The sequence below is a fragment of the Pecten maximus genome, chromosome 4 (assembly GCF_902652985.1).
Source record: "Pecten maximus chromosome 4, xPecMax1.1, whole genome shotgun sequence".
NCBI lineage: Eukaryota > Metazoa > Mollusca > Bivalvia > Pectinida > Pectinidae > Pecten > Pecten maximus.
The window spans coordinates 20,125,154-20,395,275 of NC_047018.1; the positions used below are offsets into that span (position 1 = coordinate 20,125,154).

Sequence of the window (270,122 nt, forward strand, 5' to 3'; positions counted from 1 at the left end):
AAACGCATTGAGAATTGAATAACACCCACCCATTGTGGTAGAAACATGGTTGAAATTCGTGTAAACTAATCAAGCAGTATTCGTAAGTGAAATATATAAACACCACGAGAGTGATGACAGAACGAGAGTGATGACAGATTTGTCGTATCCCGCACTTTTTATAGTTTCTGTTGAGGCTCCATGTATCTGTTAATAAAAACAGCATCAAGTTATGACAGCAAAGTGTAAACTGATGTCAAGTACAGAATGATACACTCTGCCTTACCGGTGCTATTGTTTAACCTTGATCCCCAAATTGTCCATGAGCCCGCATGAATAGCATGCTATTGGCAGATGGACGAAAGCCTCGGTCACAACCGGCAGTGTTTCCACTCCACATTGTATGTACGAAAAAAACGCAAATGAAGTGAAATTTTGAGGATGAACGATGACCATTGTGTCGTGCTCCCGAAGCAAGGAACACTTGTGGGCAGAACACTAAGGGGACGGTGCGGCCATTGTTTGACTTAAGATTAAGGGTATTGCCTAGTGTAAGGGGCGACATCTTCAGATGAAAACATATGTACAGACATCGGACATTCACCGATATACCTTGCTACACATCCGACCTACTTACATTTGTCGTACGTTTGATTTAAACATATTTGTATTGTATCATACTATGGAGATCGGATACAAATGTTCCAACTTATAGGAAGCCTATTGACAAAACATTATACGACACATTAGTATTTACACAATATAGACTTTTACATATAATTATCTTATTTTAGGAAATTGGCGTTAGGCTGGATAACGATGGGATGAAAGGAAGTGTAAATGGGGGGAGAGAATGTGAAAGTCTTCTTCATAATTTACAGTTTATGAAGATTAATTTATACAAATAACTATAAAAATATAGTTTTTATCCTGAGTGAGTGATCTTTGCCGACCCAGCAGACATTGGTTGACATTCCGTACTCCCTGTCATGTTGTCGTGTGTCGCAAGTCTCTCATGTCCTTACTACTTCTACGGAGCACGCACGTGCAAATTCTTAGATGTACGACACACGACACACGCCGTTCTTATTCCCTCTTTACCATTTATTATAACTTTTCTGTCTCTATTTCATCTTCGACCTTTTCTTTGGCCTTTTTGGTGCTGCGTATTTCTTTGTTTCTTTAATGTATTTACTTATTTGTTTATTTATTCATTCATTCATTTATGTTAACGTTACCATTGTCTTTCCGTCAACGTTTAAAAGAATACAGTATCATTTTCGTAAATGAGAATATAGATATAGTGATAATTTGTCGCCATAGAGTGTGTATATGTGTTATAAGTGCATGTATTTAAATGCGTTGATCTTGATTCGACAGGGACAAATGGTGTACGTGACATCTATCTCATCATTGTGGTTGCGCATTTTATCTTTGTCATTGTTGGATACAGGATAACATACTAGTAGATTAAAATTACATTTTAATTCCTGGTACTGGCTCATAGTAATATTTTCTTAAGTTTATCCAATTGTCAGATTGAATTGTGGTGCGTACAAAAAACACATCCCTAACTTGTGATACTTGTGGACCACAGAAACGTTTGGATATGAACTTTGAAAACAGGCGGTTTTATTGATATGCTTCATATATCATCTTAATTGAACAAAATTCTTTGTCATTTTTTACTTTTGATTTGAAAAAAAATCAAAATCCAAGACTATTGTGTAGCCGTTTTATTTTTCTTATTTGAAAACAGTTTTCAATCACGAGAAAAGTAGGTCGTCAAGTCCTTGTTCTTATAAGAATATTTACACTAAATTCCGTTCTGTCGTTTTAAAGAATGGAATATTTAACTTAACAAACTTCAAGTTGTAAATTCAGTTCTTATAAACATAATTTTGTTGTTTAAGATGATCATATCTACGCTGATACCCGGCTATGTCAGTGTAATCCATTTAAACTACTCGAAAACGTCCGATTGTCGATAGATCACCAGGTTACATAGAAATTATGTCAAATTGTGGGATAACAGCATTGTGAATTGATGCCTCGAGGAAATTAATAATAAAATTGTTAAGCAAATGTCCTCCTTTTTCTTCTGAATTTGGAATTTGTTTATACCGTAACACAATTTCTTATTACCGACCTTCTTCACGTGATGTTAAAATCAGTGTCAATAAGAAGCTTTCAGCCGTAGTATTGAAATAAAGCATTGTCGTTACTTCTATCACCTCAACACTGCCACTCGTGTGGTTTTGACAGTCGACAAAAGTCAACAGCCCTGGCTCCAGGTTTTGCCGTACCCACTAAAGGAAGCCTCTGTATATACTTCAGTATACACACGTTTCAATTTCAAACCAAATAATTCAAAATGATTCATACAAATTCAAGGATCGGTGTTCACGTCAGAGAATTAAACCGTTTGTGTTTTGACAAGTAGAGGGTACAAATGTTTGTTGCGGTTGGAACACACACACACCTTCCGGACTGCCAAGAAATTAACTCGAGGTTAAGAAACAGGACACGTTTTGTTTGGTTGATATGAAAATATTTCCTGTATTAATTTTATTGTAAATTGTAAGATTTGTTTTTTCAAATAACAATTACAAATGAATTTTTTATTATGTACATCGAGTTTTGAGGATTTTCAAGTTCGTCGAACACAAATGTCTAAAACCAGTCGCGTTCCTACCGGCATAGATATCAGATAATTTATTTCTACCAAGAAATAATAGTAAATCATCGTCATATATTTGTTATGAAAGTCTCGATCAATTTCTCCGCTGAATGATAAACCCTATCTTGTGTCTGTAAAAGAACTCTTTTTTGCGGTGTCGCACACCAATATTTCCGGATAATTTGCGATACCTGTGAAATTATTACATCGGACAAACTATGGATAATATATCCTCCATTCCACAGGAATCATATCTCAACGAATATCCACGACGTTACTGGTAACATTTCAAACCGTTTTAATGATGGCAGGAATTTCCACAATCGTCATCTTGTCGATATGTTTTTGTCCTGTGATCTCGGGAAAGAAAAGTACACCGAAAATTGTTTCTAAACGTAATTAGCATCTCTATAAATACAGTCAGCAGTGTATATATGTATGTATATATAATGACAGTATGTGTCCCACGTGATCTCCGCAGGGCGATACCTGTGTGACCAGATATTTGTAAAAACTTGTGATTACTGAGTTTTTGTCATTAAGAATTTGATGTTTCCATCACAACCAAAGAATTAAATAGAGTTAAAATAGTGTGTCAAATTAGGAAATACTTTACTGCGTGATTTATTAAACAATAAACCGTTTGATGGTCTCATTAAGTGTTTGTTTTGCATATAAATGCTCGTAATAACTATGAAAAGTTAACAAATTCGATTTGTTTGCCATAACTAATCATTATATATTTGTACAAAGTATTAAACTATTACGTGTCAGAAGATGACCTATCATTTGACAAAGCCTATTTTCAATCCGCAATGTACAATACTGTAAATACAATAAAGTTATATGAACATTACAGGCCTATTGTTATATTCTATTGTTCTATCTTCTTAACAATTGAATTCAATATGCGAAAAATGAAATCAAAATGTTGGAAAAAGAGTCGCCAGAAAGTGTTTAAGGTACGATGGGATTGATTAGGCTTCCATAGCATGCTAGTAAGCGTTCGTCTGTACAGACTTGGTTAGATAAGATCAAAAATCGGCCTCCTCTTTCTGATAGAACTAGAAATTGTTATTTTGACAAATATACAAAACGTAGATATACTATCTCCTATAATAGACTGTATTTATACATTTATGTCCGCCATCGCACGGGTCCGGTGGCTTAGATAGAATCTCGGGGTACATACATACTGCTCTCCCCCTCCCCCGGGGGGTGAGACCAACATCAAGGCACACAGCCCTTCCCCTTGTTTATAAACCTGGTCTAAATTAGATGAGTATCGCTGGATTACTGGAGATAAACTTAATTTGTTAGACCGATCTTGGAGTTTTGTGATACAAAGCGGTAACATATGTTGAATCACGGTAAATATTTATATATTCATTGCATACACTTGGTCCAGCTTGACCGTCTCCCAGACTCTCACGATCAAGTTAGAGATATTTTATACAGCCCTTAGATGTGTAGATTTTAATATCAATAAATGGAGATTATCAATGTATAACCGAAATAGATGGTGTTGATATGTAATTAGACTAGTTACCAACATTTTTTTATAGAATTGTTCAGTTGAGGTTTTATACTGGATTGTCTCCCCCTAGTTTTAAAATTAAATTTAGCAATTTCAGATTCCAGAGATGAAAGCCAGACTAATACGTGTTGAAAGCCTCAAAATATAAGAGAAACATGCGTATTTAATGTTTATCGGATAATGACCACAAACTCCATATCGATGGTCAAACGACCTGTGTGTCAACCAAACGAGTTTCCATCCATTCTAAACTGAATTCTTCCATATTAGACCATTGCTTTCATGTATTCTCAAAATTCGGTAGAAAATCTGTGTAGCAAGCATGCTTTCTTAACTTAAAAAATCAATCAAAGTCAAAATATTCATGGGCTTTACAACAAGTGAATGTTTAATATAAGACAATGTATGTACATTTAACGAGGAGTTGGTTTTTGGTTTGTTTTGGTTTGTTTTTGTTTAACGTCCTATTAACAGCCAGGGTCATTTAAGGACGTGCCAGGTTTTGGAGATGGAGGAAAGCCGGAGTACCCGGAGAAAAACCACCGGCCTACGGTCAGTACCTGGCAACTGCCCCACATAGGTTTCGAACCCAGTGGTGGAGGGCTAGTGATAAAGTGTCGGGACACCTTAACCACTCGGCCACCGCAGCCCCTTAACGAGGAGCCTCAATAGTATAAGTTGATATAGTTTGAGTCCAATTCTCCTATTTCATTTTTGGAGTAATAAAAACTTAAAACAAGGGGAAAAGCTTGAGCCAGTTATCCTTCTTTTTAAATGTCAATAAATGAATTAGAGTCATCCAATTATATTTAAGTATCTGACAGATTTTTGAGGGTTTTTTGGTCCTTTTTTAAGTTCCTTCTAGAATTGAGATAACAGACAAACACATTTACAACGTCGAGTGATTACAAACACTTTTGAAAGTCCTTTTAATCAGCACACAATAAAACATAGCAGCTATATATATATATATTTTTTTTTGGATCGTTTGTTAAACAAATAAACTTTGTTAGTAAGCATCGTTTTTATTGGTTGTATAACTACCCTTTCATATTAGCAAACGAGGGAAATATGGTTTAAAATGAAGATTTCCAGACGAGGAGTAACTTCACAAGCTGGAAACTGTGATTGTTTGGTCTGAGATAAAGCCATGGATATACTACAGATAATATTACACTGTATATTATGTACAAATACCAGTCTAAAACGTCAAGCCTTGGTATGTACTTTTAGCATTTCCTCATTTAAGTTACAAATCATAGTTTAAACGACATTAATGATGCGCTTACTTCAGTTTCTCTCGGGTACACATTTACATCTATAGTATACATATCCAAATGATTATATTAAAATGGTTTCTAGAAAATAATAGTAGACATAAAAACTACAAATATTTCGTTGAAAGATGATAACAAGACGATTCCATTTCGAAATTCATTAATAGATTATTTGAGTTTCTTTTCGGCTACTAATTATTGGCTGTATGATAAAATAATACCTTACGTGTTAATCACACGATGTTCAATGGCGTACAAAATGATGATGGAAGAAAGAGATTGGTATTTGATCAGTACAGGACTCGAATCCTTAAGGTCGCGTAAATAGTTAAGTCTAGGCAAACCGGTTTTGGTTTTGTTATTCTTTTTTTTTCTAGACATTTTTTTTTTAAATTATGAAATAAATGAATTATATCCTGTTTAAAAGATACAGACATTAGGGTGTGGGCGGAAAACTTAAATTAAATGAATCATTTCTCGGTGTGGGTTCTATTAGACAAACACTGGCGGTAAGGAAGGTCGTGTAGACCTCAGTGCTGGGTATACAATAATGTATATCTATCTGTCACAGAGAGGAGACAGGCTCGAGAGTCGGACGATCTGTTGAAAGGAAACATCTTCCGTATCGAAGTGGTGCATGTCTAAATCCCTATTTACACAAAGATTAACACAGTTCATACAAAACAAATATTTCGTAACATACTTTATTTGACTAGAGATCAGCGGATTCGAGAAAGTCCTTCTAAAAGTGCATTTGTAATCGATCTATAATATATTTTCATTAAGATTTTTTTGTCGGCGTCTGCTGGCTCTATACTGGTAATATAACGAACAACAATATATACACGGGTCATGGAATTAGCATTATTTTGTTCTTAAATGGTCGCTGATTTAAAAACAAATTTTCCATAACCTTTTTGAAGACTTTTAAGAATTTAAGACTTAAACTAATTACAAACAAAAATATTTATGTAAATTTTAATACAAAATATAATTTTCAGTAAATCATAAAATTGCACAAGAAGAAAATAAATGGACGTGATTAATTCGCACGTGTATGTATATTACATGTAAATGAGCTAGTAAGGCTTTCAGGTTTTAAAATCAATCGCAAACACACGAGTGTGTACATAACATTTATCAGTTAATATGATTCTTGAGAGCAACAAGCTAGTAGTATTTTTTCCGACACAATAGTCGCGGTCTTAATTTATTATTATCAACAAACACACTGCTTGACTTCACGAGTTGCGAACTCTTTGTATTGGCGTGCCTCTACAGGACACAATTCATTTTTTTATAGATGTAACGTTCCCCTGTAATACCGTTCACTGGTTATTGTTCGCGCATCACAGAGTTACTCCCCTTTCGTTCTGACCGTCTTCATTATTATTATATCTGATAAGCACCACAGAGTTATTTCCCTTACACCCTTGTCTATCACGATGTGGATGATGTGGATTGACGCGTGTCTTGCGACTCAAACTTCACTCTCTACGACACATTGCAATACATGTATTGTAGTATATCGTAGAAGAGTGGAAAATGTAAGTCTTATTTTAATTAGATTGCCACTTTGGCAGACTGATATAACTGGCGCTGGCCAATAACTACATCTAATTTGAGCTGGTTTATAACTACAACATATAATTGGCGCTGGTTTATAACTACAACATCTAATTGGAGCTGTTTTATAACTACAACATCATATAATTGGCGCTGGTTTATAACTACAACATCTAATTGGAGCTGGTTTATAACTACAACATCTAATTGGAGCTGGTTTATAACTACAACATCTAATTGGAGCTGGTTTATAACTACATCTAATTGGAGCTGGTTTATAACTACAACATCTAATTGGCGCTGGTTTATAACTACAACATCTAATTGGAGCTGGTTTATAACTACAACATCTAATTGGAGCTGGTTTATAACTACATCTAATTGGAGCTGGTTTATAACTACAACATCTAATTGGCGCTGGTTTATAACTACAACATCTAATTGGAGCTGGTTTATAACTACAACATCTAATTGGAGCTGGTTTATAACTACATCTAATTGGAGCTGGTTTATAACTACAACATCTAATTGGAGCTGGTTTATAACTACAACATCTACTTGGAGCTGGTTTATAACTACAACATCTAATTGGCGCTGGTTTATAACTACAACATCCAATTGGAGCTAGTTTATAACTACAACGTCTAATTGGCGCTGGTTTATAACTACAACATCTAATTGGAGCTGGTTTATAACTTCAACAACATCTAATTGGCGCTGGTTTATAACTACAACATCTAATTGGAGCTGGTTTATAACTACAACATCTAATTGGAGCTGGTTTATAACTACAACATCTAATTGGAGCTGGTTTATAACTACAACATCTAACTGGAGCTGGTTTATAACTACATCATCTAATTGGCACTGACTAATAACTGCAACATCTTGTATGCGCTGGTTTATAACTACAACATCTAATTGGCGCTGGTTTATAACTACAACATCTAATTGGAGCTGGTTTATAACTACAACATCTAATTGGAGCTGGTTTATAACTACAACATCTAATTGGAGCTGGTTTATAACTACAACATCTAACTGGAGCTGGTTTATAACTACAACATCTAATTGGAGCTGTTTTATAACTACAACATCTAATCGGCGCTGGTTTATAACTACAACATCTAATTGGAGCTGGTTTATAACTACATCTAATTGGAGCTGGTTTATAACTACAACATCTAATTGGCGCTGGTTTATAACTACAACATATAATTGGAGCTGGTTTATAACTACAACATCTAATTGGAGCTGGTTTATAACTACAACATATAATTGGAGCTGGTTTATAACTACAACATCTAATTGGAACTGTTTTATAACTACAACATCTAACTGGAGCTAGTTTATAACTACAACATCTAATTGGCGCTGGTTTATAACTACAACATCTAACTGGAGCTAGTTTATAACTACAACATCTAATTGGAGCTGGTTTATAACTACAACATCTAATTGGAGCTGGTTTATAACTACAACATCTAATTGGAGCTGGTTTATAACTACTACATCTAATTGGAGCTGGTTTATAACTACAGCATCTAACTGGAGCTGGTTTATAACTACAGCATCTAACTGGAGCTGGTTTATAACTACAGCATCTAACTGGAGCTGGTTTATAACTACAACATCTAATTGGAGCTGGTTTATAACTACAGCATCTAACTGGAGCTGGTTTATAACTACAGCATCTAACTGGAGCTGGTTTATAACTACAACATCTAATTGGAGCTGGTTTATAACTACATCTAATTGGAGCTGGTTTATAACTACAACATCTAATTGGAGCTGGTTTATAACTACAACATCTAATTGGAGCTGGTTCATAACTACAACATATAAATGGCGCTGGTTTATAACTACAACATCTAATTGGAGCTGGTTTATAACTACAACATCTAATTGGCGCTGGTTTATAACTACAACATCCAATTGGAGCTGGTTTATAACTACAACATCTAATTGGCACTGACTTATAACTACAACATCTAATTGGAGCTGGTTTATAACTACAACATCTAATTGGAGCTGGTTTATAACTACAACATCTAACTGGAGCTGGTTTATAACTACAGCATCTAACTGGAGCTGGTTTATAACTACAACATCTAATTGGAGCTGGTTTATAACTACATCTAATTGGAGCTGGTTTATAACTACAGCATCTAACTGGAGCTGGTTTATAACTACAACATCTAATTGGAGCTGGTTTATAACTACATCTAATTGGAGCTGGTTTATAACTACAACATCTAATTGGCGCTGGTTTATAACTACAACATCTAATTGGAGCTGGTTTATAACTACATCTAATTGGAGCTGGTTTATAACTACAACATCTAATTGGAGCTGGTTTATAACTACAACATCTAATTGGAGCTGGTTCATAACTACAACATATAAATGGCGCTGGTTTATAACTACAACATCTAATTGGAGCTGGTTTATAACTACAACATCTAATTGGCGCTGGTTTATAACTACAACATCCAATTGGAGCTGGTTTATAACTACAACATCTAATTGGCACTGACTTATAACTACAACATCTAATTGGAGCTGGTTTATAACTACAGCATCTAATTGGCGCTGGTTTATAACTACAACATCTAATTGGAGCTGGTTTAGAACTACATCTATTTGGGGATGGTTTATAACTACAACATCTAATTGGAGCTGGTTTATAACTATAACATCTAATTGGAGCTGGTTTATAACTACAACATCTAATTGGCACTGACTTATAACTACAACATCTAATTGGAGCTGGTTTATAACTACAGCATCTAATTGGCGCTGGTTTATAACTACAACATCTAATTGGCACTGACTAATAACTGCAACATCTTGTATGCGCTGGTTTATAACTACAGCAGCTAATTGGAGCTGGTTTATAACTACAACATCTAATTGGAGCTGGTTTATAACTACAACATCTAATTGGAGCTGGTTTATAACTACAACATCTAATTGGAGCTGGTTTATAACTACAACATCTAATTGGAGCTGGTTTATAACTACAACATCTAACTGGAGCTAGTTTATAACTACAACATATAATTGGAGCTGGTTTATAACTACAACATCTAATTGGAGCTGTTTTATAACTACAACATCTACTTGGAGCTGGTTTATAACTACAGCATCTAACTGGAGCTGGTTTATAACTACAGCATCTAACTGGAGCTGGTTTATAACTACAACATCTAATTGGAGCTGGTTTATAACTACATCTAATTGGAGCTGGTTTATAACTACAACATCTAATTGGAGCTGGTTTATAACTACAACATCTAACTGGAGCTGGTTTATAACTACAGCATCTAACTGGAGCTGGTTTATAACTACAACATCTAACTGGAGCTGGTTTATAACTACATCTAATTGGAGCTGGTTTATAACTACAGCATCTAACTGGAGCTGGTTTATAACTACAACATCTAATTGGAGCTGGTTTATAACTACATCTAATTGGAGCTGGTTTATAACTACAACATCTAATTGGCGCTGGTTTATAACTACAACATCTAATTGGAGCTGGTTTATAACTACATCTAATTGGAGCTGGTTTATAACTACAACATCTAATTGGAGCTGGTTTATAACTACAACATCTAATTGGAGCTGGTTCATAACTACAACATATAAATGGCGCTGGTTTATAACTACAACATCTAATTGGAGCTGGTTTATAACTACAACATCTAATTGGCGCTGGTTTATAACTACAACATCCAATTGGAGCTGGTTTATAACTACAACATCTAATTGGCACTGACTTATAACTACAACATCTAATTGGAGCTGGTTTATAACTACAGCATCTAATTGGCGCTGGTTTATAACTACAACATCTAATTGGCACTGACTAATAACTACAACATCTTGTTTGCGCTGGTTTATAACTACAACATCTAATTGGAGCTGGTTTATAACTACAACATCTAATTGGAGCTGGTTTAGAACTACATCTAATTGGGGATGGTTTATAACTACAACATCTAATTGGAGCTGGTTTATAACTATAACATCTAATTGGAGCTGGTTTATAACTACAACATCTAATTGGCACTGACTTATAACTACAACATCTAATTGGAGCTGGTTTATAACTACAGCATCTAATTGGCGCTGGTTTATAACTACAACATCTAATTGGCACTGACTAATAACTGCAACATCTTGTATGCGCTGGTTTATAACTACAGCAGCTAATTGGAGCTGGTTTATAACTACAACATCTAATTGGAGCTGGTTTATAACTACAACATCTAATTGGCGATGGTTTATAACTACAACATCTAATTGGAGCTGGTTTATAACTACAACATCTAATTGGCGCTGGTTTATAACTACAACATATAATTGGCGCTGGTTTATAACTACAACATCTAATTGGAGCTGGTTTATAACTACAACATCTAATTGGAGCTGGTTTATAACTACATCTAATTGGAGCTGGTTTTATAACTACAACATCTAATTGGCGCTGGTTTATAACTACAACATCTAATTGGAGCTGGTTTATAACTACAACATCTAATTGGCGATGGTTTATAACTACAACATCTAATTGGAGCTGGTTTATAACTACAACATCTAATTGGAGCTGGTTTATAACTACAACATCTAATTGGCGCTGGCTTAAACTACAACATCTAATTGGAGCTGGTTTATAACTACATCTAATTGGAGCTGTTTTATAACTACAACATCTAATCGGCGCTGGTTTATAACTACAACATCTAATTGGAGCTGGTTTATAACTACATCTAATTGGAGCTGGTTTATAACTACAACATCTAATTGGCGCTGGTTTATAACTACAACATCTAATTGGAGCTGGTTTATAACTACAACATCTAATTGGCACTGACTTATAACTACAACATCTAATTGGAGCTGGTTTATAACTTCAAGATCTAATTTACTCGGGCTTATAACTTCAACATCTAATTGGAGCTGGTTTATAACTACAACATCTAATTGGAGCTGGTTTATAACTTCAACATCTAATTTGCGCTGGTTTATAACTTCAACATCTAATTGGCGCTGGTTTATAACTACAACATCTAATTGGAGCTGGTTTATAACTTCAACATCTAATTGGCGCTGGTTTATAACTACAACATCTAATTTACGCTGGTTTATAACTACAACATTTAATTAAGCATGATAAATGATATGACCGTGTAATTTTCAAAAGAAATAACCATTATCTATGATGGAGTTCTGATCTGGTATGCTGTCCTAAAATGAAGTTAAAATGTATAGGCAGTTAATCTATACAAGACTTACGTATGGTTCAACTCAGGGCTGTGCACTACATCCTAAACACACATCGGTACAATCACCGCACATTCAGCATGTCTGAAATGTTGGATCACCTGAAATTGCACCCCTAGCAGACAGCTATAATAAAATCTGAGAGGCTCCCCTTACTAGGTATTCCAGGCATAGTCTTTTTAACTACATCATTCCAAAACCCTGGCTAGAAAAAAGTCATTTTTTCCAAAAACTACATACATGTATGAGTGGAACACATTACCACCAGACATTGTCTCCTGTCCCACCACAGACTCAACAGACATCGTCTCCTGTCCCACCACAGACTCACCAGACATTGTCTCCTGTCCCACCACAGGCTCACCAGACATTGTCTCCTGTCCCACCACAGACTCACCAGACATTGTCTCCTGTCCCACCACAGACTCACCAGACATTGTCTCCTGTCCCACCACAGACTCACCAGACATTGTCTCCTGTCCCACCACAGACTCACCAGACATTGTCTCCTGTCCCACCAGACTCAGTTAAATCAGCCATCTACCGTCATTATCACCAGATATTGTCTCCTGTCCCACCACAGACTCACCAGACATTGTCTCCTGTCCCACCACAGACTCACCAGACATCGTCTCCTGTCCCACCACAGACTCAGGTAAATCAGCCATTTACCGTCATTATCACCAGATATTGTCTCCTGTCCCACCACAGACTCACCAGACATCGTCTCCTGTCCCACCACAGACTCACCAGACATCGTCTCCTGTCCCACCGCAGACTCACCAGACATCGTCTCCTGTCCCACCGCAGACTCACCAGACATCGTCTCCTGTCCCACCGCAGACATCGTCTCCTGTCCCACCGCAGACTCACCAGACATCATCTCCTGTCCCACCGCAGACTCACCAGACATCGTCTACTGTCTCACCGCAGACTCACCAGACATCGTCTCCTGTCCCACCACAGACTCACCAGACATTGTTACCTGCCCCACCACAGACTCGGTTAAATCAGCCATCTACCGTCATTATCACCAGAAATTGTCTCCTGTCCCACACAGATTTAAATCAGCCATCTATTGTTATTACCACCAGACATCATTTCATGTCCCACCACAATCACAGTAAAATCAGCCATCTACCGTCATTATGCCATAACCAAGTAGAGCTTTTATCTTAACATAGACAACAACAAAAAAAAAAAACCTGAACTTTCTCCATTTCCACTCCCCTCTGGCACTTTCCCTTCAAATTGTTGAAGTTGGCCAGTACCATAGAGATGTAGATAGCGAGATATGTTTTCCCTGCCCCGCTTTGTCAATATCATAGCATTTTACATGATTACTCAAGGATATATTTGAAAAGACTAAATTAATGAAATTCTTTGATTTTCTTCAAAGTCCAGAAATTTCAGGTTTTTACCAAACTGTAAAGCATTCAGCTATACATCCCATGATACACCTATAACCAAAGTTTGGTTGCTCTAGCTTTTATAGTTTGTCAGAAACAGCCTTATCTGCAAGAGCTAAACACAAAACCTTAACATTGTTTTTGTTTTTTTCTGAAAGTCACGGAATTTTAGATTTTTACCCCAAAAACGTATAAATCTATGAAATACCGGGTATGCTAAGATGCAAAAGCCACCGCCATTAGAAAAGCAACATGTATGTGCCACCTTTCTGACATCCGTCATAGGACAAGGTGACACAACAAAACCTGCAGTCCTTGTTCAGAACAAATGTTAAACAATTCACCAATATATACTTTTGTAATACATTTAAAGTAAAAACTAGAAACATGGAAATTGATCATGTTTGATAGAATTTATTAGAGATAATACATGATTGAAATAGAAATTGTTTTCCCTAAATAGCACTACTGCAACAAATACTGAATCTTAATGATAAGTATATCAGCACTAAATGTTCAATGATATTTCAATGTCGCTTTCTTTACTGGTAACTTCAGCATGTCTTATATTGAATGTTCTTCACTTATGAATGGATTTCACATATCTTAAAGTACAAAAAGGTAAGTCCACCTACATTACAGTATGTGTGACAAAAACTGTGGGGTTGTTATTATAAAATGTTTACAAAAGGTGTGATGAGATTTTAATTAACAGAAATCTTTGAAATATAAATTATAAGAGGATAGATTACAGGTCAAAGTTCATCGTGAGAATGTGTATCCATTGGTGATAGTTTCCCTGAACAGCTGACTGGAGAAATGAAGTCAAATGCATATTCACAGCGACTGGGTTCATAGGCATTGACCAACTGGTTCTCTGGGCCACATTTAAAATGGATCTGAAAAATGTCAATTTAAAAACATTCAAGTGTTTGCATATCAAAATTCAAGGTCAAAAATAACATTTCAAGGCCATGTGTTGATTTTGAAAGTTTTTCTAAGCCAGAGACAAATTCCAAGGCTTTTCCAAGTTTGATACCCAAAAGTGAAGGTCTTTTTAAGTTTTAATTAATTTTAAACATACATCAGTTTTACACCAGGATTGGTATTTTTAAACAAGAGAACTTCAGGTCTTAAAGAAATGCATGCAAGACAGCACAATGAAAATGTGCAAAATACTTCCATTTGAAAATGTCTGATTTATAAGAAAGTGTTTTGTTGTAATATTTCTGATATGTATATCCACATACTTGCAAAATATACAAGGAATGAAAAGTTTTCTCATTCCACTTTTTATGTTTTCATTGTGAAAAACTAAATAAAATAATAAAAATAATAATAATATAAATAACTAAATAATCATGATTTACCTTTACAGATCGGTCCGGGCCATTCCAGCAATTCTGTCCACGTTCATAAAGCTGAGAGGAATATCGGTCATTTTCTGGGCCACTCCATTTTCCCCATGTACTGAAACAAAACAAGAATCCAGTCATATATGTTCAAAGACTTGGTTGGATCAGTGACTTGATAACAATCACATCCCAGTATATATCTCTCCTCATTGTGAGGGTATACAGTAATCATTCCAGTACATATCTCTCCTCATTGTGAGGGTATACAATGATCATTCCAGTATATATCTCTCCTCATTGTGAGGGTATACAGTAATCATTCCAGTACATATCTCTCCTCATTGTGAGGGTATACAATAATCACTCCAGTATATATCTCTCCTCATTGTGAGGGTATACAATGATCATTCCAGTATATATCTCACCTCATTGTGAGGGTATACAGTAATCATTCCAGTACATATCTCTCCTAATTGTGAGGGTATACAGTGATCCTTCCAGTACATATCTCTCCTCATTGTGAGGGTATACAGTAATCATTCCAGTACATATCTCTCTTCATTGTGAGGGTATACAGTAATCATTCCAGTATATATCTCTCCTCATTGTGAGGGTATACAATAATCATTCCAGTATATATCTCTCCTCATTGTGAGGGTATACAATAATCATTCCAGTATATATCTCTCCTCATTCTGAGGGTATACAGTAATCATTCCAGTATATCTCTCCTCATTGTGAGGGTATACAATAATCATTCCAGTATATATCTCTCCTCATTCTGAGGGTATACAGTAATCATTCCAGTACATATCTCTCCTCATTGTGAGGGTATACAGTAATCATTCCAGTATATATCTCTCTTCATTGTGAGGGTATGCAATAATCATTTTAGTATATATCTCTTCTCATTGTGAGGGTATACAATAATCATTCTAGTTTATATCTCTCCTCATTGTGAGGGTATACAATAATCATTCCAGTACATATCTCTCCTCATTGTGAGGGTATACAGTAATCATTCCAGTATATATCTCTCCTCATTGTGAGGGTATACAGTGATCATTCCAGTATATATCTCTCCTCATTGTGAGGGTATACAGTAATCATTCCAGTATATATCTCTCCTCATTGTGAGGGTATACAGTAATCATTACAGTATATCTCTCTCCTCATTGTGAGTGTATACAGTAATCATTCCAGTACATATCTCTCCTCATTGTGAGGGTATACCATAATACATGAATTGTAGTAGTCATTGTAGACAACTAATTCACACATAACAAATACTTCAGATATGTGTTAAGATTTATACAGGAGTGGTCCTTTATCTATTTGCAGTAAAAAAATGATATGTACAGTGTACTGTATATATACATGGAGCTTGTGAAAGTTAGCTTGAACAAAGACTTAGACCACAATCCAAGTGTGTGGTCGGAAAATGTATAAACAATATACAGTGAAAGACCAGCTGGGGGACTAAGCAAAAGTCGTCTTATTAGCAGGGTGGTCTTAATACTGAGGTTGACTACATTTACCTTTCACCATTAAGAAATTATAGGATTCGACTCTTTTTTCAATTTTTTTCTTTCTTAAATCAACTCTACACTGATCTAAAGAATCACAGCATCATTTTCACAATACATGTATATATCAGAATCAGCAACAAAATAACTAAATAATAATGAACTTCCAAAACATACAACTAAGGTACTTGTTTTAGATCTTGAAATACATTTTAGATTCAGATAGGAATTCCTGGTGTGATTTTTGTGCTGCTATTCTGCATGTGACACCTACCCAAGACTTGTCTCTGAGCCTCCTGCCTTTGGTCGCTGTGATGCCCGCTCATAGACACACAATTTGTAGGTATATTCTCGGTCCGTATACTCATAGCACTGATCCTTCAGGACAGAAAACTCCTCGTCGTTACCGAAGTCTAGGTTCATATAACTCTGTAGAGACCTAGAAATGGTTGAATGTGTTATAATTGAAATACATGCATATCCAAAAGATTTCATTTTTCATATTTTTATTTATTTCAACATTAAAATAAAAGAAATTTTACAGTAATTTTAGTACAAGTACTGGTAAATAAATTACTATGTTTGTTTGTCGTATATATAACAGAATGTTTTTGTCTTTTCTTTAATGTTCATATAAGAAAATTTAGATTAGGCATACTAAAGTCAGCAATTCTATAAGAAGTTCACCTCTTTTAAATAAACAAGAGGCCCAACGGTCACCTGAGATTTGAAATATTTCGGCCAACTAAATTGACCCTTTTTGGCCCCACCAATCAGTCCTAATGGGGTCAGTCTATGAAGAGTATTTGATTCTAACATATAGTTGATAAGAAGATTTTGGAAATTTCAGTCAATTTGACACTTTTTGGCCCCGCCCACCAGCCCCCGGGGGTCAACCAGGGCCAACATGTACATAACATCAAACTGTAATCCCATGCTGATAATTTGAACCAAGTTAGAATGAATTCCAATACAACTCCAACAAATAATAGCCAAAAATGTGATTTCCCTATATAAACTATAGTAAAGTTTACCCCCTCCCCAGGGGCAAACGTGAGACCCCAGGGTCATGAAATTCACAATTTTGGTAAAGCACCTAAGACCCTTCCATCTATGAAGAGTATTTGATTCTACCATATCTGAGAGTAGGGAAGAAGATTTTTGAAATTTTAGTCAATTTGACACTTTTTGGCCCCGCCCACCAGCCCCCGGGGGTCAACCAGGGCCAACATGTACATAACATCAAACTGTAATCCCATGCTGATAATTTGAACCAAGTTAGAATGAATTCCAATACAACTCCAACAAATAATAGCCAAAAATGTGATTTCCCTATATAAACTATAGTAAAGTTTACCCCCTCCCCAGGGGCAAACGTGAGACCCCAGGGTCATGAAATTCACAATTTTGGTAAAGCACCTAAGACCCTTCCATCTATGAAGAGTATTTGATTCTACCATATCTGAGAGTAGGGAAGAAGATTTTTGAAATTTTAGTCAATTTGACCCTTTTTGGCCACGCCCACCAGCCCCTGGGGGTCAACCAGGGCCAACATGTACATACAATCAAACTGTCATCCCATGCTGATAATTTGAACCAAATTAGAATGAATTCCAATAGAAATCAAACAAATAATAGTCAAAAATGTGAATTCCCTATATAAACTATAGTAAAGTTTACCCCCTCCCCAGGGGCAAACGTGAGACCCCAGGGTCATGAAATTCACAATTTTGGTAAAGCACCTTAAGACCCTTCCATCTATGAAGAGTATTTGATTCTACCATATCTGAGAGTAGAGAAGAAGATTTTTGAAATTTCAGTCAATTTGACACTTTTTGGCCCCGCCCACCAGCCCCTGGGGGTCAACCAGGGCCAACATGTACATACCATCAAACTGTCATCCCATGCTGATAATTTGAACCAAGTTAGAATGCATTCCAATACAAATCCAACAAATAATAGTCAAAATGTGATTTCCCTATATAAACTATAGTAAAGTTTACCCCCTCCCCAGGGGCAAACGTGAGACCCACGGGTCATGAAATTCACAATTTTGGTAAAGCACCTTAAGACCCTTCCATCTATGAATGAAGAGTATTTGATTCTACCACATCTGAGAGTAGAGAAGAAGATTTTTGAAATTTCAGTCAATTTGACCCTTTTTGGCCCCGCCCACCAGCCCCTGGGGGTCAACCAGGGCCAACATGTACATACCATCAAACTGTCATCCCATGCTGATAATTTGATACAAGTTAGAATGAATTCCAATACAAATCCAACAAATAATAGTCAAAAATGTGATTTCTCTATATAAACTATAGTAAAGTTTACCCCCTCCCCAGGGGCAAAAGTGAGACCCACGGGTCATGAAATTCACAATTTTGGTAAAGCACCTTAAGACCCTTCCATCTATGAAGAGTATTTGATTCTACCACATCTGAGAGTAGAGAAGAAGATTTTTGAAATTTTAGTCAATTTGACCCTTTTTGGCCCCACCCCTCAGGCCCCTGGGGGGTGGGGACCATATAATTCACAATTTTGGTTGACCTTCATAATAGCACACAGACAAATATGAAATATTCAAAATTTCAATGACACAACCTGTATTTTTTATTGTAAATAGAGAATATGAGTTCTATTATATTAATCTGTTTTAAAATGTCTCCAATCAGTATCTTAAATTATTCCATTATCTGAAGAGTTCTCATTTCAGTCATACCACAGATGACTTAATACTACTTACGATATTTCTCTGTCAATGGATTTCAGTTTTTCATCGGCAGCATTGAAAGCATTCCTAGTAATATCAGCAGCTGCAGAACAAGATTGTGTTTAACATCATATGATATGTACCATTAAATCCCATGTAAATTTGTGTCATTTTTTTTTGGTAACTCTGGCAAATACTAGCCGCACTCCGCTAATGATATTGTGGCTAGTATTTACAGATATATATCTCAGTTATAAAGTAAACAAAACTTTGTTGGGAGGAATAGAGTATTTTGAACTTTTTTTTCCTAATCCACGGTACATGTATACATTGCCAGGAAATTATCCTTTTTTTTTCAATATAACACGCACAATGAACCAATGAACATTTCATGGTCAAACAATGACTCCTCAGGTATGATATCATTGTATTTCAGTCTCTTTATTTACTCTCTCTACATGTAAACTGCTCTAATTTCTGTTACATATTCTATATCACAGCTAAAAAAAATTTAATAGCTCTTTTTTTTTCACTCTGGAAATTCAACATTCATTTTCATCTCGACATTGTTTTTACTTTCCTTCCATATTACCAGAACCTGCCTATAAAGGTTGCTTGTTTCAGTTTCCATCTGTATAAAGGTTAAAGGCTATTCTTCCTTGAGTGACAATAATGGACAGGTTTGATATTTTATAACATCAGATCATATGACTGGCTCAGAAGTTGACACTTTATTGTGTTATAACCTGTGTGTAATCCGCCAATGATTTCACTTCCTATAAGCTTTAAGTTCTAGTCTACACACCTTCTATCAGTACTTGTGTCTCTTCATCATAAGCAGGCATCTTCTCCTCGGTGTCTCCCTCTGTCTGAAACAAACACATCACTCTGAAAATCCCAGGTTCTAGTACAGTTACGGTTGGTTATTAATCATACACATTTCCGGAAGACAATCATCTTTTTAACAATGAGAATGACATCATGTTCTTATGACAGAACACCATGAAATGTCTTATTATATTCTATGACATGCTTGTCAACTTGTTATCACTGAAGATATTTACATTTCTGAACTACAAATCCCTGTGAAACGGTAAGTAGGACTTCAGCATTGAAGTTCTTAAATTATGGATTTGTTTAATTCCTATTTAAGGACTTGTAAACTGGTGTTTAAATGATCATATATGCTTAGCACACACAAATCATAGATACTGAATTACTACATAATAAAAAAGTCCCAAAGTCACCCAAATCACAGCTCAATGACGACATATTATGGCCATCACCACAAACATCAATTTTATTCTGCTAAATGTTAACCAAGTCACCAATGTCAACAATATTTCACAAATGGTAATGTAGGCCACAAAAGTCAAAGTAATTCTGCTACAGAGTACCTCAACCACAAACATCAAGTTTATTCTGCTAATGTTACCCAAGTCACCAAGGTCAAAGACAATTCCCTAAAAGTAAGCTGAGCCACAAAGGTCAAGGTCCTTCTGTGACAGAATATCTTAGCCACAAAGGTCAACACTTTTTTCTTGACAATTGTGTGATGTTGGATACTGAACCAAATGCACAATGTATCAATGACAAATTTTACAAAATATCACAAGTGATAAAAAACCCTCACAATAAACATTCATATGTATGCAACCCTGGGAGCACAGAATATGAAACCCGTACCAATAAGATATTTTTCCATAATGAAAGTATATACATGTATCAAGTTTCATGAAATTCCATTGAGAAATAAACTTTTGAGAGTGCTGACAAAATCATATTTGAGTTAAATAATCTAAGGGCAATAATAATAAGAGCTGGTTCTAAAATTCAAACTCATTGGAGAAATTACTATAGGAAATTCCTGTATCAAGTTTCAGGAAATTGGGCTGAGAAATGAGCTTGTGTGAATAAACTAAGGGCAATAACTCTGTAAATACAAAAGTGCAGGTTCTGAGATTCGAACTCATCAAAGATGTTGTCATGGTTAACATATGTACCAAATTTCATGAAATTCCCTTTAGAAATGATCTTGTGAGGGTGCAGACAAAAAAGAGTAACATACCTTTGTACAAGTATATGTACAGGCTGAATCCTACATCCCCTCCAAACTCCATTTGTCAGAGGATTATAAAGACATTCTAACTTAACTAGGTGGCTTATTTATCACTCCACTTTTAGACAAAAGTGAAACAAATTCATTGGTGATACAGTTGCTTAGTTTTCAATTTTAATCATTTTTTTTCAGATTTGACATTATGTCTGCATGTACATGTATAGTTGTATACTCAGATTTACATTATTGTTTTATTGGCGCTTTTATCTGACTAATGAGATTGAATTATTTTCTTGCTATCCTTATACACTTTATCTCTGCCATTATTTAAAATAGAAATATCCAGCTAAATATTTGATTCAAAGTACCAAGCAAGGGTAGCAGAACATCACATCCTATACAGGTCATGTGAAACATCACATAATTTCACTCACCAACTAAATTAACTCCACCAACTAATAAACACAGACACCAAATAATTCTTGAAATTGTACAGGTTTATACACTGAATATACAGTCAAACCTGTCTATAAAGACTGCAGTCAAACCTGTCTATAAAGACTGCAGTCAAACCTGTCTATAAAGACTGCAGTCAAACCTGTCTATAAAGACTGCCCAAGGGGAGGCAGAAAAACGGTCACTATAGACAGGTTGCCTTTATATACAGGTCCAAATTATCATGCAAACCAATTTGCATGTACCTGAATGTCTAACATGTTGCCTATACTCAGGAAACATGTATGTCTTCCTGTACAGGCTCAAGGATCATGGAAGTCTATAAAACCTCATGTCTCAATATTTTTTTTCTGTACAATCATTGCCTTTGCTTTCTCAATAGCTGCTTGCACTGAAGGATCCTAAATTACATTTGGTAGAGATGAATACTAGTCAGTACATGTTCATGTCCAAATGGAAGACAAGTTATAGATTATCTACAGATACATTTAAGGATAACTGTTTTTATTTGTAAGAAATTGCAATGTTTCAAATTTGAAAAGAAAACTTCAAGAGTAATGATTCATTTACATGCAAATTTTAAAGCATGGAGTACCATATACATGACTTTGGAATAGTATTAGTATTATTCAATACTGAAACTAATACCAGTCCAACAAACATCAAGTGCTACTAATCCCGACACCTGTTAATTGTGAATTACCTGTACTTCATTAGTAGGGGATGCAGGTGTGACCAAAGTGCCTTCTTCTGTGATTGATGGCAATGGTACAGCAGTGCTAGTGTCAGACTATTGATAAAGGGGAGTGTCAAGGCAATGTTAAATGTATAGACTCAAACTCGTGGGGATTTAATACCAGTCTTTCACTTACAAACCCAATCATGTAGAAGTGCATTGAAAGTGGTGCTGTTTGTTAAGGTTTATGCATCATGGATTTAATTCTGCTTTATTGTACATATAAAATTGGCAGGTGACATTTTTCTTAGAGGAATAATTTTCAAAAATAAGGCATCAATATTTTGCTGTTTAGAAACGAACTTTTTTTACAAACAATTAAACTGAGAAAAAGAAATACAAAATGTATATCATAACTTTCGATCAAATTTAACTGAAAAAATGTTCAAAACTGCTTCTAATAGGTGTAAGCCACACAATGCCAATATTACTACCTCAACAAATCCACAGTGATAGGTTAGTTCAGAAAACACAAATGGAGGGTAACCCTCAGACAAAGAACAAATAATAAAAAAGAAAACCAAAGCAGCAGAGTGAGTAAAATCAGACAACAGATCTCATACACAAACTTGATTATAAATCCATCTCATATACCTTATGGTAAATGTGTTTCTTGGCTCTGAACTTATTTTGAAGAAATTAATTATCTTTTTTTTTTAAATTTTCATTCAAGCGATGGGAGGATTTCGTGGCTACTGGTTCCAGCTAATGGAAAATAACTTTTTATTATGATGAGTTAAGAAAAGTACAAATACATTCACCACAAACAGTAACTTCACTTTCAGTACAAAGTCCATCATGCAGCCAGCCGAGACATCAGACATGTTTAATGAGCACAAACAGAAAGAATATGAGATATATACTCACATCATGATAATCATCCCTATCATCCATGTCATCGTCCTCCTCATCATCCTCTTCCTCCTCCTCCTCATCCTCCTCGTAATAATCTTCAGGCTCCAGAGGAGGGGGAGGAAGGGAGTTGGGAGATCCCTACAAGGGAGGTAACTCAACATAAGACCCACCCATCTAGTCAACTTTGGGACACAGCACTATCAAAAACTGGTAATAGACCATAATTATATCTATTCAGATTGGTCTATACTGGTCAATACTACCGGTACTTACTAAATCTTTCACTAAAACAATGATTTTAAAAATATAATTATTATATACCTTCAACTTCGCACTGATGAAAATGCAGCTAAAACTCCCCACCAAAGAAATGCAGAGAAGTGCAAAATCTAGCTAATGACAGTAAAGCAGACTAGAACTGTCGCCAGGATGCCTGACTAATACCCCCACAATCTGCATGAGTCAATAGTGAATTGGAACTGTTAATTAGAGGCTAACTAAGATAACCCAGTAATATAGTGACCAGTTGCCATAGCAACCATAATTTTGAGAAAAAGAAAGTGAGATGCACATCTACACATGGTCCTCTATATTTGTGTGAAGTTCCATTGAAATCGGCAGTTCAGTTTAGGAGTTGTCCGCACAAACTTGAAGTTATGGTTCTTATCGGAAAACCTGTTTATAGTGACCAGTTGCCATAGCAACCATAATTTTGAGAAAAAGAAAGTGAGATGCACATCTTCACATGGTCCTCTATATTTGTGTGAAGTTTCATTGAAATTGGCCCTTTGGTTTAGGAGGAGTTGTCCGGAAAACCTTAAAGTTACGGTTCTTATCGGAAAACCTGTTTATAGTGACCAGTTGCCATAGCAACCATAATTTTGAGAAAAAGAAAGTGGCATGCACATCTACATATGGTCCTCTATATTTGTGTGAAGTTTCATTGAAATCGGCCCTTCAGTTTAGGAGGAGTTGTCCGGACAAACTTAAAGTTATGGTTCTTATCGGAAAACCTGTTTATAGTGACCAGTTGCCATAGCAACCATAATTTTGAGAAAAAGAAAGTGGCATGCACATCTACACATGATCATTAATATGTGTGTGGAGTTTCATTGGAATCAGCCCATCAGTTTAGGAGGAGTTGTCTGGACAAAATAATGTCTACAGAAGGAGGGACGGACGGACAGACAACCCTGATTCCAATATACCCCCCCCTAACTTCGTTGCGGGAATATACCCCCCCTAACTTCGTTGCGGGGTTAAAAATATAAGTCACTGTAAAATTAAAACAGTTCCTTTTCAGATGTAGAAAGTCATTTAGGCTAATGACTATTGAACTTCTAGTACTAGAATAATTGATCTAAACTCAATATCTAACTTGAACAAAAGACAGACATGGAATATCCCCTCTGATGTAAATTGCATTTGGGGAAATTAGTCCTCTAATTATTATACTAGCTGAGGAGAATTCCTAGCCAACCTATGTCTTAGAGAATTGCTGATCAGTATTTACTGTGAGTTTGATACACTGTCATGTAAAATTGTTAATTGTTATAAGTATATTTGTATCAAGATGCATAAAGGAAAATTATACTTGTGTAAAACATAAATTGATAACAATGAATATGCACACAGAAATTGTAGAATTTAAAAAAAAATGCTTAAACATTTGGAGATATGGTGATCCTACCTATGAACCCAACCTATCAAAGGTCATTAGTGACCTTGACTGCAATCCTATTAGTGGATTTGTTCTCACAAATCATAGACAATAAAAAAATAATTCCTCATATACCAGACCAGGCTGTCTGTATCTATCAAAAACGTGTTGCACTGCCAATTGTTTGTGTTGAGGGGAGAAAAAAAAAGAAAAAGTCTTCAATCCAACCTAACCACTCTCCCAATCAACCAAGGAATTAATTGTTAAATTGCATTACTAGCAAACTAAAAGATTTCTAAGGATGAAACTCCTACCAACCAAAGGTTTCTTAAGACCTTGATTCGACAACACTTAAGATATTTTCGCATAATTAGTCAGAACGAATTTACCTCTACCTAAAAGACAAACAACATGTACAGCTCAGGACCAAGACTGTGTAGAATGATTGGTTCAGCTGCTGTGTAGAATGATTGGTCCAGATTAGATAACTACAGCTCCTAGTGAGACTGATCTACCAAAACTTACTGCATCAATACAAATATATATCGATTGAAGCAACACTTCAGTGGTCAACTATGTAAATATAGATCAGGTAGATAGTTTTATGCTATACACCCTCACAACAGACAAATGTATGAAAACACATTCCTATAAAACTCTCTGCATTTGATAATCACATGCAAACACTCTACAGTGTATACAGTCCATTTGTCAAGGAAACTCAAATTTTAGCTTTCTTGAATATTTTTCACAAAACAAATTTAATAAATTGATCACAAAATCAGAATTACCAGTTATCAATTACAGAAGAGCCAGGATTAACAAGATTTAACTGTACTTAATACGCAAGGAGGAAACAAACTGAATTTGTGAAGGGAAGGTGGTAGCTGCTAAAAACATCAACTTTAAAAACACCAATCACACAACTTACATTTGTTTCCTCTGCGGGGGGAGTAGCTGTCTCTCCCTGTGGCTCGGCTGGAGATGGTGCCTCTCCATCAGTTTGGGTGTCTTCAGGAACCAAGGGTTTGTAGATTTGTTTGATGTTGGGCCAGATTTTGGATACAAAATTGTCCATGTCTACCTTATCAGATTCTTCAAGATGTTCCTGTTTGTAAACAGAAAGCAAATAATGTAACTTTGGTATTCAAGGTTTACCAATGTTGTTGTCTCATTTACCATTGTACAGAGTCAAAACAATTATTGATAACCAATTGATTTACTTCATTGACCATTACAGCAAATAGTATTTACACAGTTTTCTTGTTTAGTTCTATGTTTTACAGACAAGTACGATCAGAATTATTACTGTCAAACAACCGTCACTAAGTTGTAAGATTGTCCAACAGATTCATCTTATATTATTTACCTTCACTTCCTCTTCACTGACCACACCATTGGAGTCAATGTCAAACTCAATGTGGATGACCATTTCCAGTACATCAACACTGTCGCAACAGATATAAAAATATTAATATAACATACGCCTCTTATTATCAACTATAAATAATATCGCCCCCTTCTCTTCATGATCAGTAATATAAGCATACCTGATTTCTTGTCCGATTTGTTTTCTATTTGGTTTTTTTCTCCGCTCAAGCCCCTTATTTCTCATTTGATTTTAAACTGAATGCAAGGATATATATGCTGCATTACATCAGAAAAGTGTTATTTAGATGATCCCAAGTCAACCAGACTGACACCACCACTCCAGCCTCCCACCCCGCCAATCAACATTTGGTACTTACAAGTTGTCATTGTTGGAATCCAGTTCGTTGAAAGCTGCTGCAGCAGCAGCTGCATCCTTTTCTGCTGACTTACGAGCTTTTTCTTCTGCAGATAGCAAAATGGTATGTCTTATTATTAAAGACTAGCTCTCATACTTTTAAATTCAAGGAATCTTTCAAATAAATTTACAGCACCAGCCCCCGATCCCATCTCCCAACTACACCACAAGCTTCCCAACGCCCCCACAAGAAAAGAATCATTCAAATATATTTTATTGAAGATCAACAAATCAACTGGGCACAAGTTCTTTCTCCACAATATACAATAAGTAATTTTTCTATTGTCACCAGACTTGTATACTGTCATAGGTATGAGAGTAAATCTTGGATATACAGAACAAACAGTATTCAACATTTACCATCCCAGGCTTTTTGATGTTTGTCTTTAGCTTCCTTCTCTGGAGCTTCAGCTTCATCTTTCTTGCCTGTAATAAATTTGAAATTTATGTACGAAATATTTTCCTTTTTTTTATCAATTGGAGAAAACTAAAAATTTCTAGTAAAATCCTTTATTTATCAATACTGATATACATTTTGAAGAATAGTTTAACAGACAGCAATTACCAAAGACCCTTAAACAAAGTTTACAGATCTATGGAGAATTGGTCTAAATACATGTACATAAGAGCTGCGTCAGACATCGGTCAGTAAACATGTTCAAAGCTTATACAGTTATAGTACTGGTCAACAGCAGTGGACATACTTTCCATTTCCTGGCGTTCTGTCTCAGCTGCTTCTCTGTCAGCTTGCAATTGCTCAAGTCTAGCCTGGAAACATAAAGGATAAAATGTTAGATTTTATAAGGATTATTAGAGGACAACATGATTTGCATTTGAAAATTGTATTTATTGAGAACAAGATAACATGATTTTGTGTTTGTAAATTGTATTTGTTGTGAACAAGACAACATGATTTTGTGTTTGTAAATTGTATTTGTTGAGAACAAGACAACATGATTTTGTGTTTGTAAATTGTACACACTAATATAGGGCGAACTTGATTCTAGCTTGCCGTTTGTGCCGTTTGCCAGTTTTTGAGCTTGCCGACGGCACGTACATTCAAGCAAAGCGGCTCATTTGCAATATTCCCGACATAGACCAAAACATATTTCTATTTTTTCTTATTTTATACATTTATACATGAATAAACTATTTCAGAAGCATTGTAAACATCGAACGCTGCAAAACATTCAAAATCAGCTTATTTTGCAATATATATATGACTACAATAGCCTGACCGGATTAAAATAAGTTGAAATTCTTTAACTTCTCACTTAATCTAATCTTTCGGTTAAACACTTCGCCATCTTGTTTGCCGGTGTGCCGGTGGTTTCAAACCGGCAGGAATTTGCACGTGCCGAAATTGCGCGTGCATATTCGGGATACAATCAAGTAATTTTACTGCCTTCCTACCTTGCCGCCGGCACACCGGCACGTCAGAATCAAGTTCGCCCATAGTTCACTGTATCAATACAAAATCATAAATATTATGTCAGTAAAAGTCATTGCAATGAATTCATGTAACTAACCTTTTTCTCTTCTTTCATTTTCTTGCCAGATTCTGCAAATTCTTTCTTCTTTCTCATTCCCTCCTCCTGTAGCTTCATGATACGTTCCACCTCCTCTTTGTGTTTCTTTCCCAGTTCACTGTACATTATAAAACATTTTTTTTCATCACAAAACTTTTTTGAATACGATCATTGATACAAGCAAATATCAAAATGTTAGCATATATTCCATTACACAGCAACCATTTTTCACATTTATTCAAGATATGTATTGTTTAACTGGTTTAAAAAATCACTTTACAGCAATAGGTATTCAGTTTTCTTGGTTTTTATTGATATACATTATAGAAACACCAGTAGGATTTCCTAGAACGTTTCCTTTATATCATGACAAATCAAACCATATGTTACTCCTACTGAAGAGGTACATAAGATCATCAACATACACTTCTACTTTCTTTACAGAACAAGTAAAATACACAAAATATTGAATCATCTTGACACAGGTGGACAACAAGCACTACTGTCACAGTAACCTACTTGCAACTGTTAACACAAGCAATGTTTCCCTGAATATTCATCTGTCCCGTCACAACAATCTGCAATATCAAGAAACAAAGTCTGTTAAACTTGATACGAATCTGAAGAAAACCCTGTTGTATCCAATGTTAGTTAATAAACTATTACTAGATTGGAAATTCAATTAAATAATGTGTAAAGTAACAACATCCAAGTACATGGTACTATCAACATTGTGATTGATAAACAATTCATCTTTCTGATAAACTTTCTAAATGTTAGTTAAATTCAAATACATTTCTCGCTTAATCTTACCAATATTAGAAGAGAGATGTTCAAGTGTTAATAGCTTTGTTTATAGTTTTAAATAAATATTAAATTGAATAATAATGACCGAGAAATTTATTGTAGATCTTCAAAAATTAAAATGAATAAAACTGGAACAAATTTCCTCACCACAAACGCCATCATTTACACGGGAAGCTGGAACTATCAGTGGTCTGTGTCCTGCATTGGTGCAAGTGAACTTGCCATTTGGGCATGCAGATGTTCCTATGAAGTAATACAATACATTTAACCAGTGTAAATCAGACTCTATCTCTCAACCTACCTATTTTTTTTAATTTTTGGTGGGTTTTTTTTTTGAAAAAAGTGTAACTTTACTATTATATTATATCATTAAATTCTCTGACTTTTACTTTTGTTGTAATACTTCCTACAGAAAAAGAGTAAAGAGTTGTTTCCACTTTCAAAGGAGTACTAGACACAAACTGGGGTCACTTTGCTTGTACAGACGCCATTGCATGCAGGCCCTGAGTCTCATTTGACTGGGTTTAGAAAGATGCAGAACAGATCAAGACTATATGTTTGAATCAATCCCTGGCATAACACATTCATGATGCCAATTATATATATTACACAACAAGCTAAACCACACATAAAATGCTAGAATAAATCTGAGTTCTTCATTGATGTTCCATCCCATGTCTGCAAATATGCCCACCAGTGCCTTAGGTAGTATGGGCAACTGCTAGGTGTAATTCAATAACTCCTTGGGCAAGAAGGATTGTCTGATTGTAAAAAGAGTAGGGACTGATGGGCTTATTAACAGACATGGATCTATTGCATTTTTACAGATAAATAAACCTAACTACACCTTGGTGACATGTAGTTGACCCTGTTGAGGTCTGTCTGGTGAGTTCCTTTACCTGGTTCATCTGATCCATCAGCACAATCACAGTAGTCGTCGTTCACATAGGAGTAAGGGAAAGACTGAGAACCATCAACGCACACAAACACGTTTTCACTGTTAGGCTGATAGTGGGATGCATCTATAACAATGAAAGAAAACAGAATGTGAGAATCATTTTTTTTAGTTTTTAAGATCCACGATTCCCATCATGTGTCAGTCAACAGTGAACTCCAATTAAGCAACATCGATATTCTAAGTTTGTAAGTAAAAGACATAAATGACAGAGTGTGAGATTAATCAGTTATGTAATGTAATCTTGTACTGGTGTCATTTTTTATTCTCTAAAATTTCAGAATATATCTTCCTACTGGCAGCTGTCTAGACGACGACCTGTCGAGAACATGGCTGGCAGATTGTTGTATGTCACAATAAATATATGTGAGCATTATGAGCAGATGTTGCCAGTTGAGAAAGGAACAACACACGTGATTTAGCTTTAATACTGAAACACTGTTAACAAGAATAATACATTCACAGCTATTTACAATCCAACATCATGCTTGGGCTTTATGTAACACACGTCACACGTAAAAATACTTAACGTTACGAGTTATCTCCCATAACATAACATCCAAAAGAGAGAATAATCCAATATTCGCTACAATACGTAATAAATTGTTCGTAGCCACAGGCCTATTATCATTATCTAATTTATCTTGACACTTACAGTACATGATCTACGTTTTGGGCGTTTTGCGTACTAGACTAGAAGTAGAATAGAAAAGGAGGGCGGGGGGGGGGGGGGGGGCACCGTACTAACTCCGCCCTCACACTTCTAATTACTGAGACATTATGACATATTACTTGAATCAGCGACTCCTCGTGGCCTCGGGATAGAAGCTGACGTGATAACTGCGACGGAACATATCAGCAATATTTTCATGACCATTTTTGCCTGCAACGAGTTGGCAATCGCCGGCTTCCAGGACTGTGATATGGTCGATTGTCATTGGTCAATAACATGAACAGGGGAGACAATAGTTTTTTTTTTTTTTACTTTCGCTATCAAAATAAGGTAGCAGACTACAATTTGTAATCTCCATACCATCAAAGTATTTAATGTTTAAATATATAATGATAGTCATACTATAAATAAGTTAACACAATAAGAACTTGATACAAAGCACCTTCGTGAATTTAGATATCATATTATTTACATTTTTTGTGCAACCGACACCACTCTTATCGATAATCATAGCCTAGTGTTTAGCCCTCTTGGACAGCATTTCATTCTTCTTCTTCTTCTTCTTCTTCTCATCAGAGACGTGTATATCTGTTCTCAGAGAATAGAGTTATGACACCCCCCTTGGGCGCATGTGCGGAAAAATCATATATTTACATTGGGGATCTTATTTTTAAAATAGTCAACATGTACAATTTAAAAGAAGATGATGGTCGTTTGTTAACTATTAACTTCAAGGTTATTGTTAAGTATCCTCGATCAATCCTCGTTTAATTCCAATATATTTCAATGCATTTCAAATGATTAGATACCTGAAAATTGGATGCCACATTTAGATAGTAATACGCGCGTAAGTATTACAAAAACTATAAAACTGACAGCGTGTGGCTCCCAGAGACGTGTATTGATAAAAATCGCGGGAAATCTTTATTTATCGCACCATGATCAGTATTTCCCGATACAGTGATTGAGATATAACTCAAATTCGCCACATTCAAAGGGTTAAACTGTCGTATTAAATATCCTTATTGCAAGCCAAGATGTTATTTATTCGTGGAGCAATGTTGATCCACTATTTTACCAAATGAAATAAGATATCTTATACAATATATAAGATAATTTTCTGTAAACGATATCGTAGATTTTTATATGAGATATCTTATATATAACGTAAGATTTCTAATATATTTATGATATATCTATCTAATAAAGTTTACAACATATCTTATATAATAAATTATATATCTTATATACAATAATGCAATTTGGAAAATTACTCCATACACCCTTTCTGTAGCTAGCGAAGTTGCTAGATGGCAGTCTTATACCTGTCTCCGTGTAAATCGACACTTTGCTCACTATTTATAACCCGCTTTATCTTAATAGTAGGATAAGGTTTCATTTACATAGTCAATAATCCGAAGGTTTCTGATGTTTTATCGGTCTTTAAAAACATTTATTATGGGCCGAATTATAGTCAAAATAGCCGACAGCAGATTTTGCTTTTGTTTTTATTTTTCTAAGCACATAAAAAATAAGAAATCTTCGGAAAACTTATTCAATTACTGTTCAAAGCAAAATATGAATAAAGCCGCGGGTTGCAAATTACGAGGAAAGTTATGTAGATCTATGTCTAGCGGAACTGGACTGGGTCGATCAACGGCGACCGTGCAGGTAGCTCAGTGGTAGAGTGTCCGTCTAGAGTTCGGAGGGTCCCGGGTTCGAACCCCGGTCTGGCTGTTCTGATTGCTTTCCTCCAAGAAAGACAGCATTAAAAATATACAGTATATATACATGTATATTACTTCCTTGAGCGATGGTTGATGGTTACATCATGTAATGTCGTTAATTTAAGCATTTGTAAGGAAATCGACAGAGACTGCGAAACGCCTATAATTAGTATTATGTAAATCATTGCTGCATATATATCAATGCTCATGGGGCCCAACTATTTATGGCAAATAAAACATTGTATTTCGTACTATATAATGATGATAGTGCTGCTGCCGCTGCTGCCGCTGCTGCTGTTGATGATGCGTATTTGAGCTGTGTTGATAAAAACTCTAGAGCAGATCGAGTTATATTCCTTTTTCTTTTTTCTTTCTTTCTTTTTTTTTGAAAAAAAAGGAAAAGGAAAGAAAAACACTAATAAATACACGGTGTAACATATTAATCCACAAAACTTCTTATTTATTTCTTTTTTATTATCCTGTGGTGTTTTTGTCATTTCTGAAACCCTTTAGTCTACAGTATCTTCCCGGACGTCTACAAAGAGGTATAATAGTAGTGTCGTTTACGATCTAAGAACCTCGTTAAGCACCTTGCTCTGATTGATCGTAAACGACACATACCTCCACAACAAAGTAGGCCCAATTTGGTCTAGGTAGGATTTCAAATTTCCCGCGCTCGCAAACCCATGTCGTAATATTTGCATTACACTAATATTCCATAAATCCTTTAATAGATATGTGTATTTCATATATAGGCATGTCTTTACTTACCATGTATCTTAATTGATATTTTAAAACTTAGTTAACATGATTTTAAAAATCAAAATTTGAGACATGCCGTAAAGCTGGTCGAAATTTGACGTCATCGACGAGAAATACTGGAAGTCAACGAAGGATGGTTGTGAAAACATAGAAGAGGGATTTTTCCAAAATGTCAGAATTTTTCAAGTCTGCGCTGGGTTACATCAGTGGCAGTGGAACTGGGGGAACTGACAATGATTTTGTTGGTCAACAAGTCGAACTGGGAGACCAGAAATTACGAGTGAGACGGGTGATCGCTGAAGGTATGTCCTTGGTTCCTCCTCCCCACCTGTCAGATGATAACAGACCACTTCAGTGAAACCATTTCATTGATTGATATAGTTTCGCCCGCAGCTAGCTTTTCATGCTCCACCTGTTAGGTTGACAGCACATGTTACTTCTTAAGATATAACTAACGTTGGAGATCTAGTTCTGACATATATCTTGTGTTCAATAAAAAGTAGTGACTGGTACACTGGTTATGCTTGGATGAGAAAGTTCGAGATTTATATCACACTGATCAGTGCTCAAATAACAATCATATGGGCTTTAATTACAGTCAGTTTTTAGTAATTCGTTATTCAAATTGTTTTATTTAAACCTTTTTTAATATAAATGTTGTCAATTGTTTGTTGACAGTATTATTTAATTTTCTACACAGTATCATAATCAATATAGATATGCTGTATGTATGTTAGGTCAAAGGCCAATCATTTACCTGGAGGCTGTACCTGATAGAAATCTTATTTGAATTACATGGTATACAGGCTGTAGTTAAGCTTATAGACTTCTGAGATATATACTGGTTTTATGGACAACTTAACTGATACATATGTACATGTGCATCCAACACTTTTTGTGACAATTTTTCAGGCACTTTTATGATACTTTTTTAGCAATATTAATTGTTCGAAGTCTGTGAACCAAACATCATCATTGTTACCTAGGATCCAACCTCCTGTAATATATTATAAACCTCGGCCATAGTTTTTAGCCTCCTTCCTAACACAGGATCCCAGACATACCTTGAACTTTCAACTTAGCCGATGAATTTGATCTGACATATTAATGTCTTTTAAGTTTTGTCACTGCTGATTGTATCTGATTGACTAATGTTTTCTACTGCCATCTCACCTAGACAGAAAACAAGATCTTATTGTATCTGTTTCTTAAACTACTTTCGAATCCTCACCAGGTAAACAAATCATGATCAGAATTGTGTTTTTTTGCACAATTTTCACAATAAACACTACTTACATGATAAACGTGGTCCTTTTGATATGAAGGAGTTGAATGTGCAGAGCATCACTGTTTTTTTTTTGTTTACATATGAAGGTAGAGCCAATGTCAGTTTCGAGTATGTTGGTTAATCATGATCAGTGGCATGGGCTGCTGCATGTTGGGTATGGATACCGAAAGGTATGCAGGGAGACGAAATAAGATATGTGGTTTTGATTACAGCATACCAAAGTGTCACCAGTAAGTTGGTAATTTTATTTGTTTTTTGTTTTGATTTACATGTACACTGAAAAGCTATATCAAGGGATGTAAATCTTGTCGCAGGAAGATGATATCATGATCATTGCACTTCGTCTGTGTAAGATATCTGCACATATATAATGTACAGTCAGTTATTTCTGCAGGGATGATATTTTTGCTAATTTGTGGATCATGGACGTTATCGTGACAATGTGGTCTGTGAAATAACATGACAAGCATAGATATATTTCGCGATGTTCATATTGAATTAAATCTCTTAAATTCAAGTATATTGGCAAACATAATTGTTACCAAATTAAAACATTGTTTGTAAAATTAAATTGACTTGTTCAATTTTAAGTTATAATTAAGGCACTAGAAGACAAACATATTAGAATAACATCCGATTAAGTTGTGCTGATATACATCCCATGTGCCGCCATTGTTTGAATTGCTAAATATTAATATTGCATTCAGGAAATCACTTACAGAAATACTGATGTTGTAAAGAAAATCTCCTTTAAAAACTATATAAACGTGAACCATTTATTTGCCATTCATGAAGATTGTGTATATTGCCAGAAAAGTGTATGTATATGTGAATCATTTCTTTCATTATTTGCTCTAATAAAAAGTTCATTGTTTGTTCGAACTGTGAATTACTGCTGTTAATTAGATATATCCCATTACACATACTTTTTGTTTTCAAAACTGATACGATATTGTACAAAATAGACAAATGATAACCAAAAGATTACAACAGTGAAAGGCAACAAGAATTTCAAAACACTGTAAGTCATATATATCATAGATCTAGAGTAGGTACAGTATATTGAAGCATCAATTAATGGTCTTTGGTTTCATGATTTAATGGCACAAAAAATCACGGCTGGTCGCCTCTTACCATGGTTCATCGTACAGGTAACCTGGTTGGTTATATAAAATCAAATATTATTACAAAAGCATAGTTTGTATTAAATATACATGTATTTTCATATGCTAATCATTAAGAGTCCAGAATGGGTAACCTAAATATAAAGTAATTTTATAATTATATATGTTTCCTGATGTCAGCACATTGACTGGCATGAAATAGGTACATGTATTGTGAAAAAAAAATTTGATGCTGATTCAGGAATGGATGTATAATAATCACATATGCAGGCATTGGTAGCAACCTATCGATCCCACATGAGTATGCCACCAATCCCAATGGTACACAGAGTGATTTATGTACCCCCTGCACCATTGTCTGTAATTGGTAAGATCATTCAGGATATGACATAGTTTGGCCTGTTAATATAAATCAGAAAATTAATATAGGCAAACATAACTACAGGTTATAGCAAATGACCATTTGTATTTCAACTTTATTATTATTACAATTTCTGTATACAAGTGTCTGAGTTTGTGTTTAAGCATGTCCCTTCAGCACTTTGAAGCAAAGAAATTAAAAAAAGCACTTTGAAACATAGAAATTAAAAAAGTACATGTACTAAGTTATTTTCAGGATTTGCATTCAAGTTGTACAGGACAACCTTTGAGTATATACCGTTAGACCAACATTTCGTTTAGTTGGGTGATCTGTGCCGGAATACTGTTATGATTTTGCTATGAATTACTACAGATTTATATATCATCTAGATGAGTAGAAGTTTCTTTTCTTATAGATCTGTGAGTTTTGTAATTGCATGATTAAGACTGAAAATAACAATTATTACATTTGTATTGATATATATATATACTAGACGTATTTCTTTTTACATTAGAGTGGTCAATTGCAACAATTCTGTAATAGGAAGGAGTAAAGATAATATGAAAAATACCCTGCATATACCGTTACCTACAGCACTGGGGCTCGATCAATTTACTCGCAAAATTTTGCTCTGAAGGCATGCAGCTAAAAGGAAATTCCTGCTAGTCTGAGCTAGTACCAAGTAGTAAGGTGAACCTATTACTCTCAACGTGCACATTCACACATAGACAAATATAGGATTTCTGAATCTTGCTTCAGCAACATGAACACATATATTTTGGTTTTATGAGCCCTGTCTGAAGTCTTGACTTAATGATAAGAAATTTCCTTTATCAGTTTGAAGAAATTAACATAGTCTGACATTTAGGACATCAGTTTTGTGTAAGTGTTTAAGCACAGCCCTGAAAATATATATACTCAGTCAACATTAATTTCTATGCGAAATATTGACTATACTAAGCTACTGAAGTATTGGACCTGTCCAGCAGCTCATGTAGGCAAATCACAAAAGTTATTCTCTGGGATAAATCTCATTACATCCTCACTTTGTAAAATTAGTTGGTAGATTAGGCCGAAGTTTTCATGCACTTGACAAAAAATCAATGTGAGCGATCAGGAGCACATAGAGCAGTCCGAACGTGGTAAATCAATATCCACGCTGTCACAAAACTTAGATGCACACAATGTGGTAATAAAGGTAGAGATTCAAGGTTTGTATTGGTAAGGGAGACATGTGTATTTCTAAGTGATCAATACTCCAGTATTGTGTAATCATGATTCAATAAACATGCAGAACATCTAATTGTCAGTGCTTGCCAGAACTAAGAAGTGTTGATCACTGTTGTGGCCAGCTGTGCAACAATGAAACATTTATATCAACTTACGTTATACGAAGAGTAATGTAAGAATGTTAGCCTCAAAATAAAGTATTTATAGGCCTGTATTAATTGGATGTTTCATTTAGTGGTATAAACCATATTTCATTTCATAAACTTGAAATTACAATATTGGTATACATGTATAATGTCTTTAATGAAACTAGTTGATCTCCAACCATAGATATTATACCAGTGACTTATCAGCTTCAGTCATCAATCATCTTTCAACAATTACCAGATAAAAATCTGTTTATTTTGAGGTATTTGGCACAGATCTGAAAGCAATACACGTACATGGAAAATTTCATGATTTTTTACCATGCACAGTTAAGAATTGAAAAAAATATCCAACATGCATTGCCCAGTGAATGCTTTTGATTATTGGTACCATATCACATTTAGTTCAATGCTTGAAAAAAAAACCGTTTTTAAAACATTTTTCAAATAATGTTACTTAAAGGAAGTACAATTCAAGTGAAAGTTTTCAGAAATGTAGATGAATGTGTTGATTCAAAGTTAACTGTTTATTTAATTTAACTTCTTTGTTTGCAGGTGGGTTTGCCTTCGTGTTTGTGGCACAAGATATAGCAACAGGGAAGGACTATGCTCTCAAGGTATAATCCATAGACTACATTGTCAGTTACATATTAATCTAAAACATTAAAACCTGGGACCTGTCATCATCTATCATTATCAGAAGCCAATAGTTAAAAGCTAATATATAATTTATATGTATTATCATCTGTGTATTGTGGGCTCCAGGGTATTTGATGTTATACCTGACATTGAGACTGACTAGCATGGCCTAGGCTATGTCTCCCATGGATTTGTTTGAGGAAAAAAACTATTGTAAAAATCATTGCCATGCCACAGACTAGGTTTAGAACTTTAAAACTTTAACCACTAAACCATGATCACTGCCTTGCCCATCACTTGTTTCTGTCCAATAAATGCATGCTTTGTGTACTTAATGGACAGACTTAATTTACGTAGCTTTTTGGACAGCTACCAGTGAGGCTGATGACTTCTACATTTAGGTGGCTTATTTGATCATGAGTTACCTTAAAAAACTTCAAAGGAATTCATTTGACTTTGTAAATGTTTGTGATTTTAATGGTTTTTATAATATGAAAGTTTGCCTCAAAATTAATGATCTAAATATTATTTAATAGGGAATAAATCTTCCATCAACATTTCATGTTATATACAGCACCTGTTAGTCCTGAATGATTGGTTCCTTTACAGAGACTGCTGGCCAATGATGAGGAGAAGAACAAAGCGGTGATGCAGGAGATTCGATTCCTTGTATCCTTGGTTACCTGTTCATTAGGATCTATAATTTTTTCATTGTTACAATACAACATTTTACAGATATTTGTAAGCACTCACAGAAGACTCACAGAATATATGACTCAGATCATGATCACTTTCATGCACAGTCTATAGTTTACTGGTAGATACAGTAAATCATCAAGGATACTACAGTGGTCACTCATAGATTAGGTAATGTTACATTCATAATTTATTGATATGAAAAATGCTTGCATTTTTTTTTTCTTCTGTTTATTAGGTCATCTGACCCGAAGGGTCAGAATGACCTATAGCCATCGTCCTTCGTCCGTCGTCGTCCGCCGTGCGCCGTCCGTAAACTTTTCACATTTCAATCTTCTTCTCAAGTTCCACCTGTGGGATTAAGCTGAAACTTGCCAGAAATGATCCTGAGATGATCCCGACCAAGTGTTGTTATTTTTTGGATTGGTCTGAAATCAAAGATGGCCGCCATATCCGCCATCTTGAAAACACATTTTAAACTTCTTCTCACGTTCCACCAGTGCTATTAAACTGAAACTTGCCTGAAATGTTCCTGAGAGGATCCTGACTAAGTGTTGTTATTTTTCAGGCCGATCCGAAATCCAAGATGGCCGCCGTGGCCGCCATCTTGAAAAACACATTTTAAACTTCTTCTCCAGTTCCACTGGTGCCATTGAGCTGGAAATTGGTGAGGATGTAAGGAAGGAGGGCCAACAAAGTGTTGTTATTTTTTGGCCTTGTAAAATCATTGACTTGGCAGCCATGGCGGCCATTTTGTAACATGATTGTGCAATCATGGTTTTCCTGAACAATGCCTATTTCAAACTTCTTCTCATATTCCATCAGTGGGATTCAGCTCTAACTTACCAGAAATTATCCTTAGATGGTCCAGACCAGGTGTTGTTATTTATTGGGTCGGTCAGAAATCCAAGATGGCCACCATGGCCAACAGTGCCACTATATACTTGCTACAGAGAATACATACTACAGTAATGTAAGGGTTTTAATTTAGAGTCAGATGATCGTTAAAGCCCCTGGGCCTCTTGTTTTAGCCTCTGATAAAACTTTCGTTTTTACCTGTATTGTTCAAAAATAGAAAGATTTATTTTTTTTTAAGTTATAGTTAAACTTAATATTTTTTTAGCACCAATAAATCTTTTGTTTGAATGTACTGAACTGCTGCTGCTGTTGATCCTTAACAACATCACAGAAAAAATTATCTGGACACCCAAACATCATCCAGTTCATCGCCGCAGCTTCCATTGACAAATCAAGCTCAGGTCATGGACAGGCTGAATACCTTCTCCTGACTGAACTCTGTAGTGGTAAGGTTAATCAAAGGTCAAATGATATAAGCTGTTAAACACCTAATGATAATAATTATATAATGTATATTAAGGATTTTAATTATGTATTGAACGTTGGTGATTTTGTTCCTCTTTGAGAGAACATGGTGAAGATAGATTTTTTGTCAAATTTTTGAAGGAGGACAATTGGTAGACATTCTGAATAGACGGTCGTCGTCCCTCGGATGTGATGAAGTTCTTCAGGCTTTCTACCAGACATGCCGTGCCACCCAGCACATGCACCGTCAGAACCCACCCATCATACATCGAGATCTAAAGGCAAGTACAAATGTATACTGTATTTCTTTACATTTTAGATGTACATTTAGTATGCTACAACTATAACTGACAGTCAACAAGCTAGCGAACATCAGTTTTGTTTTATGTTGTAATTACTGTATACAGCTATTGCCTCATACAATGCTACCATATAAACATTGATAGAGCACTGTAAAACTGATGTAGTATCATTTCTTCATAGAGAACTTCATGACTGATTTACATTCATGTCATGTATTTATCTAGATTGACCTATAGTTTGGGTGTGTATACCTATATAATGACGCAGTAAAAAACCTGCTTTCTACATACTATAATTGTGATCATGTGACTTATGGTTATCATGTGACTTCTGGTTATCATGTGGCTTGTGTTGAATACATTCATGGTGATCATGTGACTTATGGTGATCATGTGACTTATGGTTATCATGTGACCTATGGATATCATGTGACTTATGGATATCATGTGACTTGTGTTGAATACATTCATGGTGATCATGATCATGTGATATCCTACTTTGGCTGTCCTCCTTATTAGGGCCCCGCATCGAGAGATGCGGGTGCCCTATAGTAATCAGGTTGTCCGTCTGTCTGTCCGTCTGTCCCTCCGTCTGTCCGTCCGTCCGTCCGTCTGTCCGTTTTTTTTCTTCTGCACAAAAATGATTGAAGGAGATGAAGGATTTGTATCAAATTGGAACTGATGATTCCTCATGCATCCTAGATCAGATGTGTAGTATTTCATGCAAATCGGATTCAAAATGGCTGTTAGGCGGCCATATTGGATTTTAACATTAACATGAAAATACTGGATCTTTGTTGTTTTTAACTGTTCACTATTCGATTATGCAAAGTTGTCAAGAAATAAACCAAGAGTTAACTGACAGAATGATCAAACTCATAGTTCAAGGTCACAAGTTCAAAGGTCAACGGTCAAGGTCATCCTGGGTCGGCTTCAAAATGCCAGGTAATCGACCCTTTTGGATTTTAGCAGTCAAAACAATTTTGACATTTTCTTATCAATGAATGATCTTGTTCTCAATTGGAAACTTTGATTGCTTCAACAATTTAAATTCGTTTGAAGAATTTAAAAGGTCTAAAATTGTCATTTACTTTTTTTTTTAGAAAAGGAATGTAATCCTATCATTATTCAAAAGGCTTTATTCAGCACAAATCATCTAATAACATGAAATGTTTGTGCTTACTTAGTTTTCCGACATGATATCACCATCAACTGCTCCTATACTTATAACCTAAGTTGAATATAATATTATATAACTTATTGTAGTTTGTACTAATAACCTGGTTAATTATATAAATTCCCATTGAAGTTTGTACTTATAACCTGGTTAATCTTATAACCTGATTGATTTTAATTTGCGCCAAATTATTGACAAGAGTTGAAGGATTTCGGTGAAAATTGGTACCACTTACAAAACCGTCTGTTGCCATGGTAACAAATGGAGGTTTCTGATTGGTTGAAATTTCTATATTGTTCGATTTAGGTGAAAATTGGTACATAGTGGTTTTTAGGGAAGCCAAACACAATGGTACCACTTATGAAACCGTCTGTTGCCATGGTAACAAATGGAGGTTTCTGATTGGTTGAAATTATTGGGAATTTTCGAGTTGATTTTGGGAAAAAATCAGGCTAAAACGCATTGAGAATGGGGTCGTTTGGCGCACCCAGTTATATAGGCAGGAAAAACACTGACAATAATTATTACATTTACCCTGAAGGGTCAGACACATAGCGGGGCCCTTTCTGACGTGTCAGTGTTCTAGTTCAAATATATTGTATGTAATCAGAAAATTATTAATAAATATTCTACATTTAACAGGTTGAAAACTTGTTGTTGAGCTCACAGTGTAGTATCAAGTTGTGTGACTTTGGAAGTGCAACCACTGTAACACACGCTCCTGATATCTCTTGGTCGGCCATTAAACGAAGTCTGGTGGAGGATGAGGTAAGTACTGGTTGAATGCTGACTTTTGACTCTGTACAAGAGAGAATATATCCATATAAGGTTATATTAAATTCAACTGTTCCAGTTTGTGTAGTGTTTACTGTCTACTTGTAGAATTTGGGAATAAGCTGCCTGTAAATTAAAAAAAATATATATATATATATATATAATTGAGCTTGGTTGCTTTATTAAACACTTCCAATGGTATGTTATGAATTGTGAACAAGCTATGATGATACAGAATGTACCAATTGGCTGAAATATTTACTATATCAAATTAACTGAAATTTTGAAATTGTTTAATGTTGTCATAGTGGAATTTAACGAAAAAGAGAACAAATTATTGGAATTTTACCTTTCAGGCCTAATAATTTTACACTATTGCCAGTATATTGGCAAAGACTGTAGTTACATTGCAGTTTAATAACTTAATGTATTGTACTGGTAGTTTGAAACATCTTGGGAGAAAAGCGACGAGGGCTGAATTTCTGAAAAATCATGGAGGTCTCATCCGACATTGATTTGCTTTTAGCCTATAACATGATCAGCCTGAGATATTTAGATGTTTTATGTGATATGTAACCTTCACTGTGAATTCTGTTTGAAAATTGATAAGACAGAAACTGAGATATATTTTAGCTGCCATAAGGAGGTTAACCATATAATATTTTGGGAATTTTCAGATTACCAAAAACACTACTCCGATGTACAGAGCACCTGAGATGCTGGACTTGTACCAGAACTTCCGTATTGGAGAACCCGGAGATATCTGGGCATTAGGCTGTGTGCTGTATATGCTGTGTTACAATGTTCATCCTTTTGAGGACTCTGCTAAGCTCAGGATCATCAATGCGAACTACACAATCCCTGAATCGGATACAACATACACTGTCTTCCATGACCTTCTCAGTAAGTGTTGATAAAAAGATCTGGGAAAAACATGACTGACTAGGTGAAATCAGAAAGGCTTCACCTGTTTCTCACCATACTTTTCATTTGATATGCTAGTCTTGAAGTGTGTATCCCTCAAAATAGGAAGAATTTACTGTCTTAGTAGAAATCTCATTTGGAACTGAATATTTTGTCAAGATGAATTGTAAAAAATGTTCATATCATCTGTTCTAATTAGACTGTTACTTCTACACCCTCGAAAGTCATCAGAACAACAAAACAGAACCCCCTTAATCCCCAGCTGACACTTTTCCCCCCTCTCATGGTAGTAATTACTAATTACTAATTACCCAGTAAACAACAGTTTCTGTATTACATTTGTAATTACCATTTATTATACAGAAGGGTTTCAGATGTGAAATAAACCATGATGGATTTACAATAAATTCTCTACCAGGGTACGCTCATTAGGATGATCACTAAATGGAAGAAACTGTTTGATTTTGATCATAGGTATGATGTAACATTATTACTTCGTCATTTCTGTCCTGAGAATGAAATTGATCAGCCTGTCATAGGATCGGAGAAATAACAACTATTTTCATGTTTTGTTCAGAATCTATGCTCATGGTCAACCCAGATGACCGGCCGGATATTAATGCAGTAGTGGACCAGTTACAGCAGATTGCGGCAGCCAGAAATGTCAACCTCAAGGGCAAGCTTCAAGCTTGCCAGTGAAATGGATCTTAACGTCATGGGTTGGTGGTTCATTTAATAGCTTTTTATCAATAACGAAATTTGAAGCAAAAATGATGGATTTGTAAAGTGGATGTATCGTTCACGAAAACCTGCAAACAGACTGTAACTACCATCAGTATATCTAAACAAAATCAAATTATTTGAAAACAGAAAATATATACATACAGTAAAAACACTGAATCAAAATCTGAAACTATTTCTTGATGTCTGTGGATATTGTGATTAAAAGATTTATATTGTCTGTTTATATCTATACAATGTCTGGACGTTGTTTATAACTTCCTTCACAAACAGATTGACAGAATTTTCATATAGATACAAATGTAATTGTGGAGTGTCACATTGAGCACTAATTAGGTTGAATATGGTAGCTCAAAAATCATACAAGGTCAAAGTGGAGGTGTGTTTTATACTTGGCAGAAGATAATGAAGTACATATGCAACATGAACGCGGTGGGCCACCCCAACCCAGCAGTGTTCCAGACTCGAGTGGCTCCGGTCAGCAGTCAACTGCTAACATGCTCTTCAGCTCCATCCGAGGTGGGGCAGGAAACCTGATGAAAAACATCAAAGATGCTTCATCTAAAGTCATGGAAACTGTATCAGCGTAAGTATAGATTAACAGCAATTAATGTCTGCATTTAAACAATTTTAATTATACATTGAAAAATTTAGCTATCTATTTTAGTTTTAATTGATGTCAAAATAAAATTAAAACTTGACATATTGGTAATTTTTCTAATAATTTAACAGCCTTATAATTATGTATTCGTGAAATATTGTCAATGATTAATATCAAATGAATATGAAATTTACGTTGAATGTTTTTCAGAACAATGAACAAATCTGACTTGGACGTTAGTAGTATAACTTCTAGAATATTAGGTAAGGAACTGTTGATTATTTTTACATGTACAGTCTGTACCATTAATCTTATGGAGTAAATCAAATGATATTCTGTAAGCAACCCACTATGATTATTGATATATTAAACATAATTTTACGAAAATCAAAGGAACAGCCAAAAAAGAAAAAATTCATGGAAGTATAATATTTTATCTATATAAAGTACTCTGTCCATTAAACTGTCATTTTCAAAAGTAATGAATATGCAGAATTTACAATGTTTTAATTCAGATAAGGATGTTTTACTGATTTTTGTGTCCTTTCAGTGATGTCGTTTCCAGCAGAAGGTGTAGAATCAGCTTTTAAGAACCATATAGATGATGTGAAGAGTTACCTGGAATACAAGTACAGAAATGGCTATGCCATCTACAACTTATCTCAACGAACATATAGAGTTGCAAAGTTTGAAAATAGGGTAAGAACTGGTAGAATGTCTACAAGTGGGGAAAAAACAGAACTGTTGTTGTATAATTATAACCATTGATAAATGTGTAAAATAATTTCAGTTTGTAAAATCGATGCTGTAACAATATTGATCAATCACTCATAAAATGTAAATACAAAATTAATACTGTAAAATGTTTCTGTCTTTAAAGGTGTCAGAATGTGGCTGGGTAGCCAGGAAGGCTCCCACTCTAGCCAGTTTGTTTGCCATTTGTAAAAATATGCATCTATGGCTGCGGCAAAATCCAAAGAATGTTTGTGTTCTCCACTGCCTGGTGAGTAAATCAAGGATGGAGGGAGGGGTTGGTGTGATAATACAAGAATTGATGAGGAAATTGTTGATGGAGAGTGTGGTGGGGAGGCTGATGGTAGGTAAATTAGAGGGAGAGTTGGGTGGGGAGGTTTAGGATGGGTAAATTAGAGGGAGAGTGTGGCGGGGAGGCTGAGGATGGGCACATTAGAGGGAGAGTGGGGTTGGGAGGCTAAGGATGGGTAAATTAGAGGGAGAGTGTGACGGGGAGGCTGAGGATGGGTACATTAGAGGGAGAGTTGGGTGGGGAGGTTTAGGATTGGTAAATTAGAGGGAGAGTGTGATGGGGAGGCTGAGGATGGGTACATTAGAGGGAGAGTGGGGTGGGGAGGCTGATGGTAGGTAAATTAGAGGGAGAGTGGGGTTGGGAGGCTAAGGATGGGTAATTTAGAGGGAGAGTGTGGGGGGGGGGGGAGGTTTAGGATTGGTAAATTAGAGGGAGAGTGTGGTGGGGTGGCTGAGGATGGGTAAATTAGAAGGAGGGTGGAATGGGGAGGCTGAGGATGGTTAAATTACAGGGAGAGTGTGATGGGGAGGCTGATGGTAGGTAAATTAGAGGGAGAGTTGGGTGGGGAGGTTTAGGATTGGTAAATTAGAGGGAGAGTGTGGGGGGGGGGGGAGGCTGAGGATGGGTAAATTAGAGGGAGAGTGTGGGGGGGGGGAGGCTGAGGATGGGTAAATTAGAGGGAGAGTGTGGGGGTGGTGAGGCTGAGGATGGTTAAATTAGAAGGAGAGTTTGATGGGGAGGCTGAGGATGGGTAAATTAGAGGGAGAGTGTGGGTGGGGGAGGCTGAGGATGGGTAAATTAGATGGAGTGTGGGGTGGGGAGGTTTAGGATGGGTAAATTAGAGGGAGAGTTTGATGGGGAGGCTGAGGATGGGTAAATTAGAGGGAGAGTGTGGTGGGAAGGATGAGGATGGGTAAATTCAAGGGAGAGTGTGATGGGGAGGTTTAGGATGGGTAAATTAGAGGGAGAGTGTGATGGGGAGGTTTAGGATGGGTAAATTAGAAGGAGAGTGGTGGAGACTGAGGATGGGTAAATTAGAGGGAGAGTGTGATGGGGAGGTTTAGGATGGGTAAATTAGAGGGAGAGTGTGGTGGTGGTGGGTGGGGGGGGGGGGGGGGGGGGGGGGGTTAGGATGGGTAAATTAGAGGGAGAGTGTGATGGGGAGGTTTAGGATGGGTAAATTAGAGGGAGAGTGGTGGAGACTGAGGATGGGTAAATTAGAGGGAGAGTGGGGTTGGGAGGTTAATGGTTGATAAATCATAGAGAGATATATAATTCCATTTCAATTATCTGAATTAAATTTTCTACTTTTTCACTATTTGTCCACCTATAATATGGAGAGAATTTATTTAGGCCCTGCCTGTTATTCAATCCAATTGACTTCGTAAATAACACCTGTAAATATATGTCAGTAAAATTTGTTGAAATGAAATGAAATCATAGAGTGCGGGGTTAGGAGGCTGAGGATGGGTAAATTAGAAGGAGAGTGGGGTGGGGAGACTTAGGATGGGTAAATTAGACGGAGAGTGTGATAGGGAGGCTGAGGATGGGTAAATTAGATGGAGTGTGGGGTGGGGAGGCTGAGGATTGGTAAATTAGAGGGAGTGTGGGGTGGGGAGACTGAGGATGGGTAAATTAGAGGGAGAGTGTGGCGGGGAGGCTGAGGATGGGTAAATTAGATGGAGTGTGGGGTGGAGAGGTTAAGGATGGGTAAATTAGAGGGAGAGTGTGGTGGGGAGGCTGAGGATGGGTAAATTAGAGGGAGAGTGTGGTGGGAAGGATGAGGATGGGTAAATTAGAGGGAATGTTGGGTGGGGAGGTTTAGGATGGGTAAATTAGAGGGAAAGTGGGGTGGGGAGGTTTAGGATGGGTAAATTAGAGGGAGAGTGTGGTGGGGAGGCTGATGATGGGTAAATTAGAGGGAGTGTTTGGTGGGGAGGTTTAGGATGGGTAAATTAGAGGGAATGTTGGGTGGGGAGGTTTAGGATGGGTAAATTAGAGGGAAAGTGGGGTGGGGAGGTTTAGGATGGGTAAATTAGAGGGAGAGTGTGGTGGGGAGGCTGATGATGGGTAAATTAGAGGGAGTGTTTGGTGGGGAGGTTTAGGATGGGTAAATTAGAGGGAAAGTGGGGTGGGGAGGTTTAGGATGGGTAAATTAGAGGGAGAGTGTGGCCGGGAGGCTGAGGATGGGTAAATTAGATGGAGTGTGGGGTGGGGAGGTTTAGGATGGGTAAATTAGAGGGAGAGTTGGGTGGGGAGGTTGAGGATGGGTAAATTAGAGGGAGAGTGTGGCGGGGAGGCTGAGGATGGGTAAATTAGAGAGAGATTTGGTGGGTAGGTTTAGGATGGGTAAATTAGAGGGATTGTTGGGTGGGGAGGCTGAGGATGGGTAAATTAGAGGGAGTGTGGGGTGGGGAGGTTGAGAGTGGGGAAATTGTGTGGAAAATCAGGAAGGGATAGTGAGGTGCAATTGGACAGACAAGGGAGAAAATTTGGCTATGTTTAGAAAAATCAGCAGTGTCTGGTTAGGTGTTTGGACTGAAAATGAATTTTGATTGTTGTTTATTAACATGACCTAGACAATATATTATAATTATAATAGTTAAAAAGATATTTAAGCATCAAACTGCATTCTTTGGAAAGTTTTTATCCCTATGTAATAATTCTCACAGGATTTCTGACAAATTGAATAGTTAGATTGATTTGTCTGCATTCCTGTGAGAATTATATATAGGACAATAACTTTCCAAAGAAGACAATTTGATACTTATATTTCCATTCCACTGCTCTGGGCAAAAAAAAAATCGTTGGTGGAAATAAGGATATCACCTTCATTTTATAAAACAACAACCGTACATATATTGTTGAAAGTTACATTGTTTTTTTGTTGTTTTTTTCATTTCTCTAGCACTAATTTTCTGGGTATCAACAATACACTTTATCTTGTGATGTCGGACAAAACGATGCGATTAAGTGACGATGTCACAAACATTGTTGTTCGTATCACTACACTGATGGGAATTATGTTAGATTATAGTCTAAATACATTCCCTTTTGTTTGTTAAGGTCATATAGTGACAGTGTGGAGTAAATGGATATACTTGTGTTTAGATATTGATCTTGTAAAACTAGAAATAACATTCTCCATTCCATTTGATAGGATGGCAAAGCATCTTCAGCCACAGTAGTTGGAGCTTTCCTTGTGTTCACACGATTGTTTGAGTCCAGTCAGCAGGCCATGCACATGTTTTCCTCACGACGATCTGCTCCAGGAGCCTCACCAGCACAGCGGAGGTAAAGTTATTACTTTACCTGGTTCATTGTTTAAAGACCAATAAATTGCATGAATTTGATATCAATATTTTAATATTTTTGAAATATGAAAAATGGGAATTATTCATCAGTGATGATCTTAGAAGAATATTTTAAGAATAAATTTTCAATATAGGCCTTCATTCCAGCAAGATTCTGGTATACATTGTATATCTGTGATTTTATTATTATTTATTTTACAGGTACATCGAGTATATAGCTGAGATTGTCGGTGACCCACCCACTCTACCACACAACAAAGCTGTAATGTTCAAGACCTTGTCAATGTCACCAGTACCGCTGTTTAGTAAAATGAGGTAAAGCATGTAACACCTTGTTACAGTTCTAAAAATGGAACTCCAAACTCCAATGGGTTGAATAAGATTATTGATATAAAAACTGTTTTTTCTCAATGTTTAAATTTTTTACCAAAAGATAAAAGCAAAAATGATGTGTTTTAGCTAGGAAATGGGACATCTCTAACAATGTATTGTTATATTTTGTGATTTTATTTATTTTTGAAAATAGCGAAAAAAATGTATCCTTTTATTTGTAAAGAACTAGAAAAGAAGAGAATACTTTATAAGAACACTCAAATTTCTGTATACTGCAACAATGATTAACTGACATAGTATGATGTAGCTATAGGGTAATGTAACATCAAACACCTACAGTCTATTTACTTGTATCCATGTCTACTGTGATAAGTAAAATAACCAACAAATGTAACAGCATTCACCTGAGGTTATGTATTGGCTTATTTTGGAATTTATATGGTAAATCAATCATTTTTTATACAACTTTATCGTACTATTTTTTCTGCAGAAATGGTTGTCGACCGTTTGTGGAGATCTATGTTGGAGAAGATCGGATCTTGACAACATCTCAAGAATACGAAAAGATGCGAGGGTTTGTGATTGAGGATGGCAGGGCCACCATTCCTCTCAATATCTCAGCAGTGGGTGATGTCACCATTGTGGCCTACCATGCAAGATCAACCTTTGGAGGCAAAGTTCAGGGCAAGGTCAGTGTATGTGAGATAAACCGTCCTTAGCTGTCACTTCAGTCATAAAAAATTAACTTTAATTACAAATTAATCTAGATGAAGATCTTGAAATCTGATTTGGATGTAATGGATAAGAATAAGACAAGTATCCTTCATGTTTTGGATTATGTGTAGTAAAGTTACAGTAAATTTAAAAGGATCTTTTTTTTCCTTTCAGATCACATCGATGAAAATTTTTCAAATACAGCTTCATACAGGAATGGTAAAACCAGGAACTACAAGCCTCAAGTTCACACAGTAAGTACAACCACTGCCATATACTGGCCTCGAGTTCACACAGTAAGTACAGTCACTACCATATACTGACCTCAAGTTCACACAGTAAGTACAGTCACTGCCATATTCTGGCCTCGAGTTCACACAGTACCGGTAGGTACAGCCACTGCCATATACTGGTCACGAGTTCACACAGTAAGTACAGCCACTGTCATATACTGGCCTCGAGTTCACACAGTAAGTACAGTCACTACCATATACTGGCCTCGAGTTCACACAGTAAGTACAGCCACTGCCATATACTGGCCTCGAGTTCACACAGTAAGCACAGTCACTACCATATACTGGCCTCGAGTTCACACAGTAAGTACAGTCACTACCATATACTGGCCTCGAGTTCACAGAGTAAGTACAGTCACTGCCATATACTGGCCTCGAGTTCACACAGTAAGTACAGTCACTACCATATACTGGCCTCGAGTTCACACAGTAAGTACAGTCACTACCATATACTGGCCTCGAGTTCACACAGTAAGTACAGTCACTACCATATACTGGCCTCGAGTTCACACAGTAAGTACAGTCACTGCCATATACTGGCCTAGAGTTCACACAGTAAGTACAGCCACTGCCATATACTGGCCTCGAGTTCACACAGTAAGTACAGTCACTACCATATACTGGCCTCAAGTTCACACAGTAAGTACAGCCACTGTCATATACTGGCCTCGAGTTCACACAGTAAGTACAGTTACTACCATATACTGGCCTCGAGTTCACACAGTAAGTACAGTCACTACCATATACTGACCTCGAGTTCACACAGTAAGTACAGTCACTACCATATACTGGCCTCGAGTTCACACAGTAAGTACAGTCACTACCATATACTGGCCTCGAGTTCACACAGTAAGTACAGTCACTACCATATACTGGCCTCGAGTTCACACAGTAAGTACAGTCACTGCCATATACTGGCCTCGAGTTCACACAGTAAGTACAGTCACAACCATATACCGGCCTCGAGTTCACACAGTAAGTACAGTCACTAGCCATATACTGGACCTCGAGTTCACACAGTAAGTACAGTCACTAGCCATATACTGGCCTCGAGTTCACACAGTAAGTACAGTCACAACCATATACTGGCCTCGAGTTCACACAGTAAGTACAGTCACTACCATATACTGGCCTCGAGTTCACACAGTAAGTACAGCCACTACCATATACTGGCCTCGAGTTCACACAGTAAGTACAGTCACTACCATATACTGGCCTCGAGTTCACACAGTAAGTACAGTCACTACCATATACTGGCCTCGAGTTCACACAGTAAGTACAGCCACTGCCATATACTGGCCTCGAGTTCACACAGTAAGTACAGTCACTACCATATACTGGCCTCGAGTTCACACAGTAAGTACAGTCACTACCATATACTGGCCTCGAGTTCACACAGTAAGTACAGTCACTGCCATATACTGGCCTCGAGTTCACACAGTAAGTACAGTCACTACCATATACTGGCCTCGAGTTCACACAGTAAGTACAGTCACTGCCATATACTGGCCTCGAGTTCACACAGTAAGTACAGTCACTACCATATACTGGCCTCGAGTTCACACAGTAAGTACAGTCACTGCCATATACTGGCCTCGAGTTCACACAGTAAGTACAGTCACTGCCATATACTGGCCTCGAGTTCACACAGTAAGTACAGTCACTACCATATACTGGCCTCGAGTTCACACAGTAAGTACAGTCACTACCATATACTGGCCTCGAGTTCACACAGTAAGTACAGCCACTGCCATATACTGGCCTCGAGTTCACACAGTAAGTACAGCCACTACCATATACTGGCCTCGAGTTCACACAGTAAGTACAGTCACTACCATATACTGGCCTCGAGTTCACACAGTAAGTATAGTCACTACCATATACTGACCTCCAGTTCACACAGTAAGTACAGTCACTACCATATACTGACCTCCAGTTCACACAGTAAGGCCAGTTTGCAACCTCTGCATAGTTGCCAAGTCACTGTTTTCCAATAGCAGAAGGATGATAATTTTGTGGATTATAGGTTTGTAAAATGATAAAAGAAACACTGTGTGTGAGATGTTCGATTGATTCCTTCTTCATATTGGTGTCTACCAAGGAAATCCCGATGGAAATTTGGGGAGGATTTATGCAAAATTACATGAAGTTTTCTTCGTGTACACCAAAATGTTTTTATGTTGGAGATATTAAATTTGTATAATATGGTCCTTACAAAATAACTATAGGTGAATATTATTTTGTGACTTTCCTAAATTCCTTATTACTTAACATTCTCCAGGATCAGAGATTTACATTGTGATACTATTCTAATCATTTTGCTTTACCATTTTGTAGATTTGATCTAGATCAGCTGGACTCTGCAGATAAATACCCAGAGATGTTTTGTGTGATGATGGATGTTGCTGTGGCAACCAACGAGAGACCACGGACAGATCCTAGTTATCCATGGGAAAAGTTTGACTCCTCGAAACTTAGTCCAAAAATCTTATTTTCATCAAAGGAGGAACTGCATCAGACATGCTCAGATTTTGGTAACATTTATTTGTGAATTTTTACTGTTTAGAGGTTAATAAGATGTTGTTTTCGATTTCAAAATCATTTGTCAATATCTCTTTTGTAGAAATGGCTTCTTAAAAACCCGTGGTTAAGTTATTGTAGATGTTATAATCTCTGTGGAATGTTAGTGAAGAATTTTTCAGTCCATGTGAATCTCTTTTGACAACTCAGTAATTAAACTAAATGGTTTTAATGGTAATGGTTGTGTAAATCTCTACTAAAGTTTTGTAAAAATGCCATGTTGCCAATATTTTTATTAACAGGAAGTTACCTTTAAATATCTGCTATCACTGTTTTAAAAATCAACAGCAGTCATTCTAACAAGTGCCTCTTAATTGGTTCTGAGTGTAATTGGTCATGTATATTGTCATTGGTTGATATATAATGTACATTTCATTGTCAGGTGAGACATGATACCGATAAACGTCGAAGGAAATCCTATGATTTTCATAATTAATCTTGTTTCTGTAACAGGTGTATCAAATCGTGCTAAAATGCGCCTGACACGATCATCAAGCCAGAGTTCCTCCAGTGAGACAGACAGTCCTGTTCATGTGTCACGGACACAAGACAGACAGCCAGTACAGGAGGACAAGCTGACAGAGGCCAAGGAAAAACCAGCTCCAATGTCGGGCAAAAACTTTTTCGCTTCACTAAACTGGCAGGGTGATTCTAGTGAGCAGGCTCCTGAAAATGATGCAAAGCCCAAAAGTTTGTTTGACATGGAATCTGAACAGAACCTTCTTGATGGTGAAAGTGAGGACGACGATGACTTTGCTTCGCTGTCACATGACAGGAAGTCGCATGAGAGGAATATAGGCACACCTGATAGACAAAAACCACAACAAAATGGAAACACGGTACATGCAGATTTGTTGAATATCAACAGTTCGCCTGCACATGTAGAACGTGATATTGATTTACTTAACATAAATGATCCCAGTAATTTAGACTTACTTGCGGGTAGTGATACTGAGGGGTCATCGTTTGAACACTTTAACAAAGCAGGAACAGTAGATACTAGTGACACATTTGACCCATTCCAGAATCTAGGTTCATCACAACCTCCAGAGAACAGTAGCAAAGCCGAGGGCACAACAGACACATTTGATCCGTTCGCTGATTTATCATCAACAACTTCAAGTCAGAACCAGTCTGGTAATACCTTTGACCCATTCAAACAATTCACTTCATCTCAAAGTAAGAAAGAGGAAAGTAAACCACAGTCTTCAACGAATCAAAATGGAGGATTTGCCGAGTTTGATTTGTTGGGAAACACAGACACTGGTAGTAGTAGCAACACATTTGATCCATTTAGTCAAGTACAATCGGAATCAACCACCAAACATAAAGAAAAGGATGAATTCTTAGAGTTTATGGAAAGTAAAACAGACTCTGGGAATGACGATGAGCCAAACTTGATGGGTAACTGGTCAACCCCCATCATCAACATTCCAGGGGGCACCACCTCTAATTCTTCTGTAAATCTCACAAAGAGTAACTCGGCATCAAATTTCCAACAACAATACACCGGAACAAATATTCCACGTAACAACAGTGGTACATTCATGGGTGGACAGTCTGCAATGGGTGGAATGGGACAATCGGCAATGGGAGGAGGAAGACCGGGATCTGGTAGCACCGGTAACCTGGGTCCACAACAGAAAGCAGATCCATTTGCAGACTTTGGTAAGTACAGTTAAGTTGTGATGTCACTTATTGAGATAGGTGCAATTTCTATTAAATAATATTATATTTTGTTTCATGTCTTGTATGAACTACCAGATTAAGTTTGTATTATGTAATTATAAAAATATTACAAGTATATATATTTAGATGTAAGGTTTACATTTTTCAAAGCGTTTTTGAAATAAATTTACTATAGTTTGAAAAATATTTTACCAGGATTTTGATATTAAAGTTTCATTGACACTAATGCATAGTGAAAATGCTGTCATATATGTTTCTAATTTTATTATCAATGGAAAGTGATTTTAAATACACTCTCTTAATTCAAGAGTCATGAAATATGATGATTTTGTTTTGATTGTAGGGAGTTTTGGGAGTAAGGCTAAGGGTCCAACCCTGACAGGCGCCAAGCCTGCAGGAATCCCTCAGTCCTCCCAGTCGCAGCGACCAGCCTTCAGTAGTGGGGGAGGATGGCAGCAGCAGCAGCAGCAACCTCGTAGTTCTCCCCAGGGATCACCCAAACCACAGCGGCCCGCTGCTGCACCAACCCAACCAACCAAACCCAACTATAATGTGGGCTACACTAGTGTGCTGGGCAGCCGGGAGGAGAGGGGAACGAGGAAACCATTTTTAGGTAGCAACTTCAGAGAAGTGGTTATAAAACAATGATAGTTTTCCCAGAAATTTTTATTTATTTCTAAGTGCATGCAGCATTTTTACATTGTAGGAGGGGTTGAGATATTGGGGAGAACATTTTAGGATTTTAAAAATCTAGTTTTTCCAAACAGATAGTCTTGATGATATGTTTATTTTGCTTTTGTTGAAGCACGAAAAAAGGCAAAAAAATATAGATTTGTAGAGACTGTTAACTGACAAACCTAATATCGTTTTTTCTTCACTAGCACCGAGGAAATATATTATGACCAATTCTGATTTCTCTGATTAACATTAAAAGTAAAGGTTTTAATATCTGATCATTTTTACAGGTACCAAACCCAAGTTAGGAGCTGACACATTTGGGGACCTGCTCGGAGATCACAAGTTCACTAGCGGCAAGACGGATGAGCCAAAGTCTCTAGCAGGCATGAAGAGAAAAGAGTTGGAGGAGGAGATGGACCCAGACAAACTGCGGGTAGGACATCAGTTATCTATTCTATAATGTAGAATCAAGTTTCTTTAACTGCAGGTCTAATTAAGATATTTTACCTTATTAGTTGGTTCCCTTCAAATCTATTTTCAATATATTACAATAATTTGTATTCTTTTGTACCTTTAGAACAGTTCAAAATTACTAATAAATGTCAAAGAAACACTCCAATATTTTTGGTACTGTAACATTGTTTAAAATAAATTTTAATTGAAGGCAACTTTTTTAGTTCTTTTTCTTGTACATGCTTTAATAGACAAATGTATTTTCAGATCATGGACTGGATCCAAGGGAAGGAACGAAATATCCGTGCGCTACTGTGTTCACTTGAGAAGGTTCTTTGGGAGGAAGAAACACGTTGGAAGGGCGTCAGTATGTCTGAACTCGTCACTGCAGACCAGGTGAAGAAGGTTTACAAGAAGGCTGTGCTGTGTGTCCACCCAGACAAGGTAGGTCGAAGTCAGGTTTGTACTGACACTACACTAGTCATAGGTCAAGATTCACACTTCTTGGACTCTGCATTCTAAAAGCATTATTTCCTCCTTACAGACACATTACTCAGACTCGAGAAACTTTTAGTTTTATCATCATCATAGGATTTCAATTTTAAAACTTGGAGTAACCTGAAAAGTATGGATGTCTTTGGAGTCACTCTGTCAGACTTCCAAGGACAAAGAGTATTAATAACATGTATGTAAGAAAGTTTTTCTGATAAAGAGTTCAGGGTTATTAGTCTACCAAAAACTTTCATTTCTATTTGCATTTGAGTAGTTGTTAAAAACATTTAAACTATATTTTCTTTTCTTGTAGCTGGCAGGAACACCATATGAAGATGTAGCCAAACTGATTTTTATGGAATTAAACGATGCATGGGCACAGTTTGAGGATGAAGGCATGAAAGCACTTTACTAAATTCCACAAACTCTTTTGGTTCATGAACGGTCATTTCCAGCATGCATAGCACCGTAGTGAGACAGATTTCTCTGTTGTGTTGTGATAGGAAGTACTCATTTTTTTTATATGGTAGACATCTTTGTATGTTTTAACACCTTAAAGAAAGAGCTAGTTTACCTGTTGAGAGGTGACTTGTATGTATGCAAATTACCTTATTCTAGCAGAGAGTACCTGTGATAAAACATCATTTTCATGCAGTTGAGTTTTGGACTATCAGAGGTCATTAAAGCTAAAAATATACAATGTAGCTGCTTAAAGGTTATTTCCTTTTTCTTCAAAAAACATCTGAATTTCAAATTTTCTGTTAATAACCAAACCCCAATATATGTAATATTCACCAAGAGAATTAAAAGGAAATGGCATATGATATAGATAAATTATCTGAGGAATTTTCACGAAAGCATTTAAAAAAAAATTCTCAAGAGAAAGGTGTAGTACATCAGTGTATACTCATGTTTTGGCCTTAATTTTACATATTATCAGGGAACTTTCCTTAGAAAATTAATTGGTAATAGGAATACATGTATATCAGTAACACATTGTATATATTGGGGCTAACAGAGAAAAAAATTAAGAAAATAAAATTTTGATTATTTAATGTAAAAAAATAATTTGAGTTTAAATGTTAAATTTGTTTCAGTAATTAATGATAACTTTATTGATCCAGATGATCTGTAAATGCATTAACTTTATTGATCCAGATGATCTGTAAATGCATTAACTTTATTGATCCAGATGATCTGTAACTGCATTATTCTTTTTATTCTCGACAGAAGTTAGTGGTAGAATTGTGATATCAGACCCCTTTTTTTTAATTGTTTTTCTCCCATTGACTGAACACCAATCTTCAGTAATTGGTTGGTTAATGAGTATTGTTAGAGGTCACTTCTAAAGTTCTAACATAACTGAAACAAACTACCGCTGCCATTCATAATGATTTATAAATATATTCATTGGTTTTGATGTTTTAGATGACTAAACTGTATGTAATATCATTTATTAATTATTCCCATTGCCATAGAAATCATTCTAAATATTCATCTGCTTAATGTATTGTTATTTTACCAAAAATATTATTTCTGGATGCATGTCATTGTTTGTTGAGATTGTTGAACTTCATATTATGTTTATTATTTTATCCAAAAAGAAATGGAGATTGAAATTTGTATAGGAAAGAAGAACACTTCAATATTAACAAACGTATGTTATGATAATGATTCCTTGTATAGTTATGCTTTATATAAATCTGTTCGTCTCTGATATTTTCATTTTGATAAACATTTATGTTGTTGTTATTCACATCTCCATCATGCCATATATTTATTTCCAAAGACCTTGTATCTCTCAAATCTATTGTTATACTTAATATTGTTTTAAGTATTTGTTGATTTTTCCCCGTTTTCAAATTCATTTATTGTACCAAGATATTGCTTGAAAAGTGTTAATTTTTCTTGTAAACAAATAAACTGATGATGGACCAAACCGATTTCAACAGAAATTGTGGCTATTTTGAAATGTCTGTTGGGACTCTGTTGACATGCCAGGCTATAGCCTACATGTATTTTATGATTTGCAAAAAACATGTTAAGTACCGGTACTTACATTGAGATACGATAGCTGGCATAGAGGATAGATTTTTTTTTGGAGTTGATGAAAATATCTGGAAAATTCTAGACATAGTTGTATAGGACTTTATTCATATCTGTTAGTATTTGAGATGTCAGCTTAAAGACCATATTGTTGTCTTGTTAAACAAAATGTCAAGGTCAGTGTTGTTAATGTGTTAACTTACTTTACTCTGTTAAAGTCTCTGTCACTCACATGCCTGTTGTTATGGTTAAATCCTTTGTATTGGGATTTTTTTTTATTACAAGAACGAGTTTGAAACCTGTTTGTGATCCACATTAAAGAAGAGTGATATTTCAAGTTTGTAAATTATTGTATAAAGTATAATGAATGTACAGTCAAACCTGTCATATGTGACCTTCCAAGGGAGTCAATAAAAAAGGTCACATATGACAGGTGGTCTCTTAATCCAGGTTCAAAGAAAATTACCCGAAAAAGAAAGTTTATAATTATTCTGCCACATATGTAAAATTTATCAGCTACAAGTATTAGTACATATATGAAAAGGAATTACCTGTCATCAATTAAGATTGTGAATATAATCAAATCTATAAGAGACCTCTTGAGGAAAACGAAAGAAAAAAAAAAAAAGAAGGAAAATCACTATTCACTTAATGAAATAAAATGCTTATAATAATGGACAATATATAAAAATATCCCCATTTCTACATATGTATGTAGTACAATATTTATTTTTATAAATTATTCAGTTTCTTTCATTTTCATTAATATATATATTTAAATTCTTTTAGCATGTTACAATAATTTATTTTTTAATACAAAAAATTATCAAAGAGTTTGAATGGCTAATCTGATTATTTCCAGTGCCGGGTACATTTACATTAAAAAAAAAAAAAAACACTTTTTTTTTGCATTCCTGAATTCCTGGTCCGGACTTCCGTTCGGATTATTAGTCACGTAACTGCATTTCCTTCATAATGATGGAGACGTTTTTAACTGGAAAATATCTGTCCTAATGTCTCAAAATGAACATAAATTTCAGTTAAACAGTAAGTTGACTGTTTATTCACTCTTTTTCATACTTTCCAAGCAAATGTTTGTATTTTTATCTATCAAAATTTCGTGAAAATCGTCTGAATGGCGAGGCAGTTTTTTCGCCATATCCCATCTCCTTCTTTCATTCTTTAGAAGTAAAGTACAGTTTCGTTCGTTTTTGGGTGTTATCAGGGCAAAGAAAATAAATTCAGTACATTTTTTGAGACAGAATAAGACATTTCATGCATTTCTGAAGTATTTTTTAATCTTTAAAAGCAGACAAGTTCGTCCGGTTTCTTCTTGATTATGACTTCTGCTTCCGTTTTAAAACTCGGAAAGTCGCTGAAAAAAGTCGCTTTTCAGTGTTTGGGACACGTATATGATGGTCGTTAGTCGCGTCTGACAGGTAGTCGCTTAATTCAGGTCATTAGTATAGTAAATAACGTTGGGAGGAAAAAATACGGTCGCATATGAAAGGAAGTCGTTTAATTCAGGTGGTCGCTAAGGCAGGTTTGACTGTATATTGTATGTGCAATGTTTTCCTTTAAAACATGGTTTGGATTTATGACCTGATCTCATGTTACAGCTGGGACCTCTTAACCACCTTTAGACTGCTAGGCAAGGTTATGACACGTATATACAAGCTTGGGGTCTGAAAAAGTTATGACATATCACTGAAAGTGTCTGGTACATGAAGTTTGATTGGGGCCAGTGGCAGATCCAGTGAGAGGTGGTTTCATTGTTAAACTGAACAACTATAGAAACCATCCTCTTTTAGACTATGAGGGCTATTCTAGTAAGATCTATACAATGGGAGAACTCCCTAAAAAATAAACATTCTATGCATGGTGGGTACTGGATAGAATACAGCTTATTATAATAATGGTAGTGTTTTAATTAAATCACTTCAATGGTGGTCCCTGTTAGACGAACCTAAAGTCTTCCTGTTGGTAGATACTTTTTCTGGAATAGTCCTGAGCATTGTGTTACTTAATACTATAAGAATACACATAATATGTCACATGCTAAGGTTTTTCAGTAGAAATTGCGAAGTCAATGTTGAACTAATATCTCCGTCTTAGCAAAATCAAAAATCTTGGCAAAAGACATTGAAAAACTAATAATTCAAATGCGATACTATATACATGTAGCTAGTGGCTGTTAATATGAAGTTTGATATTACACTGCCATTCATAGTATCTTGCACCTCAAACTATTTAAATCCGACCTCGTAAGTTAAAATTGTATCTAGTTATCTTAGACCAGTGAATGTTATTTACACTAGAAAAAATAAGCACTATTATTTTGCGTAGTCTCACCGAAATGCACTGTTCAGAGCCTGAAATTTCTAGATGCATGTTGTTTTATATTTGGAAATAACTTTTTTGAAAATGAAGTATTTAAAATTGTAGCTGATTGAGCTTGAGGCTTATGCATGGACTTTCAGGTAAAAAATCTTTTTATTGTTGATGTGCCAAGTAAGATCACAAATATAACTTCTTTCTAAACAGTGATTATTATACAGTGTATATTGTAGTCTTCTACACCAGATTGTCCACAGATACTCGCCTCCTCTGTCAATACACCTAATATACAGGTATTGACAGACGAAACACAGGTATTGACCGACAAAGCGAGTACCTGTGGATTGTCAATGTGTAATACCTTCACTAGGTGAGATATCTGGATTGTTTTTCCTGTTACTGTAAAAGCAGATATTACAGTTTAAATTTCATTTTAATTTTGATAAATAGTTTATCAACATTTATTCAGCAAGTCCAGGAAGGATAAAAAATAATGAGTGGTGATGGGGTTCACAAAAATACACAGTACATCCCACACACACCTGCTCCTTACCCCGAAATTTATTTGAAATTTAATGTAACTCTGAGAAAGTAAATAATAGCAGTCTATTAACTCAGTTGAGTATGTATAACCTTATTTAAACAAAATGGATAGAACAGTAGCCTTGTGCATTTTGTACGTACTATTGTGTTACATTGGAGATTAGAATATTGGACCGTGCAATAACAACTTGTTTATTTATTGTCATTGTTAAGGTTTGTCTGTTAACTCCATTTCTGTGAGAAACAAAAGCAAATTTTTGTCTAGGATAAAACTTAGTTGTAACAGAAATGAACCTAAAAGCTGTAGTGTAGCAAGCTGTTGTATGACAGAAAACAACCTAATCACATTATAACTAGAACTATACAATAGTCATATGGAATAGTGATTACATCTAATTACTTAGAATCATACATATGGAATATATAAATAGTGATTACATCTAATTAATTAGAATTATACATATGGAATATATAAATAGTGGTTACATTTATTATTTTGTTACATAATGAAGCACATGGTCATAAGTAGAAAGTTACATATAACGTGTACTTAAGAATCCACTGTACTCACTTCAGTAGATATATATACATGTACCTGGTATGTTGAATGAACTTTCTGTTTAAAGTATCTTAAAAAGTGTACTAGCTGATAAAAGAACCTGAATGTACTCTAGCTTAGTTACTCTTATCATATCACTGACAGTATTTTAATAACTTGCACATAACATACAATGGTGAACTTCAAAGATAATGTATGAAGAGTGTAGTCATGATATCATTAAAATTCATTTAATCCTGTACTTGATGTTCCTAAAGATTCAATCATTTCATTCTGTAATCATTCCACGGCAATACGGATGCTGGTCTTCTCTATAACTGGAATTGTTAATGTTAATTTCATATGTATGCAGTGAGCGCTTAATTGTTTAAATGATATTTTCGGATATTAGATACAAATATGTATGTAATGGCAGTGCTGTTATAGGATTGAATTATACCCATTATTCAAGTCATCAAGTCTGCACTTTAGACTCCATTACATGTACAACAAATTTTGCTGGTTATTAGCTCATAAGGAGGACTTGGAAAAGAAGGGGATTCTACAGATTGGATTATTGAAAAAAATCTGGGTAAAAGGCATTGGTTTCTTACTAATGGCTAAAGCAGATTTACTTTTAATTGTAAAGATATAGATACTGATGAATGTTGATGATATGTAGATTAGATACAAATAGAACGTGTTACTACTCAGTATATAGATTTGATTCAGACTCCAATGATGTACCAGGGGAGAATCAATTGACAGTATTGCCAGTGTGAATTATGTTGTAATGTGATATTATATTCCATGTCTCCTAATAGATGAAAGAATATTTGATATATTTCATTATATCGTATAGAGATGATGGAATACTGAGTAATGGCAGAAACATTACATGTTACATGTTTGTATCCATATGTCAATCTCTTGTGTGAGGTAGAGTGAAAATAAAAACTAGCTTCCCCAGTATTACACTATGATGGTATGGTACTGTATGGTAGTTTTCACAAAAAGTATTGCTAAATGTAGGTAGAGCAGTTATTATAAAGGCTCCTTGGAGTATTATTAGAGTAGGTTTCATAGATATTACAAGTATACATACATTATATACAGGCTTTCCAAGCCATCATGCATAATCATTAAAGTGATGTTGATCAAAAAATCATTTATAGAGTATTGAATAACATTTGTTTATTAATACATGTAAGACTAGTTCTAGTGTATTTTAAGATTTCTAGTTTGATGTTCAAAATCTGCAAACCATTTAACGTGTAAGTTCTCTGAATATTGAATACTGACTGATCTACTAATCTAATGTAATTTAACCCAAAGTTTAGGTGACATACATATTAACTTGGTAGCATATTTCAGAGGAGACATTCCAATTAGAAAACTTTAAATTATTTAGTTGATGCGTGTGCTATAACTTACAGATTTAAAACAACTGTCCCAATGATTAGATTTAGGGAACAAATAATTGTATCAGTTTGAAATGCACATAATGGACACATTTTATGTTACTTGTGATTGATTGATATAATGCTCCTGGTTCTGGGTGAAACCTGATTTCTCATCAGGATGTGTATGATTTTGAACAGTGTAGACAGTAGTACATTAGACCTTTAGTGCTCCACATGGTGATAGGGCTTTTATGTTGGGTTCACACCAACTGAAAATTGTTTCCTGTATTTGTTGATGTAATTTTTATGGAGTTTAGAATGATGTAATCATATACCTGATGATGAATGTCTACATTATTGTGTGTTGAAGAATGTTGTATTGTTTGTATATAGGATAGAGAAGATGAAGTATTGTACTTATCAGACACATATGTTTGTATATTTAGCATTGTACATGTGTCATAAATAATGAACCACAGTAGCAAACATGACTCAGTTGTTGGTGTTATTTTTAAAACAGAAGATAGAGAGAATAGAAATATTAGTCCTCTACCAGTACCTCTACATGACCCTGGCTGTTAATAGGACGTTAAACAAAAAACAAACCAAACCTTTTGTCCCTGTCCGTCCATCAGTCTATCCACTCAGTTTTTCACACTTTTCTCACCCATGCTTCAAGGTATGTTCGTTAAAGTTGGTATATTTACTTCAGTATGAGCAGCTACAGATCAAGTTTCAGGGTTATTGGGTCAAGGTCAAGGTCACTTACTATTTTTAGGGCTGTTCAAATCGCCCTGCGTCCGTGGTCCGTCCGTCTGTCCGTCCGTCCCTCCGTCCGTAAACAATTCTTGTTATCGCTATTTCTCAGAAAGTACTGAAGGGATCTTTCTCAAATTTCATATGTAGGTTCCCCTTGGTGCCTAGTTATGCATATTGCGTTTTGAGACCAATCGGAAAACAACATGGCCGACAGGCAGCCATCTTGGATTTTGACAATTGAAGTTTGTTATCGCTATTTCTGAGAAAGTACTGAAGGGATCTTTCTCAAATTTCATATGAAGGTTCCCCTTGGTGCCTAGTTATGCATATTGCGTTTTGAGACCAATCGGATAACAACATGGCCGACAGGCAGCCATCTTGGATTTTGACAATTGAAGTTTGTTATCGCTATTTCTGAGAAAGTACTGAAGGGATCTTTCTCAAATTTCATATGAAGGTTCCCCTTGGTGCCTAGTTATGCATATTGCGTTTTGAGACCAATCGGATAACAACATGGCCGACAGGCAGCCATCTTGGATTTTGACAATTGAAGTTTGTTATCGCTATTTCTGAGAAAGTACTGAAGGGATCTTTCTCAAATTTCATATGAAGGTTCCCCTTGGTGCCTAGTTATGCATATTGCGTTTTGAGACCAATCGGATAACAACATGGCCGACAGGCAGCCATCTTGGATTTTGACAATTGAAGTTTGTTATCGCTATTTCTGAGAAAGTACTGAAGGGATCTTTCTCAAATTTCATATGAAGGTTCCCCTTGGTGCCTAGTTATGCATATTGCGTTTTGAGACCAATCGGATAACAACATGGCCGACAGGCAGCCATCTTGGATTTTGACAATTGAAGTTTGTTATCACTATTTCTGAGAAAGTACTGAATGGATCTTTCTGAAATTTCATGTGTAGGTTTCCCTTGGTGCCTAGTTATGCATATTGCGCTTTGAGACCAATCCGAAAACAACATGGCCGACAGGCAGCCATCTTGGATTTTGACAATTGAAGTTTGTTATCGCTATTTCTGAGAATGTACTGAATGGATCTTTCTGAAATTTCATATGTAGGTTTCCCTTGGTGCCTAGTTATGCATATTGCGTTTTGAGACCAATCCGAAAACAATATGGCCGACAGGCAGCCATCTTGGATTTTGACAATTGAAGTTTGTTATCACTATTTCCGAGAATGTACTGAAGGGATCTTTCTCAAATTGCATATGTAAGTTTCCCTTGGTGCCTAGTTATGCATATTGTGTTTTGAGACCAATCAGAAAACAACATGGCCGACAGGCAGCCATCTTGGATTTTGACAATTGAAGTTTGTTATCACTATTTCTCAGAAAGTAATAAAGGGATCTTTCTGAAATTTCATATGTAGGTTCCCCTCGGTGCCTAGTTATGCATATTGCATTTTGAGACTAATCGGAAAACAACATGGCCGACAGGCAGCCATCTTGGATTTTGACAATTGAAGTTTGTTATCGCTATTTATCAGAAATTGCTGAAAGGATCTTTCTGAAATTTCATTTGTAGGTTGCCCTCTGTGCCTAGTTATCCATATTGGATTTTGAGACCAGTCAGAAAACAACCTGGCCGACAGGCAGCCATCTTGTATTTTGACAATTGAAGTTTGTTATCGCTATTTTTCAGAAAGTGCTGAAGGGATCTTTCTCCAATTTCATATGTAGGTTCCCTTTGGTCCCTGGTATTGCATTTTGGGACCAATCCAAAAACAACATGGCCGACAGACAGCCATTATATATAGGTTCCCCTTGTTTGAAAAGTACTAGAGGGCTGTTTCTGAATTTACACAGATTAGTAAGACTTAGAGGAAGGGAAAAGTAGAGAAAAGATCAATCTGACATGGAACCTATAAAGATCATTCAATGGTGGGCGCCAAGATCCCTCTGGGATCTCTTGTTAGTGGGAGCGGTTTGGTAATTGTAATTGTAAGTAATGCCCAGCATCCTTGTTCCACTTGTTATTAACTTAATTTTATTGTGGAATTTCCAAGGACTAGAAAAACAAGTTCTGTCAACTGTTTTATTAAAATTTTCTCACTTTTGGTGCATATTGTACGTTGAACTAGGCTTTTCTTTGAAGGTTTTCCAGAGAAAATAATCTTCAAAATTGAAGAGTTATTTAATTTGATCAGTGAAGTATTTTCATCAGAATTTTTGTGGACTGCAAACCATTAACAAGAGGCACATAGGCTTTAATGGACTCGAGTTTTTATATATTTTGGCGCATTTGATTATTTGATTGTGACCTTGAATTTGAGATCAATGCCATTCACTCAAGCATGCTAAAGGCCCAATATCAGATCACTGGGCCTCTTGTTTAGTGAAAAGAAGTCAATGATTTTAGCATATTTGACCCCCGTGACCTTGAATGAAGGTCAAGGTCATCCATTTGAACTGTCCTGCAATTGATAGCCCTTTTCCCCAGCATGCTATAGGCCAAATATCAGGTCTCTGCCTCTTGGATAATGAGAAGAATAGGTATAAAGATTTTAGCATATTTGACCCCTGTAACCTTGAATGAAGATCAAGGTCATTCATTTGAACAATTGTGATTGCCCTTCACCCCAGCATGCTAGATTTTAGCATATTTGACATTTATGACCTTGAATGATGGTCAAGGTCTTCCATTTCAATAATCTTGATAAGGCCCTCACCCCAACATACCATAGGGCCAATAAATGGTCTGTGGGCCTCTTGCTTTTAAGAAGTCTTTAGCATACATGACGCCTGTTAACTTGAATGAAGGTCAAGGTCATTCATTTGAACAATCTTGATAGCCCTTCACCCCAACATGCCATAGGTTCAATATCAGGTCTCTTTGCCTCTTGGTTGGTGAGAAGTATATTTTAGCATATTGACCCCAGTGACCTTGAATGAAGGTCAAGATCACTCATTTGAACAATCTGATAGCCCTTCACCCCAGGATGCTTTAGGCCCCATATCACATATCTATGCCTCATTTGAAGATTTTAGCATATTGACTCCAGTGACCTTGAATAAAGAAATAAGAAATCCAAAACAGTGAATGTGTTGCCTATGAGTTCAAGAAGACTGGTCATCAGTGGTGATGCAGTGGATCAAGAAACTACTATCAGATTGAGCATGGATAAATAACGTAACAATTCATTAAAGCTGTAATTCCCAAAATTGGGATAAATTTATTGTAACCGTTTATTTAACTTATATTGAATATTGATTTTAAATAGTAAAGGTTGCATCACATAACATACATAAAAACAATTATGAATTCAATGAAAATCGTATTGGTACTGGCCTGGATGACCAAACAAGGTATACTATTGCTAGTAATCAATATTCATCCTTTGAAAAAATTCAATATACATGTAATAATAAATGTACAAAGAGTCCTAACTATGAAACATGGCATTAGGCACTATTTCAGTGTACATGACAAGTCTGAGGTTAATGATCATGATTCCTGTTAGAACAAATGTATCAACAATAATAAAAACAAGAGGCCCAGGGGCCTTAACGGTCATCTGACTCTAAATTAAAGACCCTTATAATATTGTAGTATGCATTCTCTGCAGGTTTAGTGGCACTGTTGGCCATGGCGGCCATCTTGGATTTCTGACCTACCCTCAAAATAATAACACTTGGCCATGACCATCTCAGGATCATTTCTGGTAAGTTAGAGCCAAATCCCACGGGTGGAGTTTGAGAAGAAGTTTGAAATACGTGGTGTTCAGGAAAAACATGATTGCGCAATCATGCTACATAATGGCTGCCGTGGCTGCCCTTTCAAAGTTTTTACGAGGCCGAAAAATAACAACACTTTGTTGGCTCCCCTTCCTTAACATCCTCACCAATTTCCAGCTCAATCGCACCAGTGGAACTGGAGAAGAAGTTTAAAATGTGTTTTTCAAGATGGCTGCCATGGCGGCCATCTTGGATTTCTGACTGACCCGATAAATAACAAAACTTGGCCAGGAACATCTCAGGATCATTTCTGGTAAGTTAAAGCTGAATCCCACTGGTGGAATTTGAGAAGAAGTTTGAAATAGGTGTTGTTCAGGAAAACCATGATTGCGCAATCATTTTACAAAATGGCCACCATGGCTGCCATGTCAAAGTTTTTACGAGGCCAAAAAATAACAACACTTTGTTGCCTCTCTTTCCTTAACATCCTCACCAATTTCCAGCTCAATGGCACCAGTGGAACTGGAGAAGAAGTTTAAAATGTGTTTTTCAAGATGGTTGCCATGACGGCCATCTTGGATTTCTGATCGACTTGAAAAATAACAACACTTGGTCAGGACTATCTCAGGATCATTTCTGGTAAGTAAGAGCTCAATCCCACTGATGGAATTTGAGAAGAAGTTTGAAATAGGTGTTGCTCAGAAGAACCATGATTGCGCAATCATGTTACAAAATGGCTGCCGTGGCTGCAATGTCGAAGTTTTTACGAAGCCGAAAAATAACAACACTTTATTGGCTCTCCTTCCTTAACATCCTCACCAATTTCCAGCTCAATCGCACCAGTGGAACTGGAGAAGAAGTTTAAAATGTGTTTTTCAAGATGGTTGCCATGGCGGCCATCTTGGATTTCTGACCGACTTGAAAAATAACAACACTTGGTCAGGACCATCCCAGGATCATTTCAGGCAAGTTTCAGCTCAATCTCACCAGTGGAACTTGAGAAGAAGTTTCAAATGTGTTTTCAAAATGGTGGCCATGGCGGCCATCTTGGATTTCAGACTGACCCGAAAAATAACAACACTTGGTCAGGACCATCCAAGCATCATTTCAGGCAAGTTTCAGCTCAATCCCACTGGTGGAACTTGAGAAGAAGTTTGAAATGTGAAAAGTTTACGCACGGCGCACGGCGGACGGCGGACGGCGCACGACGACGGACGAAACATGATGACTATAGGTCATCCTGACCCTTCGGGTCAGATGACCTAATTATATCCTTTTCCTTGAACATGTACCACGACAGTTATATCTCTATCTATTAGTAAGGCACCTTTAAAGTCTGAATTTTGCAATTCCTTGTCCATGATATATCACTGTTTTGTTGCTTTCTCTCAGTTTACTCTGTGTGCTTGGAGCTGAGATGAAAGTTCATCAAACAACTGTTTCAGATGCGCTGGGTTATTAAAGAAAAAGGAGAACATCTTTCTCTCTTTGTGAAGTAGAGGGTCATTCCTGAGGATCTGAAATTTTACAATAGTCACACGGTCAAGTTCATACAATACCTACAAGTAAAAGAAAAACTTTTGACATGATGTTTCAACAATTCAGCCTGGTCACACAAGAAATTCTCTATCAAACGCAATGATCAAATTCCAAAATACTTAACATTTAAATGAAAGCTTTCCCTTGATTTGTTTTGAAATAAATGAAAGTCAAATTTAATGGATGTATAATTTGGTAAAACACATCATTATTGATGGTCAGGCCCACCTGTTTCTTTGTCTCCAATTCCTTGACCACATCTTTAATGGATCGTTCCAGTTTCTTAATCAGGTTGTCCAGTGTGGTCATGGAGTCCAGCAGTTGTCTAGGAATCAGTGTTGGCTGACCACTTGTTGTACTCGAGCCAGCATACACAAGGTCCAGACAGGCCATGAGGTTGCTCTCGCTGTGAAACAAGATATTTATTTTTTTTTAAAGTATTCTGATCAGGTTACAGCAAACACTTAACCTTAAATAACAAGAGTATTCCAGGGCAGACCCATTAAATGGTTTATAGATATATACTCTCTAACAATGAAATAAGTTTACACTGTATGAGTGGTTAATTGGCAGGCTATAACCCTCACCTTTACTAAAATGTTTATTTTTTTTAACAAATACAAGTAATCACTAATCAGGAGTCTCCAACTCATTAAACACAACTTTTATGATAAAATATCTGGATTATAAAAGCTTCAAAGTTTTACAGAAATCAATAAAATAAGATTGGATCCGGACAACATTAAAGTACTAAAAATAAACTAAGGATACCTTAACAAAAATAGTTGAATCAAAATGCCTTTGGTAAAAATAACTTCTTATCATGATTTTAAGCCTATCAAGTTTCAAAGAAATTCGTAGAAAACTGAAAATCTCCAGAAAAGATGGACAAATGTACAAGTACGAGAAATACACAATGGCAATAACTTTTACAAAAATTGTCCAAACAAAATTCCTTTCATGAAAACGACTATATATCATGATCACACTGGCTGTAATACATACCAGAGATCAGTTATGAGGAGATCTCTGGGCTAACAGATAGAAAATGCTGTATCATAATACTCCCATCAAATTTTACAGGCATATGAAAAATGAGTTTAAATTAAATTTAGAATTTTAAATTTAAAGTTTAAAATGAAATTGCATTTCATCAATAGCTTGATAAATTTATACAGCAACATTTATTGTAGTTTAAAATTATCACCAGATAAGAAATCATTAGAAAAATTTGCACTTTGACCTTTAACCTTGAAAATACGGTCAAAGTATGACAGATATTTGCATATCAGCTTTAGGTAATGCACAGGCATCTTCATCTGGTTAGTATTAATAGAAAAAATATTAGCCCCTACTCCTACTATATCATCAAGGTCAGATGATATATCGACTGGGGAAACGAAAGTAGGCTATATATTGGTCAACAATTATAGTTAGTATTGTTTAAAGATCCGTCAACCAATCAGACTTCCCCTTGAATCAACAATTATAGTTAGTATTGTTAGTAAGAGCTGTCAACCAGTCAGACTGCCTCTTGCAAACTGCTCTAAAACATACAAACTACTTCTGTTCCAGTCGATGCATGGTCAACTATCACAATCACTTTTAATCAATTTTCTCATCTTTAAATCATAATCATAATAATAATGGCACACAACAAAAGAATGACATGCACTGATATTTAAGGATTTTTAACCAAGGTATGTTACTGAAGTTTGTGTGCATTTTATATCTTAGTTGGATTTAATTAAATTCAAATTTAATTGATTAACACCCCCATTTTTTCAGGGTAACACGTTGTTGATACAGTAAGAGTAGGGCTAACATTTTTTTTCTATAAATACTAACCAGAAGCAGATGTCTGCAGGTAATGAAAGTATACTGCATGTTTCATCAAGACATCTTCAAGGGTTAGGAAGTTATAGCCCTCACACAAATCGCACATATTTGACGTTTGATCTTAAAGTCAAGTTTGCAAGGATCTAACGACAGAGCACTGCACTTCGTCCTAATAAGTGATTAAGGTATACAGCGATTTTGATTAAGATCTCTTTAAATGGTTTAAAAGATATAGCCTGGACAGAATGATTGGAAAAATTAGCACTTCTTTGACCTTTGACCTTGAAATCAAGGTCACAATGACAGACCACTGAACTTCATCAGTGGGTGATTGAAGTATACAGCAATTTTCATAAGACATCTTTAATGAGTTTTAAGATTATTGCCAAGATAAATTAGCATTTATTTGACCTTTGACTTTGCATTGCACATAAACTTCAATTGATGCAAGAATATTGCTAGTTTGGTCAAGATATCTTCAACGGTTTAGAAGTTATGGCCCGGACAAGAAGTTATGACTAGAAGAAGAACCAGTTCTTTTAAAAGTATGTCTTCATTTGATGGGGAGTCATAACAGAAATAAGTTTGTTGTCACATTGACTGATTTAGAGAGTGAAACCCTTACAGTAAGTCCAGTCTGTTCTCATGTCTGACCGCTGTAGAGGTCAGTGTGTGTTGGGCTGTGTCACTTTCACACTTGAGTCGATGTGCACCTTCAACCAGACCATCGAAGGTGAGGAACAGCTGATCAGTGCCTTTATCACTCCTGTCAACTGAGAACGGATCAGTTTGAGTTAGTAAACTAATTAAAAACTTTACATACTAGGACAGAAAAGTCACCAATACAAGCAAATACTAGCAGCAAATGTAGGATTGTTCTATCACTTACAAGCAAAGAGGTCTAGATCATAAACAGTACACAAAACATCTTACAATGCAGAAGTTAGTTCATATGATTTCAATCTCATATATCCTTTAAAACTCATAGAGTGAGTTACTATCATATATCATGATAAATTATAAGAATTTCAAAGCTGAAAGCAATAAAAAAAAGTGTTAAACATTAAAGGTATACATATGTACACTGTATATATTGAATTGCAAACAGCTGCGATTTAAACCAAGATGAGGTCATCTTCTTATCAAAGCCAAATTTTCATTTCCAAAAGTATAGATTCCACAAATAGTTACCCAACATATGGTGAAGACGTGTTGTAAATTTGTCCCTAGAGTCAACAGTTCCTCGTTCATACTTTGCCACACTCAGGGACGGCTCATCCATCATAGACTGTGGAACAATAACAAGTTTTACCAAAGTCTAATCAATTCATTTCCATATTTGTTATTTTTTTAGTAAAAAGTATAGACCAGATAGTAGTTGACCAATCAGAATATAATATATAATCAGAGATATTTTTGTTTTGCATGCACTTGCAAACTACATTATATTTCATAGTGTATATCAATTTATACGTATTTTATACTATTGATATTTCTGACCATTCATGCTTACCATTCGACTGGACCAGGACTGTAGTTGTGTTTGTAACTGCTGCTGGATGGCGGTCAGCAGACGATGTGTGTCACGGTGACCTTGAGTCTCTACCTCGAATGCCATAGTTAAGAACTCATTCCTCGACCGCTGCTTCACCAGTTCACTAATCACCTGAGTTATGTCATAAACACAAAATGTTGACAAAACTTCCACATAATCAAATGTCTCATCTGTACTGCTTTGCCATTACGGTCAGTTTTAAGCAAACTATAAAATTCGCTCTAATATTATTAATTCGTTTCAGAGCAAGAGGCAAACGGCCACATAGCCAGTGGGAAATAGTCCCCATACACTTTACTTTTTATCAGACAGCTACAAAACAAGTTAACCCCTATTTTTCTAGCTAGCCTTAAAAAATAGCTGTGTTTCTGCTTACCCTACACACCCTATATATTTGTGTCTACCCTCAAGTTTTTTGGGCCATTTTCAAAGAAGGAATATCAAAGTCAAGATCCCTTGCTAAGTTATGTTTAGCATTAGGTGTTGAATGTCCTCATCAGGGTTATATGAGGACAGGTGTCGAGGAGATACCTAAGTAAGATATATGAGGACAGGTGTCGAGGAGATACCTGAGTAAGATATATGAGGACAGGTGTCGAGGAGATATCTGAGTAAGATATATGAGGACAGGGGTGTCGAGGAGATACCTGAGTAAGATATATGAGGACAGGTGTCGAGGAGATACCCGAGTAAGATATATGAGGACAGGTGTCGAGGAGATACTCGAGTATGATATATGAGGACAGGTGTCGAGGAGATACCCGAGTAAGATATATGAGGACAGGTGTCGAGGAGATACCCGAGTATGATATATGAGGACAGGTGTCGAGGAGATACCCGAGTAAGATATATGAGGACAGGTGTCGAGGAGATATCTGAGTATGATATATGAGGACAGGTGTTGAGGAGATACCCGAGTATGATATATGAGGACAGGTGTTGAGGAGATACCCGAGTATGATATATGAGGTCAGGTATCAAGGAGATATCTGAGTAAGATGTATGAGGACAGGTGTCGAGGAGATACCCGAGTATGATATATGAGGACAGGTGTTGAGGAGATACCCGAGTATGATTGTGGATCTCCCAAAAATATCACTCTTCTTGAGAGTTGAGAAGAAAACCTATTGAATATATATATCACAGGACTTGTCTTTTGATGCGATTTTAAACAAGTTTTTATGTGAATTGATTATCATAAAGAAGAGATAATTAACGATCAAACACTACAAATTTTTTTTTTTTTAAAGATCATGAATTCAGAAAAACATAATTTTACGTTAATTGACCTGATGCTGTCACAAGATTATTTTTGTCTTTATCTAAGAAATTGCTGACAATAGTTATCTCGTCAGCAAGGTGGCACTTATCACATATTTTATCATATGGAGTAGATGTGTTATATATACTGTGAACAGAAAGCTCTAATTTTGAAGATGCCCTTCATCCCTTTACAATACTTGCCTGGTCCTGATTAGACACAAAGTAATCCTGCCGACTCAGCTTGAGGTTGTAGTCACCAGTAAGTATCCGAGCCACCTGGGAAGATGTGCTCTCCATGATGAGGGAGGGAATGTCAGTCTCTCGCAGCTTGTAGAGGTCACGGTCAACCTGACCCACACTCTCACGTCTCTCCTGACACTGTTTACTGGAAACAGAAAAAATAAACTAGAACTATTTCCAGGATGGCTGACTAATACTAATTAAATAATTTTTGAACAGTTTTGATGAATCTGTTAGAGTAATCAGGAAAAAAATCTGTCTTCAAATATAGAAAAGGGGTATAACTGCCAAATAATGGTTGAGTCAGCAACATAGGCCTAGGTATACAACTTCAGTTTGGGTGTAAAATGTAGGAGTTGATTACATAAGAATCTATTGACAAAAATACCTACAGTAGGAAAAGATAAGAAAAAGGGACATGACAGTAAACTGCCTTGGCCACTGATCAATTATTTCCAATTTTTATAAAACTTGGAACAAGTATGTCGAAGTATGTCGAAGTATGTCCAATTGAAACTATCAAAACCTGCCAATAAATATGACTGCTAGTGTGATGAAAAAAACAATGACACACTGTCCGACCGACTGATGAACAAATAGTTTCGAACAAAATATATCATGCTGATGCAGGCTAATTATCCTGCACCTCTGGGCTTTTCCCTTACTGAATATCTTGAATGTTGTTTCCAAATTGTCCTGCTTGAATGGAATGGAGAAGATTCTCTGCACATTTCAGACACTGACTTGCTACTTTGTTTTTCATCAAGGCATCAATTCTTTTGGATTCACTCTTCGGATATCTGTAACGTATAATAGATCTTTACAAACCGAGGTGAATTTAACGTGTGTATCCCATAAACACTCATAACAGAAACTAAGGTTTTTTGAGAGAATTCACCAAATGATTATCAAATCCAACTGATATGAAATGTATAGGCAGTTCCATAGTAACTGACATGATTGACCTTAAATTTGTGCCACTATTTGCTTTGATGCAAAAAATACTATGCCTTTCTGCGCTAATTTTCTTGATATCTAGGCTTTTTAGAGAAAACATGCAATGAAAAAAGTTAAACTTTTATTGTTGGCATTTTCATTTTTCAAAAATATGGAAATTTGAATTAGAGATCTGAATGAAATCATAAAACCTTGCAATGATTGATTATGATAAATATCAGATTATGGAAAAATAAAAACATCCCCTTTCTATGAAAATAATGCAACACATTGTGTTTATTCTTTTTATAACGTAAAGATAAAGTTATCTCCCCTTTATATCTCAACATGTTGCTCTATGGTTTTCTGGTGTCACAGACCAACATGAATCGCCTCTTGCTACATGTATACAGTGGAACTTCGTTAACTCGAAGTCGACGGGACCACGAAAAAAATTCGAGTTATCCGAGTGTTCGAATTAAGTGAGTTATCGTTTTTGGTGAAAAGTTTGGTCAATATTTGTCAACATTATATAATCATTATAACTTCGCTCTGTCGCTCATCAGTTTAGTGTGAAGACTGGTCAATACATGTAAATATATATGTAATGTTTCGTTATGTCACTTGTAATTTGGTGTAGTTTTGCCGATATACAGTCACGATAAAGTTTCTTTCACTTAGTCACTTCAATAACGATCTGATGTGCAAGTCATGTTTGCAAAAGGTAAACGATAAAACGGAATTCGACAAAATAACAAGTTATTAATGTCAAAACAAATAACCGTTTTAAGTTTAACACAGATTGCATACAAAACGTAACAGAACCATTACCTTTTATTGGACATATATAAAATACTGGTGATCGGCCTACTTACTTTTTATTGATAACCACGCCATTTCCATGTGTATTAGCACCGGAAGTTGGGCTGCGCATGTGCGTATAAAATGTTACTGTAACTGAGTTGGCGTTTTATCCGATTTAATAGACAGCACTGACCGTTACAGTTGTACTCTGAACACCTCGGCAGTAATTACGCTATTGTTTCAGCAGTTTAAAGACTTAATAGGTGCCGGTAACTGTGTCATTTCTACACCTGTAAAAACATCAGCCAGGTAGATCTACCGGTGTGTCAGAGATTAGTTCCGCTTGAGCGAACGGGTAGATGAGTTGTTGACTATCGTGTGTACTGATATCGGCGACCGCCTTGGGAAATTACCTGATGTAAGTAAAGCAGTACTTTTTATCACCAAGACTTGTTGTTATAAGATTCAACCGACAATTTCTTTTATGAATTTATGAAACACTTATAATAGCATGTAGGTTAGTAGTGCCGATATGTTCAGTATTACAAACGGAATTTAGCTCTTAAAAAATGTCGGCGTTTGCCACCGATCGATGAAAATTATACTTCGAGTTATTCAAACATTTCAAGTAGGATTTTTATTGTTGGGACCAAATTTTTACTTCGTATTATCCGAGTTTTTCGAGTTATCCGAATACGAATTTTCCGAGTTTTTTTTACTAAGATAAAGAGAGAATTCGTCCGGGACCGGCGAGGTACTTCGAGTTAAGCGGGGTATTCGAGTTATCCGAGTTCGAGTTAACGAAGTTCCACTGTATTAGTATTTAGATGGAATAACTCTTACAAACTGTACTTAAACATAGGTCTGACGTTCGATTGGAAATCTTTGTCTTGGGAGATAGTATTTTATGAGTGTTTCACATCCAATTAAGAAGTTATCAATTTGTCAATATAGTACAACTGGAAGTGAATTTATGAGCTTGTAAATGTGTATTGAGCAACATCTAGAACCCTTAAACTTAAAAGCCTGGTTGGATGTTGAAATGTTTTAATGCCTTGATAACAACATTTGTTTAAAAGGTCCAGTTACTTACAGATCTTGTATCCTTGCAAGCTCCTTACATTCGCTGAGGTTGACTTCTTGTCTCTCCCCACGGATTAGTAAACTGTCTGGGTCGCTGATCTCTAGGATCTGGTAACGTGACACTTCTTCTTCCTCACCAGCCATCTCAGATATACCCTGAAAAGACATCACACTCAATCATTTTATCTATTATAACTCTGTTTTCTCAACATAAAGCATCAAACACATCCCCTTCTCCATTTTGAAGATCTGCCTTTGTAACACTGTCATTGCCCACCACTTTTTCAATTATTAGAATTCATTTTTTACAACTTTGGAAATAGTTCTTGAGATTTCAAAAGTAACACTGGGCATCTTAAAGTCCATAAATAAGTATATTTTAATTCATTCTGGTAAATTATACCCAATCAGCAATTATGCTGCCTATACACATAGTCCTGGAATAATTGCACAATACATTATATTTTTATAGTCCTGGTAAATCCTTCTATATCCTCTAGATAACAGACATATACACAATGTACTACAAAGTAAATTTTGTTTTTAGGTTGTTTTTTTTTTATTTTTGACCTCTGTGTACCTCAAAGAACTGTTTCTTCGTAAAAGTTGTCAGTTCCTGTGAGAATTTCTCCTCTGCATTTGCATACTCATCCAGGGACAGCTGAGACAGGAAGCTGGGCGAATTTTGTACGCCATCACACTTGTACAGATTGTGGAGCTCCTCAACAGACTGCACCAAATTTTCCAGATTGGCATTCATCTGGAAAAAATATGTTCCCACAATGACATTATTTCTATTACAGCTTTAATATATTTGAGTATACTGGATATTTACAATCATCAATATCTTGTTACATTACGGCAATAGCAAAATTGTATACTCTTGATAAGTTATGCTAAAAAATTGCATGTGCATTAGAATTAACTACACATTTTTTATCAGAAAATTACTTCCAACTTGTATTTATTTATGAATTACTTTACCTGTGTGCTATCTGTTCGGCACTGTTCCTTGTGGTGTTTGAACTGTGATTTGACCTTGACCTCTGTACTCCTGACCTTGGACAACCGATGACTAAGACTTGTCTGATGTAAACTGATAAAAGATTCAAACTTGTTAGAAAGAAACAGTGATCATTTCCTTATTTTAAGAAGACTATTCTGGAATTGTTATACCTTGGCTACATGAAAACATTGTAAAAGCATTGTAGATGATGGGTAAACCAGATCACCTGATTTTTCATCCGAAATGTCCCACAAATGATTTTAATAAACCTTGGAAATTCATTTAACTACATAAATCCTATCACTGGTGATATCATTTAAGTATAAGAAATCATTCTAATTACCAGTAAGTAATCAATTTTTAAGTAACATTTTTCATAATCCAGAATATGACTCACCTCATTTTATTCCTCTTCTGAATGAGAACCTGCTTTCTCTTCTTCTTTATTCCAAGATCATGTTCTGTCTGACTTATCACCTTTCTGTAGCATAGACAACAAATCTTTGAAATTAAATTCAAAATCAAGACACATGTAAAATGTAGCTAGAAATTACATCAACAAACTGAGATTATAACACATAATGATACATTGGTATTTTTTTGTTTAGTTGTTCATCAAGATGTCAACTTGTAAAGTAATTTTGTGGCCTATAATATGGGAGTAGGCTACTAGTGTGTACCTAGAGCATATAGTTTTTTTTTCGAAGAAATGATCTGATTGTACTGTCAGGTTGGTGCTAACAGATAGGAATACAATTAAATCATAATAACAGACGTCATTTATCATTGGCCATTCATGTCTGTGTAAATATTTGATACTAGACCTGAGCTGATCGTCAGTGAGATTTTCCTCCTCCCCAACAGTGACGGATCGTAAAGCTTCCTCTAACTGACTTCCCTGTAATACTCCCTCCTCGGAATCTCTAAGTTTTTCATACCTGTATACAAAAATAACAATATTTCAACAGTGACAGCATTATAATATTGCTTGAAACATGCATTTTATAATAGCCCAGTTTGATTTGCACAAACTACACTGTTTTCCTGTTTTTACCAACTCTGGCATTTGTTTTGTAGCTGGAACTGCATGAGCGTGAAGGCCTGTGGAATAGCCTTTCATATGAAATCACAATGCTTTTGAAGATTAACAATATGCTGGCTTAATATTTGTGTGAATAAATGATTCTACCAATCTATCATCAATATCATTACAGAAAAAAAACTTACTCCTGTATGTCTTTAGGGTGAAGAACATTGGTGGTGCCCACATTGTTACAAAACCAGTCAAGGAATGAGACCACACCCTCCCCTTCAAACATCCACTCAAAGCTCTGTGGATCTAGACTCTCTGCCTTGGGGTAGCCCAGATGGATAAGTGTGTCTACAAACTGGCGTCCACTCATGATTTCTGTCTCAAGAATTTCAGCACTTCGAGCATGTACAATTAAAGTTTCTGGAATGTAAAATCTGGTAGGGAGTCAAATTTGTGTGAATATCATATATACATACCCACTAGATTTATAATGTATAATGTACTGTACATTTCATTTTATCAGTGTCATCAATATATATATATAGGCTATAGTTCTCTTATTATTAATTTTTTTCGACAGATGTCAAAGAAGATTTAGAATCAGATCTACTAGTGTAGAAGCTATTTTGAGGGATTCAACTGTAAACAGTGATATGTTGTGAAGTTTTTATATATATATATAATTTATAATGCTGTAGATCCAAATATAATTACTGTAGTTTGTTACCAAAAAATACTGAAAGTTGTAATTTTATTCAATACTTGAACGACTTTTTTTATCTTCCTTCTGCTGATCAGAGACATATATACGCGCTGATTTACTTGGCTTACTGTATAGACTGGTATAAAGACACTCACAGGGAGGTCAAATACGAGAGGTCCGGCCTGAAACACAAACATAGTTTCAAAGTTTGGTTAGTTTCAAAGTTTGGTAATGTCAGATCGATGGTTACATTACCTCGCAGTCTGTCATGACTCAATGCATAATATTCCAAGATATGAGTGTTTCAAAATGTCTTTAGTTCATGTATCAAATATTACACGACAAAGGTTAAACCTAGTCATGTTGACAATACCGTATGGCCAGCATATTAGGCCGATAGATGTAAGCCTAGGCCTATGCCAAATCTTGCATTTGATGCTCCCGCGGAAGTCCTGTTTCGACGAATTTGATTGGTCATCATAAAACGAAATATCGAACCCTGTATTTTTTTCATATAAACATTTCCTATACACAAATGGAAATATTTACTTTATGTATTCCATTGCCTTCGTGTATAGATATTATTCTCTTGCATGTTCAAGAATGACAATTTCTCACAATTTTAGAAATATTAACAAAAATCCGGATAATAACGTACCAGTTCAACTCTAAAATTTTGTTACAGAAGTTACTTCCGTTCATTTGAAAAATGGGTCAAAATGAAAAAGGCGGCATAATCAAAAGAGCAAAATAAGAATAATTCTTTGAGGATTTCACCACATGTCATAACTATGGGAAAACCGGTAAACTCGACTTGTCTTTCTTGTCTGTTGGAATATAAATGCAGTAATTTGTCAAAATTTGGTTCGGAACAACAAGGAACATCTATGGGGATGATGTTGTCAACAAATGATAACATGACAAATGTTATGATCTGGCAATCGAGACTAGACGAGTTAGACGTACTTAGTTTTAAGTTAATAATGCTGATAATATTTATTTTTTAAGTTGTCTTTTATTATTTTAGTTCAAGATGTTGACATCAGGTTATTGTACGTCTACCGATTCAACAGGCAAACAATATATAGCTGGGCAGGCAGTGAAATTATGCTTTTCAGTTATATATATTGTAATGTATGTTTGTGTTCTGTTTTAAATATTATAATAGATTGTATTCAAATCTTTTTTTTCAGAAAAAGAAGAAAGAATTCTTTGTTAATCCTTTGAAGAACAAAAACATAGGATGGTATGTATACATGTGTAATAGGAAGTAGTAATGAAAAATACCCTGGCCGTGCCAGGCTTTGAACCAGTGACCTTTGAAGGCATACATCCTACCATTGGGCTAAAGAGAATTCTACACTAGCCTAGTTGAGCTAGTAAGGTGACCTATATACTCTCAACTTTTACACTACACTCCCTCTTCCACAAATTCTTTGCCCCTGAAAACATCCAGTCTAAGTTCCTTAGCTCCAAGGAAGCCTCTCAATCTCCTATAGCTTTCACTTGGAGTTATCAATGGCACCAAATCTGTAATAGGAAGGAGTAATGAAAAACTCCTGCATGCACTGTGTTTGGGGCAACTATATATAGCGACCTCTTGCTCTGAAGACAAACATTCTTAATTATTAGCGAAATTCCTGCATGCCTGATCTAGTATATTCTCCACTTTTACATATATGGAGCATAAAATAATTGAATACAACATGTACGTTGGTTTGGCAGTCTGTAACAAAAAAATAGCATTGTAAAGATGGAAAAACTCATGATTCATCTTTACATCTTTACAGTTGAAGTACCTTCAAAGTGGTACCCGTATTTCAGTACTTCAGTGTTTAGAAATTGTTGTAACTTTGCCCCGACAAAGCTGTTGAATGTTGAGAACCACTCCTCTCTAATGTCTTCGTTATTGTAACACCTGAGTGGCTCCCGGCATACCTGTTTAGCGATCTAGGATGTTTGCCTTGAGGTTGCTAGTTCAAAGCCCAGCACAGGCAGGGTATTTTTCATTATTCCTTCTTTATTACATTATTATTATTTCTTTGATTTAACTTAAATATTATATACATTTATCTACTATGTATGATACATGTCACCAATATTTTACAATATTATTATGGAGCAAGTAATAGATATAATATATTGAACTGTTATTATATAATTAATAAATGCTGATGCATGACTGATTTAACACTGATATTGCCAATAATACTTGGAAGAGGATGACAGTATCGCTAGATATAGACAATAGTATGAAATTGTAAACCAAAGTTGATGAAACAATAACCATTCTGTGCTCTAGCCCATTTCCTCTGTCCCTAACAGTTTGTTGTCTGGTGTAGAAATCTGGTGTCAGAGCCAGAGGAAACTCATAAGCAATACAACAAATCATTATAATTTGGCTTTTGCTTTAAAAACTGCCAACACAAAACCTTCTTTCAATTTTCAAATAATGTAAATATCATCATGTATACATTGTCATTTCACCATGGTAGATCATTTTATAAGGACTAATTTGAGTTCAAAATATATACCCAGCATTGATGAGATTTCTATTCACCCAAAGCTTTCTTTCAATAGTTTTGACTGAATACCTTTTTCCCTCATTCTAGGAAGAAAATTGGTGAATTGGGAATGGAATTTTCAGGAGCAACTTTTGGGAAATTGGCTGAAATAATTTTAGTTTAGGATTATTATTATTATTTTTCTCAGTGATGCTTTTAGGTGTGTTGGTGAAAGTTGGTATGTAACTTCAGTATGAGTAGCTACATTTCAACTTCAAGTTTGAGTTTCAGGTTTATTGGATCAGAGTCACGGCTACTATTTTTAGCGGGGCAAGTAGGGGACATGTATTGCTTTAGCAATACCTAGCATGCTTGTTGATTAAGCATTTGTCATATTTTTTTTATTAAGATTACAATAAGATTCAGATGCCAGATGATCGTACTGATATAGAATATGAAAACAAGTTTATATGATATATATACATGTTGTTGCAATAATTGCATTATGCAATATAGTACGAGGTCTTTGACCTTGGATCCATTTCTATTATGTAATATATAATCAAAAATATAAGCTACCAGGTATTTACATGTATGTCTTGTTTTTATGTTGTAGGAGATCAGGAAAGGACCTTCTCGCTGGAAAAGTCATCCGAGTCAATGAACAAGGATTTGAAAACTTGGAAGATTACTATTCAGAATCAGGTGAAAGCAACAGAATCTTCAAGTCCGAATATATTTGCTGTACCAATAATGGTTACTTTAAAAAAAATGATCCTTTTCAAATTAAATGGTGTCCTTCTGTACAATTTGAATAGACATTCTAAACAATAAAACGGTTCCATTTTAACTATGAATTTGATATTAAAACTGATTCTCAAAAAATTCCCAACGTTTTACCATATCCTTTTTATACACTTTAGACATAAAATATGATACAATGTGCAACAATAGGGTCCTGTTTGGTCATTTTTCCTCTTCTTAAGTGTAACATATCTGTCATAGAACCTTTATAAAAACCTTAAAAGTCTTTGTCTGTATGCTGATCCGAAAAGGGAAATAAGATCACAAGGTACATATTTATTTCATAAAGGGAAAACTCTGGTTCTACTATTCAAACTGGTGGCAACCATGTTAACGGTCGAAACCAATCCCTTCGATATTCCAAGATACCTATAAACGGTTGAAACCAATCTTTTCAATATCCTAAATGGTCAAAACCAGGCTGTTCCCAGATTTCTATAAACAGTCAAAACCAATCAGTTTAATATCACAAGCAGAAAAAAAATCACATTCATACCACTAAATTTAATTGTTGAGTTTTTGAATAGGATTGGTCTGTCTAATGTTCAGTGTACATGCCTATAATATCTGTGCATATTCTTGTGATAAAATTTCACATCTGCCAGCAGGGACTGTAATTTGCCAAATTGTCTTGTTTCTTTTGAATCATGTAACAGATTTAATTATACACCATAGTGATATAGAGCAATTTACCAGAATTTCATCAGTTTTCTAATTTTTTTACATGTAAACCTGCCCATATGTGTAACATTGTGTTCATAGAATCATACCTGTATAGAGCAATATTACTGTTGATACAAGTAATGATGTCTGAAGTCTGACTATTTGTTTTATATATTTCAGATGCAGATTTTACACAAGATTTGACAGTCAATGTTTCTAGGGTAACCAGAAACTCTAAAGAGAACAAGTACAATAAGTCCATTGCTGAGAACCCTAAAACAGAAAATGAAACTCAAAATACGAGAATTGAGTCCAACCAAACAAGGGTCAGTATTATACTATTAAAAATGCCAATCACCATTTTCACTAAGAAGAGCATAAATTTGAAGAAAAAAAATAGTACATGCCATGGGTACATTAACCCTGGTCAATTTATTACTTTGCACCAACTGGCCAACAGCTGGCAGGGCGGGCATGTTTCTCTATTGGATACAGCTTAAACTCTCTGCCTACTTAACAAATCATAAACAGTGATCTGGTGCATACTTGGTAAGCAGCTGCCATAAGTTTCATCCAATCAAGAAAAATTGCCACCTCTTTATGCCTGCCCTTGATATATTTTTCCCAATTTAAAAAAGTAGCCATTTCCATACATGCAGCAACAAATTTGATGGTAATATTTGACGTTTTAACTGTTTTCAATCAATCATGACTTAATGATCACATATATCTTCCTCACACAGTCACTTGTATCAAGTCAGTCTTCCAATATGTTTGCATGGCTCAAGAACAAAAACATTGGAAGGTACGTACAGAAAATTTAGATTCTTCATCATGTCTGTGAAGTGTAAACATTCAGATTCATAATGGTGTTTGTAAGGCATAAAATCTATTGCCTGTTTCCTGCTTCCCAGTTCAATTTTTTTTGTGCATACCCTAAATGCATTTTATGGCAGTTTTCACAGAAATGCTATTTAAGTCATCAAAATATTTGTATTTCACCTGCAACAAGGAGTTATATTTATTCTCAGGAAGATAGTTCAAGTAAAGCAATCTTTATATCTAGCAACTTACCAACTCTATATCTTCTATACCATATAACGAAAAAAACATATTTTTTGCTCACCAGATTTTCTTGTGCTGATTATGTCATCTGTCTCTCAATTCTTTCTTTTAAAACAATACTTGTTTAAAACATCTGAATAGATAATGATCAAAGACATCTGAATAGATAATGATCAAAGATGGAGAGTGTGAAGCAGATTTAATTCTATATATGCATAGAGTCTGCCAGAGGCAGGCAGGTAGGTAAATAGTAACAAATCTTCCTATAATAAGATAAAGAGATTTTAACCAGATTTTGTCTGAATAATCAGTTGAGTGAAGGGGACTCGATATCAATAAGTATTTTTTATCAATGTGAATCTATTCTTTGGAACAGAAAATAAAATCATATACAATTTCTTAGGAAAAAGGATGTCTCCGAGGCAGAGAGAGGGATATACTAACGTTTTAATATTTTATCAGCTTCAAAGTATTTTAATTTTAAGAATCTGACACTTTCATCCCTGATTAATATTGTGAACAAGAAGATTTTGTTATGGCTGCTGAGATATTAAGTTATTAAGCAATACAGGCCTTCTGGATTTCATTCTTTGGCTAGCTGGCCTTATTTAAAAACTTAATTTGTATGTTAATAAAAAGTCTCTACTAAATGTGAAAATAAATGTGTATGTACTCATTTGGGTTAAATATTACCATGGCTCTTGGTAGATTAAGGCAATATATCTCCAGGGCAAGACTTCCCAGTAAATGACATTTCTATTTCACCAACAGGAGAACAGGGAAGGACGTTTTGGCAGGGAAGGTGATCACTAAAAACCGTCAGGGTTTTGACAATATTGAGGACTACTTCTCAGAATCCTCTGGTCAGTATATGTCCAGCCTATTATACAGTGGAAGTGGTAATGATTGAAAATAGTGGGAAAAAATGAAAATCATTTACATATTGTTTCAACCAAGGTAAAATGTTATCATGAAAAACTGATGTGTTGCATTCTTATAAAACTGGAAATATGTTTGGTTCTTTTTCACAAGTCTGCACCTGATGATGGAGCAGACAAACATATACAGGAAACAGACCTGTGTGTTATTTTCCTGATAGAGCTTGGTGACTGCCATAAAGTCATCGTCAGATGTTATTAATTGTTTGACAGATTAGGATATCATTTTTTTTTTTATTTATTTATTTATTTATTCATTTTTCACTTTTTTTATTTCAGATGCAGAGAGCATGTTTATGTCCAGAAGTCGTATCAGTGTAGGTTTAGATAACACTGATGTTGTAGAGAGGTCATACCATCGCAGCTCTGTCAGTTGTGTAAGTTTTCTCCTACCTAAGGCAACGTGTAGTGTACAGCATTAGAATGGTGTATATAAACATGACTTATTTGTTTAAAAATATATGAGACAGTTCCATCAAGTTATATAAATCACTCTTATTGGACTTGATGTACAAAACTGCACATTTGGAGAAAACTTGAGTATCCAGACAGTGTCCATATGTTCAAAATTCATCTGGACCACTGCCCAGAGAAATCATTTGGTTGGGCAGGTGACCGCATACATTTTTCACAATCTGTTTTCTTAGGAATTGAAACCAGGCCCCAATTGGGAAAGTTGTACGCTAACCACCACACTTTTTAGCTCACCGGTTACGAGTAACCAAGAGCTAATGCTGTCACCCCGGGGTCCGCGTCGGCGCCCCACCCCAAAACTTTAAAGTTTTTGGTGTAAGTTTTTGGAAAGCTTGTAAGTCCAAAAGTATACACCTCATGCCCTTCTAGATTGGTTTATACATTCATTAGAGGTCTAGGAATGATGTTATGGCAAAATCATGCAGAAAAAAATTGTGATTTTTTCGCATTTTACCATTTTGTGGACTTAACTTTTTTTGCACCACCAAAACTCACTTTAAAGTTTTGGGGGTAAGTCCAAAAGTATACACCTATCACCCTTCTTGGTTTATACATTCATTAGAGATCCAGGAGTGATGCTGTGGCAAATCATGCAGAAAAAAATTGGCATTTTACTATTTAGTGGACTTACTTTTTTTTGACACAAAAACTCACTTTAAAGATTTTGGGGGTTAGTTTTGAAAAGCTTGTAAGTCCACACCCTTCTTATTTGGTTTATACATCCATTAGAGGTCTAGGAGCGATATTATGTGACATACAATTTCAAAATGACATGCTTATACATACATAAAAAATGAATGCATAGTGTGATTGCTGCCGCCGGTCAGCTTTCGCAATCATTGATTGCACTTGTTGTGCATCCAATCAAACATGTTTTGTGTGCAGAATGGTATTTGTTATGCCACAGTAATAACATCAACTCAATGTCATGCTGATACTCCTGCTTAACACTCAGCATTTTGGGAGCAGGATGACTGGTCTGTCTGTTGTCAGCATGTGACCAGATGGGGTGACCTGCTGGGTGCCTTTTTAGTTGTGTGCTTCAGATGTAGCACTATAAAACCAGCATCAGTTCCATGCTATCACCAGAAGACAAATACAAACATACAGCAGCCTCCCATAACATACACTTATGATCACAGTACAAAAAATAAGCTGATACAATGATTTTTCTCTGTGAGGAGATTTTCCTGTCCAACTCAATGCACACAGTCATTGGTCACTATCTAACAGCATGTTACAATACTTCAGTGATGATGGGTTTGTTTAAACTCTGCTGATTACATTTTAGGTACCTTCAGCAACAACTGATGATCCAGCCGCTAATGACAGGTAAACTTGATAGCAGGACTTTTACCTTTCCACCAAATTCAAAATGTTAATTGTTGAACCAGAGTCTAGCCCAATCTAGAGATGTGTCCAGCCTTTATATTTTGGAAAACATTTATTTTTCTGAAATTCATAGTTTTAATGTTCGAATTTCAACTAATTTCAGGCTAAATTGGTTTGTCAGAATTTTTAGAAGTATATACTTCTAGATGACTATGTCAGCCCCGACTGTTATAGTTTTTAGCAGATGACAGTGGTTTTGTCTAGATCTCAATTCCCTCATAAACAATCAGTTCTGATTTGAGAAGTTTATGTGATATTATCTTTACTTTTAATCGATGTTACAGTGAAGACAGCTACCTTACTGATGGGAGGACTCCAAAAGCCAATGTAACCTCTCCCATTCCTGGTAAGGACTTCTGGTAGGATTTTGTTCCATGCCATGTACCATGGAATGTTAATTTGGTTTAAGAACAGTGGATAACAGTATCAAATTTCATTGACTGAAAACAATTCTGTCAATATTAATAACATTTAATAGGTTGTTAATTAACAGATGTTGAAATGTTTTTGAACATCGCATGTTTCCCATTTTTTTTTTAAAGATTTCATATTGAAGTGTATTATCACTTACAATTAGTAGTAATGTCAGGAAAACAAAATGTCCGACAGGCAGCCATCTTCAATTTTGACAATGGAAGTTTTTTATCTCTATTAACTGAAACATTTTTCGCACATAATTTTTTTTTTTTTTTTTTTCCACACAAGGCTCAGAAGGAGAGGAGGACACTCCAACTAACAAATTGCACGATAGCCATGTCCAGGCAAAACTCTCAGGTAGAAAAGATCAACAAACATTATCTCAGCAGGAGGTCAAAGATCAAAGTTCTGAAAACCAGGACTCGTCTTCTGATGATGAAGAGGTTCAGTTTAATTTGAAAAGTACTGAAAAAACCTCAGAGATTACAGGAACATCTGACCAGACAGAGGTGACTGCTGGTGTAGAGGAGATGTCGGAAGACACAGCTCTCACTGAAAAATCAGAAGACACAGCTCTCACTGAAAAATCAGAAGACACAGCTCTCACTGAAAAATCAACAGCTTTCAATACTGACGAGCTCACAACCATCCCAACTGAAAAGTCGTCAAAAAGTTATATTAGCAATACAATAAACATCGGAGGAAATGTGACAGGCTCCCTAACGAAGTCTGACGACCCAAGTCTGGATTCAACAGGACCAATCACCAGCTTCAAAACACGTAAAAAGTGGGTAAATTAAGACTTTGTATTTTGATACCTAGAATACCAAGATAAAATTCATATGTTATTATTTATCATTATAATCAAATAACCTATTACCAAACAAACAAAAGACAAGTTTTTAAAAAGAATGTGATGGATATTCCAGATTCAGATTATATGAACAACAGATATACATATATCAGAATTCAGTTTAGATTACCACTTCTTAATTAAAGTTTAATTGCCTCAGTTACATGAACATGAAAAACTAAAATTTGGATGCTCATATTTTAAAGATGAGATATTACAATCAATATTGTTTACTCAAAATTATTCAAAACAATAACTAAAAATAAAAAAGGTACTGAGGTAGATGTTTATGCTTGCAATTATAAAGTGGTCTTGTTATGTATTATAGAGCTTATCATCTTTTTCACTGGCCAGGTCTACAGGCTCGGTATTGGGGGGCTGTCCATAGAATTTTCTATTTACATATAAGCAGGATACTCATAGATAGAAACTGAGTTTAAACTGGCAAAAGGGTTTTCTGTGTTATATCATTTAGAACAATTTTATCAAATTATACCATGAAAAAGAAAATGCATTCAATTTAGAACAATTAAAACATTAATGTCATTTAATATCAATATATACCTGGTATACATATCAATCAATGACAGATATCAATTTTTAGAAGTATTTCTTGTATAAGTATATATCATCTCTTTATAAATATGCCACTGATGTACCTCAATTCACATATCTATAATTCATTTGACAGATTGTCATTCTCTGCCCTAGAGAAGAGCATGATGATGAAGGAGATACAGAAAAACAGAAGGTAAGGATGCATCACTTAGCAGTATAAAATAGTTAACATAGTACCCATGTCTGATCCAAGTACAGAGGTAACGCCTTCTCTCCTGACACAGCAGTATAAAATAGTTAACATAGTACCAATATCTGATCCAAGTACAGAGTTAACGCCTTCTCTCCTGACACAGCGGTATAAAATAGTTAACATAGTACCCATGTCTGATCCAAGTACAGAGGTAACGCCTTCTCTCCTGACACAGCGGTATGAAATAGTTAACATAGTACCCATGTCTGATCCAAGTACAGAGGTAACGCCTTCTCTCCTGACACAGCAGTATAAAATAGTTAACATAGTACCAATATCTGATCCAAGTACAGAGTTAACGCCTTCTCTCCTGACACAGCGGTATAAAATAGTTAACGCAGTACCCATGTCTGATCCAAGTACAGAGGTAACGCCTTCTCTCCTGACACAACAGTATAAAATAGTTAACGCAGTACCCATGTCTGATCCAAGTACAGAGGTAACGCCTTCTCTCCTGACACAGCGGTATGAAATAGTTAACGCAGTACCCATGTCTGATCCAAGTACAGAGGTAACGCCTTCTCTCCTGACACAGCGGTATAAAATAGTTAACGCAGTACCCATGTCTGATCCAAGTACAGAGTTAACGCCTTCTCTCCTGACACAGCGGTATAAAATAGTTAACGCAGTACCCATGTCTGATCCAAGTACAGAGGTAACGCCTTCTCTCCTGACACAGCAGTATAAAATAGTTAACGTAATACCCATGTCTGATCCAAGTACAGAGGTAACGCCTTCTCTCCTGACACAGCAGTATAAAATAGTTACCGCAGTACCCATGTCTGATCCAAGTACAGAGGTAATGCCTTCTCTCCTGACACAGCAGTATACAGTAGTTAACGTAATACCCATGTCTGATCCAAGGACATTTTTTATTTCTCTCGTGACACATAGAGAATACATGGTTAGTATCTTACAATACAAGGTTTATTTTTGGCGAGGGTGAGGAAAGATGAGATGGCAAGCCTTTGACGAGCCAATTCGTCTTTCCGTTCCGCGCCGAAATAAACCTTATATTGTAAGATACTAACCATGTATTCTGTTTATCCTGCAATAATTTTCTACGAGTTGACAACATTCAAAACAAGCAAATTACTGTTTTATTTACCTTTATGGGTATGAGTGACTTGAACGACTACATCGCGTAGGAAAATATCCATTCATTGATACCACTTGTGTGTATTTACTACCACGAAACTATCAATGCGCCATTTAAAAATAGTTCCATGCTTTTCATGTAAATCAGAGTTCAGTTTCAGTTAAACATGTATAGAAATATCACACAAATACTAATTATTCCTAACAAAGACCCATTTAATTTACAAAATGTTTAAAACAACAATCAACAAAACGATTTAGAATTTGCAGACATCAGATGTGGAACAAATTCACGTGAATCGTATTGACGTATAAAGCAATTGTATTGATGGATAAAGGATACTTTTATCTGTCAGTAGTTATTGGTCAGTGTGTGTGACAGTTGTATTGATGGATAAAGGATACTTTTATCTGTCAGTAGTTATTGGTCAGTGTGTGTGACAGTTGTATTGATGGATAAAGGATACTTTTATCTGTCAGTAGTTATTGGTCAGTGTGTGTGACAGTTGTATTGATGGATAAAGGATACTTTTATCTGTCAGTAGTTATTGGTCAGAGTGTGTGACAGTTGTATTGATGGATAAAGGATACTTTTATCTGTCAGTAGTTATTGGTCAGAGTGTGTGACAGTTGTATTGATGGATAAAGGATACTTTTATCTGTCAGTAGTTATTGGTCAGTGTGTGTGACAGTTGCAGGATAAAGCAGAAAAGTAGGGGCATTGGCTGTGCGTAGAGACTCTTGAAGTGATGAAAGTTAGCTAGTGTGTTAAACAGTTATAAAAGTGAATTGCAAGTTGTCACAATATCTAGAATATCACATTTGGTTAAGGCCTGGATTTAAGTTTTCTATCTTCAATATTTGTATTGATCCAAGTACTGAACAATTCTATTTTCTTCTTTTTCGTCTAGGGCTTGACCAGATTAAGTGTTTTACTTTTCTCAGTGACTTTTCAGACTCCGATATTTGAGTTCTAGACTCATGCTTTTCCTGTGAAAATTTCCGCCAGATTTTGAATACCCACTTATCTCTTGATATTATTGGGACTCATTAATATGTTGGATTTGTGTTCTGTTGTTGAATAACTGCTACTTAAGTCTTTGTATATTTCCAGGAGTGCTAATAAAGTGGCACCAGTGGTCAACAGTAACCCATTCAACAAGTCTGTGGTCAAATCAACAACAAGTTCTATCATTGAGGATGTGGAGGACAGTAGTCAGCTCTCTGTTCCAGAGTCACTTGACCAACCAACTGACATATCTGTGGAAGATGAGTTCAGGATAGTGAGTGACGACTCTGTTTCAAAAACAACCAAAACAAAACAACAATCCAAGGGAGCTGTGACAGGAAGGGAGAGATCTCGGTCACAGAGGAGAAAGTCAAATAAAAGGCAAGTATCTGTATCAAAAGAAGAAGCAAAGACCACTGAAGATGAGAGTTTAGCATCAGAGAAAGTGCAAACAGCAAAATCAGTAGGAAAACACGTGTCACAAATACAGGCAGTCATATCGCCTAAAGGTGGGGAGGATAGGATTGAATCAAATTCTCAAAATACAGACAGAACATTGAAGCGAAAAAGCTTGAAACGGAAATCGGATGGTGATGTTTTCATCCCAAAGAATGAGCAAATGGCAAAATCGGTTGAAAAACAGATTTCACGAAAAAAGTCAATGGCCGCCACGAAAAGTGATGAAGAAAATATTAAGAATTCTCAGAAGTGCAGTAGAGCATCAAAACAAAAAAACTTGAAACGGAAATCAAATGCCCTGGTTCCAACTAAAACAACTGATAATGATACGAATGATGAATGCAACGAAGGACATGAAGATTTGGTTGTAAAGCAAACAGAAGCTAAAAAGCAAAAATCAACATCTACCAAGAAGAGAGTGGTTTCTCAAGGAAATGAATCAAGAAAGGTAGAATATTCATATGATTCTGACGATAGCAGTGTAATTATTAATGAATATGAAAATGAAATTGAAAAAAAAATGAAATCTAAGAGATCGAAAGCAATTAAGTCCAATAAGTCCAATGTAAAGTCGGGGAAACGTATTAAATCTGAAGGTGACCAGAATTCAGAATTAAACAGAAATAATTTGAAAAAGCGAAGAACATTTGTATTAGGTGATTACGACTCAGAAACAAGTGAAACTCCTGAAAGCAGCCACATGGACGGTATGAAGAAAAAATTGCCAAGTAAGGGTGATTCAAATGATAGAGTGTCTAATATATCCAAGGTCACAGACACAGGAAAAGTAACTACTAAAGGGCGACGGACAAATACAGTTTCTCTTGTGAAAGATCAAGGTGAAACTTCTCAAAGTATGGTTTTAAAAAATGATGGGAATATTTCTGACAATGTTTTTGGTGATGATTCGAATAAAAAGGAAGATGTCATCAAAAAGCCACTTAAAAGGATAGGAAGGAACAGTAGGAAATCTTGTCCTGAAAGTAGATCTAGCCCCTCCCACCCACCAAGTGTTTCAGGTGACAACAGGTCTGATAAAAAGGAACAGCAAAACAGTAGAAAATCTTGTCCAGGAGCTAGATCTACCTCATCTCTCCAACCAAACAAAAGGGACAACATCAGTGTTGGTAAACCCAACAGGAAGAACAGCACAAAATCTAGTACTGAAAGTAGATCTTCTTCAACTCCCATACCAAACAACAGAGACACCAGTATTGTTGGTAAAACAAAGAGGAAGAACAGCACAATATCTCATCCTGAGTCAGTACCTTCTCCAACTCCTCTTGATGATGAGGGTAGCATCATGGACCCCGACAAATTACAAGGTAGGAAAATAATTAACTAATGAAACAGTCAGGTAGGGGAACAAGTACATAGTAATCCTACCAAAACATGTTATATTCTTACTAAAAACTCCCAATTATGTCAGGCTGGGGGCGTATAACCTCCACATCAGTCTCTCAGTCACAATAGGCATATTTTGATTTTGTGTTTAGGTTTTTCAGAGAACAATTGTATTGGGATACTGATTTAGATGAGGTGAAATTTAAACTGTATAGTAATTTTATGTCCAATGTTGAATGCAGAAATAGTTAAAATAGATTTTTGGAGATTTAGCTCACCAACATCAAATGGTGGGCTATTCCAATCAGTCTTGGCAATGGTCCGTCGTCTATCTGTTAGTAAACAATACTTGTTGTCTCTAATTCTTGAGCAGTGATGGAAGGATATTTCTCAAACTTCATTATTTTGTAGGTTTTTGGGCATTAAAATCGCCAACATGAGGCTAAGCCATCATGGATTTTGACTGTTAAAATTTGTTGTCAATATGCATGTATCTCTTTCTTAGATCTTTCCTAGACTATACATTGTAATTTCCCCTTGTTATCAAATGATTAAGGGAAATAAGAGAGAGCAAAGATCGGTCTTTTATAGGACTTATAAATAAAAGATCATTCATTAGTGGATGTCAAGATCCTTCTGGGATCTCTTTGTTTGAGCTGGCTTTAGTGACTGGTTACATTTCAGTGACAGCTATTAGACTGTCTATTTTGTGATATATGGTAGTCAATGTTACAGTTATTAGACCGTCTATTTTGTTATATATGGTAGTCAATGTTACAGTTATTAGACGTCTATTTTGTGATATATGGTAGTCAATGTTACAGTTATTAGACCGTCTATTTTGTGATATATGGTAGTCAATGTTACAGTTATTAGACGGTTTGTTATATATGGTAGTCAATGTTACAGTTATTAGACCGTCTATTTTGTTATATATGGTAGTCAATGTTACAGTTATTAGACGTCTATTTTGTTATATATGGTAGTCAATGTTACAGTTATTAGACCGTCTATTTTGTGATATTTGGTAGTCAATGTTACAGTTATTAGACGTCTATTTTGTTATATATGGTAGTCAATGTTACAGTTATTAGACGTCTATTTTGTGATATATGGTAGTCAATGTTACAGTTATTAGACGTCTATTTTGTTATATATGGTAGTCAATGTTACAGTTATTAGACCGTCTATTTTGTTATATATGGTAGTCAATGTTACAGTTATTAGACCGTCTATTTTGTTATATATGGTAGTCAATGTTACAGTTATTAGACGGTTTGTTATATATGGTAGTCAATGTTACAGTTATTAGACGTCTATTTTGTGATATATGGTAGTCAATGTTACAGTTATTAGACCGTCTATTTTGTTATATATGGTAGTCAATGTTACAGTTATTAGACGGTTTGTTATATATGGTAGTCAATGTTACAGTTATTAGACGGTTTGTTATATATGGTAGTCAATGTTACAGTTATTAGACGTCTATTTTGTTATATATGGTAGTCAATGTTACAGTTATTAGACCGTCTATTTTGTGATATATGGTAGTCAATGTTACAGTTATTAGACGTCTATTTTGTGATATATGGTAGTCAATGTTACAGTTATTAGACCGTCTATTTTGTTATATATGGTAGTCAATGTTACAGTTATTAGACGGTTTGTTATATATGGTAGTCAATGTTACAGTTATTAGACGTCTATTTTGTGATATATGGTAGTCAATGTTACAGTTATTAGACCGTCTATTTTGTGATATATGGTAGTCAATGTTACAGTTATTAGACGTCTATTTTGTGATATATGGTAGTCAATGTTACAGTTATTAGACCGTCTATTTTGTTATATATGGTAGTCAATGTTACAGTTATTAGACGGTTTGTTATATATGGTAGTCAATGTTACAGTTATTAGACGTCTATTTTGTGATATATGGTAGTCAATGTTACAGTTATTAGACCGTCTATTTTGTTATATATGGTAGTCAATGTTACAGTTATTAGACGGTTTGTTATATATGGTAGTCAATGTTACAGTTATTAGACGTCTATTTTGTGATATATGGTAGTCAATGTTACAGTTATTAGACGTCTATTTTGTTATATATGGTAGTCAATGTTACAGTAATTATTAGACGTCTATTTTGTGATATATGGTAGTCAATGTTACAGTTATTAGACCGTCTATTTTGTTATATATGGTAGTCAATGTTACAGTTATTAGACGTCTATTTTGTTATATATGGTAGTCAATGTTACAGTTATTAGACGTCTATTTTGTGATATATGGTAGTCAATGTTACAGTTATTAGACCGTCTATTTTGTGATATATGGTAGTCAATGTTACAGTTATTAGACCGTCTATTTTGTGATATATGGTAGTCAATGTTACAGTTATTAGACGTCTATTTTGTTATATATGGTAGTCAATGTTACAGTTATTAGACGTCTATTTTGTTATATATGGTAGTCAATGTTACAGTTATTAGACGTCTATTTTGTTATATATGGTAGTCAATGTTACAGTTATTAGACGTCTATTTTGTGATATATGGTAGTCAATGTTACAGTTATTAGACCATCTATTTTGTGATATTTGGTAGTCAATGTTACAGTTATTAGACCGTCTATTTTGTGATATATGGTAGTCAATGTTACAGTTATTAGACCGTCTATTTTGTGATATATGGTAGTCAATGTTACAGTTATTAGACCGTCTATTTTGTGATATATGGTAGTCAATGTTACAGTTATTAGACGGTTTGTTATATATGGTAGTCAATGTTACAGTTATTAGACCGTCTATTTTGTTATATATGGTAGTCAATGTTACAGTTATTAGACGGTTTGTTATATATGGTAGTCAATGTTACAGTTATTAGACCGTCTATTTTGTTATATATGGTAGTCAATGTTACAGTTATTAGACGGTTTGTTATATATGGTAGTCAATGTTACAGTTATTAGACGTCTATTTTGTTATATATGGTAGTCAATGTTACAGTTATTAGACGGTTTGTTATATATGGTAGTCAATGTTACAGTTATTAGACCGTCTATTTTGTTATATATGGTAGTCAATGTTACAGTTATTAGACTGTCTATTTTGTTATATATGGTAGTCAATGTTACAGTTATTAGACGTCTATTTTGTTATATATGGTAGTCAATGTTACAGTTATTAGACGTCTATTTTGTTATATATGGTAGTCAATGTTACAGTTGTTAGACGTCTATTTTGTTATATATGGTAGTCAATGTTACAGTTATTAGACGGTTTGTTATATATGGTAGTCAATGTTACAGTTATTAGACCGTCTATTTTGTTATATATGGTAGTCAATGTTACAGTTATTAGACCGTCTATTTTGTTATATATGGTAGTCAATGTTACAGTTATTAGACTGTCTATTTTGTTATATATGGTAGTCAATGTTACAGTTATTAGACCGTCTATTTTGTTATATATGGTAGTCAATGTTACAGTTATTAGACGGTTTGTTATATATGGTAGTCAATGTTACAGTTATTAGACCGTCTATTTTGTTATATATGGTAGTCAATGTTACAGTTATTAGACCGTCTATTTTGTTATATATGGTAGTCAATGTTACAGTTATTAGACCGTCTATTTTGTGATATATGGTAGTCAATGTTACAGTTATTAGACGGTTTGTTATATATGGTAGTCAATGTTACAGTTATTAGACCGTCTATTTTGTGATATATGGTAGTCAATGTTACAGTTATTAGACGGTTTGTTATATATGGTAGTCAATGTTACAGTTATTAGACCGTCTATTTTGTGATATATGGTAGTCAATGTTACAGTTATTAGACGGTTTGTTATATATGGTAGTCAATGTTACAGTTATTAGACCGTCTATTTTGTGATATATGGTAGTCAATGTTACAGTTATTAGACTGTCTATTTTGTTATATATGGTAGTCAATGTTACAGTTATTAGACCATCTATTTTGTTATATATGGTAGTCAATGTTACAGTTATTAGACGGTTTGTTATATATGGTAGTCAATGTTACAGTTATTAGACCGTCTATTTTGTGATATATGGTAGTCAATGTTACAGTTATTAGACCGTCTATTTTGTGATATATGGTAGTCAATGTTACAGTTATTAGACGGTTTGTTATATATGGTAGTCAATGTTACAGTTATTAGACCGTCTATTTTGTTATATATGGTAGTCAATGTTACAGTTATTAGACGGTTTGTTATATATGGTAGTCAATGTTACAGTTATTAGACCGTCTTTTTTGTGATATATGGTAGTCAATGTTACAGTTATTAGACGTCTATTTTGTTATATATGGTAGTCAATGTTACAGTTATTAGACCGTCTATTTTGTTATATATGGTAGTCAATGTTACAGTTATTAGACGGTTTGTTATATATGGTAGTCAATGTTACAGTTATTAGACCGTCTATTTTGTTATATATGGTAGTCAATGTTACAGTTATTAGACCGTCTGTTTTGTGATATATGGTAGTCAATGTTACAGTTATTAGACTGTCTATTTTGTTATATATGGTAGTCAATGTTACAGTTATTAGACGGTTTGTGATATATGGTAGTCAATGTTACAGTTATTAGACGTCTATTTTGTGATATATGGTAGTCAATGTTACAGTTATTAGACGTCTATTTTGTTATATATGGTAGTCAATGTTACAGTTATTAGACCGTCTATTTTGTTATATATGGTAGTCAATGTTACAGTTATTAGACCGTCTATTTTGTTATATATGGTAGTCAATGTTACAGTTATTAGACGGTTTGTGATATATGGTAGTCAATGTTACAGTTATTAGACCGTCTATTTTGTGATATATGGTAGTCAATGTTACAGTTATTAGACCGTCTATTTTGTTATATATGGTAGTCAATGTTACAGTTATTAGACGTCTATTTTGTGATATATGGTAGTCAATGTTACAGTTATTAGACGGTTTGTTATATATGGTAGTCAATGTTACAGTTATTAGACCGTCTATTTTGTTATATATGGTAGTCAATGTTACAGTTATTAGACCGTCTATTTTGTTATATATATATGGTAGTCAATGTTACAGTTATTAGACGTCTATTTTGTTATATATGGTAGTCAATGTTACAGTTATTAGACGTCTATTTTGTGATATATGGTAGTCAATGTTACAGTTATTAGACGTCTATTTTGTGATATATGGTAGTCAATTTTACAGTTATTAGACCGTCTATTTTGTTATATATGGTAGTCAATGTTACAGTTATTAGACGTCTATTTTGTTATATATGGTAGTCAATGTTACAGTTATTAGACGTCTATTTTGTTATATATGGTAGTCAATGTTACAGTTATTAGACCGTCTATTTTGTTATATATGGTAGTCAATGTTACAGTTATTAGACGGTTTGTTATATATGGTAGTCAATGTTACAGTTATTAGACCGTCTATTTTGTTATATATGGTAGTCAATGTTACAGTTATTAGACGTCTATTTTGTTATATATGGTAGTCAATGTTACAGTTATTAGACGTCTATTTTGTTATATATGGTAGTCAATGTTACAGTTATTAGACGGTTTGTTATATATGGTAGTCAATGTTACAGTTATTAGACGGTTTGTTATATATGGTAGTCAATGTTACAGTTATTAGACGTCTATTTTGTTATATATGGTAGTCAATGTTACAGTTATTAGACCGTCTATTTTGTTATATATGGTAGTCAATGTTACAGTTATTAGACGGTTTGTTATATATGGTAGTCAATGTTACAGTTATTAGACCGTCTATTTTGTTATATATGGTAGTCAATGTTACAGTTATTAGACGGTTTGTTATATATGGTAGTCAATGTTACAGTTATTAGACCGTCTATTTTGTTATATATGGTAGTCAATGTTACAGTTATTAGGCCGTCTATTTTGTTATATATGGTAGTCAATGTTACAGTTATTAGACGGTTTGTTATATATGGTAGTCAATGTTACAGTTATTAGACCGTCTATTTTGTTATATATGGTAGTCAATGTTAGTTATTAGGCCGTCTATTTTGTTATATATGGTAGTCAATGTTACAGTTATTAGACGTCTATTTTGTTATATATGGTAGTCAATGTTACAGTTATTAGACCGTCTATTTTGTTATATATGGTAGTCAATGTTACAGTTATTAGACCGTCTATTTTGTTATATATGGTAGTCAATGTTACAGTTATTAGACGGTTTGTTATATATGGTAGTCAATGTTACAGTTATTAGACCGTCTATTTTGTTATATATGGTAGTCAATGTTACAGTTATTAGACGGTTTGTTATATATGGTAGTCAATGTTACAGTTATTAGACCGTCTATTTTGTTATATATGGTAGTCAATGTTACAGTTATTAGGCCGTCTATTTTGTTATATATGGTAGTCAATGTTACAGTTATTAGACGTCTATTTTGTTATATATATATGGTAGTCAATGTTACAGTTATTAGACGTCTATTTTGTTATATATGGTAGTCAATGTTACAGTTATTAGACCGTCTATTTTGTTATATATGGTAGTCAATGTTACAGAGCATGATGAGATGTTACCTGCTGAGGACCTGACAGTTAATGACTTACCTGGTGACAATTCACCTGACGACAGTATACCAGAGGAACAGGAAGAAGTTCAGGAAGCCCGTAGACCGAGAAGAGGTAATGTTTTAACAATATATTTGTGTATATGTACTGTTTTTTATATTTTTTTTTTTTTTTTTGCAATAAGCATATTTCTGGTAAGAGTCTATACATATTACAGTTCAGTAGAAATCCTATTAGGATACTAACACTGTTTCTAGTCTGTAATAAGGCTTGGGTGGTCAAGTGGCAGTGGTAACTCAATTGTCTTTCACCAAGGCGGCAAGGGTTCGATTCTCTGATGGGACGTAAAAAGGTATTGGGTCACCTGCTGGACCACATGGGTTTTCTCCTGGTACTCCAGGTTTCCTCCCACAGTAAGGCCTCTCATGTATTTCCATCCAGGTCAACAAGATTGATTGATATATCAAGTTGGTATAACTTTTTCCACAATTGTGAAATGAATAAAATTTACTCCATATTTCTATTTATTGCATTTTTGCCAGTGAAAAATAGAAATTTATCAAACTAATAAAACTTATATTTTCGCTGCAGCGATGAGCAGTGAAAATATAAGATTTTGCGGTGAAAGTATAAGTTTTTCGTTTTTGACCAAACAGAGCGAACATTTGTATTCACCTCATTGAAACTCGTATGACAGAATATTTCTATTTTTCACTCGTGCTTCGCACTCATGAAAATATTGATATTCTGTCATACTTCTGAAATGTATATTATATTAAACGAGGAACCATTTGATATCCTCTATGTATTGTATTGATATTGTAAAATGTGTCTTCTTCCTGTCATTGCTGTATAGCTAAGCATGGAAAACATATTTGTATGCCTGTTTCTTGAGTTTTATGAAAATTAGAATATGACATTTATCCTGTTATATTGAATTCATCAAACCTGTTTATCAATTTCATCTGAAACTTTCCACAGACTAATTTTCCATGGTAAACTAGCTAATATAGTCCACTGTATCAGTTCTGGGTTGGGTTTGTGTGGAGAATTCAATGTTTAATACTCCAGGAATCTCACAAAATTCTTCTGTTTTAACAACACTTCTACTTGGCTGTACTGAGATTAGTCTGTACTTGTTATTTCATGTTTCAGCGGTGGCAGCCAAAAGTAAACCAGAGAAGAAAACGAAAGGGAGACTTTTATTAAAACAGACTCTGTCAAAGGAAAAAATTAAGAAAGGAGTCGCTGGGAAAACAAATGTGTTAAAAACTGGAAAAGGGGAGCCAAAGAAAGCTACCAAAGCAAAGGGTAAAATCAAGGAAAAACAGGTGGTGGCACGTAAAACAAGAGTGTCAAAATCTAAAGTTTCTGAAGCAAAGGGCAAAAGAGGGCAGAAAGTGAGCATTGGGTTTGTGGAGGAAGATTCTTTGGTTAATACTCCAAGAGTCTTGCACAATTCTCCTACTGCTTCAACGACAACAGCAAAGACATCAGTTTATATCAACCAGAAAAACAACTCGCACTTAGATGTGTCGGAAGAACAGGTAGTTGATAACCTGGACGTTGATGTCAATGTTTCAGCTGTAAAGTCATCAAGGAAAGACAAATTACCAGCAAGGGACAGCAGTTCTTCAAATAGAAAACCCAACAAACAAAAAGGTGGAAAAGGAAGTAAAGGTGCAAGTAATAAAGAAAGTTTTAGAGATGATGAAAAGGAGGTTAGTGCTGTTGTAGATTCTGACCCAGTGCCTGTTAATGATGATATGCCTATGCTGTCACATTCTAATCTTCGCAGGAGCCAGCTAGCTCGCACTATGCAATCACCTCAAGGTAGGCCTGTCACTTCAGATGAATGGATCATTTCCTTTAAAATTTAGATATTGAATGAACTATTCATGATATATCACACTATTAGAATAAAAAACGAACTCAATAGTAACATAATCACCTTTTCTGATTTACTGATTTGTTGGGGTATGCTATTGTTATGGTATAAATTGTGTTCTGTGTTTATGTTGTAGGTTCTTGTACACCGTTTTCTGATTTACTGATTTGTTGGGGTATGCTATTGTTATGGTATTAATTGTGTTCTGTGTTTATGTTGTAGGTTCTTGTACACCGTTTTCTGCAACACCAGGATCAGAATGTAAGTACTAGTACACAATGGTCTTTACCAGTTCATCAGACAGACCGGGTAGCTGGGTAGTTTTATGGAGTTATGTCTTCAAACCTTTCAAATATGCCGAGAAGTGGGAGAATTGATTACAATAGAACTGATAAAAAGTACAGAAGAAGTATGTTCAATGAGTCAAATCATGATCATTATATCAAGATAAAATGTTTCTCGAGAATGTTGGTTGCCACGGTAACCAGGTCAGTATGCACAGGCTTTGTGTAATGGCCAATAACTCATTTGTTCTTAGATAAATTTTATTTTAACTTGGTAATGTAGTGGAAGTTATTAATGCCCATTTTTCAAGGCATGGGGTGTTCCAAGAACCATTACTATTACAGAAATAATGGATTCTGATCATGATTGGCCAGAATTGAGATGCTTGGAGTGAGGCTGAACAGGATAGGTAATAGAATGGATGTTATAGGATTAAGGCTGAACAGGATAGGTAATAGGATGGATGTTATAGCAGTGAGGCTGAACAGGATAGGTAATAGGACGGATAATATAGGAGTGAGGCTGAACAGGATAGGTAATAGGATGGATGTTATATATAGCAGTGAGGCTAAACAGGATAGGTAATAGGATGGATGCTATATATAGCAGTGAGGCTAAACAGGATAGGTAATAGGATGGATGTTATAGCAGTGAGGCTGAACAGGATAGGTAATAGGATGGATGTTATAGCAGTGAGGCTGAACAGAATAGATAATAGGACGGATACTATATATAGCAGTGAGGCTGAACAGTATTGTCTCCTTAAACTGAAAATTGGTATATAAGTGCTTTCAGGGATAACAAATACAACTGTGCTATTTTCCAAAATAATAGATGTCATTTGGTTGCCATGTTTGCAAATGAAGGTTATTAAATGGGGGTATCATAGTTTGCCTAGGGTTCGTACAGGACTTAAAAAGGCCCTGAAAACAAGGCTTAGCCTTGAAAATACTAAAATGACTTAAAAAGTCTTTAAATTTCACTATGATGCTTTGAATTTGGGAAAGTGAGCCTTGCATTTGATATAATAGGCATTACAGGCTTACAGTTCCAGTACCCACTGTCAGTTTTGGAATTGTTACAGTCACTCTAACTAGAAGAGAAGAAATGCTTCGAAGTGGTGTGTCGTTTCGTCATCAGAAGATGGCGCAGTCAGGAAAGAAATCAACATCACGAAATAGTATGTACATGTTTTATATTATGATCTTTAAACAAGTTCAGAAATATGTATTTGACTGTTCTTTCTTTTCGACATTCAAAAATGCATTTCCATTATTACATTAATACCTCTTTGAAAGTATTGCATGAATTATTGAAAATTTTATATAAACAAAAATTATTTCATTTCTTTTTTTTATCATTATAGGTAGCAGAACATCAGGTAAAGGAGATACTGAGGTGTGCAGTGAAAATGACTTTGATGCTGGGCATGATAAAGATGATAAAGTAGATTATGAAGATGATGATGGTGGTGGTGGTGATGATGTTGATGATGATGATAGTGATGATGATGGAAATGATCTTCCCCAAGATATGATGGATGATGTTTCATTGGATGTACAAGAGTCTTCTGTTGGTCAACAAAACACTTCTACCAAGGGACAGCTATCAGGAACAAAGTCGAGACTGTCGTTAGCATCAGCTGTCGTATCAAAATCTTGTCCTTCACCAGCAAATTTGACTCCATGCCTAGTGACCCCTGGTCGGAAGAGTTTGAGTAAAGGTCGTCGAGTCACCATCAGCCACCAAGTCACAGAGGCTGTGTACGATGTACCATCTGATTTGTCATGTAAGTGGTATTATGTCTGAAGGGCTCGTCCAGTAAATTATCAACCTAACGGGACTCCAGTCAGACTGGAACCACCAAAAGAAATGATTTAATTAAAACTATATAGTATAATGAGCCACGTTTTCTCTCGCCCCCCATCGTACATAGAATAAGTTTGTTTTTGGAGTCCTCTCGTGGGATGTATATTTTACTAGAACAGCCTTGATGTGGTCGATTCACTATTGCAGTGAAATCCATTACAGTGGTATCATTACATGTAACAACTGGCTGTATATATTATACGTGTATGATATAAAATTATATATGTGTATGATATAAAATTATGATACAGTATACTAAAAAAAAACAGAATATGATAGTTGGTAATGTAGTAATTATGACAGTACAGACAAGTAAATTGTCAAATTTTTGAGCAAATTTCGAACGATCACATATACAGATATAGAACATGGAACAGTCATGTAAGTAGATAAACAGCGATTGATATTGTTGTGTTTGTGTTAGTGGTCCCTTTGATTGATTATTCATTTGCCGAAGGCCTATTGTTATCAATACAGAGACACCTTGTGTTCAGATGGATATGAATAGATAGCCTACAGTGATTTTCTTACCCTTGTTTTACAAGGCCTGTACCTTTTTCATTAGGAAAATACAGTGATATTTTTTGCTAATTGGGGAAATATTATCAACAGACCTTTTTATGTAAATTCAGTTCCGATAAATAGAAACTTGTAGCATAAGTACATCTGCTTGAAATGCATATCGATCAACATTTTTAGCTCACCTGCCCGAAGGGCAAGTGAGCTTATGCCGTGGCGCGGCGTCCGTCGTCCGGCCGGCCGGCCGTCCGGCCGTCCGTCCGGCGTCAACTTTCCATTCAAGCAACTTCTTCTCAATAACCAAAAGGCCTAGAGACCTAATATTGGGCCTGTAGCATGCTGGGGTGAAGGGCTACCAAGTTTGTTCAAATGAATGACCTTGACCTTCATTCAAGGTCACAGGAGTCAAAAAGGCTAAAATCTTCAAACGACTTCTTCTCAACAACCAACAGTCCCAGGGAGTTGATATTGGGTCTGTAGCATGCTGGGGTAAAGGGCTACCAAGTTTGTTCAAATGAATGACCTTGACTTTCATTCAAGGTCACAGGAGTCAAAAAGGCTAAAAAAAAATTAAACGACTTCTTCTAAATAGCCAAAAGACCCAGGGACTTGATATTGGGTCTGTAGCATGCTGGGGTGAAGGGCTACCAAGTTTGTTCAAATGAATGACCTTGACTTTCATTCAAGGTCACAGGGGTCAAAAAGGCTAAAATCTTTAAACGACTTCTTCTCAATAACCAAGAGTCCCAGGGAGTTGATATTGGGTCTGTAGCATGCTGGGGTAAAGGGCTACCAAGTTTGTTCAAATGAATGACCTTGACTTTCATTCAAGGTCACAGGAGTCAAAAAGGCTAAAAAAAAATTAAACGACTTCTTCTAAATAGCCAAAAGACCCAGGGACTTGATATTGGGTCTGTAGCATGCTGGGGTGAAGGGCTACCAAGTTTGTTCAAATGAATGACCTTGACTTTCATTCAAGGTCACAGGGGTCAAAAAGGCTAAAATCTTTAAACGACTTCTTCTCAATAACCAAGAGTCCCAGGGAGTTGATATTGGGTCTGTAGCATGCTGGGGTGAAGGGCTACCAAGTTTGTTCAAATGAATGACCTTGACCGTCATTCAAGGTCACAGGAGTCAAAAAGGCTAAAATGTTTTAACGACTTCTTCTCAATAACCAAGAGTCCCAGAGGCCTAATATTTAGCCTGTAGCATGCTGGGGTGAAGGGCTCCCAAGTTTGTTCAAATGAATGACCTTGACTTTCATTCAAGGTCACAGGAGTCAAAAAGGCTAAAATCTTTAAACGACTTCTTCTCAATAACCAAGAGTCTCAGGGAGTTGATATTGGGTCTGTAGCATGCTGCGGTGAAGGGCTACCAAGTTTGTTCAAATGAATGACCTTGACCTTCATTCAAGGTCACGTCGATCAAGTATGCTTAAATCTTTAAATGACTTTTAGTGAAAAGCCAAAGTGCAGAGAGACATTATATTGGTCCTGTAGCATGCTTTCAAATAACTGCAGGATCCATATATGAAAAGATCACTGCATTGCAGGTGAGCGATTTGGGCCCATTGGGCCCTTGTTCATACAAAATAATGTACCGGAACATTTAAACATTTCTGACAGGGAAAATATATGAACATGAAATTGAGAATATACAACAAAATCTCACTAGGATAAGGGGCCTATAAAATGTAAATGTACCTCAAAAGAATCACCTCTGGCCTAATAAAAGATATAATGAGTATCAGTGTGAGTAAAAATGATGTGATGACAGCATGTGCTGTGTAGCAAATGTTTTGTTTTTCTCTACAGTAGGTTCCTTTCATCCCACAAAACTTGGCCACAGCTGGGGCAGTGGGTAACATTGACAATATCAGGTGGCAATCAGTGTGATTAAAATCCCATAATCCTTAGTAGAATAGTGTCATGTAATGTAAATGTAGTAAATATTTAAATATTTCAAAGTTATTAATGTAGAAAGGCATCATATGAAATTTGAGTTAATTCAGATGGTGGTTGAAAAGTGTTGATCTTTGGTCAGGATGCTCTGGGTGACTTGTTTAAAAAAAACTTCTCCATTACAGATTTTTTCCTCCAATAGGAAAAGCTGGTATTGACTATGAAGAGAGCAGTAGATTTGAAAGAGAACTACGATTTCATACTACATAGATCTGTAAATAAATGAATAAATAAATAAATAAATAGAAGAGTCGAAATCGTGGCAGGGATAAGTTGATATTTATGTATGTTCAAATCTATTAACAAAAGTCTTATGTTGGTTACTGCAGCCTCCGACTCGCCGGTATCCTCCAAGACTAGTCAACGCTCCAGTATTCCAGGTATGACCAATCGTATAAGTATCCTTGCTCTTAACACTACAATATGTCAATAGAAGTTAAGTCATGTTTTCATAATACAAGTACTGCCAAGTCTTGATACCAGTCTGAGTTCCCAATATCAATATTCAACTTTCAGAATACTCAGGATGAAAAAAACTACCCATACCAAAGCACCTTCATTATAATGTCTGTCTACAAAGTGTAGAAGGGCTTAAATTCATTTAATTTGTAAAATAAAACAAAATTATCTATAGCACTGAGAACATTTCAGGTACAGATCATCACTTGAACATAAGTTAGTCTGTCAAAGAGGTGGGGACATGACGACATACATCTCCATGTCATCCACACCTATATATGTCTGTAAGATTTACACTATGATTCTGTACACAGGTGGGGACATGACGACATACATCTCCATGTCGTCCACACCTATACATGTCTGTAAGATTTACACTATGTTTCTGTACACAGGTGGGGACATGACGACATACATCTCCATGTCGTCCACACCTATACATGTCTGTAAGATTTACACTATGATTCTGTACACAGGTGGGGACATGACGACATACATCTCCATGTCGTCCACACCTATACATGTGTGTAAGATTTACACTATGATTCTGTACACAGGTGGGGACATGATGACATACATCTCCATGTCGTCCACACCTATACATGTCTGTAAGATTTACACTATGATTCTGTACACAGGTGGGGACATGACGACATACATCTCCACGTTGTCCACACCTATACATGTGTGTAAGATTTACACTGATTCTGTACACAGGTGGGGACATGATGACATACATCTCCATGTCGTCCACACCTATACATGTGTGTAAGATTTACACTATGATTCTGTACACAGGTGGGGACATGATGACATACATCTCCATGTCGTCCACACCTATACATGTCTGTAAGATTTACACTATGATTCTGTACACAGGTGGGGACATGACGACATACATCTCCACGTCGTCCACACCTATACATGTGTGTAAGATTTACACTGATTCTGTACACAGGTGGGGACATGATGACATACATCTCCATGTCGTCCACACCTATACATGTGTGTAAGATTTACACTATGATTCTGTACACAGGTGGGGACATGACGACATACATCTCCATGTCGTCCACACCTATACATGTCTGTAAGATTTACACTATTTTTCTGTACACAGGTGGGGACATGACGACATACATCTCCATGTCGTCCACACCTATACATGTCTAAGATTTACACTGATTCTGTACACAGGTGGGGACATGACGACGTACATCTCCATGTCGTCCACACCTATACATGTCTGTAAGATTTACACTATGATTCTGTACACAGGTGGGGACATGACGACATACATCTCCATGTCATCCACACCTATACATGTGTGTAAGATTTACACTATGATTCTGTACACAGGTGGGGACATGACGACATATACCTCCATGTCGTCCACACCTATACATGTCTGTAAGATTTACACTGTTTCTGTACACAGGTGGGGACATGACGACACACATCTCCATGTCGTCCACACCTATACATGTCTGTAAGATTTACACTATGATTCTGTACACAGGTGGGGACATGACGACATACATCTCCATGTTGTCTACACTGATACATGTGTGTAAGATTTACAATATGTTTCTGTACACAGGTGGGGACATGACGACATACATCTCCATGTCGTCCACACCTATACATGTCTGTAAGATTTACACTATGATTCTGTACACAGGTGGGGACATGACGACATACATCTCCATGTCGTCCACACCTATACATGTCTAAGATTTACACTATGTTTCTGTACACAGATGGGGACATGACGACATACATCTCCATGTCGTCCACACCTATACATGTCTGTAAGATTTACACTATGTTTCTGTACACAGATGGGGACATGACAACATACATCTCCATGTCGTCCACACCTATACATGTCTAAGATTTACACTATGTTTCTGTACACAGATGGGGACATGACGACATACATCTCCATGTCGTCCACACCTATACATGTCTGTAAGATTTACACTGATTCTGTACACAGGTGGGGACATGACCACATACATCTCCATGTCGTCCACACCTATACATGTCTGTAAGATTTACACTATGATTCTCTACACAGGTGGGGACATGACGACATACATCTCCATGTCATCCACACCTATACATGTCTGTAAGATTTACACTATGATTCTGTACACAGGTGGGGACATGACGACATATACCTCCATGTCGTCCACACCTATACATGTCTGTAAGATTTACACTGTTTCTGTACACAGGTGGGGACATGACGACATACATCTCCATGTCGTCCACACCTATACATGTCTGTAAGATTTACACTATGATTCTGTACACAGGTGGGGACATGACGACATACATCTCCATGTCGTCCACACCGATACATGTCTGTAAGATTTACACTGATTCTGTACACAGGTGGGGACATGACGACATACATCTCCATGTCGTCCACACCTATACATGTCTAAGATTTACACTATGTTTCTGTACACAGGTGGGGACATGACGACATACATCTCCATGTCATCCACACCTATATATGTCTGTAAGATTTACACTATGATTCTGTACACAGGTGGGGACATGACGACATACATCTCCATGTCGTCCACACCTATACATGTCTGTAAGATTTACACTATGTTTCTGTACACAGGTGGGGACATGACGACATACATCTCCATGTCGTCCACACCTATACATGTCTGTAAGATTTACACTATGATTCTGTACACAGGTGGGGACATGACGACATACATCTCCATGTCGTCCACACCTATACATGTGTGTAAGATTTACACTATGATTCTGTACACAGGTGGGGACATGATGACATACATCTCCATGTCGTCCACACCTATACATGTCTGTAAGATTTACACTATGATTCTGTACACAGGTGGGGACATGACGACATACATCTCCACGTCGTCCACACCTATACATGTGTGTAAGATTTACACTGATTCTGTACACAGGTGGGGACATGATGACATACATCTCCATGTCGTCCACACCTATACATGTCTGTAAGATTTACACTATGATTCTGTACACAGGTGGGGACATGACGACATACATCTCCATGTCGTCCACACCTATACATGTCTGTAAGATTTACACTATTTTTCTGTACACAGGTGGGGACATGACGACATACATCTCCATGTCGTCCACACCTATACATGTCTAAGATTTACACTGATTCTGTACACAGGTGGGGACATGACGACGTACATCTCCATGTCGTCCACACCTATACATGTCTGTAAGATTTACACTGATTCTGTACACAGGTGGGGACATGACGACATACATCTCCATGTCGTCCACACCTGTACATGTCAGTAAGATTTACACTGATTCTGTACACAGGTGGGGACATGACGACATACATCTCCATGTCGTCCACACCTGTACATGTCTGTAAGATTTACACTGATTCTGTACACAGGTGGGGACATGACGACATACATCTCCATGTCGTCCACACCTATACATGTGTGTGAGCGGACTACAACAGAGACACCAAAGCCTTTCCAGAAGCCAGAGAAATGCAAGATCAGTAAGTCAGATTTTTTTTTATATATATATTACTTTCTTCATTTGAAATTAAACATTTACATATCCACACTGCTGAAGTTATAAATTCTTAGTGGTTTCAAAATTCATAACTTGAGTATTATCTGTACCATAGTGGCTCATGGTATAAAAAGATGATTAGGAACTGTGATAATTGATGGCCACAAAGGGTTTTTTATACTCCCACTTTAATTTGAAAAGGAGGTATATAGTACCAGGTAATCACTTTGTGTGACCTCAGTAGCATGAAGTTTGTACAAGATATCTCTGGAATCCCCTGAACAGACTTGGTTCCTATTTAGTGACACCATATGTCCTACCACCTATCGTCCTGACTGTAATATCATGACATCAAGTTCTGCACCTGAGGGCTGTTCTAGGAAAACATATACGGGACAGGGGAAAGGCACTTTGAAATTAGGGAACCCACCTATAGAAGCAATTTTGACTTTAAATCTCTTTTACACGTTGGTCCCCTAATTTTAAATTCCTTTCCCCTCCTGTCCCATAGAAGTGTTTCTGTAACAGCCCTGGTTAGATTTTGGTGGTCATCAATGGTAAATTTTTGAAGGGTTATTTAGTCATACTTGATCATATTAATTAATACAGGAAATCATACTTTTATATGACCACATGTACATGATTTACTGATGAATGGGTTGCGGGTACATCAACACAAATGTATGTATTCTACAAGTCAACACCGGAGGTTAGAATGCCATATTCTGAAAGTGAAAGGTCAGTGCGGCATATGAATACTCTTTTACACAGGTCTTACAAGCTTAGTGTGTCTCTAATTTATTACCAGTCAGGACAATTTACTTTTAGCTTTTTATTATTAGTATTATTATCTAATTGTTAAATTTTGTTTCTGATGTGATTTCAGTAATACCAGATCCATCGCCCCCTAACGGTCTGAGGAGGTCACACAGGACTCGGGTTCAGACTTTGGAATGGTACAAGAACGAACGAGTTGATTACCAGTACAGGAAGTCAGGTAGGATCTTTTTTACCAGGGAGGAAAAGATTTACTTGTACATCTGATTTATGTAAGGAGGAATAACGATGTCACTGGCCAGACCCAGACCATGTGTGTGTGGAATTATATACCATAATAAGTAAAGAGAGTTATTTATGTGAGCCACCAGACAGATTTATTATAAGTGATGGGGAGAAGGGGGTTTATCTATGTGAGTCCAAGACAGATTTCTTTAATTGATGAAGGGATGGGAGTATTGGGGTATGCCTGTGAGCCCATACTCACATTGCTTTTATTAAGTTTTTTGTTTTTAATTAGTGGTATCAACTTGATTATTTCTACTAATCACTTGTTAAAGCTACATAAATCTTGAGCAGTCAGGGCCAGATAGCCAATTAACATTAGTTCTCCTGACAAATTTTGGTTAAATGTCATAGAAATGTGATTTCCCTTGTTATGTTTTCTTATTTGTGTGAGGAATAAATCGAAGATGGCCACTTTGGACTCATGATGTCTCAGCCTGTTGGTGCAGGATCTATGGGCCTCTTGTTTTTGTGTGCTTAGTGCTATTTTAAGGTAAAGTTTAAGTAAACAATAATGTGTTGCTATGGTTACAGGAGGATTTGTTGTTGCTGGAATCATTCCATCACAAGAAGCTAAAATCTTAGAAAAAGAGCAGCAGAGGAGAACAGCTTTGAAGAAAGCTAGAAGTAAACATAAAAGTATGTACTTTTTGACACATTAAGTATAGATTTTGACCAAGACTAAATCTGTATAATACACCGAAACCTGACTGTACACCACATTGGGACCGTGTCAATGTGTTGGGTATGACTTGATAAAGTCTGTGTTGACAGTGACGTATGACTGGTGAGAAAAAGGCAAAAAAAATGCAGGTACCGTATTTCATTTTGCCCCACACGGTGAGAAAATTATTTTTGAAAGCGCTAGTCCAAGGGGACGAGTGCTATAGCTGCATGAGAACCACTCGTCCCTGAACTAGAATCACTCGTCCCTCTGACTTCTAATTTTCAATTTTAAAAAACTCACACAAAACCTATGTAAATATGTTTTCAATGTTTTAATCATTGCTTCTTGTAATTATACAATTGAACTGCAGTTTTGAGAAACTTTCATAAAGAAAGAGTCTATCGTTCGCTTCGCCTCGGTTCTATGCAGTGAAACTTAAGTTTTAAATAAAGTTTTGTTATATCAGGTATTAGAATACACAAATAAGAGATGTTAAAGTGTATAGAAGTGTGCCTTGCTAGTGTTCAAATATTGTCATTCTCAGTGCCATTAAAAAAAATTGTAATTGAAATGGTACCAGGTCCAGATTTATTTGTTATTTACCCGTATTAGTATCGTGCTTCTGGATCTCATAAACGCATCAGTATCATGTAGACACTTCTGCAGAGCAATCACAGAGAAAGGGCTAACTGCTTGATGGAACTTACTTTAAGTCTGATTTAATCCTACTTTGTTTAGAAAATTCTATAGACTTCGTAGATTAAATGCTAAAGACAATATTAATACACATGCTTTTTTTTCGCACCCTGCCCCACGTGTGTAAGATGTCCGTGTACAATAATTCTAAGTCACAGTGTGATAGAATATATTGATGTAGTGATAGAATATTGTGATGTAGTGATCTAATGTATTGATGTAGTGATAGAATGTATTGATGAAGTGATATAATGTATTGATGTAGTGATAGAATGTATTGATGAAATGATATAATGTATTGATGTAGTGATAGAATATAGTGATGTAATGATAGAATATAGTGATGAAATGATAGAATGTATTGATGAAATGATATAATGTATTGATGTAGTGATAGAATATAGTGATGTAGTGATATAATGTATTGATGTAGTGATATAATGTATTGATGTAGAGGTATAATGTATTGATGTAGTGATAAAATGTATTGATGTAGTGATAGAATGTAGTGTTGTAGTGATAGAATGTAGTGATGTAGTGATAGAATGTATTGATTTAGAGATAGAATATAGTGATGTAGTGATAGAATATAGTGATGTAGTGATAGAATGTATTGATGTAGTGATAGAATGTATTGATGTAGTGATAGAATGTATTGATGTTCAAAACAAATATGAAAGAGTAGATTTATTGTCAGAGATAATTCAATTAAGATACATGTAATAATTATACATAATTTTAAAAGCATGTTGATCAGGTAACAATCAATTGATATTACACAATAGATTTGTATTTAGTATATAGAAGTCACAGTGTGATAGAATATATTGATGTAGTGATAGAATATTGTGATGTAGTGATCTAATGTATTGATGTAGTGATCTAATGGTGTGATTATGATAGAAGTATTGAATGTAGTGTCGAATGTATTGATTTAGAGATAGAATATAGTGATCTAGTGATAGAATATAGTGATGTAGTGATAGAATATAGTGATGTAGTGATAGAATATAGTGATGTAACGATAGAATGTATTGATGAAATGATAGAATGTAGTGATAGAATATAGTGATGTAGTGATAGAATTTAGTGATGTAGTGATATAATGTATTGATGTAGAGGGCTATGTATTATGCTGTCTGATCCATGTTTGTGTAGTGATAGATTAGTGATGTAGTGATAGAATGTATTGATGTAGTGATAGAATGTATTGATGTAGTGATAGAATGTATTGATGTAGTGATAGAATGTATTGATGTAGTGATAGAATGTACTGATTTAGAGATAGAATATAGTGATAGAATGTATTGATGTTCAAAACAAATATGAAAGAGTAGATTTATTGTCAGAGATAATTCAATTGAGATACATGTAATAATTATACATAATTTTAAAAGCATGTTGATCAGGTAACAATCAATTGATATTACACAATAGATTTGTATTTAGTATATAGAAGTATTATAAATGAAGATAAATTGACCAACCAAAATATTAATGTGATTTGACAATGTCTTAATTATTTAGAGAGGAGAAATAATGGTGAGTCACCTCCAAGGAATCTATCCATGCATACAGAGATTCCATCAGATATGAACCTGACGGTATCGGATGAAATTCCTGTGGTCAATCCAGAAACAGATGAAGAAGTTTATGTAGGTAAGTAGTGGAGAGGAAATCCCTGTCATCAGACTTGACACAGATTAATATGTTTACTTAAATACGGCGGGATAATTGACATCACAATTGCCTTCACTATGGCAACCAGGGTGTATTCACTGACTGGAGGTTTTAATGTATAGAAGTCACCTGTCCTACCCGCCGGATTATCTCTGGGTATGGTGATGTACACTCTAAATGGTAGAGGGCAAAGATGATGTTTCAGATAGCTTCTCAGCTTTTTTTCCTGACAGACAATTGCCCGCATATTTTTGTTAAGTCATCATGATACTTTTTCAGAGTGTTTTGCCAGTAAAGACAGTGGTGTATTTGTGGGTCCATCTGGTAAACCACCTACACCTGAAGACCCGTTTGTAATGTCTCGAACCCTAGACCAGAAGGGGTTCGGTACTGGGGTGTTACTACTACGCCCCTTGCAGGAGAAGACAATTCAGATGGTTAGCCGAGGCACTCTGGTATGTTTTCATAGTATGTAAAGATGTTCTGGTAGGTTTTGAAATTATAACCTATGACTGGTAGCTATTCTTGTAGTACCCAGTGCCCCATAGTAGTTTCCTGATCTGGGACATATGATCAGTTAGGGGTACAATTTTTATAGCGTGGCTCTACTCCCCAATATAGATTTATTACTGTCCTGATCATATATAGTATTGTTATTTTATGTTTTACCATTATCCTATCCTGGTCTGTCTCTGCTCAGTGTCATCACTGTGCAGCTCCCATTTCCTAGCATTACTACAGTTCATTAAAAAATTGGTAAATTACAGAGCTCACATCTTACCTGATGTGCCATCACAAATAATAGTTAAGAAAAGGGTTATTGTTGCAAAATAATACTGGTCAATTAACACATTTTGTAAATGGTACTTGTCTAGTAATTTTCTTTATAGCCTGAAGGGAGTTAAATATCTTAATGGTTCTCTCCATTTGTTATTTCAGATTTTCCTGTTAGAGCGAGGTGCCGTTACACTAACCATACACAGAGCTTCTGTCGTCATGGAGGCTGGCGACTCTGCCTTTGTTCCCAGAGGTCAGTGAAGTTACTATCATAGTAATTCAGTTTGGTCATTGCAGACGTCTTGATTGTAGGTTGTTTTGCTTCCTGTTGATATTTGGCAGAAACTTAATTTATCAACTTATTAACATTGCAATGTTAATATATGTTTTGCAATGCATCAATATTTACACATGTCTGTAATATATACAGAGAGTTTCTGAGTTTCTATGCTTTATTTTGGCTGTTTTTTGAGAAAAAAATATTTAAAATGAATTAAGTGAATTTTGGAGTTTGCTTAAAACTTACTATACTGACAAAGCAGGACAGGCGAGACAAATATTTGAATTTTACTCTTGATAGTACATGATTTTCATTAATGTGCAGTATTTAAACAGGAATAGAATGTAAATCTGTTGTTAAAACATGAATTATAGATTTAAACTTATTCTTTATGTGTACAGTATAACAGTCCCATCACTATAAGGTCGGTATGTACCTAGTATGTTCCTGGTAAGAACATGCTACACTATATGTGGGGGGTAACATTTTAGCAAGCTGATATTAAATGGCTGAATATTGAGTGATTTATATTTTAGTGTTTCAAAACTAGCTGCCAAATCAGCTGAAATTTTCACCTTATTGAATATTATTAATTTTGTCTTATAGGGAACACATACAGCATGAAAAATCTACGCTCAGAAGAGGCAAAATTTTCCTACACAGTTTTGAAGGAAGCGTGATAATACCATGTGGAAACCTTAAACTTTGACCATACAATACACTTTGATGACATCGTACATAAAACAGATTCCCACGTGTGTTATTCAGGCTCAAGTCCCATCATATTATTTTCTGAAAAATCTATCAGAATCAATCCCCTGTGTGAAGTATATGACATCAAAAGGTTCTGGTTTGATTAGTGTAGGAATCATTATAACTGTTTTACAGGAGGATTGCTTGGAAGGATTTACCTGAACTTGTTTATAGTCGATGAGGCTATACATGTCAACATAGACAGGAAGGCGACAACTCTTACACAAAAGATGATCGATAAAGATGATGGCTTAAATCCGAACTTTCAATGTTTTGTATTCTTCTTTTTTCTTCTTTGTTACCCCTCCCCCAATTAGGTAATCATGAGTTATTGATGTTCCATTTCAAATACAAATTACCCCTTAGTACATTATTTATCTATAGAAAGATTTTTTAGTTTTTTTTTTTTTTTTTTAGACAATAGACCAATATCTGATCATGTCTCCCTCAGCCTATTTGATTGTCCTACAATAAGCCCACTCCCTAGCTACTTAGAGTGAAATACATGATAGATATGGTATGCAAACTAAAATGATATCTGTTATAATTGAAATATAAACTGTTTATTTATGAATATATACTTTCTGTCTTTGTGTAGTTCAGGCATTTTCTGTCCAGTTCTACCATCTGTACTGTTGAGTAGACTTACCTGAGGCACTATTTACCACACAGTAATACTAACAAAATACTGTAGTTCGACATCATTACAGTCCTCTGGGACAGTCACTTTGTATGTTGTTGTTTATATGTATTTAATTATGGCGTTTGCTGACTTCTTACAACATAATAAATTATATAGTATCCATGTTTGCACTTGTTTTCCTTTTCTCATTGACTTGTTTTTGTCGTTATAGAAACAAAGAGGAAGTAAGATTAAACTAAAGAAGATCTAATATAAGATATTCTTTGAATGTTAATTGATAAAGAGGTGATATTCTGTATCAAAAAGGAGAAACAAAACCTGTTGTTACTCTTTTAAAATAAACTGTACATTGTATATATTCTTATGGTTGTTTTTTATGCCACACCACCCAAAGTGGCTGGAGGTTGTAAGTGTTACCCTTCATCAGACCATCTGTCACAGAGGGTTGACAAGTTTTACAGAGTTTGTCGGGCATTCATTCATAGTGACAGGATGAAAATACATTATGTATCTTTCATGAAAGGTCCTAAGGGTAAAACACCAATGCTGTTTAAACAAATTGGAAATTTATCACTGTTTCTGATCTCTGTTTCTGTTTCCATCAAAGCTTGAAATATGGTAAAACACTAATAATCTTCTCTAGTTGAAGACTCAGAGGCCTGATATTTAGTCAGGGGGCCGGAGTGGCCGAGTGGTTAACGTGTCCCGGCACCCACGCCGGGCAGTTGCCTGGTACTGACTGTAGGTCGGTGGTTTTTCTCCAGGTACTCCAGCTTTCCTCCACCTCCAAAACCTGGCACGTCCTTAAATGACCCTGGCTGTTAATAGGACGTTAAACAAACCAAACAATACTAATATTTATTAGGTAACCAGGACACCGTGTTACAATGTTCCCTCTTATAATTAACCTTGAACTAATTTTGAAGGTATTGAATGACTTAGTAGCAAATTTGAAACTAAACTAAATAAACATTTATTTACCCTTCTGTACACAGATGGCAATATTACCTTGATAGTCCTAATGATTTACAAAATCAACTTGATGTTTTAGCCAATACTGTCAATGCTGGAATTAAAAAGTTAATGTTGATAAAATGTACATATTTTACATAGGTAATAGGTAGATTTGTCAATATAAATGATTTTACTTTCAAACATGTAGTAATATTACTGTGAAAAAGTTTCATGTATGTAGGTACAGTTTTCTTGCAAACATGTTCCTTTAATGATGCCAAAAACCATAATACCAGGTATTTAAAAAGAAAAAAAGAAAGAAAACCCCAATTGCTGCTTGGTATGCATATCTTAAAGAAAGGTAGAAAGCTGAATTTCTCTTCCAAATCTATACTTGATCTTTTGGATGAAATAGTAAAGCACATCTTGATGTATAGCTGTGAATTCTAGGGATTCAACAAACATATACAGAATATAGAACACTTTTATTGAAATGCTGTATGTTATCTTATTAGGAGATTGAAAACAAAAGAACAGTAAACTATGGATTTTGGGGAACAAGGCACCAGCCACAAAAATAATATTAATGATTAGTTACTTTTCAAGAATGTTGCTGTCTAGATAAAACAAACTCAATTATGAGATTATAATATGTCTTGTGTATTTATAAGCGAAAATAATGTACATTATACATGTCGTCACATATTTACATTTTACACAAAATATTTCAAATTAATGTGGATTGATGTAAATTTGAATTCACAAAGGGTAAAACTAACTCAAGTAGATTTGGTATGATCAATTTTTCCATTTATAAAAATAATTGCAATTTTGAAAATTATTTCAAAAGTTCAAATGATAAAGAAAGAATACTATTTTGTAAGTTCAGAATAAATAATTGTAAAATAGTGAAAACTGGCAGAAAGAATAATGTGAAGCATCAAAATAGAAAATGTCCATACCGTGATACCCATGAAATATGACGGATATCAAGATTTATGTTATGTGTATAGCGCTGTCCAGTCTTCCATCTTCGATACCCACTTTCGTTCTCTACACCCGTCTTTCCATCATCCATACTCCACGGCCTACGTTCACCTTCGTTTTCTTCACCTCTGGAAAAAAAGTCTAAACCGAAGATTTCTCGAGTTACAATTACCATACTTTCCTGAAGCTTTGTTTATCGAAACTCAAACATTTGACCTATCTTAATCTCAGCAAATGGGGCATCAATCTGGCACAAGTAGTTTCCTTTACGTGGCACTCGGCGACGAACACAGATTGAAATCCTATGGAAATCCAAATCAAATACTGTATAGAACTTATATAGCGATGCTTTTACTTCAACACTTGCGCTAAATTATGATCGCGTTAACTACACATTCTATACACTGTTTCCTAGGCAAATCCATTATTGTGTTAATCTGTAAAATTTGATAATGCGCTAAAATTTGGGTCCGCCAAAATTAGTAGGTGTACAGTATACAAGTCCGCCAAAATTAGTAGGTGTACAGTCTACAAGCGCATTGGATGCATATGTACTATTCTCAGAGTATACAATCCAGTCCAGTAGTAGGTAAGAAACAGGAATAGCTGTTATCCCCTTTGTTACCTGTGTAGATGAAATGATTTTATGTTTGTATAAGATAGTTTCGACTCGAGTTGTCTCCCTTGTACTATATACTCTCCGATTGGACAGTTTTACAAAGCGTGTGATAACATGAAGTGTTAATAAAGGAATGGACCGGATAAACTGGACATATGTGGTAAGTTTATATGTAGGTACGGGGCGAGTGCCAGGGGTACTATTGTAGAATAGACATTGTTATATAAAGTAATTGTCATGTTGATTAAACTAAATAGGTTTATACTCTGTCAAGTGATTTCAGTAAAATGCATTGACACATATACATGTATATTATATATATAACTTTATATACACAGGATCGACACCAAATTGTTTTGTTGACAGAGTGGCATTAAAGGACGTATGGGAGAAAACAATTCTAACATGTAAAATTTTAGCAGAGTTTAAGGTTTTCTTGGCTTCATTACCGGTATATCTACACCAGACTGGTTTAATTGTTGTGTGGACAAAGAAAAAATGGTACACATGCACCATTGTATACATATGTGGCCACCCGAGATACATTTACTGGCAGAGACCGTTCCTAAACATGGTTAAGGTATTTTATTCCATATAATACATTCTTACTACAAATGTATACCATTTCTACTGGCCATATAGTATTCTAGAGCTCTAGATACATAACATGTACTATTCAGGAGAAGAATTAGTTCAGTGGTAGCTATAATTCTCTAACAGGTAAACTACAGATACATGTACAGTATATGTGTAAGTTTACTGTCTATATAACTTCTGGTATATCGATAATGGCAGGATTTTAAATACCCGTTCAGTCAGGCCGGCCGATACGAGACGTATCCCCATGTCTAGAGCAGAGCTTCACCAGTTCTACGTAATCTGTAGACTAGTTATATCTGTCTAATTTAATCTAAATACCGGATACTTTTTATCAGTTTTCTTTGTTGCTAAGACTAGACTTATGTTTAAAAGAAACAATACTGACAAACAAGAAAGGCATTGTTGACTAGTCCCTGGTTTGTCCGTCGTCTTTGATAAATCGTCTTACCCGTGATAAAGACGAATGGTAAATCGTCTGTCGTACCCGTGGTAGGGACGAATGGTAAACCGCCTGTCGTACTCGTGGTAGGACGAATGGTAAATCGTCTGTCGTACTCGTGGTAGGACGAATGGTAAATCGTCCTGTCGTACTCGTGGTAGGACGAATGGTAACCCGTCTCTGTCGTACCCGTGGTAGGACGAATGGTAAATCTTCTCTGTCGTACCTCGTGGTAGGACGAATGGTAACTCGTCCGTCGTACTCCGTGGTAGGACGATTATGGTAACTCGTTCTGTTCCGTACCTCGTTTGTAGGGTACTAATGCGTAAATCGTCCTGTCGTACCCGTGGTGGTAGGGACGAATGGTTAACTCGTCCTGTCCGCTTACTCGTGGTAGGTACGGAATGATTTTAATCTGTACTGTCGTACCCTCGTGTAGGGACAGAATGGATACATCGGTCTGTTCGGTACCTCGTGGTAGGGACTAATGGTTAACCTCGCTACTGTCGTACCCGTGGTAAGGGACTAATGGTAAAACTCGTCCTGTCGTACCCGTGGGTAGGGACTAATGGTAAATCGTTCGTCGTACTCGTGGTCGGGACTAATGGTAATCGTCCTGTCGTACCTCGTGGTTAGGGACTAATGGTAATCGTCTGTCGTACTCGTGAGTAGGGACTAATGGTGAAATCGTACTGTCGTACCTCGTTGGTAGGGACTAATGGTAAATCGTCCTGTCGTATCCGTGGTAGGACGAATGGTAAATCGTCCTGTCGTACTCGTGGTAGGGACTAATGGTAAATCGTCTGTCGTACTCGTGGTAGGGACTAATGGTAAATCGTCTGTCGTACTCGTGGTAGGACGAATGGTAAATCGTCTGTCGTATCCGTGATAGGGACTAATGGTAAATCGTCTGTCGTACTCGTGGTAGGGACTAATGGTAAATCGTCTGTCGTACTCGTGGTAGGGACTAATGGTAAATCGTCTGTCGTACTCGTGGTAGGGACTAATGGTAAATCGTCTGTCGTACTCGTGGTAGGACGAATGGTAAATCGTCTGTCGTATCCGTGATAGGGACTAATGGTAAATCGTCTGTCGTACTCGTGGTAGGGACTAATGGTAAATCGTCTGTCGTACTCGTGATAGGGACTAATGGTAAATCGTCTGTCGTACTCGTGGTAGGACGAATGGTAAATCGTCTGTCGTATCCGTGATAGGGACTAATGGTAAATCGTCTGTCGTATCCGTGGTAGGACGAATGGTAAATCGTCTGTCGTACCCGTGGTAGGGACTAATGGTAAATCGTCTGTCGTACCCGTGGTAGGGACGAATGGCAAATCGTCTCTGTCGTACCCGTGGAAGGGACGAATGGTAACTCATCCTGTCGTACCCGTGGTAGGACGAATGGTAAATCGTCTGTCGTACCCTTGGTAGGGACGAATGGCAAATCGTCCTGTCGTACTCGTGGTAAAGACTTATGGTAAATCGTCTGTCGTACCCGTGGTAGGGACGAATGGCAAATCGTCCTGTCGTACTCGTGGTAAAGACTTATGGTAAATCGTCTGTCGTACTCGTGGTAGGACGAATGGTAACCCGTCTCTGTCGTACTCGTGATAGGACGAATGGTAAATCTTCTCTGTCGTACCCGTGGTAGGACGAATGGTAACTCATCCTGTCGTACTCGTGGTAGGGACTAATGGTAAATCGTCTGTCGTACCCGTGGTAGGGACTAATGGTAAATCGTCTGTCGTATCCGTGATATATATAAGCGAAGAGTTAATCACAGATAATCACAACATTTCAGTCGAAAAAGTTTTTGACAGGAGTATGTGTTAAATGTAAACGGAGTAAATGAAATACGCAGATAGGTGTGTCATCACATGGACACAAACTCGGCTATATTATACACCGTATCTTTAAAGTATTGACTATATTATATACCGTATCTTTAAAGTATTGACTATATTATATACCGTATCTTTAAAGTATTGACTATATTATATACCGTATCTTTAAAGTATTGACTATATTATACACCGTATCTTTAAAGTATTGACTATATTATATACCGTTTCTTTAAAGTGTCGACTATATTATATACCGTATCTTTAAAGTATTGACTATATTATATACCGTATCTTTAAAGTATTGACTATATTATATACCGTTTCTTTAAAGTATCGACTACATTATATACCGTATCTTTAAAGTATTGACTATATTATACACCGTATCTTTAAAGTATTGACTATATTATATACCGTATCTTTAAAGTATAACAAAGTTTTTGTTTTGTTCGTTACAGTTTCAAAAGACAGATCTCTGATTAACCTACACTATGTAAGTAGTCTCTACACACATTCCCAGCCCACGCTCTAAAATAGATATATATCATACATATATTATAATGGACTCTGTGTCGTGAATCTGTGCTAAGTCTATGTGCTTTATTTGTTAATGTGCTTTAATTCATATTCAATTTAATTAAATACACAAGTTGAACGAATGTCAAATATAACTGAAGAACAAATTCAATTTCTTGTCATATTTTAACGACTGCATGACATTTTTTTAACAATTACGGAAATATCATAGATAAAGATGAATATTTTGGATGAATTTTTAAACATTAAACACTTTTGTTATCTGTATTTCTTGTATCATTTAAAAACGTTAGCATATCTTAATTCTCGTATTAATCCGTATTTACATTCCTTCTAGGACCAATGAAATTAAAACTACTTCTCGCTTGACCTATCAAGAACTGTGGGATGCTGTCCGCTTTCGTGATATGTCTAAAATAGACACTTGGGTGAGAGAGGGCCGTGACCTCTTTGATGACCGACATATGACCATATACCATATTGCGTCACAGTGTGGAAGTGTCGAGTTTATAGAAGAGCTAGTTCGAAGACATCCCGCCACGACACACCTGATCATGCACGGTAGTAAAGATGGTGCCGTGACCAGTCTCCACTGGTGCTGTTGTATGACTGCTACCGAGGAGAACGACGGTAGTCATAGTGTCGGGATCCTCGACGCCCTCTGTAGGGCCGCTGGCCCGGGGGCTGCACTATACGGTACGGGGGACGGGGATGTCGTGACATGGACAGATTGGGCAAATGACGACGAAAAACTTAAGGAATATATAACATGGAGAAGACATAATACTGAAGGTTCGCTATTTCCTGACATCTTTTTCTTGTTTTCTATATACCTATCATTGTAATAGACAACCCTAGTAGGTATATTAGATTGACTTATTGTGTATAAGTAAACTACGTGTATATTCAATTTTCATGAAAACAAACAAGTTTAGAACAACTTGTATTAGATTAACTTGTATTTCCAAATAAAAAATGCCGCATGGAATAAATACATGAACAGCTCGAAAGTGCAATGTTTTTTGGATAATGCGATACAAATGTTGAAATATCCGGGTAATGTAAAATAAATAGGTGACGTTTCTCGGTTTTGATATATTCCTTAAATATTGTGTGCAGGTTTGCCTCCGGAGATAAGACGTTTAGACAACCGATCGATTCACCAATACATACAGACGTTTGGCAGCATGGGGAGCGAGTCTGCTGAGAGATACAAAAAGGCCATCCAAGGCAGGACTGAAACCTCCTACTGTGTCCGTCTTGTCTTCCTGGGACACGAAGGTGTCGGCAAGACAACACTGATGTTACGGATGACTGACCAGGACATCGGGAAATTAAAACCTACAAACCAACTGGACGTCCTCCTAAATCTACTCATTATTGACCGTATCAGTAAACAGCGCAGGCTTCTTCAGCCAGGGATGGAACAAGAGGTTACTCGCCAAAGGCTCAAAGATGTAATAGCCGACTCATTTCTGTCCAAAACAGAAGGTATCGAGCAGTATAGGGTATCTTTGAGATACGTTTTAAGGATATTTTCATTAAATTATTGTCATTATTTTAAAGGTTCTGTTTCCAAATACAAAATGTTCATTGTTTTTCGAAATTTGAATATTATTTTGAATATGTTATTTCTTCATAATGTAAAATAAATCTAGACAGTTACGTAAGGAGGGTACATCAATAATACGAACACATGGAAACATGTCTGTTTTGAGCCTCGTCTTGGTTATCCCTGGATCATGTTAAATTGACCCTTCGTTCTATCTATTTGGCATAGATGTGTGATGTTTTAGAATTTATACTTTTTAATATTATGATTAAAATCGATTATTTTATTTATGATAAACACGATAAATTTTGTTTTAAATGCACAAGAAATAATAATTATTCTTCATTAACTGGAACTTGGATTACTGCTTACAATTTAATTTCCAATCACGGATATCTAACATGGAGAAATGTGATAAATAGCAAACATTGTCACGAATAAATTATGTTGCAATTTGTGAATAACTTGTCTCGCTGACCCAAACGAAAAGGTACATATTACACCTATATTTGTAGATGTCGCAGCAACAAGTAACACAACGAAGTCTTCGGATAGTCCACTTAGTGATCTCATAGCCAGTACATCTGATGGAAGTACTATTGTGGCACCGGACACGCCCTCTGATGCTACCTATACGCCAACTTCGCCCGTAACACCTGACAAAATAGTCTTAACCATGCCCCCTACAGCCACCCCAGCTGTCCACACAGAAGCAGCCGTCGTTATGACAACTGGACCGACCGAGGATTTTGGACAAAAAGGACATAAAACCTATGTCAGTGTCTTTGATTTTGGTGGAGAAATGATGTTCTCCACTTTTCAGCACATTTTCCTCAATACAAACGCAGTTATACTGCTCTGTTTCAGTTTACATAATTGTTTCCAGAACGACGCGATCTTAGGTAAATATATTCCACGATTCTTCAATTTTTCAAAATTATCATTACTCAAAATTCTGATGTTTTGATAATTTGATGACGAATAACCTTCACAATACATAAATACATACTATTTCTTGGCGGTGGTCCCGGCTGAGCAACATTATAACACACTACGTTCTGAGTAACAATCTAATTAAAATACAGATCATCATTACACACTACGTTCTGAGTAACAATCTAATTAAAATACAGATCATCATTACACACTACGTTCTGAGTAACAATCTAATTAAAATACAGATCATCATTACACACTACGTTCTGAGTAACAATCTAATTAAAATACAGATCATCATTACACACTACGTTCTGAGTAACAATCTAATTAAAATACAGATCATCATTACACACTACGTTCTGAGTAACAATCTAATTAAAATACAGATCATCATTATACACTACGTTCTGAGTAACAATCTAATTAAAATACAGATCACCATTTATACAGATCATAATTATACGCTACGTTATGAAGCGTCGTGTGAATGTTGATCTGTATTTTAATCAGATTGCTGGCCGAGTAAACTATGCGACATCAGTCTGTTGTTCAAAAGATGAGGAGCTTAATCATTTGATTAGTGAAAATACAATTTCTCCTTTACTTCAAAACCTGAGTGTGTGTATTCCTTAAAATTGGCAGGTAGGAAGATACTGACGAGTGTTATAGTCTCATAAAATTTGGTCATGTTGATTTTACCAGAAATGATTTTATCATGGTCTAAAAATTGTTGTTAAATTAGCCTAATCACCTTTTGAACAACTGTAAATATGATTGATTCAAAGTCTCGCAAAGTCTCATTATATTTCAGAACGTGTTCACTTCTGGCTGAAATTCCTGTCTACATTTTCTGATGCCAACAGCAGATATCAACCACCCGTGATTCTCGTGGGAACCCACCTAGACATGGTGGAGGAGGTAAGAGTCAGTCATATGGTGGAGGAGGTAAGAGTCAGTCACATGGTGGAGGAGGTAAGAGTCAGTAACATAGCGGAGGAGGTAAGAGTCAGTCATATGGTGGAGGAGGTAAGAGTCAGTCACATGGTGGAGGAGGTAAGAGTCAGTCATATGGTGGAGGAGGTAAGAGTCAGTCATATGGTGGAGGAGGTAAGAGTCAGTCATATGGTGGAGGAGGTAAGAGTCAGTCATATGGTGGAGGAGGTAAGAGTCAGTCATATGGTGGAGGAGGTAAGAGTCAGTCACATGGTGGAGGTAAGAGTCAGTCACATGGCGGAGGAGGTAAGAGTCAGTCACATGGCGGAGGAGGTAAGAGTCAGTCATAAGGTGGAGGAGGTGAGAGTCAGTCACATGGTGGAGGAGGTAAGAGTCAGTCACATGGTGGAGGAGGTAAGAGTCAGTCACATGGTGGAGGAGCTAAGAGTCAGTCACACGGTGGAGGAGGTAAGAGTCAGTCACATGGTGGAGGAGGTAAGAGTCAGTCACATGGTGGAGGAGGTAAGAGTCAGTCACACGGTGGAGGAGGTAAGAGTCAGTCACATGGTGGAGGAGGTAAGAGTCAGTCACATGGTAGAGGAGGTAAGAGTCAGTCACATGGTAGAGGAGGTAAGAGTCACATGGTGGAGGAGGTAAGAGTCAGTAACATGGTGGAGGAGGTAAGAGTCAGTCACATGGTGGAGGTAAGAGTCAGTCACATGGTGGAGGTAAGAGTCAGTCACATGGTGGAGGAGGTAAGAGTCAGTCACATGGTGGAGGAGGTAAGAGTCAGTCACATGGTGGAGGAGGTAAGAGTCAGTCACATAGTGGAGGAGGTAAGAGTCAGTCACCTGGTGGAGGTAAGAGTCAGTCACATGGTGGAGGTAAGAGTCAGTCACATGGTGGAGGTAAGAGTCAGTCACATGGTGGAGGAGGTAAGAGTCAGTCACATGGTAGAAGAGGTAAGAGTCAGTCACATGGTGGAGGAGGTAAGAGTCAGTCACATGGTGGAGGAGGTAAGAGTCAGTCACATGGTAGAGGAGGTAAGAGTCAGTCACATGGTGGAGGAGGTAAGAGTCAGTCACATGGTGGAGGAGGTAAGAGTCAGTCACATGGTGGAGGAGGTAAGAGTCAGTCACATGGTGGAGGAGGTAAGAGTCAGTCACATGGTGGAGGAGGTAAGAGTCAGTCACATGGTGGAGGAGGTAAGAGTCAGTCACATGGTGGAGGAGGTAAGAGTCAGTCACATGGTGGAGGAGGTAAGAGTCAGTCACATGGTGGAGGAGGTAAGAGTCAGTCACATGGTGGAGGAGGTAAGAGTCAGTCACATGGTGGAGGAGGTAAGAGTCAGTCACATGGTGAGGAGGTAAGAGTCAGTCACATGGTGGAGGAGGTAAGAGTCAGTCACATGGTGGAGGAGGTAAGAGTCAGTCACATGGTGGAGGAGGTAAGAGTCAGTCACATGGTGGAGGAGGTAAGAGTCAGTCACATGGTGGAGGAGGTAAGAGTCAGTCACATGGTGGAGGAGGTAAGAGTCAGTCACATGGTGGAGGAGGTAAGAGTCAGTCACATGGTGGAGGAGGTAAGAGTCAGTCACATGGTGAAGGAGGTAAGAGTCAGTCACGTGGTAGAGGAGGTAAGAGTCAGTCACATGGTGGAGGAGGTAAGAGTCAGTCACATGGTGGAGGAGGTAAGAGTCAGTCACACGGTGGAGGAGGTAAGAGTCAGTCACATGGTGGAGGAGGTAAGAGTCAGTCACACGGTGGAGGAGGTAAGAGTCAGTCACACGGTGGAGGAGGTAAGAGTCAGTCACATGGTGGAGGAGGTAAGAGTCAGTCACATGGTGGAGGAGGTAAGAGTCAGTCACACGGTGGAGGAGGTAAGAGTCAGTCACATGGTGGAGGATGTAAGAGTCAGTCACACGGTGGAGGAGGTAAGAGTCAGTCACATGGTAGAGGAGGTAAGAGTCAGTCACATAGTGGAGGAGGTAAGAGTCAGTCACCTGGTGGAGGTAAGAGTCAGTCACATGGTGGAGGTAAGAGTCAGTCACATGGTGGAGGAGGTAAGAGTCAGTCACATGGTAGAGGAGGTAAGAGTCAGTCACATGGTGGAGGAGGTAAGAGTCAGTCACACGGTGGAGGAGGTAAGAGTCAGTCACATGGTGGAGGAGCTAAGAGTCAGTCACACGGTGGAGGAGGTAAGAGTCAGTCACATAGTGGAGGAGGTAAGAGTCAGTCACCTGGTGGAGGTAAGAGTCAGTTACATGGTGGAGGAGGTAAGAGTCAGTCACATGGTGGAGGAGGTAAGAGTCAGTCACATGGTGAAGGAGGTAAGAGTCAGTCACGTGGTAGAGGAGGAAAGAGTCAGTCACATGGTGGAGGAGGTAAGAGTCAGTCACATGGTGGAGGAGGTAAGAGTCAGTCACATGGTAGAGGAGGTAAGAGTCAGTCACATAGTGGAGGAGGTAAGAGTCAGTCACCTGGAGGAGGTAAGAGTCAGTCACATGGTGGAGGAGGTAAGAGTCAGTCACATGGTGGAGGAGGTAAGAGTCAGTCACATGGTGAAGGAGGTAAGAGTCAGTCACGTGGTAGAGGAGGTAAGAGTCAGTCACATGGTGGAGGAGGTAAGAGTCAGTCACATGGTGGAGGAGGTAAGAGTCAGTCACATGGTAGAGGAGGTAAGAGTCAGTCACATAGTGGAGGAGGTAAGAGTCAGTCACCTGGTGGAGGTAAGAGTCAGTCACATGGTGGAGGTAAGAGTCAGTCACATGGTGGAGGAGGTAAGAGTCAGTCACATGGTAGAGGAGGTAAGAGTCAGTCACATGGTGGAGGAGGTAAGAGTCAGTCACACGGTGGAGGAGGTAAGAGTCAGTCACATGGTGGAGGAGCTAAGAGTCAGTCACACGGTGGAGGAGGTAAGAGTCAGTCACATAGTGGAGGAGGTAAGAGTCAGTCACCTGGTGGAGGTAAGAGTCAGTCACATGGTGGATGAGGTAAGAGTCAGTCACATAGTGGAGGAGGTAAGAGTCAGTCACCTGGTGGAGGTAAGAGTCAGTCACATGGTGGAGGAGGTAAGAGTCAGTCACATGGTGGAGGAGGTAAGAGTCAGTCACATGGTGGAGGTAAGAGTCAGTCACATGGTGGAGGTAAGAGTCAGTCATATGGTGGAGGTAAGAGTCAGTCACACGGTGGAGGTAAGAGTCAGTCACACGGTGGAGGTAAGAGTCAGTCACACGGTGGAGGTAAGAGTCAGTCACACGGTGGAGGTAAGAGTCAGTCACATGGTGGAGGAGGTAAGAGTCAGTCACATGGTGGTGGAGGTAAGAGTCAGTCACATGGTGGAGGAGGTAAGAGTCAGTCACATGGTGGAGGAGGTAAGAGTCAGTCACACGGTGGAGGTAAGAGTCAGTCACACGGTGGAGGTAAGAGTCAGTCACATGGTGGAGGAGGTAAGAGTCAGTCACATGGCGGAGGAGGTAAGAGTCAGTCACATGGTGGAGGAGGTAAGAGTCAGTCACATGGTGGAGGTAAGAGTCAGTCATATGGTGGAGGAGGTGAGAGTCAGTCACACGGTGGAGGTAAGAGTCAGTCATATGGTGGAGGAGGTAAGAGTCAGTCACATGGTGGAGGTAAGAGTCAGTCACATGGTGGAGGTAAGAGTCAGTCACATGGTTTAGGTAAGAGTCATATGGTGGAGGTAAGAGTCAGTCACACGGTGGAGGTAAGAGTCAGTCACACGGTGGAGGTAAGAGTCAGTCACACGGTGGAGGTAAGAGTCAGTCACATGGTGGAGGAGGTAAGAGTCAGTCACATGGTGGAGGAGGTAAGAGTCAGTCACACGGTGGAGGTAAGAGTTAGTCACACGGTGGAGGTAAGTGTCAGTTACACGGTGGAGGTAAGAGTCAGTCACATGGTGGAGGTAAGAGTCAGTCATATGGTAGAGGAGGTAAGAGTCAGTCACATGGCGGAGGAGGTAAGAGTCAGTCACATGGTGGTGGAGGTAAGAGTCAATCACATGGTGGAGGTAAGAGTCAGTCACACGGTGGAGGAGGTAAGAGTCACATGGTGGAGGAGGTAAGAGTCAGTCACACGGTGGAGGAGGTAAGAGTCAGTCACATGGTGGAGGGGGTAAGAGTCAGTCACACGGTGGAGGGGGTAAGAGTCAGTCACACGGTGGAGGTAAGAGTCAGTCACATGGTGGAGGTAAGAGTCAGTCATATGGTAGAGGAGGTAAGAGTCAGTCATATGGTGGAGGAGGTAAGAGTCAGTCACATGGTGGAGGAGGTAAGAGTCAGTCACATGGTGGAGGAGGTAAGAGTCAGTCACATGGTGGAGGTAAGAGTCAGTCATATGGTGGAGGAGGTATCAGTCAGTCACATGGTGGAGGTAAGAGTCAGTCATATGGTGGAGGAGGTAAGAGTCAGTCACGTGGTGGAGGTAAGAGTCAGTCATATGGTGGAGGAGGTAAGAGTCAGTCACATGGTAGAGGAGGTAAGAGTCAGTCATATGGTGGAGGAGGTAAGACTCAGTCATATGGTAGAGGAGGTAAGAGTCAGTCACATGGTGGAGGAGGTAAGAGTCAGTCACATGGTGGAGGAGGTAAGAGTCAGTCATATGGTGGAACTCAGGTAAGAGTCAGTCACATGGTGGAGGAGGTAAGAGTCAGTAATATGGTGGAGGAGGTAAGAGTCAGTAACATGGTGGAGGAGGTGAGAGTCAGTCACATGGTGGAGGAGGTAAGAGTCAGTCACATGGTGGAGGAGGTAAGAGTCAGTCATATGGTAGAGGAGGTGAGAGTCACTCACCGTTTTAGTGCTCTTTTTTACAGGGATTTGAACAACATGTATAATTGATACTACTAAGTAGTAGTCGTCTATTTTCACTTTAAAATGTTTCCTCTGGCAATAAAAAAAGGAAATCTTACGTGTGAATTTTTTAAAGTAAAATATCCAAATGTGTAGAAAACAGTGTAATTTCACTATTTTCACAGAAACTATATCAACAGAAAACAATTACCCAAGGTTTTTGTTACCGACATGCAACGCGTTGATTCTTATGAATAGCAGAAGCACCTGTTCAGAAGCAGCTGCATGATGCAGTTTTATTTTATTGATCATTATGCATATATTGTATCCATTACTAAATTAATGTCTAAAGAGTCCATCTCTTGTATAGTCATATTATGAAGTATTATGATAATCAAGAATACCATCTCGCATGGTAACATAGAAGAACGAAAGTGCTAAGACTCCAGAAATTTGGGTTTGTTTCTTATTTACGGTAATCCAGTGGTAAACTAATTGTATTTATATCGGTACATATGTATTTGGTTTTCACTTGGTATGTTTCCAGAATCAGAGAACGTCAATTAGGCGAGAGGTCCGACGAAAAATCAAGAGTGATCCCAAAGTCGCTAGTGCGTTTGACAGACACGTGGTTGAGTTTGTGGTCATAGACAGCACTCTTGGTGCACGGCCAGCCTATGATGGCCTCTGGAACATCGTACTGGAGGCTGCCGTCCACCAGTCACAATGGGGTCAACTTCTCCCCGCTACATGGATCACACTGGAACGTGATTTGATGGTTCTGAAAGGTGAAGGAGTGAAGGTCCTAACTTTAAATGAGGTTAAGACCAGAGCTAGGAATCTGGTGGTTCCATTGGATGAACGTGACGTTCTTGCAATGCTGGAGTAAGTAGTTAATAACAACATAGACTTTCAGAAGTTATATCCCAGTGGTGAGATGTTTTTCGAACTAAGAAGGATTTCAGATTGTTCGACTTACAATTATTTGCCTATTTGGTGTAATAAAACGATTCGTAATTGATATACTGGTTCCGTTACGAGGATTTTATCCCCTGACATTTTAATTCAAAATTCAATTTTTTTTTATTATTGTTCAAAATGACTTTGTATTTGTGAGTTTACAATCGAAGTATATAATATAGTTTTGTCTGTCTGACTACAACAAACACAAACTCATATTATACATCTGTACATTATCAGCGATTCCTGTTTGAGGATTATTTTTTGAATGTCATTGCTTCGCATTTCATGTTATGAATGGTATTTACCATATTTAAACTCAGGATGAAACTACATCTTGATCACTGTTTCTTTTTCTTTCAGGTATCTCCATGTAATACGAAGTATTTTAAGCTTCCAATTAGAAAACCCGGATTCAAGGATTATCCTTGATCCCCAGTGGTTGATCCAGGCTTTCAGACTGATTGTGACTACAGTGAAATTCCGCCAGGAAGGGATAAACACTGCCCTTATCATGGAATACGACAGAACTAGAAGACTGACCTTACCATTTGTCAATGCGGTATGGACAAAGGGAAGTGTTGATGGATTTATGGAGTTCAGAGATACCATATTGTTCTACCTTGACCGTCTTGAGCTGATTGTGAAGCCGCTCCCCAAAGAGGATGAAGCGTCTGTGGACTACTATATAGTACCGTGCTTGTTAGATGAACCAAACCCGGATCATATCAGACCATTGCTGGAACAGAAAGGGATCATCAAGTCTCCGACACTTTGTTTCGAGTTCCATGGAAGGTTCATTCCTCCAGCTATGTACAATAAGGTTTTAGCTTCTTGCATACACCGCTTCGAGGTGATGCGAATGTCAAACCAGGACGACAAACTGTATCTACAGCAGGGCTTGGCATGTTTTGCTATAAGTGGTCGATGGAATATGGTTCTACATTGCAAAGACTCTCAAATGAAGATTACTTTATTTTCCAACGTTGTGAAGAAGGTAGAGGAGGGGGATGGTTACATGGTTCGCATCATTTTGGAAAATATTGTTCAAGGTACAATGAAACGATCCCAACAAGGTCACCTTTCGTTTGATTACTACGTCAGCGATGACTTTCAGGTGAAAAATATCGAGAATATGGTAAAAGTCTTAATGACAACCCAGACAAAATTGAAATCTCGACGGTCATTTGAGATGGCTGTGTGGTTCACTGAACGAAAACAGGTATGATTGATTAAAACATATAGAGTAATTTAATTTCATAAAGAAATATCGTCGACTCCAATATCTACTTATAAAAGTACTTATTTTCAAATATATATAACAAAAACAAAGAGATAAACACAGCATTATCACTTAAGTTTCCAGGCCTTCCAGGTCGCACTAGAATGAGAGGCAAATTTAATACTTGACGAAAATTATACTGTATATGTTTAGTACACAGGTATGTTAGCATTCGAAAAATGTAAATTGCGTGAATTTCCTGAAAAGACCATTGACGAAAACTTATCCGCTACTACAAACTTACACAATACATGTATGTCTATCAATGATTCCTGTTTTATTATGTCCCGAAATGTGGGGATTTTTCGCATACATTCGCTTTTTATCTGTTTACAGGTGGCGAAGCCTTCTCTATCAGGTATACATTTTGATAGTTTCACTCTGATTTTCGTTAAAGCTACCATAATGCAACCACATAGAATGTGTATGCTTAGCGTTTTCTCGTTAATTGAAAATGTTGACACTTTTTGTTAGCACAAAACAAGTGGATATATCATCCGCCCAGTACAATAACATGGTAAAATGTTTAAATTGAACAATATTTTGAAGAAGAAAATGTACCACAATTTAACAAAATTGTTTGCTTCCAAACTTTCGTAACGGAATACTATTCTCACAGCATTTGGTTCTTCCATTAACACTGACAGGTTGGTATGTATTATAATGTTAAGTCGATTTGGGCTGTTAAAAAAATGGAAAGTTTTCTTTTCCGACCAAAATCTTTTATTGCAATGAGTTTAACATGGTGTAACAAATACCAACAACTAACTGGTACTAAATAACATTAGACACTATAGATTAGAATTGTAGAGCGTTACATGTAGAATTATGTTGTTGCTTTTAATAGACGAACTATACAATATCGTTATTGGTCATCAATTTTGTTTATTTTTTATCAGTTCCACAAGCCGAGCGTGCTCTATTGAGAAGATGCCCTATGCCAAGGGAAATAATTCGAATTGCAAAGTATGTGGGGAATACATATACCCTTTTCTTTGGTATCATGGGTATGAACGAGGTTAGAATTCAACAGCTTCGGGAACAGTTTGAGAATGGACAAAGGTTGGACTTCCTTTCCGTGATAGCCAGGATAACCTTCGCCTGGAAAGACGAATTCGGGGGAAAAGCAAATTTCATGCAAGTGAAAAATGCATTTGAATTTTGCGGACTCGACCTGACCGGACTGTTTGAAGAAATAGAACAACTTAAAATTGAGAAAATATCGCAAGAAGGTATCACTTTTATATCCCGTCAAAAGTATTAGGCTATGGCGTTATCTGTCCGTCTGGAAACTTGTGTTTGTCCAGAGTTTTCAACCAATCTTTTTTTTTAAACATGATAGGCTTAATGATATTTAGTTATGTTTTCAAGGGCGGCATTTATTATACAACTATTTTTTATCGCTTTTGTTTTTTTAAGTTGGGATACGAGTCCTGTTGACCTCTCCTCCTTTTTCATCCATTTTGTAGACTACGATATGAAATTGTACTTTTTTTTTATTAAGCCATATTTTCTGAAATTGATTTCCACATTTGCATTCATCTGATAAAATGGAATTTCTGTTTGGTATTGGACGGTCGTATATGTTTCCGTCGTTTGGCATTGGACGGACGTATATGTTTCCGTCCCCTGGCATTTGGCGGCCGTATATGTTTCCGTCCCCTGGCATTTGACGGGCGTATATGTTTCCGTCCCTTTGCATTCTGGATTGATGATCGGTTTGATTCTAAAGGTCCGGTTTTATATCAATTAGTTGCAATTTAAGATTAGAATGTCGAAATATTGTTTCCTATTTACCAATATACAGTGACAGAAATGTCCTTAATTAAAATGAAGTGTTTTGATTTGTGCGATTCTTGAATTGCTGTTTGATTTCGTTTCGGTATGCTACGCCCATAGAATACTTAATGAAACCAGGTTTTCTACATACAAATATATGTATGTACACAAAAGGCTGTAACCACGATAGCAAGCTGTTTCAAAATGATCAATTAAAATACTGTAGTATTGCTATTTTTGGAAACATTTCTAAACGGTCTTGTATTAAACAGATGCTTCTTTTTTGTTTAAGATCTTGGGATTCCTGCTAGCATTCAGAATTCACGCCCAACCGAGAATGAGTTATCGGATATATCAATGATCATCTTAAGAGGATATTTCATAGTATTCGTAGAACTGAATGTTACCATAGAAACAATAGAATTGGCAGAAATGGATAACAACAAAGCCATGGATTTGATAAGATATCTTCTTGAATATTGGATGAAGACATTTCGAGCTGAAGCTACAGTCAGGAAACTGTACTTGGCTCTAAAGGAGTGTAAAAGAAATTACACGAAACTAATAGGCAAGTTATTAATATTATTTCAAATCAGTTGCATTTTGAATTTAAGCTTTGCAAAAGCAAATTGATTTTGTCATGGAGTTTTCTATTAACAGTAATATACAGAATTAAGGTGCGCCTTCCTGTCATATTCTTTTTGAACATAGCCAGGGTACATATACATGTACCATGAATACTGATCTCTGTTGTCAATGGAATTCGATATTTATTTTACCACAGTGATAAACGTGAAATATCATATCAATGTTGTAACTGAGAAAAGATGTTTGGATGAAGAAAATCCTATCGGCGAATCTGAAGGGTTCAACTTAAAACCTGTATTCCTAGTACTGTATAGACTTGTCCATATTGCCATACTTATACTTTAACACACCAATCTTTGTAATTCGTTTACAGATTTGATGAAACGAAGACTTGTGTAATCTGCCAAACAGCAAGAAACAATATCTGACGACGCAGAGGAGCGCATTAGATGTGTGTGATTTGATTGTGACTCATGATCAGGTCGATAGTTGTCCTTGTAGTTACAAACAGATATGGCAACACCAGATGGATACTCCAGAGACTCAGTGAATTGTGTTGACTATAGTTAAAGACATGTTTAACTTGACGATGATCTTGCATCCAAAGCTTGATAATTTCAGGGTGAAAACATGATGACTGTTCTTTAAATATTGTACATACATCGTTCGAATCCTGTTGAAATTGTATGCTCTATGTATAGGTTGATGCTGATCTAAACCACGGTGGATCTTTCACGTAAAGTGACGGTTTTATCATTTCCTCCAAAAGTCAAAAGTAAAAAAAATACAAAAAAAAACACACCACATAAACTGTACTGATCAAAATAAACGTACGACAAATAAGCAATAAGCTTTGTCATGCTTTTAAAAATGGAAAATTGTCTGCAGGCAAAATCAAGAAGACACTGGTTTCAAGATATCACGATTTTAATGCTAATAAATTAAAAACGGACTTTGGTATGGTTTCACAATGTTGGCAACGGGCACACAAAACATACTTTTTAACAACCGGGGCTACGGAAATAACACAGTTACATGTACTATATATATATATACTCTTAAAATATACATGCTACCACTATTACCAATTCACATATATTAACTTTAAACGACAACGCAAACAGTGACACAATTCAAATCATAGCTGTACAATTATTTCTGTGCGATTTCCATTTTGGTTAAATAACCAGATGGTATGTTAGGGGAATTAGCTACAAAAGTATCTCGGCTCAAGGCTATGTATGGAGACGTCTATCAATTTGGAAATAAACACTAGAAACTTTTCTGCAAATTTATATCGGAGATGAACACAGTTTACTAGTTTTAAAGCCTTAATTAATAGCAACGAAACTAACATGAGCCTTAAAGTTTTTACTGAAAAATACCTAAACAAACCATTTTTTCCCCAAAATGATATTAAGTTGTCATAGCTCGATTATAGCAAGACGTCTATACAAAACATGGGTATGTTAGGCATATGTATGTGTCCAGAAAAGTTACATAAATTGTCTCTAGTTATCACGGATGAGGAAACTTTTGACGTCAGTGTTATCAGATGATGTCTTCAGCATTCGTGACGTCATCCAATTAGGTCAGTTTGTACGCATTCCGCATCATCAAATCGAAATAGGCGTCACTGTCAATCGAAGCACTTACGCCGGCATAGTAGGAAATGAATTCACGTTTGGTCACCTTTAAAACAAAAAACAACAATCAACCATATATCAAACATTCATCATTCCGTAATATTTGTTGATCATATATTATAATCACTTAACAGACATATGTAAAATGGTTGTAATGGTAATGCAATGACGTTGCAAGTTAGTGACATTTTATCCTGTATGTAGACAGCTTCAGCAAAGTCACCTTTTTTTTATTAAGTCAAGTCACTATTAAATCAGTCATATTGTAGCATGCTTAAACATCATTATTTAACACTTCCAATTTTAGACTGTCCTTTTAGCTATCGACTTGAATACCAAGTAAAAAAGTAAAAAAGAATTCTTCCGTCAGATTTTTGATTGCACGAGCAATTTGTTCTGTTCAATTGGAAATTAACGATGCCAGACTAAGGGACCAATGCACAAAGAGATCACCAATCAAGATCGAAATGGAAATTTCCAATTTTCAACACTAATCCTGCACAACTACGAATAAAGCACAATCTTCGAATAAGATTTTATGAAGTCTCAATTTTGTTCTTCTGGAGAAATAACAAAACTGAACCACGAAATCAAAGACTGCTGTCAGAAGACCATTCTGTTCTGCCGGGTATTCTACAAACTTGCATTAATGAACCAAACTGGACCTAAACATGCTTTCCCGAGATTCCTGCAACAATTTCCAATCGAACCAAAAGTGAGTTAGTTGTCTTGATACCCAACTTCTCACAGAATCCACAGCGAACATTTCGTACTCGTGAAGTCAATAACAATGTTAGGTTACTTCAAAATACGAACTTGTGAAAACAAAACTTGTTCAGACAATTTAGAGCCCATATCAATTAGATATGCATCCATCAATATTATGAATCCCACCAAATGGTATGGCGATTGAACTAAAGAATTGTGATATTATTTCTGTATTAAATAAAACCCGTAAATGTTTTTGAGAGAACATTCTTGAAACTCCGTCGTATTTGCGGTAAATGTGTACGAAAATATATAAATGTTGTTCAAACTGCAAAAAGTCTATCGAAAACAAATCCAATATCTGTATTCGGTTTAAATTAATAATTCCCGCTAGGGATAACGTAAGACGCTCTCTTGAAATCAGCACTTTTTTTTTTAATTTTCAAACAAAATGAACTAGTGACAACGGTAAATAAAAAACTAAAGAAAAAAATACTTACACGAAGTTGCACTGTGACATCTTTATGAAGAACCTTCGCCATATCATGCATTGATTTCTCGAAGGAAGTTGTGAGCTTAAATGTGAAAAGCTTGTAACAAAATCAACAGTGTAATAATGTGTTTAAGAAACATCAATTCCATGCTGTGATTCCCTTATCGCTCCCGTATACTACTTCCAAACAGTTAAAGTGTCCATTACGCGATCGCCAGCCTCAGGATGACTAGACATGCTCGTCGTGAAGAGTTTGAAGACTTCATTTTTCTTATCTTTTCAATTACGGCAGTTGCTTAAGAAATAATTAACGATGATTCGTGTATTCCTGCAACAATACACGAGTCAAAGTTGATTATTTCTTTTCTACCATGTACTGTTTAGTTCTGAGATATACCTCTTTCTAATAGAAAAACATCAAAGAAACCCCGGGAAAACCTTGTAATTTATTTCTTGAGTATTGCATTATTTGTTGATGAAATATACATGTCTTTACAGGTACTACAGTACTACGATTAAGAGCATCTATCATATGGCATTGATTTTGAAAATTTAAAAAAAAGGGATTAAATAAAAGAAAAAAAAGTGAGCCTCCGTAGGATTCGAACTCGCGTCGTGATAAAACTTTAACGAAAGACTAACCCACGAGCGTGTATTATTGGCTCGAGTGTGTATTATTAGAAAATAATACATGGCTTTCAACCAATCAAAACTGGCGTTCCATAGCAAACATGGTAGAATTATGTGTAACTTATCTAGATTTATAATAAGTAACTAGTGTTGTACCTTTTATTTCCATTCTCAGGGTCGTGGTCTGCTCTCCATTTCTATCAGGATATATATATTTATATATATAGTGTCAACCATTCTTCCCTAACTAATGTTTTAAATTAGGAAATGGAACTCTGGTAGAATGTTTACAATAAACGTCAGCCGATGAATATAATTCACTCGTCTTTACGCTAGTAAAAACCTGTGTTTCAGTTTTGTTTCTGTTTTCTTTTAATTAGCACAGAAACGAAAGGACCTATGTGTTTTGAAATAGTGGTTTTATGACTGTTCTCATCCTTAATCCGCTCTTAACATAAGCTGGCCTTCGTTAATAGAGATACTCCGCTATTTAAACATTATTAGAGTTGTAATGGCTGCAGGTCACGACACATCTAAATGGAGATGTAATTCTTTTTACTAAAACTAAGAAATATCAAGTTTGAAATATTTGCTTCAACAACATTATCACATTAAGATTATCTCTAAAGTTGGATTCTGCATGAATACTTAAAAGTTGAGGTAATTTTTAATTTACATCTTCATCATAGATCAAGTACGTCAGAATTAAATAATATATAAATGATTTCATTTTCCAATTTAAATCTTGAATATTGTGTGACACAAACAATGTACAGAATGGTTCCTTAATCACTGTATAGTTTATTTGCGTTTGGTATTTTGCCGCAATCAAACCGGAATGTGTTCCTGTATCTCAATTATCAACGTTAAACAAAATATTTGACCACTTGAAATATGGACAAGTTTTATAAAATACATAATGTTTAATGTCTTCGCTGTAACCTGGCTATTAAGTGTATCTCGGAAATATCACCTTAATAAATTCTTCCCATTCCTCTGCAAGTGTTATCACATTAAAGGCTATTACGAAAACTGCAATTCAAAAATATTTTAATGAAATGCAGTTGCAATTTATGCTCTTTTATACATTACTTTACACTTGTGAATAATTGCAATTCATCCTCTTTTACACATAACTCTACACTTGTGAATAAACAACAAACAAAATAAATACAAAAAAATCATATTTTAATCAATGGAAATTCTACGGCATAAATAATCGATAAAAAAAGTAATTTACACTTTTGAAGTAGTTAGATGATAAGAATAGATTGTAGACTAAAATATATATATAAATAGTTGTTTTAAAATCAAAAAGAATAAAAACAGATCTTTTACACTATACTAATGGTCCCAAAACCAACACTGACGAGATGTCAGGAAGCTAAGATCATACAGATCAGACACACTAGCTAAATATATCATTTTAACTAATGTATAATAATGGCATTTATAAATAGCATTGTTTCTGTTCAATATGAAGAGTAACATAAGGGATCATAAGACGAGAAATCAGTAACTAATCAGGTAGTCACACCGAATGACGAGTTCAGATTCGCTAAGAAAAAATACCTCACCCAACAACACTCATTTGAGCAGCTAATGTCTTGATCAATCTAGGACCAGTTATAGAAATGGGATTTAGTTACCAACATTAAATAGCATCTCTGACAAAAAATGGTAATGTTTTGATTTCAGTAGTGAAAAAAATAACTTTAGAAATACATGCAATGTAAAGGTGCTTTACAAATATGTCACTTTCCTCCTTCAAAATGAAATAATCATTTAAATATAATAATGTATAAATAATCATATATAATTTTTCAACCAAATTCATAGACAATGCACATTTTTTCTATGCAGTGCAGGTTCAAAAGTGACACCCGTAAGTTGCATATGACGTTTCTTTTAGTAAATATTGTGATGTCGTATATATCTATGATTATGCAACCAGGCATAAACACATTAAAATACATTGTACTTTCATGCGACAGTGCAGATACATTTCTGCTCGTCATGCAGATTAAACAATAAACTATCAATATAGGCAGTTAAAGCAACGCAGAACATCCACACTTTTCCACACATCTATAGTGTATCTGTCTTTTGGTCTTTTAAATGATAACTAACCTCCATTGTAAGTAATAGAATTAATTTAACAAATTACGTAATGGTATTTTTTGAGAAATAGGAAATATGTTTCATACCAAATCGTGGGATAAAGCCAGAGCGCAATACCGCTAATGGGAATGTCTGTGTTAAAGTCGAAGTCGACTTTATATGTCGGTGCTACGTAATGACGCGATCGTGGAATGATGTTTTGTGAGCGTTTTCCAGTGATTCTATTACATGCATATTCTTTACAATATATATCCCAGAAAATGCCCTTTATAATGTAATATATGATATACTTCATTGTTACACGCCCAATGTTTTTTTCATCACCAAGGCACAATGCATGTCATTGTCTATTGAGGCACTAACTCCACTATCAAACAATCTCTTCCGCGTCTTTTTCTTTCTTATGTATTTGAATTATTTACAATGTACAAGTATTTGTTCAATATCAAGGTCACACTTGCTATTGCACTGCAAATATTGACAGTATTCCAGCTTTCGTTGATGGATTTAATTATTCGTAACATTCTTCAAATGTTTAAAGAATCTTTTCGCACAAGAACAAAATGATATAACGATTCATATGTAAAAGTTCGTGAAAACATGTACATAAGATTCCTAACATAAAATGTGACTCTTCATGTGATCCTCCAGTTGCGTATCCAGCAGAAAGTGTGCCGCTGCTGCTCCTAATGTCTTGGTGAACGAGTTGTGAATCACTCAGGGTTGTGTGCGACATGCGTGAATCATTCGGAGTTGCAGTGTTCTTATACAAGAGGAAACTGTTTGGTCAAAAGCTTTCTACAGCTAATAGCCAGTTACCACACGACTCGCTTATCAAATTCCTGTTTCCAATCAAGAATGATGGAATTCATGACAAAAGCAAGCAGAACTAGGTTCTTGTTTTAGCGAAGGAAATTCATGTAGACACATATAGGTCTGTATCGTAAATAGCTATGTATGTGACTGTACAAACTAGCATATTGAGCGCTAAGTTTTTGAATTATGGATTGTAATGAGCTCATTGGGATTTGTCATGACTAAATTACTAAAGGTAAAATGAATGTCGAGTGAAGTAACGTTACAATGAGGCATACCTATCATTATAATACCAGTATGTCTTAAATGAAACGTGTTATTCAATAAATTGTCACTTTATTTTCATTTCGATAAGATGTGATATGGAACAATGTTAAACTTGTGTTTTATTTATGTAGATATGTTGAATTTAATATCAAATTTGCTGATTTGTTGATTTAGAACAATTAAAGTTTCCATGCGTTTTTCATCATTAGTGTAAAATATGCATCTGTATCGATGGAAGCACTAACTCCAGCATAGTAATTCACAAACTCGTCTTCTGTAATCTACAACAAAATAACGGATCTCGCGATCAGTCAAATGTAGTAATAATTCAGTTTAAACAAATATTTCACTGATCACGTTGCTAAATTTATTCAAAGTTACAATTTTCTGAAATATGGAATAACTATTCAAAAATACAGTGCGGTAGTCCTATATATATAAATTTGTTTTTGAACATGAAATTCTGGTACTTTTATATATATATATTATATAATCACAAAATATATTATCATAAGGATTATACTTAATGCATGTTTATAGAAAGTCCTGCAAATTCAATATCATGATTCATTCAAATGAATGTCAATTCCAGGTAAATACATTTCAGAAGTGAATCAACACACACACACACACACACACTGATAAGTATGAAAACAAAACACATGCAACATTAGCTGGTTACGTTGAGTTATTTCAAATTCAACAAAACATGTTAGGGGATTTTAAAAAGTTAGTTCCCAATACTATCAACTGAAAATAAATAAAAGACAAAAAATAAATATCAATTCGATCAAATTTCCAAGTTAAATTTACAAATATACACACGAAATTGCATTGTAAGCATGCATTAGGGTACTAAAGAATCACACGCGGTCGGCCATCATGCTGACTTTTTAAATAGACTTCAAGAGATAATAAAGAAATACTTGATACAGTTGAATGTTTGAAATAAATGGACATCGACTTCCATCTTAACTGTGCAATAACAAGATCAAGACGTTCATTTGTTTCTGCCAACACAGGAAATAGCAACGTGAATGAGGGTCGGTTTATCATTGATACATCACAGACATTAAACCAAAAAAGCTGAAATATTTTACAAGCATTAATATCTAAGTCAGTTATTAAGTTCAAATCAAACATACCCGATAATATTAAGATTGTGTTAAGCCCTTGGTTAAATCAAAAGTAGAAGCTCTCTCAACGCAGTACGTTGGGAAAACGCATAAGAAAACCCTTTGCCCCATTTACATGTGAATCAATCAAAAACAAGTTCGAATACTGTGAATCTAACGTTCGATAAGCGGAAAATATTCTCAGTAAGAGATTTAACAAGATCAAGACGTTCATTTTTTTCTGTCGACACAGGAGGAAATATCTTTATCAGCAACGTGAATGAGTGCCGGTGTATCATTAATACATCACAGATATTAAACCTGAAAAGCTGAAATATTTTACAAGCATTAATATCTAAGTCAGTTATTAAGTTCCAATTCAAACATACCCGATAATATTAAGATTATGTTAAGCCCTTGGTTAAGTTTTGCCAAGTACGATACTTGGAAGCAGCATGAAGAGTATATCCTATGTCTATAAAAGATAAAGTCATCATTAATATTTTTATAAAGCTTGTCACCGTACTTCTTTGCAATACTCTGTAGCGGCTCGGTTATAATTTCCATGCATTTTTCATCATCAAGTCGAAATACGTATCGCTATCTATCGATGCGCTTACTCCACAGTAGTAATTCGTAAATTCCTCCAATGTAACCTGTAAGGTGTTAAATGTAGAGTTATTGGTGCCCTTTGTTACCTATAAGGTATAATATATTCATTTAATATTCAAGATACAAAATGACTACAAAAGTCTATTTTAATAGGGTGCTGTCTGTCTTTGAAATAATGATTTACAGCTCAAATTTTCGCGTCAGAAAATATGAATCTTCTTAACAATTTGCGCGACGACGAAATCCAGCAAAACCGATGATTCAATACCGTTCTGATATATAGTCCAGGTATTTTCAACATTACGTAATTAACATAAAGACATGTAATGATAATGTAACGTGGTATATGTTTGCTGACATAAATATCCACATAGAAAACATATTTTATAATATTATACACTTCCAGTCCTATTACTTTTTCCTTCAGAGTTTAAAAAAGAAACTGTTTTGGTACATTGTTCACAACCATAAACTTACTAAAAACAAAACTTATTACACCAACGTATTCAAATTTTATTGTCACTAATTGCAGTAATGTGCAATGAAACGACTTGTTTTAACTCAATGAATTGTAGACGAACAAAATACAATAACAAGCATTTAAAATACTTGACCATGGGCCGTGATTTGATGTGATATGAACACAAAATGTCATATTCACATTGACCTTTGCTTGAAGTTGTACTGAGGTTTATCATATTAAAACTCACAATGCTTAAGTGAAGTTATGATAAGCTTTTACTTTTATTTTACATTATCATGAAAAGTGTTGTTTTATTCACACAATTTACATTTTTCTTGTTAACTATTATAAGTTCTCACTATCACATTGGCCTAATACACAAATATGTTATTATATACAACATAATATCTACATTTCCTGTTTTGTTTTATGCAGTAATGCCGTGTTCCTTCAGATAACTCGTATTTACAATAGTCCTCTAAATACATTACATGTATAGCCATATAAGGGAACATTTTGTGTGAGAGTAAACACCCCAACAGTGTTTCATCATCAGAGCAAAATAAGCATGGTTGTCTACTGACGCGCTGACACCACTGTAGTAATTCAAAAAATCATATACTGTGATCTATTAGAAATATATCAAGTTGAAGTATGGGGTATTATTTTTATGCAAGAAATCAAAAAATTAATTCTCCTTTGACATTTAATCTTAACAAGAGGCCCATGGGCCTTAACGGTCACCTGAGATTTGAAATATTTCAGTTTATTTAATTGACCCTTTTTGCCCCCCCCCCCCCCCCCCCCCCCCCCCCCCCCCCCCCCCCCCACTATCAGCCCCTAGGGGTCAGTCAGGGCCAACATATGCATATTATCAAACTTTCATTCCATGCTGAAAATGTTAACCAGAATGAATTCCAATAGAAATCAAAACAAATCAGTCAAGAATGTGATTTCCCTATATAAACTATAGTAACACAATGGTGACAATGGTTACAAAATTAGAATGAATTCCAATAGAAATAAAACAAATAAAAGTCAAAAGTGTTATTTCCCTATATAAACTTTAGTAAAGTTTAGCCCCACCCCAGGGGCAAACTTGAGACACCAGGGTCCTGAAATTCACAATTTTGGTAAAGAACCTTCAAACCCAGCCATCTATGAAGTGTATTTGATTCCAGCATATCTGAGAGTAGAGAAGATTTTTGAAGTTTTAGTCAATTTGGCCCTTTTTAGCCCCGCCCATCAGCCCCTGGGGGTCAGTCAGGGCCAACATGTGCATGCCATCAAACTGTCATCCCATGCTGACAATGTTTACAAAATTAGAATGAATTCCCATAGAAATAAAATAAATTAAAGTCAAAAATGTGATTTCCCTATATAAACTATAGTAAAGTTTAGCCCCTCCCTAGGGGCAAACGTGAAACCCCTGGGTCATGAAATTTACAATTTTGGTAAAGCACCTTAAGACCCTTCCATCTATGAAGAGTGTTTGATTCCAGCATATCTGAGAGTAAAGAAGATTTTTGAAGTTTTAGTCTATTTGGCCCTTTTTAGCCCTGCCCATCAGCCCCTGGGGGTCAGTCAGGGCCAACATGTGCATGCCATCAAACTGTCATCTCATGCTGACAATGTTTACAAAATTAGAATGAATTCCAATAGAAACAAAATAAATTAAAGTCAAAAATGTGATTTCCCTATATAAACTATAGTAAAGTTTAGCCCCTCCCCAGGGGCAAACGTGAAACCCCTGGGTCATGAAATTTACAATTTTGGTAAAGCACCTTAAGACCCTTCCATCTATGAAGAGTGTTTGATTCCAGCATATCTGAGAGTAGAGAAGAAGATTTTTGAAGTTTTAGTCAATTTGACCCTTTTTGGCCCCGCCCCTCAGGCCCCTGGGGGTGGTGACCATATAATTTACACTTTTGGTTGACCTTTACCATAGAAGCCATAGAAGCTGGCTTTGTCTCAGGTGACCTAAAAATTTGGAATTAAAAAAAGCTTCTGTATAGCATTTAAATTTCACAATTATATTTTATCAATTTTTATCAATTATAATGAACATTGTGTCAATTATCAAATTGTATCAACAATAGACAAGGATGAATAGTATTGCAACAGCAATACAAATTCCCCTGCCTGACCTAGGAGTGCACCTATTTATTTCCCATTTATTTTCGACGGAACTTCAATAGATATATTGAAGCAGTTTCCCAACAGAACAACAGGAAGAATATTTTAGGTTGTGGACAACAAATATTAAAAAAAAAATACATAAGTATACCTAATTGGTTAAACATAGGTGAAATAAAACGTAAGTTATGCCCCGGACAACCTCTAATTTCGAAAAAAGTGACATTTGACCTGACTTATGACTTTGAGCTATTTTACTCGCCAGGTGACCAGATATAGCCATTATACTCGCATTTCGGAATTTTTACTCCGAAAAAAATGTGGGATGCACAACTACATGTTATACTGATCATGTATTATAACCAAGTCTCGTTAAAATCGCAGTAGTACTTTAGGAGGAATTGTCCGGACAAGCCTCAACCAAAGAGAAGCCGACGGCCATTTTGAAAAATAGATATACTTCCATTTCGGAGATTTTACTATGAAAAAAAAGTGGGATGCACTACATGTTATACTGATCGTGTATACCAAGTTTCATTAAAATCGAAGTAGTACTTTAGGAGGAGTTGTCCGAATAAGCCTCAACCAATGAGAAGCCGGCGTCCATTTTGAAATGAAAAATTGATTTTTGAAAAAAAATGTGGGATGCAAAACTACATACATACTCATCATGTATATCAAGTTTAGTTACAATCAGAGTAGTACTTTAGAAGGAGTTGTCCAGACAACTGTTGCGTGACAGACCGACAGACAGACGGATGGCAGACAGACGGCAAACCTACAGTCCCCTCTCCCCCGTTTTCCAAACGGCAGGGGACTAATAATTTGTATAATTATATCAACTATATGCTGAAATAAATAACATTTAAATCAAATCATTTAATTGGTATATAAAATGTTATTTTGTTATATCAAAATGAGTTCACAAAAGGAATTAGTAGCATCAACTTGTTAACAATATACCTATTATATATATATATTTCACACATAATTTAGATATGAGGGAACAGCATCAGAAGATTTTCTTGAGAGTATGTCATGAAAGAGAAAAATGTTTTGAAGAACCACCCAGAAAGAAACATATAAATTGAATAAAACAATTAGTACTAGATAATGTTACTAAATAGGAAATAATACCTAATTTGGTAACAAAAAGGAAACAATTTGGTGGCACAGCTGACTAACAGCCAAAGTAGTCAATGCTACTACAATACATGGACATAATTCACTAGTAGTATCTGTAGACTGCAGCAGTGTCATCGTCGTAGATAGTATAATGATTGACCAAAATGGTCATCGTAAAAAACATTTTGTGATTTTGGTTGCATCTTGACCAAATTATGTAATTAAATTTTATTTATTTCACCAAGGCTTATTGGCCAGGATTGAAGCCCGCACGGGACCTTACTGTTCCCATATCCCCTCTGATCGAGAAATTCACAGGGAAAAATACATTCGACCTGACAAGCGATTCTATATCCATTACGATAAGTGTACCAGTTGTTGGTTTCCTGGTGACAGATGAGTTCGATATCCACAACATCAACCAGCTAACCCACATGTAATTATCCATCCGAAATAGAAGTCTTTTCAGATGCTAGGAAACTAAAGCTATAACACAGTCTTGTCTAAAACGTTTGTAACGCTATAGTGGTATAGTGATATCATGGTACTGGACTGTAACGGCAAATTGAAAACAAAATACAAGCAATTTTCTATACAAGCTAAGTACAAAATGTACGTTTTTTTATTTTCAATGGATATGTAAAAATATACAATAACAGAAAAAACGCAAAACGACATCATAGAATTAAGCACCTCTGTCATGATGATGCAATATATGTATCGCATAAATGTATACAAATAGGGAAATCTATTTTTGTAAGTAACAGGACGGAAACTTTGAATTTATATAATATTCTTATTACGGGGAAATTACAAATAAAAAAGAATTTTATAGTCATTACATAAAAAACATATTCTTAATAATGTCCAAACAAGATCTGGAATGTTCTGAAACGTTGTACTGATGAAGGTAGGATATCTAACTACTCAGCTCTTGCTTCCTTCACAAGTAAATACTAGAATATGTATATGGAACCCATCCATGGACTAAGATATAATCTTACTATCAACTATAGATACTGTGTATTCGTATTAAATACTTTGTAAGGGCGTTTCATTTCTCTGTTCTGTCATATATAACACATTTTTATCATAAGGTAAAAAGAAATTTTCCTATCACAAATATTGTGGTGTAGTATGATTAGATTCCCTGGCGTACCATATGTTCCCCAATCCAGACAAAACAGAGACATGTAATATATACTACAATGGATGTTGACCACCTCAATAGTATATGACACCAAAACCACAAACATTTCTCCAGTTAAAATCCCTTTTACAAAATGATAAAAGTAGTATATTTGAATGATGTAAGCATAGATATCTACTTTCCAGTGCAATATGGTAACAGCTAGATTTTCAGTAAGCAAAATTCAATAAATATTTGAAGGACGAAACTATTACAAACGGACCCCCCTCTTTTTATATTTATCTGCGGAACCATCCAAGTTCCAGGCGTTGTTCATCATCATTGTAAAGTAACAGTCATTGTCGATACTGGCACTGACCCCGGCATAGTAGTTCACAAACTCATCTTCTGTTACCTGTAAGGGGAAGAGGGAGAAAGATGTTAACAATATGATGATGATGGTGATGATGATGATGATGATGATGATAATGCTGATGATGAACAACAACTTCATCTACATATCAAACATGTTCATTATTATATACTAGTAGTTCTTTTTTCATATTCCAACAATTCCAAAGAAAGAGTTATGATGATCCCAAAAATAAAAAGACTTATTTTGTTTGTCACATGTCTATTATAAGTTTCTTATCATATTCTTAAAACTGAATATAACATGTCTAAAGAAGCAATTAACAAGTTAATGCTTCAACTAAACATAGGATCCTACACTATCAATTCTATAACTATACATGCAATGCACAGAGGAGGTTTTCCCATCTGTTGTAATTTCAGCTGATAACTTTTCATTTTCCAAATTCAATTACAATGTGCTAGCTCAGCAAAATGAAGATGACAAGTTGAAATTTCAGATTTATGGTGCATATGGATTTATAAAAACTGAAAAGAGAAGAAGAAAAGAAATGCAACTTGGATAAAACTGGTACACTATCTTAACATCTAGCTTAAAGCTTGTGAATCTGGCTGTGGGTAAATGTTGGGTGCAGCATACGATATACATGTAGATCGTTTGTGAATGCCTATACATAATGTGATTCATTCACAAGTATGACTAGCTGTACATGCTAAATAACTAAATTTGGGTGCATACATTAACATATTTCAATTCTTAGAACATTCTTGCAGTCTTGATTATTTTAATGTGGAAGAAATAACTTGTAAACATAAGAATAGACCAAATAAGATTCAACAAAACGATGTTTAGATGATTCACTTACCCGATATACAGATCATGTCCAGAAAAAGCTGGTGTCTTACTGGACATCTGGGTAGACTTTATCAATCAGATGTCATTTATATACTCCGTGAATGATATAACCGCGGGTTACTATGGTAGCAATATACTTTTTCTACATTTCATCAAACCCACCTAGAATAATGTGTTAGTCATGCTTCTAATGTTACAATCACATCATGCTATTCATCTCAGATTGTTTTTAAAAGGTGGTTGCATATTGCATTTTGGCAACATGCTAAGGTTAAGCAGCATGCATTTCTTCAACATTTGCCCTTTGTACATCTCATGATAAGTCAAATTGACATCCTATTTCACAGAATATCCTTGAATATGGCTATCATGGTAATGTATTGGGATAATTTATTTGGCTTGGCATGCTTCCTAGAATTACCTCCCTTATGCTGAACTAGCCGTCCAGTCCTTTACCAGTTGTCACAAATCCAGTAAACCAAGGTTTTGTATTTGTATTGATTGATGGCGTGTGAGTACCCATTACATAAGTTATCTGGTAAACTAAGGTATTGATGATGTTTGTGGCTATGATGTGATTTTATTTCTATGAAAAATTAGTCTTCTTTCTCAATAGCAAAAAAATGAGCACTTTCCAAGATGCATACACATTACAAAATGTTTGTTTGTACCTCTGTACTTATTACCCAAATGTAAATTCTGCCTGCATACACTTTTAGAAAAACATGACACTACCTGTCCGTGTTTTTGTATTAAATTTTCTCTCTTTCTCTTCAACAAAATGTGCAGAATGGATTAGCCTTAATTTGGAAACAAACCAATCGTCCACATACCCTGCCAATAGAGTTCTCGGTACCCATCACTGTTTAGTGGGTATAAGCCTAATCAGTAAAACTAGATTTTCTCTTCCAGTCCATAGATTTATTTAATAAAACATTCCAGTTTTCAGTTCAATATTAAACCCCAAATGTAGATTCCTTGGTGTTTTCAAATCAAGGAAACATTATGATTACTCCTTCTGTAAATAGTTCTACTCATCATTCTTAATTTCATATAGCAGACTTTTTGTCTACAGCATCCTAACCTAACTCATCGTCGGATACCCAGACATATTATACTATACAACAATACACTTGGCACAGCGTAGTGCAATCAGCCTAGGTATCCGGTGATGAATCTAACTAAAGGCTAATTAACTGAAAGCTGATTTAAGGACACAGATTTCAGTAAAAGCAGGTGTGTAAGATTCCTGTTTTTCTTTGCAACAGACCTTCCAAATGCACCTTATACACATATTACTAGATGGATTAAATCTGGTCTGAAATAATATTGTGTAGCCCATTGATCATTTGGTTTGTTTTTGTTTAACGTCCTATTAACAGCCTGGGTCATTTAAGGACGTGCTAGGTTTTGGAGGTGGAGGAAAGCCGGAGTACCCGGAGAAAAACCACCGGCCTACGGTCAGTACCTGGCAACTGCCCCACGTAGGTTTCGAATTCGCAACCCAGTGGTGGAGGGCTAGTGATAAAGTATCGGTACACCTTAACCACTCGGCCATTGATCATCTCCTTCTCTTCATTTTGAAAGCGGTATATATGTCATGATCCTCAATGTCCATTTATATTCAATCTTAACACTCATTATGCCATGTATGTTATCAGTTTTGAAACAAAATGCCAGGTTTTACTGTATAACTCATCTTTAGATATAATCTACAACAAACACCAAAGTATGATGGCTTTAAATAAGAGCATACTCTTGTTGCCAAATCCCTAACTTCCAATTATTGTATATATTGACCTATGTATTGTATATACCATTGATAATAAAATACTGTTTAAACCAAACACCAAAGTAAGGGAGATAACTGGGTAATCAGCTGCCAACCAGATTAGTCAGAGGTAGAGAATGTCATGTTAGTACTAATGGATAGGTAAGGGATACAGGTTCAAAAGCCATGCAGGAGGTTAGCAATACAGCAATACTATGACTAGCATATTGATAACATACCTTTCCATCTGCCTCATTGGGGGTGTCAAATGTTTTCAGATATTCCCCTAGTAATTGATCTTCTGTCTTTTCACCATTTAAATACTTGGGGTGTTTCGTACAATTGTAAACACCTTTGAGATCTTCAATTGTGACCACGCCATCTCCACTTTTGTCCATTTTTCGGAATGCCTGCCCGATCAGACTCTTCCGTGCTTTGCTCATCGATGGCTACAAGTAAAGCATTTCACTTGATATAGTTTATTGATGTGAAATCAGCACTAATTGTTGATGAAAGAAGCATAAGAAACATTCAGTTCTTCAATGATTGTGTAAATGGTAAAACAAGAGGCCAAGACAGCCTGTATTGCCCAACTGGACACTGCAGTGATTGTGAAAATAGCAAAAATATTATTGACTTTGTTACTGCTTTGTGGTCGAAATTATCAAAAAAATATGAGGTAGTTATGAAAAAAGACTTTAAGTATACATACAGTGCTGTCAACATTTGTTTAGAAATTGCATAAAACAACCTTAAAATAAAAGTGTTGTTCTCTGATGACTCTTGACATCTTTAACAACAAGAACTTTTACTGACTTTAAGAAATAATAAAAATGAAACTGAATGCTGTTCATTGGCTGCTGAGCAAAACGATTTGATTTCTCAATCATAAAGGATCTCTATCATTAAACTAACATGTTAATGTATCATACCCTCAGTGCAACTAAGAATTCATCAAAGTCAATACTGCCAGAACCATCTTTGTCGAATATCTGGAAAACTTCCTTCACTTCACCTGGATCCATATCAACTCCAAAATCATGGATGCCTTTTCTAAATTCTGCCATATCTATAGATCTGCTATTATCATCATCCATAATTTTGAATTGTCTGTAATAAAATAAAAATGATCAAAACATTTGAATGATCAACTTAAACATCAGTCTTTTATGTAGTATCAACTTTTGACAATTTATTTTTCTTAAAACTAATGATATTTTAGGACATTTAAATTGCAGGACAATATGACAAGAAACTTAAGAGAAAGTCAAAGAATGAGGTGGCCATCAGAATGAGATTAGTACTGGAGGAGGAGAAAGGTGGTCATCAGGATGAGATTAGTACTGGAGGAGGAGAAAGGTGGTCATAAGGATGAGATTAGTACTGGAGGAGGAGAAAGGTGGTCGTAAGGATGAGATTAGTACTGGAGGAGGAGAAAGGTGGTCATAAGGATGAGATTAGTACTGGAGGAGGAGAAAGGTGGTCATAAGGATGAGATTAGTACTGGAGGAGGAGAAAGGTGGTCATAAGGATGAGATTAGTACTGGAGGAGGAGAAAGGTGGTCGTAAGGATGAGATTAGTACTGGAGGAGGAGAAAGGTGGTCATAAGGATGAGATTAGTACTGGAGGAGGAGAAAGGTGGTCATAAGGATGAGATTAGTACTGGAGGAGGAGAAAGGTGGTCATAAGGATGAGATTAGTACTGGAGGAGAAGAAAGGTGGTCATCAGGATGAGATTAGTACTGGAGGAGAAGAAAGGTGGTCATAAGGATGAGATTAGTACTGGAGGAGGAGAAAGGTGGTCATAAGGATGAGATTAGTACTGGAGGAGGAGAAAGGTGGTCATAAGGATGAGATTAGTACTGGAGGAGAAGAAAGGTGGTCATCAGGATGAGATTAGTACTGGAGGAGAAGAAAGGTGGTCGTAAGTATGAGATTAGTACTGGAGGAGGAGAAAGGTGGTCATAAGGATGAGATTAGTACTGGAGGAGGAGAAAGGTGGTCCTAAGGATGAGATTAGTACTGGAGGAGAAGAAAGGTGGTCATCAGGATGAGATTAGTACTGGAGGAGAAGAAAGGTGGTCGTAAGTATGAGATTAGTACTGGAGGAGGAGAAAGGTGGTCATAAGGATGAGATTAGTACTGGAGGAGGAGAAAGGTGGTCATAAGGATGAGATTAGTACTGGAGGAGAAGAAAGGTGGTCGTAAGGATGAGATTAGTACTGGAGGAGGAGAAAGGTGGTCATAAGGATGAGATTAGTACTGGAGGAGAAGAAAGGTGGTCATAAGGATGAGATTAGTACTGGAGGAGGAGAAAGGTGGTCATAAGGATGAGATTAGTACTGGAGGAGGAGAAAGGTGGTCATCAGGATGAGATTAGTACTGGAGGAGGAGAAAGGTGAATCATAAGGATGAGATTAGTACTGGAGGAGAAGAAAGGTGGTCATCAGGATGAGATTAGTACTGGAGGAGAAGAAAGGTGGTCATAAGGATGAGATTAGTACTGGAGGAGGAGAAAGGTGGTCATCAGAATGAGATTAGTACTGAAGGAGGAGAAAGGTGGTCATCAGAATGAGATTAGTAATGGAGGAGGAGGAGAAAGGTGGTCATAAGGATGAGATTAGTACTGGAGGAGGAGGAGAAAGGTGGTCATAAGGATGAGATTAGTACTGGAGGAGGAGAAAGGTGGTCATAAGGATGAGATTATTACTGGAGGAGGAGAAAGGTGGTCATCAGGATGAGATTAGTACTGGAGGAGGAGAAAGGTGGTCGTAAGGATGAGATTAGTACATGAGGAGGAGAAAGGTGGTCATAAGGATGAGATTAGTACTGGAGGAGGAGAAAGGTGGTCATAAGGATGAGATTAGTACTGGAGGAGGAGAAAGGTGGTCGTAAGGATGAGATTATTACTGGAGGAAGAGAAAGGTGGTCATAAGGATGAGATTAGTACTGGAGGAGGAAAAAGGTGGTCATAAGGATGAGATTAGTACTGGAGGAGGAGAAAGGTGGTCATAAGGATGAGATTAGTACTGGAGGAGGAGAAAGGTGGTCGTAAGTATGAGATTAGTACTGGAGGAGGAGAAAGGTGGTCATAAGGATGAGATTAGTACTGGAGGAGGAGAAAGGTGGTCATAAGGATGAGATTAGTACTGGAGGAGGAGGAGAAAGGTGGTCATAAGGATGAGATTAGTACTGGAGGAAGAGAAAGGTGGTCATAAGGATGAGATTAGTACTGGAGGAGGAAAAAGGTGGTCATAAGGATGAGATTAGTACTGGAGGAGGAGAAAGGTGGTCATAAGGATAAGATTAGTACTGGAGGAGGAGAAAGGTGGTCATAAGGATGAGATTAGTACTGGAGGAGGAGAAAGGTGGTCATAAGGATGAGATTAGTACATGAGGAGAAGAAAGGTGGTCATAAGGATGAGATTAGTACTGGAGGAGGAGAAAGGTGGTCATAAGGATGAGATTAGTACTGGAGGAGGAGAAAGGTGGTCGTAAGGATGAGATTAGTACTGGAGGAGGAGAAAGGTGGTCATAAGGATGAGATTAGTACTGGAGGAGGAGAAAGGTCAACAGTGCCACCCGACCACCCCATAAATTGTCTCAAGTTCTTAAATGGACAGGATGAGATGGAGTACCAGGTATCTCAAATTGTCAAACAGAAGGGATGAGATGGAAATCTCCAATTGTCAAACTCAAGTGGCGAGATGGAAAATCTCAAATTGTCAAACTAAAGAGATGAGATGGAAAATCTCAAATTGTCAAACAGAAGTGGTGGGATGGAAAATCTCAAATTGTCAAACTAAAGGGGTGAGATGGAAAATCTCAAATTGTCAAACAGAAGGGATGAGATATAAAATCTCAGATTGTCTAACAGAAGTGGTGGGATGGAAAATCTCAGATTGTCAAACTAAAGTGATGAGATGAAATATATTGCATATTCTTGAAGAGAAGGGACAATTTAAATTTTTCAGCGAAGCCATTTAAGATCGGTTTGCAAAATTTATGTCATGTGTCATAGTGCAGTAATTGTAATTTTTATGATTGGTCAGAACTTGCTTGTTTCCAATCATGCTGCCTGACTAGTTCAATCAGACAGCAAAATCTATGTCAAACCGTATCAAAGTACAGTGTAATTGCATTATTTTTTTTTGCGATAAAATATGGTAAAGTCTACCCCGTCCTCATGGCAAACATGAGACCCCAGGGTCATGAAGTTCCTAATTTGGTTAAGCATCTTAAGACTCTTCTATGTATGAACAGTATTTGATTCTAACTTATTTCAGTTAATTTGACCATTATTGGCCCCGCTCAACAGCCCCTTGGGGTTAGTCAGGGGCAACATCTGCATACTATCAATCTGTCATCCAATGCTGATAATCTTACCTATTCAGAATGTATTCCGATAGAAATTCAATACAATGATAGTCAATGCTTTCCCTAAATCTACCCCCTCCCCAGAGGCAAACGTGAGACCTCAGGGTCATGAAATTCACAATTTTGGTAAAGCACCTTTGACTTTTCCATCTTTGATGAGTACATGTATTTGATTCTACCTGATTTGGGTGTTGAGAAAAAGGGTTTTGAAACTTTCCTTGATTTGCCTCAGTCCCCTGGTCCCATTACCAATAGTGAAGCCTGATGCGAATCTCATTGGGCGATATTACATGTATGTCGACAATGATTATAGCTTTCTCACATAAAAATAAAAACATGTTGATTGATGATTCTGGTATAAAGTATCAATATTCGATTCACAAACCTGCAAACTGCTTCATTTCTTCAACAATAAATGGAAAAATCCAAAACCAACAAGATGCACAGAGAAATCAGTTCAAATATACTGCCCTCTTTGATACAAAGGTCAATGCAAGTTCCTTTAACAAGATTTTTTCAAAAATATATATGGTGGGTGTATTCCGACAATGTGGTTTCAGATGCAGGATAAATACAATTGTGCTTGTACATTAATTGTAGTCATTTAATTATAGATACACTGTAAAACAGTTAGTGTTGAAGCTACCCCCAAACAGAAATTTCCCATAGTCATTTGAAGCATAAGGACCATTCACACTGAAAAGGACTCACATTAACAGATTTTAGTCTCTGAAAAAATGTTTGAAATATATCTAGTTTTATATCTGTTTTGGAAAGCTTGAATGGGGCCCCGTACCATACCAGGTACACACAATCTAAGACACGGTCTGATGTTATGACTAGAGGAAGTTCTAGCTATTTACCATGCAAAAGTTGACCTTGATTGCACGAGTGCATATTATATAAATGCACCGTCAAAGTTACATTGCAGGGTGTCCCGCGAGGTGTTCGCACGCCCCGTGATTTTGTTTACCTTTTGAATACAGTGTGTACTAGGCTAACTAGTGAGTGTCCTGTGGCGCCGTGCCAACCTCGGGTACCTTGCCGCAGGCATGGTCACTGGTGATTGAACTGCTCAAACTTCAAAACTATGTCCGTTATATAAGAAATACAAATACACCTATTTTCTCCCAAAGTCCGTTTATAAGATAACAATAAATAACTTTATTACGCCTGAAATATACGTATTTTATCCCCAAGTCCGTATATAATAATTATTCAAAAAATTAACTTTATCATGCTCGAAATATACGTACATTTATGTATTTTCTCCCAAAGTACGTTTATAAGAATTCTACAAGAAACAACTTTATTACGCCTGCAATATACGTATTTTCTCCCTAAGTCCGTTTATAAGAATTATACAATAAATAACTTTATTACGCCTGAAATATACGTATTTTATCCCCAAGTCCGTATATAATAATTATACAAAAAATAACTTTATCATGCTCGAAATATACGTATTTTCTCCCAAAGTCCGTTTATAAGAATTATACAATAAATAACTTTATTACGCCTGAAATATACGTATTTTATCCCCAAGTCCGTATGTAATAATTATACAAAAATTAACTTTATCATGCTCGAAATATACGTATTTTCTCCCAAAGTCCGTATATAATAATTATACATGTATATGTATATAAAGTGAGTTAGTTGGCATCACCAATCAATTCATATACACTGTACTGTTAATTACCTTTTGAAAAAGGAACGATGTAAACAAATAATTATGGTTAATAAAATATAATGAAAAGTAAAATCCTTCAATATTTAACTAACACTCACGATCAACATGTACACCAAGAAAATGCACAGTCTTAACTTTTAATGTAATTTCTAATTACACGTATTTAGTAAAAGTGCAAATACACTGTCTACATAGTTAACGCACTTTAAAGTTTAAATACATTTAAACATATAATTGACGGCAGTACTGCTTTTCGTACATTACCAATAACAGTTGTTTTTAACGTTTAAAATTTAAGGCCTTTATTTCGTAGAGCAGCGCAAAAATCTTAACCTACTTACCCTTTACTCAGTGATGACTTCAAAATAGTTCTACTATTAGTTAATATTCATATCTATTACACGCCTATCAATTCAACAAAACGTGCAAAAAACTGACATGACACTCACCTTAAACTTACTGTAAATTCGTCGTAGCATTTATTTTATCCAAATATATTTTATTGACAAAAAGTACAGGGGGATTTGGCACAAGTTTTTGCAACTTATCAACGCCCTTTCCCAAAACAAATACAAAATTACAATATTTGACAAAATAAAGACTAAAGGTCACCAATTCAATATTTTTGTAATATCTTTGTAACATTGCTCTCCGATTTGTCAAGCGGCAGGAAGTACAGAACAAACAAATATCATGCATTTTAAAATCTATTACTTGTTTTTCGTAGCATTTGCTAAAATGTACTTGTTGATAGTAATAGACATCGCGTATATGTACGAATTGTGGGGTGTGCAAAAACCGCACTGGACACTGCACCGAAAATGAATACATTTTCGATGTTCATCTGTATGGTACAGAAGGAGTTAACAAAAAGTACTACTTATCGAATTGTGGGGCGTACAAAAACTCTCACAGGACACTCATTCCTCACAGGACACTCACATATATGTATTGCACCGTACAGACAAAATAATTTTAAAATATCTTTTAATGAATCGCGGGGCGTGAAAAAACTCTCACAGGACACTCATTCCTCACGGGACACTCATTCCTCTCAGGACGCTCACATGTGTAATGCATCGTAACTTTGCCGGTATATTAGCATAATATACACTCGTCCAATCAAAGTCAAGTTTGGCATATTAATCGGTTAGATGTTCATCTATATGATACATAACAAAATATATTAAAATGTCACTTAACGAATTGCGGGGCGTGCAAAAACCTCACATGACACTCGCATGTGCACTGCACCGTAACTTTGTCGTAAAAAATGCATCATATGCACACGTCCCATCTAAGTTAAATTTGGCAGATTAATCGGTTAGATGTTTATCTGTATGACACAGAAAAAAATATTCGAAAATGTCACTTAACGTATTGCGGGGCGTGAAAAAACTCTCACAGGACACTCATTCCTCACGGGACACTCATTCCTCTCAGGACGCTCACATGTGTAATGCATCGTAACTTTGTCGTAAAAAATGCATCATATGCACACGTCCAATCCATGTCAAATTTGGCATATTAATCGGTTAGATGTTTTTCTGTATGATACAGAAAAAAAATTAAAAATATCACTTAACGAATTGCGGGGCAGATCAATCGATTAGATGTCCATCTTTATTATACAGCAAACATAATTTTAAAACATCAGATAATGAATTGCGGGGCGTGAACAAAAACGCTCAAATATTATTAACATGACAATATATCACCTGTCTACCTGTTTGTGATTGTACATTACAAGTTTTCAGACTGAGATTAACAAATTCTATGTATTAATAACAGTTTACCATTATATTTGGTTATATATTATGTATAGGTTATATTGTTCAATTCTATATTAATACGTCTAACTCAAGTAGCTTAAACAATGCATTAAGTTATCATATGTGCGTAAATTACATGTAAAAGGAGCAGCACAAACCGGCCCGCACATTTAAGAAAAAAAGGTTTCAGCAGTTTAATTAACAGTGATCCATGCCTGCGGCAAGGATATATAACTAACACGTCAAGGTACCCGAGGTTGGCACGGCGCCACAGGACACAGGTGGTACATGTGTATAACCATCGGTAAATGGGGCGTGCGAACAAATCGATCAGCACCGTAACTTTGTCGTAAAAAATGCATCATATGCACACGTCCAATCGAAGTCAAATTTGGCATGGTTATGGGTTAGATGTTCATCTGTATGAAACAGAAAAAAAATTAAAAATATCACTTAACGAATTGCGGGGCGTGTAAAATCACTCACAGGACACTCATTCCTCACAGGACACTCGCGTGTGTAGTGCACCGTAACTTCGCCGATAGATTTGCATATATTTGCATTATATGCCCTTGTCCAATCATAGTCAAATTTTGCGTGCTAATATGTTCTATGTTCATCTGTATGCTAGAGAAAAAATAATTTTAAAATGTCTATTAATGAATCGCGGGGCGTGAAAAAACTCTCACAGGACACTCACTCCTCACAGGACGCTCACATGTGTAATGCATCGTAACTTTGCCGGTACATTAGCATAATATGCACTCGTTCAATCAAAGTCAAATTTGGCAAATTAATCGGTTAGATGTTCATCTGTATGATACAGAAAAAAATATTCGAAAATGTCACTTAAAGAATTGCGGGGCGTGAAAAAACCTCACAGGACACTCGCATGTGCGCTGCACCGTAACTTTGTCGTAAAAAATGCATAATATGCACACGTCCAATCAAAGTGAAATTTGGCATGGTAATGGGTTCGACGTTCATCTGTATGATACAGAAAAAAATATTTAAAATTATTACTTAACGAATTGCGGGGCGTGAAAAAACTCTCACAGGACACTCATTCCCCACAGGTCACTCATTAGGTGGACCGCTATTAGAGTAAGTACTCTGTAAGTCTGCTATCGACTACCGAAACAGCATGCTATAATTAATAATTCATAGAATAAAGACAATCAGCCTACATTAATGCATATTGCATGTCAACATTAAATATATCATGTAGCATACTTCGTTTCCAATCAAAGGTTAAATTGTTTTAGTCGTTTGAAACAGTTCACATCAAATGCTGATATTCATGACCAGACTTGCCATAAACAAACCCTGTGTTTACTTTTCGAAGCTGTCTCCAATTTTCATGTATTAAATGTGTAATCATTCATTTATAAATGGTTCTACCATTTCATATCACAACTCACCTGCCAATTCCTTTAATTCCAGATGCTCCTCTAGCCAAACATTTCAATCGTAATTTTTCTACGGGGTCTGTGGCAGTCTGGAGAGCCTTCTTGGATTTTTCCATCAGTTCCCGGTTGCCTCGCGCTGTGGCCATGTTAGATGTTTAACTGTATACGGTCTAAAGCTATAACTCTCCTGCAACGTAATCTTGTATCTTTGACTTACTGTTTATATATCAAAAGTGTTCTTACTTTGTGGAAGTTAGATTATAATGGTTTAAATTCCTTCCGAGTGTGGCGCGGACGAAGCGAAACGTGTTTATGTATGTCCAGTACAGAACTTCCGCTCCCAACCGTCGTGTGTGTTAGGCTGTTGCTATAGGAACCGGGGGAGCGGTCGTTATTTCAGTTAAGAAACACATCAATTAGCATGCAAGCTGAATTGACACGTTGTTTTCTTTAATTGACATAGCTTTATCTAATTGACCAGTATTCATGTCACATTAGTCACTATAGAAGAATATAATTGCTCTTGCTTATCGAGAAAACATTTTTGTAGATTTCTTAATAAACCACACTTGAGATGCATCTTTGACCTTTTATTTCTTTTAAGATACTCTAAGCATAGTTTCTTAAGTCTAAAGCGTACCATTAGTAAACTTTATTACATTTTTTATCTGTATATCAAATGCATTGTAGTACACTGTATATTACATACATTGTACTACACTGGATATCACATACACTGTACTACACTGTATATCACATACATTGTACCAGAGAGGTCTCTGATTGTACTACACTGTATATCACATACATTGTAGTACAATGTTTCTACCACAATATGCTGTGTAATGTGCCGACTGTTGGATAAATATATGTTAGGCCAAAATACCACTTGTACCGGTCTTTTGATTGGTCAAGAATTCGAACTTTTACCCGAGCTGCAATTGTTATTGACGTCATCAATAATCAATTAAATTCAAAATTATTTTATTATTCCAAATATATACAAATACATGTTCAATATACATACAATCAATAAACCTAATTATATTACAAATTTAAGTATTATTTATGTATATTATTATCATTTGTTAAGTTTATATATATTTATATATATGAAATAATACGATCAGACAACAGGTGGTAGAAACAGGTCACACGACTCGTGATTTTTGGATGTACATTATGTACATGGAATTTATTTCACACTCGTAAGCTATTTTTTTCAAAGTTACTAAAGACACTTGCTTAAGTTCGTGTCTTTTATAACTTTAAAAAAATAACTTACTCGTGTGAAAAAAAAATCCATATCCAACAACCACACGTTGTGTAATCTCTATATATCACATACATTGTACTATATTTTATACGTACCGGTCATCAACGAACTTAAAAACGTTGATATAGTATGAGTAGGGTTTAATATTTTTATGCTAACAAGAAGCAGACGCCTTTGGTATAAAGGATAAAACATATAAGATGTATACATCATATGATAATGATACGGTTATTACACGTGAGAACAGACTTTTTATCGATATATTTGATAAACTTACATAGATTTCCAAGCTTTCTTACATTTTAACAATTCATTATTAGAAGAAAAATTCAGAATATGCACCCTTTTACAATAGTATCTACTAAGTAGACATTAGAATAATATAGAATAATGTATCACTCGAAACTTTTCCCTTCCCATATTGCACATGGATATATGCAAATTAGACTGCCCCAATATAACAAGTTGTCATTTAATCGTGGAGCGATATTGATCCAGTATTTAACCAAATCATATAGTGTCTGTCTAATAACTGTATACATGTATTTAAAATGTTCTAAATATAACAGAAACACAGATATGTTAGATAAATTCTTGTAAAAACTCTGCCGTCTATCTTGATATTGATCCGAAATTGAATTTATATATTTAAATTGAAATGTAACACATACAACTTTTCAATCATATCTGCACCGTGTAAATTTTGAATTTTTAAAGCCGTCTAACACCTGATGGTCATATTCTAATTATTGTATTAATTGCACAAGTACATATGTTTTAATGCAAAATAAGTGTAACTAGATCTAGCTCAGTAGAGTTTTCTTATCCGATACAAAATGATAAATTATACTGTATCTTTAAACCTGCAGTCAAAGATGAATTACATCTGGTTAACGTTATTATAAAGACAGTCTTAGAAAATCCTGGGTATATCTTGCAGGTGAAAAATGGAGATCTATAGGTTACCCTGAATCTAAGTATAGTCAATCATATATAGTTCATAAATTAACTTATCAAGGTAAAGTAATAATATAAACTGGTAATTGCGTTATCTTTGTATAATTAATATAAGAGACCACATAAAACTGCAAAGCGTCACATTATACTGTTCCATGCTCTCACTATTTCAAGCATATTATTCATGGTTATGCATAACCATGGTTTATATATTCAATCATTTATCATTTTTAATTCTGATTTTGTATTATACAAGTTCATGTGGAATTTGCATAATGAGGATGTTGGAATTATAAAACTATATGATATTAGAAATTATATTTCTTTGTTTGTTTGTTTGTTTGTTGTTGTTGTTTTTTTTGCAGTGAAAACGTAAACAACGATCCTTCGTCACTGCTCGTGTACCTTAACTTGAGCAAATCGGGAACCTTTCGCTGAAATCAACAACGATAGATTAGTTATTGCTTAACATGCAAAAATTGATTAAAATTTAATTAGCTATCGATATTTCCCGCCGTGATCGGATAGAAAAAGTTCATGCTCGTATCTCTCGCTATATTCACGCTTCGCGCTCCCTCCGAGCGCTCCCTCCGAGTGCGTCGCCGCGCCACCTAATACAAGGGGACGCAAGTCCTGCGCCCTCAAAGCCCGTTAACCTTATCCACGGGACGCAAGTCCTGCGCCCTCAAAGCCCGTTAACCTTATCCACGGGACGCAAGTCCTGCGCCCTCAAAGCCCGTTAACCTTATCCACGGTGCAAATTATACGAGGTATCTTACATATTATACCAGATATATCTCACCAAATAAATAAGATATAAATTTTAAAAGATATTTCATATAGAAAATTAAATGAGAAATCTCATATACTAAATAAAATATTCTTTCAAAATATATTTTTGTCAACACAACAAGTATAAAAACAGGGTATTTTTACATAGAATATCATCAAGATTTGGTGTTGGCAAAAGGGATTGGACAACAGGCTCAGCCTATATTAGTCGAAATAAGATATCTTTTAAACACTCTTGACTGTTCCAAAGCTGTTGGACCTGACCTTATTAATGCAAGGTTATTAAAAGGGGCAGTGAATATTATTAGTTTCCCATTGAGCAAAATATTCAATAAATCCTTAACTTCTTCTATTTTACCTACACTCTGGAAACAGGCAAATGTAACACCTGTTTTTAAGAAAGGTGATAAATCATCTCCATCGAATTACAGGCCTATATCCCTACTTTCTATAATTGGTAAAATTATGGAAAGGTGTGTCTTCAAATACGTATACAACTTTCTTCTTGAAAATTCTCTTGTATCACCACACCAGTCTGGCTTTAGAACTGGAGACTCGCCCCAAAACCAACTTCTCTCTATCATTCATGATATCACATCAGCGTTAGATATAGGCAAAGATTTTCGTATGGTCTTCTGCGATATCAGCAAGGCCTTCGATAGAGTTTGGCATCGTGGTTTAGTTTGAAAATGATCTAGTTTTGGCATTAGTGGAAATTTATTGAAATGGTTTAAACATTACCTATTACACCGTTACCAGAGAACTGTTATAAATGGTAAAAAGTCAAATTGGCGTAATATATCAGCTGGTGTACCACAAGGATCAATTTTAGGCCCTTTGATGTTCTTGATTTATATTAACGATATAGTAAATAATATAGAGGCCATTATTAAACTATTCGCTGATGACACTTCACTGTACACATTTGTTGACACTCCAGCAACAAGTGTAGATCTTATTAATAGATAACTCGTTAAAATTTATTCTTGGTCAAAAAGATGGCTAGTAGATTTTAATCCTCAAAAAAACGAAAATGTAACAGTCAGTAGAAAAGGCACGCGTGTAGCTCATCCTCCGCTCTACATGAGCAACATTCCTATTAATGAAGTTAGTCTCCGCAAACATCTCGGTGTGTACATATCTGACAACGACACATGGGACGACCATGGTCATTATGTAATTGACAAAGCATCCTCCAAGCTTAATCTCCTAAGGAAATTAAAATTTTCTCTTGACCGGCAATCACTTCAAACTCTGTATTTTTCCTTCATTCGTCCAGTTTTAGAATACGCCGACATTGTGTGGGATAATCTTACAGTAGCCCATACAAATATTTTAGAAAGCTTAAATCCAGAGGCCGCTAGAATTGTAACGGGAGGGACAAAGCTAACGAGTACAACGAAACGGGGTGGGAAACTCTTGAAAAAAGACGTCAGACGCCTAAACTTATACAGTTTCATAAAATGGTTCATGGTATGGTTCCCCTTTCTTACAAGACATCCTCTCAAATAGAAATTCCGATGTATATACTCATTCTACTAGAGACGGAGAAAATGTTCGTCCTCTTCTTTGTCATACTTCTTTGTTTCAGAATTCTTTCATTCCCTCTGTCTTAAAATGTTGGAACTCTCTTCCGTCTGATGTAAAAACGAATCCGTCATTGCGAAAACTTAAGAAACACTTGCATGGACCTTCCACCAAAGTACCATTATATTTCTCCTCTGGAAGCAGACAAGGTCAGATCCTCCACGCGAGACTAAGAATGGAATATAGCTCCCTAAATAGCCACCTTTACTCGAAAGGCCTAGTTGATAGTCCTCTCTGTTCATGCGGGCTATCGAATGAAACAAATTTCCACTATCTTTTGCGATGCCCACTATACGTAAATCTCCGCACGCCATACTTCAATCAGATCAATCAGTATCATTTAACTGAAAAGTTGTTACTATTTGGAGATGAAAACCTCTCTTTCGAAGAAAATAAGGAATTGTTTACATGCATCCAAAAGTTTATAATTGATACTAAACACTTTTGATTTCTTACATAATATATTCGTTACTTTCATCACTTTGGAAATTACTACCTCAGAGAAAATTATAATCATGAAAGATTTGATGTAGTTAAATTAAGCTGGCAAGCCCACTGCACTTTCACCTATCCCCTCCTCCCTGCACACCCTCCCCTTCTAGTTAAAAATATTGAAGTTTATATATGATCACATCTTTTTTTCTCTCTCTCTCTCTTTCTCAGATTTCGTTTATTGCTGTCCATCTCAATAATGTAAATTCCAATTGAAGGAAGTGGACTAGTATAAGCTTTCAAGCTTGTTTCCATATCCTGTTTCTGCTTGTTGTTGTTACAAAAATGTTGTCATATACTCTATCAAAAGAAACGAAATGAAGTTTACATCAAATAAGATATCTTACATTATATCTTTTATGAGTTTTAAAATATCTTATATGATATATAAGATATATTATATGATATATAAGATATATTATATGATAGATAAGATATATTATATGGTATATAAGATATATTATATGGTAGATAAGATAACTTATATGATATATAAGATATATTATATGATAGATAAGATATATTATATGATATATTTTACAAAACAAGTATACATATTTCTCAATATAGTCCAAATTTTGCCTTGAAATCCCATTTTGTACAGTTTGAGCAATAACCCTTCGTGCCAAACAGTATCGAAAGCTTTTTTGGTATCTAAAAATGCTACGAAAGAATCAGAGTCATTTTCTAGATTATATCTCACACATTCCTGTAAGTTGAAGGAAGTGCATAGACTACATAAATTTTTCATATAAGCTGATTGTTGTCTGTTTGGAAATGTTTCAGAATCTAGTAAAAAAATCCATTCTGATAGATAAAATTGACTCGAATATTTTAAAAAAGACAGGTATAAGAGTTTTACCCCTATAACTATTTGGGTCGTCTTTGGGTTTTCCATTACCTATATACAAAGTGAAAATTGTTCCTCTTTTCCAGTCTTCAGGTATGTGCTCATATTTTACAACTAAATTGAACAGTTTGGTAATGAAGCGCAATAGTCTATCACCTCCAAACTTAATGTGTTCATAAACCAGGCTATCATACCCGCCAGCTTTGCCGCTCTTAAGTTTCTTACATACTTCTCGCATTTCGTCCGTGGTAAACATTTCTGACAAAAAGATATCTTTTTCTTGATAAGACTGATTTTGAATTTCATTAACTTTAAGTAGTACATATTGAAAAAAGTTTTCATCAAACGAATCAAGTATCTCATTCTTGAACAACTTACTAAAATGATGGCCCCATGCATTTACAATTTGTTCGGGTTCGCGAAGTGTGGTACCATTGTGTTTCATTTCAGTTTGACAACAACCATTATTTTTTTTTACGATTTTTAAGTAGTTTCCATAGTACGGCAGCATAAACCTTGATACTGCTGTATCACAGAATCAAATATAACAACGGAATGCTAAAAGAGTATTTCTACCACAATACCCTTTGTATTCAACTCTCAGACCATCAGTTAATCATTACAGCTGTTGATTAACAATCTGTTTATACCACACGTGGTGAACTTTGACCCAAGCTGCAATTGTTATTGACGTCATCAATAATCTAATGACGTCACATCACCGGGTCCCGGACGTCACCGGTACACTTTATTTGCATACGCGAAATTATACTTGGCCACGTTTCCCTTTGATTCAAGCCGATATTATTGTGGTAGAAACAGGTCACACGACTCGAAATTGTTGGATATGGAATTTATTTCACACTCGAAAGTTATTTTTTAAAACAACGAGTGGTTGTTGGATATGGAATTTATTTCACACGAGTAAGTTATTTTTTAAAAGTTGCAAAAAACACTCGCTAAAGCGGACGCACCGGTACACTTAATTTGCATTCGCGAAATTATACTTGGCCACGTTTCTCTTTGATTCAAGCCGATAGTACTGTGGTAGAAAATCTCTATTATGATTATCATACTTATGCCAATTGTTGTCAGTAATTGGCCAAAAAGCGTTTGCATGAAAATTTGAGCAATTTTATCGCAAAATTGACTAGCCGACGAACGTTTTGTCTGAATGGCAAGGCACAGGTAATCTGGTCATATATGTCAAGACACACCTGAAATAAGTCTACACGGGTTAGCCACACGCTTACCTATGTCTGGTTAACTTACACGCCTTCTAGGTGTGTATACAAACTAAAGAATTCAGAGAGCTTATCTAAGATGTTTCTATGTGAAACAGTTATAATGATATCATTGTATTAGACAGTTTATATGGTTTTACACGAATATGAATAGCCTTTTTATCATGAAAATTATCAATATAAAACTATTTTATGTCACGACATGGATAAACACTAATAAAATGTTTTTGTAACTGTGTCACAAAAATAGTTTAGATAAGGTCTTTTAAAGTCTGTAAATTCTTATTGTATACCAATTATAATCTAGGTCATTTTATCTAATTCAAATAATTTTACATTGAAATATCTGTTTTTAATGTTTCTGTGACTATCCCTAACAAATTAATATACCACATCAAAACATTAGCGCTTCTCGCAAAAATGCACAAAATGGCAACCACAGAAAAGAAACGAACTAACAAAAACAAAACAAAATGGATATTAGCCCCTAAAACCCTAATAGGATGTTACATTCAAAACACAGAGTCGGAGCACGATATAATTTCTCCGGGATGCAATTGATTATTTGATACATTTATAAGCCTTACCACAATGTTTTCTATTATCAATATGGTTTTCTTGCAGAGGTTTTACTAATCTGGATGAGTTCGAGTTTAATCTCGCATTTTCGCCTTCGCGTTTTCGCATTCTCGTCGTCGAGTTTTCGTATTCTCACGTTTTCGCTCTTTCGCATTATCGCGTTTTCGCTACCCCACCGTCTCGTTTCCACTTTCTCGCGTTTTCGACCTAAGGTCTAGAGAGCGAGAATGTGAGATATGTACCATAATATCAAATCTTGTGTAAACTTCCATTCGGCAACCTCAGACTTTTTCCCTTGCTTGGTCGGGGTCCGGCAAGGGGAAAATCTCTCCCCATTTTTGTTTTCCGTATTTCTTAATGACCTTGAAGAATTTATGATGTCAATAGGCAGTGTTCCCCTTCAAAATTTAAGTGATGAGATTACCAGAAAACTCCATATTCTTATTGAGGTATTTGTATTATTATACGCAGATGATACTGTTATTTTCTCTGAAACAACGGAAGGTATGCAAGCTGCTCTAAATAATTTTAATGAATATTGTAAATTATGGAAACTTGAAGTTAATACATGTATAAAGAAAACTAAGGTGATGATCTTTAGTAAAAGAAAAACTAAACGGCGACATAATTTCACGCTTAACGATCAAATACTAGAAACTGTAGACTGCTTCACATATTTAGGTGTTGCTTTTAAATCGAACGGAAATTTTGCAAATGCTAGACGTAAGCTTATCGAACAAGCACAAAAGTCCATATTCTCAATTTTTAGAAAAATACGAAATCAGGCAATTCCTATTGATTTGCAACTCAAACTTTTCGATTCTCTAGTTGAACCGATTCTGTTATATGGAGCAGAGATCTGGGGATACGAAGATCTCAAGTCTCTAGAAATAATACATCTTAAATTTTGTAAAAGAATATTAAATGTTAGATCTAATACACCAAACTATATGATGTATGGGGAGTTGGGAAGATACCCATTAGAACTTAAAGTAAAGATAAGAATGTTAAATTTTTGGAATCAACTTCTGACAAATGAAAATAAATTAAGCAATATATTATATAGGCTAATGTCGAGTTTGAACCACAACGGTCAAATGAGATTCAAGTGGTTAGATCATGTGAAAAAGATTTTTAATGATACTGGATATACATATATATTTGACAATGAACTACTCATGAATACAAGTTTTTATAAGTATGATGTCAAACAACGTTTACGTGATATAATTATACAAATATTGGTTTTCGGACCTAGAATCTTATTCAAAAGGTCAGTTTTATTCACAATTAAAAAAAGAATTTACATTTGAAAGTTATTTAACAAAGCTGTCAGATCAGAATAGAATCACTATCACAAAATTGCGTACTTCAAATATCAAATTCCCCATTGAAACTGGACGATGGAATGGTATTCCAAGGGAAAATAGGATGTGTAATTTATGTTTTAGTAGTATCGGGGACGAATTCCACTATCTGTTTAAATGTCAAAATGAAGAAATCACTTGTATTAGGAAAAAACATGTACCTCACTACTTTCCTCAAAAATCCAACTATGCTAAAATTAGAACGTCTGCTGAAAAACTGCAATATCCAAATTATGAATAATCTGGCACTGTTTCTAAGAAAGGTGATGCTTTTGATTTGAATGTATATCTATATTTACATGTGTAGTTACTTGCATTATGCACTGTATGTATCCATCTTGTCATGCTTATTTCTATTGTTTGTCACAAATGTCCTCATGTTACACATATTCATGTGTCTGAGTGTATCAATAAAAATCTTGAAAAATCTTGAATCTTGATATTTGACCCCAATGAGCCTATAATGTATTAATGTCACTCTATACATATGTATATAGATATATACATACTGTTTTGAATGTTAAAACAGACAAACCTGAAAATCACGTTTCGCTTGACAATATATTTATGACATTATGTTATATATGATATAGGAATGACTCTATACATTCACATTTTAAACATCAAAAATAGATATATAAACATTTAAGTTCTCCTTTAACTTATCTAATAGGATAAACAGAACACAAACACATCAATGTACATGTATTTCACAGCGACAAAAGTATAAATATATAGGAAATAATACATACCTTTTTTCCATATTGGCCATGAGAGCCCAGTATTGGCCCAAGTGAAAATATAAAGTTTTTTTCCGTTTTGACCAATCACAGCTAACATTAGTATTCACTTCCTTGAAACTTGCCGATTTTTCCAGTCGAAGCGGAGATAGATTAATTGGTTATTTTGCTGTATTTCTGAACTATTTTGACTAGATTTTGACAAAATACTCACTTGACGTTAGCTATTCATGCACAGTTTCTTAGACAAAGCAGAAAAACGCGTTGATCAGTCCTTTCAAAATGGCGCCGTCAATTTGACGTGCAATCGGGAACCGTCGGCACTTTCCGTAAACGAGAAAATATATTCAATCGGGAACCGTCGGCACTTTCCGTAAACGAGAAAATATATTTTCTCGTTTACGGAAAGTGCCGACGGTTCCCGATTGGTTGACGTGGAGTAACGTCACAAAGAGATGACGTCATTACTGATTCCTGCACTTTTTGATACTATTAATTTTTCGATGTTTTCAATTTTGTTTTTAAGTATATGAAATGCAATAAAAAGAAAATTGAATGGTTTCCCGTAAAATGTAACATATATTTCACTCGTATGACAGAATATTTCTATATTTTTTACTCGTGCTTCACACTCGTGAAAATATCGATATTCTGTCATACTCGTGAAATATGTGCGTTATACTAAACGGGAAACCATTCAATATCCTCTATGTATCACGCTGCCCGTGTCCCCTAAATGACGAACCCAGGCACTAAGCCATGTGTAGGCTCGTATACACATAGCGCCACCTATTGGCATAACATATGAAGGAGAAAATAATTTCATCATGATTCCATTAAGCGGATGAAATCATATTTACCTTTCCTTTCCTATACCTGGCCGGCGCTCTAAACGACTGATTTATTACGATCTCTCTTTCTCATATCGGCTCCATAGCTCAGTTGGTTAGAGCGCCAGTCTAGTAAACTGGAGGTCGAGGGTTCGACTCTCTCTGGAGCCTTTTGAATTCTTTTATTTATTACTTTATATCCATAAATATTTGACAATTCATCCAAATCGTGTGAAACAGAACTACGTGGTCAGGTATTTGACCGCCTGCTGTAGGTACTAATAATAATTCTCTTATGCTTATTATCGAAATGTAAAATACCTACAGTTATCATTTTATTTGGTTCAGTAATTCGAGAGTTATTTGAAGACAAGAAAATTAACTTTCCAAAGAAGGCAGTTTAATATTTATATTTCCGTTTCAAATTCAATTTTTTCTTATATATAACCTTGTAACATTGTTATCGCTGTCCAAAGTCAGATTTCGCGCCGTTCTTGACAATAAAAACAAAATCTTCGGTTTAATTTCAACAATTTAACAAACATATTCCACCATGAATATATTCACCTTTTATACAACATAACTAAAAAAACAAAAACAAAAACAAAAACAGAAACAAAAAAACGTTACATTGATCAATCCGGTTTTTAATAAGGTAGCACAAATTTTCGTGACGTCAAAAAATATACCTAAAAACTATCAGATCATAATACTCTTATAACGAACGGCCGTTATTCAATCGGTCTGAAGTTCTGGGATAATTATAGGATAATATATTTCCAAAGAAGACAGTTAAATATTGTGACACTGCAAAGCAAATAGAAATACTGTTATATAGCTATTCTCTCTTTCGAGAGGACCTCTGCAAAAACACCTCATAAAACAATTTAACATCAGCCGTTTCCATTAGGTAAATGACTCTTATAAGTTCAATGGTAGGGCAATACAAAAGTTGATATATGAAACAGGGTATGATGCCATCCGTCGTCAGAAACCCACGGTCTGCTCATGGGCAGACGTTTCCATGGTACTGACACTCACGGACAGACGTTTCCACGGTCCTGACGCTCACGGACAGACGTTTCCATGGTACTGACGCTCACGGGCAGACGTTTCCATGGTACTGACGCTCACGGACAGACGTTTCCACGGTCCTGACGCTCACGGACAGACGTTTCCATGGTACTGACGCTCACGGGCAGACGTTTCCATGGTACTGACGCTCACGGACAGACGCTTCCACGGTCCTGACGCTCACGGACAGACGTTTCCACGGCCCCGACGCTCACGGACAGACGTTTCCGTGGTACTGGCGCTCACGGACCCTGGGTTTCCGATGATGGCTAATAAATAAAATGTGTATTATTTCAAGTTAGAAAAAAGTACCATGTGGACGAAAATGTCCGCATGCAAATGTGCGTTAAGTCGACCTTCTTTGCATTCCTATGGCGTTCAATTGACTCGTGTATTGACGTTTTCTTAAAACGCTGATGGCCATTCCTTTCTCACATACTTCACAGGGTTATCCCGCGGTTACCAGGGAAAAGTTTAATAGAATCGTTTACTCCATTAGGGATGAGACAGGGGAATCTCAACCTGAGGGGGTGATTCTAAAGTTACCTCGTGTTTGGCAGCTTAAGTATCTTACCCCGAGGGTTGACACTCCCCTGTCTCACTTCCATTGGGTGAATGATTACTTGTTTTCTTACCCTGTTTACCCTCTTATGTATCTTATATGGACGTTACATCAATGCTACGAAAGTTAGAGGTGACGTGATTGAATTGTCGACGTGACGTCATTGTATTGTTGACGTGATGGAATGCTGCTCAACCTAGGGTGAGACTAATTAGAATCTTTCACCCTTTTTGGTGTGATATAGGGGGGATCTCAACCTGAGGGGGGAGATTGTTAAATTCCCAAACACGAGGATTGCCGAGTGTTTGGGAGCTAAACAATCTCTCCCCGAGGGTTGATATCCCCTATCTCATTCCAAAAAGGGGTGATTTATTTTTCTCTTACCCTGTTTTCCAATCCTATATTGGAAATGAATATTGCATATGAATTCAACGACGTTAACAGTTCAATATGTAGATAATGGATAAACTAAAGGCGTATCTAAACAACAAATCCAGTAAAACATTGATACTTTACAGGCCTATAAATTCATACTATGATGCAATTTAACAGAAATAACCTGATTAACTTTCAGTATGCATCATGGCAAACAGTAGACCATGCTGTTGATATGTTATTTAAGCTGTTTGTAAATGTCAACATGTGTTTCAGGTGGAAACAATTAGCTCATTTGTATCACTTACATTGCACAAAATAGTAATGTCGTTTTGCCCACATGTGTCTAAAGGACACAATAGGAACATTGGTTTGATCAAATTTGACTTTTATAGCATAAACACTGATTTTATTTTGACTTTGAAATGCAAATGGCGGTTGTTGAAAATATCACACAAATATAGCATATAAGGAGGGTTTTCAAACATAAAAAAAATGCTCTTATTATGCACTATCAAGAACTCTATAAATGAAAAAAAAACTGTTTTTTAGGAAAAATATTCAACCGCTGAGTTTGGTATAAAACATTTCTGAAAAAGGCCCTAACTCACCAGGTTAATAATTTGTCTTTAAAACGTCCTTCTTGCCATGATCAGATGTGCTAAAAGTATGATATAGGAGTTTCCTATTTATTGAAATGCCTCCCTTTATGCTATATTTGTGTAATATTATTCACAGCCGCCATTTGCATTACAAGGTCAAAACAGAATAGTGTTTATACATTCATAAAGTCAAATCCGGTCAAACAAATGCTCCTATCCCGTGCTATAGACACTTGTGAGCATAACAGCTAGATTATTTTTCCGGTTTGATTATTTTTGTGACTTAGAATTATTCCATGTTACATTTTATCACAAAGTAACTTTATATAAGAAGAAACAGTTAGCATCTACAGCAAATTATTGGTGATTTTAAGAAACTACTTGTCCGAACAAACATGTGTAAATTTGTAGATATTTATTCGTGTTTGAAGTGTTTTATTTTCAAGAAAAAAAGAGCGTTAGAGCGACAGTCTAGTAAACAGGAGTGTGCGACTCCCCCTGGAGCCTTTTTTTCGCTCTTCTAAGAACGACCACTCAAATCACTCAACACTTTGTGAAGGCAAATACTATTGGCAGAAGGAAATTTCATAGTAATTATTTAGGGCATATCAGGGATTTCTGATGTAATGTAAGGATATGTAAAAAGTTTACGAGACTCCAGAGGGAGTTGACTCCTCGACCTCCAGTTTACTAGACTGGCGCTCTAACCAACTGAGCTATGGAGCCTGTATGAAGAATGAATTAGTACACTATGCATAGGCCATAACATAAACATAACCCCATTGTGTTCCCTACTTCTGCATCGTAAATGATCGCTTTCTCGGTCTACAGACAGTCCTCTTCAGTCTAACGACAGTTCTCATTGGTCAAGAGACAATTCTCGTTGGCCATTAGTTCTCGTCGGTGTACAGACAGTCCTCGTTGGTCTACAGCCAGTCATCTTGTCGATCTACAGACAGTCCTCGTTGGTCTACAGACAATCCTCGTTGGTTTTCAGAAAGGCCTCGTTGGTCTACACATAGTCCTCGTGGATCTACAGACAGTCCTCATCGATCTACAGACAATCCTCTCGTTGGTCTACAGACAGTCCTCATCGATCTACAGACAATCCTCTCGTTGGTCTACAGATAGTCCTCGTCGATCTACAGACAGTCCTCGTTGGTCTACAGACAATCCTCGTTGGTCTACAGACAGTCCTCGCCGATCTACAGACAGTCCTTGTTGGTCTACAGACAGTACTCGCCGATCTACAGACAGTCCTCGTTGGTCTACAGACAATCCTCTCGTTGGTCTATAGACAATCCTCGTTGGTCTACAGACAGTCCTCGCCGATCTACAGACAGTCCTTGTTGGTCTACAGACAGTCCTCGTTGGTCTACAGACAGTACTCGCCGATCTACAGACAGTCCTCGTTGGTCTACAGACAATCCTCTCGTTGGTCTATAGACAATCCTCTCGTTGGTCTATAGACAATCCTCGCCGATCTACAGACAGTCCTTGTTGGTCTACAGACAGTACTCCTCGGTGTTCAGACAGTCCTCGTTGTCTACAGACAGTACTCCTCGGTGTTCAGACAGTCCTCGTTGGTCTACAGACAGTCCTCGCCGATCTACAGACAGTCCTTGTTGGTCTACAGACAGTCCTCGTTGGTCTACAGACAGTCCTCGTTGTCTACAGACAATCCTCTCGTTGGTCTACAGACAGTCCTCGTTGTCTACAGACAGTACTCCTCGGTGTTCAGACAGTCTTCGTTGGTCTATAGACAATCCTCGTTGGTCTACAGACAGTCCTTGTTGGTCTACAGACAGTACTCCTCGGTGTTCAGACAGTCCTCGTTGGTCTATAGACAATCCTCGTTGTCTACAGACAGTACTCCTCGGTGTTCAGACAGTCCTCGTTGGTCTATAGACAATCCTCGTTGGTCTACAGACAGTCCTCGTTGTCTACAGACAGTACTCCTCGGTGTTCAGACAGTCCTCGTTGGTCTATAGACAATCCTCGTTGGTCTACAGACAGTCCTCGTTGTCTACAGACAGTCCTCGCCGATCTACAGACAGTCCTCGTTGTCTACAGACAGTACTCCTCGGTGTTCAGACAGTCCTCTTTGTCTACAGACAGTCCTCGTTGGTCTACAGACAGTCCTCGTTGTCTACAGACAGTACTCCTCGGTGTTCAGACAGTCCTCGTTGTCTACAGACAGTACTCCTCGGTGTTCAGACAGTCCTCGTTGGGTTGGTCTACAGACAGTACTCGCCGATCTACAAATAGTCCTCGTCAATCTACAGACAGTCCTCATCGATCTACAGACAGTCCTCGTTGGTCTACAGACAGTCCTCGTTGGTCTACAGACAGTCCTCGCCGATCTACAGACAGTCCTCGTTGGTCTACAGACAGTCCTCGTCGGTGTATAGACAGTACTCCTCGGTGTATAGACAATCCTCTCGTTGGTCTACAGACAGTCCTCGTTGTCTACAGACAGTACTCCTCGGTGTTCAGACAATCCTCTCGTTGGTCTACAGACAGTCCTCGTTGTCTACAGACAGTACTCCTCGGTGTATAGACAGTCGTCGTCGGTGTATAGACAGTCCTCTCGTCGATCTACAGACAGTCCTCGTTGGGTTGGTCTACAGACAATCCTCGTCGATCTACAGACAGTCCTCGTTGGTCTACACCAATCCTCTCGTTAGTCTACAGACAATCCTCGTTGGTCTACAGACAGTCCTCGTCGATCTACAGACAGTCCTCGTTGTCTACAGACAGTCCTCGTTGGTCTACAGACAATCCTCGCCTATCTACAGCCAGTACTTGTCGATCTACAGACAGTCCTCGTTGGTCTACAGAGGCATGGGGTTACTATCCTAGTGAGGCATAGGATTTTTATCTAAGTGAGACATGGGGTTTCTATCTTAGTGAGACATGAGGTTTATATCTAAGTGAGACATGAAGTTTATATCTAAGTGAGACATGAGGTTTATATCTTAGTGAGACATGAGGTTTATATCTAAGTGAGACATGAGGTTTCTATCTAAGTGAGGCATGGGATTTCTATCTTAGTGAGACATGGGGTTTATATCTAAGTGAGACATGGTTTTTATATCTAAGTGAGACATGGGGTTTATATCTAAGTGAGACATGAAGTTTATATCTAAGTGAGACATGAGGTTTATATCTTAGTGAGACATGAGGTTTATATCTAAGTGAGACATGGGATTTCTATCTAAGTGAGACATGGGGTTTATATCTAAGTGAGACATGGGGTTTCTATCTTAGTGAGACATGGGGTTTATATCTAAGTGAGACATGGGGTTTCTATCTTAGTGAGACATGAGGTTTATATCTAAGTGAGACATGAGGTTTATATCTAAGTGAGACATGGGGTTTATATCTAAGTGAGACATGGGGTTTGTATATAAGTGAGACATGGGGCTTCTATCTTAGTGAGACATGGGGTTGATATCTAAGTGAGGCATGGGGTTTATATCTTAGTGAGGCATGGGGTTTCTATCTAATGTGCTATGCTAATCATACCCAGAAGAGCCAAAGAAACGATTCTTAAACATGATCACAGTCAAGCCAGTGGATACATCGACACCAATATGGCAACGTATATTCCCTCTACACCAATATCCGGCCTCTACTTTAATATGTCCACATCCCTCATTTTGAAGCATCTTCAGAAAAAGAAAGAATTATTTTTCTTTGGCAGTCTGTAGTTACAGCGTTTTCGTGTGTATTAATGCAAAACTTTACTTACGACGATATTAAAGCTACTTATGTTGTCAGCTGTAAAACTACACTTCTCTGTTGTTCCAGCTTTTCGGGGCTTCCATAAAGTGCAGAAAGTGTCCATGGAGTAGACGGTAACCAGTTTCGAAAATATCGTTAACGATGTCTGAATAATGCATTTCTGAGGATGTACTTTTAGTGAAAAACAAAACAAATTGTCTCCAAAAGAAATAAAATAGAAATTCTCCCCAAGATTTCTTTCGCCTAGTTGTTCTAGGACCTCGTCTAGCAGTTCATTTATCATCACTAACATTCACACACAAAGGCGGTATTAGATTTTACCAAAGAAGTACAATGGGTACGGATTGTCGACGAGCGACAGGTACTTGATATTGGGTTGGAGACAGAGATGTACACGTTGTCGTTTTGGTGGCAGTGTTTTCACTGGTGCGACTGTGATCTTTGTGTTTTTCTGAATAACAACAAAGAAACCCCGACACCTTTGGTTCGATAGCCACAAATTTGTCTTCCTTTTGGCTATCTGAATTTTTCGAGAAGGACTATTCAGTGTTAATAATAGCTACAACTAAAGGAATGCTTAATCTACAGAAATTTACGAAAGTCTAACTTGTCCAGAAGTAGGCTACTTATCTCTTGAGTCATTTTATCGAGAAAGTGACCAAATACTTTCAACCATTTACAAAAATTATATGACATTTTCAACGTTTTTAAAGACAAAATAACATTTTAATCGCCGTGCCATCGTATTTTCTCCTTCAGAAAGGAAACCCCTAGCCCCACTCAACGGAAACCAAACTTGGTGGTTTAACAGGGTTATATACTCTTTGACCAATAAGCGGCAGTTCCTCGAAAAGGTAGTTGCATCCAATGGTGAGTCTATTTGTTTAATAATTGATCAAAAATAAATCATTTATCAAAGCCAACTAATTATTTTGTTATTTGTAGAAACAAAAAATGGCGAATTATGGAAAAAGTTTTGGATATATCGATCGCGTTTTCCTATGGTTGTGGTTTATCTAGATATGTATATATATATTGCATATTTGCCAGTGAAATATAAAAAAAATCATCAAACTTAAAAATATATATATTTTCACTGCAGCGATGAGCAGTGAAAATATATAGAGTATAAGTTTTATTAGTTTGATAACTTTCTATATTTCACCGGCAAAAATGCAATAAAAGTTTTTCGTTTTAGACCAATCAGAGCGTACCTTTATATTCACCTCATTGAAACTTGCCGATTTTTCCAATCGAAGCGAAGATATATTAATTGGTTATATTGCTATATTTCTGAAATATTCATACTAGTTTTTGACAAAATACTCACTGGACATTAGCTATTCATGCTCAGATTATCCTATAACAACAGAAAACGTTTAGATTGCGTTAATCAGCACTTTCAAATTGGCGCCGCCAAGTTGACGTGGAGTAACGTCACAAAGGGATGACGTTATGAAATATGTTACTGATTCCCGCACTTTTTGACACTATTAATTTTTCAATGTTTTTTATTTAGTTTTAAGTATATAAAATGCAATAAAAAGAAAATTGGAGTGTTTCCCATTTAATATAAAACATATTTCACTTGTATGACAGAATATTTTCGGTATTTTTCACACGTGCTTCGCACTCATGAAAATATCGATGTTCTATCATACTCCTGCATGAAATATATGTTATATTAAACGGAAAACCATTCTATTAGCTCTATATATTTATGAAATGCTCCAGAGGGCGTCGAACCCTCGACCTCCAGTTTATTAGACTGGCGCTCTTTTTTCTTTTTTTTTCTATTTTTTTTTGTCCAAAACATAGGGTCTAACCAGTTATGGAGCCCGTATATATGTGCACACACATCTGACATTTGATCTCGAGTTAGTTTTCCCTCGGGTAATTCTATATATATCATGATAAATGAAGATATCATTTTGTCCGAAGGATTGAATAAGAAAAAAATGATCAGACAAAATGTTGTATTTGCTGCAATTTATTATATTTGTATTTAATACAAGATTGCTACTGTGTATAGATATATTTACTGATTTGTACTGATACTATTGTTTATATGTATTGTCTTAAAAACCGCAAGGACTCTCCCGCTTACATAATATGTCCATGATATGAAATGAAATTTAGTATTGAATCAAATTTTGCCCATCAAACCTCTACATTAAAATGTATTGCCCAATCAAACCTCTACATTAAAATGTTTTGCCCAATCAAATCTCTACATTGAAATGTTTTGCATAATCAAACTTCTACATTAAAATGTATTGCCCAATCAAACCTCTACATTAAAATGTATTGCCCAATCAAACCTCTACATTAAAATGTATTGCTCAATCATACCTCTGCATTAAAATGCATTGCCCAATCAAACCTCTACATTGAAATGTTTTGCCCAATCAAACCTCTATACATTGAAATGTTTTGCATAATCAAGCCTCTACATTAAAATGTATTGCCCAATCAAACCTCTACAATGAAACGTATTGTCGAATCAAACCTCTATATTAAAATGTATAACTCATCAAATATTTCCATTGAAAGATATAGTCCAATAAACCTCTGCATTGAAATCCTATCCGATCGATTTCCTACATTGAGATACCGTTCCCATGCAATCAGGCCTCTACAACCACTGTCACTGAACTGCCTTAACTTACGATATTTACACAAATTGTTCACTTTAATTATTGCCATGATGAATTTAATACTCTACACAACATCTTGCTTGTCTTTAAATACTGGTGTTCCTCGAAAAAAGGTAGGTAGGTCTAATGAGGACAAATTCAGGAGCGCTATCACTTTTAATTTGGGGAAAATACATTGATGATAAACATTTAAACAGATGAAAGACAAAAAAGTGATAGTTTATTTTTACATGAAAACTTCAATGACCTGTGAATTATCAACTAAATCTAATATATAAGACATGCATCTGTTATATATGAAATTCTTCAAAATGACCAATTATATTGTTGTAGAATCAAAACTAAAAGAGAGACATCAACTTTCAAAAATGATTAGTTATGTTCATGTAAACCTGCATGACGGGATCACATTTCCTGAGGGATCATTTAGACTTAGTGATGGTGGTCATTACAAATAAATTCTGTCGATATTAAACAGTATTCTACTGAAAGATAACGTCCAAGGTTGATGAGATTTTTGTTTTGTGCAGCATCGGGTTTATTGCAAAAAAGAGAGCTTTAGGGATTCTGATTACGTTCATTTCCCGGGTTGATACTGATAAATGTCAGTGTTGTATGTCAGTGTTGTATGAACACAAATGAATCTCCTGAGGATCTTTCTTTACTTGTAGATGAATTATCACAATGTTTTATGCTGCAAGAGGTTTCGTAAGATTTCAATTAAGACTTTTGTAAATATTTGCATTATAAGTAATCCAATATTGTCCTTCTAGGAAACATCTTACTCTTCGAGGTCAAAGTGAAGCTGGTGTTTTGTGTTAACTTTCGAGAGTCTTGATGTATTATACTTAATGCAAAAATACCTGTCATTTAACAGGCGGATTGGCTAACGTAGACGGTAAACAAAGTATTTAACACGTAAAGTAAGTTAGACTAGAATGGTAATGTTAAAACAAAAAAAACACATTACATACCGGTACAAGTTGTCTCCCTTCCACCAGTGAAAATCTAGATGACGTTATGCGAGATCTTTGTTTAAAGAATTCCACCGTCTAGATTCAATCTGCTGCTTCCTTGAAATTAATAACTTTCGCTTACACTATTGTGCTTCCATAATTTGTCAGTTGATTAACGAAAGCCAAAACGAGAGAATCTAGAGAGGCTGGTGTCAGATTGTGGTTGCGGATTCAGAAAGCAATAAGAAGTGTAATGACAAGGTAATGTGTTCAGTATCTAGTACTAGGACCATACCTATAGAAGACAAGAGTTGATAATGGAGACGAAAATTGTGCTTTGATGAAACCGAAATATGGGATGAGAAACAACTTAAAACAAATTACCATTTTCAAGGAGAATTCAAAGCATTCATCTGTATCAAATAACTGATCACTTGTATCATACCAAAAATGTTGTTGAAGATACGACTACTATATAAATGTATTGCGTTGTACGAGAACCCAAATGCATACATTATAGAGGAACGAATCATCTTTCTTTGGACACATATATATCATGTCAGTTTGGTGAAAATGCTCATAATATTTCAGACAAGAGGCCTACTGAAACCAAACTGACTGCCAAATAACGACAACGAGGAAGGCTTCCAATTGGCGGTCGTGAGTGATTATAATTGTGTTGATGACGCTTTCCCTCTTGATTTTCAAACAAGCTAATTTCAGTCTGTCCAAAAGTGATATGATAAGGTAATTTGATGTATATAAATAAAACTACGACGTTTTCTATAACTTCTCGTTCAAATAAGAGTATAACTGGTTACATTCACCTCACGTTAGTATGAATACTCGTGTCGGTTCAAAGTCCTATAACCCGTAACGAAACAGTCAAAGTGTTCATAAAACAACGAAATGTCTAATGGTACGTTAACAACAGTAAATACCTTCTGGTCGATCCAGAACAAAGTAGATACTTTGTTGTCAAACTCATTATACATATCTTTTCACAAATGCTGCTGTTTCGTAGTAAGGTAACAGATTCAATGAAACCACCTTTCGTTTGTATATATAAAACGTTTTATCCTAGCAACAAAACAATTTTACTGATTACGGTATTTTATACGACTTTAGAATGAGTATAATTACTGTTATTTTACGGACTTATTTATACCTTACACAAAATCCTGAAACCGAGCTCCGGCAGATTGGAATAAAGATTATTTTATGTGGGATTCGGGATGGGCACTACATTCCAATATAATGGTGGTTTGTATATGAATTTAGCTACATGAATGTTTTAATTTGTAGATATTGAATCATGAATTATAGTGCTGACTACCGTTGGTGTCCCTTTCATTGATTATATGGACCAGATGTGTCGTCCAAGAGGGAAGTAAAGGGGATCATTTCGATTAACTCATCGTTATTAAAACTATATATCCAATTCTTAGTAGATCAGCCTGATAAGAATTAATGTCCTCTCCGATAAGAATAAACTAAATACATAGATATTGAATACAAATAACTCCAATAATATGATGCAATAGACAAGTTTATATGTGATAAATATATCATTAATATACAGGCCAGTTATACCGGCTCCATAGCTCAGTTGGTTAGAGCGCCAGTCTAGTAAACTGGAGGTCGAGGGTTCGACTCCCTCTGGAGCCTTTTTAATTTTATACGTCCTTTACATTACAGCAGACATCTCTGAATGCCCTAAAATATTATACTGTAAGATTATATTCTAGGATTTTGTCAAGCGTTTGATTAAATCTTGAGAAAGTGCGACCTACATTCAAAATTTTAAAATCTACATCCTTCCCTTTAACTATTTAAAAAACAAATATACCTTAACTTATTTCTCACATTTCAATTGCTCTTCATTATTGACCCGTCTGATAAGAATTGATGTACTCTCAGATAAGAATTACCTACATGTCTACATACAAGTGTAAATAAAAATAACTCCAATGATATGATGCAATAGACAAGGAAGTTTATATACTATAAATATAGCATTCATATATAACCACACCGGCTCCATAGCTCAGTTGGTTAGAGCGCCAGTCTAGTAAACTGGAGGTCGAGGGTTCGACTCCCTCTGGAGCCTGCATCTTGTTTGTTTTGTTTTAAACACCATTCCTAGAATTATCTACTTAGTATTTAAATATACATGTATGCTACAGGGCCGACAAAGAGGAACTTAATAATCGATTCAAAACAAGAACAAGAACCGTAATACAATATCCACTGCTATCATCATATAATAGTAATAATTATAATGCAAAAGTTCTTCTAATTGTAAATTTAAATTCGAAATATTACTTATATCATCCCATTCAAGACATTCTCTCGTGCTCTGCCTCTATCAATTAATCTGCCGTGTTTACTTATTTCGAGGAGTAGAACATGTTATGTTGCACCTGGCAGAGATGAAACATAGAATCGATTACGGAAGACAGCAGCGAATAGTGAATAATTGAAATGAATACATAATTGTTATTAAGATTAAAAAAAAACCAGAACGTTCTTGGCCGTTGGAGTATCCCGTTGAACGTTACCTGTGTCAATATCCAACTAATACGATTTGGTAGTAAGGATGACGGCAATACTGCAATGTAGATTTTAAAGAAAAGAAAAAAAAAAAAGAAAAAGTAAAAAATAATAGAGGAAAAATAACACAAACCCACAACAAGAAATGCACACATAAACAATAACAACATACTTTTATTTAAATAAGGGGGGGGGGGGGGGGGGGGGGGGGGGGGAGCACTTCGGGATTCGAATAACTGTTAATCTTAAAACAATCAATATTTGGACACTGTTGTTGTGTTCTTTCATTTGTTGGTGGTTTTTTAGATAGTTTTATACGACGACTTTATGCATTTTTGTGACAGGCAGTGAATAGGTTGTCGGCAATGAAGCATGTTTAGATAGTTTGATGACAAGGCTCTATAATAATATCCTATGATTTCACACATGTCACTCATTAACACCAGATATGCTTAACTACAATTGCTTTACTGGTTCTTCCCTCTCTGACCTGTAATAGACAAACGTTTTGAAATCTTTAAGCATAAGTTGTACGATTAATTTTAAAACGGCCCAAATAATCTATGTTTCGTGGGCGTGTCCTGTTAAACAGATTCATTGAAATACCTTCCTAAACGAGCTTCTACAATCAGTCTAAATCTAACTTATTTTACGATATTTGCACACATTGCTCACTTTGATTATTGCCATGATGAATTTAATACTGCACATATCCTGTCTGTAAATACATTCTCGAAAAACTAGGTATGTCTGATAATAATTCACATTGTACATATGTACCTCTAAATACTTGTGATTTGCAAGATTTCCGGGGGAAGTACATTGTTTATATATAACACTTAATACAGATGAAAGACAAAAATGTGATGATATATTTTCACATGAAAGCTTCAATGACATGTGAATTATTAACAAACTCTAATAATAGAACCTACATCTGCTCTAGATAAAATTCTTTAAAATGACCAGGATTGCTGTGCAATTAAAACTGCCAAAAAGACGACAGCTTTCAACATCGTATTAGGTATGTAACTGTTAAATCAACCTCCATTTAGTGATCACGTTGACGGAGATACTATTTAAAGATTTACTGATGTTGGCGATGACAAATCAATTATGTTGATATTGAACAGTATTTCACTGAAAGATAGTACCCATTTGGGTGGTAATGGCAGTCAGTGTTTTATGAACAAAGAAGATCACAATATTGTTAAGCTGCAAGGGGTTTGGAAAGATATAAATTTAGACTTTTGTAAATATTGACGGTGTCTTCAGAGGAAACACATTATTCGTCGAGATCGGAGAAGATTGTGTCGGTTAGTTTTGATGTTGTAAAAAGGAAAATGCCAGCACCTATGCCCTAATATAGACATTTAACATGCTATTATAATACATATTAACCACATGGTAAGACAACTCACCAATTTCGACTAGACTGGATCCGGTTCTAGTTGTCTCCCTTTCATCAGTTTGAAATCGAATTACAGTTTGCTATTATTTATTGACTATGAGATCTGTGTAGGTAACTTTCATAGTCTAAGTGTTTTCTATGGCATCTTCGGAGAAGTAATTTCATTGTCTTTTTTTCCTAAGATTATAAAAATCAAAGTATACCCTTGTGCACTATACGGATGCGAAATCTGGTTACTTTCAAATACTGAACTATTAATGTTAGAAAGAACCCAACGTTTTATTGTAAAATCAATTCAAGGTCTTGATAAAAGAACCAGAACAGATATGTGTACCTCCTTACTTGGATGGACATCTATTGAAGCATACATAGATATCAAAAACTTTTGTTTCTAGGTAGGTTGTGTAGAATGAAAAGAAGTAATTTAACCAGTAAAATTTTTATTTTAAGATGTTTTTTGTTTGAAACAAATGGATGTGTTCAAAATGGTTATATACCGGATATGGTTAGAATACTTAAAAAGTATGAATTATTTGAGTTCTTAAAACTGTTACTAGATGATGGTACATTTCCTAACCAAGAATATTGGAAGAAAATTGTTTATAGATCTGTTACCAATTATGAAACAGTGGCTTGGTCTCAAAGAATGTCTGAGGATGCAGATTTTTCAAGATTTGCATTACTGCACGACTCACTAAATCCACACTATCTATGGAAACTAGCACTGCATTACCCAAACTGTCTCGACAATATAAGTTATATTATCAAAATCATCGTTTCCATTAGAAACTTAAATTCAAAATCCTTATGTCATTATTGTGGATATTTCTATACTGATATTGTGAACCATGTAATTTTAAAATGTTCACTAACAGAATCTTTTCGTGACAAACTGTGGTGTGCAATCGTATCTATTTCTGATATTGAATTTATTTCATATTTGCATTCATTGTCAGAATATATATTAGTTCACATTTTACTGGGAGGCCCTATGACTTATCCATTGGAAACAGATATACTAGAACAGTTCAGGCTGGATACAATATATCATATAAAGTGTATGCTTGACCTGTACGATGATCATCATATTCAAATCTAGTTTCTTCAAAATAATCTATAATTTTGCTCATTTTCAATCTTAAACTAATAATCATACCATTTATGTTAACCAAGTATATATATATATACATATCTATGTACATTGCTCCTTATCATATTGCCATGCATTTTCTGTAACATATATGTGTTTTGAACATTGTTATTATGTCATGCTCTTCATTTTGGAGGAAATAAAGGCGGCAATAATAATAATAATAATAATAATAATCATCATTTTGTCCGTTTCTGAACAATTATCAAGGGAGGCTCTCTGAATGTGGTGGCGGTGATTTCAGAACTCAGTGCAATATGAAGAGTAATGGCAAGGTTGTTTTCGTTTTGAACTCGGATCTTAAGGCTTACCTGTTGAAATCAAGAGTTAAAGATGTGCTTTGTTGAAACTGTAATATGGGATAATATACAAATCAAAAATGTCTATTTTCAACTAGAATATCTAACACTGTTTGGTCCTTCTAGGACTCGTCAGTGACGGAAGGAACATCATACAGCTGTTTGGTCCTTCTAGGACTCGTCAGTGATGTTAGGGGTATCATATATCGTTGGTCCTTCTAAGACTCGTCAGTGATGTTAGGGGTATCATATATCGTTGGTCCTTCTAGGACTCGTCAGTGATGTTAGGGGTATCATATATCTTTAGTCCCTCTAGGACTCGTCAGTGATGTTAGGGACACGATACAGCTGTTTGGTCCCTCTAGGACTCGTCAGTGATGTTAGGGACACCATACAGCTGTTTGGTCCCTCTAGGACTCGTCAGTGATGTTAGGGGTATCATATATCGTTGGTCCTTCTAGGACTCGTCAGTGATGTTAGGGGTATCATATATCTTTGGTCCCTTTAGGACTCGTCAGTGATGTTAGGGGTATCATATATAGTTGGTCCTTCTAGGACTCGTCAGTGATGTTAGGGGTATCATATATAGTTGGTCCTTCTAGGACTCGTCAGTGATGTTAGGGGTATCATATATATTTGGTCCCTCGAAGACTCGTCAGTGATGTTCGGGATATCATACAGCCGTTTGGTTGTTCGATGACTCGGCAGTGATGGTATAGGGACATCATACACTTGTTTGGTGGTTCTAAGACTCGTCAGTGATGTTAAGAACAGCTGCTTGGTCTTTCTAGTAACAAATGTTTGGTGACAAAAGTGGAAATCCAGAAGGGATTTTTGGAGAATAAAATGGACAATGGACTTTAACAACGTTTTTTGGATAACGGAAAACAGTCTCAAATCTCGTGCTGCATCAAATCTTCTTTGCTCAGGTAACATAATAATTCATTATCATTGTAAAGATAAGTCACAACAGTTAACAACCGGATGTGATAAGAAAATCTTTTTATTTCAAACAACCGCGGCTCAATCTGATCACCAATTTGTTAAAGTTTCGAGTTGTTTCCCTTATCCCGAGTCTCTGTCGAAAGATAAGCTGACAGAGATCACTCGGGTTCCAATGGCAATTCTAGATGTATATTAAATAAACATACATCAAAAGGACACAAGACGTGACTTTTCTAATTTTGCATTTACCCCACCTGTTAATGACCACATTCACATATCAATTTAGGAAGTTATTTTAAAGGCAACAATAAGCAAGCTAAATGATGTTATTCATAAAAAAACAACGAAATACTTTATACTGATAATAAAGTCACATGATTATCTGTTACAGTGAATATTTCCTGTTGATTCCAGATCGAAGTATTCTGTTGACGGACTCAATGTACGTATCTGTGGATTGTTAATTGAATATCATCACATATGTTCCGCTGTTACTTGGCGAGGGGAAAGATTCTCTAAAAACAATTATCTTTTTGTTAACGTTACAAGTAATAAAATAATTGCATGATTACAGTTGTTGCATCTGAAAAACATTGTAAAGTCTTAGGGTCTAAGGTATTCACGTGGAATTACAATTATGTTCAGTTTTCAGGGAAACGAATCTCAATGAAAATAAATCAATTTTAAAAAGTACCTTGCATTGTTTTGTTTTCACTTTCAGAATCGTAATTAAGGAGATATTGACGGTTGTTTTCACCGTCATTATCGTAATTTTAAAGTAGATATTGACAATTGTTTTCATTGTCATAGCCGTAATTAAGGAGATTTTGACGGTTGTTTTCATCGTTATACTCTTAATTAAAGAGGCTTTGTTGATTGTTTTCTACAAACTCATTGGAATATGATACAAAGACGCTAACCTTCCGGAACACATGGGTTTCTGTACAATCTTTTCATATGTTGAGGGCATATTTTTTCCTATCGAGGATTCAAATTTTTTATCTTAATATGCAGGGATATATCTTGATATGTGTCCCTTGGAGAAGACCTGACCCTTGTAAAACACTTGTTTTCGGCAATTGTTTTGGTTATTTTCTTTTGACGTAGAAGTAAATAAAGGCTTGCTTTTTGCGACTCATGTATGTTTGAAATAGCCTTTTGTGATACACGTCTGACTCGGATATTGGTCCATCACATTGCATAAGCTTATAACTAATTAAAAAGAGAGAAGACAAATTTACAATGCGACATTAAAAAATGACATCCCCATCCTGACACTTCGTAATGATCGCCGTACTTATCCATTATCATTAAACCTTCCCACACATGTTAAACTATGTTCTCAGTCGCTGTGAAAACCTTACCTAATGTTCAAGGTTGACGGTCATAAAATTACACAATGTGTCAATTTTATAGCATCACGTCATGTTTTCTTGTTTAATGAATAGTTTGTAAGATATGTCACATCAGGACGAAACTGATCATCAAGGAAGCAATTACTGGCGCTTAAATTATTTTCCTTTTATCACCGATATTCCACAAACAAGTATACTTTAGGTGTCGCCTTTTACGTTCGCTCATTAAAACTTCTTTACAAGGTGTTGAATAAGTATTTAACATTACAATAGGTCCTTACAGTATACAGATAAACATAGTTTAGACAGGTGGTATACTTTGGTACAGGTATGTAGACTAAGAAGAAAATACCACTAAGTATGTAGAACAAACATCCTTAAATGAAATAAGAAAAGAAATCTTACGAGATTTATAATTAAAGAAGGGATATTTGCGAGTTTAAAATATTGACACGATCGCCGGTATAGAGGTTTTACTATGTAGATGTCTGTCAATAACGCTACTGAGACTGATCCAATGGGCTTGACTGTGTCAGCTTTAACGCGTGAAAATGGAAATTATAAAAATGATACATTATCTGTTAACAGAATACTTATAAAAATGTTTATTAATTCTATTCTAAAATCTTTTATTATATATATGTTTATATCGTATATAGAATGTTATTTTCAGAAATTAGTTTTGAAAATAAAATTGAAAAGATAAATAAAAGCTAACTAAACTTTAAACATACAATGGGGCAGTGCCCGCACTATACGTATATATACATATACATGTAAGCACTAGTTCCGCACAGGTGTCCGTGGACAATTACTTTATGAATTGTTCGTTCACAATAGGCTATGCCTCCTCACACTTACACACCTGCGAGGAGAGCCGAGGCCCGCCAGACTGGCGCCATCTACACACTTAAGTACTGTAAAAATATACACAAACCGGATGGCTAAGTACTGTTTTCTGCTATTTACTGCGGTGCCAGTCTAGATTACCACTATGTGTTTTTTATCTTACAATATTAGCCGGATTTATAATGTAATCCAGAAATTACGTTACAATCTCTACTGGAGCGACCGACAGCCTGACTGATTAGCACCATGTATGTGTCCTTACATGTACACAGCCCATAGACAGTTTTAATATCTGTTTTAAACGTAACTTAAAAGGGATTACTCTATGTGAAGATTTATTTTGCATAATTTAAAAGATAGAAGTTTTTTTTTAATTAAAAACCTTTTAAGACCAAAGTTGGAAAATAGTTTAAAGCAGAACTAGATAAAAATTGTTGTATTTAGAATATACTGTGACAATTATATCATAGATTAATCAAACACTTTGGTTGATTTGGAAAGACAATAACGAGAACTAAACAAAAGCAAATATCTAAAAAAAAAAAAATTACGTACTCGACAATAAAAAATCGTTGATGTCTGCTGGACTAACGGGGTATCCTTGGACCAACCCTCAATATCAGTTAATAATTTTAATTGTTTAAGTCCTTTTCTGGATATGTTGCTTTCCAGTTGACAAAAATTCAGAACATGCAATGATGAACGAATGTTCGTTCTGATTATTTAAACTAACTCCGGCATATGTGGAATTGAAAAAAGGACAAGGACATACAATACAGAGATAAACAATATCACAGCGTCATCACACACGACAAACAATATCACAGCGTCATCACACACGACAAACAATATCACAGCGTCATCACACACGACAAACAATATCACAGCGTCATCACACACGACAAACAATATCACAGCGTCATCACACACGACAAACAATATCACAGCGTCATCACACACGACAAACAATATCACAGCGTCATCACACACGACAAACAATATCACAGCGTCATCACACACGACAAACAATATCACAGCGTCATCAAACACGACAAACAATATCACAGCGTCATCACACACGACAAACAATATCACAGCGTCATCACACACGACAAACAATATCACAGCGTCATCAAACACGACAAACAATATCACAGCGTCATCACACACGACAAACAATATCACAGCGTCATCACACACGACAAACAATATCACAGCGTCATCACACACGACAAACAATATCACAGCGTCATCACACACGACAAACAATATCACAGCGTCATCAAACACGACAAACAATATCACAGCGTCATCAAACACGACAAACAATATCACAGCGTCATCACACACGACAAACAATATCACAGCGTCATCACACACGACAAACAATATCACAGCGTCGTCAAACACGACAAACAATAACACAGCGTCGTCACACACGACAAACAATATCACAGCGTCGTCACACACGACAAACAATAACACAGCGTCATCAAACACGACAAACAATATCACAGCGTCATCACACACGACAAACAATATCACAGCGTCATCACACACGACAAACAATATCACAGCGTCATCACACGACATACAATATCACAGCGTCATCAAACACGACAAACAATATCACAGCGTCATCCCACACGACAAACAATATCACAGCGTCATCACACACGACAAACAATATCACAGCGTCATCACACACGACGAACAATATCACAGCGTCATCACACACGACGAACAATATCACAGCGTCAACACACAAGGACAGCTATATATCACATCACCAAACCATATCATAGCGTCAAGATACGACAAAATCATGAAATCTTCACACAAGGGCGTGGGGAGGGAGACAAAACACGTAGAGAACAGACTGTAAAAAGAACAAGACAAGAAATGAATAAAATAAAGGATAATATCTTCGTGCTGGAAGAAGTCCAGCATTTCCTGTACCGTGTGGTACCCGAATAGTATCAATGAAAGTCCATCCAGCATTATGTAATATGATTAACAAATCTTAAATTACGGCATGGACCGAAATAAGTTCAAAGTAACGATCAGATTCTATTAGTTGAGGACACTTCGATTGAAAAACGCAATTGAAGAGACGTTTAAACCTTGATATGAATATATATATATATATATATATATAAAGGTTATCGGATGATTTCTGAAACTAAGATTCTGTTACTTAACCGACCCTTTTACACACCATCTTAATTAAATCTTATTGAAATGCACAATCCCAATAAAGAGTGTTATAATAAGTTGTGATTCCGCACATGACTGGACACAGTGTACCGAACACCTGACAAACATCCTGAAGCTAGAACAGGGCAGTTATATTAGGTAAAACGTTTGAAATAAACAAGTATTATTTAGGAGTGTTTGATAGGTACAATGTAACTCCATATTTGAAGCCAGAATGAACTCGTCGTTATTTTGAAACCCTTAGGGATAAGAATTATCTGACATATCAAATCTGATTATCTCCTGTAGTAATCTAAGCAAACTCGAACTGGTACAAATATGGATTTTATCTATTATTATCATATTGTTCTATCTGACTGTCAGGCAAGGTTATGACCCCTCTGAGTGGAGGTCATGACCTCACAAAGTCGGTGTCATAGCCCCATATACTACATCAGCGTTTGCCTTTCCGATAAAAGGTTCAAGGTACACATTATATGAGAAAATAATTCAATGATGTTAATTTCAAGTTTTGTCTGTCTACCTTTTGTTTTATCTGATGTTTCAAACATGAGTATGTAAAGAATGTTAATTTATGTTAATTGATATCTGTATGAAATTACTTTTCAGGGATGTATACTATTAAAAGTATATACGCATATTTTTAGTCATTAGTCATGTTTATAAATAGAGTAATTATTAATATCCTTATGATAACTACAAAAGAACTCCAATAAAAATGTGAAAAAATATATTGATATACAATTTGATAACAGGACTATTATATAATACACGCCCCAGACTACTGACTCCAACACAAACACACTGGAGGTATCATATTTACAAAATAAACTATTAGTAGCAACCGTGACGGATTAAATAAAGGGAAGGCGACGTGTTGGCTGGATGCGGACATGGGTGATACCGTAGTGCCAGGTGAGGGTCCCCTAATCTCCACAGCACAAGGTGTGGGGTGATAAACAAAACGATGGACGGACTGTGGGAAATCCGGAAATGGTCGCTTTAACTGACGGCTCGGGCAATAGACTTTACTCCTAACACACACGTGTGTGTATTAAAGCTATCAAAGCCTGGAGCGGTTTTGAGTGTAAGAATGCATGTCAAAACTTCAGCGATAACATGTGGTCGGATCTCGCCCCAGCACAGGTGCTCAGTAGACAGACTGGCGTCAACTACGTTAGACAGGCACTCGTGTAAATAGCGGGGCTTACTAGGCTAAGACGCATAATCAACTTTTCTATAGGCCTTTTGTACACACTATTACAATACAGATCATAAGCAGCTGTTTCAAGTTTTTATGACCGACAACAAGGTTTTTTCAGGTGGTAAAGGTGAAATGCTATTAATTGATTCAGTTTAGTTTACTTAAAGTAGATATTTATCCTTTTGATAGGCAGGTACAATTTTATTTGGTTTTATGGGCCCTTCTCAGTTCGCGACAGACACACCGGTACTTTGCTCTGAAAGATGATATGCACAGTGTCAATAATTGCCTTGAAAAGAAAATAATAATTGATACAGTGATTGTATGCCTCTATCGGTATGTGAAACCGATGGTAGTGACAAGTCCTTGTTGTCGTCTGCGCCAGCTGTAAACGACGAGTGTGGGAAAATCAGCGAGTCATTGATAAAAGCAGTTATGATAGCTGTGATAAAGACCGTAATGGGACGATATTGATCCTAATTACTAGCGGAAGGGAGAGTAGTGGAAAATACCACAGAGCCTGAATCCCGCTTATTACATGTGTATCATTGTGTAAAAACACCTCCTGCCCGACTCAATCGTAAGGTTATGTCACAAATGTACCTACCTCAAATGCCGTGCATAGGAACGTTCTTCTTTAGCTCTTTTCATATATCGCAAACTTGTGTAATCTTACTGTAAGTATAAAGCTAAACGTCACGTATAATTCATTACAGATACATCAATTATGTCTTATCCAATAATTTTATTTTTGGCTAATTGTAAATTAATATGACAGTATCATTTCAGCATTGTTTTGCATTGACCGTATGTTTTGTTGTCGAACGAGTCCAAAAAATACCATGTAAATTGTTATGTATAAATGTTATAATAAAATCTTATTCAATACCAATCAAAAAATCAAAATTATCAATCATGACCATATAAGATTATTTCTGCATCAAATTGTTTATTGTTGATAAAGCAAAAAGAAGCATAATATATAAAGTTTTGATCAAACAAAATTTTAATTATGCTGTCTACACCCAATTGCATGTAAAGTCAAAATATCAATAATATGATAATTATGATATCCACCCGTACAACCTGCCACTTTTGGTTTAGTTTGTTTTTGTTTAACGTCCTATTAACAGCCAGGGCCATTAAAACCTGCCACACATACATATATGATAAACAATATTTCAACTACCCTATGAATCATAATTCGCTTCTAATGAAAATTAAATATTAGAAAACATCGCTTTGCATCAATAAAAATTAACATTTTTTTTCATATCTCAATAATTCTTCCATGAACATTACCAGAATAACATGGGAACTAGTAAACGAAGTATTCTCTTACATAAGATGTAATTTGCAAAGGCTGAATAGAGTCACGGGAAACAACCTTCCAGGTACCAAAATGGCTGCTGACATTATAACGCCACTGAATGAAAACCTCATTATCATCTCGAGAAAGATCTTCAGTCTGGTAATTGTAATTTGATGTCCTATTCGGTTTCCGTAGTATTTAGACCATTTCGTATTTTAATTAAATTTGTCTTAGCTAGTTGTCTAAACTAATACATGGTGATGTTATATAGTCTGAGAGTGAAGCATCATTCGTCAACCGTTCCACTTTCAATAAGGTTCTTCCAAACGTCATCCGATTCAGGGGCTAGGTACCCAAATGGCTGGTGTCATGTTTTTATGCCAATTTTATGGCGTTTAGTGATAAAATAGACGTTTGATTGTGTACATATGTACGTGTACTTTGGTTTTGGGAAGGTAACTTCCTAATTTTTCACTATTAGGTAATTCTGATGATGTTTCACCGATAAAGTATTCCTCATAATGTGTTTCCCTTATTAGGTAATCCTCATGATGTTTCCCTTATTAGGTAATCCTCATGATGTTTCCCTTATTAGGTAATCCTCATGATGTTTCCCTTATTAGGTAATCCTCATGATGTTTCCCTTATTACGTAATCCTCATGATGTTTCCCTTATTAGGTAATCCTCATGATGTTTCCCTTATTAGGTAATCCTCATGATGTTTCCCTTATTAGGTAATCCTCATGATGTTTCCCTTATTAGGTAATCCTCATGATGTTTCCCTTATTAGGTAATCCTCATGCTGTTTCCCTTATTAGGTAATCCTCATAATGTTTCCCTTATTAGGCAATTCGCATGATGTCATTATTACCACTTAGTATGACCCATATGGTTATCATATATTATTATGCAATAAAGATTTAAACTTTCATTCATTTGCACTCCACCTGAAATATCTTGTTCATTTTGAAAATAGGCCATGGGTACTTCAACACAATCTAACTTTTAACTAATGTAAGCAATTTTCCTAACTAGACCAATTTGTCTGGCTTATTTTTGGTATTAAATTAATCCTTCAAAATAATTTAAGACTTGCGTTATGATATTTTATATAATCTGCCCAGGATGGTGAACACGAGTAGTGGGATTTACTGACTTCCTAGGAAACACTTATTTTTTGTCAAATGAACAAGCTGTAAAGAGTTACATTGTGTGGCGCCATGTGCATGTATATCACTCAATGTCGGCAAGGCGTCAAACACTACGCCAGAATAAAAGTTAAGTTTTAAAACAAGTCATATATCATACAATTATATAGAAATATTGCAGAAATGTCTTACTAACATACAATATGGCTGCAGGCATTGGCACTTTAATTGACAGATGTATCTAGGGAACTAATATACTATCGTACCAGGATGACAAGTTCACAGCGAAGACGAGATGTGTCGTTTTTTCACACCCAGCGACCTATAACCGAGACGTGCACACTTTAACGTTATGATATGATTACGTGTAATTGAATGGTAATTGGACGACTGACGTCCTGGGGTGTACATACAACTAGCTATGCACACATGTCTAATGAAAATGAGAACAATTACTCTCAATGCTTGGTTTGCACTCTATGTCCACATCGAATATACTTTGGTATTATAAGTACCTGTCGTTTGACATTAATAGATGGTTTCTGTTTCCCTCTGCCATATTTTATAACTTATGTGGCCTTCTCTATTTTTTTCGGATTGATTCCTGTTATTTCGTTTTGGTCGTCATGTTACCACAGATTTATACAAGAAATTTTGTATATAACTGATATCAATTGAAAGATCTTGTTGTCTGATTTAAACATTAAACTGTATTCAGATTCTGTTTTTGTGTTCATACATTTAGTTTCAGACAAATGGTATAACGTACGGGGTTAATTGACTGCAACTCTGTAAAGAATAATGTTGTTTTGGTTTACCCATCAAATGACGCTTGTTATTAGTTTGAATTGAATTGAATTGTATTTCTTTCTTTAATTGATATTGATAAGATATTTTTAATAAACATTCAAATTCATTCTTAAAGGAACAGTCAAAGCCAGTATCGTCCAGCTCTCACGTATTAACATCTCGCTTTAATTTCAGTTTATGGTTTCTTCAGTCACAGCTGAAGTGAGTAGTTTGGTCACAGCGTAGATGAAATTGACTGTAATTGATTTGAATGGACTGACCATTATATCACACGTGCTTGTGTGCTGCTGAGTGCTTGATTCATTGTTTTTAGCTGAAAACCGTAAATCCAGAAAATGTATTCCTAAAAATCACACTCTACAGAAAAATATGTATAGTTAATAGTGTTAACTAACTCCTTGTTAAATATGTGCAGTTTTGTTAATAGGTTGGTTTCTTCGTTAATTTATTTGAACAAAATATTCTAGTACGGAATTTGTATAATTTGAAACCAAAGACAATAACGCCTACATATGAGCTTTCGTCACTTTTCCTACTGACTAGCCGACGTTGGTAGTCCTATAACTATATGACTCCAGCAGCTGCATGCCAACATAGATTCTGTTAATGCAATCAGCCAGGTTCGTCTGATTTCCTCTCGCTTGCCTTTTCCTTATCTGGACTTCAAACGCTCACATACAGATATACCCGAACAATGCAGGTGTACCAGATGTTCTTCAAGAATCCATGTTGTGCTCATATGTGTTAAAGGCGAATTTCACTGAGATTAAAGAAAGAAATTAAGCTTGAAATCAAGATGGCATTAGCAGATGCAGTTACATCTTATAGTCATAAATCACAGCTACATCTTATAGTCATATATCACAGTTACATCTTATAGTCATATATCACTGTTACATCTTATTGTCATATATCACAGTTACATCTTATAGTCATATATCACTGTTACATCTTATAGTCATATATCACTGTTACATCTTATAGTCATATATCACTGTTACATCTTATAGGCATATATCACAATTACATCTTATAGTCATATATCACAGTTACATCTTATAGTCATATATCACAGTTACTACTTATAGTCATATATCACTGTTACATCTTATAGTCATATATCACAGTTACATCCTATAGTCATATACAAGAGTTACATCTTATAGTCATATATCACAGTTACATCTTATAGTCATATATCACAATTACATCTTATAGTCATATATCACAGTTACATCTTATAGTCATATATCACAGTTACATCTTATAGTCATATATCACAGTTACATCTTATAGTCATATATCACAGTTACATCTAGAGTCATATATCACAGTTACATCCTATAGTCATATACAAGAGTTACATCTTATAGTCATATATCACAGCTACATCTTATAGTCATATATCACTGTTACATCTTATAGTCATATATCACAGTTACATCTTATAGTCATATATCACAATTACATCTTATAGTCATATATCACAATTACATCTTATAGTCATATATCACAGTTACATCTATAGTCATATATCACAGTTACATCTTTTAGTCATATATCACAGTTACATCCTATAGTCATATATCACAATTACATTTATAGTCATATATCACAGTTACATCCTATAGTCATATATCACAGTTACATCTTATAGTCATATATCACAATTACATCTTATAGTCATATATCACAGTTACATCCTATAGTCATATATCACAGTTACATCTTATAGTCATATATCACAATTACATCTTATAGTCATATATCACAATTACATCTTATAGTCATATACCACAGTTACATCTATAGTCATATACCACTGTTACATCTTATAGTCATATATCACTGTTACATCTTATAGTCATATATCACAATTACATCGTATAGTCATATACCACAGCTACATCTTATAGTCATATATCACAATTACATCTTATAGTCATAAACCACGGTTAAATCTACACCCAAAAGCTACATTTCAATAAGTTTACTTCACTATTCTGATTGAGTACAATTTTCTAACATGCATTTTTTCTTCATATTCTACACCAACACAATGCCAATATAGTTTTTGTTTTGCGCGTTCTTTTCTTCCAACTTAATCTATTTGTTTGCATAATGTTCACAGATGCTGTCATATTTTCTGTTCATCATGCTTACATGGTCATCAATGTACATATTGTATACCCTTTTGTATATATATATATATATATATATACTATATTCAATATCAATTAGCTCTCCATAACTGTTTAAGTATATATAATAATCTATAATAATTTGTATATGGCATGTATTCATGATATTTATTTGAACTTAACTTCAGCTTAATTGAAGCATTTTCATGTTTTACGATCTCATTCATAGCAGAATGCTCATCAAATCAATCTTATTTCAATTTGATAAGTCTTGCCCACGTATATGATGATCATGAACTCGAAAAGCCAAAATGCAAAATTCCAGATTATGTAACTGAAAATGTATATATTTACAAATACATCCTCATTTGGGTAGGCATGACCATTCCTTTGAATCAACTGAGAAGATAAATACTTTAAGGATATTGTGTAAAAAAAAATGTATTTCTTCATGATTAAGATATCATTATATATTTTTAACTCGTTCTAACCATTTAACCAAAACCATTCTATAAATGATCTAAGATCATTATAATTCATTGACAGTATTCCATTCCAATGTACAATATAACTTCCAACATCATGGAATCAATGTATGTGTATTTCCTGTTCAACATGGAGAAGTGACATTAATAAGGACAAATAGGATAGCCCCGATAGAATGATTTAATGTCGTTTATTCAAATCCAGTATGCATAATATAATATGTATATCAAGTTCAGTACAATATCTAGTGAGCTTATTACAAAGTATCTAAAATGATCAAATGATACTTCATTTTCTAAATATGTATAAGCATAACTGTGGATGTTGACGATTGATGAGGACGCTTACTCCGCCGGGATGTCTGGTCTTTTTCCTATCGATTTTAAGTTAAAATATTGATTTCACATTCAGTTAAACGGTGATAAATAAACATGGTTTAATGAGTTTCATTGTTTAATCTTTGGGAATCCAGCTTTATCATCATATGCTTAAGGTAAAAAAGTATATTAACACACTTTGCAAATAGACATAAGACAAATAATATCTTAGCACGAAATAATTTTGTTAAAAGTGTGTTGATATATGATGTCACCATTTTACATTTGTGCAAATCGAGACAAATTGACAAGAATACTAATTTTGTTCAAATAATGTATGACAAATAGTGTTTTAATGACGTGATTGTACAGTTGTATAATAGTGTTATATTTGTGATTGTTGCGGTATATACATTTTACGGAATCTATCCAACATTGAATTCCAAGCATAACAAATAAGCATGTGTACACCAATACACATTTGTTGTGTTAACTCTGTCAACGTGACATTAAAATCGTACCATGCAGGTGTTTAAAATTGAATACTAAATCGAATGTGTTTTAGAAATAATAATACAAGCGTGTGTTTATCTTATATAAAGATTTATTATAATAAAATAAGAGGAATATTTCAAAAATGTCAAAATTGACAAACGTTTGAAATCAAGTTTTACAAATTGTTGACATAACTTAAACAGACGACGGCAAATGAAGATGTTTGGGGAATAACTAAAAGATAAAGTCATATAAGGTTTATCTAGGAACTGTAAGAAAAGATCTTGTTGTCAGATAAACATTAGGACATAAGTAAAAAGCTATTAAGAAATAATGGGTAACATAATAGGCAATAAGTAAAATGTTCGCTAATTAGCTGTTATAAGTAATAAGTTAGATATGACGTGATAGCTTAAATATGAAGTAATGAGTTGACAATTAAATATGTAAACTATGAAGTAATAAGTCCCATATGAAGTGATAAGAAAACTATGAAGTAATAAGCTAAAATGAAATAAGTGAAATATGAATTTATAATTCAAAGTACTAGTAATAAGAAAAAAATATGAAGAAATAAGTATAATATGAAGTGATTAGTTAAATATGAAGCAATAAGTAAAATAGGAAGTGATAAGTTAAATATAAAGTAATAAATAAAATAGGAAGTGATAAGTTATATAAGTAAAATATTTAGTAATAAGTAATAAATTAAGTTATAAGTGAAATATGAAATAAAATATAAGTAAAATATAGTATAGTAAAATATTGAACAAGAGGAAACGATAGATAATGAGTAAAAGTGACGAAGTAGGGAACAATTACAAAAGTGGAATGTAAGGCGTTAACATAAATATTAGGTAATAATAAGGTTTGGGATGATACGGAGACAGACAGACAGACAGACAGACAGACAGACAGACAGACAGACAGACAGACAGACAGACAGACAGACAGACAGACAGACAGACAGCTTACACTTACAAACATATCTTTGCTAACTCCTTTTTTCTGGGTACCTAATGGCAGCTCATAATTGATGTCTACGTGATAAACGAATTCCAGATTCATCAGATGACAATACTAAAATAAAGTTCTCACTCAAAATTTATTTGACGTACAACCATTATGAAAATTGTTCTCCTTAAAATGAGAAATTACTGAAAAGTCGATTTTGATTAACTTTAATTTTAAGCAAAATAAAATAGTAATTATTACTTCTAATTTGAAATGAGGGTTTCTTTTCTTCGAGTTGCGAGGAGCCGAGGTAACACTTCAATGCATTGTTTAATATTCTCTGTTAATATGGTGCAAAACATACATCAGCGAAGCTTAATTGAATATGTTTTTCAGTGGAGAGGCGTTAAATTCCTCGGGGCTGATTAAATGCCGACGATATCAGTGTTATAGTGTTAGAATGTGGCGTTCCATGTCATTCAACAACGAATTACTTATCAGATTGTTTGTGCAATGGAGCGTGTGCAATGGAGCGAGAACTGAACACGATCTGACAGCTTTACATGTTAAAAAACCGCACGCCATTTAATACGGCAAAACCATGACAATTTAAATATAATCGGCAAAAACCACATCGATTGAGAAAAGACACAAAAAAACCAAGCCGATTGTATAAAAAGTATTATGACAGCAAACGAGAAAAAAGACGATCGAGTCTTTAATCAACTTGCAAAATGGATTCTCAGATGAAGGTTTTAATAAAGTATTGTTACTTGTTCGTTATAAAAGGATAGTAATTTGCTTTAAAACAAGAGCTAACGCGTATATACTTGGAAGGATAATCAGTTTCGGTCTTCCTTTTTTCATTACAAATTAGTTCCTCGTGTTTCGCTAAGCTAACCTTTTCTCTGTTAGTTTAATCCATTACTACCAAAACTCAGACAGTACATGTTAAACGTCTATTGAAGTTAGCAGCTAATATAAAGCTACCTTGAAAACTGAACACAAGTTAGTCTCATGTAGTTTTCCCTTTCTTTTCGATTGTCGAAATATTTTCAAAATTCATTAACAACGATTTGGATCGTGTGTCTTAGTCACGAGTTGATATCTCGATACCTAAAATTGGGATCATGTTTCATATTTACATATTCACTGCCTGCTGCCTGAGTGACATGTTTACACTATATATATTTTCTTTATTTTGATAAAGGTAGCTTACAGCTAGATGTTTCCAATTTGAAATTACATTAAAACAGATGACGTCGGAAATCAGATGTTGCCATATTTAAAGATAAATAAAATTGTATATGTCTACCCCACCTGGAGCAATGAATAAAACGTGTAATCAGGTTACTATCCCGTATAAACCTATCGAAAAACATAACCTGAGACATCCTCATACTACCTAATAGGTAAACAGATCAGTTTATTTGATTTCAGGTAAGATTCCATGAAAGGTGGAAATCAATATATTTAAACAAACCAATGAATTTGGTTGCTGATGGACACTATTTACAGCAGAGAAATTATACAATGTTCAGCTCGTGTAATTAGATTTTCATCACAGCGAACCAGACTTCTAATAGAAAATCCACTAGGAGGCAGTTTGATGACAATCAGTTACACGGTCCCTTTTAAACTAAACTTTCTATCATTACATGTATTATCCGGACGTGTTTTACTCTCATTTTGAACTAGAATATAATATCATATGGTCACCATATTCATATGAATGAGTAATTTGGAATTTAGATGTTATTTGTATTTTGATATTAATTAATTATCATAATAATTAATACATCACAGTGATTTCCATTGCTTTTAAAATGTTCTGCAAAAAAGCAGTCCTTGTCCTATACCAACTTTTCTATATCCTACAGTTTCTAATCTTAATCGTTGTTTAAATATTATATATCCATATTGACAGATGAGAGTAGCCTCAGTACAATTTGAATTGTTGTAAAATTCCAACACACAGCATTTAATTCGGAGTATACCTGATGGCCCCTAGAACCGACAAGTACACACGTGCGGAACACTGAGCTGGTGGGAATAAATGACTCCGTAATACCAGTGTCGCCAGTCTGACTGGCGAACACCTGAGCGACTTGTAACTGGCTGTACATCTGTGAGGGTAGTATTTCAGCGCCGCTATCTGCTAAGTATGATAGGGGGCAGTCAGATGGAGACGCACTGGCGGCGCTGTAGAGGGCTATGAGGTCCACCTGGGCGTCACAGTAAGGGATACCCTACAAGAACTCCGTGAATAAAGAGTATGTATCAGAGCCTAGTCTGGAGTGTCGACAGGAAAGATTCGTTTAAATATGGCAGATATATATAGTAGAGGAAAATGAAAACATCTAATATGGAGAAAAAGCAAAAGAAAATAATTCCAACATCACAAAGTTATAAAGGGAGAGGGTACAAATTTTGTATGAGTAATGAATAAGGAGTATTTGAATACGACGCAGACATATGGTGCATGTTACTGACACCAAGAGCGGACAAGGATGGTACCAAATGTGGTTGCTGAAACATACTTTACGTTTTAAATTGTTTTGGTGTCTCCTTGGTGACAAGATGTTGTTTTGATATCCCCTTGGTAACAAGGCCTTGGTTTTCGTGTCTCCTTGGTGACAAGATGTTGTTTTGCTGTCCCCTTGGTAACAAGCGTTGTTTTGGTTTCTCCTTGGTGACAAGCGCTGTGTTTTTGTGTCTCTTTGGTGACACGGACTGGCCTTTCCGCGGACACACTGCAGTATCTTTGTCGTACACAGTTTTTATCTCACTAAAATATCTTCTTGTCATTTTCCTAAAACTGTTAGGTGACTTCTTTTCCATTATATATTGATTTCAGGGCACTCCCTATGACGTCTAAGCGTGTAATCATAAAAGTATACACTGTGTCTAAGATAGAAAAAATAAAATCGATAAAACCGAAATAAGATGATAAAAGTGATAAAGGGAGATGCTGTACCTGTTTGACACCTAAGTAATTTTCTGCTATATCAAAACTCAGTGGTTTCATTATTGTTTCGTCTATGAATAATATGGTAAAAATTATGGGAAACCAAAAACGGATATGCTTAATTATGCATAATAAATGACAAACGTGAGTTTATGAAGAATACAATTACGTAAAATCAAACATTAAATCTCGCTAAGAGTAAGTTAAGTCGAGCGTAACACAGTCACATGTTTTCCTGTATTCTTGTCAACTTTATCAACCTTAAACATTTTATACGAACGTTTTCATGTAGATGATAATGAGGCCATCCCAAAATATGTTAAATCGTGTACGTATATGTGAAGCAATCAAGGGTATTCATATAGTTGAAATAAAGATAAAATTTGCACCCAAATTTCAAATTAATGACTATAATTTTCGTGGTAATCTCTGACTTAAAAATCCTTCACAGATTAAGAAAAATAGATATAGCTTTTATGAATGCCAAAATATAAGTAAAGTTCAGGCACATCATGGTTTACAATAATCAGAACACGAGTTCCCAGTTTACTCACATACTAGATTGGTATGGACAGAGTCCGGCGCAAACAAGGACTACATTCAATCATTCGTAATGAGGAAAGAAAATGGTCAATGACTTTAGAAATCTGTAGGGCACTAATCAAATACTTATATTAAAGCATTTCAAAGTTAGGCTTGTACAGACATTGTCTGCTGCCCAATTAATAGCATGTCTTGAAAAAAAAAACAATTAAATTTTAGTATTTGTTCCTACATTTCATTTCAATGCGTTTAAAATGTGAGATGGTTACATAGGATAACTAATAGTAGCAATTTCCCTAAATTTCGAAAATCTCGTCTAAATGGGCATACATGTATACAGCGAACGTTTGTGAGTAGTGTGTGTTCCCTGGTGTGGTTGGAACCTATTATATATACAGATGGGTTACAGGAGAGCGTGGAGGTGGAGGAAACAGGATTTATACAGACTATAAAGGCAAAGCCTCACACTTTGATTAAATACAAATTGTGGCAAATTATTTGAATTACCAACGAAAGCAGACACATGCTGCAATTTAACATTTAAAAATGCAAAAAGATGTGAAGAAACTGATATGAAAATTCTCAGATGCGTTAAGATAGATAAAGGTTATTTATCTGTTAAATTGCTAAATCACTGTCGCCATTCCAACTGATAAGTTATATTTCTGATATTACATAGTTCTCTGTATCTTGTCATCTGTTCTTGCCATACATTAAATAACTGTACTAGACATTTCCTTGCCCTTGAAAACAAAACACTGTAGATTAAATAACAGTTAATAGCTTCGTCGCGGTATCCCCTATACTTTTCTGAGGTGTCATACTTTAGACAAAATTTACGATAGTTAGTTGAACGTGACGCTCAACAATAGTGCCTTACTGCTAATTTCATTATTAAGAATTCCATTTAGAATTCCATTTTTTTTACTTACATATTAATCGTTGCATAATTTGGTTAAATATCATACCACTTAATGCTTAGCCAGTCACGTGCAACAATTTCAGTCCAAATCAATAGTCACCTGTCAAGGAAATCTCGGATCTGGTTCTCTGTGTCGCCAATTCTGATATAAAGTATTGTTTTTTACACCAATAATTCTACAGCCATTGTCCATAGCGGGGGATTTCTTTTGTTCGAGTGTCTTGTTGCGAGCTGTGAGTTGGTGCGAGTGGCGAGTTGGAAACTGCGATAGGGGTTTAAAAGTGTGAATTGCTGAAATCGCAACTTTTGACTGGTACTCCGGACATTTTCCAAGGAGCGTGCTTGACTTTGATTTCAATAGAAAAGCAAATCAATAGAATACTATTTCAACTACAGTCGAGTAGTTAAATTGGTGCTTGGAGACCTCTTCCGATTTAAGTGCGTTGATCGATATCAATTGACACGTCGTTCATGCGCCTCATCTGTTCATGAGATTTGGTCCCTGTCTCAAGAATATCAAAATTGCAAACAAAATTAAGGTGTAAATTTTGGATACCTTAGAGATCTTTATGATCATGCTTTTCAGACTTGGGGGACATATTTACAAAATCTTAATCCATTCTAAAACTCATGTTTATACCAATCTTTTAGTTAATATTTCGTCATGATGCAAAACCATAATAGTCTTAACGTGTAATTAATAACAATCTGATATATTTTGCTTAATATCTTAGGTGCTTATATATACATCTGTATGTAATATGGCTTGTCAAGACCAGCATTTTTTTTAATGAATTGATAGATTGATTTAATAAGTATAGCCTAAACAGTGCAATAAACTACAAATTTATTCACAGTTACAATTATTAGGCAATTAAATGCAATAACTCAAGCTTATTAAACAGCTATATACTATACAGAAAATAAATTTCTCAGGAGAGGAAACCACTTGTGTAGTATATTTGTCGGCAGTTTCCAATTTCTGCCAAATAAAAATAAACACTATTTCGTATACATTTAAATTAAATCGAATTTTCGCATTTTTCAGTGGATGGCCTGGAGATCAATTAAGGAGAAGAATTGTCCCCAAAATATAACAGGACTAAGTGTTCTTAAAGAAAATGTTACAGTTAGTATTCCCAAAGTTTACAATCCTCTTTCAGCATCTCGACTTATCGTTATAGCTAAATATGGTTTAAAAAGAACAAAAACGACGAGATGTCAAGATAAACCGTCTACAAACCTTTAAATACAGCATGTATCTTTAGTTTTGATCATATCCGACTCTCCTCCCCCATTCTTCACATATGTTACAACTAAGTAATTTGGTATACTTACTTGCACCTAATAAACAATATACAAATCAATTCAATGCAAGTGTTATTAGCACTATTACAATCACAAGTGTAATTTGGTTGTTAAATAAAAACAACATGGAAATAACAGGATAATGTATACGAATAATAGCTACATATTGTCCGAGATAAAATGTCTATAGATAGGCAAGTTATAGGTGCAATCGATATCATATTCTGTATAAACCATTATTGAGCTCGCTGATATTAACGAAGTAAGCCTTCGGATTAGAAATAGGAAATACAAAGCAATCTTTATGGTGATCGTATGGGCCGGGAACAGGATTTTCTGTTATCTTGGCATTATGAAACGTGCATTAAAACGTCATATTGTACCTCAGTCCGTTTGCACGTGTTTCGGTAGCTAGGCTTGGCTCCAATGGATGGCCATATAGGCTAAATCTAAAGGAAGCCATGATGGCACCCCTGATGGGTTCGTTAGCCTCTTCACTCCACCAACTTTGACATGGCCAGGTGCTGCTCTCCACTACCATTAGTGCGAACTTGTTGGTATGACGCAGAGACATACGTGCAAAATGTTTTGCCAAATTTTCTATGATAAATATCCTCTAAACGAAACAGGACCAGTGTATCAAGTCTTCCACACGTGTTGGTTATCGCTCAAAGTACTGGAACTCTAACGATTAGACATATCGTAAGGTCATCAAACGGTCTGTCCATTTCTCTTAACACTAGGATTCAAACTGAAAACAGTGCATGCACTCTTAATCCCTTGTTAACTTTATGACAGATGTTTACATTGGTTGGTATCTCCAACAGCTGATATATAGTGGAACTCTGTTTCGTGTATCTTATTTCAATCGTTTATTTGAACCATTTTTCGCCTGGATACATGTTATAAGGCATCCTCTGAGATTGCAAACTTGAATGTATGCACACATATTTAAACTGCGAACCGTTATATGTTAGTATCATTTTTTTCCAGAGTGTGTTCCTTCTATATTCAAACCCCATGTCCGTTTTCCCAGTCACGTAATCCATACCTACCCCCAACAGAACGTCTACTGAGCCCTGTCGCTATGGACCTTAACGAATGTAGTATTTAGTGTTGTATTTCTTCCTGGTGTTCGTCTCCCCTTCCCTCTCTGCCTGGTAAAAATATTCTCACCGAATATTGCCTTTACCTGTAAAATAGGACTCTCCTTCTTTCACAATGAACGTAGGACTCATACCTTAAGAAAAAAATCCTCTATGGAGGCACGGTGGTATAGTGGTAGGAGGCAGGGCTATGTAACTGAAGGGTCGCTGGTTCGAGTCCCAGCACCAGCGCTGTGTTGTATCTTTGAACAAGATACTTTAATATGTTGTGTTTCCAGTCGACGCAGCTGCAAATGAGCACGTGGTAGAGCAGTGCAAGAATGTCGTGTGTAAGACATTGGCTAGTTGCTAAAGGCCCAATAGCCTACAGATAATAATTGGTGAACCGTCTTGTGACGGCTATATTGATGTAATATAGCGGAATATAAAACTCCAACTTATTAATTAATTACTAAATATCTTTACACTTTAAACTCTCTCTTACCCCCTTAGTTACAATAGTTAAAAATATTTACACCAAAGTTAGGTCTTGTATCTGTAAAACGAATAACCTTCACCTATGTCAATAACTGTACATGAAGGACCCCTTGTTCCTTCATTCCACCTCAGATAAGTATTTTTACAAAACAACTACCCTTTCTTTTCTCCACCTCTCACCCATACCCTCTCTGGTTCGTCTTCCTTCCTCATCGGATACGTAGATTTACCCGAAAGACCCCTTTCCCAGTACACAGTTAAGGAAGTACATTTACAGGAAGGTATGGTGGGCACCTGTGTCAGGTAAGACGACCTTTGACCACAACAGATGTGTATCACATCAAGTCATTCATTACATTACCCAAAACCTCGCCTAGTTAAACCCAGCTGTTTCTACCACAGGCGATACAAAACACTCGCATATTTCCTTATCAATTTCCCAATTCGTTTCTCATTTCTAATGAATATAAATATATTATGTTTATCGCAGGTGCGAACACACACAACATCAAGGGCATTGGCTCCTCACCTCTGACCGTTTTGGAGCGCGGAATGATTTCTAGTAATCGATAGCGTTTTGTTATTGATGTGGGTCGGTCAGAATAGTTATAACTCTGTAGGCATGGACACAAGAATGGCGTAAAACGTAACCAGGAAACAAAGATATTTGATTCGGTGACATTTTCGTATCAAATGTAAGATTACATGACACAGTATTTATATTATGACAAAATACGGCTTAAGTTCATAGGTGATGAAAAATGTTTGTTTAATATGCTGTTAAATCAGACAAGGTGAAAATAGTGCAAAATATGAACCGCGCAGGGGAAATATTAAACGTCGACCCTTGAAATGTACAACGAGAAAAAGATCGGACGACACAAAGCCGCCACGTAATTTCCAGGATGCCCATAATCGTCATTAAAGTTATCAAAAGCACGGGTAACGGAAAATTTGATGAAATCCTGCTATTTTTTTAATGGAGTACTTGACATGTGTTTCCGTTTGAAAAGTATTAAAGACATTCAAATGTGGAAACGGACGAAAATCGACGGATATGTTATACATTGTAACAACAAATTCATGCGTTTAACTGACGATTAACTGCATCCTTGATTCCAACAGAGCAGAAATAAAACAAACAGTCGATATCTCCCGACACAACACTGGACAATTATAGAACATGCACTCTACTTGTTTAGTGATTATTTCCACTTTCAAATTTTATACAGGATACTTTGTTTTGGAATAACAACAGGTACAATTGCATGAATAACATATCATTGACATATAGAAAAGAGCAAACAAAACATCAGTTTCTTATCTCATATTTGATTGCAAAACACAAACGATCACTAGTCAAACTGAAAGATGAACATAATAACTTGTAATCATAAACTTTCCTTTCCTCAGCAGTAACATAAGTTCCGCTCTGATTTTGCAATCTACTCTCAACATTTAATCAAATACTCATATTTCCTTTCCTCTGCAGCAATATACATCTCCGTCCTACATATATGATTTACATGCATATTCTAAGACAGGCTATTTATGTCAGTAAGTTATGTGTAGATGGGACGTACTCAACCTGGTGCGTTTAAATAACAGACTTCAATATACTAGGATGTTTACACCAGTAATCATGGTTAATTTTCAAATACTTGTTGTTATTACTGACCATAAGACAATATCCAATATGTATTAGGTCGTTAGTGTCTTCTTCATTATTGCTTTGGCGTCTCTCAATGCCAATGCACAGTTTGTATTTTAACCTTATATGAATCTTCTATCTACTCGATACCCGGTCAAGGAAGCATGCGAGTTACCTGAAACCAATTTCAGTGTGTTATGAACATATTTTTAATATTTCGATATGCTTTTTAAAGCTAGACAAAGCGTGTCACACTTTATGATACCATTTTCTCTTCTGTATGGTGAAAGGAGGTAATATGCTGCACCTCCTAGAAAATAACCTTGTTAGCTCTCAGCACATGCTAATTGACACAGCCCTTTGGCACACCTGGTTAGAGACACTTTTATCACAATTAAAATGTGACGTCTCCCTTTACTGAATTGTTAGAAGGCTGCGATCGGATCATTTACATCCCAATGGGAGCAAATTATGAAAACATTTTGATGGTTACAGGTGATAACCACACAGGTGTAGTACAGGTGTAAGACTACAGGTAAATAAAGGTCCACTGACACGCTATATTAACAGAGTGACACCAGTCCTATTGTTACGTACTCAAGCTTGTACATTTAGCTTTATGAACGTGCGAAATATCTTCTCCCACCCGAGTACTGCTTATATACCTGTGTAGGAACTAGCAGGTGCATCAAACATTGAATGTCATATACACTTCTTAAATCCATATAGATAATATTTCACCAGTTTTATTACAATCTTTGCTAAATTGAAAATACAGCAAATAATAAATACATTGAAAAACGTAGATATTTCTTTTTTTTTTATGTGAATGCAATAATTTTGTCGTCGTCGTAAGTTTTAATCTGAAGTTTATGGTTGTAGGGATAAAAATAAATAACATCGATAAATAATCTTCTCGATTATAACTTTGACATAAGATGTACTTTTATATATCACACGTGGGAGTGAATCCCGGAGCTTTGCTAATATTCAAACAAGGCCTTAGTTCAAAGAAAAAAAGAAATCAGGATGATATTAAATAAAACATGATTTATATGGTGAGTATAGTCAACGTGATTGAATATCAAATTAATAAACTGCAAATAATGAATGTTTAAGTTGTGTGTAAACTATACTTCAAATAGAGTAGAGCTACATAAACAACAGAAATATTCCTGGGTGTATTGAATATATTCCGGTCATATGAAAGGCATCTTGATTTATACCGTGATGAACCGCAATGGCAGTTTATTTTTGTTTATGAACAATGCTGTAAATACCACCAGTCATGTCTGAGTACAATCACACAAACATTACCTCTCATGTTTAGGCATTGGTCGAATGTTATATTACGAATAAAGTAGAAAATGTCATAGGGCCAACACACGCAGGAATAAGGTGAGATGCAAGAAGGATCGCCCACAACAGGGTATGAAGAATTGCTAGAGGAAATGCTAGAAGGAACGACAAACCATGAAGAGTTATGAAGATACGAAAAAAAAACATAAACGGAGAAAACCAAGGTACAAAACGGAAAACCAAAAACAGAAACTGGGATGAAAAAAGGCAAAGGCAACAACAACAGAGGAGATGAAAAATGGAACGACAACACCAAGAACTGAGACGAAACAAACAAGAGTATGACTCCCTTCAAAATCAACCTAGAAAATTGTCCTTGTTTCGCCACATGTGGCACTCGCCAAATATAGATATGCTTCAAAGAAGCAAACACCTGTTACTGACGTAGATATAGGCATCATCACCTACCCTAATGTACATCTGTATTGCTTTTAGAAGTTAATCATCAGATATAATAGAACGGACCGATAGAACTTTAATATACAGAGGTAACCATCGCTAATCTATAAAAGAAAACTTCAATCATTTCAATGTCACTCCATCCAATAGTTCAGGGTAACAGACAACACCAACGAAAATATTACTTGTTGAGTGACACAAGACGTGTAATCTCTATCCAGCCAGACACAGTGTAATTAGCTAAAATTCCAATAGAACCCGATGTATACTGCCCCCTCCCCCGCCGGTTTACGGTAGCCGAATGTAAATCAATATGCAATAAAACCCCGATTAGGCTAACGATAAACCTTTGCGGTCGACTGTGTATAGGCCAACACTAGGCACTATTCAGTAGTGTATACCATTACGTCAGGTCTGAGACAGGCAGGCGCCGGCCAGGTGTGAGCCGATGTAAACAATAATATATTAAACCACAAATGTCATATCGTCCCCTAAAATCAGCGACACATCGAAACTAGCCCCTCTCTTTGCTGAAGAACAGTAACATTGTCTAGGGTCAATGATCCTGTCATGAGCTTGTAAACCCTATACAACTGGCCATGCTACCCCGTAGCGTTTTTTGCCGACCTGGGGGTTGATATTGTAAACGGTAACCCAGGGCCCGATTACTTTAATATTTGTTAGCTTGAGATCAAATTTTCAAAATTTGCTTTAATTTTGATAAAACATTCATTGAACACATATTTCATATCTACATGCTTTGTGTTCACATTTTAGAGGGATAGTTTAGTTAATAACCGGGATATTTTCACAAATTACTTTAAATTATCAACGCCGCTGTTGTACGGTTAAGCTAACATCGGTAAAAGACAAGAGGCACCCAGGTGCTTGACAATGATTCAGGTGAAGCAGAAAGACGAGATAGGTGGAGAGTTAGTGTGTCCGTGATTGGCACGATGTCTAGGAATGTCAGACAGCACACCAATCTATTAGCCGTTAAACAATACTTACCTATCCGCGCATCAATCTAGGGGTATTTACAGGTGGACAATATGTCAATTGCATTCAACATACAGCAAATTTATTGATTTGCCTTATAATACATTTGAAAAAGACACTAAAGGTATGCTTACCCAGACGATATCATTCCAAGTTAAACTAGTATGGTTCATAAGCACGTGTATTGATAAATCCCGATTTGATTCAATGCGTTAAAACAAATTAATCAAAATTCAATTACCTGAATCACAGTATCAGTATATTTTTTCTTTATGGTCTTTACAATTGTTCTATAATTAAAAAAAACACATAATATGTCAAAATCATTCATTGTAATGTTCCTCCTAAAGAATTAATTTTAATCTTCTGTTTAATGCCCGGTCAATTCAAAAACAAAATCTGCAGAAAATGTTCATCTACGCGTTTTTGATCGCTTAGGTGCACGTCAGGGTGAAGGAAATTATAATATTATTGTAATTGTTAGTGTAAAAATGCGCTCAAAGTTCAGTTCGTTCAAATTATTTCCATAATCATGTCGCATATCTACTAATAGTGACTAATTGTGATTAATACCAAATTTTATCATTAAAAATCACATAACAAAACATCATTTATCTCAAATGACATAACACAGGCGCCAACCAACATATTTGTAATACTCATCTAATTAATTACTTAATTCGCGCCGGTACGCACCTCCAAAATGAAGCCACGCTCAATCAAAACAAGTTTTGTTAGCTTAAGGAGGTTCGCAGTTAACTATCTTAATATTCATTCCAACATGGAATCTACCCTCTCGGGGACTTTATATCTTGATAAACTTATAAATGATTGTATACGTTTTGAAGAACATTCTGAAAAAATAGCCCACGGTGACCTTGTAAATGACCTTGGCTGTTAAAAGCTTATCTTACATAGGAATAAGTCTCATTATTTTGACATACATAAGTCATAATTTGTAGTTATCTAATGCTTTAGATTTATATTTGATTTAAATTTGTTAGCATATCGTAGTTATGACAGAATAATCATTGCTCGTGTCATTTTAACAAACTCCATTGGATACAAGTTCAAGTTCTTTATTACCTTCAGTCAAACGCCTCATCGGTGTAAAACAGCATATACATACATGTACAAAATATATACAACACGAATGCACACACAAACATCGATGTTTAAAAACTATTGTACACGCATTTACTTTATGTTGAATCAAAAATAAATACTGCTATAGTAACACCATACAATAAGGATGTCGTAGATCTAATTATGCTTGATAAGTTCTGTAAAGGACCATGGTCAATGGGTAAACGATAAGCGTGATGTGTGTGTTTTGCGATATACATTAAAATCACATGGGTCCCTTGTAATATAGGGGTTAGACATTGTTGGTTCATTTTATTGGCCTTTCGTAGACTTTTTTTTTTGCATGTTTGTCTTTGTAGACGTTATGGTATATTCATGCTCGAGAAGAAGCCATGTCAGGTATGACGGATTATGATGGATCCCCACAATATGATTCCTTATTCTGTATAACACTAAATATCCAACGACACTCTTTTCGTGGTTTAAAGCTATTTAGGTATTGACCATTTACATAGGAGAGCAGACCCGGTTTAAATGCCTGTTCGTTAACACCGCAGTCAATTAGCCTAATGACAATGACTACTGTGGTCTGCGGTCGCATGGTAATTCACAGATAGCTCTGAATGGAATTCTTTTCGTGAAGATATTTTTAGTGATAGCTGTTTTATAACACAGCGTAAATCATGCGACGTCTCCGATAGAATTCTGATACTTTAACTTTGCATCAAACTACAGAAAGAACGTCGTAAAACTTGTTTTTTTTTTTTAAATTATAGTACTAAATGCGGACGAAGATTGTACACTAAAGAGGGATAGAAATAGTACATTTAATTACTAATAGACATTATGGTCAATTACTGATTACCTGATACTGAAACCCTATTTCTAACTGCTTCAATGATGTGCTGACCAATATTAAAAATGGAATTTTCAATTTATTTCGATCTATGTTTGTCTACAATTGTGACATTATCGTCACGGCGAATTTACCATGACTTTATTATCACTGAACGCCAGACTTTCGATTATTTTGTTAAGATCTTGTGATAGCTAAATATTTTGATCATATGACACAAGTGGAAAAGGGACAAGAACTTCATGTAAAATAAGATTCTTAATAAACCCCATGTGTTACCCGGCGGCATTTCTTCATATGCATGAAAATAAGACAAAAATCTAGGATACAGAGAAGTCTGTAATAATGAATTGCACTACACTGTAACACAGACTTTAATTGACCTAACATTTATACCAATGACTGGGAATCAACACCGTAAACTTTACGTTGATTAACGCTATCCCAATTTTGATTGTCCTATGCAATACCTTCACGATTTTCACACTTTTTGTCTCCAGCGTCAATGAAGATTCCTAGATGGGCGAAACACCTTTGTGAAGCAGTTCATATTCATAAAATGAATATTAATTACTTCTTGTTGTTTTTTGTAGAATCCGTATGATGTTAAGGATGGACCTGACTTGGTTGAATGATGACAGGCTCCGAAGTCCCATATTAACATACGGAATTCCTTGGTATACTTGGTATGCTAATATCGGCGATCGGATGGAATATCATGCTGTGTAATTGATTTGTAACATTTTAGTGAGCTGGCGTTTTAACTTGGTCCTGTTGTAACAATAGAGAAAATTAGACCAAGGTATGCTTAATAGGGGTTACCTATTTATACCCCTGTCCTGTAAAACTGAAACATACATATAATATCACCTCACGATCTGGTACAGGGGAGTTCTGTTAACGATGTTAACATGGGTACATATATATAGTGTATCGTTGTTAATTATACTCGTCAGTCCACATGACTGCACAATTACTCTCAATTATTTATTTATTATTAATGAGATTATTATTTCTCCATACAAATACTTAAGAATTGATTATATAGAAGCATTAAACACTATTAAAGAACATGTCTGCTACATGTACAAATGTCAATATGAAACAATTTTGTCGATTATCGATTGAAGTTGAAGAGCTGTTGTTAAAGATGTTTGAGATGTATTTTACATGACCAACACGGAAAAGGTTGTCTTAATTATATTTTGAATCGAGAAAAGTTGTATTTTCGTTTTATGTATCATAAATCACTATTATCTCTACTCCTGTAATTGTTTGCGATGTGTCTTAATTAATACTGACAATGTTCGTCATTAACTCTCTGTCTGACGTCAAAACTACAATTAATTACATTTATGAATGTAATAATTTACAAATACGTCATCTTGATGGGATTAACAGATATATTTATGTACTATTCTGATTCAATTACGTCAGCAAGATGTTTAACCTTGCAGTCATGGTGTATTGATAACTAGAAGTTTCAGATGCGAATCACAATTTTAAAGGGGTTTTAGGTATAATCATTCAAATGTAATTAATTGTTTCAATACGGCAAAAAATATTATAGGTTAAGGTAAGATAATATCAGTTCTTGGAAAAACATTAGCACTCCAGTCATGTAAATATAGTCAGCTAAAACTTTGGAAAATGCATCTATTCTGAGACTTGTGCAAGACTATCTTGGCAAACCACAGACGGGCCGGGTAACGAGGCGTGAACGTAAAGTCTCCACACACGCACGTGTGGGCCTCAAAAGTGTAAGCGATACACTTAGTTGACATTATGACAACTTTCAAGTTGAAATAAAATAGTCCATATTTGATGTTTAGAAACATTGTGGGATTCTTATGAGCGATGTCACGATTTGCTGACGCCTCACGCTAGTCTGTGTCGGCCAGGATCAGACATCAAACAGAATCGCGATTGTATTATAAATTTCTTGGGTTGAAAAGCACATTATGGCGAATAATTTGTATTGTTTAGCGTGGAGCCGACGAGGTATTTATATTGTAGATGATGGGTCTACAACACCGGCACTATGCTTCACAGAGCTTGGTTAGGCTGACGCCAATTTAACGCTTATTTACAATTTACAGTTTAAGTAAGATTGAGCCAATATTTATAATAAATATTAAGCAATGAAGATAATTCCATTTTGATACGAAATATATGTGTTTCTGTGTGTTTTTGCAAGCTGCTTATGAAGATATGTTTTGTTATTTGGTTGAAAACCAAGCTGGCTATATTTTATGCTAAATGTTCTACTAGAAGCAAGGCGGTGTGGTGTACTTTACGAAAACATACACTCGGTAAACTTCTTGGGCAAATGTTCTCATATATCTATCTATAGAAATCTATATACAAGATCATGATAATTGTTTTTGTTTTCTTTTATTCCAATTCGAAAAGAATTCCAAATGAAAATACATCAAAAACCATTAAAAGTACTCAAGAATTCACATTTGAAAGATTACGTTACGGTTTTTTTTTTTTTTTTTAAGAGTTTTGTCATATTTTTAAACATTCTTTTAAAGAGATGACCTTAACATTAGACTACTGTATTGTTTAGAAATCAGTTACATTTCATCCCTCTATTGTAGTCTGAACATGTATACAATATTTTAACACTTATGTTTAAAATATACCATGCTCTTTTTTACACGAGAAATGTTTCTATCAAATTGCGTACGACTAAGATTTGTCAAAAAAAATAACAGTACCAGAAAACATTTCACCTCGACAAATTGTTTGCGGATTTTTTTTTTTTTTTTTTTTGCAGTTTATATATATATACCTTACAATTTTTTGGCCAACGGCGTGAAAAGTGATACCATTGTACATTTGTACTCATAAAAATATATGATAAAGGGTATGGACAATTCTAGTACTTTACACAAATACTCTTTGAAAATATTCACATGTTATTGACAATATCGAACGTCTCCTCTTTAGTCGAAATAGATTTAACTTCAAGAACATCGGTAGGTTGTTTTGAGTTCTATAGCATTTGATTTGACCTAAACTGACACTCACACTTACACTTATGATATTGGACTAAAGGTTCAACGCATAAAGAAAGGTGTTTTCCAACACCAATATGAATGTAAAGGTTAAGCAATTAAAGAAAAGTAATGAATATCTATTACGTTTGGTTTACCTTTTTTAGAGATGATTGAAATTGTAATCGTGCATTAGAACCACTTAAATCATGGACACCTTCGGTTCACTTTCTTTCCATATCTTTGGAAGTTTGTTTTTTTAATGTCGAGGAAATTTGTTACCGTTTATTAACTAAAATCTCATTTTTGTTGAAAGTATCAACTGACAGTAAATGTGTTTATATTTCGTCGATGGTATAGCAACACGAGGAATTTTATTGCAGAACCTGTCAGCTGACAAGCGTAGTTCTTCATACCTATACTTCTAACCAGGATCGTAATTCGTTTGGATATATATGGTGTTTCTGACGTAATATGCGTTATTTACAATTCCAGGGAAAAAAACTAAATAGGGCTTCTATTTCTTTTATAAACTAGCTTATTAAACTTGTTGGAGGTGTGTGATGACAACTTTGGTGAAGGAGTATCAAGCGGTACTGTCATCATTACACAGCGATCCATGATTGAATCATTTGGACGTTGGGTGGTGTACTCTGGTTCCTTTAAGATATTATCTTAATACCACCCGGGATTATGTTGAAGGTTGACTTACTTGCAAGATCCATTTTCCCATTAGACGAGAATTTCAACGTCAATGAGTTCTGAGTTACAGAAGGACGAAAAGGACCTTACATAACACAAATATAGGTACAGTAGGTAGTTGTACCCGGGAAAATTTGTAAGGAAAAGAATTACAAATTGTACGTTTTCTTCACTGGATATATGACTAATATATCAAAGCAACATTTTATTAAAGATGGCGCCTGTTTCTCTAGGCTATACATTCATCACGTGACCTGTCGATATCCCGACATATTTACGACCATGTGATGTATGGTGGTGGATACACAGCTGAGGTGTTGGTAATTAAAGTATCAGATGTATGGACGTTAGTGGACTTCTAGCAATGCTGAAGTAGGACAATGATGTATGTTTTGTTGTGTCATAAACGTCAAGGATGTGTCATTCATACTGGTGTGAAGTTGTGTTCACATCACAGATATATGAATCGCTGTTACTGTAAATAAAGCGTTCATTGCGCCATAAACCCTCAACACAACAAACTTCGCCATCTTAGAAGCTATTTGTATGATAATATGTTTTATTATATATCATATATATCTAAATATGTATTTTGAAATATCTCAGTAGCATTTATGAACAGCATTCGGTCTCTTCCAACTGTGACATCATTTGATTGACATACATATGTGGTCATTTTCAATGATTTTATTCAAAACACAATACGAAGAATTACAACCCTAATTTTTTTCAATTTTGTCAACTTCCGTTTTATACAAATAGTAACGTTGACGAGTAAAAAGCATGGTTAAATAGAAGTATATTCTTGGCTTAACCTTCATTTCTTACCTTTAGAATTTAGGATGGTGAATTTATATAGATATCTTAATGCACTACTAAACACTCACTTTTTAACAACTGTAATTTCATTAATGAAATTTTATATGAATACGCTACTGCACATTCCTGTACAAACAATTTACTGACTTTAGCTATTTCCTCGCGCGAATAAAAGAGAAAAAGAAAATAAAGTAAAAATACAAATAAACAAACTGTTCAGAATATCAATAAATCCCATCTAACGGTGAAATTGACTCGATAATCTTTTCAATACCCATTATCATTAACATCAATAACACTAATTACCCTCACGCGCGTGGTGATGTACATTTGGATTGAATTGGAGTTACATCAACTGCTTTGCTGAGTACGCAATCAGCCAAAGTTCAATTATAATTATTCCCCAATAAACTAAACAAAATAGAAAAAATATTCTAAATTAAGCATGTAATTCTTTAGTGTAATTAAAGATTGGCGTCACGTTGTTAACTCATTTGTAGCACCTTTTACAGAATATTGCTGATGGTATGATACTCTACATCCAACGAGCTCAAGTCTTGTTGGTGATATCAGTACTGAAATACCCCCCTCGCGGATATCTTGTTGGTGATATAAGTACTGAAACACCCCCCTCGCGGATATCTTGTTGGTGATATAAGTACTGAAACACCCCCCCTCGTGGATATCTTGTTGGTGATATAAGTACTGAAACACCCCCCTCGTGGATATCTTGTTGGTGATATAAGTACTGAAACACCTCCCTCGCGGATATCCTGTTAGTGATATCAGTACTGAAACACCCCCCTCGCGGATATCTTGTTGGTGATATAAGTACTGAAACACCTCCCTCGCGGATATCCTGTTAGTGATATCAGTACTGAAACACCCCCCTCGCGGATATCTTGTTGGTGATATAAGTACTGAAACACCCCCCTCGTGGATATCTTGTTGGTGATATAAGTACTGAAACACCCCCCTCGCGGATATATTGTTGGTGATATAAGTACTGAAACATGCACCCCCCTCGCGGATATATTGTTGGTGATATAAGTACTGAAACACCCCCCTCGCGGATATCTTGTTGGTGATATAAGTACTGAAACACCCCCTCGCGGATATCTTGTCGCTAATGTACAAGTCACGAGCTCTATTAACTGTCATAGTGTATGGGATTGTACAACTGTACCAACTGGTAGCACTATCTAGACATAAATCTGTATCCGCATCTCCATACACGTCACTCAGAACGAGACTTCCTGTCATACAAACTCTCGGTGATGGTTCGGACCGGAACTCTGATAGTATCGTTACGTCTGCACATCAGAAAGAATCGTTACTATTTCTATCCGGCTGGAAGTAAAAATAGCACAATTATGTTGCATAAACACTTTTAGGCATGTGATTACTGATAGCGGGGAACTACTGCCGACATTATAGTGCTACCTCATTGAAGCATTCCGCCGAAGACACCCAGCAGGACACCACATCCTGTCACATTGTACCGAAAACGGCCGGACCTGTCTTCTCACTCTTAAAGTACTGATATGAGGAAGACGATCGTGTGGTATATCACATCCCATCTATGTAACTATCAATGTCATATTATCCCAAGTTCAAACCAGTTTTATATCACCAATATCAAATTAAATGATTGGAAATTAATTGCATGTGTAATGATGCTAAGAACGAAATAATGACGTCATTTTCAAATATCATGAATTGCTATCAATATTTAAGGATTAACATCAATTATTTTCCCTGTTATACAGTAATAACAGAAAAAACTGGAGTGTACTCTAAATAAACCGCGAAGCGGTTTATGAAGATAGTACACTCCAGTTTTTTTATGTTATGACTGTATAACAGAAAAAATAATTAATGTTAATTCTTATAATTTAATTTCGTCTTATACACACCAAGATATTTCACTTTCTTTGACGAACTCTTTTCTGTGATAAATTATTACGCAACGTCATCAGCCAATCAAAAATGACGTTACATTTCGCAACGTCAAAAATTTTGTTATGGAGGTATAACAAAATTATTTCAGCCAATGAAAATGCGTGTTTCATACAAAATTAAATTATTCTTATCAATGAATAAGAATCTGGCATTCGGTACACAAGATATCCCATTGGAGCTATTCAATGACAGATTCCGCATCATAAGTTATAATTGGAACGTAGTTTCCTTGTTGTTATGCGACTCGTCTGTTGAAATAGACTATTTATACCTTGTTAAGGCGACTTTAACTGTAGATTTCATACTCAATAACGATGATTTCTTCATATAAATAGTGAAATGGGTTTGCGATATAGCGATGTCCTAGTCTTTACGCTACAAAATCTTCTGTGAATACGTGTTTACGAGTTTTAAAATGCGGCTTACCTCGGTTGATGATTGTAAAGAATGCCACACGGAGAAAGCCGAATGGTCACGTGGGTGTGAGTGACGAGTCCGCATGGCGTTTTGGTTAGGAACAATTTGGGTAATTACAAAAAATGGTTGCGAACACTTTTAAGTTTTGTAATCAGTGGAAAGTCTTTGACGCATGCTATATCTTACGCCTGATAATAGTTTCCAACAGTAATTTTTACAGTTATAATCGCTTTAAATGACTATACAATGTACATAGAAATGTTCGTGGGTTTTCTTTATTTTTATTCACTCGAAAAAGACAATATGATACGAATAGGACAAGACACTGGAATGTTCTTAATAGAATATATCACTATTAATAAGACTCTTAGAATCTGAACCTGGCGTTCGGAATTCCCTCACTGAATTTGTACTCCCTAGAGACTTAAGAGTAGATTTGATTTTCGTTTTTACGTGTTAGGGTGATTTAGTAGCAAAGCTGGCGCCAGTGTTCTGACTCTACACATTAAGAGGCCTCTGTTTGTGTTTGTAAGTATGTGTATCATTATAATCAGATGATAATTTATTTGCTTTGTCACGGAGAATCGTCACACACGGTTTGTTTTCATGAATATTCATATCATAAAACATGTATATGCATGATTACAATTAAATTATATCATTAGCTTGACAGTAACAAGACATAAATTAAACTGCCTCGGGCTGATGTAAAATAAAGTATGAAGGAAACCAAGATTTTACAAATCGGTATGAGAGAAGACGTTCGAGGAGGTGGGCGCGTGGTAAATGAGGGATGAGTGGGTAATAGAATTGAGATTTAATCGATGGTAAGAGGACATTAAGATATCATAATACATTCTTCCATTATTTGAAAATTTAAGTTTTACAAAAGTTGAAACAAAGAAAATGGCTTATTTTTGCCGAAATTTTGAAACGGGTCATAGTTTTATTTTTTATTTTCAATAGAGCTATTCCCCTGTTGTATTCTACCCACGAACATTTCCAATTATAGAAGTCAGGAAAGAACACAATGTAGAAATATCCTTAACGAATGATCCCATCCTCACAAATATTAAAGATAACAAAGGACTGCCCTCGTGTGATATACTGTGTCTATCCTCTTCTATGATAATGATTTACTCTCACGCTGATTGGTGCAGCCTTTAGAACAGGAGAAGTTGTATGCGAGTTCCTGTTGGTGACAGCCTCGTTGTATTGTATTTTCGATTTATCTTTTTAAGTTTTGGGTCTTACTCACTTCTATTTTCCAATGCCTATTTTAACATATTATATTGAACAATCTTATTTCGCTTTTCCTTATTTTAAATTGAATATGTTTAAATAATTCCCTTTTTAATCTTTGATTCGGTCAGAGTTTTGTCATCTTTGCGTTCCGTTCTATTTCCTGTCTTGACATTTGAATTGTTGGGTTTTGATATTTTCTCCGGTTTCGCCTTTCGTTTTTGGTGTTTACGCTTACTTTGCTGTCACTTGAAATATCATTATTGTGTCAACACTTTATTTCTGTTGTCAGTCGTTCCTCTTTCGTATTCCGTTGTTCCTGACCAGTTCCGTTTTCGAATTCTTTGTATTTTCTCTTCTGTTTAAAACTCATTTTATTCAGTACATACTAACACTTCCTTTTTGTTGTATTCTTTCTTGTATAACGTTGTAATCATTCATTTGATCAGGATGATGCTTCTTTTATTCAGCTGTTTGTCGTTGATCCCGTTTGTTTAACATTGTCTCTGTTCCTTCTGTTTGTGTAACTGCCTTATCTTGTTAACCTTTTTCTTATATTTTCGCACTATGCTTTCCACTGGCATTCATTCGGTCCAGTTAAATTGTGATATGAACTAGTATTTTTTACTAACTGCTTTTACATATTTTTACTTTGCCGTCCTTTCGTTTGGTTTCCTTTTTTTCTTTCTCTGCAGTGTGGTACCAATTTTTCATATCGATATCTCTTTTGCTATATACATAGACATTGTATTTTGTCTATATTTAATCCAACGATGGTTTTGTGTTCTTCATTTGTTTTGTTTTCTTTTTATTAAATTTCTTTATTTATTTACCTTTTTGTTTATGTCGATTTCCATTTATTTTCATTTTAATCATAAATACATTTTGTCTCCAGGTGTTCATTCCTTCTACTATTGATTAATTGATTCATATTCATTGGACAGTATAGTGTCTAGCCTGGCCAGGTTAATTTTAAGAAAGTAAGAGAAACATCCATTTGTACCAAGTAAGTAAGAGAAACACCCATTTGTACCAAGTAAGTAAGAAGGCACCCATTTGTACATAGTAAGTAAGAGAAACACCATTCGTACGAAGTAAGTAAGAGAAACACCATTCGTACGAAGTAAGTAAGAGAAACACCAATTCGTACGAAGTAAGTAAGAGAAACACCCATTTGTACAATGTAAGTAAGAGAAATACCCATTTGTACCAAGTAAGTAAGAAGACACCCATTCGTACATAGTAAGTAAGAGAAACACCCTTCGTACGAAGTAAGTAAGAGAAACACCAATTTGCACCAAGTAAGTAAGAGAAGGACCAATTTGTACCATGTAAGTAAGAGAAACACCATTCGTACGAAGTAAGTAAGAGAAACACCCATTCGTACGAAGTAAGTAAGAGAAACACCCATTCGTACGAATGTAAGTAAGAGAAACACCAATTTGTACCAAGTAAGTAAGAGAAGGACCAATTTGTACCATGTAAGTAAGAGAAACACCCTTCGTACGAAGTAAGTAAGAGAAACACCAATTCGTACCGAAGTAAGTAAGAGAAACACCCATTTGTACAATGTAAGTAAGAGAAACACCCATTTGTACCATGTAAGTAAGAGAAACACCCTTCGTACGAAGTAAGTAAGAGAAACACCATTCGTACGAAGTAAGTAAGAGAAACACCCATTTGTACCAAGTAAGTAAGAGAAACACCCATTTGTACCATGTAAGTAAGAGAAACACTCATTTGTACAAAGTAAGTAAGAGAAACACCAATGTGTACCAAGTAAGTACGGTATCAAGTAGGATGCAGGCTTGTCTGTTTCGTGTTTGATGACATTCCCAAAGAGCCTTCCCCATAAAGATATCTTGGGATAGTGCCTGTGCCTGTTAATGAATTCTTTAATGTATGTTTTCATTCGGCCAATTTTGTTTACATCAGAGCACCAGCTTTCGCACTGCATTATGGGATTAGGGATCCGTATATGGGAGCCTCATTTGCATGTTATCTCGTCGTCCCGACGATTTCGATCATTAAGGATACTCTTCTGGTAAATTGTATACTGTATATGTAATTTATGAAATTACACATTTTTCGGAACCCAGCGTAACATGAAATTTAAACAGGGATATATACAATATTTATCTCCATTTTGTGGCGGTAACCGCCTTTAGAATTAACAAAGTTTGCGTTTTAATATGTTTGCTTTGTTTTATCACCAATCGACAGTTGGAGTTTTTGAAGGCCAGCGACGTTTAGAATATCTTCTGGTTCACTGAGGCTGTCGTATATATCCTACCCCATAGATATGCTATATACGTCATTATGTATGCCGTAGGACGATGAGAACGATTTCAAAGTCACACCTGCTTCAGGTAAACACAGGTACAATCATCAACAGGTGTCCTAGTGATAGTAAACACAGGTACACTCACCAGCCCAGGTGTCTCGAGTGTCCGAGAACTCGCAGTGTCGCGAGAAAAGTCATCGATGGCTGAGGAGCTTTTTGTATTTCCTTTTCAAGTTTCTTCCTCCTTCACCTGAAGAGACTGTTGATGCATATTTACGTGTCCATAAATACCATAGCAATCGCAGTTCATACGTTGATGTACCCGAAACATGCACCTGTTATCACGTTTATCACAAACGATGACTTTTTTTCGAAATTACTTTTCTGTCTTATTTTTTTGCCGAACAACAAATAGCATATCAATGTTCCTTATAAAATCATCCCTATCAATTTGTACGATTATTTAATTTAGATAAAATTGAAAAAGATATAAAACAAATACGCTTCGCTTTCCAAACAAAGTCTACTGAAACATTGTTAGATTTACAGTTCTCTCTGAGTTCTATCCTTTTCTTCCCTCATGTCTTCCGACAAAACCTTGTTCTTGGCATTACTGTTGAGCAACTGCTCCATCGATAAAGGTTAATAGTTCTTTTCACTGACCGAAACAGCAGGGTCATAATGATGTGTTCATGTATGGCATTTCAATGACATCGCACTATAAAAACGTTCCTCTTCATGTGACAAGCTGCTGCGATGACGTCATTCCCGAAACAATCAATATTCCGATTAGGAAATCGGCAAGAATAATATCTCTCTTTAGTGGAAATCTATCCTGTAATTGTTTCCTTCTGGATTGGGTACTCATCAATTTGAGAATCTCGTTAAGAGTTTTCGTATTTGAGTAGCCTATTTTATCGGTAGATTTGCTTACAAATAACTAGTTTTCCTATCCTCGATCCACCTTAATTCCCAACATCATAACTCCCTCTGATCTCCGAATGTTTGATTATCTTGTGGGGTTTCTCGTTCAGTAACACGTCAGGATTAAACAAGTGAACACTATATTCAGATTACCAAATGGAATCAAAACATCATCTAAGTGTTATTGATTTCAAAGTACGAATCCATCAAAGCATTAATGACTTACAAAATCTCTTTATCATGTTCAAAATTAAATTGTGTTTGTCTCAATATTAACAATGGTGTCGTTTGTGTTTTTCCTTTTAATTGTCGTAGGTAATGATGTTGATGTACTTGTACAGGTATGAACAGGTAATAATGAGTATCCAGGTGTGCTAACCGACAAGTGACAGTACGATGACAGGTTTATGACGTAGATGGATGATCACGCCCCGAGTAAAGTGTCCTAATGCTTGAACCAATATCAAAGATTTGGAGATTGTCCACGTCCAATTCATCTTCAGACTCTCTGGATTAAATGTTCTTTCAAACATACGTTTACAAACTCCATTTTACAAAATGTCCTACACGTAATTATTGAAACAAAAAGCTGACATAAACATAGCGATCAATATGGTCTTTAAAATGTTTGTTTTTTTCACGGCGATTTTAATCTTTCAACATTTCGATAGATGATCCAGGAGAGTATCGAATTTATGCATATTCCGGTGAAAGGTATGTGGTTCGATCCCTGTCCATTGCTGTTTCACTTCGGTCACGGACCGCTCTGTATTGCCGTGTATGTCATTGGGTTAGGCGCTTCATTCCGAGCACCGGTTAGCATGCGACGGCCCCCGCATGTTGTTCAGTGAGGTAGCCACAATATATTACAAGAAGACCCCGATTAAAAATGACCTAAGCTGTTTACAGAGTGATTACACAGGAAATAAAACATCAAAAATTTAAGAATGTGTTATATATTTAACTTGCAATAGAAATATTTTAGATGGGAACTAAGTTTATTCAAAATTAGAAACTGTATATTATCATTTGTTTAGTCATAGTTTTCGGTAGTTTTCCTACTTTTAATTGTGATTTTTATTTACGAATGTACCTTCAGTGGTGCTTTCTTGATGAAGTGTTATCATTGTATATATCTAAATAATGTCTCATTCATTTCATATCAGCCGTGGATGTTCTCCTATCTGTAGGTGTGACCGCTACACAAAGAGGTTATTATGATATGGTGATTACACCTCGTTAATTAAGTCCTGGTGACCGGTACGACAAACCCTAGGTCAAAGTTCTGACACGAGGTGAAACACACCTGTTATTTAGACTCTAACACCTGTTAGTAAAATACGTAACACGGTTTTATAAATGTACGTAGTATATACTTCCTCTATCAATAAACAAACCGGAACTTCTATAAAAAGTAAACAAGATCTTTTATGACGACACTTTTTACTAATTAATCACCAGTAGTGACCAGGGACATCTGATAATCAGCACTAAAATGACTTAGAAACTACATGTATAACGAAGACATAGCAGGTCTACGATGATGTACTCTAGAAAAATGTGTTTGATCAAAAGCAATTTAAGACAATTGTAACTCAATCTCTGCCAATCGGAGCAGACATTGTCATGGCCGTTAGACTCCGCTAATCCCAGAAAACGTGCCCTGTCTTTGTGCTGTCATTGCATATAATAGGACATGTTCGACAACTATGACGTGTAAAAAGTTGTCAATATTTTAAATGTTGTGATTTATATTCTTTCTGTGATTTTTTTTCAATATCATCAATCACTAGTTAAAAGTTGAAGTCAATCAGAAACTTTACCACAACGTATAAATCAATACTCAATACAATATCAGTTACAAGTACATGTATATAAATCACAATTCAACAATGTAAATGATAAGATTTAGAGTAAAATCAGAATAATTTGAATTAATCAGATGTTTTACAAATTAACTCGTAGGATGTACCATATAAACAATGCTTGACATACCATAATCGATTCTTACAATGGATGAAACTTAATTTTGGTATCAAACCACCTCTGTTAGTTGTTTTTTTAAAGAGGCTTGCCCGCAGAGATCAGAATAATTGGCTAGTAGAAAAAGATTTTTTACACATGACAGATTGTTGGAATTGTTGAGCTTTTTCATTTTATTTTTCTTATAAAACGCTGAAAAGTGATATTAAAACCTCATTTTTAAATATTATTTATTTAATCGCAACCCGCAATAAGTCTAATTTGATTGACACATCAAAGAAACAAGCACGTGCACAGTGCCGCACAGTGATAACTTCAAAGGCAGCGGCGATTTACAAAGAAGATTTGCCGTGATATTCCATACATTTCCCTCTCAGGTTGAGTTTTAAAACGTCTTTTAGATACATATTCTGTAATTGTTTTCAAGAGATAAAGTCGGAAAGCCTCTAATTTTGTCACATAGAAACGTGTACTGAAGTTTATTTAGTGATCGGAGATGTGCCGTTTACCGCTCCGTCTGCGGTAAGCCTCTTTAACTTATAAAATACTGTAAGAAGGATATAAACTCAATGCTTATACTCAGAAGATATCGCGTGTCGCGTTTCATGTCTGACTATTTTTTGTTTTTGTTTGCTTTTGTTATGTTGTTGTTGTTTTGTTGTTTGGGTTTTTTTGGGGTTTTTTTGCGGGGGGTGTTTTTGATTTGTTCGGGTTTTTTTTTAATTCTGAAAACAGTGTATTTAATTCCAATGCCGAACAACACTCACAAACATGAAATTGTAAATTATGCATCGTATCCTACTCCTGTAGACATCACCATGGATATTAAAACACTCAGTGGTATCGAAACGGTGCACACCAACATGCACCTGCTGATTGCAAATGATCAATTTCACTCACCTGACATCACATAAGTAAATGTCTGAGCATGTTGATATCATTGATTAATCAATAGTTGCATAAACAGGTAAAAACAATATCGTACGAAGGGTCATTCAGTACGGTGTGTTACCATAGGCATAATCATTCATCCTTCGTACATTGATTTCCCTGATTTATCAAGGAGTCATCAACTTGAGGACAACTACCTTAATTTTTAATTGAACATTTAAATGTGTCATTTTTTTTTTGCATTTCTTCAAAATTGATATCAATCATATGTAAAATATAATCAATGTGTATACCTTTTGCCGTATTATATAAGTAGTGGCTTTTTATTTGGATTAGCGTCTTTTTAAGGTAAAACAACCTGGTTTTGATGTATGTATATACCTGTCTGAAAGTCATCAACAGGTGCGTGTACCTGTTCGTATTTAGGATCCGTTTGTGGTTAACTAGCAGTGATCGATCATCAACCGTATATGCAAAAGGATGTAAATGTAATGAATGGTTTAGTCCGCCATTGTTTATAGAAAACTTCTTCATAAGGAACTCTATCTTATCGCTTGCCTCGTATCCATATCTTTTACCTGGTATTTCTCCTTTTAATTCGGGTTTGAAGGAAAGTTCGAAGATTGGTATTGCATTGACCAAATGGAGCGAAGTTTTTTTGGTTCGATTTTCTCAGGTGGTGAGTTAACTTACACCTTCAGAGAACAGAATGGATACTCTCTAAACTGTCGCTGTTTTCACCTCGTAGAAGTCAAACACATATAATGTGTTCGACAATATTTCTAAGGCATCATATTGATTGGATATCGGATATATCACACACGAGTATAGTGGGGAGTGTACAGGACGTACGGCCTAACTATCGTACAAGTTCTTTTGTACTTATTAGCATGAAACTATGATAATTTTCTTCAGTCGTCAATTTCTCTTACACATCAGGTGAATAAGTTAATTGCACAATTTGAATTGATGCCCATTGTTCATGTATCATAAAGGTATAGGCATTGTGAATTGAAGTGAATCCATCTTAAATAAGGTGCATAATTAATAATACATCTTTTAATTTCGAAGTTTTTGTACAGTATAATTCTTTCCTTGATTATCCTACAGATCCATGGCAATCCGAGGCCGCATACAATATCCAGTATCCGGATATTTTCATGTGTTTCTGAAGAGGTCGTGTGTGTTTGACGTCCAGACGGGCTGCTCATATCGTGATTTACAAAGACATTGTTACAAAAATATTCGTTAAATAATTATTGTTAGAAAATGTCTACGTTTAGTTGATGTTTTTTTTCCCCAATTTTGTCATAGTTAACGAATCAAAAATAATGATTCACGGTAGAAACAAAGGAAATATGAGTATAGTAAAATCATTCTGACCTTATCATGCTTATAATCAGTTATTTACAGTCGCCAATCCGGAGCCATGACTCCTCGTTTAGTTATAGAGTAACTACATCCGGTGGCCAATTGGTCTATTAATGTAACATCTGCTGTATAATGCCAAAACACTTAAGCACGTGTTAGCCTGTCCTGACACGTACTGGCGATATTAACGATCTATGTCGTGTTTTTGACACAAAAATAAAATAAGTATGTCGGAATGTTTATCAATGCATAAAGTCGAAAAAACAAGTCTAGTCTCGCCGTATCGGGAAGTGTTAATTGGCGTTTCTTAACAATATTTGATATATCACGCTTGTTATATAAAAAAAAATAAGAATGACATATTTGCTGTTATGTGCCTATGGTCAAGTACGTACTGTAACAGTATACAATTGTTTCATTGGTATTGGGGGAACAGTCAAGTCATTGCCCCGAGGTCGCAGGGAATGTTGCCCATGGCCGAAGGTTTCAGCATTCTTATGGAATTATTTTCATATTTTCAGTCAAGAATACTTCATATAATTATATTTAAACAGAGAGTCAGGTAATAAAAACGAATGAAAAAAGTTTTGACGAAACTTTTTTTTTTAATTGCAATTCATGAAGTTCTAGGCGTTCATTTCAAACATCAACTTCATAACATGCAATATTTACTCTCCGAATAGTAGAAACGTGAATGTCGAAGTAGATACGGGTCAAAGTATACACGTGTATGTCGAAGTAGATACGGGTCAAAGTATACACGTGTATGTCGAAGTAGATGTATCGGGTGACACAGTAGTAACACAAAGGCGGCCGGGGTTCGATTCCCTGATCGGACATGAAAAGGTATGTGGTCACCTGCCCGACCACGTGGGTTTTCCCCGGGTACCCCGGTTTTCTCCCATAGTAAGACCCCTAGCGTGCTTCCATCCGGGCCAATAAGCGTGATTATATAAGTTGATATAACTTGTTTCGCAATTGTTGTAAAATGAATAAAGTTTGTATTTTAAAAGTAAATACATGTATGTCGAAGTAGATACGCGTCAAAAGTATATACATGTATGTCGAAGTAGATACGTGGCAAAAGTAGATACGTGTATGTCAAAGTATTCGTGTATTTCAGAGTAGATATGTGCAAGTCGAAAGCGAAATCCGAAGACTCATGAGACACCAAAGACACAATCGGATTGCAAAATAAAATCCATTTTCTCATCATGTCATCTTCCTCCTTATTGGTGGTAAACATAGATATGTGTATACTGTATGCTGTGCCAGGGACATACATAGACGTACGTCCCTAGTAGTGCGAACACTTCAATATTTGTTAATTTGTGTCGGTCTTTTATTTGTGTGTTTATGTTTTAATATCCTCACTCTTCGATGATTTTGTTCGCCTTAGAGGTAAAAGAGATAAAAAATATGACACTAATTGTAAGTATTAATCTCTCGTTAAAGAGGTTGTCGTACTTGTTATTTAAATGTGTCATTCTGCAAAACGATGAGTTATGACTTGAGACGCGAATAATAGAAGCGCCTCTAGTTCATTCAGGAGGAAATGGCCTAATAATCATAGTCATACAAACGCTTTGTAATCATTACATCATAATGGCAGATTTATGGGTAAAGTCAAGATTTAGCCGAGGGTGAGAAATCCGTTTCACATTGTTTACGTGTTAGTTTTCGTGTGATGGAATTCCGGCAAGTCCCACCAAGGTCCGAGGTCTCTTTGTACAGGTGGTCAAACTAGATAATAGCTGTGGCGTAACTATGTTTGACCATTGGTCAACGTACTAAATTAAAATGTCTAGAACTAATTAATCCCCAGTGGTCAAATATGTACAAGAGTCTTATCTCGGTTGGAGATAAATGGCCGAATTGTCCGGAGGGAGTCGTTGTTCATTGCTTTGTTTTATCTGACTGAACACCTGTGTGCAATGGATAGTCTTGATGACGTAATCGTCTTAACCGATTATCGTAATGTATACTCGCCTCTGATTGATCGCGGCCTTGTCGGTTGGTCCGTCCCGCACAGGTGGCCTGAGTACTGACCAACGGCCGTGGGAAACGTTGTGGTCAGTCAGATAGATTGTATATATGCTATACATTCACAGGTGTACGTCCTATAAATAACTCGAGTGTCCGGAGTTGAGGTAGACTTGCTCAAGTATGTTATTTCCTCACGTCGCCACCGTCATTTTGTCTGTGTGTGTGTTTTATTTTTTTTAAATAAAATTCAAAGTTGTTTGTTAATTACTTTAAGTAATGTTAAAAGGCATGTAATTATATTAATTCAAGAAAGTGGTATTCAGATTTTTTTAGTTGAACATATAGCATTAAAAAGCAGTTCATCCCATTATAGGGTTAGTTATTGTTCAATGTTATCTTTTCGTCATTTCCAGTTTTGATCTGCATCCCACAATTATATACATATCTATATGCTAATTAAACAAGTTTCGTCAACAAAGAATGACAATGTGAATGCGAAATACACAGAGAAAAAAGTCAAGTGATCCCCACCCCTTCCGATTTGAGAATCGAACCGGGCTGCCACGTCGAGGGGCGAGTCCGCTATCAGTTACGTCATCACATTAAAGCTTGATATAGTTCTTAAAACTTGCTTCCATATTGAAAATAAGCAATTTAATCAGGACTCGGTATCGCAAAATACAGAATAAGTCTGACCATGTAGAGTGTTGTTTAAGTCTCTGGTGAAAGGAAAGAGTAAAGAACCTTTCCCGTGATCGAACTCTCCCGCTATGTGAGCGTAGGAAAAAGTGCATATTATTTTTTGTAAAAGTTTACTTGGAGTCAATAAATCTGAATGTAATGATTTTTTTGTATTTGGAGTTGGGCAGATTCCCATTATATATAACCAGGAAACTAAATGTTTAAAAAGTTTTGGCAAAAACTGAAAAGTACTTCAAATTGTGTATTAAAAGCGTGTCTGGAACATAGAATTGAGTCGATGGACGACTGGATAATTAGTATTAAACTGAACTAGATAAAATAGGACAAACTTATCTCTGGCATGAAACTGCAGTTAATTGCTATAATTAAAGTGTAATAGAAAATAGAATTAAGGATGTGTATCAACAAGAAATCATTAATAGGATTAATGGTACATCACCACGAGTAGTATATAAACATTTAGTCAATCAAATCAATCAATCAATTTAGTTGTCATTTTTGTTTACAACTTTATCTAATTAAGCCTATTGATAGTGTTTATAAAATGTGTTTATCTCAAATAAGACTTTCGTCGCATAATCTAAATACAGAGTATGGCAAACAAACATAATGTTCCTAGGGCTAACAGATTGTTAGATGACATAGAAGACGAGTATCATTTTTATTACCATGTCCATTTTACTCTAAAAAAAGAATCATTATTACAGAATGCCAAGTGTTTTCAAATTAGTAAAATTATTAAGTGTAAACAATGTAAAAGAACTAAATAAAACTGGTAAAATTCATTTAGCTTCTAGAAAAAGGACAGAAAAAATAGATAGTTGAATACTATTGAGATGCACGTTTTTTAGAATGAGTTTACAATATCATGTTGATCAAAGTCCGTTTTTCATGTAATGTTTAATCATGTTGTTATTTTCACTTATGGGCCGAAAGGTCCACGGAATAAAATGAACAGAACAAGAGCAGACAACCTCCCACTAGGCTAAAGGAAAATCCATGTAGCCTGAGCTAGTTTTTTCAAGAAATAAATTGATTATTGAAAACTCCTACCAATTAAGCCTCCCAATCTACTTCCTATAAAACTTTAAAAACTTTATTTCATTTCTCTTCACAAAATTAGATTTCAGATTTCAGATTTTTATTGATCACTCAGACACACATGTGTGTTACAAGAGGTCAAAAATAAACAGCAAATTTTATATATGGCGGAACAACAAATCTCATACACTTATTATAATTTTTTCAAGCCTTTCAACAAACTTACTTACATTTGAGAGCACACGAACTATATATTCGGGTATGTGATGTACAGAGAAAAACATATTTACAGTAATGTTCGGTCTCACTTGGAGTGGTAGCGATACTCGGAACAGCCACCGACAAAGTCGACCCTACCAACACTGGGGCTCGAGATTGTCGAAAATAGAAAACACTCCCACGAAGACCCGGCAAAATGCCGACTTCTTCATAATTGTAGACATATCAAAATATGAATTTAACAAGAAATATCTTCAAAAAAGATAAACGGCATAGTTTTAATGCTGGTGGTTATAATGTAAAACTACTGGTGAAATAAGTTAACGAACTACATTGTAATTAATAAATGCGCAGTTTCAGCACGGATAACAAAATTAGTTTGAATCATTTTTGGTGATAATAGGACTACTGCAAATGTGTCATTTGAATAGATGCATCCACTTATTCAGCTTGCATTCAATTAAAAGGGGACATCACGGTAAACACGTTGCAATTTTCACTGAATGTACGCGTTTTGTTCCTTTCCAGTTATGTTTCTGTGCTGTCCCAATGTTCCCAGTCAATCCCTATGTCCAGCTTGACCACTCGATTTAGTTGGGAAGCCCCCTCTAAATTTAGCGCGGAAATTATTTTTAAATCATTACGTGACTGTTTAGAAATCGTGGCAGCACAAACACACGATAGTTTACAAGGCGATATCTATATTCCATCTGGGTTAGTTGGATAACGATATTATACAGTGGTTTATTTACGGCACATATATTTATGTGTAAATAAGTGTAAACATTGTTCATATAGTATAGTGATAGTAGCGATGTACTGGTACAGACTGTATAAATATTACCGAGTTTGTGGAACTATTATAGAGTTTGTGTTAATATTACCGAGTTTGTGTAAATATTACCGAGATTGTCAAGACCTACTATCAAACAATCAAGCAGAATACGAGCGGCGTCCGTATTACTGCTGTTTTCATGTTTGAACTGTTACAGTGTATTGTACTGCTTCCCAAGTTTAATTCTAGGATTGTGTTTGACCCATTTCCCTATTATTCTCTTCATTGCGGAAGCTGTTATCGTTTTCAACCGCTGTCGATTCACATTGGTAGCCATTTTTGTTTCCATGTGTTTATTCAGATTGTTGATCAGCGAATTGTGATAACATTTTAATAATTGATAATTGATGTTTTTATGTACCTTAATCATCGAATTCGAATGGTTATTGTTCAGAAGGTTATTTTTTTTAAAGATATACCCAATAATAAGATAAAAAATACAAAATAAATATTGGTTAACCGTGAGGTCCCTTTAACTTTATTTCGTTTTTAACTGTATATCTGCATTTTGCATTGACCGCTACATTGACCAATCACATACTTCATCTTGACCAGTAACGCCACCTGTCGCGTCATATCCGGGGCCAAAACAAAATTAGACGGCTATGCCGAAAAAACAACAACACTATTTTAGCACGAAACCGACAATTTCAACCAAATATAACGACCACAATACATACCAGAAAGGCTTGGGTCCTCATTAGTTGGAAACAAAATTCTTCAAAATCAACCATGACATTTTTTTAAAGATCAAATCCAAGCAACATTTTATTTTGTTTTTGATGTATGAATGTCAACTTAATACTGCTTGTAATCTATAACCGTAATGTGTTACAGTTTTGACTTACATTTATCGAAATTATGTCACTATTCGTAATACATGTGCATGCGAAAAATTAACTGAAATCAATTTCTCTTGGGGCAATATGGCAGCTATATAATGACCTATGACCTTTCACATTTCAGAACCAATCAGAGTTCTGGTTATAATGAATACCGGGGTGTCATTTTTTTCGAATTTTTGACCCGACCAGCAATATAACTTTATAACGGGACTTACAATACGTCCCTGCTTTATAGTGCTACCTCACTGAATCATACTACCAAAAACACCAGCAGATACCCCAACCGATCCTATCATACCATGGATAGTAGCATGTTTGATTAATATAGCACTATAAAGCAGGGACGTATGCATTCTAAGTATACATATCTTAGTCCGTGATTATACTTACAACTGGCGAACCAGGAGTAGTAACTACCATTTTCAAGACTCTTGTATGTCTCGGCCAGGGGACATATCGTGCTAAACTAAATGCTAAAAGTCAGACAGTTTCAAGAAAGATGTTAGGAAGAAGGTGGTTTAAGAAAGAAGAGAAAATATAAGATGCCAAATTGAGTCGCCTCTTCCGACGATGCATTGGCAGAAGCAGGTACAATTCTTACACCCTATGGCAACATTGTGAATACATAGCGTGTGTCAATTGAACCATCGACTGCCGAATATTGTAAATAAATATTCGTGATAAAATGTATAAACCAATTTTCAATCCGAGTGAAAAAAATGCAAATGCCTTTTTAGTTGTATTTCTAATCAGAATGACTTCATCGCGTAGTTCTTAGACACTTAAACGTTTGATTCAAAACTATTCATAGTAGTATTTTGAACGTTATGCCAAACGTTACGTTGACGGTAATCAAAATAAAACTTATGCCTGACGTCGAAGAGTCTGCATTCTTGATGAATTCTTCCCAAGGGGGTTGTGAATGAAGAGCTCGGGCATTAAAATATACCAGTTTTTATTACAATATTAAAGTTGTAGTTATTATATCGCATATTTGTCATCATTTGATATTAATTACGTGCATGTGGTGATTTGTCCCGTTTGTTTGTAATACATGTACGTGTATATGTAGATAGTCTTATTAAAATTATAAAACTATCTTTAAAATGTAGATTACATTTTTACAATGTACAGAATAGTCAACTTTTGTTGTAAACGGCACTAGACTGTAATAATAGACTGACGTTATCAGTGTTCGTGTCTGAGAGCGAAAACTTTACTCCCCTGTTTACGTTTTTGCACCGAACGGCCTATGGAAGCAGTTACCGTATCGTGACGTAGCGTGCTCTGATTGGTCGACACCTGAGAGTGGCGTAGCTGGCACGCGACTGTGTTTACTGAGCGCAATCAAGCTATCATCCTAACAATAGCTGTAACTCCCTGAGCCCACCTACCACCGATATTTAATACAAAGACCACGCGTTCTATCCACGACGCACACTTCGACACGCGCCGAGCTTCGGAACGGTGTACAATGCTGGAGAGCTTCACAACTCCATGGATACCCTACTCAAACTTGGATTTACATTTTTATTAGATCTTCCTGGATATATTTTAAATACTTGTGATGTATACGAGAGCTGGTCCTCGATATGCCTTGGTTCTTGTTGGCTCGGCTGTGTGTTTTCTGAGATAAAAACCAACAAGACCCATGTGGGAAAATTTAGAACAGATGCGATGTTCCTCAGTACCCGTCTTTGTTCTTCTAGGGACATATGGACACGAATCGAACGCGCCCAGAAATCCAAGGGGCAGATAAAAAGTTAGGGACAGCTGCCCAGTGCCTCACGAGAATTTGTGGGAGCTAAAACCGACTGACATTACAACATCTGTATCAGAAATCTTCCAAAAACCTAATTAAAGCCAATGAACCAGTTGGCAAAGCTTTCACCATCCATTTATACTTAAAACAAAAATGCATTATCCTACTTAGCTTAGTATTGGCGGAAAACAAGATGTTTCGTTGGGAAAATTGTATTTTACTTATTTTCACAATAATGTCAGGTGATTTAGACATTATGAGGAATACATTTCTGTTTTGTGTGCTGATTTTTTTAATTAGTTTTTTTTTTTTTGGGGGGGGGGGGGGGGGGGGGGGATTTTTTTTTTTTTTTTTTTCATTTTTTTTACCGGTAAGACGACAGGGATTTGTTGAAAGAGGAATTTTTGCCTCAAATAGCTTTATCGAAATATGCTGAAGACACTTTACAAAAGTAAGGACACAGATGTCATAGATGTGATGAATCATCGAATTGATAATATTAATAACATTTTATCGGTTAATATCAAACAATTAAACTGTCCCCTAGAACTAGACAGTACGAAATCTGGTTAAGTACGAAAGCTAAAAAAAAAACACAAAAAAAAAAAAAAACAACAAAACACAAACACAAGTGCATGCTGTCAATTTCAGTCTCTGTATAGGTGTGACATCCAGATGTGGAACTTTCTATCTGTGTCTCTAGTAATGTTATAAAGCTGTATTTTTGGAGAAGTCGGCGCCAGGAAAGCTGTGACGTGCACTGGCTACATCAATCAACGCGGAATCGGTTGTGATGTGGTATCAATATGGGCTCTATGCTACTTGCATTGGTTTGATTTTTTGTCATGAAATGTGATGATGGTTTCATGACATCTGGTTCTACCTTAGTTGGTTTCTTTACGTCTAAACTTTGATTAAGCAATTCAGATACGAAAGTATGACGTCATAGTGCTCGGAAATAATTGCACTCAAACTTAACGTCCTTGGTAAAGATTACCTTTGGTCTTGAGTTGTCGCCTACTTCTGTCGATATAGAATGTGTTGTCTACCTCAGGTCGATATAGAATGTGTTGTCTACCTGTGGTCGTTATAGGATGTGTTGTCTACCTGTGGTCGTTATAGGATGTGTTGTCTACCTCAGGTCGATATAGAATGTGTTGTCTACCTTTGGTCGTTATAGAATGTGTTGTCTACCTCAGGTCGATATAGAATGTGTTGTCTACCTCAGGTCGATATAGAATGTGTTGTCTACCTCAGGTCGATATAGAATGTGTTGTCTACCTCAGGTCGATATAGAATGTGTTGTCTACCTGTGGTCGTTATAGAATGTGTTGTCTACCTTTGGTCGTTATAGAATGTGTTGTCTACCTCAGGTCGATATAGAATGTGTTGTCTACCTCAGGTCGATATAGAATGTGTTGTCTACCTGTGGTCGATATAGAATGTGTTGTCTACCTGTGGTCGTTATAGAATGTGTTGTCTACCTCAGGTCGATATAGAATGTGTTGTCTACCTGTGGTCGTTATAGAATGTGTTGTCTACCTGCGGTCGTTATAGTATGTGTTGTCTACCTGCGGTCGTTATAGTATGTGTTGTCTACCTGTAGTCGTTATAGAATGTGTTGTCTACCCCTGGTCGTTATAGTATGTGTTGTCTACCTGTGGTCGTTATAGAATGTGTTGTCTGCCCCTGGTCGTTATAGGATGTGTTGTCTACCTGTGGTCGTTATATAATGTGTTGTCTACCTGTAGTCGTTATAGAATGTGTTGTCTACCCCTGGTCGTTATAGTATGTGTTGTCTACCTGTGGTCGTTATAGAATGTGTTGTCTGCCCCTGGTCGTTATAGAATGTGTTGTCTACCTGTGGTCGTTATAGGATGTGTTGTGTACCTGTAGTCGTTATAGAATGTGTTGTCTACCTGTGGTCGTTATAGGATGTGTTGTGTACCTGTAGTCGTTATAGAAAGTGTTGTGTACCTGTGGTCGTTATAGAATGTGTTGTCTACCTGTAGTCGTTATAGAATGTGTTGTCTACCTGTGGTCGTTATAGGATGTGTTGTCTACCTGTGGTCGCTATAGAATGTGTTGTCTACCTGTGGTCGTTATAGAATGTGTTGTCTACCTGTGGTCGTTATAGAATGTGTTGTCTACCTGTGGTCGTTATAGAATGTGTTGTCTACCTGTGGTCGTTATAGAATGTGTTGTCTACCTGTGGTCGATATAGAATGTGTTTGTTACCTGTGGTCGTTATAGAATGTGTTGTCTACCTGTGGTCGTTATAGAATGTGTTGTGTACCTGTGGTCGTTATAGAATGTGTTGTGTACCTGTGGTCGTTATAGAATGTGTTGTCTACCTGTGGTCGTTATAGAATGTGTTGTGTACCTGTGGTCGTTATAGAATGTGTTGTCTACCTGTGGTCGTTATAGAATGTGTTGTCTACCTGTGGTCGTTATAGAATGTGTTGTGTACCTGTGCTTGTTATAGAATGTGTTGTGTACCTGTGCTTGTTATAGGATGTGTTGTCTACCTGTGGTCGTTATAGAATGTGTTGTCTACCTATGGTCGTTATAGAATGTGTTGTCTACCTGTGGTCGTTATAGAATGTGTTGTCTACCTGTGGTCGTTATAGAATGTGTTGTCTACCTGTGGTCGATATAGAATGTGTTGTCTACCTGTGGTCGATATAGAATGTGTTGTCTACCTGTGGTCGTTATAGAATGTGTTGTGTACCTGTGGTCGTTATAGAATGTGTTGTCTACCTGTGGTCGTTATAGAATGTGTTGTCTACCTGTGGTCGATGTGTTGTCTACCTGTGGTCGTTATAGGATGTGTTGTATACCTGTGGTCGTTATAGATGTGTTGTCTACCTGCGGTCGTTATAGTATGTGTTGTCTACCTGTGGTCGTTATAGTATGTGTTGTCTACCTGTAGTCGTTATAGAATGTGTTGTCTACCCCTGGTCGTTATAGAATGTGTTGTCTACCTGTGGTCGTTATAGAATGTGTTGTCTACCTCTGGTCGTTATAGGATGTGTTGTCTACCTGTGGTCGTTATAGAATGTGTTGTCTACCTGTGGTCGTTATATAATGTGTTGTCTACCTGTGGTCGTTATAGAATGTGTTGTCTACCTGTGGTCGTTATAGAATGTGTTGTGTACCCCTGGTCGATATAGAATGTGTTGTGTACCCCTGGTCGTTATAGAATGTGTTGTCTACCTCAGGTCGTTATAGAATGTGTTGTCTACCTTTGGTCGTTATAGAATGTGTTGTGTACCCCTGTTCGATATAGAATGTGTTGTGTACCCCTGGTCGTTATAGAATGTGTTGTCTACCTGTGGTCGTTATAGAATGTGTTGTGTACCTGTGGTCGTTATAGAATGTGTTGTCTACCTGTGGTCGTTATAGAATGTGTTGTCTACCTGTAGTCGTTATAGAATGTGTTGTCTACCTGTGGTCGTTATAGAATGTGTTGTCTACCTGTGGTCGTTATAGAATGTGTTGTGTACCTGTGGTCGTTATAGAATGTGTTGTCTACCTGTGGTCGTTATAGAATGTGTTGTATACCTGTGGTCGTTATAGAATGTGTTGTGTACCTGTGGTCGTTATAGAATGTGTTGTCTACCTGTGGTCGTTATAGAATGTGTTGTCTACCTCAGGTCGTTATAGAATGTGTTGTCTACCTGTGGTCGTTAGAGGAATTGTGTGTACCTGGGTCGTTATAGAATGTGTTGTCTACCTGTGGTCGTTATAGGATGTGTTGTCTACCTGTGGTCGTTATAGAATGTGTTGTCTACCTGTGGTCGTTATAGAATGTGTTGTCTACCTGTGGTCGTTATAGAATGTGTTGTCTACCTGTGGTCGTTATAGAATGTGTTGTCTACCTGTGGTCGTTATAGGAATGGTTTGTCTACCTGTGGTCGTTATAGAATGTGTTGTCTACCTGTGGTCGTTATAGAATGTGTTGTCTACATGTGGTCGTTATAGAATGTGTTGTCTACCTCTGGTCGTTATAGGATAGGTTGTCTACCCCTGGTCGTTATAGAATGTGTTGTCTACCTGTAGTCGTTATAGGATGTGTTGTGAACCTGTGGTCGTTATAGGATGTGTTGTGTACCTGTGGTCGTTATAGAATGTGTTGTTTACCTGTGGCCGTTATAGGATTGTGTATTGTACCGTTGTGATGTTTGTCTACCTGTGGTCGTTGGTGTTGCTACCTGTGTCGTTGATGTGTTGCTACTGTGGCGTTATAGAATGTGTTGTGCTACTGTGGTCGTTATAGATGTTGTCTTTGTCGTTGTAGAATGTGTTCTCTGTGTTGTAGAATGTTGTCTACCTGTGCTCGTTATAGGATGTGTTGTCTACCTGCGGTCGTTATAGAATGTGTTGTCTACCTGTGGTCGTTATAGAATGTGTTGTCTACCTGTGGTCGTTATAGATGTGTTACGTGTCGTTATAGATGTGTTTCTACCTGTGGTCGTTATAGGTTATAGGATGGTTGTCTACCTGTATTCGTTTAATAGAATGTGTTTTGTCTACCTTGGTCGTTATAGAAGGTGTTGTCTACCTGTGGTCGTTATATGATGTGTTTGTCTATCTGTAAGTCGTGTGTAGAATTGTTTGTCTACCTGTGGTCGTTGTAGAAGGTTTGCTCTACCTGTGGTCGTTATAGGATGTGTTGTCTACCTGTGGTCGTTATAGAATGTGTTGTCTACCTGTGGTCGTTATAGAATGTGTTGTCTACCTGTGGTCGTTATAGGATGTGTTGTCTACCTGTGGTCGTTATAGAATGTGTTGTCTACCTGTGGTCGATATAGAATGTGTTGTCTACCTGTGGTCGTTATAGAATGTGTTGTCTACCTGTGGTCGTTATAGAATGTGTTGTCTACCTGTGGTCGTTATAGAATGTGTTGTCTACCTGTGGTCGTTATAGGATGTGTTGTGTACCTGTGGTCGTTATAGGATGTGTTGTCTACCTGCGGTCGATATAGAATGTGTTGTCTACCTGTGGTCGTTATAGAATGTGTTGTCTACCTGTGGTCGTTATAGAATGTGTTGTCTACCTGTGGTCGTTATAGAATGTGTTGTCTACCTGTGGTCGTTATAGAATGTGTTGTCTACCTGCGGTCGTTATAGAATGTGTTGTCTACCTGTAGTCGTTATAGAATGTGTTGTCTACCTGTGGTCGTTATAGGATGTGTTGTCTACATGTGGTCGTTATAGAATGTGTTGTTTACCTGTAGTCGTTATAGGATGTGTTGTCTACCTGTGGTCGTTATAGAATGTGTTGTCTACCTGTGGTCGTTATAGAATGTGTTGTCTACCTGTGGTCGATATAGAATGTGTTGTCTACCTGTGGTCGTTATAGAATGTGTTGTCTACCTGTGGTCGTTATAGAATGTGTTGTATACCTGTGCTTGTTATAGAATGTGTTGTCTTTGGTTCCTGTATCCATAAAACCAGGAGTATGTTCTTCAAATTAAAGTAATGAGGAAATTGGCAGGGTCTTCTTTAATTTTCCAGGAAAAAATTAAAAAAAAATACCTCTAAAGCAAAAAAGATGTGAGCGAGATGTTGTCATACACTATTTGAATACTTTTATTTATACCTCTTAACGGCGCGGTTATATGAGTATACCTGTGATATATCAAAGAATGTGAGACGGCTCTGATTAATTAATTATGTTAATATCGAAATACTTTACAATCGGCAAATTCCTGAAGGTATATTTATTGTTTAATCAATGGATATATAACACCTGTGCTGATATATTTTTCTGACCCAATATTTCACATTTTTGAGAGATCAATAACTGTAATGGGCGTATTAATAGAAATTTTATGTCAGAAGCTGCCAAATAGAATATCATGGAAACAGATTTTGATGAAATACATTCGATAATGTATATTTATTAGCGTGTACGTACAGCAAGTGAGGCTGGATTTCCTCGGTCAATTGTTTGTTAGTAATATCTTTATTTTCATTTCAAGGCGTCGTATTATCAAGTCAAAACTGATATATTTGATTGCAGCATATAACTGCACTTTTGGTCTATAAAGTACAGAATTCTGTACCGAGAATACGGTATCATCGGTGGGCAAAAAAAGGTTAATATAACAAGAAAAGAATTCGGTATATTGAGAGAATTAAATATAATGAGAAAGTGGTTCGGTATGTCGAGAAAATTCAATATAATGAGGAAATGATTCGGTATTTTGAGAGAATTCAATATAATGAAAACAGATTCAGTAGGTCGAGAGAATTCTATATGTAATAATAAAAAATTATTCTTTGTGTTGAGAGAATTCTATATGATGAGAGAAGAATTCGGTATGCTGAGAAAATTTTATATGACGAGAAAAGAATTCGGTATATTGAGAGAATTTTATATAATGAGAAAAGAATTCGGTATGTTGGGAAAATTATATATATTAAAGTAAAAATTCGGTATATTGAGAGAATTTTATATAACGAGAAAAGAATTCGGTATGTTGAGAGAAGTTTTATATAGTGAGAAAAGAATTCGGTATGTTGAGAGAATTTATATAATGAGAACGGGATTCAGTATGTTGAGAGAATTTAATATAACGAGAAAATAATTCGGTATGTTGAGAGAATTTTATATAACGAGAAAAGAATTCGGTATGTTGAGAGAATCTTATATAATGAGAACGAGATTCAGTATGTTGAGAGAATTTAATATAACGAGAAAAGAATTCGGTATGTTGAGAGAATCTTATATAATGAGAAAGGGATTCAGTATGTTGAGAGAATTCTGTATAACGAGAAAAGAATTCGGCGGCAACAGTAACCAGTTTACCTATATTTATGTTATTAACCCGGGTAACTTACCAAGAACCTAGCCATGATAAAATTCGGGAACTCAACAAGCATCTAATCATGATCAATCAATTCCGTCTGTTTATGTGTCACTCAGTAAAAAAAATCTAATCGAGTATTTGTCTTAGTACACTTTAATGTACGATTGGCCGTTTTAATATTTTCCTTGTGATTAAAAGCGAGAGTATAATGTAAAATCCTTGAATTTTAATATACATTGACAGGATACATGACATTCGGAATTATACTACCTGATTACTAAGTAATTATTTTTTGTAATGTGAAAATAAATATCATTTGCATGAAATAACTTGTATAAGCGTTTTCGTTTTTTCTTTAAGATATTTATTTCATACACTGCATTAAAATTATTAAAGATTCAGAAATTCATTTTTTTACTTGTGTCTGTTCTTTTTGTGAATAATTTGAAAACAAAATATGTTCAAATTGTAAATTCATCTTAAATTTTAAATGCATCTAGTAAATAATTTTATTTGTCTGGAAACTCGAAGATGAGAAGTTAATTAAAAACGTGCACCTGTCAATTGCTTGTGGGAAAATATATACATGTACATGAAGGCGACTTATGTATCTCCCAGTGTGCGGGATTTCTAAAAGCATATGAAAAGACCAAAAATATGAGCACATATAATTTGATGAATCAACTTATCTCAGTAATTTGAAAGCATTATTATTTGAATAAAAAACCTTCTAAAATCACAGACAAGCTTGTAGTTAATGACACGGCTTGTCTTTATCATTTAGAAAAGTGTATCCAGATTTAAACTATGTACTGGAATACCTGTAGGAACAGGCACATTCCGATAAACTTGAATACCCCCACTCAAGTCGAGTATTTATTTTTGTTAATCTCGAGAAGATGTCTGGCGCCAGCGATATCTTACTGAAATACTTCCCACTGTATATAAATATATGCAAATTTTGCAGGTGTGCTTGTGTGAAGTATCTTTAGGGCGAAGGTGACGAATTTTAATGCAATTTATCAGCCGAAGCTAGGCGGTAGCTTTGAAGTACGACTTGATTGGCACAACGTAGTGTTATACTCAGCCCGCCTGGCGCCGCTACGATAGCAGGCCCTGGTGTATGAATGGGTGACGTCACAAGCCGGCGCCAGACCGTCGGGACGGATTTTTGGGGGGGATTGCGGGTCCCGGCGTGTCAATTTATCACCTGTCAAAGAATGTTACCTGTCAAAAAATTAACTCAACTTTTCTTCAATCTTAAAAGTAACTTCTTGTTCAAAACTTGTGTTTATATGTCAGTTTTTGGTGAGTCTTATCGTAAAAGGTTTCACTCATGATATTTTTAGAAGCGATTACGATTTTTCTATAGTAAAATGTTTTTACAACCTCTTGTCTGTGTAAACACTTCTCAGTTGAGCAGTAATCATGTGTGCTGGGAGATTAGCACTATCCAGCCCAGGGGCGTATCCTGACATGCTATTATAGTGTCACGGCCACTGATTGGCCGAGACGTAACACCCACTTGTCACTCAAATTACTACAGCAACTCACATGACTGCTGAGTAATCGATCGGTGGGCGGGGCTTAACTCGATACAATTGTACACATGAGCATTGCTAACCACACACGGCTACGGTTATATGTCGAGAGAAGTTCCTCGTTTTCAGCATTCTGCTTGCAACTCTTGAAGCGCACACACGTTATTACAAGCCCAAGGATTTCGTCCTGTTATTGATTTTTCTCTTGGATACATTATGAAGGCCGTTACACAAGCTTGCATGAGACCAGCGGTTGAGCTCGGAATCCGCCAGGAATCCAGAATCTTCAAACCGAAGATGGACGAAACCTCAGCTGAAATGACTGAATGTTTCACCAAACTGAAGGACTTAGTACCGTCGGTACCACAGAACAAAAAAGTGTCAAAAACACAGCTTCTCCAACACGTGATTGATTACATTTTGGACCTCGAACTTGCCCTGGAAGTACCAACTGTTCTTGGGAGCCTTACCCCTACAAGCTGTCGTTCACCTCTGAGTGAGAAATCTCAACCCAACACTGTTCTTACCGAGGTAAGGTTCAATACAATAACATGTTTCGTAAATAATAATGGCATCTAAAGACTGATTAATGTTTTAAAGATTGGAACTTGATAGAATATTAATTCAATCGTATAAACATGTATGTCCAATCAAGATTTTCATGAGATTTTCTAATTAATGAGTGTAATTGCTGTTGTTATGACGTTGTGTTGAGTACGTTATCGATCGAGCTATCACAGGTGTTCAGTAACAAGCGGTCTGAATAAATAATGATAATATGGTCCTTTTATGTAAAGGATATATGACAATGGACAACACTGATTATCAACCGTTCACAACATTTCACGAAACTTTAGTATAATTATTAATTTATTTTTTGACAGATTTGTCCAATGGGTGATGTATCGAAATAGACGTCCTTTCCGGAGACCAGTCCACATGTGGACATTCTCGACAGGTGAGATTAATTAAACTCAATCCTATATCTATCGTGCGTACACGTGATGCTAGAGGTCTCTAATTAAGTCTTGCACCTGTATTTTGAAAAGTTACAGTCGAGAATAGCTGGAATGCTTGGTCGAGACGGACCAGACTTACTGGCGCCTACTCGACTGGGCCAGTCATAGATAGTGAACAGGTGTTCAGACTGTACAGCATTCCAGTACACAAGCTCACTGCACTATGTCTATAAGTGGGTGGCCATGGGAATCACTTGACGTTTCCTCATCAAAGTCACTGGCAAATGTTCACATAGATTTTTGTGTAATTATTTTTAATTTTCCCTATGATTATGAACTTTGTCGAACATTCGACAGAACGTTTCGATAAACCTGTAGTATATGATAACAGTGATCTTTGTTATATATTGTCAAATACTTATGGCTCTTTAATTATATTTTTCAGGTTGTGACGTAGAAATTGGATACCGATTATCCAGAGGATGCTGTCCATCCGAGTGACGTCACACGGGATGAATACCAGAGGGCGACGGTAACGCCGTCAACTGCCGCAGCATCCGTTACTAGGCAACGATAAAAGCGCGTGCACTGGCTGCCGGACTGTAGAACAAAAACACGTGGACTACAGGCGCCCTTGGTTCATCAGACGGTTATGATTGGGATGTTCTAATGGACATTCATCATAATTTTAATTTGGTGTAATTTTTGAGTTGGACCTTTGTGTTGTATTTTTTAACACTAAATTTTACGGAATGTTCAAGATCCGGGAACGTAGGGTTTTACCTTGCGATGAGGAAACCGACTTGTAACAATTATTGCCGAACTCTTGAATACACATCATATACGAGGAAGAAGTGTTTGGAAACCAGGAAAATGAGGCACATTTTCTGACGTTTTTACAGCGAAGGAGGATTTTTAGCAGAGACAATCTTAATCGAGTTGACTTTGCGTACAGACATTACGATCAATGTACAGTAGAATGTTGAAGAGGAAGATCGATTTGTGTAGAGAACTTATATACATCTGATGTATGTAAACTTTGTGAACGTAACCCACCGATTAAGTAGTTACAAACCACAAATAGAAGATGAACTTTACCACCGAACAAAGAAATGGATGTATACCAGTGGATATTTTTTTCAGTTACGTTTTGTTTTATTATTTGTTGTTGTCAAGTTCAAATTTTAAACAAAAATTCATATTAAATTGTTTATACGTTTCTATATACAAGTGTTTTTTCATTCATTAAGCAATTTTTCCACCGGTACAAAGACTGAATTCATAGCGCCATTTTTTTCCCCGTAAAAAAACTAAACTTAATGGGTAATGTATTCTGATTTGGTTCCAAATATTTTGTCACGAATTCAGATTTTGTACTCGATTTCGACGACTTAACGACTGGGTATGACAGGCCAAGTCGATCGGACCGTCCTCAAGTTCGTAAGAGTTTTGAGCCAATCCTAATTTTCAGTTGTGTACCTGATACAAGTATTTTTAAATGTAACCTCGAACAATTGACATTCTTCTCCAATTAAGAGTAAGTCGATATGATATGTAAAGTAAATTATGAATTTGAAGAATAGCCAGCAGGGAGCGGATCTTGATAAATCTAGACAAGTAAAGAGTATTAAATGCAAATTAACGAACTTGCATAAGGTTGCGACTTTCAAGCTTGTCTGAGAACCGAACGACTATGGTCCACTGTTGGAAACATCCACGACACTAAATCTAAAGTACTGTACTTCATCATTTGTATCTTCAAATCGGAAAACGTCTTTGTATGCCATTTCCGAATAATTAGGACAGTACTAGAACTTTCCTATATATATCAAAAGACAAGAGTTGACGAAGTAGATGCTCCTGTTATGACAATATTCATAGCTTTTTAAAGTGACGATGGGACTAGAGTAAACAAGAAAGGGAAGTCTGGCCATACGCCTCGTTACTGTGCCAGAAAGCCCGAAACCTCCTCGATAGAAATTGTTGGCGAAGCCCATACGTTACACTAATGAGGTGATAAATGGCGATTTGACAGCTGATATGGAATATAACACCGGAACATTTACCACGTAAACCACACGCAAAAAAAGCAACAAAAAACTGTGGCACTCTGTAAAATATTGACTAGTGCGAATACCGACACATGGTGGGTTGATACCAACGGCTGACGAGTTGATACCAAACAAACTAATGATGGGTTGATACAAAATACCAGTGCCTAATGGGTTGATACCAAACAATACCAGCGCCTAATGGGTTGATACCAAACGATACCAGTGCCTGATGGGTTGATACCAAACAATACCAGTGCCTAATGGGTTGATACCAAACAATACCAGCGCCTAATGGGTTGATGCCAAACAATACCAGTGCCTGATGGGTTGATACCAAACAATACCAGTGCCTAATGGGTTGATACCAAACAATACCAGTGCCTGATAGGTTGATACCAATCAATACCAGTGCCTAATGGGCTGATACCAAACAATACCAGTGCCTGATGGGTTGATACCAATCAATACCAGTGCCTAATGGGTTGATACCAAACGAAACCAGTGCCTGATGGGTTGATACCAATCAATACCAGTACCTGATGGGTTAATACCAATCAATACCAGTACCTGATGGGTTGATACCAAACGATAGCAGTGCCTGATGGGTTGATACCAAACGATAGCAGTGCCTGATGGGTTGATACCAAACAATACCAGCGCCTGATGGGTTGATACCAATCAATACCAGTACCTGATGGGTTGATACCAAACGATACCAGTGCCTGATGGGTTGATACCAAACAATACCAGCGCCTGATGGGTTAATACCAAACGATACCAGTGCCTAATGGGTTAATACCAAACGATACCAGCGCCTGATTGGGCGATACCAAAAACTCAATCTGCGCCAAATAACCTGAAATGATGTTGGTTATATTCTGATTTACATACAGTGCAAAACATCATTTTTGTCGTTTCCTTTTTCACTGTCATGAAGACAGGACAAGGTTTACATATAAAACAGAACTAATACAAAAATGGACGTTAATAATTGTGAAATCTGTTCTAAGTAGAGGTATGGTATATAACGTGATGCGTTATGACGTAGTGGGTTATAATACACGACTAACAGATTGATAGCATTAGGCCCTCTCGCTTCAATTTTCATGGTGTTCAGAACTTATGAAACTACCCACAGATATAGAGGCTGTTCGGTGGATGACCCTACTTACAATTACATGTATGTAAGCGGCTTTACATTCAGACGACGATATATATATATTAATTTTCATTCGGTAATATAAAACTATGACAGTATCATATAACTTACATGTTCTGCTACACAGAAAACGCATGTTAACTCGAATTGGGAATATATATATGATAACGGTTTCTCCCCTCAACATTATGATTAATGTGATCACCATATATTTAACTGACAACAGTTTTGTAGAATAAGATACAATTGTATGTGTATTCATGTGATGTCACAAGCACATGACCACGATTGTCTTACCGGTGAAAAAATACCGTCCGAATCGAACACCGCATGCCTTAAGTTATAACATAATGAACAGCACTTATTTTCTTTCGTCTGTGATAGATAAAATGCAGAGTATCAAAATGTCATATTGAATTCATTTAAACCGATTGTATATATATTAGTCAGGAAAGTCTTCGGTTGCGACCGAATTTCCCATCATGCCTCATTTAAGATTTTTCTCTACACGGGAGGAAGCCTATCTGACACTTTGTTTACCTGTCAATCACATTAATGTATCTTCCCTCCACGTGAAGGAACCCTAAACTCGAGAGAGTTTCGGTTTGACTGACACGTTTTATTTATGTACACGTGTACTTCCATATTAGGGCGTATGTGTACCTTCCGTAATAATAAAAAAAATGTACTGCCCTGAGTATCCCGATTCTGAAAAGAATAATAGGTAATCATTGTAATTTTTATCTATAATGACAATGATAATTTGTTTTATTTGAGTGTCACACATTTGTTCAAACATGCATAGGTAAAATATATAATTGAAGTAAAATGCCCAGCCTATCAGACTTATGAAACACTATGACTAACACATAGCATACCATTAACTTAAGAATAATCCTATGCAATTGGCATACCTATAAAGTCGTTAATTAAAGTTATAACATCCATTTATTATTCACATTCTGATATCATAAACATCAATTATCGCATATCACTCATGCTAATAATTTGGCAGTTGGATTTCCAGTGCACATGTTCCAGCGGAGTGACTCTTACGGATACATGGTCCCGGCCTGTGATAGTTGGGGTATAGATCTTGGATCACACACCACCTGTAAAAACAAGACCAGTCTATATTCCAACTGGATAAACAAGCACCACAAAGCAATTCTTTAACAACACCGCGATGTTACATCTTCGCGTGTCAACAAATAAATCCGAGGAATGGCGTCCCATTACTAGCGAGAAGTTACAGGCCGCCTTCGATCATCTGAACGGTTGATATGTTTCCCGATCTCAGATGTGTTATTTGATATTTTATTTATGTTAAATTTTCATTTTTTTCTAATTTCAGAACCTGATTCATTGCATCGTTACTGTAAATAAGTTATTAGCGTGTTATCAATATGTGTTTTTTGTTTTGTTTTGTGATGAAATAATAAACAGCGATTTTATATAAAAACAATTTTTAATGACACAGAGAAGTAGTCAACATGTTTCTTGGTATCAAAACGAAAACGCCTATATCCTTATCAACAACAACAACAACAACAACAACAACAACACATTATCATCATCTTACATCTACAGCATAAAAGACAATACAACTGAATAAAAAAATAATCGGTAAAAATAAGTTTTAGCAGGGATAATGGTCCAGGTCATGAGTGCTATGGATGAGTTTCATGGAAAGATGTGAATTTCCTTTATGTCACGTCGTAAAAAAATGGTTCATTAAAAGTATGAGTGAAATTCCTCACGTCTACTAAACCCTAATGCTTAAATCGTATTGCTATAAAATTATGTTTTATTTTAGTTTAATGAAGTTGACACTTTATTTTGCCAAAGACTTGTGCAATGTTTCTGAAAGTGTTTACTCATGTATAAACGAAGAAACTCTTTCAGTTTTATCAACGAAGTAGATATTATATAAATGATATTAAACCGAATAAAAGCAATGTCATTAATAGACAGTATCCATTTCACATCTTTGAGGGGAAAAAGTGTGGATCTTATTCATTTCCCAACAACACCTCTGGTTACCAATATTTTCTAGAAACCTCTGCTAACGCACGTGGTCTGAATAGACTGGCCATTTCTCGTGTAATTATGTGTCACGAGGTAATTACTTAATGAATATGCAGCTGCGGAGTGGGCTTTGTTTGTGTCGATGATCTCGTGACTTGTGACGTAGGCGTGCACGTGCAGTGAACTATCATGGCGTCCGGTGTTGCCTGAGGTCGATAGAAAGGCCCTAAGATTGACCATTATAGACAGCTGCCACGACAGAGAACTCTCTCCAAGCCATGGTCAGTAATTGAGAAATGATTCTCGCGCATCTGCACACCAGAATTTGTTGATAGACTACCAGACTAGATAACGATAATTCATTACTTATACCAACAATCCCGCGGCCACGGTTATATCGGCGGGAGGCCGTTTTAATAGGCGCTCGTTTACTTACTGTAATTGACGGAGCTGATAGGAAAACAAAAGTAAACCTATGCCACAACCTAATGGTCAAGTCCGGCCATCGCTAAGTGATTCAAGTGTCCGAACACGTGCAAGTTTTTGCTGTCGAGGATTATTGTGAAAACACAGAACGATGAAGTTGATATATTCAAATTTGTTTTGGCGATGATTACTCTTAAGTTAATGAGAATATTTCACGCATGTAGTAAACAGCATTGTCAGTGCTTTTCTCATGCCCAGAAATGTATTAATGCCTTTCATTTTTCATTTGCCAGAGCCTTGCAAAGTGGCGTCGTTCAAAGGTTCAGCGGTACTTGGCTCAAATTTCCAGCTCCAAGGTCAAACCCAAGGTCAAACCGATATCAATTCAAAGCATGTCCTGGTTATGATACACAACACGTTAACAAACTATAAATGTAACAAAGGGGCCAAACAATAGGATATATTTATAAGCCTTTTCCCGAAGACTCCAATGTTCATCGGTATTTCTCTTACTTTTCTGATATGTTTTGTAATTGTAAATTTGTCATTGGTTAAAAAAAAAATATCGAACATAGATTTGGTAGTTTGTAAAATATATTAAAACAACATAAATGTTTATAAATACAACTGTACCAGTTCACTACGATATTGGTATACATCATTAAAGAGATATAGAGCATAAACAAGATAAATAGCTGCGGGGAGGTTGACTGAAACCTGTTTTATCGCGTCACGGAGTCCTGTCATGGTCAAGCAGGGCAGATGTCAATCTCGCCTGTTTATTTTGCAGACTTTCCAATTTATCATCCGTGCAAATCAAACTGTGTATAATTGGTCATTAATGGTCAATAAATGTCACTGACCGATGGTCAATGGTATACGTATACCACACTGACTAGCTGTGAACTGACCACATGCATGCTCGCGAGGCTTTATTCTGTTCTATACCCTCGTCCTTGAAATATTCATATCCAAACACGATTTCTGCATTTCTTCACATTTATTGTTACACACTATAATTTTAATTCCAAACCTTTTCATTGAATATTTGAAAACGAAGAACTTCAAGATCGACCTACTTCAAAATTGTATTTTGTCTAAAGTTTCTTCCAAGTTTTTTTTATTTATTTTTTTATATTATCTCAAACGGTAGTTACGTGCTTTAATTATGTGATTTAAAAATATCACAGTGCATTTCATCGATATAGTTGTACAAACCTAAAGAAATGGGCGGTTGAGGTTTTTGTCTTGACAGCGACTCGCTAACGGTTTTATGGGCCGGGCTAGTTCTTGAACGCTCATGCAGCTGCACTTTCCAGCGTATAGCTAAACAAGTCTATATGTTGAATGAGATTTAGCAAGTAGTACAAACAGTTTTTCTTTCTTTTTGTATTCTATAAAAAATACTTGAGACTATCTTTCACAATGTCTTCATTTTAATGAAATTATTTTCATTAGAAGTACCACCACATGTACCTGTAGATAATAAGTAAATTAACATCCTCAGTGATGTTTAATTCTAATTCACTATTCAGAATTGTACAATATATAGGAATTAGTAAATGCAAAGAGGTGGAGGAAAGTAAATGTAAATGGGTTTTAATTAGCCAAGGTTTAAACTATATAGAAATGAAAAAAAAAATATGTGAAGAAAAGCCAAGCAACAACTCGTTAGTTTTTATTCATTCGGTGAGTACCAATTTGGATAACGGGTTTACAAAACGGTCGAACAATGGTCAGACATGTGCTCTATGTTGACTGTAAGTTAATGACCATCAGTGTGAGTGACAGGTTGACTATGCGCACCTGCTCCGTGTGGTCAATTCCTCAATAAAACTGACCATGTCCCTTCTGTCTGATCCGTACTGTATGGGATGTACTCTAAACAGTCAATGACGGACAGACGAGTAATCCCGTGCCATATGACAATGTACCGCCGTACAGGTGCGTCAGGGGAGGAGGGAGGGAGGGGACCGGTGGTAGCTACCAAGGGACAGGTGACAAACACGTGTGCTCGCCCTTACCTTCTCTTTTCAAATACGTAACTACAAAGGGCTGGGATCAATAATGCAAGGTGTACCGTAGGCCAACTATCCCAGGCGGACCAAATAAAAAAAAGCCCGGTGCAAGTTGCTGGAAGCTGACCGTATGTACGTTTCAACTGACGATTGGAAATCAATGTTCCTTTGTGAGGGGCTGGGTAAAAACAGCTGGCCGCTACAGTGAAATCGACATTGTCGGAAAGGCCATATGGATGGCCGCATTGGAGAACGACTAGCCAAATTCTCACTAACATGTGTTGAGCCGATATCATTAGAACGGACACGGGTTTCGATTTCCTCATTCACAATAACTTGACATCTGTTTTCTTATTCTCTTATGAAGCTTGTCTTTTTAAAAATTATGATATGGTGTCTAAGTCCCAGTATGGCATAATCTGTTGCCTCCGTCATAATAAGTATCACACGATTGTTGTCTAAGACATATACAGTATCACATAATGTGTTGTCTGACATATACAGTATCACATAATTTATTGTCTACGCCATCATAAGTGTAATATGATTTGTTGTCTACGTCACAATAAGTATCACACGATTGTTGTCTAAGACATATAAAGTATCACATAATTTGTTGTCTACGCCATAATAAGTATAATATGATTTGTTGTCTACGTCACAATAAGTATCGCCTCAATGTCTAAGTCATAATAAGTTTCACATTTAAGGAGTATACCTCATTTCGACTGCGTATACGGCAGTATGCTCGCAGTTGGAACGAGCATTTCCTATGGTTAGCGCGTTGCCAACTGCGGGCATACTACCGTATACGCAGTCAAAATGAGGTACAATCCTTATACTTACATCAAACAAATCGTTTAAATAGAGTACTAAGAAAATAAAATTCAGGATGTGTTGGTAACTACGGCAGCCGTGGTTGCTAAGATAATATAGTTCTAGTGAATCTACGTTAAGACACCAGTATATTTAACAAAATTAAAAGAAACAACTTTTTTGTTGAAAACTTGTACGTTTATGATTAATTGATATATTCACAATCCAGAATTATTTCCGTCTCAGATTAACTATGTTTGTCAAGAGCATAGCGTGTTTTGACACACATTTATTAGTGACGTGGCCAAATGTTCGATAGAAACTACTTCAGCCGTTCGTTGTTAGCTTACCTCGTGAAGAAGTTAAATATACACCCATTTCCGCAATATTATGTTTAGTTTTTGACAAAGTACTAAGTTGACGTTAGCTTTATGTGCAGAGATCATCGGGTAACAGGAGAAAACGCTAAAATTGCGTTGATCAGTCCTTTCATAATGGCGCCGTATAGTTGACGTTCCGGTAACGTCACAAATAGGCGACGTCATAATTATATTACTGATTCCCGCGCTTATTATTAAATATACGCTAATTCATTCGCAGTCAGAGTTAACTAAACTGAAGAAGGGAGAGATGTAAATATAATTTGTTGTCTACGCCATTATAAGTATGATATGATATGTTGTTTAAGTCGTAATAAGTTTCACATGATTTGTTGTTTAAGTCATCAGTATAATATGATTTGTTGTCTACGTCATAATAAATATAACATGATTTGTGGTTATAGTCATCAGTATCATATGATTATAATCTAAGTCATTACGACAGAATTTAGTACAAAGTAATATATAACTATTATAGGTCTTTGCACAGGCAAAAGTACTATATAACTATTACAGGTCTATGTATAGGCCAAAGTATTGTATAACTATAATAGGTCTTTGTATAGGCCAAAGTACTACATAACTATTACAGGTCTCTGTATAGGCCAACGTACTGTATAACTATTAAGGGTCGCTGTATATGCCAAAGTATTATGATTTATTAATTTGACGATGCCACGGACTTCGATATAGATTCTCAGCCCTAGTGACGTCACGTTTTATACAGATACCTCAGTAGTACCATATCATCTGATATACACGTCTCTGGTAGTACCAAAATCAAAATATAACAAAGGTCTGGGTTGCGTATATTTTTTTTATCTTGATGAGAAATCTAAGTTCTTAATGTACCGGAAATAAAACACGCATGCGTCAACTGGTGGATGCGCCTGTCGTTGAGTGTCAGTATCGCTGACAAGTGTTGTCAATTTCTCTATCAGATGGACCGCCGTAAAAACAGCGATAACGACCCAGTGTCATACGTGTCACGTGGTTCTCATCGAGCCAGATGTCCGAGCGACGTCCCCAAGTGTCAGTTTCTCGTCAGACCTATTATCTAAATCGAACGCGATGCTGAAATTATCACTGAACCTCCGGCAAAACAGTGCCAATGTTCTCTGACCATCCGGGTAGGTTCTATATACACTGATCTCACATTTGAATACCAGTAGTAAGTTTGCATTCGATGCAACCAGTTTGAGAAAATCAATATAATGATGTCCATTTCAATGGCATAATTACCGTGTCCGTATACCATGTGTATTTATGTACGTGAGTGTAAACAAGGTGTTATTTGATAATGACATACAGCTGTACCTTAACCTCATGAACAATGACAGGGAAACAAATATTTTCTTCTAAATAATAATTCTTAGACGATAGATATTTACAGCATTAGCGTAACTCCAGTACAATTCTGTACAACTTCTCAGTACAACTTCAGAACAACTTCTCAGTACAATTCCAGTACACCTTCAAGACGACCTCAATACAACACTAGTACAACATCAGTAAAACTTCAGTACAACTTCAATACAACACTAGTACAACATCAGTAAAACTTCAGTACAACTTCAATACAACACCAGTACAACATAAATACAACAACAGTACAACGTCAAAACAACACCAATACAGCTTCAATACGTCATCCGTAAAACTTCAATACGTCATCCGTAAAACTTCAATACAGCATCAGTACAACTTCAATACACTATAAGTACAACTTCAATACAACATCAGTACAACTTCAATACACTATAAGTACAACTTCAATACAGCATCAGTACAACTTCAATACACTATAAGTACAACTTCAATACAACATCAGTACAACTTCAATACACTATAAGTACAACTTCAATACAGCATCAGTACAACTTCCATACACTATAAGTACAACTTCAATACAACATCAGTACAACTTCCATACACTATAAGTACAACTTCAATACAACATCAGTACAACTTCAATACACTATAAGTACAACTTCAATACAATATAAGTACCACCATATTGGAGTATTCGACCAGTATAAACTGTCAGAAAATATCAAATTCAACATATAGACAGTTTCTGCCTCCAGGGGTGTGCGAGGTTTGTATCACTCAGACTATCGTTATTTGGGTAAATATTTCACCCAAACACTATAGGAACATCAACTCGGAACACTTAGAAATGTTCACAACCACACATTTAGAACGTGTCCTTCCACGCATGATCATGGCCGTGTTCGGTTATCGGCCGAACCAGAGTTATTCGTTTTTGAAATTAGGACGAACCAGGTGATTTGATGTTTTTGTCGGTCAAGATCTATGCCCCAAATATCAACATTTAAAATGAACGAACCGGGTTGTCCACATTAACTAACTGTCCCGATATGGCGACCTCCATCTTGTTGTTTTCGTTTGTGTTCTCGTCGTTTGGGCGAGATTTGCCGAGTGTTCTGGCACTACTCTAACGATCAGTTAATGATCTCGCCTAAGGACACCCAAGACATTCATCCCTTCCTACGTTATCTGACTTATTTGAACGGTGAAGTGTCAAGCTTGGCCACGAAAGAGGCAAAGTGATGATGTACATCTCGAGGAAAGATGATCTGTTTTTGTCAAATAATTGGTTACTCTTCGGACTTAGATACATAATGTGTGTCCTTGCTACACCTACTTCACACTCAGCATTTTGGTTCGCCCTGTTGTCAATATAAGGTGACCGTAGGAGTTGTCTGTTAGGTGTCTTCGATAGTTCAGTGAGATAGCACTATAAAGTCGACACCAGTTCAGCGCTATCACAAGTAGACAAACACAAGCATACCACAGTCTCCTAAAACATGCTTAAACTCACCACACGCTCACCTCGCACATTGTTGTTGATACATGAATAGATATAAAATATAACTTTGTTGTTTACTTCAGAACTTAATGGGATTCGGGAACTGAATATGTTAGTCTCATTTGCATGTTAGCTTTCAGCATGACATTTTAGATCCGAGAAATATTTCCGTAATCATTTGTCTAATTACACATTATTCGGGAATATAACGTAACGTGGACTAAGAGATAAAGACACTATTTATTTATCTATCTATTAATTCATTTACTTTTTTCTAAACTATCAAGTAGATAATTTGCTGGACCACCTTCAAAATAGCTGTCTGTTTAATATTAAACTTTTTAGGCTAATCTCGTTTTGATGGAGATAGGGTACTTGAGTAGCTCTTAGTGGGATAAATAATTTTCACTTATTGTATATTATTGTCCAAGTTTTCTATTGTTTAACTTGTAAACAAAGTTGATAATATTATGATTTTTTTTGTACGAAACACTAAATCTGCAAGGAAATGATAACGAATTCCGGATATTTCTTCATCCGTTTAAATGTTGCCTAACAACCTACGTTCTCAACACAACTTCCTTATGAGGCACTTTGGACACAGAAATCAAACACTTGAATCGTCACCAGACGGTGGTACAAAGTCCCACCAACGCTTGTAGAGGACTACGTGGTATTTGGTGATATGTGTAGGCGATAGTGGTACAAGTTTTATAATCAGCTGTGGTATGAACTATCACATTCTGGTCACTTCACTTGTGCTTGTCAGAAACAAGTTAACAGCTAATAATCATTTCAAATTCAACAAAACAAAAAACAAAAGAAAAGTATAAAATAAAAAAATGGAAAGAAAAAAATAGACGAGGAAGATTTTTTTTACAAGTTTCTTTGCATCGCCACTAATGGTCCAATACACACACCGTCTGACCATTACACGTAAACCGACTTACACACATACCGTCTGACCTCTACACGTAAACCGACGTACACACACATACCGTCTGACCTGTACACGTAAACCGACGTACACACATACCGTCTGACCTCTACACGTAAACCGACGTACACATACCGTCTGACCTCTACACGTAAACCGACGTACACATACCGTATGACCTCTACACGTAAACCGACGTACACACATACCGTCTGACCTCTACACGTAAACCGACGTCACACACATACCGTCTGACCTCTATACATAAACCGACGTACACACATATCGTCTGACCTCTACACGTAAACCGACGTACACACACATACCGTCTGACCACTACACGTAAACCGACGTACACACACATACCGTCTGACCACTACACGTAAACCGACGTACACACACATACCGTCTGACCTCTACACGTAAACCGGCGTATACACATACTGTCTGACCACTACACGTACACCGACGTACACACACATACCGTCTGACCTCTACACGTAAACCGCCTTACACACACATACCGTCTGACCTCTACATGTAAACCGACGTACACACATACCGTCTGACCTCTTCACGTACACCGACGTACACATATACCGTCTGACCACTACACGTACACCGACGTACACACATAACATCTACAATTCTCGGTATCAGAGGTATATGGATTACTTAGAAAATATTGTTTATTTGTCTTTTCAATACTATCACGTGATCAGGTTTAATTCAATAAAGGAAGACGTGAGAATTTAGCAAGTGTATGACGAAATATTGCTATTCAAATAGCGTATTATCACGTAATTCTAAAATATTTAAAGTGTGGTGCCTATTGATATCGGGTATTAATTGATTACTTTTTGCCTGTGTGAAGTTCGTTAGTATATATATACAGGTGTGCAATTCGTCCCTCTTCATTCCCAGGAATAAAAAAAAAGTTAAATTAATTGCTGAGTGGTCTCTTTAAAGAGGTGTGCCATAACTTTGTCAACATAAAAAAAAGTACAACATAATTCCTTTATATTTCATTTCTGTATCATTGTATTATTTGGGTGCATGATTTTTACCTGAGATTTCCACGATGAAAGAGATAAACAGATGTCCTCTGCGTACAGGTGTCACGTCAATAGGGTGTTATCGATATGTATAGAAGCTTTGTTCGGCGTACGTATTTGAATTGTCCCTAGATCGATAAACCGCTAATTAATTATATTTTCCATGTATTGATAAAGACGTGTAAATTTATGGCAATAGAAACAACCGATTCCATTTAAATACCTTGTATTGAAGCCATTTTCAATACATTGACAGTAAATATTTCAGTGGCTGACATCAGTCCATTTCGAAGCTCGAATACATAGTGTTATTTTACGCCAATAGTAAGTAAAAAGTGTGAAGGCTGACTTGTGATGGTCATGAAATGGGAACACCTGCACGTGGACCTACTGTCAACAGCCAACGTCCTTCAAGCGTTTGAGATATTGTTGCATTGTTATCACTATAAACCGGAAATCAAGCATCCGCCATATTGGTTGAGAAGAACCGCGGCTTGAGCCCAGATTTCCTCGAGTTAATGAATGAGTGTGGAAGTAAACCCTTGTGACCATCTGTGTGTGAGGAGGATGGTGTCATCGTCAAACTGGACCGCCATAAGTACATGGGGCTCACGAAAGGGGCTTCGTCAGAGAAATCCAACGAAATCAAAAACAAACAGTCCTAAACCAACCTTCTATTTGTAACAAACGGGTTATATGCAGATAACGAAATCAACCAGAAAGCCTAGCGTAGAACAGAGACCTAGATGTTTATGTCCATACGATTTCATGTACTAATGGTACACTATGTTGGTATTGAGTTGGTATAATTTTGTCATGGTGTGATCATATAGGATGGGATAGGAATGTCCCAGAGTGTTCAGTGTACTTATGTCCAATTGTGCTTATATGAACACGTGCATGTCCTCAAAACAATGCGTCCTATCGCAGTCACACATTAACTATTTGTAATAAGTCTTTATCTGTCTTACCTAATCGGTGTGAGGAATTCTCTGTTCTCACTTTCTTTTCCTCATTGCCTCGTACTTTTAAAACAGCCAACAATTAACATTGATTGATGTGTTAACTATTTAATTCCTTGCTCAATTCAGTTCGTTTTCATTTCCGCTTAATATCAGATAGGCGGTGTCCATTTCTCAATTTTCACATCGGTGCATAGTTAGTCACATTTCACTGTGAAATTATTTTATAAATGGCTGAGGCATGGATCGGCATTTTCTGCTTCTGTTTTGAACCTTCAAACACTGTAACCATGTGATAAAAAGCATGAAGATCATGACTGTCTAAGTAACAAGACCCCCACCTTAAAAAAAAGCTTTAACAACCCAACAACAACAACAACAACAACAACAACCCAACAACAACAACCCAACAACAACAACAACAACAACCCAACAACAACAACAACAACAACAACAACCCAACAACAACAACATAACAACAACAACAACAACAACAACAACAACAACAACAACAACAGAACAAACAAACCCCTTCAAGCCTTATATCATATCGTAATTAAGTCGTCGGAACTCTTCCGTAAATGAGAAATATGCTCACGGACAGTGCCTCAAGTTCCAGATTTTGAATTCAAGCAAAGACAGGCCACTTTTTTGTATTTTTATTTTTTTAGATAAACACAGAACCCAACACAACACTTCACTCCTACCAGACGGCAATGTCAACTCTACTATTGGGTACTAGTATAACTGGATAAATGTTGATCAAGCATTTAATGGAAGGTTTAGTTGATCATTACAGATGATGGCTGAGATGCGATCTGGTGACGTCATGACAATTAGTCTATTTATCTTACTCTAACCTCGTCAACCTATCGATCTCTATCGATCTCCAGTGATCGATTAGAGTGTGGTAATTCGTCTTCCAAATCGTATTTTTTAACTATAAATACTCTCTTTTTAACAGCGTGATTGCAAACGTGCTCAGTCAATTACTTCCGGCCTGTGAGGCAAAACTTCCGTCTTAACAGTAGAATAATGCCCCTAGTTTAGGAAGCTGTGATTGTTCTGATAATCCTACCCCCCCCCCCCCCCCCCCCCCCCCCCTTTCCTTCCTTTTCTTGGCTTGAAATATACACTTACTAACTAACACCAAACGATTTATTTCAAAGGAATGGATTTATATAAAGTCAGTTAAAATCACTTCTCGTGATAATGAAAAGTGTTGGCATCCTGGATATGTTATGAAATATTGTTCATTTCTCCACAAATATCACATACTATTATAGTCGTTATAAGTTATAAGGAGTTCGTACTAAACTCCTTCTCAACTCCCAGACAAATGTTGGTATTGTGAGTTTAGTTCGTAGTAAATATTTGACAATTCCTATCGGTTTGAATATATTTTAATGACTTGAAAATGACAAAAAGGATTAGGTACAAGTTCATACAACTTAGTTAACCTCCTCCTAACTTTAAATACATTTTACATGCATCATGACTGTCTTAACATGTACATTTGAATAGAATTTTTAATTAAATAAATTGAATTAACAAAATAATTTGTTGACAGTTGTTTCTCTGTATCCTGAACTAATCAGGAGTATTGACCAAGGTTTTCACACAAAACCTGATGTAATGTTTGTAATCAAGACTACCAGAAACGGTTTGTTATCAAGACTACCAGAAACGGTTTGTTATCAAGACTATCAGAAACGGTTTGTTATCAAGACTACCAGAAACGATTTGTAATCAAGACTACCAGAAACGGTTTGTAATCAAGACTACCAGAAACGGTTTAAATACGATTTACATACACAAGTAAAAGTTTTACTATTTTGTTACAAAGTGAGAACCTGAATTCCCCAGAGAAGAGTGTGTCAGTAAGGAGAATCTCTAGATGATTAAGATGCCTAAGATTTCTAATCAGGTAATTTCTTACAGTAGAGTAAAAAAGGACACGTGTAGAAATAGTCATGTATATTTTCTACTTCCCCACATAAACATTAAGGTCATCGCTGAGGTTAACTCTATAAAGGTCATATTGCAGAGAACTGCATCCATTCCTAAGTCTAGTAAGTAAAATTGTAAGTTTTCTATTCCCTAATGTTTAAAAAGCGGAATAGATACAATATTGTTTTCTACATTTATTTTATATTCGTTTTCAAATTTGGTTTACAAAACATGACATATACAAAATACACGAGTAAAGACAAAACATTCACACTTTATACATCAACAGTTACACTTTCACTCCACCCAAATAAATTATATGGTTGTTGTATTAATTAAACTTTGTTCAAAAGGCATTATGTCAGTGGATAGGAGCATAAGTAAAAAACAAACAAACAAAAAAGTATACAGAAACAACTGTAAACAACACAGAAAGGACAAAATAAACCCAGGCCAGATATGCTGTATTCTCGTTTTAGATTTGTAGCCACTGCTGTATTTGTATGTCAATATGTATTTTGTTTTTAATGTTACTTTATGATATTAAAATTTTGTGCGCTTTTAACTCAAATTTAATATGTTTGTTAGACTGTTTAGATAACGTCCTAATTCCAGGCATTTAGATTTGTAAATATTTTGTTTTGTAATTAGTAATATTAGGTTATCTAGATTGAACTTAGAAAGTTTATAATTTGTTTACCAAAGATGAATTCCTGATATTTGTATATATCTTTTGTCTTCATCGATATTGAAATTTTGATTCCATTTGTTTTAAGCAATGGGCTTACTTACATTTTTTGTTTTGTTAAAGTAGTATATATTTCTTTAGCACTATTTTACATCTTAAAATTAATTTCAGATTTATAGGTATATTCGGCAGTTCAATATTATTCTCTAAGTTTAAAGTTTGGTGTTTTCTTTCTGATGAATTGATAATACTCTCTTACTCTGATAGTGAGATCGCAATGCGAATGTTAAATTTTTCACAAAATTCATCAAAAAGAGATTTTAATGTGTTATTCCTGATGAATGTGTTATTCCCCAGACATGGTGTCAGGGCCAGAGGAAACTCGGGCTACTGATCAATGTGTTATTCCTGATCAATGTGATTTTCATGATCAATGTGGTGTTTGTTGTTGTATATTTTGTATTCCAGTTCTAATTATACGTTGTACCATGTGGTAAATGAACACAGACCCGATAAGGATTGATTATAGGATATTATAGGATATTATCATGTTAAAGCTGGTGTCCTTTTTAGGCCAGTTTTTATTTAAACTCATTATCATTGCGTTTCCACAAACGGATGTATAATAAGCCGTTGACCATTTTTTAATACATAGAACAACAGTTGGTAGTCAAGATAACTATCGGTTTATCAAACTAGTAGTAACACGTGGCAATTGGTCAGCGTCCGAGATAACTAGTCCGGTCAATTACTAATTTTGAGGTAGGACGGTATGTTTAATCAGCGTCATATCAATGCCAGTGGTCAGTTCTAGTGGTCAAGACATGATAAATATGGCCTCATTTAATATATGTGCATATCGTATGTTTCTTCGACAACACTTTCTTTTGATGTGTTATCATCCGCGGATACTGGTCTGAATCACTTGATCGCAGTTTGTGATGACGTCCAAGGCACCTTCCCATCGGACGCTGTGGCTGACCAACTGCAGGTGTCTACTAACGAATGACCACTAGCCCCATGGGAGTCATGCACAAAATCCGAATGGCTGCATCGCTGAGAAAATGCAATCATGCTTAAAATTGATTGATGGAAAGTGTAGGAATCCAGACCGTAAATAAAGACCCCTATTATCCACAGGTTATCGAAAGATCAAAAGGAAAGTCGAATATCTGTTTAGCTGGTGTGACTTTCCCTCGTAATGAATGTTACCTTTGTTTATTGCCCGAGGTGTTCCGAACATTGTATGGCAGGTAATGATAGGTAATCACACCTTAGGTGGAGCTGGCCAGGTGCGGGGTGTTTGACCTATGGCTAATTACACTGACCCAGGTGTGCTGTGAAGGACAATTGTCGACCTGGAATTGTTCACTTAACGCATTGTTAGCTTAATATACATTTCTAGAAACACAATACCACGAAAATACCTCACGTGTTGTTAAAGAAAATTGTAAACAGCCAGCCAAAAGTATTTTTTATTTAATGCATGATAGTTGTTTTTTTGTAGGAATTATGTTTATTTAGGAAGGACTTTAAAATAATACTGAGAATATCCTGATACCCAGAGACGTACATACATAAATATGTATGTCCCTGCAATACCACACTTGGAAATATGTCGGTTCCAACGTGGATTCGACTGTTTTGGAATATTTAGTCTACAGGTATGAAACAAAAACATTTGTAGAACCAGAGACTTCAACGTATATCTAGTATATCTATATTGTCATGACTTGCAACCACCCCCCCCCCCCCCCCCCCCCCCCCCCCCCGAAAAAACGAAAGAAAAAGGAAGAAAAGGGAGGGGTTAGGAATTAAGAATGACTAAGAGAATGCTAGTATAGATACAAGAAATTAGACTGACCTTCACCTCATTTCTCTACAATATTACAATCATAAATATAATTGAACTTTGATTTTGGTATCAGATTCAAACTAGGGGAGATCATCTAGCATTAGAATTTAGTTTAGCAATTCTTTGGGTCTGGTGGCCAGTGTAAAACACAATGTACAATCATAAGGTATACACGATGTTGGATGAAAAGCTAACCAGTGTTTTGTCTGAGGAGGTGAATGTATCAATTCTGTTGATACGTATAGTCCCCTAATGGGCCGTACACAATAGCTTTCGCTTTCAGGCACCGCCAGCGATTGTCTACGCGCAGAGAATGGAGAGCGAACGTTTGTAGTGCAATTAAGTAGCCATTGTAACAGGTTTGGCCTACTAATTGCATTGTCCTCAAGCGGTACATGGATTTTCACCTGAAGCTTGTCGCACCTGAGTACTTAATACGCTGAGTTGTTGATCAAACAGTTCTGGTACTCAACGTTACATAACGATCATTCTAGAGGCCTTTCGAATGTAGCCTCTAAGCGGCGTCTTAGTATTTCCTGATTCCTAAGATAACATGTCCTTTGATAAAAAAAGGACATGCATTACTCGAGACTTATTGAAGATATCTGAAGACTACTTTGTTTAGAGATAACGCTGTGCGGTATTTACATTAATCTAGACTCAGCTATTACTTGACTGACACGTAAATACTGAAATGGCGATTACAAAACAAGAGATATTATCAATTCTGTATATGGTTGAAGAAGCAAATGGCAAAAAAACTAATGCATGTACATTAACGAAACTTGTCCATATTCAACATTGAGAAAACGGAACTGGTGGGATTTTATTAGATTGAGAATTATTTATAGGGTGTATCGGTGATCATCCAAACATAACACAACATGCCAAAACAAAGCCAACCAACGAGTAAAGACAAATGTAGACCAATGAAACAAGTCCAGATCCAAAATTGAGGGACAGGCTCAAGGGACGATATCAAAGACCTTTGACGTCATGGGGAGACAAGACCGGCTGAACGGGACAGAAACAAATAATGCATTTATAATGATTTTCTATGGCATTTATTTGTTTTATAAATGACGCAGCTATGCAGGCAAATATTGCACACTGCTTTATATTCACATTTCAAACACATCGGGCTATCTTGTGTATATCCTTATGTAACTTTAAACTAATTCGTTACTGGTTGTATATGGCAGTGTGATCATTTCGGAGAACGGCCATTTTGACAGTGAACTGTCCCCGTCCTCATTAGAATTATGACGTCATAAGTGACATGCGATGCCTTCAGTTGCCCTCTTTTAATTAAACATAGCTTATTTCTTGTTAGTTGATTAAATGATTTTGTTTACTTTTTTTTTTCGTTTCGGTCAGCCAATAAAGACCACACGACAAGAATATGACGTCATATTGACGCCATGTTGAATCACGTTACGTCAGCGCTTTGAACGCCGCCTCAAACATACAAGGACACCCTTGTAAAATTTAATCAGAATTAGAACAATCTCCTGACAGCTGTTAGAACAACACGTGACCGCCATTCCTCGGTTAGGTGTGTAACTGGATGTATCTATAGGTGTCTTTGTATCTGCTATGGGTAAGTTCTGTTCATTAGATACCATACCATTGTTGACAGTGAGACTCGTGAAGCAGATGTAAGAGCCACACTTTCACTCAATTTACATTATCACGTTAGGTTCCAACAGAAGTGCACTATTTTGTCTCCTACCAGGATCACTGCTGTCTACTGTACGTGACACAGAACACTTCATATCAGATACGTACTCTTTTGAAATAATGAAAGTTGTCCATTTAAACTTCAAAAAAAGAAAGAAAGAAGAAAAAAAGTCTGCGATAAACAGCCTTTTAAACTATTTTGATCATTTTCAGTTAAGGGAATTGCCGATAGGAACTTGACATGTATTTACAAGATAAACGTTAAATGGAGGAAGAGAACGGGGGCGTTTTTTGGTCCCAAAGCCAGTTGACGAATGAAAAAAAAAATGACGAAAAAAATAATCCAAAACTGCACGACTCTCACAAATACACCGTGAAATAAAAGCATGGCTATACTATTTATTCCGAAACCTACAGCCCATTGAGTTAAGGGTTGGCGGTTGTATTATACAATCTGCAATGTGCAACACATATTTTTACCCCTAAACCATTTTTCATAGCTGACAAATGCATCTTACCTATCCATAATCATGCACGTGTCCGTAACGAAACGTCTCTACATAAACACGAATGTTCACGTGACGTTCTGAACAGTATAGGTAAAGTAAAGTTATAGAGAAAGCTACATCAAAATTATTCTCATCAACAAAATGAAACCCGTAGAACGATGAAGATGTCGACTTTTGAAACGGGTAATTTCGAACACCTGGCACCAGGCAAAATGATTGGCATATTAATGGAATAGAATGAAGACAAAAGATCCGCAAAATGACGTGATATCTAAGAGGCTTGTGTACTAAGGCTTCACGACTGTCGCTATGGAGGTACACTAATTCCCGCTCGGGAGAACGGTGATCCGAAAAAATAGCCCGGCATATTAGTTGCCTTAACTATTGGAAGCCAAGCAATTTCTTAATATTGATTTCAGACGATATTGAGAATGATATGTTGGGAGGCAGGTGTCCAAAATGATTTTCTTTCAAAAACGAGGATGAGGGAAGCGCGTGCATAACATGGCGCTGTAGACATACTCAGACCGCTGATTGAAAGTCCATTTACACAGGAAAGACGCTGATCAGTTTTATTAGAGCACGCAATGGGGCCGACAGGAACGCGTGCTGCCTAGAAATACATCGACAAGGCGAGATTAAGAGATATTACATCGTAGAGGTTTCCAGGAAATTGGGGAAACTTGAAACAATAGCCTGGGCGATACAATAGCAGCTTTTAATGACGTGGCAAGCGATGCAATATAGACACAGCATTCTGAGTAGCATGCTAGCTATGTCGCTGCGGGAGGGTGTATGATTTTTAACACTGACTGTTGGGAGACAACTCCGTGGAGATGACAGAGATGATGTTTTGCAACAAAAAACATATGATATAACCAGGAGTTAAAAAGCAGTTTTGTTTGTATATATATTTATTGCATTTTTGCCAGTAGAATATAGAAATTTATCAAACTAATAAAACTTATATTTTCACTGCAGCGGTGAGCAGTGAAAATATAAGATTCTGCAGTGAAAATATAAAATTTTGCAGTG

General features: G+C 36.0%; 7 protein-coding genes, 2 long non-coding RNA genes and 4 other non-coding genes across 18 annotated transcripts; 9 read left to right on the top strand and 4 right to left on the bottom strand.

Annotated features, from left to right (window-relative positions):
- Window positions 1-14,131: 14,131 nt before the first annotated feature.
- LOC117325446 (glucosidase 2 subunit beta-like) lies at window positions 14,132-31,098 on the bottom strand. The gene is given in 18 exon segments (XM_033881655.1): window positions 14,132-14,636; window positions 15,108-15,207; window positions 16,893-17,057; window positions 19,362-19,431; window positions 20,134-20,197; window positions 22,547-22,633; window positions 23,447-23,572; window positions 26,026-26,202; window positions 26,464-26,542; window positions 26,843-26,927; window positions 27,241-27,306; window positions 27,585-27,648; window positions 28,410-28,527; window positions 28,929-28,957; window positions 28,959-28,987; window positions 29,364-29,459; window positions 30,116-30,238; window positions 30,964-31,098. Coding segments are annotated over 18 exon segments (1,707 nt in total). The 5' UTR covers window positions 31,049-31,098; the 3' UTR covers window positions 14,132-14,492.
- Window positions 31,099-33,502: 2,404 nt separating this feature from the next.
- On the top strand, window positions 33,503-43,572 carry LOC117326430 (cyclin-G-associated kinase-like). Its single transcript, XM_033883179.1, has 8 exons — window positions 33,503-33,635; window positions 38,038-38,099; window positions 38,731-38,790; window positions 40,007-40,121; window positions 40,282-40,421; window positions 42,262-42,387; window positions 43,071-43,296; window positions 43,517-43,572. The coding sequence occupies exons 1-8, from the start codon at window positions 33,503-33,505 to the stop codon at window positions 43,570-43,572; spliced, it is 918 nt and encodes a 305-aa protein (XP_033739070.1).
- LOC117325447 (cyclin-G-associated kinase-like) lies at window positions 43,182-58,668 on the top strand. Its single transcript, XM_033881656.1, has 16 exons — window positions 43,182-43,296; window positions 43,895-44,036; window positions 44,458-44,644; window positions 44,870-44,922; window positions 45,210-45,358; window positions 45,540-45,662; window positions 48,865-48,998; window positions 49,220-49,333; window positions 49,842-50,040; window positions 50,240-50,319; window positions 52,696-52,892; window positions 53,392-54,606; window positions 54,971-55,240; window positions 55,593-55,738; window positions 56,026-56,202; window positions 56,564-58,668. The coding sequence occupies exons 2-16, from the start codon at window positions 43,979-43,981 to the stop codon at window positions 56,663-56,665; spliced, it is 3,204 nt and encodes a 1,067-aa protein (XP_033737547.1). The 5' UTR covers window positions 43,182-43,296; window positions 43,895-43,978; the 3' UTR covers window positions 56,666-58,668.
- A 10,219-nt stretch (window positions 58,669-68,887) lies between these two features.
- On the bottom strand, window positions 68,888-80,104 carry LOC117325448 (HAUS augmin-like complex subunit 3). 2 transcript variants are annotated; one of them, XM_033881657.1, is made up of 14 exons: window positions 79,825-80,104; window positions 79,061-79,286; window positions 78,658-78,771; window positions 78,231-78,314; window positions 77,812-77,923; window positions 77,408-77,587; window positions 76,838-76,983; window positions 74,670-74,804; window positions 73,966-74,149; window positions 72,460-72,612; window positions 72,138-72,234; window positions 71,572-71,719; window positions 69,336-69,513; window positions 68,888-69,085 (listed from the first exon to the last, which is right to left on the bottom strand). In XM_033881657.1, the coding sequence occupies exons 2-14, from the start codon at window positions 79,234-79,236 to the stop codon at window positions 68,957-68,959; spliced, it is 1,836 nt and encodes a 611-aa protein (XP_033737548.1). In that variant the 5' UTR covers window positions 79,237-79,286; window positions 79,825-80,104; the 3' UTR covers window positions 68,888-68,956. The 2 variants fall into 2 exon arrangements, with proteins under 2 accessions (XP_033737548.1, XP_033737550.1); XM_033881659.1 differs by lacking the exon at window positions 79,825-80,104 and adding an exon at window positions 79,698-79,800.
- A 158-nt stretch (window positions 80,105-80,262) lies between these two features.
- Window positions 80,263-117,449, top strand: LOC117325449 (nucleoprotein TPR-like). Of its 2 annotated transcripts, XM_033881660.1 has the most exons (25): window positions 80,263-80,372; window positions 80,763-80,815; window positions 82,690-82,778; window positions 83,721-83,866; window positions 84,284-84,345; window positions 85,377-85,468; window positions 85,823-85,920; window positions 87,309-87,349; window positions 87,694-87,755; window positions 88,115-88,613; window positions 89,371-89,430; window positions 91,703-93,381; window positions 99,981-100,103; window positions 101,145-101,822; window positions 102,100-102,138; window positions 103,247-103,342; window positions 103,529-103,951; window positions 106,841-106,891; window positions 110,410-110,520; window positions 111,424-111,534; window positions 112,134-112,238; window positions 114,490-114,621; window positions 114,922-115,097; window positions 115,582-115,672; window positions 116,306-117,449. In XM_033881660.1, exons 1-25 carry the CDS (start codon window positions 80,361-80,363, stop codon window positions 116,377-116,379), a joined length of 5,103 nt encoding a protein of 1,700 aa, XP_033737551.1. In that variant the 5' UTR covers window positions 80,263-80,360; the 3' UTR covers window positions 116,380-117,449. The 2 variants fall into 2 exon arrangements, with proteins under 2 accessions (XP_033737551.1, XP_033737552.1); XM_033881661.1 differs by lacking the exons at window positions 110,410-110,520; window positions 111,424-111,534; window positions 112,134-112,238; ... (2 more) ...; window positions 115,582-115,672; window positions 116,306-117,449 and adding an exon at window positions 107,447-107,757.
- A 2,278-nt stretch (window positions 117,450-119,727) lies between these two features.
- Window positions 119,728-136,743, top strand: LOC117325450. The gene is made up of 12 exons (XM_033881662.1): window positions 119,728-119,815; window positions 122,997-123,031; window positions 123,413-123,867; window positions 124,195-124,566; window positions 125,143-125,529; window positions 126,378-126,484; window positions 131,851-132,188; window positions 132,627-133,485; window positions 133,882-133,903; window positions 134,445-134,777; window positions 135,617-135,892; window positions 136,286-136,743. Coding segments are annotated over exons 2-12 (3,177 nt in total). The 5' UTR covers window positions 119,728-119,815; window positions 122,997-123,029; the 3' UTR covers window positions 136,312-136,743.
- Window positions 136,744-140,560: 3,817 nt separating this feature from the next.
- On the bottom strand, window positions 140,561-161,790 carry LOC117325451 (calcyphosin-like protein). 4 transcript variants are annotated; one of them, XM_033881666.1, is made up of 5 exons: window positions 161,437-161,788; window positions 153,105-153,282; window positions 152,412-152,621; window positions 144,235-144,364; window positions 142,760-142,874 (listed from the first exon to the last, which is right to left on the bottom strand). In XM_033881666.1, exons 1-4 carry the CDS (start codon window positions 161,568-161,570, stop codon window positions 144,263-144,265), a joined length of 624 nt encoding a protein of 207 aa, XP_033737557.1. In that variant the 5' UTR covers window positions 161,571-161,788; the 3' UTR covers window positions 142,760-142,874; window positions 144,235-144,262. The 4 variants fall into 4 exon arrangements, with proteins under 4 accessions (XP_033737556.1, XP_033737557.1, XP_033737555.1 ...); XM_033881664.1 differs by lacking the exons at window positions 142,760-142,874; window positions 144,235-144,364 and adding an exon at window positions 148,631-149,588 and having other exon boundaries at window positions 161,437-161,583; window positions 161,668-161,790; XM_033881665.1 differs by lacking the exon at window positions 144,235-144,364 and having other exon boundaries at window positions 140,561-142,874.
- Window positions 161,791-172,235: 10,445 nt separating this feature from the next.
- Trnat-agu lies at window positions 172,236-172,309 on the top strand. Its single transcript has one exon. It is a non-coding gene; the product is annotated as a tRNA-Thr (tRNA).
- Window positions 172,310-175,403: 3,094 nt separating this feature from the next.
- On the bottom strand, window positions 175,404-175,477 carry Trnat-agu. Its single transcript has one exon. It is a non-coding gene; the product is annotated as a tRNA-Thr (tRNA).
- Window positions 175,478-183,705: 8,228 nt separating this feature from the next.
- Window positions 183,706-183,779, top strand: Trnat-agu. Its single transcript has one exon. It is a non-coding gene; the product is annotated as a tRNA-Thr (tRNA).
- A 368-nt stretch (window positions 183,780-184,147) lies between these two features.
- Window positions 184,148-184,221, top strand: Trnat-agu. Its single transcript has one exon. It is a non-coding gene; the product is annotated as a tRNA-Thr (tRNA).
- A 3,868-nt stretch (window positions 184,222-188,089) lies between these two features.
- On the top strand, window positions 188,090-189,162 carry LOC117325452. The gene is made up of 2 exons (XR_004532261.1): window positions 188,090-188,453; window positions 188,861-189,162. It is a non-coding gene; the product is annotated as an uncharacterized LOC117325452 (long non-coding RNA).
- Window positions 189,163-246,841: 57,679 nt separating this feature from the next.
- LOC117325453 lies at window positions 246,842-248,962 on the top strand. The gene is made up of 3 exons (XR_004532262.1): window positions 246,842-247,309; window positions 247,663-247,736; window positions 248,183-248,962. It is a non-coding gene; the product is annotated as an uncharacterized LOC117325453 (long non-coding RNA).
- Window positions 248,963-270,122: the final 21,160 nt, after the last annotated feature.

Coding starts and splice junctions, on each gene's coding strand:
- LOC117326430 (XM_033883179.1), top strand. CDS start 33,503: ATGTCAGAATTTTTCAAGTCTGCGCTGGGTTACATCAGTGGCAGTGGA. Junction 38,791..40,006: donor TGCAGGAGATTCGATTCCTT/GTATCCTTGGTT, acceptor ACAACATCACAG/AAAAAATTATCTGGACACCC. Junction 42,388..43,070: donor GAAGTCTGGTGGAGGATGAG/GTAAGTACTGGT, acceptor GGGAATTTTCAG/ATTACCAAAAACACTACTCC.
- LOC117325447 (XM_033881656.1), top strand. CDS start 43,979: ATGTCAACCTCAAGGGCAAGCTTCAAGCTTGCCAGTGAAATGGATCTT. Junction 44,037..44,457: donor AATGGATCTTAACGTCATGG/GTTGGTGGTTCA, acceptor TATACTTGGCAG/AAGATAATGAAGTACATATG. Junction 50,041..50,239: donor GAGGCAAAGTTCAGGGCAAG/GTCAGTGTATGT, acceptor TTTTCCTTTCAG/ATCACATCGATGAAAATTTT.
- LOC117325448 (XM_033881657.1), bottom strand. CDS start 79,236: ATGAGTGGACGCCAGTTTGTAGACACACTTATCCATCTGGGCTACCCC. Junction 74,805..76,837: donor CTTGCAAGGATACAAGATCT/GTAAGTAACTGG, acceptor TATACGTTACAG/ATATCCGAAGAGTGAATCCA. Junction 72,235..72,459: donor AGTCCTGGTCCAGTCGAATG/GTAAGCATGAAT, acceptor ATTGTTCCACAG/TCTATGATGGATGAGCCGTC.
- LOC117325449 (XM_033881660.1), top strand. Junction 84,346..85,376: donor AAGAACAAAAACATTGGAAG/GTACGTACAGAA, acceptor TTTCACCAACAG/GAGAACAGGGAAGGACGTTT. Junction 103,343..103,528: donor GAAATCAACATCACGAAATA/GTATGTACATGT, acceptor TTATCATTATAG/GTAGCAGAACATCAGGTAAA.
- LOC117325450 (XM_033881662.1), top strand. Junction 133,486..133,881: donor GGTTCACTGAACGAAAACAG/GTATGATTGATT, acceptor ATCTGTTTACAG/GTGGCGAAGCCTTCTCTATC. Junction 134,778..135,616: donor TGAGAAAATATCGCAAGAAG/GTATCACTTTTA, acceptor TTTTTGTTTAAG/ATCTTGGGATTCCTGCTAGC.
- LOC117325451 (XM_033881664.1), bottom strand. CDS start 161,570: ATGGCCACAGCGCGAGGCAACCGGGAACTGATGGAAAAATCCAAGAAG. Junction 152,622..153,104: donor AATTCTTAGTTGCACTGAGG/GTATGATACATT, acceptor CTTTACTTGTAG/CCATCGATGAGCAAAGCACG. Junction 149,589..152,411: donor CCAATGAGGCAGATGGAAAG/GTATGTTATCAA, acceptor TTCCCCTTACAG/GTAACAGAAGATGAGTTTGT.